At 35.8% G+C, this 267,842-nt stretch overlaps 2 protein-coding genes, 48 non-coding genes and 2 pseudogenes across 57 annotated transcripts; all 52 read left to right on the top strand.

Annotated features, from left to right (window-relative positions):
• The first annotated feature begins 68,189 nt into the window (after positions 1-68,189).
• LOC145680442 (protein-lysine N-methyltransferase EEF2KMT-like) lies at positions 68,190-134,795 on the top strand. Of its 4 annotated transcripts, none has more exons than XM_081750978.1 (6): positions 68,190-68,467; positions 81,692-81,838; positions 90,611-90,793; positions 102,271-102,652; positions 116,255-116,398; positions 131,685-131,896. In XM_081750978.1, exons 1-6 carry the CDS (start codon positions 68,387-68,389, stop codon positions 131,750-131,752), a joined length of 1,005 nt encoding a protein of 334 aa, XP_081607104.1. In that variant the 5' UTR covers positions 68,190-68,386; the 3' UTR covers positions 131,753-131,896. The 4 variants fall into 4 exon arrangements, with proteins under 4 accessions (XP_081607104.1, XP_081607105.1, XP_081607102.1 ...); XM_081750979.1 differs by lacking the exon at positions 131,685-131,896 and adding an exon at positions 134,446-134,795 and having other exon boundaries at positions 68,193-68,467; XM_081750976.1 differs by lacking the exon at positions 131,685-131,896 and adding an exon at positions 120,264-128,721 and having other exon boundaries at positions 68,199-68,467.
• Positions 129,934-130,054, top strand: LOC145682442 (U5 spliceosomal RNA). Its single transcript, XR_014130906.1, has one exon. It is a non-coding gene; the product is annotated as a U5 spliceosomal RNA (small nuclear RNA).
• Positions 131,078-131,188, top strand: LOC145682441 (U5 spliceosomal RNA; annotated as a pseudogene).
• A 3,273-nt stretch (positions 134,796-138,068) lies between the features above and the next one.
• Positions 138,069-138,182, top strand: LOC145682471 (U5 spliceosomal RNA). Its single transcript, XR_014130935.1, has one exon. It is a non-coding gene; the product is annotated as a U5 spliceosomal RNA (small nuclear RNA).
• A 1,014-nt stretch (positions 138,183-139,196) lies between these two features.
• Positions 139,197-139,310, top strand: LOC145682470 (U5 spliceosomal RNA). Its single transcript, XR_014130934.1, has one exon. It is a non-coding gene; the product is annotated as a U5 spliceosomal RNA (small nuclear RNA).
• A 1,245-nt stretch (positions 139,311-140,555) lies between these two features.
• Positions 140,556-140,669, top strand: LOC145682479 (U5 spliceosomal RNA). Its single transcript, XR_014130942.1, has one exon. It is a non-coding gene; the product is annotated as a U5 spliceosomal RNA (small nuclear RNA).
• Positions 140,670-141,683: 1,014 nt separating this feature from the next.
• Positions 141,684-141,797, top strand: LOC145682469 (U5 spliceosomal RNA). Its single transcript, XR_014130933.1, has one exon. It is a non-coding gene; the product is annotated as a U5 spliceosomal RNA (small nuclear RNA).
• Positions 141,798-143,042: 1,245 nt separating this feature from the next.
• Positions 143,043-143,156, top strand: LOC145682478 (U5 spliceosomal RNA). Its single transcript, XR_014130941.1, has one exon. It is a non-coding gene; the product is annotated as a U5 spliceosomal RNA (small nuclear RNA).
• A 1,013-nt stretch (positions 143,157-144,169) lies between these two features.
• Positions 144,170-144,283, top strand: LOC145682468 (U5 spliceosomal RNA). Its single transcript, XR_014130932.1, has one exon. It is a non-coding gene; the product is annotated as a U5 spliceosomal RNA (small nuclear RNA).
• Positions 144,284-145,525: 1,242 nt separating this feature from the next.
• Positions 145,526-145,639, top strand: LOC145682433 (U5 spliceosomal RNA). Its single transcript, XR_014130898.1, has one exon. It is a non-coding gene; the product is annotated as a U5 spliceosomal RNA (small nuclear RNA).
• A 1,014-nt stretch (positions 145,640-146,653) lies between these two features.
• Positions 146,654-146,767, top strand: LOC145682475 (U5 spliceosomal RNA). The gene has a single exon (XR_014130939.1). It is a non-coding gene; the product is annotated as a U5 spliceosomal RNA (small nuclear RNA).
• A 1,014-nt stretch (positions 146,768-147,781) lies between these two features.
• Positions 147,782-147,895, top strand: LOC145682467 (U5 spliceosomal RNA). Its single transcript, XR_014130931.1, has one exon. It is a non-coding gene; the product is annotated as a U5 spliceosomal RNA (small nuclear RNA).
• A 1,013-nt stretch (positions 147,896-148,908) lies between these two features.
• On the top strand, positions 148,909-149,022 carry LOC145682474 (U5 spliceosomal RNA). Its single transcript, XR_014130938.1, has one exon. It is a non-coding gene; the product is annotated as a U5 spliceosomal RNA (small nuclear RNA).
• A 1,014-nt stretch (positions 149,023-150,036) lies between these two features.
• Positions 150,037-150,150, top strand: LOC145682430 (U5 spliceosomal RNA). Its single transcript, XR_014130895.1, has one exon. It is a non-coding gene; the product is annotated as a U5 spliceosomal RNA (small nuclear RNA).
• A 1,014-nt stretch (positions 150,151-151,164) lies between these two features.
• Positions 151,165-151,278, top strand: LOC145682429 (U5 spliceosomal RNA). Its single transcript, XR_014130894.1, has one exon. It is a non-coding gene; the product is annotated as a U5 spliceosomal RNA (small nuclear RNA).
• Positions 151,279-152,292: 1,014 nt separating this feature from the next.
• On the top strand, positions 152,293-152,406 carry LOC145682466 (U5 spliceosomal RNA). The gene has a single exon (XR_014130930.1). It is a non-coding gene; the product is annotated as a U5 spliceosomal RNA (small nuclear RNA).
• A 1,013-nt stretch (positions 152,407-153,419) lies between these two features.
• On the top strand, positions 153,420-153,533 carry LOC145682473 (U5 spliceosomal RNA). The gene has a single exon (XR_014130937.1). It is a non-coding gene; the product is annotated as a U5 spliceosomal RNA (small nuclear RNA).
• Positions 153,534-154,547: 1,014 nt separating this feature from the next.
• Positions 154,548-154,661, top strand: LOC145682486 (U5 spliceosomal RNA). The gene has a single exon (XR_014130949.1). It is a non-coding gene; the product is annotated as a U5 spliceosomal RNA (small nuclear RNA).
• A 1,014-nt stretch (positions 154,662-155,675) lies between these two features.
• On the top strand, positions 155,676-155,789 carry LOC145682485 (U5 spliceosomal RNA). Its single transcript, XR_014130948.1, has one exon. It is a non-coding gene; the product is annotated as a U5 spliceosomal RNA (small nuclear RNA).
• Positions 155,790-156,802: 1,013 nt separating this feature from the next.
• LOC145682432 (U5 spliceosomal RNA) lies at positions 156,803-156,916 on the top strand. Its single transcript, XR_014130897.1, has one exon. It is a non-coding gene; the product is annotated as a U5 spliceosomal RNA (small nuclear RNA).
• A 1,011-nt stretch (positions 156,917-157,927) lies between these two features.
• LOC145682440 (U5 spliceosomal RNA) lies at positions 157,928-158,041 on the top strand. The gene has a single exon (XR_014130905.1). It is a non-coding gene; the product is annotated as a U5 spliceosomal RNA (small nuclear RNA).
• Positions 158,042-159,055: 1,014 nt separating this feature from the next.
• On the top strand, positions 159,056-159,169 carry LOC145682484 (U5 spliceosomal RNA). The gene has a single exon (XR_014130947.1). It is a non-coding gene; the product is annotated as a U5 spliceosomal RNA (small nuclear RNA).
• A 1,011-nt stretch (positions 159,170-160,180) lies between these two features.
• On the top strand, positions 160,181-160,294 carry LOC145682439 (U5 spliceosomal RNA). Its single transcript, XR_014130904.1, has one exon. It is a non-coding gene; the product is annotated as a U5 spliceosomal RNA (small nuclear RNA).
• Positions 160,295-161,308: 1,014 nt separating this feature from the next.
• Positions 161,309-161,422, top strand: LOC145682483 (U5 spliceosomal RNA). Its single transcript, XR_014130946.1, has one exon. It is a non-coding gene; the product is annotated as a U5 spliceosomal RNA (small nuclear RNA).
• Positions 161,423-162,436: 1,014 nt separating this feature from the next.
• On the top strand, positions 162,437-162,550 carry LOC145682482 (U5 spliceosomal RNA). Its single transcript, XR_014130945.1, has one exon. It is a non-coding gene; the product is annotated as a U5 spliceosomal RNA (small nuclear RNA).
• A 1,014-nt stretch (positions 162,551-163,564) lies between these two features.
• LOC145682481 (U5 spliceosomal RNA) lies at positions 163,565-163,678 on the top strand. Its single transcript, XR_014130944.1, has one exon. It is a non-coding gene; the product is annotated as a U5 spliceosomal RNA (small nuclear RNA).
• A 1,014-nt stretch (positions 163,679-164,692) lies between these two features.
• Positions 164,693-164,806, top strand: LOC145682465 (U5 spliceosomal RNA). Its single transcript, XR_014130929.1, has one exon. It is a non-coding gene; the product is annotated as a U5 spliceosomal RNA (small nuclear RNA).
• A 1,014-nt stretch (positions 164,807-165,820) lies between these two features.
• Positions 165,821-165,934, top strand: LOC145682480 (U5 spliceosomal RNA). The gene has a single exon (XR_014130943.1). It is a non-coding gene; the product is annotated as a U5 spliceosomal RNA (small nuclear RNA).
• A 1,014-nt stretch (positions 165,935-166,948) lies between these two features.
• Positions 166,949-167,062, top strand: LOC145682464 (U5 spliceosomal RNA). Its single transcript, XR_014130928.1, has one exon. It is a non-coding gene; the product is annotated as a U5 spliceosomal RNA (small nuclear RNA).
• A 1,013-nt stretch (positions 167,063-168,075) lies between these two features.
• On the top strand, positions 168,076-168,189 carry LOC145682463 (U5 spliceosomal RNA). The gene has a single exon (XR_014130927.1). It is a non-coding gene; the product is annotated as a U5 spliceosomal RNA (small nuclear RNA).
• Positions 168,190-169,203: 1,014 nt separating this feature from the next.
• On the top strand, positions 169,204-169,317 carry LOC145682438 (U5 spliceosomal RNA). Its single transcript, XR_014130903.1, has one exon. It is a non-coding gene; the product is annotated as a U5 spliceosomal RNA (small nuclear RNA).
• A 1,014-nt stretch (positions 169,318-170,331) lies between these two features.
• LOC145682462 (U5 spliceosomal RNA) lies at positions 170,332-170,445 on the top strand. The gene has a single exon (XR_014130926.1). It is a non-coding gene; the product is annotated as a U5 spliceosomal RNA (small nuclear RNA).
• A 1,014-nt stretch (positions 170,446-171,459) lies between these two features.
• LOC145682461 (U5 spliceosomal RNA) lies at positions 171,460-171,573 on the top strand. The gene has a single exon (XR_014130925.1). It is a non-coding gene; the product is annotated as a U5 spliceosomal RNA (small nuclear RNA).
• Positions 171,574-172,587: 1,014 nt separating this feature from the next.
• LOC145682437 (U5 spliceosomal RNA) lies at positions 172,588-172,701 on the top strand. The gene has a single exon (XR_014130902.1). It is a non-coding gene; the product is annotated as a U5 spliceosomal RNA (small nuclear RNA).
• A 1,014-nt stretch (positions 172,702-173,715) lies between these two features.
• LOC145682477 (U5 spliceosomal RNA) lies at positions 173,716-173,829 on the top strand. Its single transcript, XR_014130940.1, has one exon. It is a non-coding gene; the product is annotated as a U5 spliceosomal RNA (small nuclear RNA).
• Positions 173,830-174,843: 1,014 nt separating this feature from the next.
• LOC145682436 (U5 spliceosomal RNA) lies at positions 174,844-174,957 on the top strand. Its single transcript, XR_014130901.1, has one exon. It is a non-coding gene; the product is annotated as a U5 spliceosomal RNA (small nuclear RNA).
• A 1,014-nt stretch (positions 174,958-175,971) lies between these two features.
• Positions 175,972-176,085, top strand: LOC145682460 (U5 spliceosomal RNA). The gene has a single exon (XR_014130924.1). It is a non-coding gene; the product is annotated as a U5 spliceosomal RNA (small nuclear RNA).
• A 1,014-nt stretch (positions 176,086-177,099) lies between these two features.
• Positions 177,100-177,213, top strand: LOC145682459 (U5 spliceosomal RNA). The gene has a single exon (XR_014130923.1). It is a non-coding gene; the product is annotated as a U5 spliceosomal RNA (small nuclear RNA).
• Positions 177,214-178,227: 1,014 nt separating this feature from the next.
• Positions 178,228-178,341, top strand: LOC145682435 (U5 spliceosomal RNA). The gene has a single exon (XR_014130900.1). It is a non-coding gene; the product is annotated as a U5 spliceosomal RNA (small nuclear RNA).
• Positions 178,342-179,355: 1,014 nt separating this feature from the next.
• LOC145682458 (U5 spliceosomal RNA) lies at positions 179,356-179,469 on the top strand. The gene has a single exon (XR_014130922.1). It is a non-coding gene; the product is annotated as a U5 spliceosomal RNA (small nuclear RNA).
• Positions 179,470-180,483: 1,014 nt separating this feature from the next.
• Positions 180,484-180,597, top strand: LOC145682457 (U5 spliceosomal RNA). Its single transcript, XR_014130921.1, has one exon. It is a non-coding gene; the product is annotated as a U5 spliceosomal RNA (small nuclear RNA).
• A 1,014-nt stretch (positions 180,598-181,611) lies between these two features.
• Positions 181,612-181,725, top strand: LOC145682456 (U5 spliceosomal RNA). Its single transcript, XR_014130920.1, has one exon. It is a non-coding gene; the product is annotated as a U5 spliceosomal RNA (small nuclear RNA).
• A 1,014-nt stretch (positions 181,726-182,739) lies between these two features.
• LOC145682434 (U5 spliceosomal RNA) lies at positions 182,740-182,853 on the top strand. Its single transcript, XR_014130899.1, has one exon. It is a non-coding gene; the product is annotated as a U5 spliceosomal RNA (small nuclear RNA).
• A 6,025-nt stretch (positions 182,854-188,878) lies between these two features.
• On the top strand, positions 188,879-188,992 carry LOC145682455 (U5 spliceosomal RNA). Its single transcript, XR_014130919.1, has one exon. It is a non-coding gene; the product is annotated as a U5 spliceosomal RNA (small nuclear RNA).
• Positions 188,993-190,006: 1,014 nt separating this feature from the next.
• LOC145682476 (U5 spliceosomal RNA) lies at positions 190,007-190,119 on the top strand (annotated as a pseudogene).
• Positions 190,120-191,131: 1,012 nt separating this feature from the next.
• LOC145682454 (U5 spliceosomal RNA) lies at positions 191,132-191,245 on the top strand. The gene has a single exon (XR_014130918.1). It is a non-coding gene; the product is annotated as a U5 spliceosomal RNA (small nuclear RNA).
• Positions 191,246-197,304: 6,059 nt separating this feature from the next.
• LOC145682446 (U5 spliceosomal RNA) lies at positions 197,305-197,418 on the top strand. The gene has a single exon (XR_014130910.1). It is a non-coding gene; the product is annotated as a U5 spliceosomal RNA (small nuclear RNA).
• Positions 197,419-198,432: 1,014 nt separating this feature from the next.
• LOC145682453 (U5 spliceosomal RNA) lies at positions 198,433-198,546 on the top strand. Its single transcript, XR_014130917.1, has one exon. It is a non-coding gene; the product is annotated as a U5 spliceosomal RNA (small nuclear RNA).
• Positions 198,547-199,560: 1,014 nt separating this feature from the next.
• On the top strand, positions 199,561-199,674 carry LOC145682452 (U5 spliceosomal RNA). The gene has a single exon (XR_014130916.1). It is a non-coding gene; the product is annotated as a U5 spliceosomal RNA (small nuclear RNA).
• Positions 199,675-200,688: 1,014 nt separating this feature from the next.
• LOC145682451 (U5 spliceosomal RNA) lies at positions 200,689-200,802 on the top strand. Its single transcript, XR_014130915.1, has one exon. It is a non-coding gene; the product is annotated as a U5 spliceosomal RNA (small nuclear RNA).
• Positions 200,803-203,705: 2,903 nt separating this feature from the next.
• On the top strand, positions 203,706-203,819 carry LOC145682472 (U5 spliceosomal RNA). The gene has a single exon (XR_014130936.1). It is a non-coding gene; the product is annotated as a U5 spliceosomal RNA (small nuclear RNA).
• An 18,743-nt stretch (positions 203,820-222,562) lies between these two features.
• On the top strand, positions 222,563-243,234 carry LOC145680440 (uncharacterized). Of its 5 annotated transcripts, none has more exons than XM_081750975.1 (4): positions 222,563-222,984; positions 236,320-236,531; positions 240,075-240,234; positions 242,936-243,053. In XM_081750975.1, exons 2-4 carry the CDS (start codon positions 236,322-236,324, stop codon positions 242,956-242,958), a joined length of 393 nt encoding a protein of 130 aa, XP_081607101.1. In that variant the 5' UTR covers positions 222,563-222,984; positions 236,320-236,321; the 3' UTR covers positions 242,959-243,053. The 5 variants fall into 5 exon arrangements, with proteins under 5 accessions (XP_081607101.1, XP_081607097.1, XP_081607098.1 ...); XM_081750971.1 differs by having other exon boundaries at positions 222,568-222,984; positions 242,950-243,234; XM_081750972.1 differs by lacking the exon at positions 222,563-222,984 and adding an exon at positions 226,719-226,818 and having other exon boundaries at positions 242,950-243,234.
• Positions 243,235-267,842: the final 24,608 nt, after the last annotated feature.

The raw sequence follows: 267,842 nt of genomic DNA, 5'->3' as shown, positions 1-267,842 counted from the left end.
TAGTATTCACGGAGAAAATGCGGCAGCTTGCGTTTTTATCTCTTATCTAACGGACACACCAACCTTCTCTAATATTTTGGTTTTAACATCTTAGTCTTTGTCTGTTAATACCTTTTCGATTATATTTCCGATTTAGTCAAGGCGCCAGCCTTAAAAGAAATAACTATATTTGGTCAGCAGAACCGATGTGAAATTTTATTTCTTAGGAATAACGTTGGTGATTTAGCCCAAAACTGCATGAAGGTATTCTATTAGCAGACATGTCAGATTTAATTAATATCGGTTAGGTAATCCAGATGCATAACATTTGCAGTTTCAGTATTTGATAGAATTGTCGTATAGATGGGATTCCAGTTAAACTACTCTAGTTCGATCACAGCTCGCGCCAAGTAAACTTTGTGGTGGACTAACACCGTGTGCGTGGGCTTTCTTGGAGTTTTCCCATTTCCTCCCACTTTCTTCCACCATTTCATTCATTTGTCATCACCCTCTCCTTTAGCCTCACCGGCATAACTGTGGGACGTAAAACTTCAAGATTTCATTTTTTTCCAGTTAAACTAACACCTCAAATAATAATAATGTGGGAAACTGTTATAATTTTAGATTTTGTAGGTTTTATTTACTTATTTTTTTTTTAATTGGAACAGTTAAGTTTTCCACAATATATAAAATGTCCTGTCCATAGTCCCAATTAGTAGTCGTTAATCCGGTACTTTTACACTAATGACATCTTTGGAGTAACTATATAAATTTTTGAAGCCCGTACCTACTTGTTCAAATAGCCGTCGTTTATTTTGATTGTATATCACTTAAGTTAAAAAAATAATTAGGCATTTCCAGAGATTGGTTTAAACTATATTTCTCAAGATTGATACTACATACGTTAAACCAAAATTGACGAGTACAACCTGATGGTTTTGTTTAGATATTCTGATAAATGTGGTTGAGATCATTATATGCCGGAACCATTAGTTAGATTCATTCAATTACCAAATTTAAGATCTGTAAAGATTAACGCCCGAATTTTGTCATAGCCAAAGACCGAACTCAAGAATCGCTTAACCGATTTATTTCAAAATTAACATAATAATTGATGGACAACTTTTGTGGTCTTAAAATTTCGATCAGATTACCAGCTACCAGGATCATAAGGTAAAACTGACATGAAATTTTCTCAGGGTCAACACTACTGACTTAGATCAAAATTGGCGTGGATATTATTAAAGCTATACTTAGTTGGCTTGCTAGAACTTGAGATCAATGAACGCTTCCAAGGCAGAAATCTCAGCTTTGCTTTCGTGAACAGCTTCATCCTTTTGGAGCAAAGTTAGCATTAAGGTTATAGGTAGCATACATAACTGGTCTATCAAACTTGAGGTTAGTAAGAACAGTGACCAAAGTTTCCCAAGAACAAATATTTGAATTCTTAGAAACGGCTTCATCATTTTGACCAAATAAGCTTCCTAATTTGATTGAGGTCGGTCAAAACCACGTATGCATGTCTCAGGAATCGCTTCGCCAGTTTGGAACAAAGTGATCATTAAATTCGTCAATGATGTGCGTAGGTGGCTAATCAAATTTTGCTGGGTGATAGTCTGCAGCCAAATTTGGTCTAGGTCAAAATCCGAAATAGACTTGAAACATTTCCAGACATGACGTCACTAATTTAAAGCAAAATTAATTTAAGAGGCTACTTTAAAATTCAGGTAATATCAGTCGAATCCAAAGGAAACGGATCATAATCAAAGACAGAAAGAAACGTAAACCTGCTAGATTTCCCATCTAGATTTGAAGTAAAAATAGATTAGTGGGCAGACTGATCTTATTCGAAGGAATTTCAATCTTGCAACGACGATATCATTTCTCTCCATAGAAAACTTTCGTCCATCAGATATTTTCTTATGTCTGAAACCCAAAGCGCGGAGAATTTATATGGATAAATTGGAACCTATACAGAAAATTTTGCTTTTCAAAGTCGAAAATTTACCTTGGTTATAAAAGTGAAAAACAGTCCTGCGTACAGCCGTCCTTCTCAAAACCGTCAAGGTTTGTGAGCGAGCTCCTTTGTATTTTCTAGGGGGACAGAAACACTAGAGCACTGCTGGAGAATTTTTTCGCTTCATCACAGATTCAACCTCTGCTGTGAGGCTTTGACTCATTTGAAAGTCAAGTTTTTACCTCTGTTTCTGCGACGCGTACGCAAAAAATATTTTTCTACCTTGACTTCCGAGGTTTAATTTAGAAATTTTAACACTGTTTGTACTCTGCGTAGAGACACTTTTCAAATATAACTTCAAAAGAACACACGGACTGTATCTGCCAAGAAACCAAGCCAAAAATTTACGAATATCGTCTACTAAAGCAAAGAGCCTATATTCCTACATAGCTAGCTTCTTTCTTTCCGTATCAATTTTCATAATATACACCCGTCGCAAAAACTCTTCCGACCCCATACCAGAAACACAATAAATACATAAAATTCATGTGAAAAGCTATTATTAATGTATCACATACAACAGAAAATGCATACATTAGTACGGAGCATTTGAATATGCTTGGCATGGAATCAGTAAGAGTTCGGAAATAATTTAAGTCCATGTCAATACATCACATTTTCTTCAGTTCTGTTTTCAGGGTTTGTAGATTCTGAAGCTGCTTCTGTCCCAAGAATATCTTCATACGATGCCAATAATTTTCGATTGGAATTAGATCAAGGTTATTCCCAACCCATTCTAACATTTTGATATATTGCTCCTCTAGAAAATTCGCTATCTTTTTAGCCTTTGAAAAGGAGCATTATCATGCATGAAAAAAGAAAAAAAAGAAAAAGAAAACAGTCGTGAATATGGAGTATATCCACTAAATGATCCTGAAGAACATTGATATACCGATCTGCTTTCATCGTCATATTTTGTGCTAAGAAATACAAACCTCTTCAACCTTTTTCACCTGAAAAACCCTTTCAAAGCATTGCAGAGTGGGAGTCCCTAACGGTCGGAACCGTATACTTTTGGTCAGTGGTCGAAGTGAGACGGTATGTGGTGGTATGCCATTTTGTCTCAGGTGTTTTATTAATGAAGACATGCCATCTCTGGTTTTTCAGTGATCAAGACATACCGTCACTGGAATATGGATGGTAATATACGTTTAATAAATCCATTTTTATGATATTAATTGACGAATAGCTTCGCATGTAAAAATGTATTATTTCTTACGTAGAAATAATTTCTAAGATCTCAACACTGACATTTTTGTTATCTTTTTCCTACCTTTTGTTTTAAAAAGGAAGTGTCTACAAAGGAGTTCTCCTAGTTTATATTTTGTTGTGTCATATTCAATTGTTTCTTATGTACGTGTGTATCGGGAGTTCTGCGGGAAATTGTGTAGAAAATGTTAATATAAAAGCTCATTTTTTTAGCATTTTCGTGTATACCTAGGTAATTATCTATAATACAACATAAGGGAATATTTTAAATGTTTTTTCTCAGTTAGGGGTGGGGGCAAAACCTTTAGCTGCTCCCTATATAACTGTGGAAAAGCTCTCCCATAGTTTTAAGTCATGTACCAGGTAACCAAGAAAGTTCGTGCGATTTCAGTACAAAAAAGAAAAGTTTCAAAAAAAAAAAAAAAATGCGTTTACCTTATTTTTATTCCGAGAGAAGAAATCACCTACAGAGACATCTTTGCTGTATGAATTGTAGCGTTGTCTTGGTGGACAAGAACACCCTTTCTATTCACTAGTGCAGGTTGTTTTTCTGCAAGCTGTTCGGCTGCTCTTTGCAATTGTGCTGAGTACACCTCTTTGGTTATGGTTTTACCACTTTGCAAGAACTCATAATGCACAATCCCAGCAATACTTCACCATACACACAGCATCACCTTCCGCTGATGAAGAGCAGGTTTTGCACTTAAAGGCATGGAGTCATTTGACGATAGCCAATGGTACGAGCGTATTTTGTTATCGTACATTACCCACTTTTCATCACACATCAAAATGCGGTCCAAAATTGGACAGTTGTTGTTCCTGGTCAGCAAGGAAGAGCAAATGTTCATTCGTTGGAGACGGTTCGCAGCAGTCAGCACATGAGGAACCCACTTACTCAGTTTCCACGATTTTCCAAGCTCATGCAAGCACACGAATGGTTTCATCGCTCACCCCAAATCGTTGAGCGAGTTCTTGACACGTTTGACTTGAATCTTCTTCAATTGCTGCCTTGAGTTGGTCCAAATCGAGAGATTTTGGTCTGCCTGATCAAGGTTTGTCTTCAAGTGTCTCATCGCCGGTCGAAAAGGTCTGAAACCACTTTTGAGCTGTCCGTTCACTAATTGTACCTTCTCTAAACGCTGCACATATTTTTCTTGCTGATTCCGCACCTTTTGTGTCCTGCCCAACTTGAACAAGTAAACAAGCCCTGATTATTGCGTTCGACGCAGATATGGTTCACTGCGAATACATGATCTCGAACTGCGAATGCGACTTGTTATCTACGTTAGCCGACGTGCCAATGATTCAGTTTTCAGAAACTGTCACATACAGGTACCCCTGGCGTCAGAAATTATTACTACCCCACGAAAAATAGCGGCAGGTGTAAAAACCGCACGAATTTTCTTGGTTACCTGATAAATAGAAATGCAATATTTTAGGCAACATACCCTCACTGTATTTCAACATATAGATAGCCGGTATGTCGAGTCAAAATCGTAATAAAACATACCGTTTCTGCTTTTTCTCCACTTCGAACACTACTTTTGGTCATATCGACCTAAAGATGATGGACGTCGAACCTTAACAGCACCCATTCGGAACAGTTGGGATGTACTTTCGTCGGAAAACATGACCTTCCTCCACTGTGCTGGTGTCCAGTGTGCGTATTTCTTTGCGAAAGTAAAATGTTTCTTTATGCCCTTGGTGAGTAGAGGCTTCTTAATAGCAGTACGACACGGCAAATCCAGGTCTTTTTGCAAATAGTGCTGAATTGTACGAACGCTAACATTTTTTAACAGACTCGGGTGCATTTCTTTAAGTTCGGCCGCTGTCATTCGAGGGTTCTACTTTATTTCTCTCATGAGAAGAGTGTCTTCTTCCAACTACCGAATTTGTTCTTTAGAAGCACAGTCGGAGACAGCCCTTTGCGGCTGTAAGAACCTTCATTGTGGTTGATTTTGCACGACCTGTAAGTTTGCATATCGTCTTTATTGGGACGTTTTCACTTCGCCGTGCAATGATGCTGGCTTTCTCCGTATCTGGAACATGTGAAGATACGAGTGCCCCGTTATAGTTTTTTTTTTTTTAAAAAAAAAAGAAGAAATAGCCCATAAAGCTTCGTTCTGCACATGACAGCAAAGACGTTCAACTTTGGAGAATCTCTGACATGCACAATTATTCGCCGATGATGTTCTGAACCCCAGATTTGAACATTATGTCTGTTTATTTTGCCGTTGATGTGGAAGATCGCCTCATCACGAAATACTACCCTGTCTCTAAAATCATCATTTTTCTAGGAATCCCAACATGTCTATACTGAAAAGAGTGTGAAGTTTCTTGTCATCTTCAGTGAGTGCTGCACAAGTTGCAGTTTGAATTTCAAACGCTTACGAACATCCCAGATGCCTTCTGTTATGTGGGTGCTATCTTAAAATATATATATATATATATATATATATATATATATATATATATATATATATATATATATATATATATATATATATATATATATATATATATATATATGCGGTCTTCGGAATCGCGGGTATTTCAATCAAAACTTGGTATATCTAATAGCAATCGTTGTCACTGACACCTCTCTCCACACACATTGGCCACCTAGCAAGAAATAATGAAAAGGACACACTGTATATAGCTGTTCGTAGGATTAAAAGAATGTAATAATGGTTTATTCGTTGAGTTTATATATCTGGAAAACTATAGCTAACATGCATAGCTTCCAAGCACGTAGACCCCAGTTCGAATGTTGGTGGGCGCACATTTATAGTTTCTATTCAGCATTGTGAGACAGTTTGGAAAGCTACTTGAATTAAAAGGCTTTTAACTTGAGTATTAAAAGCAGATGTACAGAAGTATATTATTGATTAAAAGTATATATACACCTCAAACTCGAGAGAGTGGCAATTGCGGCCAAAAATGACGCCCCCTGGTATAATACTACTTTTAAAGATACGTAAGAAATTAACTATTTTTGTAATTCTAAAATATTATGAATATTAAATATTTGATTTAGCATTACTTTTCTCTTGGTTGATTGGAAGCCATGTTGGCATAGAAAAAAGAAACATTCTTCTGTTTTGCCGTTGCACGTAATGGTGTGGCGCTACCAGAAATTGAGCCACATATTTGTGTCCATACTGACGAAGATTGATTTATTGATCGATTGATTGAATTTTAATGCATACGTCAGCAACGAGGCTATTCATTCCGTCACAATCAACATGATTGCTCAAAAACACTGACAGTTGTAGATAAAATTTAGAAATGAATATATTGAAATATAAGAAAAAAAACTGCTGCAAAATAGATAAAACCCAAACAAAAGAGAAAATAATTAATATATGAGAATAACAAATATATATAACTTTTAACAATAAATAGTAATAATAGAGAAAATAATATAACAATAACAAGAAATAGTATTAATACTAGCATTAGTAAAAATATATAGCAATAAGAATAAATAGTAAACAGAATAAAAGATAAACATGTAGCAAGAATAAATAAGAAAACGACTAAAAACTCAAGGAACGTGAGCAATGTCACAAGCGTGTATAAAAGCAGGTACATGCTCAAGAATATCAATATCATTGTCCATGTCGAATACACATTCAAGTAGCAGTCCCTGACGCTCTGAGATCTCAGCATTCAGGACATTCGACAAGAATGTGCCGAATACTCAGTGGGACAATACATTCCTTACAATACGGACAATTCAAACGCAGCAAGTACCATGCGTCAGATTAGAGTGTTCGATACTTCATCTCGACGACGAGAGAGAGCTGATATGTGCCATTCTACAATGCTTTGCCTAACTGTGTGAAGTTTATTTCCATTTACTTGGTCCTAGTGTGTTTGCTAAGTAGAGCGCATCAAGTTAATGAAATAGCTATAGAGATCGGAGCGAGGAAGATTATGCTCCAATTCAACCCCGGCCAAGATGACATGCTCTGCGGTTGTGTCAGCACGTTTGTTTCCCCGCATGCCGACATAACCCAGTAGACAACGACACAATCCTGTTGCTGTGGTTGATGGCATCCCTTGGTGCCGATTTACTGTATGGATCCACATCTCTGTAAAATTTACAGGAAAATGTAACGATATGTTAATAGACCAGTGTGTAAATAATCAAAATATGTTCTTACTTGTGAGATGTGTACCTCGTAGAAATACATTGGATAGAACGTTAAGTATCTGAAGTCAGTGTGCTAACTTCATGACGCTAAACCATTGAATTGTCCAAGAGTTAAAGAATCGATATTTGGAAATCCACGTAAGTAATGTGTTAGGAACGCAAATGTGCAAGCTACGAAACCATATCGGCATACTGTATACATACTCGAACACACAGAATACATGTTTTTAAAGCATAAACAGTGTTTTGCACTATCTTCGTACTTACCGTTGCTGACGCGCCTGCTCCCTACCGAAACTCATCCTCGCAACCGCTCGGGTTCCCCTGTTGCGATCCTGCTCTGACTAATTTATATAGTACTCGTGGTTTTTAATAGCCACCTGTCAGAAATTGATTAATGTGTTTCGCACAATAGTTTTTACCGTGCCCTCCAAAAGTGAATCTGCATCGTTTTACTGAAGAAGAAGTACATATGCAATGTATTTATGTATAGAACCGTACAATACATCCGTACTAAATATTTTAAAGGATATTTTATTTTCAATCAAATCTAAATTTTAGTAAAAGGGAGAATGATCACGTACACGAAATGATTAAGATACAAATTTAAAAAAAAAAATCGTCGGAGCACTTTTCCGATGTTCAATTGGGGGCGTTTCGGATAGACCTGACGTAGGGGTTTGTTGGTTTGTCTCGAACTCTTGCTTTGTTCTATGTGATTGTCTATGCAAGTGCTGTTTTTGTGCTTCTTTCGATTAATTCCAGTTTTCTGGTGCATGGACATTCCCGGCGTCACTACTTTTCTACAATTATTTTATTTTATAACAATTTCGATTAACACAGATTTCGGATTTCCGACCAGCGCTATTTTGGTCATGCTATGTCACGACCACATTTTTACTTTAGTTCAAACCATTTCACGTTTAATACAATTATACACATCGTTTAACACGTTACTGAGCTTGGTCTCAGGTCGTCGGATATGCTATATATATATATATTGTGGATATTGTTGCTTTTGCATCGTTCTACAAGGATATAACAGTTTTACTTCACATATATATGTTTAATGTGCAATTGTTGAAAGGACGCCGAAGGGCGTCTGCAGCATATGTCATCAACTTTCGATCCCATGTGCTACGGACGCCGATAGCGTCCTTCATTATTTTCAATTTTATAACCTGAAAAGAAGTCTTATTTAGTCATGGTAATCACGATTGTTCGGGTGTGAAGTACAAGGTCTAGAAATATGTTCAGTTCTCAATTGTCAAATCTTTCCACCTTGTAATACAAGAATGTTCAATGTGGTTTCCAGCAAGAAAAGTGTGTGCGGCGTACACGTTAGTATAGTCTTACTATTTTCTGCAGGAAAGCATAGTCCAATAACAACTGTAAGTAATCATATGGTTCATTGTTAAATGGAACAGGCACAAGAAGCGTATTTATTTTGGTGAAAAGAAACTATTTCAGAAGCAAAGGATTATCTTGCCAAGTAGGCTGTGAAACATCATGTGTACCAGTTTCTGAACCGCCATCAGATTTTGATTCTTCAGCTGAGCTACGAAAAATAATTATATTTTGGGATACGGCTGTTTCGGTGTAGGACGTTTTGGTGCAGGGCGTTTCGGTGTAAGGTCTTTTAGGTGTGAGGCTGGTTCGGTGTAAAAGTTCCAATGTTTACACCGAAATGTCCACTCTTCAAAATGAAAATAATTCGTTAGGAAGAAATAAATTCATGAAGTAGAAAATAAAATAAAAAAAGTTAATAAATAAAATAAAAATTAAATGCTGCTGTAATTGGCAGGGGTTACTTATTTATAGTGAGTCACCTCGCTTCACTCTATGTCAGAACTTCTTATATTTTCAAATGTTATAATTATGAATTGATTGGGAAAACGTTTTACGGTAATGATATATAGTAAAAAAAGCGTGATGCATAAATATTGTGTACACCACACACACCTTATTACGGCAATAACTGTGCACAAATCGCAAAATGCTGCACAATCTTTGAAAGGAAATTTTCAAACACAGGTGATTTTTCTTCCAAATAACCGCTTTTACATGCATACCCAATAAGATTAGCAAATCTAGGAGAAGAAAACTGATTATGAATCAGTAATGGGATCTTAATTATATTATTACGGAGGTGTAAATTCGTTATAGTTGTAGAGAAGGACAGTGTCAGAAAAATGTCTCAAGAAATTTATTTAATGGCCTAAAGAACACAACAAGAGGCTGAATCTTACTAGTTGTTCCTGCAGAAATGGTTTCTATTATGAGTTACTCTTTTGTTCTTAAAATAGGTTTAAAGTTGATGAATTGTGACCACTCCACGAAACTAATAACAAAATGGACTTCGCATTAGACGCTTGAAGAAAATTCTCTTGGAACCATGATCTCACAAGACTTGATGTTAATTTTTTTCCGGATTTAACGCTTTCACAAGGATATTTTCAAATTTAAAGAGGTTATGTTGGACTTTAAGACCAAATGTTCCATTGTTTTCCTACAAAACAATTAACAGTGGTGATAACAAAACATTATTTGCAGAAATTAAAGGCTGTATGATCAGTGATGTAATGCTAATTTTTTAGGTGGGTATACGCTCCATCCCTTGTTCGACTGACTCAAGCATATTATATATATATATATATATATATATATATATATATATATATATATATATATATAATATAGGGTGTTTCATAACTCTTATTACAGCTATTGGGGGTTGAAAGTAGACACGAAAGCAGGCAAAAAAAAAAAAAGTTTATTACACCGAAGTCGGAAAAGCGTTCATTCCGAGTTACGAGAGCAAGAAAGTGCAGAAAATTCAACTTTGAGCATCAATTCTGCAAAGACTAATAGTGTAAGACAAAGCCGTATGGCGAATTTCAGAGGAAACCGTACTTGTATTTTCGAAAAATGCCACATTCAAGATGTTTGGGAAATTACGGAAGATTTTATTAAACCTTGCTCCATTCAATTCACAATTATCTATGAAATCTTTACTTAGTTTAGGAAATTCTGCATCTACCTTCCCCATACTCTTGAACTTGGTATTTCCTGACAACGCAGGTGTGGTTTAACTTTCTTGGTTTTTAATGTTGTCTTCACATTTTTTCTAATCCTATTATATTTATTCACCCTTTCCCTAATCGCAATATCCTCGAACTCTTTTTGCTCGAATCGTATATCAATTATCTTTGCTTCGTCGCCATTTGATGCAACTATATCTGGTTTAAAATTTTCATTGTCGCAAGAAATTACACAGAGAAAAAATTCGTATGTGGCGTACGTAAAAACATACGTTACAGGCATAAATCCTGTAGTTTTTGGACATAACGCACAGCAAACGTATAACTGAAAACGCATGTTTAATATTTTCCGTATAAGTAGAGCAACCTAGATTATGCTTTATTTTTTGTTTAATTATGCTTTATTTTTTCCAAATTATGCTTTATTGTTAATTTCAATCATTGTTTTACATTAATCGAGTATAACGTATAATATTTACTGTACATTAAATATTCTAAATATCTTATTCTATTTATTAATATTTTATGCAACTAGTTTCTTTCATATTTAATGAACTTTCTTCTTAATGCACTGTAAAGAGATGCTACTCGAGTCAGCTGTTTTTAATCATTTGTGTGCGCCTTAGAAGTGCATATATACAGAAAAAGGGAAAGTAAAAGATGCCACCAGAAAGTACAGAAAGTGTTCAAGACGTACACATAACAATATAGTGTGGAGTTCTTGTGTACTATTCATTGTTAGCGGAAATTTTTCTTCTTTTCCTTTTTTCTTTTCTTCACATCAAAGGATGACACCGAAAAGTTTACAGAAATTAAAATAAGCTTTTCATTGTTGCATTGTTATGTTCTCAATGGTTTTGCATTATAAATATTGGTTTTAATAATATGTTAAACAGAATTTTCCAAGAATTGTGCTGTATATTGCAGTTAAACAGAATTTTCCAACAATTATCTTATATATAAAAGAGAACGCACAAATCCTTTGTTACCTCATCACGCTAATACGGCTGAACCAATTTCTTTTATTTTTGGGGGGTTATTAGGATTTGGACCCTAGATGGTTTTTATCATATCACTTTAATTTTTAATTACCAGTGTCTTGAGATAATTGACCATTCAAGTGTCCATAACGTACAAATCCTTTGTTAGTTCATCATAGGTAAAAATAAACGTATTTATATGCAACCCGCATGACCGTGTCACTCGGCGGGTTAACATAAATGACAGGCGATATAATGTTAACATTTACTGCAATCTACTATGGTTTTTATCATATCACTTGAAAGCGAAAAAGTAAAAATTATCTAAGTAACAAAGTTTATTGCGTTCCGGGGTGACCGCAGCGAAGCGGGGCGGGTTAACATAAATGACAGGCGATATAATGTTAACATTTACTGCAATCTTCTATGGTTTTTATCATATCACTTGAAAGCGAAAAAGTAAAAATTATCTAAGTAACAAAGTTTATTGCGTTCCGGGGTGACCGCAGCGAAGCGGGGTGAACGCTGCTAGTCCTATATATTTTTAAATTATGCTTTATGCTTTATTTTCTAAAATTAGTTTCTTCTGGACCCTAACACAACCACGAGCATGTTCAAGGTACCAATCATGTATAGATATCTATTATGCTTTTTATGCTTTTGGGTTGCTCTACGTATGTGTTCCATCTATACATACTTTCCGTATGAAAAAATATAAGCGGTCAGGATCTCATACAAATGGACGTACTGTATATAACATATAGCTGACTAATGTAACCTATGTATATGTATATACAATATACGAAAGACTGTTAGATGTCAGACATGCTGCAACGGCATGTTGTAACATCTAAGTGCAATGCGTATGTAGCATATGGATAACGTATGTTCCGTACTGCATTCTGTAGTAAGAAGAGGATTCCGTATATGTGTATAATAGATATACCGCTGTCCAGAGAACGGATTTTTCTCAATGTAGAGGTTCAACACTAACTTTGTACCGATTTGATAATACTTCATTGTTAATAATCTCTAAAACACATTTTTCTGACCAGAACAAAATGAATTATTTAATAATTATACGATTTTTGTTACAGTTTCAAGGACCTAACGTCCTCTTCATCATTGAGAAAAGACAGATGACAGCAAATCTTATATCTTCCTCAGCCGTTAGTTAGCATTTTCATTTTCTGTCTTTTCTCTGTCTGATTTTCAATGTCTGATGAAGAGGACGTTAGGTCCTTGAAACTGTAACAAAAATCGTATAATTATTAAATAATTCATTTTGTTCTGGTCAGAAAAATGTGTTTTAAAAATGTTATTGTGATTATCCAGAACCATGGAGTATATTTATTATAATAATTTCTTCTATTTGATTATGATGATGAATAATTTTATGCTTATTGCCTATACACTCACGTAATACATAGGCAAGTGTCTCATCTTTAATATTGCAGCGACGGCACAACACATTTTCATTTGGTTTGACTTGAGCTATAGGAAAGTTTCTGCCAAATGTATTTGTCCTAATTTTAAGGAAATTGATGAATCTGGAGTCCGACATTAGCCTATTATCAAATAAGATCTCGTTAGAAATTTTCTCATCTCTAAATTGATCAATTCCCTGAGAATCTAGCTTTTTTTTCCAATCATGAAATTCCTTCTTATTCAATTCAACTTTCGTTTGATTTATTTTCTTTATGTTGGCTGGCCATTTACTTTTGAAAGCAGAGGCTCTCTAGAGTGAAATAAGGATTTAATAATAGGGCAGAATTATTCTGCTATCTTTGACCCAGTTTTAGCATTGCTAAAGATACAACTTTGGAGATTTTATGAAATCCTAGACCTCCATCCGTCTTCCTAGAATAGAGCATATCTTTGGTCACTGAATAGTGCAGATGTAATATTTTCTTATTCATGTTTCTCAGTACAGCATCAATATTTGGCAAATGGAAGTATTTTCCATAAAATGTCATGACCTAACTACAGCATTTTAAAATTAAAAGGCCAAAGACATTACTGGCATCATAAGTAATCCTTTCTAATGCAAACTAAAGTAGCATTACTTCACGTTAAGTAAAAATTATGTGAGAAGCAATTTGCAGAAGTACAGTAATGCATTCAATTGAGAAGTAATAATTACGTGGCCGACCTTACATATTTCTTACTTCGGGTTTGGCAAATATTTATAATGCGGGTAACACTTGGGTCATTATACTTCAGAAAATATTAAAATAAGGTTATGACGACTTTTGGAGAATAGTCTAGAAAACACTCCTCTCAAAATTGGCATCTTATTCAGCTGCTGTTTCCAGAAGAAAAATTTAGACAGAAAAATTACGCGATCTAGTCTTCACTCTCTATGGTTGCGTATGAAAGCAGGTGCTTTGTATCTTTAAGCATTCTTTTTACCATTTTAAATAAATTTTTCTTTTGTAGAAAGTAATTGGGAACACAGTTATAATTTATGCTTTATTTTGGAACATTATTCTTTATTATGCTCTTAAAAGTATCAAACTTGCATACACATAAATAACTGTCACAACCAGGGATAAGGTAACAAACATGACTGAAATATGCTTTTTAAGCTTTATGGTTGCCCTACTAATCAGTGTTTCTTCAATTAATACGAATGAAAAATCGGTCTTATAGTTATCAGATAGTTATATCTTCGGAAAGTTATGATATACCCTTGCTTATAGGCAACTTACAGACTGTGTGTATCTGTTGCATAACAAGCAGGATATGCATATGAAGCAACAAGAAAAATCTGGATGAGAGATACTTTTTAGAATATTTACCGAACTACTTAAAATATCAACCAGATTACCTACAGTATTATAGATTAGGTTAAGACCTTATTTAGCTGTCTGCGTTAAGCTGTAGAAGTGGTTATACCAATAATTCGAGGCCAAGTTATGGCTGAATTTAAGCAGTGGTGCCAGCGCAGATGTTACAGTTGCGTAGTATCGGCATACTTATTTACAACTTTGGTCCAATAATTTATTTCGATTCGAGGCTTAGGTTTCCCGTTAGGTGCGATTGAAAAAGAAAAATATTACAAACGACAATCTTACCGAGCGAAGTAGCTCAAATGGTATAGCGTTGGCTTCGCATTCAGGAGGTCGTGGGTTCGATTCCCTCCTGACCAGCCTGACAAGGGTTTTCCTAAATTCTACTAGGCACATGATGGGATGGTACCTACTAAACAGGCCGATACCTTCCCAAATCCTTTCCATTGTTATTGTTGTTAGATATAGGTCTACAGTGTAAAATGTCCTTTGAGTTGTATCTGGTATTGTTAATCCTTTTGTGATCCTGGCTTTTTGGGCTATTTTTTAGACTTTCAGTCAAGCAGCTACTGCATCGTCACTATTTATCCTAGGATCATGGTTCATACCTCATTCTTTTCAGAATAGAGCTGGCTTTCAAATGCTCATACCATATACCAGAAGCGGGAAAAAATGTCAAAGTAAAAATTTCGGAGGGAAAATTTTTTTCTCGAACTTTGGCCTCCCCTGGACCCCCCCCTGTGTGATCGTAGCCATCTAAAAAATCTGAGAAATAGTACTTGGTATGCTGAATGTGTGTGCCAAATTTCAAGTTTCTATCTTGAATAGTAAGGGCGGGAGAATTTTTATCAAAAATTCCCACAGTGCCCCAAAGTACCATAAAACACTATGATCTCAGGGAAAAAAATTCCTGAGACATCCCTAATTACCCTAGGACCATAATCCGCCAATCATTCTGTTCAGAATAGAACTGTCTTTCAGGCGGTACCATTCATATGTCTCCATCATGAATCTAAGGCGGGAAATTCCTGAAAAAGGGGATTTTTGGGACAAAATTTCCCTTTTTTCAACTTTTGCCCCTCTGGACTCCCCTGTTTTTACGCAGAAATCGGAAAAAAACTTCTGGTAAATACTACTCGGTGGACTGAATGTTTGTGCAAAATTTCAATCTTCTACGTGAAAAAATAGGCCCGCCAGAAAAAATTTCCCTACCATGCCCCACTTTTACCCTATACAGAAGTATATTTGGATAAAAATTCACTGAGACGGCCCTAATTACCCTAGAATAATAACTCGACCGTCGTTCTCTTCAGAATGGAACGGCCTTTCAGACGGTATGACTCACGTGGTCCTATCATGTATGTGAGGCGGGAAAATGACGAGAAACGGGATTTTAGGGGTAAAAAATCCCTATTTTTTACCCCTTTTCCCCTCTGGTTCCCTCCCTGTTTTAGCACTGACATCGGAACAAAAAAATCTGGTAAATACTACTCGGTGGACTGAATGTTTGTGCAAAATTTCAATCTTCTACGTAGAAAAATAAGCCCACCAAAAAATATTGAACATAGGCTTAGAAAATGAGAAAATAAATTTTTGACTTATGACGTCATCACCTCCCTTGTCTGGACGCAGGACGGTCTGAAACCATACGTAATGTCTTCTACAAGGCCTCTGGACTTGAAAAAAAAAACCGGACGAAAAAGCTCAAATAGAAGAGAAATAACGCAATGTACCATGAAAAGTGCATATGGTACAAATTGTACCATAGGATCCCCAGAGGGTTAAATAAATAAAATAAAATAAATGCACATCCTGGGAGAAAGAAAAAGTAGATGAAGAAAAAAAAACTTTCTCTTAAAAATCTTTCCTAAAAGAAACAAAAGTTGTAAACTAAAAAAATGGGAGCTTTTCCACTTTTTAAATTCAAATTTGAATTTTTAAGTTTTTTAATTTTTTTTTTATTATTAAAACCGAGCAAGTAATAAGAAAACCCGCAAGTCTAGTTCTTCTAGAAAGATAATTTTCATGATGAGACATTTTCTCAAATATTGAAAGGTGTTTCATCACTGCTTAATAAATTACAGGGAAGCCCGAAGAAAATTTTCTAAGGAGAATCTCCATGGTTGCTATATTACGTCTGGTATTTACTAAACGTAGTTTGCTATATTACGTATACATTTTCGTGAGCTAGGAGGCCCGGGTCCCACTCTGATCTCACCTTCGGGCGCCCATGTTAAATTATCAAACCTTGAGGACACTGGCAGATAAAAGGAATTGAAAAGGACGCTGCCCTGGACTTAGAAGTTGGTGTACTATTCCAGCATTCACTTAACCTGTCGAAAAAAGCTTGGAAACATCAGTGAGGATTGCTGGCTATCGATCTTGTATAATGACTGCTACAATCTAAAAGCCTAGTTCAAGGGAAGTTTTGATTTTTTCCAATACGTAACGACCACCTCCCTTGAACTCACTTCTTGATCCCTAACTCGAAGTCCTAGCAACCTCGAAAGGAATCGAGAAGGGAATCTATCGCGCAACGGAAAAAAAATAATAATAATAAACGAAAACGGAAACAAAAAGAATGAAGAACCAGAAACTTACCTCCGGTGGATGCAGATTAGAAGGGAGAGTAATAGCTCCACTCAACTCCCTTTAATAAAGCTCAGCTTAAACATATACGTATGTATGAATATTTTACCTTAGTTATATTAAGTACTTTGAAAAAGAAAAAAAAATCAGTTGAGATACTATTTATTAACAATGCTTCAACTCAGACTGGTGTGGTAGTTAACCACACTACTACAATTAACGTAAGGTGCCAGCATATTCATTATAATACCATAACATGGTGAGAAAAAAAAAACTTCAATAGAACATATTTAGAATTCTGTCTGTCAATCTCATATCCAATTTGTTTACAATATCAACCATTATCAGATTTTATTGTTAACTTCTTCTTTTTTCTTACCAGAGAACTGTCCATAGACCAATAGTCGAAGTAGATTGTATTGTAACTGTTAGAAACTATTACCTGACACTTCGTCACACCACTTAAGAGGAACAACCATATTGCAGTCGCAGACAACTAAATAAAGTTAAGAGTTTCACATCACTCGTCATAGGTACGACATAATAACAGAACAAAGTGATTCTTGCTTGAGCGAGCGTCAGCTGAAAGAAGTGTTACCGCTTCCGGTTCAGTTCAAGTGCTAAATACAATCAATAAAGGAACGGAGGTAATATTTACTGACATCCCCGTTCGGCAGCTCCAACCATGGGCGCATTCTACTATCGATTATAATGTAATGCAATTTATACGAAGTCAAATATAGTACACTTGACGTCTTAATCACCACTTCAGCATGATAGAATTTCCGTTCACACATTTCGCATAACTCAATATGCCGTAGCCACTCAAATAGTAATGTGTACAGCCGAACATCCACTGGGCAGACACAGCAACTAATGACTCGGACGTTTAGTAATAATAATATTCCCTTTCGGGCGGACAAGTTAGGTGGACAGTAATAATAGACAATACTAGACAATCTGGATTAGGTAGACAATTGACATGATAGTATATAATACACTTCATACAGGACAATTGGATGAGACTTTGTATATATATCTATTAACTAGACAACATTGGACGAATGGACGAGATATACATATATTTCTTTTTATAGACAGACAGTTACTGAACAAACAGCAATTTGACATAACGTAGTTAGAAACACCAGCAATCTAAGCAGAGGGACAACGTTCAACTTATTACTGTAACATATGATAACCGAAGGTGGACAAACTTTAGAGAACTATAGATGCTATTCAGACAGTCTTCGTAAAATGGCAACCTTACCCATGAAATCACTTGAACTGTAAACACATATAGCAAGAAGCACTGATAAATACTATCAATATATATATATTATTATACTCAAATTTACTCAAATTGGAGCTCTAATAGAAAATATTCCCATACATTTCTAATACGGTTAACTCAATACTTAATGAACTTCACAACAGAGAGAGAGAGAGAGAGAGAGAGAGAGAGAGAGATTTACGCTACGTACGACTTACATAATGAGAGGGCTGGCTAAGACTATTCGAGGCCGCGCACAGGCTGGGCCCCCATGGGAGAAGGTTTCCCCCATAGGAACTCTTTACTCGGACATTGTGCCGTGTATAAGATACACTCGTGAACTATACATTTTCGTACTCACAAATATTAATTTATACTTCTGAAGAACACCAGTGCTTTCGTTATCTTAACTCTAATAAACAACTGTAGATTTTATTCTAACTCTGATAAACCACTGTAGCTAATACGAAGAAAGAATAGTTTATTCAGTAGGTTCGTGTTCCAAAATAATTCAACTGAACTAAATATAGATATATCCGTTGACTTTTGGCAGTTCGAGTTTTACTACTGAAGTTTCCCAGAAAACAAGATTAAGTTCACTTTACTTCAAGGCTCACATGCAGAATAGTCATTGTAGATAGACTTAAAGTTAGTCACGTTACCTGAAGTGCTGCTACTAGAAGAAGTAATTAGTTTTTACGCCATTGTTCAGCTTACACAAAAATCACCATGTGCACGATCAACTTCCACCTCTATCTGTTAGAATTATCTCCCTTCCATCCAAAACCTTGGGAGAATATCGTTCTCACTATAATTTCACTCCTTGGAGATTATTATTATGCAGAGTAAAACGACGAACTCGCTCTAAGTCCATCACAAAATAAAATTTCTTCTAACAGAAGAAAGAAAATTACGACGCCACTCTTGTTCGGCTTTTGGTGAAGTACACAGAATATATAAAGACAGTCGTTTCACCGCTTCGCTTCTCTCTCATTCCCGCTGTTGGAAATTTTGGTGAAACTTTTATTACAGCTTTATTAAACAAAATAAAGATAATTCGCATAGAATATAGATATTCATGAACAAAATATATAGTAAGAAAGAATATTACAACCTTAATTTGAACTATAAAACAACGTTAAAGACTGGCCTCATTCCGTAATGCTCCTAGCCTGTATATTCTCCTACTATGGACGACTCAATAGAAGAAGAAGAAGAACATTGATAACAAACTCAAGAGCAGTTTACTAAGAGAACCAACGTCTAAACACAACAAAATCTGCATTTCAACGCAATGTTTGCGAAAGTATAATAAACATAAGGATACTTTAAATTGCCCTATTATAAAATTACGATAATAATATGAGTAATATAATTCAAAATTCACATTGAGCCTATTAACTTGTCTGTAACAAACAAGGTATGTTACAGTTCTCACCGAGCCTTGGAAAAGAAAAAAAACTTTTTTTCTTTTGAATTTATGACTCGATACTTAAGAAATGAAGACTATATAAATACAAACAATATTTGTTTAAACTAAATCTTGATTAGGATGTTTAGATAATAATTCCCTCCGCTTATCCGGAGAACAATCAAATATCTTTAAGTTTTGAAAATTTTGAGTACCTACTGACTCACCAGACAAGTTATGCAAAACTGCACAATTCTTTAAAAGTTTATGAACCAAAAAGGGTCCAATAAAACAATTAAGATACTTAGAAGTTTCTTTCTTAATAGCTGAAGAAAGTGTGTTTTAACCATCACTAAATCTCCTTCTTTTAATTTCACGTCTCTTCCAGTCCTCTTTATTTTCTGAGATTCTTTCTTAGGGTTACATATAGAAGTTACTATATGCTTCCGGGCTTCTGATTCCTCTTGTAGTTCAGGAGGCCACGGGAACGATCTTTTAAATGCTTCTGTAGCAGAATACGAGAGGAATAACTCCGCAGGAGTTTTACCAGTACTACTGCAAATGGAATGATTCAGAAGATCTTTAGCCATTTTGATGACCTTACTCCATTTGGTTTGTTGAGTATTACACTCCAACCGAAGAATTCGATTAATTTCCTTATGAGACCTTTCAGTTACTCCATTCGCATTTGGCGAATAGCTAGACGTTTGAAGATGCTTTATATTATGTTGATGACAAAACGAATTCCAGAGTCGTGAGGTAAATTGTGAACCTTTATCCAATATGATTACCCGAGGGTATGGAAAAGAATAGAAGTATTTTTGTTTGAGGACAGAAATAATTTCTTTAACATGTGCTGTGCGAAGAGGTAGGTAGACAACAAATCTAGAATAAATGTCAATAATCGACAAAAGATAGTAATATCCATTACTACAAGGTAGCTTTCCTACCAAATCTATTCCTAACTTATCATGAGGAGCTTGAGCTTCTATTTGACATGCTTCCTTAGCAATGATCCGATTAGCGAACTTAGTCTCAGCACAACGAGTGCAATCTTTCACATATTTCTTTATAGAATTTCGCTGGTTACGCCAATAGAAAAGTTTACGACATACTGACAAGCATTTGTACACTCCAAAATGGCCTCGCAGATGAACTGCCTCAACAATGTTATCAACCAGACATTGTGCCACAATGAGAACCCATTGATTTGTACGAACATTCTTACGATATAGAAGACCTTTATGTTCTATGAAGTCAGAGACTTCCGATGGATTAACGAGAGATTCCCGAACTTTCTGACAAAATGGATCGTCAGATTGACCTTGAAGGAATTCCTCACGATTAAGAAAGGAAAAGTCAAGATTAGACAACAAGTTAACCAAGAGATGGGTACTATCTCCAGGAAGTTCCGGAGGATATCTGCTAAGTATATCAGCAATGAAATTGTCTTCTGATGACACATATTGGAATTGTAGATCGTATCTTTGAAGTTTTAGAATAATACGAGTAGTCCTAGGATCTAAACTTTTCATGGTAAACGCATGCGTAGCTGCTGCGTTATCGCAATGTATACACGACTCCAAAAGTGCATTACCACCTGCAATTCTCGTTTTCCTGCAATAGCAGGCAACCCAAAAAGCTCAGCGGTTGGGTTGGTTGCAAATTCGAAAGGCGTTGGACCAAACCTCAATTTTGTCACAAATATATCAGTGTGCCAAACTGCAAATAAGAGAATAAAACAAATTATTAAGAATGACAATTTTATTATTGTGACGGAGTTGGATGACATCAAAAGTTACAAAATGACTTACTTAAGCAGTTCAAACAGGATGAATGGTAAGAAACAGATATAAGAAGAAAGCATTTCTCTCTTTCCCCCCACCCCACCCAAAAAAGAAACTCATAAAAAGAAAAGTTATATAATATAAAGGTTTCATATAAAAGCCTCACAGCACAAAAAGAAATAGCTAAACGAAAGGAAAAAGAGACAAACACAGAATAGAGGACACCAGTGGCGTAGCAGACTTGCGGCCCTCCCATGCAAGATAAACAGATGGGACCCTAGTTGTAAACCCCATTGTTATAATAATAATAATAATAATAATAATAATAATAATAATAATAATAATCATAATATTATTACTATTATTATTATTATCATTATTAAAAAGTCGATTCCTTTACAAAATCTTACTCTGCCTAAGAGCATGAATGCATATAGCGATCATGTGTGCACGTTTTGTCAATGACCGGTCCCAAAGCCCAAAAGGGGTGGAAATCTCCAAGAGAGAGAAATAAAAAACTTTCTTATGGTAAGTGCTTTTGCACGTGATTTTTTTGTGTCTTTTTTCAGGGAACAGAAAAGTTCTGGCGCCTAAGAAATTATACTATATAATATTGCAAATTTGCAAGTGGACATATATACATTGCAATTAATGGTAATAAAGATATTATGATTAGAAAACAATATTGTAAAAAGTAAGTTTAATTTCTTCATCCATCGCAAGTCTTAGAGGCCCCTTATACCTCGCCGCCTCCCGAATATCGATATCGAAAATTTACAATGATATATTCATGTCCATATATTTGCGATATCGAATGTTGATATATGATAATATAGATATCGACGATAGCGATATATCGACATATCACATGCCCAGGTCTGAGAAGTGATGCTTAAAATATACTGGAGTCAATAATCAAATTCTAAATAAGTTCTCCATTTCTGTATTCAATGTAGAGGGGGAAGGATGTGAACTCGAATAGAAACTTTAAGAAAAAAAGTTAAGATAAAAGTAGGTTTTCCGTTTCCCCTTGAATACAAAACTATTAACAGAAAACTATTACTGTAATTTACCTTTTACTTCTGTTTCTGATTTTATAACAAATCAGTACACATACTTTACATAGTATACCAATACACTATATAACTTTTCACAACCAAGCAAGCAGAAAGATGAATTCCTGTGATATTAAAGTGGAATGATCTACAAAATAGTCATAATTCATTGGCCACATTTCTATCAGTGCATTGGTACTGACCAAGAGCTACAAGACTAACAGAACTAGAAATTAGAGATTTCATTCCTTTTTTTCTCAGACTAAAAGACTTCTGCATTTTCCTGAGACTTTCATTGTCTTCATATAAGTCCCGTATCATGGGCTAATTCTGGCTACCGCGGTTTGGAGGTAATCGGTAAACGAAAGAGTAAAGTTTATCGACTCTAAACCCTCGACAGTTTGTGAAAAGATATTTCACCGCTATTAAAAGATGATCATCGGGCAGCGGTCTTTACCTTTGAAAGATACTGCTTATCAAAATGTTTCCTAGTAACTTCAAATTTTCTTGTTTTTGTTGTGGGGCGCGGTCACTTAATGGTAGAACGCTTCCTCTGGTGCGTGGGGTCCTTATTCTTTCGATCCACGGCAAAATGAGTTGTGTGGTGGACAAGATCTATCCGTGGGTTTTCTCAAGGTACTCCCGCTTCTTCCCCAGTTTTAATTCCACCAATTTCTCTATTATCATTGACTTGCTTTAATCATGGGGCACGGTGGCTCAGTAATAGAGCGCTTCCTCTGGTTCATGGGGTCCTTATTGTTTCGATTCCCGGCCAAGGAAGTTTGTGGTGGACAAAATCGTATCCGTGGGTTTTTTCGGGGTACTCCCACCTCTTCCCACTTTTCATTCCACCAATTCTTCTGTTATCATTGATTTGCTTTAATCATTGGGCACGGTGGCTCAGTGGTAGAGCGCTTCCTCTGATGCGTGGGGTTCTTATTGTTTCGATCCCCGGTCACGTAAGTTGTATTGTGGACAAGATCGCATCCGTGTGTTTTCTCATTGTACTCCCGCTTTTTTCCACGTTTAATTCCACCAATTCTTCTATTATCATTGACTTGCTCTAACCATTGGGCGCGGTAGCTCAGGGTTAGAGCGCTTCCTCTTCTGCGTGGGCCCTTATTGTTTCGATCCCCGGCCAAGTAAGTTGTGTGGTGGACAAGATCGTATCCGTGGGTTTTCCCAGAGTACTCCCGCTTTTTCCCACGTTTAATTCCACCAATTCTTCTATTATCATTGACTTGCTCTAATCATTGGGCGCGGTAGCTCAGGGTTAGAGTCATTCTTCTTGTGAGTGGGGCCCATATTGTTTCGATCCCCGGCCAAGTAAGTTGTGTGGTGGACAAGATCGTATCCAGAGGTTATCCCAGAGTATTCCCGCTCCTTCCCACTTTTTATTCTGCCAATTCTTCTATTATCATTGAATTGCCTTAAACATTGGGAGCGCTGGCTCAGTGGTAGAGCGCCTCCTCTGGTGCGTGGGGTCCTTATTGTTTCGATCCCCGGCCAAGTAAGTTGTGTGTTGGACAAGATCATACCCGTGGGTTTTCCCAGAGAACTCCCACTATTTCCCACGTTTAATTCCACCAATTCTTCTATTATCATTGACTTGCTCTAATCATTGGGCGCGGTAGCTCAGGGTTAGAGCGCTTCCTCTTCTGCGTGGGCCCTTATTGTTTCGATCCCCGGCCAAGTAAGTTGTGTGGTGGACAAGATCGTATCCGTGGGTTTTCCCAGAGTACTCCCGCTTTTTCCCACGTTTAATTCCACCAATTCTTCTATTATCATTGACTTGCTCTAATCATTGGGCGCGGTAGCTCAGGGTTAGAGTCATTCTTCTTGTGAGTGGGGCCCATATTGTTTCGATCCCCGGCCAAGTAAGTTGTGTGGTGGACAAGATCGTATCCGTGGGTTATCCCAGAGTATCCCCGCTTTTTCCCACGTTTAATTCCACCAATTCTTCTATTATCATTGACTTGCTCTAATCATTGGGCGCGGTAGCTCAGTGTTAGAGCGCTTCCTTTGGTGCGTGGTGCCCTTATTGTTTCGATCCCCGGCCAAGAAAGTTGCGTGGTGGACAAGATCGTATCCGTGGGTTTTCCCAGAGTACTTTCGTTTTTTCCCACGTTTAATTCCACCAATTCTTCTATTATCATTGACTTGCTCTAATCATTGGGCGCGATAGCCCAGTGTTAGAGCGCTTCCTCTTATGCGTGGGGCCCTTATTGTTTCGATCCCCGGCCAAGTAAGTTGCGTTGTGGACAAGATCGTATCCGTGGGTTTACCCAGAGTACTTTCGTTTTTTCCCACGTTTAATTCCACCAATTCTTCTATTATCATTGACTTGCTCTGATCATTGGGCGCGATAGCCCAGTGTTAGAGCGCTTCCTCTTATGCGTGGGGCCCTTATTGTTTCGATCCCCGGCCAAGTAAGTTTGTGGTGGACAAGATCGTGTCCGTGCGTTTTCCCAGAGTACTCCCGCTTTTTCCCACGTTTAATTCCACCAATTTTTCTATTATGATTGACTTGCTCTAATCATTGGGCGCGGTAGCTCAGTGGTAGAGCGCTTCCTCTGGTCCGTGGGGTCCTTATTGTTTCGATCCCCAGTCAAGTAAGTTTGTGGTGAAGAACATTGTATCCAGAGGTTATCCCAGAGTATTCCCGCTTCTTCCCACTTTTTATTTTGCCAATTCTTCTATTATCATTGAATTGCCTTAATCATTGGGAGCGCTGGCTCAGTGGTAGAGCGCCTCCTTTGGTGCGTGGGGTAATTATTGTTTAGATCCCCGGCCAAGTAAGTTGTGTGGTGGTCAAGATCATACCCGTGGGTTTTCCCAGAGAACTCCCACTATTTCCCACGTTTAATTCCACCAATTCTTCTATTATCATTGACTTGCTCTAATCATTGGGCGCGGTAGCTCAGTGTTAGAGCGCTTCCTCTTGTACGTGGTGCCCTTATTGTTTCGATCCCCGGCCAAGTAAGTTGTGTGGTGGACAAGATCGTATCCGTGGGTTATCCCAGAGTACTCTCGCTTTTTCCCACGTTTAATTTCACCAATTCTTCTATTATGATTGACTTGCTCTAATCACTGGGCGCGGTAGCTCAGTGGTAGAGCGCTTCCTCTGGTGCGTTGGCTCCTTATTGTTTCGATCCCCACTCAAGTAAGTTTGTGGTGAAGAACACTGTATCCAGAGGTTATCCCAGAGTATTCCCGCTTCTTCCCACTTTATATTTTGCCAATTCTTCTATTATCATTGAATTGCCTTAATCATTGGGAGCGCTGGCTCAGTGGTAGAGCGCCTCCTCTGGTGCGTGGGGTAATTATTGTTTAGATCCCCGGCCAAGTAAGTTGTGTGGTGGACAAGATCATACCCGTGGGTTTTCCCAGAGAACTCCCACTATTTCCCACGTTTAATTCCACCAATTCTTCTATTATCATTGACTTGCTCTAATCATTGGGCGCGGTAGCTCAGGGTGAGAGCGCTGCCTCTTCTGCGTGGGGCCCTTATTGTTTCGATCCCCGGCCAAGTAAGTTGTGTGGTGGACAAGATCGTATCCGTGGGTTATCCCAGAGTACTCCCGCTTTTTCCCACGTTTAATTTCACCAATTCTTCTATTATGATTAACTTGCTCTAATCACTGGGCGCGGTAGCTCAGTGGTAGAGCGCTTCCTCTGGTGCGTTGGGTCCTTATTGTTTCGATCCCCGGCCAAGTAAGTTGTGTGGTGGACAAGATCGTATCCGTGGGTTATCCCAGAGTACTCCCGCTTTTTCCCACGTTTAATTTCACTAATTCTTCTATTATGATTAACTTGCTCTAATCACTGGGCGCGGTAGCTCAGTGGTAGAGCGCTTCCTCTGGTGCGTTGGGTCCTTATTGTTTCGATCCCCGGCCAAGTAAGTTGTGTGGTGGACAAGATCGTATCCGTGGGTTTTCCCAGAGTACTCCCGCTTTTTTCCACTTTTAATTCCACCAATTCTTCTATTATGATTGACTTGCTCTAATCTTTGGTCGCGGTAGCTCAGGGTTAGAGCGCTTCCTCTTGTGCGTGGGCCCTTATTGATTCGATCCCCGGTCAAGTAAGTTGCGTGGTGGACAAGATCATATCCGTGGGTTTTTCCAGAATACTCCCGCTTTTTCCCACGTTTAATTCCACCAATTCTTCTCTTATCATTGACTTGCTCTAATCATTGGGCGCGGTAGCTCAGGGTTAGAGCGCTTCCTCTTGTGCGTGGGGCCCTTATTGTTTCGATCCCCGGCCAAGTAAGTTGTGTGTTGGACAAGATGATACCCGTGGGTTTTCCCAGAGTACTCCCAATTTTTCCCACGTTTAATTCCACCAATTCTTCTATTATCATTGAATTGCCTTAATCATTGGGAGCGCTGGCTCAGTGGTAGAGCGCTTCCTGAGATGCGTGTGGTCCTTATTGTTTCCATCCCCAGCCAAGTAAGTTTGTGCTGGACAAGATCGTATCCGTGGGCTTTCTCAGAGTACTCCCGCCTCTTCCTAGTTTTCATTCCATTAATTCTTCTATTAACATTGACTTGCTTTAATCATTGGGATCGTTGCTTCAGTGGTAGGGTGCTTCTTCTGGTGCATGGGGTCCTTATTGTTTCAATCCCCGGCAAATTAGTTGTGTGGTGGACTCGATCGTATCCGTGGATTATCTCAGGGTACTCCCGCTTCTTCCCGTTTTCATTCCACTAATACCTCTATTATCGTTGACTTGCTTTAATCACGGGGCGCGGTGGCTCTGTTGTAGAGCGCTTCCTTTGGTGCGTGGGGCCCTTATTGTTTCGATCCTCGGCCAAGTAAGTTGTGTGGTGGACAAGATCGTATCCGTGGGTTTTCCCAGAGTACTCCCGCTTTTTCCCACGTTTAATTCCACCAATTGTTCTTTTATCATTGACTTGCTCTAATCATTGGGCGCGATAGCCCAGTGTTAGAGTGCTTCCTCTTATGCGTGGGGCCCTTATTGTTTTGATCCCCGGCCAAGTAAGTTGTGTTGTGGACAAGATCGTATCCGTGGGTTTACCCAGAGTACTTTCGTTTTTTCCCACGTTTAATTCCACCAATTCTTCTATTATCATTGACTTGCTCTAATCATTGGGCGCGGTAGCTCAGGGTGAGAGCGCTTTTTCTTGTGCGTGGGGCCCTTATTGTTTCGATCTCCGGCCAAGTAAGTTTGTGGTGGACAAGATCGTATCCGTGGGTTTTCCCAGAGTACTCTGGCTTTTTCCCACTTTTCATTTCACGAGTTCTTGTATTATCATTGATGTGCTTTAATCATTCGGAGTGCTGGTTCAGTGTTACGGCGCTTCCTCTTGTGCGCGGGGCCCTTACTGTTTCGATCGACAGCCAAGTAAGTTTGTGGTAGACAAGATCGTATCCGTGGGTTTTCCCAGAGTACTCTGGCTTTTTCCCACTTTTCATTTCACGAGTTCTTGTATTATCATTGATGTGCTTTAATCATTCGGAGTGCTGGTTCAGTGTTACGGCGCTTCCTCTTGTGCGTGGGGCCCTTATTGTTTCGATCGACAGCCAAGTAAGTTTGTGGTAGACAAGATCGTATCCGTGGGTTTTCCCAGAGTACTCCCGCCTCTTCCCACTTTTTATTCCACCAATTCTTCTATTATCATTGACTTGCTTTAATCATTGGGCGCGGTAGCTCAGTGGTAGAGCCCTTCCTCTGGTGCATGGGGTCCTTACTGTTTCGTCCCCCGTCGTATTAAGTTTGTGGTGGACAAGATCGTATCCGTGGGTTTTCTCAGGGTACTCCCGCTTCCTCCCACATTTTTCACCAATTCTTCTATTATTATCATTGACTTGCTTTAATCATTGGAGAGGTCTTGGTTCCTTAAGCATTGCGGTGATGTCAGAAATCAGATCCGGGTCCCAAATATTTGGGTTGTGATGTAAACTGACGTAAACCTCAGTTTTTGGTTACGCGAGATAAAACCATTAATACAGCTATAAATATTGTTCTATCTTGCGCAACCAGGTATTGAGATTGAGCCAATTCGGGACCTCATTTCTGGAGCTTTGATTCCAGGAACCGATTTCGGACGTTACCCTGTGCTCAAACGACTAGGACCTTTCTAATGTTACCATCCGCGTCCAACAACCCCATGTTTAAAAGAGGAATAGGAAGGACTCGCGTCTAAAACTTCGGGACCCCGTTTCTTGGGGTTCAATGCTAGGGATCGACTTCTGACATCACAATTGTGCTCAACGGATCAAAACCTTTCAAATGCCACCAACTCCGTCCAACAACTTCATGTTTAATAGGTGAATAGAAGGGACCCTAGCACATAACGTCAGGACCCTATTTCTTGACCTTCGTGGCCTGAGCCTGATTTCTGACATTACTACTGCACTCAGGGGACGCGGACCTTTCCAACGCTACCACTCGCGTCCACCAACTCCATGTGTAACATGGCCCCCCTGACGTAGGAGAATCGACTGCATGCTTTTCTCATAATTATTCTCCAAATGGATTTGTATACAAAGTAGTTTTGTCAATTTTAACAGCATGTCTAAAATAAGCCTCTTGAGAGCGGCTCTTATTTATTAAAGAATACATAACGATCGCTTTTGGTTGTTGTAATGGTCTGTCCAAGTAGCTTGGTAAAAAAAAAAAATCAGCGTAGCATAACAACAAAGAGATGTTTCTCTTATATGTTAAAAGCACGAAAAGGAAAACTCAAAGCTTCGTAAGGTGAGTGTCGGGGGAGGCCGAATTCTACTTCGCCCCGGGCAACAAAATTTCTAGCTATGGCTCTGAGCTCCAACACTTATCGGTCTTTCAGAGTCTCATCCCTTACCTACAACAACGTAGTTTGATTAACCTGTTATACCAAAACGTTTGGAAAGAACCTGTGAGTGTGACTTATTGATAGCTATGCAATATATTGACAGAATGCCAATCTTCAGTTTAGCAACGAAGCTCCCTTAGGCGAAATATCACGTGGCTCTCTACTTTTGTCTGTGCCTTGTAAATCGTAACATTGTGTTTAAAGGCAAACAGAAACAAGGTCAGTTGTTTAGTAGCACAACTGATAAGACGTTTGTTTCTTTTACACAAATAATTTTTAAGATTGCTGTTTGAAGCCTTTTTGCATTATACAGTAGAAAACAACATATCCAGATTCAGAGAAGCACACATAAATTTTAAAGGGTGAAAAAATATCTTCATTATTCAGATGCTTTTATTATTATTATTATTATTATTATTATTATTATTATTATTATTATTATTATTATTATTATTATTATTATTATTATTATTATTATTATTATTATTATTATTTACCAGAGTTAGTAGAACAGCTTCTCTTTGTTGATAAAAATCGTAATTTGGCATTTATTAAAAGTAATATGACTGGGTCTAGAGACAGAAGAGATGGGATCTTATTGCCAGATATAAAGATGAGAACTTTGTTCAACAATGACTACGTATTAAATAAACAAATGTATTGATTGCACCTTTTTAAAAGAAAAATTAATATAATTACAAAAAAAATGCATTTATTGAAAAACTCTGGGGTAGTAAATGCATACTCTTAAATCGGCTTGAGAGCGTTTGGGTCCAAATTCAAGTAAAGCTAAGGTGTGGGAGAGCCGAGTTCGATTCCCAGTGGGACGTCATGTGATTCGGATCCCACGTTAATCTGTAGGTCCACGTCTCATATAGCCTCGCTGCTAAAAGGGACGTTAAACTCAAAATCAACTCAAGTAAAGTTAAAAGAATGATAAAGTTTTCAACTGTTTGCCGTATGAAATTCTACGTTAAATGAAACTACATATCTGATAATGAAAGCATCGTCAGAAATACAGTATCCAATAGAGCAAACATTTCGTGGAGGATTTCTCTCATGATAAATAAACCTATTGCAAGTTGTTGAAAAAGGTGCGTAATGCAGAAATGCTATTTTATCGCGTGTGAACTTGAGGCTTCTGGAAGCGCAAGTTTTGAGCACACATATTCGCATCCTTGATTATCATAAAATAAAATACCAATTCATATTTCATAACATTCACAGACGGCACGATCAAGCACTGAATCTATTGAAAACTTACTACGTAATAATTAATGAGTGATTACACTTTTTCTTTTAAAGCTCATGGTATAGGGTATCATAATATAAATTGTTACCCATGTAGTGTGTACTAATGTTTAGAAAGATTGATTTCTTTAAAAAGAAAAAGATTGAAAGGATTACGGTGGTCTCGAACTGCCGCGTAGAAGACATGTAATTTATTAACCCGTCTCGCAATTCACTTTTTTTCTAAAGTTAACTGTTGCACCGAACGTGCCTCATTAACTTGCTTATCTACTTATTAGTACGTTTCTAATTACTTTTATTCGCTTTTTACTTATTTAACTTGATTTTCCAGTAACCTAGAACGACTGGGACACGCACACAAAACATCGAGGACAGTTAAATTTCGAAAGCTCTCCCACACGGAATCGAACCCGGGACCCCGTTTACCAAAGGCTCACGTGCTAACCACTAGACCAGTGGGGAGGACACCCACTCGGCCACATAGTTAGAGTATGCTCTTTACACTTTTTCATCCTATCTAAAGTATACGCTAATCTTCAATTTACATTGCCGATTTGGGTTTTTACGAGAATTGTTATATTGCAACTTAATTTGGATGTAGAGGGCCGCGGTAGCTCAGTGGTAGAGCGTTGACCTCTGGTTCGATCCCAACTTGCGCCAAGTAAACTTTGTGGTGGATAAACACCGTGTGCGTGGGTTTTCTCGGGGATACTACCGTTTCCTCCACATTCTTCATTCCACCATTTTCTTCATTTCTCATCATCACTGTCTCCTTTAGCCTAGCCGGCATAAACGTGAGACGTAAAACTTAAAGATTTCATTTCATTTAATTTGGATGTAAAATCCTGAGTTAATTAGCATATAAGGACTTTGCACTACTATGTTGGTAGGGGATGAAAGTTGTTATTGATTTCTATTTTTCGCTTATTTAATCTTCATTTCCCATTTCTTTTGCATAAAATTTTAAAGAAATATTAGATACTAACTTCTTTCTCCCAAGAACACTCAAAGAAAAAATTATACGTAACGAAACAAAGTTATTGGGGAAAAATATGTTACAGTATAAGAGCAATTTTTCTTTTTAACACAGTTGTACCTGGAAGATCTAAAATAGTCCCCATCAGCATCGACGATATTCTGCCAACGTTCTGGAGGGCCATGGATTCCTTCGCGTTAGAACTTGTTGGGCCGTGAAGCAAAGAATGTATCAAGTGCATTTTGCACCTGTATTAAAGATTTGAGCTGGCTTCCTCTAGGGTGATTGTCAAAGGAACAGTCCTACTAGGTTAATTATAATGTATTTCGGATGAGTACGTTTAATGAACACTACCGAATTTGCAACCGAACCATAGGGAAAGAAAGGGTGTGTATTAAACTTTTGGCATGATCCTAGATGTGTCTCGGAACTCTACAGTGTCACTGGAAATTATTTAATTTGACCACCAAGTTTACTATTCATTTTCAAAGTGACTTAATGAATCTTTCAAGCATTCTCTATATATTCCAATATTTCTGAAAACATATTAAAAAAAAGAAACGCTATTTTCATATTACTGATGGACTTCTGGAAAGGGAACTTTATAATGCTAAGTTCTTTTACTACGTCGAATATTTTTATCTGTGATCCCTTTTCTTTCTCTTCTTCTGTCTCTTTTTCTCTCTGTCTCACTTCTGTACCTCTAACAGATATCTATTCGTTTCAATTTTTTATTGAGAAGTGTTTAAGTTTCTCCCTACATTAATTATGAATCTCGTTTCGTCTCATTTTTATTCTTTCACTTTATTGATACTAATACATGTATATTTTGAAATTAGCATTGTGCTCATGTTGTTGTTGATTTTAATACGGGAGAAAGGAAACGAGAAGAGAGAGGAGTGGTCTTTTTACCAGACACGATTATGGGATAAGAAGGGGTATATTGGATGGTCTAGCTGCACGGTGTTAGCTGTCACACTATTTTTTTTTTCATGTGTATAAGTTCAATAATTCATCATGAATAGAATCAAACCATGAGTGTTTTTGTAATGAACAAAAAACAACATGAAATGTGAAATCTATTTTAACAAACTGTTGAGATTTCAGAGTCGCCAAACTTTACACTTTTGGGTACCGATTACCTTGAATCACTCAGTAGCCACAATTATTCCGAGATAGGGAGCGTATATTTAAAAGAATGACATTCTCAGCAAAATGCAGAAGTCTTTTAGTCTGAGAGAAAAGAAGGAATGAAATCTTTCATTTCTAGTTCTATTAGTCTTGTAGCTCTGAGCCTGTGGCAAAAGTACTGATAGAAATAAGGACAATGAATTATGAATATTTTGTAGAACATTCCACTCTAATATCACAGGAGTTTCATCTTCCGGTTTGCTTAGTTCTGAAAAAAATATAGAGTATATTGCTGTACTATGTAAACAGGCACGTAGCCAGGATTTCGTAATAGGGGGGGGGTCCGTGACAAAATACTGTGGTTAGCAGACCACGGGCTCGATCATACTAAACTATTTTACTGGCAACATATGTTGGTCCGTTTAGTCTGTATTTGGTAATAGGGGCGGCGTGACATGAAGTACTGTGGTTACACACCAGGGGCACAATCCATCTAAACTATTTTACTGGCAACATACCCATATTGGTTTGTTAGGACACTAAAATGAGGATATGTCGGTAAGTATTTTAATAACAAACTATAAAGAAATCTCAAGTAAAAAAATATGTAAAACGTTTTGTAAAAGATATCATCTTCCGAGGTCATTCGAACTCAGTTCTTGTCTTCTTTCTTTTTCTTTTCCTCATCTTCATTTAATGTCGTCAAGGATGACAATGAAATCTCTTTCGACAGTAAACACATCCTATAAAATGGATTAGTGTTGCCGAGAAACTGAAAATTTCTTTAACAAGTGTAACTGGAATCTATGTTGCCATGCTCATATTATTGGCGATTGGGAGCATTTTTTAAGTTCTACCTGAGAGTGTCTGTTCGAACCAGTTTATCGATCGTCATTTGTAGTCCATAGGATTAGCGTGGAACTAGATGGAATTCGAAATGCTCCATTACAATAATATACATTTTTAACTTGAATCCCCCCGTTTCCTCCACACATAGCTCCTCATAAGAAAGAGTAGCCAAACGCTTGCTGTGGCTTTTTATTTTAAATGCTGGTTCTTCTTTTTCTTTTTGTTTCATCCTTCCTTAATATTTTTTCGTTTCTGGTCTGAAGAAGGGGGGGGTCCGGACCCACCCCTTGGCTACGTGCCTGATGTAAAGTACCTGTACTGTGACTGTTTGTGATGACAATCAGAAACAGAAGTAAAAGGTAAATTACAGTAATGGTTTTCTATTAATAGCTTTCTATTAAGGGGGAAGTATAACTAGTTTTATTTTAACCAATTTTTTGCCTTAAAATGCTTGTCCAAGTTCATCCTCTTCCACTTCCACCTTGAGTACGGAAATGGAAGAACATAATTAATTTTGATTGTTGATTCTAGTACATATCAAGCATAATTTATCGGATCTCGGCCTGTATGATATGTCGATATAATCGATATCGTCGATATCGATATTAACACATATCAACGTTCGATATCGTAAATATATCGACATCAGTATATCATAATCCTAAATTCTCGATATCGATCATCGGAGAGGCGAGGTAGAAGGAGCCCATAAGACTTGCGATGGATGAAGAAATAAAACTTATTTTTTACGACAATGTCTTCTAATGACAATTGAAGATTTTGGTGCAAAAAACCGCCAAGTCTAAAAATTGAAAGTGTAAAGGAAATATCTTAACAAAGGGTTCTCTTCTCTTTTTATTTCTTTCAAATTTGGCACACATATACTAGACCGAAAATAAATCGACAAATATTTTTTGTTTCTTTCGGAAAATAGGTTAAGGGGGCAAAGGGTCCCTTTTCAAAACGAGATCCCCTTGATTAAAAGGATCACATTAAAGAAACGAAACTCTGCTGATGCACAGATGACTTCAAAGTAGAAAATATGGGTTTTGTCGTTTGCGAAAAAAGGGTTGCAGAGTCAATGCCCCTTCGAAACGCCAAAGACCCCGCACAATCCAGACGAAAATTGGATTTCGGTGGAACTCCTTGAAACCGTGGTATGTTGTAGATATGGTGTTCCTGAGAAGAAGTCTCAATGGGCACAACCACAAATCACTGACCGTTTGGCAACTACAGGGTCACATTTTTGCAAACAGCAGAAGGTAACGTTATTTTGGATTTCGATGGAATTGCTTGAAACATGATATGTTGTAGATATTGTGATCGTGAGAGAGAGACTCAATTTGCGCAACCTTTAATCATTGACCGTTTTGCCACTACAGGATCACTTTTTAAAAAGAGCTGAAGGTAAAGGTATTCTGGATTTCAGTGCAATTGCTTGAAACTGTGATATGTTGTAGATATTGTGATCCTGAGAAAAACTCTCAATGGATACAACCACCAATCATTCGGTACCTACGGGCCCACATTTTTTTAAAACAGCAGAAGGTAAGGATACTCTGTAATTTTGGTAGAATTGTATGAAACCCTGAAAAGTAGTATCCCACAACCCGGAAAAGAGATTTGGAGAGTAGCGACCAACATCATTTAAGAATAGACAATATTCAGATATTTATCCTGCGGGACAAAGGAAAACCCTGGAAAGCTCTAGACAATTTTTCTCAGGACAAAGACATCTACAACATATCACAGTTTCATTCATTTATACCGAAATCAAAATATCGTTATGCCAAGGTGTTTTTTTTTTTTTAAAAAAAAACTGTATCTGTAGTGACCAAACGCTCATAATTCGATGATTGTGTCCATTAAGATTTTCCTCATGATGAAATCAACACATCTTAGTTTTACTCAACCTTACCGAAATTCAAAAATCGTTATACTCTGCTGTTTTCAGGAAAGTCGCCCTGTAGTGACCAAACGATTAATGATTTGTGGATGTGTCCATTGATGCTTATTCTCAGGATGACAATATCTACAACACATCACGGTTTGTCACTTTGACCGAAACTAGAATATCGCTATCTTCGACTCGGCTGCTTTCAAAAAAGATGTTTCGTACTGACCAAATGGTCAGTGAGTAGTGGATGTGCCCATTAAGAGCTTTTCTCAGAATCACCATATCGACAACATATCACAATTTCAGTCATTTTTACCGAAATCCAGAACATCACCTATTTCGGTTACATTCAAAAAAGTGGCCTCGTAGTGGCCAAACGGTCAATGATTAGTGGTTATGCCCATTAAGACCTTTTCTCAGAATCACAATATCTACAACATGTCACAGTTTCAGTCATTTTTACCGAAATCCAGGCCATCATAATTTTTGGTTACTTTCAAAAACTGGCCGCGTAGTGGACAAACGGTCAGTGATAATTGGTTGTACCCATTAAGACCCTTTCTCAGAATCACAATATCTACAACATGTCACAGTTTCAGTCATTTTTACCGAAATCCAGGCCATCATAATTTTTGGTTACTTTCAAAAACTGGCCGCGTAGTGGCCAAATGGTCAGTGATTAGTGGTTATGCCCATTAAGACATTTTCTCAGAATCATTATATCTACATCATATCACAGTTTCAGTCATTTTTACCTAAATCCAGAACATTAACATTTTCGATTACTTTCGAAAAAGTAGCCTCGTAGTGGCCAAACGGTCAGTGATTAGTGATTGAGCCCATAAATACCTTTTCTCGGGATCACAAGATCTACAACATATCACCCCTTCAATCACTTTTTTCCGAAATCCAGAACATTACCATTTTCGGTTAATTTCAGAAATGTGGCCTCGTAGTGGCCAAACTGTCAGTGATTATTGGTTGTGCCAATTAACACCTTTTCTTAGAATCACAATGTCTACAACATATCACAGTTTCAGTTATTTTTATTGAAATCCACATTACCATTTTCGAATACTTTCAAGGAAGATGGCCTCGTTGTGGCCAAACGGTCAGTGATTAGGGGTTGTGCCTATAAAAACCTTTCCTCAGAATCCCAATATCTACAACATATCATAGTTTCAGTTATTCTTACCGAAATCCAGAACATCTCCATTTTCGCTTGCTTTCAAAATGTGACCTCGTAGTGTCCAAACAACCAGTGATTATTGGCTGTGCCCACTAAGACCTTTTCTCAGAACCACAATATCTATAACATATCACGGTTTCAGTCGTTTTTACAGAAATCCAGAACCACAATTTTCCGTTACTTTGAAAAAGGTGGCCCTGCAGTAGTCAAACGGTCAGTAATTATTGGTTGTGACCATTAGGACATTTTCTCAGAATCACAATATCTACAACATATCACAGTTTCAGTAATTTTTACCTAAATCCAGAACATCACCATTTTCGGTTACTTTCAAAAAGTGGCCTCGGTCAGTGATTAGTGGCTATGCCCATTAAGAACTTTTCTCAGAATCATTATGTTTACAACGTATGACAGTTTCAGTCATTTTTACCGAAATCCCGGCCATCTACATTTCCGGTTACTTTCAAGCAAGTGGCCAGGTAGTGGCCATACGGTCAGTGATTATTTGTTGTGCCGATTAAAACCTTTTCTCAGAATCACAATATCAACAACATATCACAGTTTTAGTCATTTTTACCTATATCCAGAACACCAACATTTTCGATTACTTTCCAAAAAGTAGCCTCGCAGTGTCCAAACCGCCAATGATTATTGATTGTGCCCATTAAGACATTTTCTCAGAATCACCATGTCTACAACATATCACATTTCAGTCATTTTTACCGAAATCCAGGCCATCAACCTTTTCGGTTACTTTCAAGCAAGTGGCCTGGTAGTGGCCAAATGGTCAGTGATTAGTGGCTGTGCCCCTCAAGATCTTTTCTCAGAATCACAAGATCTACAACATATCACAGTTTCAGTCATTTTTACCGAAATCCAGAACATCACCATCTTCAGTTACTTTCAAGAAAGTGGCCTCGTTGTGGCAAAACTTTCAGTGATTACTGGTTGGGCCTATTAAGACCTTTTCTCAGCATCACAATATCTACAACATATCACAGTTTCAGTCATTTTTACCGAATCCAGAATATCACCATCCTTGGTTAATTTCAAAACAGTGGCCTCGTAGTGGCCAAACGGTCAGTGATTAGTGGTTGTGCCCATTAAGACCTTATTTCAGAATCATTATAGCTACAACACATCACGGTTTCATGCAATTCCAATGAAATCCAAAATAACGTTAAGTTCTGTTGTTTGAAAAAATGTGGCTCTGTAGTTACCAAACGGCCAGTGGTTGGTGGTTGTGCTTATTGAGAGTTTCTCAGGATCATTACATCTACAACATATCACAATTTCAGTCATTTTTATTGGAATTCAGGATATCACTATACTTGGCTGTTTTCAAAAAAGTGGCCCTGTAGTGGCCAAAAAATCAGTGGTTGGCGATTATGCCCATTAAGACTTTTTCTTGGAATCACAATATCTACAACATCACGATTTTTGTCATTTTGTCCAAAATCTCGAATGTAGTTTTCTTCGGCTTTCTTTTAAAAAGTGGTCTTTTGGTGGCCAAACGGCTAATGATTTGTAGTTGAGCCCATTGAGACTTTTTCTCAGGAACATCATATCTACAGCATAACACGGTTTTAAGCAATTCCACCGAAATCCAATTCCCGTAAAGATTGTGTGGGGTCCTTTGTCATTTCGAAGGAGCATTGCCTCTGCAAAACTTCTCTCTCAAAAACGACAAAACCAGTATTTTGTACTTTGAAGTCATCTTTGCATCGGCAGAGATTCGTTTCTTTAATGTGGACCTTTTAAATCAAGTGGACCTTCTTTTTGAAAAGGGACCCTTTGCGCCCTCAACCTGTTCTCTGAAAGAAACAAAAAACACGTGTTCATTTGTTTTCGGTCTAGTATATGTGTGCTAAGTTTGAAGAAAATCGGATGAAGAGAAACCCTTGTGAAGCTATCTCCTTTATAGTTTTACTTTTTGGACTTGACAGGTTGTTTGCCCCAAAGTCTTCAGTTTCTTTATGACTTCAAATTGTATTGTAAATAAATGCACTTGCAAATTTGCAATATTATATACTGTAATTTCTTAGCCGATAAAATTTTCTGTCCCCGAAAAACAAGAAAGCACCTGTCAAAAGCAATTCTTCGAACTTTCTCGTAGAATTTATCATATAATAAGTTTTTTTTTATTCCTCTCTCTCAGAGATTTGCATCCCTTTTGGCCTTTAGGGCCACTCACTGACAAAAGGTGCACACATGACCGCTATATGCAGACATGCTCTTAGGTAGGATCAGAGATTTGGAAAGTAAACGATGTTATAATAATATTAATAATAATAATAATAATAATTGTTATTATTATTAATAATAATAATATTCTTATAACAATTAGGTTTACAACTAGAGTCCCATCTCTTTATCTTGCATGAGAGGCCCGCTAGTTAGCTAAGCCACTGGCGTTCCTTATTCTGTGTTTGTCTTTCTTTCCGTATCGTGTGGATGTTTGTTTTTGGGCTGTTAGGCTTGTTGGCTGTTAGGCTGAGATGATATGAGTTGGTCGCGGCAGTAATGTTATTTTGTATAAAAGTAATAGTTACTCCCGTGACCAAGTTGTGTCACCCCGTTATCTTATCTGATATTTAGTAATCAGAGAGATATCAGGAGTTTATGGAACTGGTCTATAAAGACTCCATTCAGTGAGTTCAGTCACTGAATACCAAATTTTATCGCAGATTTATATTTGTTCTTCGTCAAAATATGCTTAACCATTTCCGAGAAAATTACATTGTAGGAATTATGCAGAACAGGAAATCAGTGGTGACGTGAATTTTGAACAGGATATAAGCCTACTAGTTAATGCTGTGCCTTCATATCCAATTTCAAAACTAACAATATTAATTTAGCATCGACTACAGGATAGTAGCGTTAAGTTACTTCAACTACATTTGAATTTATTTTAAGGCTTTGAAACACCCGAGGCTCAGAGAATATAAATGAGGGAAATGAGTCAATTGGGCCATAAACATTTCGCTAGTGAACTAAGGAAGAGTCTTGGTAAACTCCTAAGTTGAAATATTTGCCCACTAGGGATCGATCACATCATCTTCCTAATCTGAAGTAATTGTAATACCGCTAAGCTCAAATGCACATGGTTGATCATACTTTTGTTTTTGTATTTACAAGCAGTTTTATTAACTACCTAAGTAAACTACATACTTTTTTGTAATGTAAACTGTTACAAACAGTGGCGTGCGGTGACTTTTCTCACAGGGGACTAGGTTCGAAGAGAATGTGTGCTGTGCAGTGGAGGTCCTGACTAGTATTGTTGACACCAAACAACATAATTTATATGTTTCTGTAAACGCTTCTTCTACCAAGCCTCTTTCTTTCAAGAAATGGATAATTTCAATTACAGTTTTATTTAAAAAAATCTAAGAATCTGTAAACATATATTAATTCACTCCGCAAATTGTTAAAAAAAAAAAACTCCTGTAACTTGATTTAAGGGTCAAAAACAAACAATAAGGAAATCAAGATTTAAAGCACTGAAAATTCTTTAAATCTAACAGCTCAAGAAATTGTAACTAAATGAGATCTTGAAATCTCACCTCCATTTGTTCAATCACAGTATCAATAATGTCATTGAAGAGACGCACATATATTTAATTTTTGGGTCTGTTGAGTCTTCTACTTTAGTCTACGTCTTTTATTAAAAGGTTCCCGTTGTCATCTAATTCTACTTTTCTATAAGTCTTTTCAAAATCGTTTCTTGCATTTCTAAGTTGAGATACCATCTTTTGTACTTTTTGAATGCAATATTTCACATCCAAGGTTTTACTTTAAAGAACGGTGAATAGTGTATTCGTGCGCGAAAGAAAAAATGACTGAAAACTTTCAGTAGAAATGCAAAATCGAAATCCTACAATGGTAACTCACTTTTTTTTTTTTTTTTTTTTTTTTGTAGTCATGAAAGCTTCGGTGTTGCAATTATCTGAATCCTCTACAATGTTCTCAGAACACCGTAAGAGTTGTATTTGATTTTCATTTACTGCATGCACAATTCTGGAATTGTAATTCCATCTTATATTGGCAACTGTTGGAAATCGCTTAGTTACTTCTGATTCAGCAAGCGCGTTACAGCGTTTCGATGAATATGAAAAGAAATTTGGAATGCCACTTATTCTATATATATATATATATTTTACATTCCTTGATGTGATTAACAGACTGTGGATCAACGACATTGAGTCTGTGAGCATAGCAGTGTATGGTGAGTGCACTTAAACACCTTTTCACAAAAGATTGTAAACCGTTCAAATGTCCAGAAAATGTGGCAGCTCCATCCATAGCCTAGTGCTACAAGCTTTTGCTTACAATTAAAGTGAGAGAGGACTTGGGAAGCATGCTCACTTAGACAGGGGCAGATCCAGGACCGATTTCTGGGAGGGGGGCGATTGGTTGTTATACTACTACTTTTAAGAGCTCCAAACTTTGGGATGGGTTATATATATATAAAATAAGAAAGTTTCCTCTTCTGCGGGGGGCAATCGCCCTGCTCGCCCCGCCTGGATTCACCCCTGCACTTAGAGCAGTCGCAGTGCAATCACTAGTAACATCCGCAAAACAAATAAATCTTTCATGAATATTGCAGTCTTTCACGTACCGATTGAATGTTGAGAGATCTTTGCAATGTCCGTAGTTTTGTCCAACACTATTGCTGTAAAAAGTGTATTGTTTATTTCTGACTTAATATTATCCAGAATTACGTCACCAACACATTTAATAATATAATTCTGAATCATGTTTGATGTTCCTTTAAACACTCCTGTGCTGTGAAGATGACAAGTCAACATGGACCTTCCTCTGGCTCACGAAAATGTATACGTAATATAGCAAACCACGTATATTAAATACCAGAAATACCAGACGCAACATAGCATCCATGGAGATGGGGCCCTCCCTAGAACATTTTCTTCGGGCGCTCCTGCAAGTCCATTTAGTATCTTACTTAAAAAGTAACTGAATTATTTCAATATAGTTTCCCTAATTGACAGAATCTTCCTGTTCGTTATGACCTCTAAATGATAGCTCTTGTTTAGCCATAAAACAAGAGGCATAAATCAATCGGTTCGTTAGTTCTCGGTTTGAATCAACTTCTGCATTGCTCGCTCAATTGAAAATCAATTCTGGTTTCCCGAAAGTTTTCAATTTAGTTATTGTGGACAGGTGTGAATAACAGTTTTCGTGGCGCAACTTGGGTTTATGAAAATTGTTCATGTCACAAAAGCCATCATTATTCCACACGTCCTTTTTCTATGTGGAACAGAATACAAGGCCAGCAATACAGTTTGTTTCTTGTTTTACATGCAGTTAATTATTTTGAAGAAGCAAAATAATCCGTTTTGATATTATGTATATAATCTTTTAGTTTTGTCTGAATGGAAATGCTTAAAGTTGTTCTACCACTGGTTATTATTTGTTGCTTTTCTTGAAAATTAAGGAATCCAAATGATACCATGAATAATTGGTCCAGAATACAACACTGAAACGGCCGATCTTCACCCCTACTGTCTCCTGTATCAATTGAAGTAATATCACTGCTTGCGCCATCGCTTTGCTGCAAGGGACTCGGTTTCTCAAACGAGTCCCCTTCCATACTTTATTCTTTGAGTCATTTTCAAAATATATTGATAATCTAAAAAGTTCACATTTCACTAGATCTCTTAAAGTGTCAAGATTAATACTGTAAGTTTAATTGCGTTAAAACTATTAACTGTGAAAAGCAAACGAGCATTAAATTCGCTTACGACAGAACGCCCGTGCTTAGAGCTTACACAACATAATATGGGGACTAGCTGGCTGGACCCTGTTCCCTTCCCCGAGAAAAGCCGATTAAAACCCGAGCGTTTCCGATCTGCACCTTGCTGTCGCGTCCAGCACACGGGCGCTGACTAAAGTTGTCAGAACAATTGAACTAGTGTTATTTTACGAAAATAGAGAAATACAAACAATGTTTTCGTTTTCTTTGATATATATTTATCACAATATGCTTTAATTAAAATGCCAGGGGACTAGCCTAGTCCCCTAGTCCCCTTGACGGCACGCCGCTGGTTACAAACTGGTATTGAATAATGCTTCTGTGTGTTACAGCTGCCAAGCACACAAGTGAAATTAGCTATTTTAACAAGATAATATAAACGAAGCGCTGTTTTTGAAATTTATAATCTTCCACCTTTTCTGAAATAATACTGTCCGTTCTACCGTTTAACACAACATAAAATAATTTGCCTTGTCACGTAATAATACTTGTTTATTAAAAGATTTAGAAAGGTAACGAAAGTGTATAGTATATACAAGTGTTTGAAGTGTTATATTTAATGTATTCCTTTGTTGTGAGAGTGAGGAAAATCATTACAATAAATAGAATAAGTTCAGTTTACTTTTAATGGAGTTTCCACTAGTCTGTTTGTGAAAACCTAATATAGCAGTATGCATATCACCTTGATTCGAAAGTAGAGCTAAAGTTCTGGTAGCTCTGGCTTCGTATATAACAAGCAAATTTCTAAAATAACTAGCACCATGATATAAGTGCAAATTTCAACAAGGCACTTTGTCCCTGTTGATTTTCAGTATGTGTGTGTATATATTTATCTGCTTCTACGTTCCACCTAAATCAATCAGCCACACATATTTTAAACGCCGTGATTAAGTAACTACTTATATTAGAAAGGAAATCAATTCTATAAATGTGCCCTAGTTGTTTGAGGTAGTAAATTCTTATATTTTCGCTGTTTTGAAAATAGTAAAATCATGAACAAAAAAGACAGAAATATTCATCTTGAACACACACACACACACACACACACACACACACATATATATATATATATATATATATATATATATATATATATATATATATATATATATATATATATATATATATATATATATATATATATATATATATATATATATATATATATAATTTATGTGAATAAAGTTTTTCATTCATTGGAGATGGCTCCCTCAAAATTTTCTTTGGCCCTTCGTTGGCGCCCCCTGAGAAATATTCTAGCTACGCTACTGATCCCCGGTGGGGATACTTCAGTTGATATCTTTGGGGGGGACAAAATGTGACTGAAGGGGAAAATTCCCCTCATCCCCCCCGGTAATTCGCACCCTGAAAACTAGGGTACCGTAATTAACTATATACAGTAAGGGGTTAATATAAATAAACTGTGTTCCGATGAGCAGGCCTACTGTACTACTAGAAAATAGTTTGTTGATGGTATGTAATATTGGAGTTCTTTCAGATCAGTTTGCGTATCCTACGCTTCTCTATATTTTGTATTTTTAATTTTAGATAAGAACATTGTTATTATTATATAATTAGTTTAGGAGAATAATAATAAGCAGCCATTTTTTTCTGCCTTGGGATGGGCACGAGTCGAGCTAAAACTCGACTCGAATTCAAGTCGAGTTTCGAGTCGAATCAAAAGTAATTTTCTCGAATCGAGTTCCGAGCCGAATCATTGTTTTTGACGTCGAGTTTCGAGTCGAGCCATTTATCAAACGGCTCTCTCGTTCCGCTCGTTTTAGAAAGACTTCCAGCATTTATGCACAGCATAGGTTGGAAGGTCATTTCTATATCAACTTCATGAATTAAAGGGAACTCGTATGCCTCGAAAGGCATTTGTTTTGTCCTTCAAGGTCAATAGAAGAATGAAAAAGCTGATACTAGGAGTATTTTAACACGCGACTCACTACAACGATATAACAGAATGTTGCCTCCGGCTGTTAATAAAAGGCTTAACTAGCTGGAACTCGCTAGTATAGTAGCAACGTTCTATGCTGTGTAAGAAATGCTAGGGGTTGTTCTGTCCATGCGCGCCGACTACGTGGGTGCTCTCTGGTTCCAACACTTACACAAATAATCTTGTCAGGGCGCTGCAGGCAAGATTTTTAGGTTCATAGAAACATAACAAAATAAATATTTCTCACTTGCCACTATCAAAAAATAAACAATTAAAACATAGAGATTGAAGTTAAAATTTCTAACCTCGAAAGCATAATTATTTCTTTCAAGTTTGTTTGTGCAAAGGCAACAAAGGAACACACTAAGCTAGTCACTTTATACTTTATGTCCACAACAAAATCCTTGCAAGTTCTTTCTGCTTTAAAATTATTTTCTTTTATAATGATTTTTTCATTTTAATTTGTATGAATGTAGTATTTTCTTTTAGTAACGTGTTGATAATATCACTGCCTCTTGCACTCATTGTGCATCATGTAAGTTGTTGAACATATACACTAAATATCACGATTATATATGTTGGGAATATGCATTACAGTAATTAAAGTTGAACCCGGGGGATTAAACCTGTTTCTTTACGTTTAAGTCAGCCGTGTTACCGACTGAGCTAGGACAGCTCCAACTTATCCTTATATCACCGGTATATTTTACTTTATCACAGCACATCCCTTGATGACAGTGTTCATAAAAGATTTTAACTGAAAAGAAATCAACCAAAAAAATCGAGACTCCCCTGGAAACATAATACGCCCCGCCATTGATATGCACCCACATACATTTTGGAAAGTCGGCGCCGTTGGTTCTATCTGTTGTGTTTGAAACCAGTGTTTCTTTCAGAAACTATGTTCCGGGGGGGGGGGAACATTTCGTATTCCGGGGGGCATTGTTGATATTATTCTGTTTATTATTATATTTAAAGAGACGTATTGTTTTTGTCTCTTCCGGCGGACACTCTCAGAGCTCCGGGCGGGCAGTGCCCCCTGAAAACACTTCTGGAAGAAACACTGTTTGAAATACACCTAATGTAATATAAATAAAATAAAAGGTTTGTTTCTGTGTCTGTCTGTCTGTATGTATGTATCTGTGTGCTGCCTGGAGACCAGACGAGAGGCCCGAGAGTTACCAAATTTTGATCTCGGGTACCTTGGTCCAGGTCCCAGATCAAGATGAAGCGTTTTTTTTTTAATCGAACCAGGGGGTCTCAAAAGACGTTTACAGGGACATGTGAAAGTAGCAGAAAATGACCGATATTAGTGTCGAATTCATAGTTTTTGCGGCTCAGACATCAATGGTGAAACTTCGACTGCATTAACTTCCAAATTCACCCCATTTGGTTGCGGGTCGTGGTACCGTAGAGGATATCCTGACATGTAAATATAATCCAAAATACCTATATTAATGTCAAATCCATAGTTTTCGCACTCGTTGAAATCAACGGTGATACTACTACAGGCGTTGACTTCCAAATACAACCACCATGCGAATAATGGGTTTTTCAGATAGTTATTAATAAATGCAAGAAATAAATTATTAATAATAAATTGGAATAGATAGGAATACATTTTGAAATAAAGAAACGAAAGTGTAAACATACATAACCATATCTGACTTTGCATAATCTATCCTAAATCACTAATCACTGCACGATCACTAATCTAACAAGAAGAAAGTAGACTTTGGTAAATTAACTTCGGGGTCATTTTTTGCGAGGTAGTGTTGCGCATTTAAAATACGAATATTTAGGGATGCTCACGAGTCGAGATGTGTCTCGAATCTCGACTGGAATTCGAGCCAAGACACACTTTGTAAAATTCGAGACGTGTCGAGACAAACGTATTTCTCGACTCTAATTTTCGAGTCGAGACACGGGTCGAGTCGGGACTGTTCGTAAAACTTTCGACTCGACTCGAATGTCTCGAAAATCTTTCTATAATTTTTAAAATTATTTTGAAGAAAGTATTTACTCAGAAACAGCCTTGAAACCAATTCCAGCATTTATTACTTTAGAAAGGTACAGAACGGATAAACTTAATAGTTTATCTTTCGAAATCAAGATTTTATTTTCAGCTCAATTCAGTTATTTAAAACTAACAATTAATGTCGTGATATTTGATTTTACTTCAAATATAATAATAATAATAATAATAATAATAATAATAATAATAATAATAATAATAATAATAATAATAATAATCATAATCATAATGCTCTGGGGAACATCCACGTGACCATCCATGTGTCTGGTGGAGCTCGAGCAAGGCACAATGATGGCCGAGGCGTATCGCATACTGCTTGCAGACTACGTATACCCCTTCATGACGACCATGTTTCCCAACGGTAGTGGCATTTTTCGACAAGATAATGCACCATGTCACAAGGCCAGGAGTGTGATGAAGTGGTTCAGGATATGTTCAACAATGTTCTATATCTGTTGACGGTGTGCGAATTACAAGGGGGATGAGGGAAATCCCCATTGGTAATACTGGATGTTGCTATAACCAAAGGAGATTTCTCTCTATGTCAAAGAACTATGTGCTGTGTAATTAAAATGCTATGAGTAGTTTTATCTGTAGTGTGTATAAAATAAATTATTAAGAAATGCAACCTATGTGACTTTATGGTTCCAAAAATGGCTTTGGTTCGAATAACATCATAAAACAATAAAAAGAAACTAAATTTCATTGTCAAACCAGCATCCTTTGAAACTCAAACAGAAAAAGGCTGACACGTTTGTGTCTTTGTTCGGAACGAGAAAACTCATGGAACAATGATTAGTCACTGATGAAACTGGCATTAAGAGAATTTGTATTTGTATAAAGGATTTTTATACATACATATAAGCACCAACCCTCGGAATGAAATCTTCTGAAACACTGATCTCGATGCATGGTTTAACATTTTATTTGAATCTGGAACACTATCACAAAATATTTAAACTTGAATCGATTGGAAAATGGAAATAAAAGCTGTTTGTAAGAATCATTTAAAAAAATAACTTTAGGTATTCCTTGTTCTTTAAGGATAGTCCTCATTTGAAATAATAAACATTGGTATACTTTCGAAGGCAATAATTTATTCCGAGTTAATACATTTTTAAATAATTTCAAAAACTGTGTTTGCATTTTTGAGACATTAGAAGAGACGAGGCATTTCAAGAGACGTCTCGTCTCGTCTCTGAAACGAGACGGGACAAGTAGTCTATCTCGTCTCGTGTCTCGTATTAAAGGGTTCTGTCTCGTCTCGTGGCAACACTAGTTGAAAGAAAGAAACAAATATGTAAAGATACATATATGACTACACACACGGATAAAGTAGTCATACATGTATTTTAACCTTCTGACTACTTAACCCCCACTAATTTAAGATAATCTACAAAAAATGCAAGAAAGTAATTATTAAGAAGAAATATAAACATATAGAAATGTATTTTGAAAGGGAAAAAAGCAAACCGTACCAGCCGTAATATGAAACTGGGTTGCTCACTAAACAAGCAGACACCTTACCGAATTATCTGCGGGAGAACTTGCAATTTGTGGTTTCGAAGCTTTATTTATACTGTGTGTGTTACGTAACGACGCTACGGGATGTCATTACTAGTGCGACCACCTCATTCAAGACCCGTTTTGTAGATTGATTGAGAAAAAAAGAGTGATTTCGTAAATCTACAAAACGGATCTTGTATATACAGAGTGTAACAAAAAGGTACGGCAAAACTTCATGGGTGGATTCCTTATGGGTAGGCAAGCAAAAAAGTTCAGATGACCATATGTCGGAAAATGCATCGTTCCAGAGTTATGGCCCTTGAGCCGCCTAATGGTGTGAAATAGTCACATTCTGATCACTCCTTAATGTGTCTCAATTTAAACCTCAATATCTCAAACTCTAATTAAGATTGTACGCGACAAAACATAACCAATTTTTCCATCGAAGGTCACGATCTAAGGGTTTACTTGTCCCTACCATAAATCCTTCATTGTAACTAGATTTCGGCGTTGCCGCTCCAACTCAGGTAGAACTGTATAAAGCTCTCATTATGGCTAACCCCATTACGGTTATCATAGTAGCATCGTACAGCGTTTGTCCCGTTTGGCATCTAGCTTTTAAAGCGTGATTGAACAACGTATATTTCGGTAGCTAGGCTTTGCAATCAGCCCACGTCATGTGACAATATATTATCTCAATGGAATGACAATATATTATGCCTTTTGGGCATCAAATTTCAAAATTTTGGGTGTGGGCTTTTGCATCCTAAAGCCGTTTTTCCGCAGAATAAAAAACCGTATTCTTTTATTTTTTGCGTATTGTCCCTACACAATGTGTCGTTTCAATTCATGTCCTTCAAGCACTTCTGACATACTGTTATAAGCACTTTTGATGTTTCACGATCAAAGTTTTGGAGGGGTCTGTGTCCCACCTAAACGTTTTTCTTTTTTTTTCAGGAAAATACTTTGAAGCCTACGACTTGGTCTTAAACACCATGATCAGAAGATTTGAGGACTATATTTTCTTTCTGCTGTAGGATATTTAACAGTTGCTGATTAATAATACTAATGTAAAATCTGTTCACATATCTCCAATTTAATCTAAATGTATTCAAAGGACATACATTTTGATATTTTAAAAGCACAGTTAAAAATACTTTCCTTGCTTCACCGAAGCAAAAATGATTCTTTAAACGTATGTTCTTTCTAGAACAGCTTCTCTTTATTGATAAAAATCGTAATTTCGCAGTTATTAAAAGCAATATTTCTGAGTCTAGACGTAGAAGAGAGGGGACCATGAGCATTAAAATGATGACAGAAATATAGTGAAATCTCAGTTTCAAATTTCATGTCTACCTTATCAAATACCTGTGCCGTCATTTCCTTCAATGTTGAAAGGGGCCGAAATTTGCAATTGATCTACATTTTTCGCTTATATAATCGTTAATTCCCACTATTTGTTCATAAAATTTTAAAGAAAAAATGAAATGAAATCTTTAAGTGTTACGTCTCACGTTTATGCCGGTCAGGCTAAAGGAGACGGTGAGGATGAGAAATGAGTGAAATGGTGGAATGAAGAATGTGGGAGGAAACTGGAGAACCCCGAGAAAACACACGAGCACGGTGTTTCTCTATCACAAAGTCCACACGGCGCTAGCTGGCATCGAACACGGGGCCCCAACCACCGAAGATGAACGCTCTACCACTGAGCCACTGCGCCCCCAAAATTTTAAAGAAATATTAGTTACTAACAAGTAAAACTTCCGATGTGTAACACTTCGAATTTGATAAAGTTTGGCAGGGAGGTATTACACATGAAATAAACGAATACGTGTTTCCTATTTTCTGCGGAAAATCAGTTTTAGGGGGCAAAGCCCCCACGCAAAATTTTGAAAGTTGACGCCCGAAAGGCAAAGAAAGTGAACAGAAGTAAACGAAATTTTACACACATATTGCAGACAAAATTAAGGAATAAGTGCTTCGTATTTTCCTAAAAAATACGGAGAGGTGGGGCACGGACCCCTCCAAAACTTTCATCACGAAATATTGAAAGTGTTAGTAACAGTATGTCAGATATGTGTCAAGGACATGAAAAATTGCAACGAAACTTCGTGTAAGAACAATGCGCAAAAAATTAAGGAATACGGTTTTTTTTGCGGAAAACCGGTATTAGGGGCAAAAATCCCCACCCACATTTTTTTTTTAAATTGAGGCCCGAAAGGCCAGAGGAAGTCAACCGGAGTCAATGAAATTGTGCACAGATATTGTAGACATAAAATGAGGGAAAACGGGTTTCTTATTTTCTTGAAAAAATGAAAACCGTTTAGGTGGGACACAGACCCCTTTTAACTTTGATCGTGAAATATTAAAAGTGCTAATAACAGTATGTCAGAAGTGCTTGAAGGACATGAAAAATTGGAACATATTGTGTAGGGACAGTATGAAAAAAATAAACGAATACGGGTTTTCTATTTTCTGCGGAAAAAGGTTTTAGAGGCAAAAGCCACCATCGAAAATTTTGAAAATTGAGGCCGAAAGGCCAGAGGAAGTGAATTGAAGTGAATGAAATTGTGCATAGATACTGTAGACATAAAATTAGGGAATACAGGTTTCTTATTGTCCTGAAAAAAAAAGACACCAGTTTAGGTGATACACAGACCCCTCCAAAAATGTGATCGTAAAATGTCAAAAGTGCTCATAACAGTATGTCACAAGTGCTTGAAGGACATGAAGAATTGGAACCACACATTGTTTAGGGACAATACGCAAAAAAAATAAACGAATACGGTTTCTTATTCTGTGGTAAAACGGTTTTAGGGTGACAAAAGCCCCACCCAAAATTTTGAAATTTGAGGCCCAAAACGCAAGAAGAACTGCACCGAATTGAATTACATTGTACAGAGATATTGTAGACGCAAAATGAGATAATTGGGTTTCGTATTATCCTGGAAAAAGCGGTTGAGTGAGGCACGGACATTCTAAACCGTTGATTACTAAATATCAAAATTGCAAACAAGTATACGTCAGACGTTCCTAAAGAATATTTAGAATTGCAACGAAACTTCGTATAAGGACAATTTCCAAAACAATAAATGAAACGTGTTTCACCTTTTGTGGAAAACACTGTTGGGGCCTAGGCCACATCAGAAAAAAAAGAAAATATTTTCGTAATAGCACAGGAAGGAGTGGACCGAAGCAAATGAAATTGTGTGTAGATATTATATACACCCTATGTAAAATAAACACTTTCGTATTTCTCAAGTGTCCCTATCCATTTTGCTTCAAATTTGGGAGATCAAGAGCAAACTGGAAATACATCGACACGTGTTTTTGTTTATGCTCAAAAACATTGTAAGGGTTAAAAGTGCCTCCTGAAATACTATTTTAAAAAACGCTATACTGTTTGTGCTTGTAGTTGATCTGAAAAATTTAAAGAAATCGGATGGAGAAACGACACATGTGAAACACGAAAGGCCATAGTTCATACACCCAATATCTACATACAATTTCATTCGCTTTCGTCCACCCCTCTCGCCACTCAAAGCCTCAAAGCTATCTTACCTCTACTTGTGCACATTTCATTCATTTCGGTCCACTTCTTCTTGCCTTTCTTGGTCAACTTTCAAATTTTTGAGTGGGAGCTTTTGCCCTCTAAACCCATTTATCCACAGAAAATAAAAAACGCTTATTCGTTTATTTTTTGCGTATTGTTCATACAAAAAGTTACGTTCAAATTCTTCATGTCCTTCACACACACCTGATATACTGTTATTAGTACTTTTGATATTTCTTGATCAAAGGTTTGAAGGGGCCCGTGCCCCACATAACCGTTTCTTACAGGAAGATACGAAACCCGTATTCCCTCAGTTTATATCTGCAATATCTGTGCAAAATTTCATTCACTTTGCTTCAGTTCTTCTTACCTTTCGGGAGTCAACTTTCAAAATTTTGGGGTGGGTTCTTTTGCCCCCTAAAACCGTTTTTCCGCAGAAAAAAAAAACAAGAGTATTCGTTTATTTTTGGCATATTGTCCATACACAAAGTTATGTTGCAATTCTTCATGTCCTTTACACACATCTGACATACTGTTACTAGCACTTTCGATATTTCGTGATCAAAGGTTTGGAGGGGTCGGTGCCCCAAACAACCCTTTTTTCCAGGAATATACTTAACCCGTATTCCCTCATTTTATGTCTACAATATCTGTGCACAACTTCATTCACTTTGGTTCACACCTTTTTGCCTTTCGGGCGTCAACTTTCAAAATTTTTGGTGGGGGATTTTGCCCCCTAAAACCGATTTTGCGCAGAAAATATAAAACAGTATATGTTTACGTTTTGCATATTGTTCATACACAAAGTTATGTTGCAATTCTTCATGTCCTTAACACACATCTGACATACTTTACTAGCACTTTTGATTTTACGTGATCATAGGTTTGGTGGGTTCGGTGCCCCACCCAACCGTTTTCTGAAGGATAATATGAACAACCGTATCCTCAGTTTACGTATGCAATATCTGTGCACAATTTCATTCAGTTCGGTTCACTTCTTCCTGCTTTCGGGCGTCAACATTCAAAATTTTAGGTAGGGATTTTGCCCCCTAAGACCGTTTTTTTTTCTTTCAGAAAATCAAAATCCAACATTTATTTACTTTCTTGCGTATTGTCCATACAGAAAGTTATGTTGCAATTCTTCATGTCCTTACACACATCGGACATACTGTTACTAGCACTTTTGATATTTCGTCATCAAATAATTGGAGTGACTCGTGCCCCACCTAACCGTTTTTTTAGGAAAATACGAAAACCGTATAATCATTTCACCTATACAATGTCTGTGCAAAATTACGTTCACTTTAGTTCACTTCCTCTTAGCATTCAGCATCAACTTTCAAAATTTTTTTTTTTTTTTTTTTGCAACCTAAAAACCGTTTTTCTCAGAAAATAAAAAACAAACTTTATTCGTTTGTATTTGGTGTATTGTCCATACACAAAGTATGTTGCAATTTTTCATGTCCTTTACATACATCTGACATACTGTTACTAACACTTTCGATATTTCGTGATCAAATGTTTGGAGGGGTCGGTGCCCCAAACAACCCTTTTTTCAGGAATATACTAAACCCGTATTCCCTCATTTCATGTCTTTAATATCTGTGCAGAACTTCATTCACTTTGGTTCACTTCTTCCTGCCTTTCGGGCGTCAACATTCAAAATTTTGGTTAGAGTTTTGTCTCCTAAAACATTTTTTTTAGAAAATAAAAACCAGTATATATTTAATTTTTGCGTATTGTCCATACACAAAGATTCGTTGCAATTCTTCATGTCCTTTACACATATCTGACATACTGTTAGTAGCAGTTTTTATGTTTCGTGATCAAGGATTTGGAGTGGTCGGTGCCCCACCCAACCGTTTTCTCCCGAAAAATTCGAAAAACCGTATCCTCATTTTCCGTGTGCTATATCTGTTCAAAATTTCATTCACTTTTGTTCACTTCTTCCTGCCTTTGGGGCCTCAATTTTCAAAATTTTTGGTGGAGGATTTAGACCCTAAAAATATTTTACCTCAAAACATAAAAAACCCGTATTCGTTTATTTTTCCGTATTGTCCATACACAAAGTTACGTTGCAATTATTCATATCCTTTACACACATCTGTCATACTGCTTTTAGCACTTTTGATATTTCGTCATCAAATGTTTGGAGGGACCGTGCCCGACCTAACCATCTTTTTTAGGAAAATACGAGACAGTATTCCTTCATTCTATGTCTACAAAATCTGTGCAAGACTTCATTCACTGCGGTTCACATTTTCTTGCCCTTCGGGCTTCAACTACCAAAATTTTGGGCTGGGTTCTTTTGAACCTAAAACCATTTTTCCGCAGAAAATAAAAAAACAGTATTCCTTTATTGTTTGCGTATTGTAAATACAAAAAGTTTCGTTGCAATTCTTCATGTCCTTTACACACATCTGACATATTGATACGAGCACTTTTGATATTACGTGATCAAATTTTTGGAGGGGTTCGTGGCCCACACAACCGTTTCCCCCAGGAAAATACGAAACCCGTATCTTCATTTACGTATGAAACATCTGTGCACAATTTCATTTACTTCGGTTTACCTCTTCTCGCCTTCCGGGCGTCAACTCTCAAATTTTTGTATGGGGCTTTTTAAGCCTAAAATCTTTTCTCCGGAGAACATAGAAACATATTCATTTTTGTTTTTGTGTATTGTCCATACACGAAGTTATGTTGCAATTTTTCATGTCCTTTACACACATCTGAAATACTGTTACTTTTGATTATTCGTGATCAAATGTTTGGAGGGATCTGTGCCCCACCCAACCCTTTTCTCCAGGAAAATTCGAAACCCGTGTAATCATTACACGAGTTCAATATCTGTGCATAATTTCATTCACTTCGGTTCACTTCTTCTTGCCTTTCGGAAGTCAACTTTCAAAATTTTGGGTTTGGGCTCTTTCCTCCAAAAACCATTTTTCCGCAGAACATAAAAAACTCGTATTCGTTTATTTTTGGCGTATTGTTCATACACAAAGTTTCGTTGCAATTCTTCACGTCCTTTATACACATCTGACATACTGTTACTAGCACTTTCGATATTTCGTGATCAAAGGTTTGGAGGGGTCTGGGACCCACCAAACACTCTTTTCCAGGAGTATACGAAAGCCGTATTCCCTTTATGTCTACAATATCTGCGCACAATTTCATTCACTTTGGTTCAATTCCTTTTGCCTTTCGGGTATCAACTTTCAAAATTTTGGTTGGGGGATTTTGCCCCCTAAAAGCGTTTTTCCGTAGGGAAAAACAGTATTTGTTTATTTTTTGAGTATTGTCCAAACAGAAAGTTATGTTGCAATTCTTCATGTCCTTAACACACATCTGACAGTGTTACTAGCACTTTTGATTTTTCGTGATCAAAGGTTAGAAGGATTCGGTGCCCCACCCAACCGTTTTCTGAAGGGAAATACGAAAACCCGCATCCTCAGTTTACGTCTGCAATGTCTGTACACAATTTCATTCACTCCGGTTCACTTCTTCTTGCCTTTAGGACGTCAACTTTCAAAATTTTAGTTGGGGTCTTTTTCCACCTAAAACTGTTTTTACGCAGAACATAAATCCGTATTTGTTTATTCTTGGCGTATTATTCATACACAAAGTTATGTTGCAATTCTTCATGTGCTTTACACACATCTGACATACTGTTACTTCACTTTTGATATTTCGTGATCAAAGATTTGGAGGGTTCTTTGCTCCACCCAACCCCTTTTTGCAGGAGTATACGAAACCCGTTTTTTTTTTTGTTGTCATTTTACGTCTACAATATCTATGCACAATTTTATTCACTTTGGTTCACTTGCTTTTGCCTTTCTGGTGTCAACTTTCAAAATTTTGGTTGGGGGATTTTGCCCCTAAAATGTTTTTTCCTCAGAACATAAAAAACCCGTGTTCGTTTATTTTTGCGTATTGTCCATACATAAAATTATGTTGCAATTCTCTTTGTCCTTTACAAACATCTGACATAGTGTTACTAGCACTTTTGATATTTTGTAATAGAAGTTTGGGGGCTTCGTGTCCCACCCAACCGTTTTTTCCAGGAAAATACGAAACCCATTTTTTGTCATTTTACGTCTACAATATCGCACAATATCGTTTACTTCGGTTCACTTCTTTTTGCCTTTCGGGTGTCAACTTTTAAAATTTTGATCGGGGCTTTTATATTAAAATTTTGCATTATATAACTCTTTTTCTTTTTTATGAGATTCTTTTTTGGGGGTGAAGGAGAGAAATGGTTTCCTCTGATATTTGTTTCTTGCCATTCATCTTGTTTGAACTGCTTAAGTAAGATCATTTTGTAACTTTTGATGTGATCCAAATCTGTTACGATAATAAAATTGTCATTCTTAATAATTTGTTTTATTCTCTTATTTGCAGTTTGCCACACTGATATATTTGTTACAAAATTGAGGTTTGGTCCAACGCCTTTGGAATTCGCAACCAACCAAAGCGCCGAGCTTTTTGGGTTGCCTGCTATTGCAGGAAAAGGAGAATTGCAAGTGGTAATGCACTTTTGGAGTCGTGTATACAACCGTCGGACGACCTAGAATATATTGCGAGAAATGGTCGCAAAGAAAGAGAATAGCTAATACTTCTAGTTGGAAAATGGACAAGGACAGCTCATGTGGCTTTACCCTTCTACTAGCATAAGCAATAATGACTGGGGACGATTCACCTTCAAGATATTGCGCAAGAAATCCTCCTAAATTTTCTCCACTGGCATCTGAGAAAATATGGAATGGAAGTGAAAAGTCAGGCTGGCTAAGAGCCGGTGGTTGACTTACCAGTTCTCTTAGTTTGTGAAATAACTCTAATAAATCAGGAGTGAACACAAACTTCCTATCCTTTTTCAACAAATCATATAGAGGAGATGTTAAAGCAGAGAAATTAGCTATGAATTTTCTTCTCCAATTTACTAAACCCAAAAATGCTCTTAATTGCCGTTTGGTTTTCGGAATTGGGAAACAACGAATGGGCTCATTATGTCGAGGATCAACCTTGATATTGTTTCCACTGATAATGTGTCCTAGAAAATGTATTTCGGGTTGGATGAACTGACACTTTCGAAAATTTAATGAGAAATTGGCACGAGCAAAAATTTCAAAGGCCTTTTCTAAATGTTCGAAGTGGTCTTCGAGGGAAAAACTAGAAATTAAAATGTCGTCTAGGTAGACCGTGGCAAAAGATTTAGTAGTCTGATCAAAGAAAGAGTACATGATATTCTGGAAAATTGAAGGTGCACTCTTAATACCCATCGGTAATACACACATTACATATTGATGACCTGCGTATACAAAACTAGTACATGGATATGATGTGGGATCTAACCCAATTCCATAGTATCCAGAAGAACAGTCGAAAGAACTAAAATATTTCGCCTTGGTTACACGGTTCAAAATTTCGCCTATAGGTTCCACCTGAATTTTCGGCGCCAAAACCTTCTGATTTAGAGCTCGGAGGTCTAAAACTGGACGTACTCCTCCTGACGCTTTGCGTACGCAGTGTATCGGATTACGATACGGAGAAGGTTGTTCCCTAGCTAACCCAAGCTTGATCCAGGTTTGAAGTTCTTTCTCAAAAGCAGGTTGAAGTGCTTGGGGAACAGGATAGTACGGTCCTACTATCGGTTTTTCATCTATTAATTGAATTTTATAGAGTGGTGCACGCACCCGTCTAGGATACTCCGAAAATAAATATCGGTACTTCAAAAGAATACTGGCTAAATGTTGTTTCGAATTTTCATCTAAGTCGATTCTCGACTTAATGTAATCCTGAATTTCAACCTCAGAAACATTAGGCTCTGGATCCTCTGATGAATAATGTTCAACAGGATTCATCGGAAATTTCGTAGGCTGCTTCACTGACTGTTGAGGTTCCTCAATGGTTGAAGTCACTAAAGAAGTGTTCTTGTCCGTCCGTTCAATAGCTCGAACTGGCCATGTGGGTGAAGAAACTTCCACACGATTCGACGAAATTCCAACAAATAATACTTCAGGCCTTATAGTCTGTAAAGAAATCTGAGTCCCAGACGAAGTTTGGAGTCTAACTTCATTTTTACCTCGATCAATGATACCATTGAATTTATCCAGGAAGGGACATCCTAAGATGATATCAGTTCGTAAGTATTTCATTACAAATATAGGAGTTTCAAAAAGGTGACCTTGAAAATTTAAATTAAAAGTTTGTAATCCCTGTACTTGGAATTTTTCTTTTCCCGCAAAGGCTCCTAGAGTGAGTCTAGTATACGGATGTAGCTTGGCCGCTGGGAAAGTTAATTTTAAACGTTTCCATACTTCCCAATCCATTAAATTCAGCTCAGCGCCGCTATCCACCGTACACCGCAGATCTATGCCCGCAATGTTCCCTTTTATCATGGGTGAAGGGGAAAAATAGTAATCAGACGAGGAACAGACATAATCGTCTTCGACTACAAAATTAACATGAAATTCTAAAAACGGATTTGTAGAATCAGAAGAGTTTGACGAGGTCACTGTGCAAATACTTCGAAAGGGGTCTTGTCCTTCGCAGCTTGCCTGCCCCTTTCTCATTGGCAGCTGCGAGTCATGTTTTCCGAACTGGTTACCTGTTCTCTCGAATTCGGAGACCCTTCACTGTTACTGTTAGACATCTGTCTAGATCCATCATTTTCTTCTACTCGATCGTTATTATAACTATTATTGTTATTGTAGTATCGATTTCCATTATTTCGATACCGATTTCCTCTTCCTCTAAATCGTCGATTGCGATTATTACCTCGAAACGAGTTCTGATGGTAATTATTATTATTATAATTATTAAAGTTCTGAGAATACTCCGGGTTCCTCTTTTCAGTTTGACAACTGCTATCAACCGTTTTATTCTGATTAAAGTTTTGGTTAGTTTTGATAACCTTCGCCTGTTTAATAAATGATCTCTTCCTAGAAGGAGGTTCAAACTCGGTACGCGGACCTGTAATCGAAGACAAATTCCCAATCTGAATCATCAGATCGACTAAGTTCTGACTTGGATTAACAGATAATAATCTTACATCATCGTAAGGTAAGCTTCCCAAAATTAATCCTGAAAGTTCCTGAAAGTTAGGATTTTCAGTAATGTTATAGTACATTTCAACCAAGAACCAAGAAAATTCTAGCAACGAGGAATATTTATTTTTGTCATACTTTAAAGATTGGAGATACCTTTTCTGCATCAGCTCGGTCTTCTCATTACAATATTGACTTTTGAATAGCCGGATACAATCATCAAATGAACGGATTTCATATAGGACAGACTGAATCCAAACTTCAGCTCCATCTCTCAAGCAACTTTGAAAAGCTCTAATCTTTTCAAAATCCGAAACGGAATATCGATCTATACAACGTTTGAAATTTCTGAGGAAAGCTCTAGATGCACCCGGACGAATTTCTCCACCAAAAGTAGGAAAATAAGTAAGATCCTTTAGTGAGATCTGTTTAGATTCATAATTATATTGCTGACCAGGAATCCTAGACCATATAGGACCATTGTCAAAAGGACTTAAGTTAGACACATTATAGAAAGGTGTAGAACACTGACTTAAAGGGTTGATTGGATTACTAATGGAACTACCCCAACTGGGTTGATTGAATGAGGAGTATTTCGGAGTCGAGTGACTCGAATTCCAATTAGACATAGTATAGACCGGAGAACTACTATTGCCAAAGATAGGCACGGTATTTCTACCAGTACTTGCAAAAGTATCTAAATTAAACGGGGCCTTCATCGTCGGAACACTAGGGATAGGTTTAGAAAACCAGGAAGTATTAGTTACTGTAGTAGTACCATTAAATAACATTCCATCCGAATGTGGAATCGGCTGATCACTATAATCAAACCTACTCTTTTCAGCAGACGTCCTATCCTTTCTGACATCTGTGAAACAAACTCTTTTAGGAGCAACACTATCGTCTCCCCCTTCAGTCTCACTATTTATTTCTTTCGAAACCGAAAACTTCGCTCTAACTTCCTTAATTTCCTTCTGAAGCTGCTCATAACGAAGCTCAAGTTTTTGTTGCAAAACAGAGACTCTTTTGGTTAAGCTTCTCTGTTCATCACAAACCGATTCGAGAATAGTGGCAGTAGTTTCATATCCTTCTTTAATCGAAGTTATCTCCTTGCTATTAGTATCAACTAATTCAGGCAAATTTCGCAATTCACCTTGCAATTCTTCCGCTTTTTGATTTACTTTCAAGAGGTCACTCTCGACAATTTGCAGTCGAGCCTCTTGTTCTAACTGGGATCCAGTTATCACATTTATTTGTTCACGCAGTTTATTCGATTCCTCAACTATTTCTTTGTGTGCTTCTAATTTGACGTCGTTAATTTTCTCAGCTAAGATCAAAATTTCATCATGCTGCCTATCAAACTTTTCATTAAGCTTTTCGTTTTGTCTGTCCAGTTTCTCGTTCTGCTTTTGTAACTCTTCGCGTTGTTCACCGAAGTTTTCTTGTAAGAACGCAAATAAACGCATTTCCATTGAACTCTCTGACCCACCAATAGGGGACGAAGTAACTACAGAAAATTTTAGAACATCTTGTTCTTCATTTTGGTTGGACTTAACCAAGCCACCATTTTCAAAAGATTTTTCGATTTTCCCATTTCCATTTGAGGGTTGGCAACCCTGACAAATCCATTGGTACGAATCCCGACTTATTAATTCAAACATACTATCGGATTCTTTTATCCCGACACAACGGAAGTGATACCATCGGGTACACTTTTCACACATGACTGAATCTTCCCGTTCAGCAGTTTCTGATATTACAGACTTAAAACTTTGATTACAGCACGCGTATTCTCTATCAGAATCGGAGCTAGCAACACTGCCCCCAACTGAAATTCGCTCAGACGTTGACATATTAACAAGTACACAACAACACTATCACAAAATATATCACACAATATATAATATATCAATACAATAGAATACTTCCCTTGGGAGAAACCAACACCAGTAACCCCACCAGTGCACGTCACTGAACAGTCTGCCTCACTCTCATTTTCTTTCTCCTCTCTCTCTGTTTTTTTTTTACTCTCCTTCCATCCACAATCCTACCGTCAGAAAAATCCTTGGCTGGTTCGCCAAAAATTGTATAATGACTGCTACAATCTAAAAGCCTAGTTCAAGGGAAGTTTTGATTTTTTCCAATACGTAACGACCACCTCCCTTGAACTCACTTCTTGATCCCTAACTCGAAGTCCTAGCAACCTCGAAAGGAATCGAGAAGGGAATCTATCGCGCAACGGAAAAAAATAATAATAATAAACGAAAACGGAAACAAAAAGAATGAAGAACCAGAAACTTACCTCCGGTGGATGCAGATTAGAAGGGAGAGTAATAGCTCCACTCAACTCCCTTTAATAAAGCTCAGCTTAAACATATACGTATGTATGAATATTTTACCTTAGTTATATTAAGTACTTTGAAAAAGAAAAAAAAATCAGTTGAGATACTATTTATTAACAATGCTTCAACTCAGACTGGTGTGGTAGTTAACCACACTACTACAATTAACGTAAGGTGCCAGCATATTCATTATAGTACCATAACATGGTGAGAAAAAAAAACTTCAATAGAACATATTTAGAATTCTGTCTGTCAATCTCATATCCAATTTGTTTACAATATCAACCATTATCAGATTTTATTGTTAACTTCTTCTTTTTTCTTACCAGAGAACTGTCCATAGACCAATAGTCGAAGTAGATTGTATTGTAACTGTTAGAAACTATTACCTGACACTTCGTCACACCACTTAAGAGGAACAACCATATTGCAGTCGCAGACAACTAAATAAAGTTAAGAGTTTCACATCACTCGTCATAGGTACGACATAATAACAGAACAAAGTGATTCTCGCTTGAGCGAGCGTCAGCTGAAAGAAGTGTTACCGCTTCCGGTTCAGTTCAAGTGCTAAATACAATCAATAAAGGAACGGAGGTAATATTTACTGACATCCCCGTTCGGCAGCTCCAACCATGGGCGCATTCTACTATCGATTATAATGTAATGCAATTTATACGAAGTCAAATATAGTACACTTGACGTCTTAATCACTACTTCAGCATGATAGAATTTCCGTTCACACATTTCGCATAACTCAATATGCCGTAGCCACTCAAATAGTAATGTGTACAGCCGAACATCCACTGGGCAGACACAGCAACTAATGACTCGGACGTTTAGTAATAATAATATTCCCTTTCGGGCGGACAAGTTAGGTGGACAGTAATAATAGACAATACTAGACAATCTGGATTAGGTAGACAATTGACATGATAGTATATAATACACTTCATACAGGACAATTGGATGAGACTTTGTATATATATCTATTAACTAGACAACATTGGACGAATGGACGAGATATACATATATTTCTTTTTATAGACAGACAGTTACTGAACAAACAGCAATTTGACATAACGTAGTTAGAAACACCAGCAATCTAAGCAGAGGGACAACGTTCAACTTATTACTGTAACATATGATAACCGAAGGTGGACAAACTTTAGAGAACTATAGATGCTATTCAGACAGTCTTCGTAAAATGGCAACCTTACCCATGAAATCACTTGAACTGTAAACACATATAGCAAGAAGCACTGATAAATACTATCAATATATATATATTATTATACTCAAATTTACTCAAATTGGAGCTCTAATAGAAAATATTCCCATACATTTCTAATACGGTTAACTCAATACTTAATGAACTTCACAACAGAGAGAGAGAGAGAGAGAGAGAGAGAGAGAGAGAGAGAGATTTACGCTACGTACGACTTACATAATGAGAGGGCTGGCTAAGACTATTCGAGGCCGCGCACAGGCTGGGCCCCCATGGGAGAAGGTTTCCCCCATAGGAACTCTTTACTCGGACATTGTGCCGTGTATAAGATACACTCGTGAACTATACATTTTCGTACTCACAAATATTAATTTATACTTCTGAAGAACACCAGTGCTTTCGTTATCTTAACTCTAATAAACAACTGTAGATTTTATTCTAACTCTGATAAACCACTGTAGCTAATACGAAGAAAGAATAGTTTATTCAGTAGGTTCGTGTTCCAAAATAATTCAACTGAACTAAATATAGATATATCCGTTGACTTTTGGCAGTTCGAGTTTTACTACTGAAGTTTCCCAGAAAACAAGATTAAGTTCACTTTACGGTACTTCAAGGCTCACATGCAGAATAGTCATTGTAGATAGACTTAAAGTTAGTCACATTACCTGAAGTGCTGCTACTAGAAGAAGTAATTAGTTTTTACGCCATTGTTCAGCTTACACAAAAATCACCATGTGCACGATCAACTTCCACCTCTATCTGTTAGAATTATCTCCCTTCCATCCAAAACCTTGGGAGAATATCGTTCTCACTATAATTTCACTCCTTGGAGATTATTATTATGCAGAGTAAAACGACGAACTCGCTCTAAGTCCATCACAAAATAAAATTTCTTCTAACAGAAGAAAGAAAATTACGACGCCACTCTTGTTCGGCTTTTGGTGAAGTACACAGAATATATAAAGACAGTCGTTTCACCGCTTCGCTTCTCTCTCATTCCCGCTGTTGGAAATTTTGGTGAAACTTTTATTACAGCTTTATTAAACAAAATAAAGATAATTCGCATAGAATATAGATATTCATGAACAAAATATATAGTAAGAAAGAATACTACAACCTTAATTTGAACTATAAAACAACGTTAAAGACTGGCCTCATTCCGTAATGCTCCTAGCCTGTATATTCTCCTACTATGGACGACTCAATAGAAGAAGAAGAAGAACATTGATAACAAACTCAAGAGCAGTTTACTAAGAGAACCAACGTCTAAACACAACAAAATCTGCATTTCAACGCAATGTTTGCGAAAGTATAATAAACATAAGGATACTTTAAATTACCCTATTATAAAATTACGATAATAATATGAGTAATATAATTCAAAATTCACATTGAGCCTATTAACTTGTCTGTAACAAACAAGGTATGTTACAATCTTTTAAAAACAGAATTACACGAAAAGCTGTTTTCAGAGAAATTTAGTTTGGGCCGTTCAGACAGATGTAATTTCCTTTAAATAATAATAATAATAATAATAATAATAATAATAATAATAATAATAATAATAATAATAATAATAATAATAATAATAATAATAATAATAATAATAATAATAATAATAATAATAAAAATCGGTCAAAAAGATGTGAAAAAGCCTTTATAGATCAACTATTTTAAGAGGGGTTTTTCTTCATTCGCACCATCCAAATTTCGAAATGGTACCTTAACTTATAGTCCCCAACGAAGGACGTTATCCCTCTGACATCATCATCAAGCTGGAGATGCCATAACAACCTTTATAACGTGAAATAAATAAATATACTTAAGTCTTTCTCTGTAGTAGTAGCTGGCAAATTAACATGTTCTTTGGATTTTTCTTCGCTATTTATCGATGTCTGTTTTTATATTTTTGTCAACGAAATTTACACAGCTGTTGTCTCTTTTCCTTTTTAACCAATTTTCTAACACCTTCTTGGACATCTTACAAACTGCGAAGCAACTCTTAATTCGTCAACCCACAAAGAAGGTTTAAACATTACTATATCAATATTTTCGAAGTGACGGCTGCACTGATATGATCAAAGATTGCTGTGACATCCTCATACGCTACAAGTCTTTCCTGACTTTTATTTTCTACTGCCTCCTGTTAACAAATTTTCTTCAAATACCTTTTATCTGAACGAAAACAAAACAACAAAGAAAAATGTTCATTTTTACCCTCTCCCTTTTTTTTGCCAAGTAGGTTGCGGAAAAACTACTACTAAAGTTCATTCAACGAACCTTCTGATCCTGATGTAAACATTGCAGAATTGTATTACTCCGCCAGTCATCGGATGATTGGCTATCGGTCAGCGCTTCTTTCGAGAAGCACGTGCTTGTATCCTGTCGATGTTTTACTTATTCCCCGCATGTGACCATATTGTTAACTGTGATTCGCGCTAAAGTTGGGTCAAAACCACTTTTAATGCATGTGTATTCTCTTTTATTGCATTAATTCAATTTAGTTCTTAGACAAAGTGTTGTTTCTGTTGTCTAATTCTAAGGAATTATGGTAATGAGCCTTATAAGCAAGGACTATTTTCTTCTGCCGCATGGGTGTTCTAAGGCTCTCTAACCAATAAAATCAAACAATCACCACGTGTATTTGTTTACATGAGGTACTGAACGTTCCTTGAATAAACTTTAGTAGCTGTTTAATTACTTATCGAATTCAATCGTCGCTTTCTTTAGTGTCAATTGCGCCTACAAATGAGCAGTACTAATCCTAGGTTCGCTCTTGTAGAAGATGGTATTGGTAACGATGGTGTATGCTTGAAAGCAGACCAATGATAGGTCACATGTTTTGTTACTTTTGTGGAGATCAGCGATTTCTTGGCTCATATACTGTATATGAATTTAAAATCTTCTTAAGCCTTGAACTAAAGTAAAGACCACATTTTTTCCGGAACTACCTTCCGCGGTTAGAAAGGAACTGTTTATATCCCGTATTGCCTCGCTCAAATTGTATCCAATCGATAGACTTCGAATTTCTATCAAAGAGGCCGTGAAAATTGTGGTCATTGCTATGTTAAAACAGAACAGCTTCAATGCTAGTATATGAATATAGGCAGTATTCCTCACCCTCCTCACCATTCCAAGAAAAACATTTGGAAACATCTTGCCTTTATGTTATTATAATACCATAGGTCAGCTTTCATAAGGTACGGACAGAGCGTGTGACATCTTGGGGGAAAAAACACTACAGGTTCAGAGTGCTCTTCTCCATTATAGAACGGATTGACGGAAAACTCGATTCTCACAACCCGAGAACGAAAACGTTTTAAAAGAATTTAGACATATTCGCGACAACAGCCTGACGACCAGCTGTTTATTCAGATGTTTCTGTTTTGAAATGCAGTAAACCAAAAACAGTTGTTTGTCCCAATGAAGTGTGTATACTATGAATCGAATGTAGCGTATACCCGCGTATTTTCTAAATTTTAGGTGGCTATACGATAGTTTTCAAAAATTAGAGATGGGTATACGCCGTATATCCGCGTATACCCTTCATTACATCCCTGTGTATGATGTAGCTACGGGTCATAGAATTTACTGACTGTGCCACACTTTCTACTGTTTGTATCCCTGTAAACACTAGAGTACGTACCGTCTGCATTTCCAAATTAAACCGTATTGATCAGAGTTATAAATATTTTCTTTTCCAATAACATGTGTTGCTTCACATTCGCGACAAATGCATTGGCAGTGGCTTCAAATCAGTCTGCACCTTATCCCAGTAGCCCCTGCCAATTATAATTCTTCTTGGCTAACTGCAGAACATTTCAAACCAGAAAACTATCTGTAACTGGATGGCCTCAGGGTAAAAGGTAACAAGTCATTTTTATTCATTTTTCAGGAGAGTCATCTTATTCCCTTTTACCCAGTGTGGATTCCATTGTAGCTTAATTATTCCGTTTTGCACGTCCCTTGTACTTGTTTTTGGTCACGTTTTTTTTTCATAGGGCTTTTCATACAAAAAAAGCGCCATTTAAATACTACAACTCTGTGTTAAAAACCGAAAATTGAAAAAAAAGTGACTTGTTACCTTTTACCCTGAGTCCGTCCAATTGTAATCATCATATTGGATACGCCAATTTGAATTTTATAATTTTAACATCAGGTTCTGAATCACCTGTCCTAAAATCCACTTGGCAGTAAGCTGTCCGTATCATTTAATCTTCTATTTTAATGATTATTTTCTATTTATGCTTGGAGGCCACCTCCAATGTTCAAAGGGTGGTTTCTACCCTCAAACCCGCACCATTGCCAAAATAATAAAAAAAATACGTGACGATTATTTTTTGATATTCTACAAGTATGCAAAGTTTAATTCAAATCAGTAAATTACACTTCCGTAAGTCTCTTTGTTAGTGCTGTTCAAAAGGAACAAATAAGTTAATTGGCGGACATGAAGTCAGAACAAAGAAAAATACGCCAATGTTACGAAGAGAATGAGCAACGTTTGTGAAAATTACAAATCTGATGATGTATACAGTCTTAAAAGGAATTGAGTACAATTTTAGATTCTGAGTTGAGTGATTCTATGTAATTTTAATTTTTCAACAAAATTCCTTTGAGGTATTATTCAGTTTGTATATATTATTACTGTCTCAGGAACTTTCTGATATATATTTATTTCTATTTAGAAATGATGCTGAATATTTTGCAGTAAATTTGATTTTTGAATTAGATTTGATTATTATTCTATAAAACTCGCCTATGGACACCTCTGAATCGAAATTATTGTTACGAATGGATTGGTGTTGTATTATCATTCTGTCTCAATAACAATGAGACTCAATAACAATGTTAATCAGCTTACACTATTGCAGAATGGCTACACTATGACTCTTCATGACTGTTCATTACAAGCATATGATTAATGCAATCAAATATTAGGCTATACACCGAAACGCCCTTTACAGCAAAGCGTAATTACACCGTAAGGCTAGTTTTAGACGGAATCATTTCTCGTAGCAGATGTGCTGCCAAAAATTTCATATAATATTCTATGGCATCAAAAGTATATGGTGCTTTTAAACGGTAGCATTTTGATAAGCACCTGTCGTGACGTAGCAAACAAATCACTGGAGAAGAGCGCAATTATGGCTCCGAAATTAAGCGTGAGGTAGCTAAAGCTATAGTAATTGTAACAACAGTTCTCGCCGGTCATATGAAAAACGAAAGTCAGAAAGAAGTATGGACAAAGAGCAGTCCTACTCCAACTCATTTTTCTTTACTACAATCCTATTTCCCACACAAAACAAAAAAGCATGGATATTTGGCACAAAATTTCTCGCTTCTTTTTAACACACCACTGCGCTGCAATCGGACCAGAAATGCTGGGGAAAATGCTACGAAATAGAGCAGGTTCTATCGACAAGAAATGCCATAGGATATGCCATGGCATGGAAAATGCTATATTATTTGCTACTTTACACGGTAGGATATTGATGATACGATTTTTGCTACGAGAAATGCTACGATAAATGCTTCCGTCTAAAACTAGCCTAACGTCCGTACACCGAAACATCCTAGACCCCTATATTTTCGTTTTCAGAGAGTTCACTTTCATCACTTAAATTTGGACTGCAAGATATCTTATGGGGCGTTTACACTTAGTCGATTTGCGTTCGATTCAGTTGAATTGACGTCACTTTCAACTTAATCGACCGTGTAAACAGGACTTCAACTCAATCGCTTGTTGATCGAAAGCGACTAATCGACTAGCAACTGAATTGAAAGGCGTTCTATTTTCTGTGATCGATTCTATTTTCTTCTGCTAAAACACCGCAAATTGTACCAATTACTCTTTGCTTGGACATCTTTAAAATTGCCAGTCGATTTCGAATCGACCAGAGGAGAGCGAGTCGACAAGCAGGAATCAATTTCGATTGAAACAATTGAACATATCCATCGATCTGATTCGGCCTAGTTGCTTCGATTTAGTCACAAATGCAGCGAGTCGATTTAGCCGTGCGACTAAATCGACCAAGTGTAAACGCCCCATTATCTAACTCATTCACTGTCAATGTAACATTGTTAATATACTGTGGATTTGGCTTTCTGTTGGATGGCCCACTCATGACTTAGGCGCAAAGAAGGAAATAGTGAATAAAAAGTCAGTACAATATATATTTTACAGACACAAACACAAAAACCAACATTAAAAAGTTCAAGAATAGATATTATTTTGTTCAACAATGCCTATATAAACACGCGCTGTAGACTGAAACGAAGCATACTGCAAGGTGCCTTCAAACTTGATGATCACTGTACAAGATGTAAGTGCACTAGTGTGTACATGCAGGTATTGGCGGGAAAGTGAATCAGCTGCAGTGACAAGCGCCACGGCGTCCGACTCATATGCCAACTTTAGTACTGGACGCCGATTGGCGTTCTCAGCAGAGAACGGGTTAACAATTTATCAGTGTATAGAGGACATGACTACCATGGTTGTCTCGCGTGCTATTTAAACCATTTACTGGTTTCTAATTCTGTTCAATTGTTTACATTGCAATGGAAGAAGAATTAGGCGCATTGTTTGATATCCACAAAAAATTTCTCCATGCAGTACCTTTGCAAAGGCTTTTGGAACACGTAAGATAGTATCTGAGGATGTAGTATTAATTCAGCAGTATTGTTACTATACAGAGAAAAATGTACATCGTATTTAATCAATGGTTCAGTACAAGGCGACACGCAGGTCAAACGCCTTGTACTGATTTAGGAGTATGTTTAGTACAAGGGGTCCAGGAGCACGTAAAAAACACAAAATTTACAGGAGAAATGAGTGATGCAAGTACTTAGACTTAACGTGGCAAATCTTTAGTTTAGGCAAGGCAGTGACAGGAACTGATTGCATTAAGGGATATAGTATACGAGAGTGCCTCATCATTTAGCGAGGACTCACGAAGTGCAGTCTTTTAAGGATTATTCATTGAGGATATAGGAACTTGAAAATGAGGTAAAAATGCGACTTTCATTTAATTACTGAGTAATATAAAATAAAATGTACGTCGGTTTGCGTTGCGTTTCGTTGTGTTTTATGGTATGCGAAGAATAATAATGTGCCCTTGTACGTAGTGTATGAGTATATGTGGGGGATTTGAAACACATATCGCATGTCACGTGCACGTGGATACTTCTAAATGTAATAAAATCATTTTTATACGTAGTGCAACAGTAGGAAGTATCCACGCGCACAGATCATGAGGCACTGTTGTATACTATTACCGCATTAAGTACAAGGGCAATATTGTAGTAAATTAAAGTCCCCTTATTACTGCCTTTTTAAGGTCGTACATAGTCTATGAATAATCCCTAGCACCAGAAAGGAACCAATGACACCTGTGAATAATACTAACAGTGACGGGATATCACTGCCTTGCCCAAAGTAAAGAGTTACCCTTAAGGCAACCAAATCTAACCTAAGCTAACCTGAACTAACCTAAACTAACGTAATATTAGTAGAAATAAGCGAAATTCTATCATTTTTTGGAAAATTATGCGGGACTCCTGCACTAATATAACATAAACTCAACTAACCTAACGTAACCTAAACTATCCTAACCTAACTTAACCAACCCTACCCTAAACTAACAGACTGTGAACAAATAATGGCAAATTTTTACTTTGACTCCAACTGTGACTTCAACCGATTCATGTGATCCGGTTCCCGGAGCAGTTTAGGAATCATTCCTAAACTGCTCCCGGAACCAGATCACATGAATCGATTACAATTACTAACACAGTGAAAGTAATGTACGATGTTAAGAATTATACTATAAGTACAAGGGCCACAATGTCACTATACGATGTTAAGAATTATACTATAAGTACAAGGGCCACAATGTTACTATACGAAGTTAAGAATTATACTATAAGTACAAGGGCCACAATGTTACTAAACATCAATTCAGGTGAAGCGGTGACTATGAATTTTGAGATCTAAATGGGGGGCTACCGCCCCCAACCCCCCCGCTCAAGTACCATAAAAACATCCAAAATAATAATAAATAATCACACCACTACTATAAAGCTATGATAAGAAGGGAAAAATTAAAAAAAAAAAAAAAACACTCGTCTCTAATCATAAATCAGTGCATGACAAAGAAAAAAAAACTTACATCTCAACAAGACAATAGGACAAGCAGCAGCAAACCAAATACTTTGCCTAATACTCAAATGCAAAACAAATCAAGAATAAAAATAATATGAATTAAAAAAAGAAAACACTCACCATTTCGCCATAGGAGAAATCTCATGAATAATGAACTCGTAACTGCTGATTCCACACACGAAAAAATAAGATACCAAGAACACATGCACAATACTCAACATTACTGAAAAATGTTCCTTTCCGCACACACGTCGTTTTATTAAACCGAGCACACTTGCTATTATTAAAAACAAGAAACCAATAAACGTCCACTTTTAGAATACGTCGAAAATATCTTCAGTTTAGACCACAACTATGATAGGTTTTCTCTAACTCAATTCAACCAATTCAATTACGCGCTAACCCAATTACGCATCCCACAAACAGCAGCACACACATAGGCCTACATGCACACAGAAAATGTGACTACTAACCAACTACCATATGACTACACAGACACCTAGTGGGAAAAATATGAACTAAGACGTCACACCAAAGGCACGAACAGTTCTAACAAGTGACTCACGCACAAACAGTTCCAGGAAGTAACTGAACCTATAAGAACCGATTAAAGTCACAGTTGGAGTCAAAGTAAAGACTTACCCAAATAATTACCAAAATTGTAACATTTTTTAGAGAAAAGTGCTGGACCCCTTCTGCTAAACATAGGCCCTGATTAATATATACAAGATTTACATATCGAAGTTGGGTACAGATGCACTTTAGGCCGTAATAAATTTGGAAAAAGTTTGTACGTGGAGTTTATGAGATGTCAAGTGAAAAAGCAGTATGTTTAAATGACTGGGGTCAGCAGTAGTTAAAAGATATAAAAAGTAATGAGTTGATCTAAAGGAAACGGAATTGATTTGTGTCTCATTGAAAAATGGAATGGAAGTACTGTTCTAGAAATGATAAATGTGAATTGCTGTAGAGACTGCATGTACTTACCGGAAGCGTACATAGGAAAATATGAGTACAATGATGCAAGTTGTTACCTTAATCTAATATTAAAATAAATGAACGAAATTGCATTTTTTTTTCGAAAACAAGGCTGGCCCTGTTCATCTAAACGTAGGCCGAAAATAAAGTACTTCGGATATATTCCGCAGATGTGAACCAGTGTTTTTAGGTTAGCTTAGGATAAGGTAATTATAACCATTGCCACCCGCGTTGAAGGCGGTGCGAAGAGTGTTCAGTTCTTGGAAATGCATTTCAAAACATACTAATTTGCTCTTATATCATAGCAAATATATTTATGTTAAATATGGTTTTCTGTAGTAAATAATTGTTTTATATAATGTGCGTGTGTGTGTCCATCTTTTTTATTCCACCTCTTTGTTAAAAACCAGGTGGCACCCCTGGTTCTGTTTCACATCTGTGGAACAAAACCTAAATACTTTACATAACTTTTCTTGGTTTAAGTGAAATTTGAATGCATTTCCATAATGTTACAAGCCTGATTAAAAGTATGGGTGCAGATTGACAATAGGGATTCATACATAAAGTCATCGCATATTATTGTACTTCATTTTCACTAGATCAACTGTTTATACTACCTGAGACTGTTTATGCTGTTTTGATATATAGACTTTCATTCCTCAGTGCAGATTCACTTGAGAGTTGTTAAGTATTATGAGTAAAAATACAGTGTATCTAGGTATGCTAGAAGGGACCCGGCGCGTCAGTGAAGGTGGGTATACATATAAACGATGATACCGCGTTGGATTATGTGTTTGTACTACATTGTAATGGGCGTTAGAGGTATGATCCCGGTATGTTTTCATTGCTTAGACATTGGTGTTCTCAAATGACATAAGACATTACTTACATAAGCTTAAAAAAAACATACCTATGCTGATCAAGTAACTCTGAGACACGTCTATGGTTGCACATTATGAGTTACTATTATGCTTCAAATCCTGTACTTCACCTCACTTCATATTGTATACTGTACTTAATGGCTATCTATTGAAGGTATCCGTGCTTAACAATTCAGACTTCCATCAATACAAAAAATATTACTGCAATACAGGTGAAGTCACAACATGTATCGACTATTTACACATTGGTTTATTAAAATAATATGACAAATTTCATCTGTAAATTGTACAAATATGTGTATTTCTATTTTAAATACGCACTGAAGTGTGTGTGTCAACGTTAGAACATACACAATAATAGGTATAATTTCCTTCAACAGAATAAAATCTCAAATAACTACTGGTAACGAACGACCTAGATTTTAGCGCCATAAAAATTAGTTTTGCTCGATTTTTTCCGAAACTATCAATAAGTATGTATGCTCGAACATGTAATTTTGTTCAATTTGATATGGTCTATCCACTGATGCCTCAACTTTTAGAGCATTATACGTACACAAAAACTAAAGATTTAAAGTGAATCATAATTTTAGGTTGTATCTCATTAACCATAATTTGTGCTACCATCTTCCTAGTATCATATTAAATATCTTGAAAGTTTACCCTATGACCAGTTTGGTTTGAATGAATTCTCGTAGAGTAATGGTTTTTAAGTTTATAAATTAATTTATTTTTTCCCCTCCATTTTCTCGGAAACAACACATAAACTTTTATACCCATGCATATCAATTTATTCAGGCTAGTAAAATCTATCGATTGGTATATACTTATGTCTCGTCATTGGACAGTTTTTTCTAGTTAAACTCTGATAATATTGTAGAATTATTAAGGCGCATGCGCAAATACCTGCATACAGATTGATAATATTTGTGTAAATGAATCTGTCCTAAAAGCTATAAACTCCTTTATTTCCCTTAGGATACACCCTTTAATCAAAGCATAATGAAAATGTTGGTCGAGGTAGGTACTATGTTCTAAAATTCATTTCAAATGTTCAACAATTTCCCCGTGGAGAAAGAAGTTTTCCTTCCCCCTTAAAACGGAAATTTTCAAAAACTCGTAAGATACATGTTTCTTTTTTCTTTCTTTCTTTCTTTCTTTTTTTTTTTTGTTTGTTGTTGTTGTTGTTGTTGCGGTGAGGAGTTTATATACTGAGTTTCCTGGTGAGAACACAGTAGAAAAGGTGTAAAAGCTTTTTCAGGTTAGCCATCCTGAGTGCGCTTTTCCTGGGTTTTCCTCATTTACATCAGTTAAATGCCGGGATGGTACCTTACCTAATGGTCGCAGGCTGCTTCCTTCTTTCCTTATTACTGTCTTCCTCCCCAATATCCTGGGCAGTGTGATCACCGAGGGACATCACTAATGGGCTTACACCCATAGATGCCGCAGCCCAGAAATACGAGGCGTGTCCGGGAAGTAAGTACCGTTTTGTAAACAAGAAAGGTATTAAAACAGGTTTGTTCCAGCACATGAAAGAGCACACCTTAAACCATTTTTCGACATAGTTTAATTTTGCGCTTTTTCATGTAAAAATAAATTTGGCCGAACGGACCAGAGGGACACCAATCCAATTGTCAACCTTGGCACTTGTTGTTAGTTGATGGTTGGTGCCGACAATCTCCTGTTGTTCTTGTTTGTACCACTTCAATAATAAAGATTTTTGAAAACTATCTTCTTGGGATCCGATTTCCGTTAAATATTGAATTTCCTGATTGAGATCTCCAGGAAGATCTGAAAGTAAAAAAGCTTTCATAAAGAAGTTTTTCCAGACATTCATTTTCTGAAGCCATGAATGTGATGATTTAAAATTAATATACTTTGTACTAGCAGAAGGTTTGTGATATACTGAACTAACAGATTTATTGTCTTGTCTTTTGATAGTAATGTCAAGGAAGTTAAGAGCTCCATTTTCTAGTTCTATTGTAAATTTAATTCTAGGGTGTATCCGATTAAACACGTCAAATACTTCCTTTAAGTCATGGAATTCCTTGTACAGAATCACAGTATCATCGGCATACCGAAAATATCTGATACGAGGAAATTTCTGGCAATGGATATATAATCCGGCTTTTTTTTTTCTGGATATATTATAGTTCTGTATATCGATTCACATGTAGAAATTTTCGTATTATAATCATGAATAAATGGTATATGCAATTTTAAGTGTACTGTTATTGTTGTCATTGCTATTTCAGCATCCCATTCCTTGTTCACATTAAATTTCTCTGGGTTTATTCTCGAATTTTTTGTCATAATGTACAATGCTGTAAACACACTTTTATAAGCGACAGAGATTGATGCAGAACCATATCTTAGGTGTTGTCTTTCGAATTGTACAGGCGTTTAGAAAGACCAGACACCGCGACATTATCTTCGTTACTATCTCCGATATGTTCGTTGATCTTGTACGTATGTTTCTCTTTGTCATATTAATATAAGAATCTTCACTTTTGTAATGGGTTATAGCAGCGTTTCCCAACCGGTGTGCCGCGGCACACTGGTGTGCCGCGAATGGAGCGTTGGTGTGCCGCGAGGAAATTGGAACAAAATTATTAATTCTATAGCAGCCAAATTGCAAGACATAGGGAAAAAATGTATATTTTTGTATTTCACATTACTATGAATTTCTACCATGGAAAAAATTACTGTAATTGCAATATACTATTCTACATCTATTACTATGTAGCAGACAGTATTTCGGCTCGTACACATTTCCATGGTTACCTGCTATGTTACGCTTCAATTGAGAGTCATACTAACACCGAGAAATGAAGCACTTGTACGGTACGCGTCAAGTGAACGTTCATAGAACACTCATTCGCACCTGAGTTTTGACTTCGACGCATCGCAAGCTGTGTGATAGCAATAATATGCACCGGGTTTGGTTAAAACAGCAAAGTTAAAAGTACAAGACATTTGTTTGTTCGTTCGTTATTTAGTGATCTTGGTTCTTAGTGAAAGGTGGATACAGTTTTCGAAAAAGAAAGCGCATTTTTAAAAATCTGAGTTCTATATTTCATTGCAATTGTTTTCCATTTTAAAATTAGAATAAAAAATAAGCGTAATAAATTAGCAAAGGGGAAAACCAGTGATCGAGCTTGCATCTCTGTGAGAAGGAGATCAATAATCACAGAAAGAAATTACCATGGTATTTTATATTTGCAAATAATAATAATAATAATAATAATAATAATAATATCTATGAGTGTGCCGCGAGAACTCAAGTTACACCCGTAGTGTGCCGCAAGTTCAAAAAGGTTGGGAAACGCTGGGTTATAGGGATGTACCGATGTATCGGTATCGGTGATATCGGCCACTTTTGGGAGTATCGGTATCAGCAAATGAACACCGATACTTACCGATACGTTTTCCGAACTACTTTCAGTTTGTTTAATATTAACAGTGTCACTTATATTTCATCGGTCGATTTCTTTATGTATGTGTACGCCTTTAATTTGCACTACTCGTACTTAACTAATATTTTTAGTCCCTCGATGCCAAAATTGTGGTGAAGAAAAACCAAAGGTCCTCAGTCAGGATCATGGGCGCCCAAAGAAAATTTTCCAGGAGGGGCCCATTCCATGGTTGCTATATTACGTCTAGTATTTAATATACGCGGTTTGCTATATTACGTATATATTTTCCGGAGCCTCCCCCTTCGGACGCCCATGGTCAAGATAGAAGACGCGTAATTTGAATCCCAAACGAGACAGAGGTTTCGATTCAGAAGAAAATGCTATGGAAGAAACGTACAAGACACTCACTTTGAAATTATTTTCTCCTACATGCTGGTTAAAAACAATTAGTTCTAAAGTTAACAAATTGTTTTATCGTTTTTTATTTCCCTTAAATAACATTATTATTATTATTATTATTATTATTATTATTATTATTATTATATATGGTATTCACAGCAACACCTAGTTCAGCACGCATAATTGTGTAAACAATAAAAATTTGTAATATCCGTTTGAATTATATGTATGTAATAGAGACTAATAAATACAATTTAACTATCAAAGTACATTATCACTCTAAATATCAATCACTGGCTCTTAGAATTAAGTTTACACTATATAAGTATTTGCTGCTTTTTAGGTCATTTTATGTGAGCTGGATCACATTTAGAGGAAATATATTTTTTGTATAAAACCTAATATGAAATTCTGCTTTTTGTTTTTGTATGTCATATTTTGGCCTTATATCATAGTATACCCTATTACAATGTTGGTCATATCATTATTCTGAAAATTCTTGCAAATATATAAGAAGTGTGTCCAAAAGTATCGGTAGTATCGGCCTCTAATATCGGTATCGGGTATCAGTGAAAAAGTGATATTGGTACATCCCTAGGGTTATCGACCCGATGGCAGAACTTTATGAGATGAGCTTTTGTAAGTCAAAACTTTTCTGCAGGAATTCCAAAATAAACAATCAAGAAGATACTATCAGGTTTTCACTACAGCGTTACATGAAGCATGGTAAACAGTTTTCAGCGGTATCCGTAGTTCGAGTTACACCTATGAAGTCACATTTTTTGAAAGAGTTCTGCTAAAAGAAGTATATTTAAAATATTTGTGATCGGTACACCGTATTTTGTAATGAGAGCAGCTGTAAGGAATTTTCTTTCTTTTTTTTTTATCATGATCTGATGGGGGGTCCATTTAGGATAATGTATGTAAGCTGGTCTGTTGTTCCAATATCATCACTAAGTTCATCCTTTCCTGCTGGCCTTTTCTCCATCATATTAGTAACCACTGAACCTCAGCTTTCACATATGACCTCAGACAATGGTATACTCAAACAAAACATCATTAACTTTACTGCAACGGAGTACTTGTCTCGGAAATCTACTACTGCAACTTTAAGAAAGCTTGTATTCAAAAAATAATGTATCCTGATCTATATCTATCAAAAACTGAAATGGGAATATACTCACAAACTCATAGAAGTTTCAAGAAGACGTGCAGTCCTTCTCTGCTTGCTCAACAGAAACACTACTTCTTGGAAAAGTTAAAATATCCGAATTAAACAAGAAATTCTGACCTAAATACTATCTGTTTCAAAAAGCTTGCGTCAGCATCAGACTCATGTGTATAAACTCCAAATTATACCAGAAAAGAATTTAAACAATTTGGGTATTCTTCGAAAACGTGTGTTATTAAAGCAGTATCAGCCTCCTCTTCCTCTGGTTTGCTTTTTTTAAATAAATAAATAAATAAATAAATAAATAAATATATATATATATATATATATATATATATATATATATATATATATATATATATATATATATATATATATATAACCAGATCTCAGAATTTTTGAACTGATGGGTTGGTGTATTAGTGAAAGTCTATTAGTTAACTTTTCTGTTGGGTATTTTTTTTTCCTCTGGCAATTTTTCTGCGCAGGTGGGGCAAATTTTCTGCGATCACATCGCAGATCGCGGCATGTTCGAAGTTTATACAATCGGTTGTCGAAGTTTATACAATAAAACAAAACAAACGAAAAGAGATCGAGAACTTGAAAAGAAAAAAGTTCTTAGAGAAGTTAACACCTATCATGAGCAAAACGTTAACACCTATTGGGATGGGATGAAGTGTTGTCAGGGTAGAACTGATTTCACAACTGCATTCGTATTTTATAATTTTCCTTTTATTAATGACTTGTAGACATTGGCATTGTTCAAAGTGTAGGTAAATTCTAGGAAATTGTTCGACAAACTACATACCCTATTAAACTTTCTCAATGTACAGTATTTCATATCACATCCCCTTTCCAGCGTCCCCCATAACCAATTTCCATTTTGTAATAATCTTTTTTATTATTGTTAGTCATCGCTTATACTTGCATGTATGTGTACCTTTCATTTGAATTATATTTTTATGCGCACTATTTCATACATTTGTAATTTTCTTGTCATTCAGTATACATTTTCTCACCAGTTTCATTCACTTTTTTTTTTTTTTTTTTTTTTTATGACTCTTATATTTTAAAATTTCGTTTAATGTTCTGTATTTGACAGTAATTATAGACATGGAAATACGTCTCCGAAAATAAGAAATTCAAAATAGTTCTTAAACCCTTTTTTCCCGCTAATAGTTCCTAATTATATTTACCTTTTTACACCTATCTTCGCGAACCTCCAGATTGATAAACTGCTCTACAGTATTGCATCTTCTCGAGGCTACGCAGTGTCAAGGATCGAACGCATAGAGCGAAGAGGCCCAGTATTCCCGTGTTGCATTAGCACACAACATGATTTTTTTTTTCCTTTTTACACGTTAAATGCGTTTTGTTTCTCAGTCTTGTCTCCACTTTTTTCAAAATATCGCAGAAAACAGAGTGTCTTAATTTACGTAATTTTGTTTAAAAAAAAAAGCTTGCCATTGTTTTTGAGATGCTCTTCGTTCTTGTCTAGTTCGTCGTCTAAGGCATATATTGGTTCGAAGACGTATTGTTTGATAGTTGGAACGTATCAGTATTATTACATTAAGTACCACCTAATTAAGCAAAGAAAATATAATATAATTAGAATACGCATGAAGGAACTTATGTGTCACCGTTAGAAAGAGACGAGCCACAATCTTCTAGTTAACAGTGTACTTTGCTACATATAACAGTACATAAACAAGTAACAGTTTATTCCAGCAAAATAAAAATTCTCGATTATTATAGACAACGAATGACATTTGGTTTAGCATATCGAAAGTTCATTTTCTCGTAAACTACGCATGCGAATTTATCAACAGGTATATTATTTTGTTCAGCCCGATGTGATCTATCGACTGATGTATGCACACATCAAAGTAAAGAGGAAGAGTACTCTTATTTCAACAAAGTCTTCGATGATTTGCTAAAAGACGGGTAAAGCCAACCTGATAAACAACATATTTATTCACTAGTTTATATTGGCCAAAAAGTATGCTTTTTGCCATATTTATAAAAGATAGCAATTATACATAAAATACTTCGATAACTGTTTTCGTCGTTTGGTGAAATACTGGAATTCATTGACTTATGCATTGGTTATTGCTACTGAAGTGCTAGACCCGAAAATACGAATAATCGAACCAGGGGCGTCATTTAGGGAAGGGGGGGCAGGAGGGGGCAATTGCCCCCCCCTCCCAGGAGTTTGAGGAATACATATACTTTAATAGATTGTCTACTAATATTCTAGTACAAAACGTGAAAGTCTTATATCGGTGGTGGCCTTGCCCCCCCCCCCCCCAAGCGAAGTCTGAAATGACGCCCCTGAACCGAACATCTTCCAATTTAGCTTAGAAAACATCCTGATGAAGGTCATTCGTGTATTATGCCGGAAATACTGATGAACATGTAAGAGAAAGTTCAATAATCACTACAAGAGCACGTAAAAAAAATATAAAATAAAATAAATCTTTGAGTTTTACGACTCATGATTATGCTTTTTAGGCTAAAGGAGACGTTGATTAAAGCAACTGAATAAAGATTGAAGAATTGGTGGAATGAGAAAGTGGGAGGAAACAAAAATACCCCAAGAAAATCTACGAGCAGGATGTTGTGCACCACAAACTTACTTGGCCAAGGATCTAACGTGAGACCTCACGCACTAGAGGGAAGTGCTCTGTCACTGATCCACCGTGTCCCTTAAGAATACATAAAGGTAATCCAATAACTAGGGACGTGAAGTTTTTGTTTTATTTTATCCCTGAAATCTGTGTTATTTTTTGCCCAAAATCGGTGTTATTTTTCGCGATTTAATACAGCCAAATAGAGGTTATTTTCTTTATTCTGTAATGGTTTTGAAAAGAAAGAATATTGTAAACATAGAGAAAGTAATCTGTGAAAGCTAATTAAAATAAAATATAATTTTAAAATTAAATGAATAGTTTTAAATTTTGACATCTTAATTTTAAAAGAATAAATTATATTTTTGTACTTACCATCTGAGAAAAAATGTCACGATATCCCTCCTAAACTTGGATTTATTTAATGTATGATTTGAATACATTTATCGGCTAAAAGTGTTTCTTCCCATCAAAAGGAAAAAATCACAATATATTTATTTAAAACGCAATTCATATCATTATCAACACACATTTTCACTTAGACCTAATGGCGAATTTATAGTTTCTTCAATGTTCTTATTTTTCAAAGTACAGAATTGTCAATATTTCCACATTTTCTTCTTTAAGATTTTGCCTCCTTATCGTAACTACTTAGTTGTATTCTGAAAAATATCTTTCAGAATCAACGTTGGAAGCTGGCAAAGATATTGCTTCAAGAGCACAGGCAGCAAAATCTCAGTTGCAAATTTTCACTAACCAACCGGTCTAAAAATAACAAGATTGATGATCTTCTGTGAATCACATTTTGTTGCAAAGGAAACTAGTGCTATTTTATTATTATTACCGGCCAACATGGCGATTTCGCGAATATATCGCTTTATGTAGTGCATTTCAGTGTTATTTTGAAAAAAAAATTACCAAATTCGCGTTATTTCGCGATTTAAAAACACCCGAAACGGCCTTGTATCATATATTTAGGTATATCTATATACTTTACTTTGCCTTTTTCAAGTTTTCGATGTTATCGTTAAAACGAAAACTTCACGTTCCTACCAATAACTAATAATTAGATATGTATTAATTTGTATTTTATATATAGTAAACATTATTTCTGCAATATTAAAGCATTGCATGTAATAAATATTTATCTTAACATTGGCGTACTATGATACTATGATGTATTGCTAATTTTAAGATAGTCATTATATACAGGAACCAACATCAATTTTTCCCGTGCTTACGACGATAAATACAGATAAAATAATTGAAATACGCATGCTGTCTCACTCTTCTAAAGTAGCGAACCACCAGAAACACTTCTTGGTTCCAAATTTTCAAACAGTTACATTCTCTCTGCTAATGACTGTTGACTAGCAACTTCGACGCGAAATTTAACTTGTGCTAGTATCTTTCTTTCTTTCCTTTCTATACTTTATGGTTGTTATTCTTTCTTTTTTCTTTTTAATATAAACATTCTACAAGTTCTTCAGATGGAATAAAATGGAACAAGACTGATTAATACAAAAGTCATCTATAGCTCAATAGATCCATCTGGACTGGACCACCAAATGGAGAAACTGAATGAAAATAAACTGGAAGACTTATTGGTTAAGATGTGCTCATTCACTCACATACACTCGCCGATCGTAGACATGAACAGCACCATCTTACTGTTTTTTTTTTTTTTTTTTTTTTTTTTTTTTTTTTTTTTGACACATTTATGTCAATAGATAAGTTTTCCCTCTTTTCTCCGAAACATGATCCTTTTTATAAAAGTTTCTGAAACGTTTTCTAAGAAATGAAGATAACCGCTTATTGTAGAACGTTCAATTAGTTTCCCACTATGCAGAGGTAAATCTAGTAGCTATTCTTGAGGATTTAAAATTTTACCGTTATAAACTAATTTACCTAATATATTAATTCTCGTATACGTTAGGTAAATGTTTTTCTCTTAGTTTGTAGTGGTAGATTTTGTACCGATGTGACTTCCTTCTAGAGCCACCATTAGGTAAACATAATATTAAGAGCACAGGGATAATGTAGCTTACAACATAAGAAACTTAAGAACAATAAGTAATACATGTCTCTTGGGAAAACCCAGCCTCATCAAAAATGAGGGCATGTTAGACTGATGGCCAACTTGAAAAGGATGACGAAGTTAACAGGTTTCATTGTACTTTTAATGTTCGAAATAAACCTAAAATAATTTGCAATTTTTCATATTTTGCAGGAAGCATTTGACAAACTACTCCAGAGCGAAAATTCTGCTGAGTATCAGAGAGCATTGTTAGATCATACTGTAAATCATCCAATTGTTAAAAAGTATCCAATAAAATACACATACCAACAGGCATTTCTGAAATTTGTAATAAATAAGGTAAATTATATTCTAATTGAATCTATCAAATGCGAAATTCGCTTTGTCCACATTGAGACTTTTCAGAAAGGGAAATACTCACTTGAAATACAAACAGTGTATTTGCGTTATTGCGTTTCTTTGTCATCTTTCTTTTTTTAAGCTGTTTGGGAATATGATTATCAGGGTTGGCAAAAACCATGTTTTTTATTGGAAAAAAATAGTTTTTTTTTGGTTTAAACCCGGTTGTTTTGGTTTAAACCATGTTTTTTTTGTTTTTGTTTAAATAATTTTCTCGATGTATTTATATCACATATGGAAAGAAATAAGTTTGTTTTGCTTTGGTGTTGTTATACAACAACCAGGTTTATGCTGGAAGGGGTCACATAAGCTTAAAGCGGAACCCAAACCGCTTCTCGACTTACATCCGAGAGAAATTGTCCTTTATTTGAACTTGAAACCGGGACTGATTGGCCACAAATGCGATACGTCTGCCGACTCACTCACGAAGGATTCCTGATAAAAAATAATACGTTGTACTGATCTTTACATACTTGTTAATATAATTGTCAAGAGTCATTTCAGAAGGACAAAAAGATAAACAGTTGCACAAATGAAATCATTATACAGAATTACATATGGACAATTTTAAAATACTGCAGAGTACAGAAGAACAAATTTAGTCCAAGTTAGTTCACTACGACTTTTATTAGTCCAAGTTAAACAAATACGACGACTTAATTTGTATATCAATAAGAAAAGTGAATAAAGATACGAATTATTTGAATCCACTGGCCTATTTATACATAGATACCAAAGATACTTCTGATTTCAATAAATGCCTCTCGTGGGGTTTTATGAACCCCCCCCCCAAGAAAAAAACGTACGGCATTTCCATGTATTTTGTCAACAGTAAACATTATTAAAACGAAACAATATTTAGAATTTTTCTTTGATTGCAATTGCATAATAATAATATCAAACTATAAAAAAAATCACAAACGAAACATTCATAATCTTATAAGAAAAAAGTTGCTTTTGTAGTATAATCTCTGAGTTACGAATGGGGAATTTAGGTCTGAATACAATACTAATAATATACGGGAGTGAAACGTGATAACCCACAAATGTGTTTTTATCAAAATTTTACGAACGTTTACACTTTTACGAACATCTTTCGTTTTTTGGTTTAAACCTGTTGGTTTTCTTGAAAAAACCAGCTGGTTTAAACCAGCCAATCCTGATGATTATAGAAGTATTTACCACCTTAATAAATTCAGCACTGAAACTCATTGTAGTATTTTCCATTGTGCAAGCTTTGCTTTTAACAGACTTAAATCTGATTTAAACTACTCACTGAGCAAAACAATACGTTTAATGTAAAAGACATTAACGTGTAACAGTTTCGCCAACTGTCAACTTTAGCTTCATCAGAAACTCATTAAATCTAATCAAGGAGACCCTATTGAGTCTAATGCATTCTCATGTTTCAACTTTGGATAAGGCGAGTTTTGAATTCAATGGATCTGGTTGTTTACTTCTAGAACAAATTAGAGAAACCTAGATTAAAGACTTTCCCTTCTGAATTCGATTCGAGTGTACCATTGTTGCTGGCAGAAATCTGTATAAAATTCAACAGTCGCAAAAATAAAGCCATGGAAACAGGTGTTTCTATGTAAGTGGAAAATCGTCAACTTTCAAGAGTTCTGATACGATTCAAAGTATGGAGATAACAAGGATATTACATTAAACGGAGAATTCAGGTTGATTATTTTTGTGTGTGGATGAGGTCCTCGAGAAAGGAGAACAACAAAACAGAACGATCCTTAAAAGTAAGTTGGTTTTTTCACTAGCAAATTTGACATTTCAGTAGTTTTGGTTTAGATCTTTGAGTACGTTTCCCAAACACAACTCATCCGTTTTGTCTCTCATATGAACCGGTTAGTACTGATTAGTGACTTCACGCGACTGTATGCTTTTTGAGTTTTTTTTTTTTTTTTTTTTTTAAATCTTTATTATGTATAGCTTTCTGCGTTGCAAATATCAGGTAGTCTAAAAGATATTGAGACTTTTGTGCAGAAAATGGCGTTAATGTCCCAAGGGTATGTAAATCTCAGCAAGTCAGGCTTAACGTCATTTGATAATTGACAGTTGAAGCTAGTAGATATGCCAAAAGTAATGAAATTCTTATATTTAATAATTAGACGTAAGGTACTGTTCCCTGAATGTTAGTGAAATTTCTGCAAAACTACGCTATATTTTACAATGTTATATCGATAAAGGTGCAAATTCTGCGCAACCCATGAAGGAATTTGTGCTGTTTATAGCCAAGATACAGGGCCGGCGAGAGGGGAGGGCAGGAGGGGCCAGAGCCCTGGGGCCCAGGGCTCCAAAGGGGCCCGGCGGCCGAGGATAAAGAATTACTAAATGTTGTATATTTTTACTCAGTTCGCTTCCAATCAGTGCGCTCTTTGTGTAACAATTTTTGTGTACTGTGGTCTTGCAAAGAAATGACAGGTGACCAGATCCAAGAACAAGCAGCTGCACTAGTCCAGCGATACCCAAAAAGATTTAGGAGGTGATTTTTCTGATGAACTGCATAGCCTGAAATTGATATATTCGGCCAATTTTGGTGACAAAACGCTTTCACCATGGGATCTCCTAAATAACATCAAAATTTTGAATCTAGAAACTTTATTTCCAAATCTAACAGTGGCCCTTGGTATATTCGCCACAATTCCTGCTACCATTGCTAGTGCAGAGCGCTCTTTCTCTCTGTTAAATAGAGTAAAAAATGTTTTACACTCTACAATGTGTCAAGACATTTTATCAAGCTTAGGCTTGTTGGCAGTGGAGACAAAACTTATCAAGTGTACCAAACTGGATGCTATCATTGATGAATTCGCCCCGAAAAAAAAAGCCAGAAAGGGAATTTTATTGTAACTATACGTAGAAAAGGATACATTGTAACTGTAACAATTGTCTAGTAGTAATACATATAATAAATTTCTCCTACAGACAATTACTATTAATATCACATTATTAATCACACTATAGTTAATTTGAACAATATATCATTGAATTAACTAAATTAGGCCTAATGCCTCATGTCTCTAGTTAAGGAAGACTAACTGCATAGCTTACTTCTATATAATTATTTATAGCAACAATTTGTGCAAAGATATGCATAGTACAGGGTAGGTTGGATGGTTGAAAACATTTACTTTCTCAACTTTTATTAACTATTTAATACTTTCTTTTTGTATTTCCTTCACAAATTAGTTTGTTTCGAGCATTTGATTGAGTATTAGGGGAGAACTTTTGCTATTACAAATAGATAAGTTGTTTTTTTTTCTATATTTTGATACCATTGTATTTAAATATATATATATTTTTATTCATTTTAGTTTTGAAGCCTTCAAAAATCTCAGAACCTACAAGTATAGGGTCTAAACAAAATCATAAATAGTGAATTAATGAAGTTTTTTTTTTCAGCGAACAGTGAACATAGGTTAGGTTCAGAGTTCTTATTATTCACTTATTTGGAGATATAGCAATACCGTTTAACATGTAAATTGAACGCATTAATGGTCTAATAAAGAGTTCAAAATAAGTCTTAATATTCATTTGTTTATTCCCGTCCAAAGTGGTAAGTACGTAAAAAGTAATAAGGAAACATGTAAGGGGCCCGGGATTGTTCAGCCCCGGGGCCCGTGACCGCTCTCGCCGGCCCTGCCAAGATACGTTATCAAAAGCAACGTCTCAAAGATGATTCAGTCATTTTCGGTTTGGAAATTTCAATGTTCGAGATACTCTTCGAAATGGGCTACAGAAAAAGGCGGATGATATTCTGGCAAAAGTCAAGCAAGACCAACATGTAAGTAATTATGACATCTCTAATGACGTAAAAATTTATTACCAACGTGTTAAGCCATTTAGAGAAAGCAGGCTACAAAAAGAAGCTCGAAGATTTGGTGCCTCAGGATCTGACTCAAAAACATTTACTCGATCGAGTTTCTGTCTGTGAATCTCTACTAAAACGCGACGAACTCGAGCCATTTATGAAGCTGCTACTAATGAGTGAGGAAAAGTGGATAACCTAAAACAACAATATGAGAAAAAGATCATAATCGAAATTAGAAGAAGCTCCATAACCTGTGGCAAAAAGCCAAGACTGACGACCAGGAAAGTTATGTTGTGCGTTTGATGGAATTGGAAGGGCATCGTTCATCACGAGCTGATGCCGCAGAGCGGAACGATAGACTTGGATCTGTATTGTCAACAATTGGCGCGAGTGCATTTTGCATTAAAAAGAAATGGCTGGCACGGGTCATGCTGACATCGTATCGTCAGATTGCATACATCTTTAACGACCTGTCAGAAATTGAAAGAAATTGCTGGGAGGTTTTGATGTATCCACTGTGTATCCCGGACTTGACACTATCAGATTATCATTTCTTCAGTCTCTGCCGTACTTCCTGAATGCTGTTTATTTTAAAAAGAAGGCCTGTGGAAACCACGTGTCACATTTCTTTTTTCACCAAATACCACAGAAATTATATAGCTACGGGATTATGGCTTTGGCATATAAATGGCAAAAGGTCTTTGAATAAAATGACTCATTTATGATTTCATAACGTTATTTTCAAATCACAATAAATGTATTCTCAATCTTGACCTCCAAAGGCTTAATACTTTTTAGACAACCTGATATCTGTATAGTTTTGCTACCGAAACCGGTTTTCATTAAATGAAATTCTATTTAATGCATTTAAGTATTAATTAAATAATTTTTATTAATATTTAGATGCATATATTGATGGTAATAACTCGGTGCACTGAATCTTGTAATAGCTGCTATTTATACAGATTTCTGTAATTTTTCAAATTGCATAACTAGGTAAACCATGTAAAAATGCTGTGAATAAATAAAATGTAGATTAACGTCTTCAAGAGCCGTTTACTTATCATTTGTTATATCGGAAACCCTTCATTGTGAATGTTGTAATATTGTTCAGTTCGTATGTTCGCTCTTGTAATAAATACCTTAATGTAATATTTCATCAAAATCTTTGTAGTTTTCTGAAATCTTATTAGTGATTTCGTGGGGGCGCGGTGGCTCAGTGGTAGAGTGTTCACCTCCGGTGCTTAGGGTCCCTGGTTCGATCCCAGCTCGCGCCGTGTCGACTTTGTGGTGGACAAACACCGTGCTCGTGGGTTTTCTCGGGGTTTTCCCGTTTCCTCCCACTTTCTTCATTCCACCATTTCACTCATTTCTCATTATCACCGTCTCCTTTAGCCTAACAGGCATAACCGTGGGACGTAAAACTTAAAGATTTCATTTCATTTTCTTATTAGTGATTTAGTCATTAGTCTAAAGCGTGAGATATATTCTTCTTCTTCTTCTTCTTCTTCTTCTTCTTCTTATTATTATTATTATTATTATTATTATTATTATTATTATTATTATTATTATTATTATTATTATTATTATTATTTTAAGTTATATTAGGAGAGATTAGAAGTGAAAAATATATTTGTTTGTAGGGGAGAGGGTTTAAAACTATACATGGATCTTACTCTAGGATTATAATATCATCCGAGCGCGTATAATGTTCTCAAATGGAGAAATAACACTTTTCGTATATATTTTTGTACGAATTACGAGTTTTGAGATAGTACCACTATCTGCGGGGACATTGCACTCCTTTGAGCAGGATAAAGGGAGTATTAAGTTAACGTGACTGTCAATTTATTACTGCCCAATGTTCTGTATTTATAGCAAAGATAAATAAGATAAGTCACCCTTCGAAAAATGTATCATTAGAGTTTAGTAACTAGTAGACGTGCTATGATTTTTGTAGAAGATTCAGAAATTAGTAAGAAGTTAGGCAAGCCATTAGCCCAATGATTGTCAAAGCTGACAGTTGTATGCAGATGAAGGTGTGTTATTGTTTTGAAAATAAAATAGTTAATTTTTTTGTCGGATCAGAGGGTTAGATTGGAGGTACAAATCCATTTTTTTTTTAAAATTTCCACTAATTCTCGAATTTTCGCAATGGTTGCGACAGGTTTACTTTGTTGTATACTAAAAGAAGGTATTTGTATACTAATTAAAATACATTTCTTTACTTTATGTAAGATGTCATTTATTACGTTTTGGTAACCGATATGCATGTTGTGTGCATAATATTTTGCATTTAAAAATAAAGAAAAAATATCTCAGTTATCGAATGGTGAATAGAGGTGTAAGCATCGATTCTACTCGGTGAGGCCAAGAGATAGAATTTTATACTACTGGATTAAAAATGTATGTACAGTAGGAAGTCGAAAATCCTAACTAATTGGGACCACAGGTAGTTCGGATTTTCGAAAATGACCAAGAAAATGTCATTTAGGCTTAAATATACTGTACAGTATGCTCTTTCACCGATACAGTGGTTATACAGGACATACAGTAATTACAATACCGTACGTAACGCTACCTACATTTTATGTTTCTGAAGAACCTCCTTGCACACTAACTTAGACTGTGCTTGTAACTCACACTTAAAACTTAACTTGTATAAGCCTAAGGGAAAATAAAAATATGTATGACAAACAGTTACATATGAATAAGCTTTTGTAAAAACACTGACTTCACACAACGCCGACGGACAACCCTATTGTTTGTTTATCGCTAGCGCTAACACAAAATGTAAAAAGTTTTTAGGGACCGAGTTCGGATTTTTGACGTTCGGATTATCAACGTTCTGCTGTATTTTCAACTACAGTAACATAAAATTGGATTCAAAATTGTGTTATTGCTATTATTTCAGCTTCTTTCTTTTGCTCAAATACTTCAGCATATTGTGAAATATTGAGAAACTTTCTTCTTTCCTCATAAGTCTGGAGCGTTATCATTTATCTAGACATTTATTATTATTGATATCACTTTGTCTTTATATGAGAATTTTTTTAGAAGAAAATATAAGTGTTAACAGATCCTTTTTGTATGAGTCTTCTTCTTCTTCATCTTAGGTCAGCAATCTCTCGATTGGTATGATGCAGCTTTCCAGTACTGTGAAGCAGACTTTTAATTTCTTTGTAGATTTTCTTCCTTACATCTTGTATTATTTGGTCCATATATTTAATCTCCTCTGAGCATTTTCCCTTCTGCCGTTTCATTCACAGCACCATGTCTTATAATGTATCCAATTATTCTATTTCTTTTTCGCAACATAAAATAAAAGCTCAGTGGTAGAGCGCTTACGTATGGTGCGTGGGGTCCCTGGTTCGATCTTCAGCGAAGTAAGTTTGTGGTGGAAAACATCGTGCCTGTGGGTTTTCTTGTAGTATTCCCATTTGTTCCCACTTTCTCATTCCACCATTTCTTCCATCACCATTCACTTGCTTTAATCATTGTCTCCCTTAGCTTAAAGAGCACAAACGTTAAACTCATAGATTTCATTTCTTTTTCGACAGTCTTTAGTATGCACTTTTTTTTTCTTTCTTTCTTCACCACTTCCAACAGTCATTTATAATTTATCTACCGATCTGATTTTCAACATTCTTTAGCAACACAATTCGAAAGTCTCCATTCCGAGTGTTTCTTCTTCCAGAGCGCATGCCTTACATTCATATAACACCATCAATACTAATTAATACTATTTAAATTAGTAATTTACTTGAAATAGAAAATTTTTAAATACTATCCCTTACTAGAAAGTCATACTGTAGAAACTCATTAAAGCGATACACTGTATATTTGTATTGAAGATTGTTGAGTACCAAGTAAACCCATAAAGAAAGATTAAAACTGTATTTAAGTTATGCAAATTTTATGTTAGACTCGAATTAGTTTGGTTCTAATCATTAATAGGAATGATACTGATCTTGAAAGTCAGGGAAATGGTTCAAAATATGGTAAAAGTCATGAGAATCTACTGTATTTTACAGAAGAATCAGGGATTTCTTTTAGCTACCCACATAATATATGAAGAACAGCTCAAAGAATTAAGAGAGATTCAAAAAGAAGATAAGAAAAGGGCTGAATAAAGAAAATTGTCTTAAGAAATGAAGAAGCTTGAAGAACGTCAAAAGGTGTTAAAACCTAAAGCTTTGAAAGATCAAATTAAATAAAATATTAAAATGACACACAAGGAGAAAAAGAAGTTAGGCTTGTTGCTGGTGAATAATCAGATAGACCAAATTATAATATAGTTTATGTTTTTGAATCTATTCAGAATGTCGAGATAATGAAGATGTCATAGTGTATAATTATTGTTTGGCACTATTGTTTTATTGTATTCCGAATATAAGAAGTTTGATCCATAATAAGTATATGCAGAAAGAAAGCAAACTTATATTGTATCTCAAAAATAAAAAGGAGAGCATCAGGTGCCTACAGTGATAATGTAGACCAATTAAGAAAATTAATTTTTCTTCTAAATCTGACAAACAGTAGCATTCGCTATGTCCTGGGTCAGGAAGAAAATTACTTAGTCCTGGAAATTCAGGAAAATCAATGTCAGAATTTCAGTTTGAACCCTGAATAATAATAGTTTTCGGCATGTTAAGAAAACATATATTATTTCGCAATATTTCCATAAACATGTGATTTACAGTTTTAGTTATATATGTATATAAACATAAGCGCGTAGTTATATTTTTATCTTTAGTAGTATTAGTTATATTTTTATCTTTGCATAAAAGTAGCATTAAGTCTTTTAATACTTAACAATTGTAGAATTATACTGTTTTAGTAATAAGGAATTCTAAGTAATATTTTTTTTCTTATTAATTCAATTATAGCTTGAAACCAATAATGTGGAAGTCTTGGATGAATTATATACCACTTACTGCAAATTGCTTAGTGAAAAGGATATACATCAACATTCCTACAGACACTATATCCTTAATTCTTCATTGTGTTTAAGTTTAAAAGAAAGTTCGAACTTCATTTCGGAAGGAACTACTGGCCTGATTAGTTGGCAGGTTAGTTGTGTTATATAAATATTTGTGAAGCACAGAAGTTGTGGTAAGTCTTATTCAAATAACACTCATATGATATTTCTGTAGAATAACATTATTATTATTATTATTATTATTATTATTATTATTATTATTATTATTATTATTATTATTATTATTATTATTATTATTATTATTATTATTATTATTATTATTATTATTATTATTATTATTATTATTAACCTGCTCATTCTAATAAATAAGAAGTTTTCTATATTGTTCTACTACGGCTGGACCTAGTACCGTACAAGCGTTAATTTCTCGTGCATGCTATACCATATAATGCCTGACAAATTTCCTTCTTTCCTCAAAACCATCTCCTGTCAAGTGCTATCGCTTACATAGACTTTATTACTTATTTGTCTCCGTATGAAATGGAGATATGGTAACAGAGCCTTTTTGCATCAGTACTTAATGTTGTTTAAATATTAGTAATTTTACTATTTGCAAATATTTTAAATTTCTGTCTTGTTGTATTAACTCATGTAAAATAAGTTGCGACACTTTATGTATTGATATTGACTGTGTTTAAGTTGTAATTTTTATGTTACAGTTGAATTGATTTGTTTCTGAACCAATATTAAGATGTTGGTGTGTAAAAGCATTGACTATTGCAATATGGTTCCAAACTGAAGCATCTCAGCTATTTTCTTGACTTAATTCCCCCCCCCCCCCTTCTTCCTGCCAACTTCGTTTGGTGAAGATTTAGTGAAAGACCTTAACAGTTTACCTTCTTTAGTGTTACGTAACGATATTTTCACTATTTTATGATACGTGTAACATACCTCTTTTGTTTACGTCTTCTACATATGGTTCTGTGAAGTAGGCAACGTAATAGCCCCATTAATGGAAGAAGGTCGTATTTTAAAATATCATACAGTTTTTTGTACGAGAATGATTATGTATATCAAGAGAGAAAATGTGAGTGTCTATTGCAAGCCCTGAGTTGCGATTGACGAAACTAAGCCCGATGTTGGCCGAGCTGTTTCGAATCACTTCGAAATTGTACAGGTAAAGTGGAAGTTAAGAGATAAAACTTACACTATTGAGCATTGGAAAATATTCATATACGAGTATTAACAGAATGCATTAATATTTTGTAATTTTGCAAAAGTTATATGGTGCTATCAGAGCATAGAAAGAGTCATTTATTCTATTATTAGTGTTATTTATGTGAAATTTGTAACATTAAAATTGTCATTAACATGAAGCCCACTCGTTTGAAAATAAGAGTGCTCAGTTATATATATACTGTATATGTTGAGAAATGCTTCATTATGTGGTATATGCAGAACGAAGGAAACAGAAGTTTTTAACATTTAAATTTGTGACGTACTAAAGAAATTTGTAAAATATTTCATGTTTACAGATTTTATAGTTGAAAGGGACGGTACTCAAACATTAAAAGGTCTAAATTTGATGCACAATATTACAAGTTTAAACTTGTGTTTTCTGAAGGTATATTCGTTAATAAATATTTCAGTTGCATATTTTTCCTTTTCTATCACGATGTACACTATTTCAAACTGTGTTGGCCTCAGCTTATTGTTGAAATATTATTGAGATGTAAACATGTTACAGTAGAATACTTTTCGAATTCTCTTTGGAAAAGAAAAACAGAAGAATCTTACTGACAGTATTACCTTCATCTCTTTGTCCGCTTCACTGACAGCCCCAACCTCCTAGTCGACCACTTTATCTCATCGATCTTTCTGTTCTTTGTCTTGTTTGCGAACAAGGTTTCAGTTTCTTCATTTCTTGAAAGCACAAAATTCTATTGCTGTGCTACTGTGCTTGAAAACCTTGAGGCCTCTATATCAAAATACATGAAATCTCACTTTACTTTCACCTTTCCACAAAATTATGAAATAACAATAAGTGTACACTCAACCAGTTAATCTTCACAATATCATTGTTACCTCAAAGTAACAATAAGCTTTTCTAAATCTTCGTTCCAAAACTATCTTATCTGACATCAGTTTTCAGTTTCTGAACAGGTAAATTTACAGTTCTTGTACATAATGTTATCATATTATTGTATTGGCATTAATCAAATTCTTACATGACTTTGCGTCTCTTCTAACACATACAAACTACAATAAAGTGACAGAAAATATGTTAAATTAAAGAGAACAAAATATTGCTTATTGTTCTACACCATGTATTTCTTTGAAAAAGTATGTGAAGATGCAAAGTGGTATGTTGGTACAACATAATGTTAGAAAAAAAGATGACCTCACAACAGAAGATAACTTACTGAAATTGAACATCTTTTTTCAGCATCGAGGCTATATAAGAAGAGACCAACTGCTTAAGATAGTATACTAACCACTACTCCCATTTTAATCTTAGGTTCAATACTTCTCGCCGTGTAGGTGAATTTCCGTTCTGTTACATAATATTATTTATGGAACAGAATGGTAAGTTATTCCTTAGTAGCTACACTCATAATTATAGTTATTTTAAAACATTATGATTACAAGAATCTTACTTCTTCGTTAAAAAATCTTCTTTGTTATTATTTTACAAAATAGTTTCGTAGTTTTTTAAATAGCTTTTATTTTTTATGTTTAAATAAATGACTGGTGCCCAAGTATGGTCCAAGGGTAGTAATGTAGATAAAGAAAATACATTTTCTGCAGACAAACACCGTGTGCGTGGGTTTTCTCGGGGTTCTCCCGTTTCCTCGCACTTTCTTCATCCCACCATTTCATTCATTTCTCATCATCACCGTTTCCTTTAGTCTAGCCGGCATAACCGTGGGACGTAAAACTCAAAGATTTCATTTCATTTACATTTTCTGTAGAGAAATATTTACTCGCTGTTTTAGTAATGTAGCGTTTTAATATCCAGCTATATATTTTTGTTGTTTCCCAAGCTCCGTTGTATACATTCGTTATTTCACATTCCGTATGCTTCTGTATAAGTAAGAAGATATTAAAAATTCGTATTTATTTATTTATTTATTTATTTATTTATTTATTTATTTATTTATTTATTTATTTATTTTGACTTATTTTACATGTCGAGGTTAAGGCTATATGTAGCCTTATCTACCACCTAAACATGACACGAAATTGAAAAATCAAAGGATATAGCTAACAATAGCAAAAGAAAAAAAAATTAGAAAATAAAAAAAAACACAAGAAACAGACTGTCACTTGAACACACACACACACACACACACACACACAAATATAATATAGTGCAACACGAAAGTATATACATGTTATAATATATAATAAGTGTTGAGTTTCATATCTGTATGACAAGCTTCTCTATTGGCTCTTCTGTCTCTGTGTCCATTCAACCCTGCTTCGATAAGAATAAATTATAAACTGCTTTTTTAAAAGATGCTAAAGATTTTGACTCACGTACCGAGGTTGGCAAAGTATTTCAATCACGACACGTTGAAATTATATATGATTTGGAAGAATAAGTTGATCTATGAATAGGAATTGCAAGCTGGCTATTAAAACGTGATCTTGTGTCCCTCTCATAGAAATCGCTTAAAAAATTAAGATGTTTTAGAAGATAGGAAGGTTCTGTAAAAGTAAGTGTTTTATACAGCAGTACCAACGAGTGCAATTTTCGCCGTTGCTGCATCTTCAGCCATTGCAGCTTCTCAAAGAATGGCGTAACATGATTTGAGAATTTTAAGTTAAAAATAAAACGTATACAAGCATTTTGTACTCGCTGCAAACGCTTTTGTAAATGTATATCAGCGTCAGTTAAGGCGTTGTCACAGTACTCCAAATGTGGTACCACTAGGGTTCGAACAAGAGTTTTTTTTCAACTGTGTTGGTAAAAAGTTTTTTAATTTGCTGAGAGAATGAAGAATTCCAAAAGCCTTCTTGCATGATGCGTTAATTTGATCGGACCAAGTTAAATATTTGTTAAGTATGACGCCAAGATTTTTCACAGAGGAACAGAAGGGAATATTTACGCCTTCTAAAGTTATATTGGGAACAAGTGAAGCATCTATTAACGTCGTTGCACGTTTGGAAGTAATTAAAATTGACTTTGATTTGACTGGATTTATAATCAAACAATTATTTGCTGACCATTTAGCCAAATTACTCAAGTCTTCGTTCATCTTTGTTATACAAGTATCTATTTGCTTTGGTGAAGAAGATAGATACAATTGAACATCGTCCGCATACATGTGATACTTACAGTGTTTTAGAGATTGTGCTAAGTGGCACAAAAGAAAAGAAGAGGCCCTAAAACACTACCTTGAGGAACCCCACAAGGAAGGTTACGCTGACCAGAAACTAAGTTGACAACCACCACATACTGTTTTCGGTCGCATAAATAATTTTGGACCCACTTAGCAGCTGAAGTAGAGAAACTAAATTTTTGTACAAGTTTCTGTAGCAAAATGTCATGGTTTACTGACTGGAATGCTTTGCTATAATCCAGTAAGGTAAGTATGGTTATCTCTCTCTTGTCCAAAGCAGAACGTATATCATCAGTAATACTGGTAAGGGCTGTAGAAGTGCTGCAATGTTTACGAAACCCGGATTGAAAAGTGTCTAAAAGGTTATAAGTTCGAAGGTGCTCACATATTTGATCACTTACAATATATTCAAGAGCTTTAGATAGGGCAGGTAATATTGAAATAGGCCTTAGGTCTTCTGCAGATCGGACATCCTTAGTCTTAGGGAGAGGCAGGACTCGTACTGTCTTCCACAAGACTGGGAATGTTCCGGTAGTAAGGGAAAGATTAAATAAATTGGTAATTGGGGAGAGGACGAAGGGTAATATTTTCTTGATCAATGTTATGCTTATTTCATCAGCACCTATAGCAGTGGATTTTATCCTCTTAATCGCTTTCATTACATCATGTGGGGTAACACAAGTGAAAGAGAAAACATTTTCTTCAAAATTAGGGATTTGTCCTGTATTATCAGATTTTGCATTTATCTGTGAGCTAGAACTATCAATTCTACAGAAATAATTGTTAAGACAATCGGCAGAGAAAGGAGCAGCTACATCCGGCTGGACTCTTTTGCTGCTACGAATGCCAAGTAGCTTCAAATTTATCCAAAGATGGGAGGGATTCTTGTTCTCAAACAGGGTGTAGGAAAATTTTAATTTCGCATTACGCACGGCTTGATTACATCTATTTCTAAGGATCCTATATTCCTCAAATTTGTCATTTAAGTTGGGTAGATTCAATTTACGTGCTTTCTTAAATTTACTATACGCTCTGTCGCGACACGCCATTAAACTTCGAATTTCATCTGTAATCCAGGACGAAGGAGAACGAGAAACACGTTTTTCTCTCAAGGGGGCATGAATGTTCAGAAGATAAAATATTAGCTCATTGAAATAAGATAGTTGGTCATCCACAGAAGGAAAAGAACTTATTAGATGCCAAGACAATAACGCAGCATCACGCAAGAGTGCTTCATTGTTAATGTTGGCTAAATCTCTGTATAAAACAACTTTAGGCTTGAATTTGGGAGTCTTAATAGAATAGCAAACAAGATAAGATCATGACGCGAAATGCCAGGTACTGAAAATTGACCGAAATTAAGAACTCTATCAATGTCGGAAGTTAAGATTAAGTCAAGAAGTGAATCTGAGGTGGTAGTATGAAACGTAGCTTCGAGCGGACAGATGGAAAAATTTAAGGATGTAGTAATCTCGCGGAATGTTTCTACTTCACGTTTAGTGGACAATAAATCAAAGTTCATGTCCCCAAGTATGAGACTATGCATATAAAGTGGTGAAATACGAGAAATATCTTCTTCGAAATTCTTAAATGATGCCCCTGGTGGGCGGTACACACAAGCCAAAAGTAATTTTTGGTTCTCAATACATATCTCAACTATGATGTACTCAGATTCGAAGCTATAATGACCACCTGATTGACAAAGAATTTTTGCGTCAATGTTATTTCGCAGAAAGATTGCAACCCCACCACCACCTTTGTTAATGCGATCGTTTCGGATAATTTTGAAGTTATTTAACAATACCAGATCATTAGAAAGAGTTGGCTTTAACCAAGTCTTGGAAACTAATATTGCATGCAAGTTCTCAACGGAATGAAAAATAACTTCGAACTCAGTATAATGTCTGACAAGGCTCTGCGCATTAATGTGCACAGCATTGAACGTTGGTCGCTTCGGTTTATTAAGTTCTGTTTGCAATAAATACTGAGGGCCTTCATAAGACACTTGGAGATCGGGTAGCTGTAAAGGTTCATTGTCTTCGAAAACAGAGGGACATATTTTATTTAGTTTGGTTAAAACGAATGAAGAGGGGCTATGTTTGTTGCTTATATTGTCAGTCATTGCACTCATGTAATATTGAAAATTTCAATGGCAGGTATTGCGAAAAAACAGAAAGACTAGAGAAAACAGAAAGACTATGTTATATGTGTAAGGATATTGTCTTAGTCTAAAGGACATGGAACTTCATTGCACAGCTGGTTGCCTTCACTAAGTTGTGTATAGGTCGCAAAATTAAGACAAGTACACTAGGTGAATAGTTTTTATGAATTTAATTATTGAAATCGGCACCTGAAATCAGTTTTTAAAGGACGGATAATAATAATAACAATACTACTACTACTACTACTACTACTAATAATAATAATAATAATAAGAAGAAGAAGAAGAGAAGAAGAAGAAGAAGAAGAAGAAGAAGAGAAGAAGAAGAAGCAGGCTAGCCTTCAAGAAAAGTAAATGGGATAAAATTAGAATTATACTAAAATTTTTACCTCTGTCGTTCTGCTTATTTGTGTATCTGATCATTAGAGGAACCCAAAAGTACAAAAAGCATAACACTTTAGACATACGATTATGTGATGGTCCAGATAAAATTAATTTTTAAAAAAGTACAATTTTAAATTGCACCCTTGCTACAAAAGTGCCACAACTCAAAAAAAGTTAGTTTTGAGTAAATCGCATTTGAAAGTGTTGGTAATAATGTTATTCACTTTAATGTTATTCACTAGCGAAATCAGCGTTTTCTCAGCTTCTAGTGAAGCTAGAGCCATGATTCTTATATTGCTGGATAGAGAGGAGGCTTAGAAATTCGAATATATACATAACGTAAAATTGACGATTTTTGAGTTGGGGCATTGTTGTAGCAAAATTGTAAAATAAAGCATAGGTTTTGGAAAATTAACAGTCTTCTTCTTCTTCTTCTTCACTCTTAAAAGTGTTTGAAAAAAGGGCACCAGGAAATAACCAGTTTGTGCCATAAATGCTATAAAGAATATAGTTGTGAGTTGAAAAATTTCTTCAGTAAGAACTGTAAAGATCGATAATAGTTGGTATTTTTTTTAATTGTAATTCCGTTTTTTTTTATTTTTTTTTCAGGAATTGTATTAATGCTTTGATTGGCATTTGTTGATTTATTGCTAAAATGTATTTATATGAGAAAGATGCACTTCCTAAATGAATATAAAGTTAATTTAGAAATAGAGATCTAAATGATTCAAAAAGTTCACATTCAAAGATAATATGCTTCATAAGCACACTCAAGTAGTCTATACATATCACAGATTTTTTTGATTTCATTTTTTTTTTTTTTTTTTTTTTAAATTTATATTAACGCTTGTTTAATGGCAAATGCTTCACCTTCGAAAATAAAGATTTGTTTAGGTAATTTATATTGCAGGGTATTTATATTGCTGTAATAAAGAACATAGGTTGTTGAAGATAATATCAGATGTACTTCACAGATTTGTGTACTAACTCCCTCGATTGATATCATTGCTGATTTAATTATCTTTCTAATTCCTTCTTTTAACTTTTGTTGAGGTTGTGGAGTAATTATTGATGTTGTCATAGATTCTTTATCCTTTCCGGAGAATTGTATTAGAGTTGTTTCCGGATGCTCTAATTAACAGTCTATTTGATCGTTAATCTAATCACTGTAACCAAGAATTAATCTTATTAATTTTAAGATTTATTTCCAGCAACAATGAAAGGCTAGGAATTTTAACAATAGATATGTTAAAGAGAAGAAAAAGGTTTTGTTACCCATACGTTAACATAGTAATGTAAAGATATTTTAGAAATTTAAAAATTTAACTGCAGTCATCATTTTTGGCCTGGCCAAAACAGATTTTAAAATTTTCAACATTGTTCCCGTAAAGTGCTATGGTTACATAAAATACTCTGGAATGTATAATGGTCATTCAGTGAAAGTTGGTGGAAACCAGTAAAAAAAAAGAAGTGTACTCCATGTCAATACTTTCTACCACTGATACCACACTTTTCCTACTGGAATAATAGGTGGCCTGTGCATCTATTGTGGAATTCTTGTGGTTGTAAGTGAACCTAATGGTGTGTATTCGTGCCTGTATTTATTGCTCCAACCTGGTATTTAGATCTTTATCTTACTCTCCAAATATTCTGTACATGAAACTATGTGGTCCTGAATCTCCTAGCTGTGTTGTTGGCTGTGTGGGAGCTAACAGTAACGTGAAAGAGGATAACGATCCTTGTCATGATATGATCTATACCATGATGTGGCCTCTTGATCATCATATGATCCACTGCCATAATGATACGATTGTTGATGTATTGATTGATATTGATGGTTGCACTTCACTTCGACAATTGTGTAAATTTGATTCAATTTTTGGTCGAAGAATAGTTGCATTTTGCCCGTTTCGCCATGCTTTCTTCGTCTTTCCATATAAGATTTTTCTTACATTCCAATTGATTTCAAACCAGATTTTTGTTTAGTGAAATCTTTTAAATTTTTTCATTTATTGAAAACACTGAAAGGACCCTAAATTACATTGCTTTTCAAAATCTTCGTAGGTATTTTCATTCAAGAGGTCAATTTAACATACCAAGCATCTTCATATTCTCTAAAAATATAGCTCCATTTCCACATATGTGACAGCCTGCGTGCTAGAATAATTTTGAAATTTGTACCCCCAGGAATTTGCTTAATGACTAAAGCTAAGTGTAACGTATTTTTGCTTTGACACAAGCTCCAATTGTCGCAATTGTAACACGGACTGTCCGTTTAAACGATTTAAACGTAGAATATTTATTGGTATAATGAAATTTTTATGTGTTTGAAAATAATATGGTTATTCATTAGATTACTTGTTCATTTGCATCTAGCGTTAGCATTATTTGCTTTCTGTGAACAGTAAGATTCTTTAGCTTAAAATTATATCTAATTATTTATTCTATAATGTTACATTAAAAATAATAATAGCTAGCATGTCTGAGAAGTTTATCAAAGGTTTGTTACACACCATTGATCTTTGTCTGGAACTTAAGGCTTACCCCGAAAACCAAACCTGGGACCTATTGACGATTATGTTAGAGCTAAGTGTAGTACAGTCGCAGTACGTGTTCCTTTATTAATCGAAGAAATGGGCTATTGAGAGTATAATTTTCAGTGGGTTAGTTTTCTGTACACTCATTGTATTGTAATGTAAAAACTAAAGGAAACTGTATTATAATTGATCCACTTTTTCTTACGTCATTGGTAGCAACAAGAAAAGCGAATAAAAACAAGGTAATATATAACTAGGGAGACTTTTGTACAATATTTTCTCGTGCGCTCTCACTGGCAAACGGATTCGAACAGGTCAACTTATATAGGCTCCACTCATTAAAACCTATTTTGGGCAATTGGCAAATGTCGTCGGGATGAAGTGATTCTGACTCGTATATTCATCGGACGCATTCATATCACACATTTCTATTTAGTGAGTGACGCTAACCGTTCATATTGTGAAGACTGTATCATTGTACTGAGTATTCGGTATAGTTTTGCAGAATGTTCAGAATACCCAAACCTCAGAGAGCGTTTGAGACAGCCTAAAATCTTAATCAGGTATTCGGGGATAATCTGGTCTTCAGTGCCCATATTCTTCCCTTTACTCGTAAAATTGTAGTAGTAACGTGCTTTGATGTTTCTCATCTTACGTGTTTCCTGCCATTTCCTGGTGGTGGTATTATTTTTCTAGTTATTTTGTTTTTATATATTTTTCATTTGGTTATTTATTCTTTAGTCTCTTCACGATGTGTTTGAGTTTTACTTCTTGTGTTATTTTAATGTCTTCATTTTTGACGCATTTATTCTTGAACTTCACGTCTTAATTTGGAATTTTTAATGCACAGAGTGTATCGGCCATTGACCTTGTCGTGACTGGGTTAAATATCATCGATGTTGACGTATCGATTCAAATATAATCGACCAGTGTACAATATTTATTTGATGTGCTTACATTTTCACATGATGTAATCATCGAAAAAATCTTTGAGTTTTACGTCCCACGGTTATGCCGGTTAGGCTAAAAGAGACGGTGGAGATGAGAAATGAATGAAATGGTGGAATGAAGAAAATAGTAGGAAACGGAAGAACCCCGAGAAAACCCACGCACACGGTGTTTGTCCACCTCAGAGTTCACTTGGCGGGGGCTGGAATCGAATCCGAGACCCCAAGCACCAGAGGTGAACGCTCTACCACTGAGCCACCGCGGCCCCAATGTAATCATCGAGAAAATGCTCTTATTTACACAGGGTGTTACTAAAATTTGTCACAATATTTTGGGAATAGATTCCTTACATGAAATTAAGGAAAAAGTTAATATGAACCTGTTGTCGGAAGTGTATAGTTTCGTAGTTATAGCGTGCCGAGAATGTGAGAAAATGAACTTTAAAGGTCCATAGTTCCACTACGCGTATTATAGGACCGATCGTAGTCGGCTCAAGACATCAATGAGGAAATACTACGTGAACTATCCAAATATTCGTCTTTCAGAACGTCCGGTACTTGCACAATCATTTTTAGAGGCTGTTTGGGAGTACTTGATCACTCTCCACCTACTTCTCTGAGAATTGGTGTACAAGAACTGGAGCATTCTTAAACATGGCTATTTGGATAATTAACATACCAGTTCCTCAGTGATGTCTTGACCCGACTACGATAGGTCCCATAGTAGCCCTAATGGAGCTATGAACTTTTAAAGTTCACTTATTTCACGTTTTCAGCACCCTATAATTCCGAAACTCCACTTTTGAGCACAGGTGCTTATGAATTTTTTTTCTTATTTTCATGTGAGGAATTTGTTTCCAAAAAATTGTGAAACATTTTTGTAACACCCTGTATACTAGAACCAAAGAATGAATCAGGTTAAATTAAAACGGTTACAGTAAGTTCAGTATAATACATAATAAATTGTTTTATATTCTGTGTAAAAATGTTCTGAAGGGAAAGTAAATGTAGAAATATAATAACTTTCACTTATTTTAAATCCACCGGACTGTCTAAGGGTATATAGGGAGGATAGGCACTTTTTAAATGTTAAATTTGTTCCATAAGTTACAAATTGAGTAATGAAACAATGAGTTTCACAAGTTTTTGATATTAAAGTACTGGTGTTTTCTTTTTCTTTCTTTATATCTTTCTTTATTTTATTTATTTATTTACTTATTTTATTTTTCTAGGCTGCACAAGCGACTGTAGAATGGTGTGTAGCGCACAAAGAACTTTTACAAGGAAAATCAGTTATTGAGCTTGGTTCAGGCACAGGATTAACAGGATTAGCCGTGATAAAATTGTGCAATGTATCAAAATACATCTTTTCGGATTGTCATCCGTCTGTGTTACAATTACTCCAGTATAATACAGAACTAAACTTACAGCATGAAGTGAATAATTTTCACACGGAGGAAATGAATACAGTTACACAAGAAGGTTCTGTGTGTGAAAATTTGTTAACTCTGAATTCCAGTGGAACTGAAGTATATGTATTACGTCTTCCTTGGGAATCAGTCTCTGAGGGTGTTGTTTCGAAGTTCGCACCTATAGACATGCTCTTAGCAGCAGGTATGTGTACATTTGTTGGATAATGAAATTATTATTTACGTGTAATATGTTCTTGATCTATAAAGGTAACCAAGAAAGTTCTGTCGGTTTTTCACATACTACCTTCGAACATCGATATGTCACCTAAGACGTACCTGGAAGATCAAATATAGTCCCCATCAGCATTGACGACTTTCTCCCAAGGAAGGTCATGGATTTCATCGCGGTAGAACTTGGTGGGCCGTGAAGCGAAGAAGGTATCAAGTTCATTTGACACCTCTACTAGGGATTTGAACTGGCGTCCTCTAAGGTGATTGTCTAAGGAATGGAACAGGTGATAATCGGACGGTGCAATGTCCGGGAAATATGGCGTATGCAATAATGTTCCCCATCCAAGGCGTAGAATGGTGTCCCGGGTCATCCTAGCTACGTGGGGCTTAGTGTTGTCCTGTAACAGGAGGACTCCTTTGCGATTCAGAAGTTCTGGATCCAGAGTTTTGAGTTTTTCTTAAACACGGCTCAACTGCTGACAGTACACAGTTGCATTGATGCTCTGACCAGCTGATAGCAGTTCCCGATGCACGATGCCGCGAGCAGTCTAGCAAACACACATCAGAACCTTCTTCTGGAGCAGTGCAGGTTTCGGCTGTTTTGGAACCGGTTCATGGGGTGCTAACCAATGATGTCGGCCACGTGGAGCTTCGTACAGGATCCACTTCTCATCACATGTCAACACCCTGTCCAGAAATATCTCCTTCCTCAGACGAGACAGCAAAGAAACACAAGTGTCTGCTCGCGTTGCCTTCTGGCCCGGAGTCAAATCATGTGGGACCCATCAACCCAACTTGTAGTGCTTCCCAAGTTGATGGAGGTGCTGCCGAATGGTTTTTCCACTCACACTGAATCGTAGTCCCAGTTCCTCACATGTCTGGCCACTGTTCGTCTCAATTGCTGCTGAGGATCTTCATTTTGTACATGTGTTGGTCGTCCGGCACGTGGTACGTCTTCGAGTGTTCCGTCACCGTCCTTAAACTTGTTAAACCACCACCGCTGCACTTTACGCGTAGTCACGACTCCTTCACCAAAGGCCTGGCATATCTTCCGTCCCGCTGCGGCGACATTTGACCCAAGTTTGAACTCGTACAGCATATACATCCTTATGACGTTCTGTATAGGTCCCATGTTCACTCTGTCCTTACGCAACTTCACTGTGTAACTGAACTGCCACAACCAAGTAGTATGTTAAATGTACCCACACCAAAATTATTTATTGAAATTTGGCGTACTTTTTCAATACGGAGACTATGTGAAACGTAGATTTAGAATTTAATATTAAGTCCGAATAGATACGTACGCATGAATTTGTTTCGGGAGGTGTCCAAAGCTTTTGGGGAGGGTCCAAATTCAAGACTAAATGTACAGAAAAGTCAGGATCTTGGAGGGGAGAGGTCTAGATACCGAGGACCCATCTTCTGCGTACGTCCTTAAATCCAAACCATCGTAATGCGTTCAATGCTTTCCCACCGATTATAATGAGCCCGGATCCCCGGGCACCAAAACTTCGCCACTAGACCAGTGGGGAGGGCAACACATTACAGGTAATATTGAAACCTTAACGCATGCCCATTTATATTTATTACCATATTTCTTTTTCCTGTAATTCAGCAGAATCCCATAATAGCCTCACTTATCTATATTATAAAAGAGAACGTACAAATCCTTTGTTCCCTCATCACGCTAATACGGCTGAACCAATTTCTTTTATTTTTGGGGGGTTATTAGGATTTGGACCCTAGATGGTTTTTATCATATCACTTTAATTTTTAATTACCAGTGTCTTGAGATAATTGACCATTCAAGTGTTCATAACGTACAAATCCTTTGTTAGTTCATCATAGGTATAAAAATAAACGTATTTATATGCAACCCGCATGACCGTGTCACTCGGCGGGTTAACATAAATGACAGGCGCTATAATGTTAACATTTACTGCAATTTGAAAGCGAAAAAGTAAAAATTATCTAAGTAACAAAGTTTATTGCGTTCCGGGGTGACCGCAGCGAAGCGGGGTGAACGCTGCTAGTTTCCATTAAGAACAGATTTGCGTTCAATACCCGTTAACATTAATGCAGAGCACAGTAACACAGGCTACACTAGCACTATTCACTAAATAGAGAGATTTTTGTAGACATAATGAATAAACAAAATAATTAAACATGTAGAATTCCCGAAACTTGAGAAATAAGTAACGGGAAAATTGGAGGAACTGGCATCTTTCTTCAAATTTATATTTATAAAGGCAAAGTCAGACTTAAAATCTGTCTGAATACCACTCATTCTAGCTTTGGAACTTCTTGTATACAATAAAGACAAATTCTGACCAAAGCATACATATATACTTTAACAAATAATATATACTTTGGTCAGAATTTGTCTTTTATTGTATTAAAGTCTGTGTATTACACAGATGCTGACATAACAGGAGTGTACCCATCAAGTTTTTCCTGGGCTGACCCTTGACTTTTTCTGCGGGGCCGATGTGAAAGCATTAATAACTCGGTATACACCGACTGCATATATTATTATTATTATTATTATTATTATTATTATTATTATTATTATTATTATTATTATTATTATTATTACTCACGTAGTTGTGAGAATGGGGATTTAAGATTTAGATTTCTGGGCTTTTGGCATCTATGGTCATGTTAGCCCGTTACGTATGAGGGATAACGTCCCTCGGCGAGCACACTATCCGGGAAAGGGAAGGAATGAAGCGGTAAAGGATAACTAAAAAAGTGCTTTCTTTCTTAACTATCTCTGCTGCAATTCGCCTCACCTCTGTGTACTGAAAGAAAATACTAAACTTCGTGTCGCAAGAGCCCATGAAGTCTCTTGACCGACCATATGGTCCACATTTCAGCCGGTGACGCCACATAATATTTGGTATATATATATATATATATATATATATATATATATATATGTGTGTGTGTGTGTGTGTGTGCAAGTGGTTTTCTTCTTAATGCCTTTTATTAGCGCTCTTCATGATGTGTTTCTGGCTATTTCACTGATCAGTATTGCGCTAATTATTTCATTTGGATGTGTTTCTGCCTATGCCACTGGGCAGTATTGCACTAACTATTCCATTTGAGAAGTTCGTAATTATTATAATGTGTTAACATTGTTTAATTTCTTTCTTTCATACCTACATTATTACATAAAAGAGTTAAAGTGACTTACTTATCAATATCAAAGCCATACTTATCAATATCAAAGCCATAATATTATAGTTAGAAACATGAAATTAGGATAGGGAACTTCTATTGACATGAAACAAGGGATAAGCAAGGATTTTGTGAACGTCGTCTAAAGTTAGAGTGTATTCAAATCCCTTTTTCTAAAAAGAAAATATCTCACGTTAGGAAGATAGAACTGGGAATATGAGTTTTCGGTTAAAAATAACTGAACACGTGTTTAAGCATTTTCTTTTTTCAAAAATTCCACTCTCAAATAAGGAAAGGGGGATAATTTTTATATTACAAATTTCGACTCTTTATTGTGAAATTGCTAAATGTGATGATACACTCAGGTTAGATGTGTGAAATTCGGGGCTTAAACTCAATTTAAAATAAGATAATACATGTTTCGACGTTTTCGATCATTCCGCTTCTAATAGAGGAAAGGAGTGTTTTTAATATCTACATTTCCGATTCTTTATACAGAAAAACTCAATGTGAATTCCGGTTTATAAACTCCTAATTGAAATAATTCGAAAACGTGTTTCAGCCTTTCCAAAAATTCAGCTCCTGAAGGGGACAGTTTCTAGTACTAAAACTTTTGTATCTTTATTAAGAAAATATCTAATGAGAGAATTTGCTTGGGCTGGAAATATGAAATTCAATATAAAAATTCATAAGTAAAAATAAGTGAACGCGTGTTGCAGAGTTTTCGAAAATTCCGCTTTTAAAGGGGGAAAGAGGAGCATTTTTTCAATATCCCAATTTCCAGTTTTATATTTATTAAACCCTTTTCTTCCTGTGCGAAGAACGAGCACTTCACCTTCTTCTTTTATGAACGTTCTTCATTTGTTGTTAGCGAGGTTGACAGAGTTCTGTTTTTGGAGGAGCCATATTTACAAATGGAATAACCCATATTATATAGTGTACTCACGATAATACGCGGAATCGGGTGGCGCGGCAACCGCGGATAATCAACACGAAAATATTGTTTGAAGAACTCACCAATAAATTGTTCTAAACTTAAGTACTCTTTCAGAGGTTAGAAGAGTAAAGTGTACGAAGTGTGATAACGAAACAATAGTTAAAAATTATGTATTAATAGTGTCTACTTATGCAAGGACATCCAACTAGAACATTATAAAACTCAATACTTCATACAAACACTTTTTGGTACCTTTATACATACCTTTTTACCTTGTACCTCTATATACTTCAAGCTTGAGAAAATAGTTACAAATAATATTTTTGATTTCAGTTGATTTTAACGTTCCTCTCAACAGCGAGGATATAAGAGACGAGACCTACTGATTAACGTGGAATTTAAACCACATGAGCCCCTTCCGGAAATCGAAGCCGGGTCTCCCATGTCAAAGGCGCGTACGCTAACTGCTTAGCCACGAAGGGACTCTACAAATAATATAGTAACAGACGTCCACTACCCTAAGAAAGTGACATAACTTCTAAGAGACTACCTAAACTGAATACAGGCTATCCAGACATATATTTTTGTGTTAAAATGTAATATTCTGCATAGTTGAAGTAACATTATGTACGAGACTAATAAACTTCAATGTAATTTCAACTGGCTATCGTGTAAATTTAGTAACCATTAACAAACTTTAGCATTTTTTCCGAAAACCTGACTTCCTTTATATATTAGTACATTTTATTGTTCACAAAATCGTTAACGTCTTCCGTGCGTCTCAAACATACATCGAAATCAAAGAGGCCTACAATAACTTGAACTTTCGTAAGACAATTATTAAATACAATAAAATAGTAACCGGTAAAATATTGACCTAATATTACAACACTATTTTTTATGCTGTTCTTGCATAATCTGACAACGTTCTGCCACACTGCACTTAAAAAAAATACTTGCTGAACACAAACGGTGAAGCCAATGCGACGACTTTCCGAATAGTCAATAATTTTATCTGCTTCAAGCTTAGAGGCTATCTTTTGTTCTATTTCAAGTGCAGCTAATGCTGATGTTCTGTCCTGACCAGACTTACGACGAAGATATGCTTTGAGCCTCTTGTGCACGTTGAAAGAACACCCACAAGAAGCTAATGACGCAGGTAGCGTCAGGGCTATTTCTACCAAATTCGTAGTTTGGAAGAAAATTGTCCTGGGCAGAGTAGCATTCAGGTCCAAGATACTTGTAATTTCCTTTTCATTCATAAGAGATTTTATGTAAATTTTTACAACAACGAATTCATGTTCAGGAAAATCTATTTCAAATTGCGTAGCAGACTCTTCCGTTGTCTCCTTCATCAAGAACAGTTTTGATTTAGAATGACTTGCTTGAATGCCACGAATTACAGATATATTTTTCTTGCAGAGTCATCTGTCAAACTCGTTCACAATATTGTCAACTACTGAGTATAGGAGTTCTGTACGAAAACTTGCTTCAGTTTAACTTTGTGTTCTTTTTCCTTCGGAATACCACCGAAACCAGAACATCTTCCATACTAGGGGAAGGGAGGGTAAGTTGACGATAGTAAGCTTCTATGCATGTTTTGTCAGCCTTGTGTTGATGAAATGTTTCGATTTTATGTTCACGGCAATTATTAGACTTTCGTTTTACTCTGTTAATTGTTTGATGGTTTTAAATTCAAAAGCTACGATGATATTTCACTTTTATTGACCCCATATCATTTTCGTCATCTTACCCTCCTATGCGGGTAAGATGACTTCCATAGGTGGGTAAGATGACGAGACAAAAAGCGAGAACAGAACTGGACTAATTATTGTATTTCAAACGCAGTATTTTGCAGAATACACAAATAATAACATGAATAGAAGAATATGAACACAAGCGCAATGTGATTTCAAGCACAAATATGACAGATGTATGCTTTGAATTTTGTTTCTGTTACAGACAATTCAGTACAAGCAACATGGGCCCAATTCTGACACACATTACAAGCGAACCACGTTTCCCTTTTAGCATATTCATTACATACTACACACACTCCTTCCCCCAAAACATCGGAATCGTCGTCTTCGTCCATGTAAGTCACTGATATAGAAGAGTCAGAGGAGTCGACTGAATACATGTCTTCTTTGTATACTACGGAGATTTGTCTTTTCGTTTCCGTGTTCCTTTTTTCTGGGTACGCATATCTTCTTTTGTCTTCTTTTTGGCTTATTTCCCGGCTTTCCTTTCTTTCAGAGTTCTTTTGACAGGACTGCTGGTGATAAGCAACAAAGGCAGCTTCTTTCGCTGTTTCCTTCCTTCGTTAACTGCTTTAGGAAGAAGGGATAGACCATTGTATGATTTCGCATTTGAGGGTCCAGGGTCTGCATGAGATGGTCCGGGTTCAAAAATGGAAGAATCGGGTTCTGCAAGTTTTGATGCAGGTTCAGAGTGTATTTGGTTAAATTGCGCAAAGGAAGCAGACAATTTTGGAATAGAAGTTTTAGGTACTGATACAGATGATGCAGATGCTGAGTTAGACATTGTAGTTGTTGAATGTTCCGTGGCATTTATTTCAGTTGCTGTGGTCGCTGTAACTTCAGGAACATATTGGTTTTCGGTTGTCAATGATGGCTCGAAATCAGAATCACTGAAAATCTGAAAATTTAATGGCACTAACCCTGTAGCACGGAAACCCTTTACTGCGTGACTGATCGTGGCCACCCTACTATATGCCACATTGAATGGCAGCAACATTCTTTATGATGATTCTCTCACCTGGAGGAGCCATCAAGTAGTCATCACAAGCACGGCTATATGCAGTTTTCAATGGACCATACAGAGCAACATCCAAAGGCTAAATCCGGTGGCTTGTGTGCGGAAGAAATCCTAAGAGGCTAATATGATTTTCTCTGCACACGTTAACTGCCTGTAAGGTAATATGGGATGGGACTCATTCAAGATACCAGCAGAGCCAGGAGGAGCATTGTTCAAAAAGTGTTCCTGCATACGCACCTTGGGGAAAATAAAGAATGGTGAGACGTAGTTGCCAACAGCACTAAAACGACAACCCACACTTACATTCACACCTCTTTCAGCAGAAGAAACTTTAATTACTCTTCGATTTCCTTTTGAACTTAATACGTTTGGAGTTTTCGTGGGTACAGTTGAACAGTCCGCTTTATCCATGTTAAAAAATCTGATGAGATTCAAAGTGTTTCTTATTTAAAACATCTTTATAGACATTAAAGAATGATTCAACATTTGTTTTGTTGAAAGCAGCTAGCCTCCCTGCAGATGTAGTTCCGCTTTTCGCAGAGAGTAATGAAATTTATTCATAAAGGTCTTGATGAAGTCCTTGCTGGCCTTCTTCTTTTCTTGGTTGAATCGGTGAGGAATCTTCATAGTCTCAACATAGTCATAAACCATTCTTCCAAATTGCTCCCTTGTTAGGCTCACGCAGCTCGGGCAAGATGACGAATTCGCCATCTTGTCCGCCTATTTGATTCGTCATCTTACGCGAAACAGCCATTTTTTATTGCAAAAGAGTCAAATCTGTCATCAAGTTATTTCTGAGTTACATTGAGCTATTGATGTAATTAATATACTACACTGTTTCGAAAAAACAGAAATCATGTCCTGGGGACTTACCACAATAGCTTCAGACGTTATTTTCTGACACCGGAATTTTACAACGAACCGACGTGCAAACAGTCAAACCACTCCTGGTCAACTGGAACACGGCCGATTGGAATAGTTTCTATCTCCCAACACGTGTGGCACTAGTGCCTTCTGAACCGCATGAAGGCTGTGTTGCCATATCACTTCAGGATTCTGAAATTGACAATTCGTCATCTTAAACACCTCGTCAACTTACCCTCCTTTCCCCTACTATTATCTCGCTTTTCTCTGCTCTTTGGTTCATTAAAACATTCTACACTATTTTGTTTGGCAAACTCCAGTGCTTCAGTGTAGATACGCAATAAATTTTCCTCTGTTCTAAGGTCTTTTATGGTTTCAACAACCGAACAAATAAGTAGCTAGGCGTCTGCTAGGGTAATTTCTTCTTGTAGAAAATTATTCAAGTCACTAGTAATTCCCAAAATCTTGCTAAAAACAATCAAGCATTAAACAGTTGCGAATGATTTCAGTTTGTTCACAATAGCCTCAGCTTCAGTAGTCTTCTTAGCTAATACAGAGATTATAGCTTCATAGTTCTTGTTCACAGCATTCAATGAACGAATATGTGAAGTCCAACGAATGTCTGAAAGGCCAGGTATACTGGGCTGCTCCAAACCTAACGCTGTCTAAACTTGCTACAATCGTTCATGAGCTTTTACGACTTAGAAATAATTATGCAAAGTGTGCAATAAATCAAAAAAGGTGTTTGCTTGTTCGAACGAACACTTCTAGAATTATTATTAAATTTAACTGGTGCGCATAGCAATGAATATACAGTAAGAGGGGATGACACTTCCGAAATAACTTTTCACACCACCTACGTGACCTCTCATAACGCTCGTTCCATGGTAAGCTTGTCCAATGCATTTTGACTCCTTATTAACACCTACAGAAACCAAAGTTTCGATAATTGTTTTCAATATGTATTCAGCATTTACCTCAGGAAGTTTAACAAATTTCCAAAAGTGTTCTGCCGGTTTAGATTTTTTCTCATATCTCACGCAAACACTAAGTTGTTCAGAAACATTAACATCTCGCGTCTCATCAATCATAACGCTGAATTTTCCAGCGGCATTCAGTTCACTTACAATGACATTGATGATTTCCTCACCGCAGCACAAGATAACTTCATTTTGAATTTCTGGGGACAAATAAGTGGTATTTCCTGGCGCTGTTTAATTCTTTAAAAAAGGGTCAAAACTTCGTAATAACTCGAATGTTTGCAAGAAATTCCCTTTATTTAAACTGCTATCAATTTCATCGTTGCCTTGGAAAGCCAATCCCTGTCGACTCAAATGGATCGCAGTCGCCACTATACGTTTTAAACACTCGCGACGGGCAGTTATTTCTTCTCTAGATGCGTGATTTTGCAGATCCAGAACATCTCCAGTTTCTTTGTCCCTCTGAAACAGTCATTCACATGAATGTTTTGCTCTGAGGTGCTAGCAATTTCCTTATCAGCAGTGTCTGATGAATATTTTCCTCAGCAACAACATGCACCTATTGAATTTCTTTGCAGGTACTCACCAATTGCTTATCACTTTTTCTATGAGAAATAAAATATCCAAATTTTATAAATCTCTCCATATTTAACTTAATTTCAAGAACACATACATAAACTTAATACTGCGGACTCCACGTTCAGGAAGAAAATACTCTTTCCCACTTAGCCGCAGCCAGCGCCAGCACAGATAAGGGTCTAAATACTTTACATATTCTATCCTCCTTTGTTTTGCCAGAAGCATTGTTAAATAAGAAAATAAATCTACACTCAATACCTTTTAGAAAAACAAAATATAAGATACTATGTTGCAAAACCCAACAATGGAAGAGAAGGATCCTCCTAGCCTTTCAGTCGAATCGACCTTTCAGTTTTGTCTTAGTCGGTTATAAAAAGTGCATCCGCATAGATTTTTAGCCCTTAGTACCTCAAGGCGACTATAAGGCTGGAATCACTCTAGGGGTAGGAAGAAACTCGCAATGTTAATGAAGATGACGCGCGGCCCCAAAGTTACTGATCTTATACTCTTGTTACCGTTCACTTAACGTTTAAGAGATAGCCTATAAATATATTTAAAAAATAACCTTTTTCTTAGAAGTATGAATAATTTCAATTTACTGTGGATATTTTTTTCATTTATTGTCGGATAAAAACAATTTGCAACATATAAAATGAAATAAATGTTTGGGGGCCACGCCAAGATTTGGGGGAGGCCGGTGCCCCCCTGTGCCCCCCTTAGCTACGTCCCTGTTTGTTGTATTAAACATGTTTCAATAAACGCTTAACAGAAGAAATCCATTTAGGAATCCAGGAAATCTTTTTTTTTTGGGGGGGGGGGCGGGTCCCCATATGTCTCCTCGTGGTTACACTCCTCCTAACATAGTATGATATGAAGTATTCATACATATGGTATCATTTTCACTGTATATCTATATCTATTCTGTATTGGAGGCTATTTCCATTACAAGTGCTTCAAACACGTAAAATAATAATATGGAAAAATTTTAAAAGATACTTACACTTTAGTTTTTGAACACACTTAAAATTTGTTGTTTAGACTCGAAAAATCACTGTCGTTCCGCGTTGTACAGATTCTATATAGTACAGGTTTTGTTATATGGAATTATACACAAAAATTACACTAGTCTTTATTATTATTTTTATTATTATTTATCATAGGTTTTCACTAAGAAAAGATTTCGTTACGTACAAATTTTACTGTATATTGAACAAGTGCGAAATAATTTTAGTGTTCTAAGTAACTAGCCTCAAATCTTGAAGTCCTAAAAATTTGATAGAGCATTGGTGTCAAATAACTTGGTTTTCAGATTAATTTCCATCTGATATCGTAAAAAGATTGAACTACGGTACTAAATAGCTCTAATATTACAAGGATTAGTCATAAATCTTGTAATATTACTACAACCCAAACAGCAGGCACATGTATACGCCGTGATAGACCGTAAGTACAAGGTCAAACTGGCGGAACTGGTAGTGTGGCAAAAAAACTGTAACAACGAGGCCGCTACTTCGTCAGTATCTTCAGTCAGTATTTAGTGGCAGTGACCATGAATGCTCAATAACTTCTGATAAATGAACTGTTACTGTATCAGTTTGAACTCAGGCAGCAACCCAAAACAAGAAGACGATGCAATGAACCACAGCACAGCAACTAGTTGATTCCAGAAATTCCGTGCAGGTTGTAAAAATGTCGAAGATCAGCCAAGGTCTGGCCGCCCCAGGGTAAGAGATTCTGAGCTTATACGACATACCATTGAGGAAAATTCATCCATTGACATACGACGAATGTCAAACCATCTAGGCATGTCTCAGTCCACTGCAGTGTGTCACCTTCATGAACTTGGGAAAACCATAAGCAGGTGCCATATGAGTTGATCCCAGCTCAAGCCCAGAGGAGAGTGAATGTGTGCCGACAACTGCTGCAAAATCCACGTATTGTGTATTACCTGAAACGTATTACTACATGAAATGATAAGTGTGTGGTTTTTAGAAGTCCGGATTTGCAAGAACACTGGTTAAGCAAGAGCCAACTTTTAAAACTGGTTGTCAAACAGAGTCGTTTCGAGAATAAAGTCGTGTTTTGTGTGTGGTATAACTACGTATGAGTGGGTAATTCACTTTGAATTCGTTTCCAATGACCGTATCATCAATACTGACCTTTATTCCAAACAGTTAAACAGTTGGAACGAATGTATGCTGCGCTGTACCAAAAATCTTCTTTGCCTCTATGGTAGAGACATGAAATCGAGAAACTAGCAGGAAGATGGTTGCAGACAGTCTAACTGTACTTTGAATGTTATCCTGCTTTCATAAATATAAATATGTTGTGTGTCAGAATATTGCAAGACTTACGAGCCAATCTTATGTTAAGTTACACTTAGAGAAAGCCATTCTTTTTACTCAAAGCTATTCCTACCGTCACATTTCGTCTTAAAGATCATCACAAATTTCCCCGATCCTTATGAATTTGGGAATCGACTCGGCATTGAAAGTACAGACAAGGACTGTAAGAATCATACAACGCATCAGTGATAAAACATTATTAATTATTTTTCATTTATAAAATACTTGTTTCTATTTGACTGTCGTACTGGTGATTACGAAGAATATTAATTTTCTTCAGGCTTTTCGTAAATATGTTTCCAATCCAAATTTTTCACATATGTATGATATACTTTCTTGTTTAATTCCATTCAATTGTTGGTAATGTTAACTTGCAATTCGACTACTTAACATACAACTTAGCGGTCGTTGCAAAGCAGACATAGGTGGTTACCATTCTCGCTTCGTAAGCGAGAAATCCAGTGACCGACCTATCGTGAATGGGGTCTTTCTTCAGTCTTACAATCCAAATGTTGGATATGTACTTAAACATAGGAATCTGGACTACGTCTTTGTCATATTCCTTTGTTGACGTTTCCAGTGTCAAGTGTCTCTAATATTAGCTGTGTTTGAAAATAACGAAAAATCAGTATTTTTAAGGATTTAGAATAATCAACGAGTTCAAATATTAAAAATACTACACTAACTTTAAAAATTTACCAACAAAACTTCATTATGAGGTTCGGTTTCCTCAAATTAACAGTAACATTGTGCTACAGTAAAGCTACTTCTTTAACAGAGCCTCTTTGCTTATTGGAAAAATGAAATCTTTAAATTTTACGTCCCATGGTTATGCGGCTAGGCTAAAGAATACAGTGAGGATGAGAAATGAAGGAAATAGTGGAATGAAGAAAGTGGGAGGAAATGAGAGAACCCCGAGAAAATCCACATATACTGTGTTTGTTCACCACAAAGTTCACTTGGCGCGAACTGGGCTCAAACCAAAGACCTTATCCACCAGAGGTGACCGATCTACCACTGAGCCACCGCAGCCCTCTATAATATATTGAGACATGTGCAAAAATACCTTTTATTTGCAGAAACAGTTGTGCCCAAACGTTATTTTTGTAGTCTTAATCTTTTGGCTTCAATCCTGATGGTATACTAAGGGTATAAAATGAATAATTTAGGAAAAAAAATTGATACTATCTCCTCTAATCTTCTGAGAACATTTTGACATCCACAGGCTAATTGGAACGCTCTAAGTCTAATAATCTCAGAATAATACAATACAATTAATTAACATTTAAACATACCGTATACAAAGTTCAAACAACTATGATACTTACAAATCTTAGGAAATAATTATGTTATCACTGTATATAGGTGTCGTGTATTGAAATATCTTCTATTATATCTCTCTCCTTTAAATTTCTGTTAAGTTGCAGATATATTTCTCAATAAGTAATTTCACTTGTTAAGAAAGCTTCGAAATGTTCGAAATATATTTACAAGATGATGCAGCTACATACAAATTTGATTGATTTTCAGATTTCCTGTACAATTTAGTAAAATATATCTTCAGATCTTAGTAAGGATTAAGGTGTCCACAATGATGTCTCAAATTGTTTCCCTTAATTGATGATTAAGTACAGGTATAAACGTATTTTAAGAATTCAATGCATATGATTTTTCTTCATTAGGCATAGATTAATTGCAGTTTTATATTATTTGAAGTTTCAGTCATTATGCAGAATAAAACTTCAAGTATTAGGAGTAATTAAAAATATTTGTATAAGTGTGTAAAGTACAATGAGCAAGAACATTATATAATACATACATATATATATATATATATATATATATATATATATATATATGTATGTATGTATGTATGTATGTATGTATTAATTTTATTTCTTATTACCTAGATGTTGTGTACGATCCCGAGTTATTTCCTTCTCTTTGCAACGCACTGCACTGTTTCCTAAAATTTGGGGCAAAGCCTTGTATAGCTGTACTAGTATGTGCTGTTCGAAACCAAGACACAATAAGTGAATTTTTAAAGACTTTAGGTAAGTTAAATATTCTTCTTCTCCTTTTTTTGTGTGAATCTTCGTTGTCAAGGTTGTTTTCCTTTGAGGTATAAAAATGAGATGATTCTTCATTTTTGATAAGCTAATACAACATCAATGTTAGTAATAACAATAATTATCACCACTATGATTGTTATTATTGCTCATAGTAGTTCGGTGGAGGACAATTTATAGAATTGTTCGTCACATATAGACAGAAAGTTTAAACTTGGAAAATAATGCGTCATGCAATGTATTGTGAACTTTTACTTGGTTATGTAAAATGAACTAAAATCTTTCAGTCTTACATCCCACAGTTATGCCGTGTAGGCGAAAGGAGATGATGAGAATGAATGAAATAATGGAATGAAGAAAGTAGAAGAAAACGGGATAATTCTGAGAAATCCCACGACACTTTCGCATACTTGACACGAGCTGTAGTCATACCAGAGACTTTACACAGGCCCACTCATTGGATATAAGTGCACTATAATTAGAAAAAAATATATATGTATGGGTTTAATCGTAACTTTTATGGTGCAGGGGTAAAAAAAATGTGTTAGGAACTAACTACACGTTACTTGGCGTATTTTCTCACGGAAAAAAATAGAATTAGATGTGTGTGACCACGATACTGTTTATATAACTTCACGTTCTTATTAAACACAAATTTTATGTAAAAAGTAGTAATAATAAAGAATGTTTTGTGCCAAGTTTGCTAGTTTTTCAGTTATATTTTCTTATTTTGGTGGTTCTAGTGCATCAAAGGTTTTACTGTGTAATTCTGAGATTTGTCAACCTTGCTAGGCGCATATCCCACTTCTTTACTACTACTTAAGATTTGCTGTTTTAACCTATATATAAACTAAATTAGTAATTTACTTAAAACATCGAGAAAAAATAGAAACAATTTTATATTTATGAAATACACACAGCAGACCTAGTCTCATTCTGAAAGCTTCTTTAGAGAATCAGTTAATCGTGTTCACGAGGTTTGCTTAAAGATTGCCTTACTAACACAGAGGAAGCATGTGCATCTTTGTCCTTACACATGACTTACGCCAAGTTACGTGATGAACACTTGTGTTATTTACAATTTTATAGTTTTCACGTACTGACAACTAAATTGTGGAAAAATTGCCGTCCTTCTATGCATTGTTGTCTTTTATCTTTCTAAAGATCTATTTCTACTTCTACTGCTGTTTTACTTTAACATTTCCGCTATAATCTCACTTTCTGAATGAAGATAATGCAACTTTCAAAATATTTTTAAAGATATCTTAGATTCACAAGTATTGTAGGAACCACGATATGTAGCAAGTAATTCAGTATAAATACTTGCTAGTGTCTGTATATTGATATAGTAATAGTTTTGTCGCATGTATAATATACATATTTGTTCGAAACGAGGAAGGTTATTTGGATGAAGTGGTGTAGCTTGTAGATTGCAATCCCTAAGTATGTGGTTATCGAAAATTCAAATTTCGTAAAAGACAAAAGAAAAAAAAAACTTATATTTTTAGGCTAATAATTTGAACTCAACACTCATCCAGTGTAACGCATCGAGCAAGGAAGCTGTCTACACAGCTTGAATCAGTTTCAAATTCTTCAGTGAGAAAATGTCCTGAATACTTTTCTGTCTAAGAGTCTGGAAAGGTAGGACCCATCGAGCAGATACTTTTGAGAACTCAAGCTCCTTCATGATAGTTCTAGTCACTCGTGTGAAATGCCTAATCTATCTGCCACTTGAGGTATTGACACGTTCGTGACCTCGGCGCTTTTAAAACACACTTCCTGCAACACTTCAATTTTTGTACTTCCCTTTTCACTGTTTCATATGAAGCATATTGTAAAGTATTAAGCATATCTTGGTGAGTTAAGGCAGTAACGTTATTTTCAGATGAATATATTCGATTACACCCCAATATTGGTATTCCTCCATTTTCTATGTTTCACTGTCTTTCAGGATCTGTCAAAATAAGATGAAATATTTAGAAACATGAACATGGTTAATGATAATGATTTAAAACGATAAATTATAAAATATCTGTGCTTTTTGGGTTATATTCAAAACTTTGTTGTTATCTCTCATATCCATATTTTAATCGAAAAAACACTGACCATATCGCCAAGGACTCAGCGTGGAATTATGTTGTTTTTGTCTTACCGCTATGGCGCCACAAGTAGCACATTTTCGTCATTTACTCATTTATATACTAAATTCTTACGGAAAAGCAGGAAAATCGTAATTAAATATTCGTTTTATTCCAACATACGACCACAGTTGAGGCGACCACAGTTGAGGCTTATTTCTTATTCTTTATCGCGACAATGGATAATTACTTTTAACTTCGCATTTGTTGAGGGGTTAGTCGGTAGTTAGTGGTACTAACCCATGTTTGTACATAGTTGGTGATGCGAGTCGCTCGGAAGATGACTAATTCATAGGCACCGAAACCTGAGAGCTCAGACTCTTTCAACCCCCGAATATTTTCGTTGACGGAGCTGAGCCCTCCAATTTTTCGGTATCGTTTTCGTGTCAATTTCTACAAAACAATGTTTCAGACTTTAATACTGTTTAAATACTGCTCCCAACTTCAATTATTTGGTGACTCTTAAACATTGTTATTGATGTATTAATATCTAAGTTGCTACTGCCAATGTCGACACCAGAGGGAAGCAGGGGAATGAATACTCTCTGTGCCTATGGATGACCCCAGATATATATTGATACACAGTGTCAAATTACACAATGTCTGCCCGGGGGCGCGGTGGCTCAGTGGTAGAGCATTCACCTCCGGTGCTTGGGTCCCTGATTCGATCCCAACTCGACCGTGTGGACTTTGTGGTGGACAAACACCGTGCTCGTGGGTTTTCTCTAGTTCTCCCGTTTCCTCCCACTTTCTTCATTCCACCATTTCATTCATCTCTCATCATCACCGTCTCCTTTAGCCTAACCGGCATAATCGTGGGACGTAAAACTTAAAGATTTCATTTCATTTCACAATGGCTTCCCTCGAAACATTTCTCTGTTCTTCCTCTTCTTTCCCCGTCCCCAAGAACTTGAAGTTGGCGTCGTCACTGATAACTTCAGGGGGTAGCTCGGGTGAAAATTCTCCCAAAGTATCGGGAATGCTCAATTCACCGTTTGTAGTCAACGTGGGTTACCAGTATTTTACCAGAGGTTACCAGTTACCCCTATGTGTTGAAACTTTCTCCCGAGGGAAAACTTCCGAAATCATTAATTCCCACCAACCTCTAAGGTTACCTACGGGACAAGAGGTGGAACTGTCTGCATTGTAAGAGCTCTGTCGTATCTCATGTATTGTCACGAAGATACTGTTGTCTCGTATCGTGAGAAACCCTAGGGCACCCCGAATGTTTTCTTCACATCTGCGTATATGGACTAATGCCATTGCTAATCCGAGCCAACAAAGGCTATGTCATGTCTGAGGAGTGAGTGGGAGAGTGGTACCAGAGTCCTGTCCATAATTATTGATGCAAACCGCCGAATTGGGGGTCGTCAGGCTCAGGGGCTTTCCCCTAGTGTTCTACTAAAATCGTGTTTATCTCAGAAGAATAGTGTAAAATATTGGTGAATTCTTAAAATTTGAGCTGGATTTATTACTTCCGAAAGCAAAAAGATACGCTTTTACTTTAAAGGGTTATGGTTTGTTTTGTTTAAAACATAATTTAAGGGGGAATGTAATTCAAAACAAGTAAGTAGAGCGCTCATTTCTGATGTGAGGGTTCACTTGTATTTCCTTTAGTCTAAAGGGTGTAATTGTGGAATATGAAACTTTAATTTCATTTTCATTTTTAGCATGAATTTAATAGATAATATTTGTAATTTTCTCATCTACAGGTCAATTTAAACTAAAATATACAGAAGATAACAGTCCAAATGAAAAAATATTCTGCTATGATACTGATGTCACAACTAAAATCTTTAAAGTGGAATGGATTGAACATTGATTCATACCGTATATCATAATCTAAGTATAATTTAGATACATACAGTAAAAAAATATCGTAAGTTTAAAACTTATAACTAACGTTTGAGCTATATACTACAAAAACATTAACTGCAGATGATGAAATGCGAAAGGGCACCCAAAAATACCGGAATTGACAACACTGTATGCGTGTTTTGTATTTATGAATCGTGCCGCTTGTTCTTGCGCATCGATGTGTGTGGATTGGTTTTTGTTTAGTGTTGATTTGACTGTGACTCGCAGGGTCCTGCAGTGCTTGACCACAAAGAACAAAATATGTGCGAAGTTTCGTTTTTGTTGAGGAAGATTGCAGCTAAGAATATCGATATACGTTAGAAAATTTGTAAAGATGACACTTTGGTTAAATCACAAGTGTACGAGTGGTTTTACCGATGTAAAAATATGATTATATGTTAACTATAAAAATTGTCATGACTTGACCACCTCGACTGAAAAAAATCAGAAAAATATTTAAAAAAGTGCGATAGGCTATTTATGGAGATAATCGGAAAACAATCGAATTGTTTCTGAAGGGGAGGAAAGGCGGGGTGATGTGGAGTACCTGGCAGATTTTTTTTTTTTTTTTTTAGAAAGTTTAGTTTATGAAATTCGTATATATATTAATCGATCACCATCAAAGTTGGTCAGAATATAGAGGATCAAAAGTTAGGAATCGAGTTCGTTTTTTTAGCCGAAATTCAAATCACAGGTGATAGAAATCACTCATTTCCGATTTTAACATTGATCACTGGGAGCACGGGGTGATGTGGAGTACCTGGCAGTTTTTTTTTCTTTTTTAGAAAGTTTAGTTTATGAAATTAGTATATATATTAATCGATCACCATCAAAGTTGGTCAAAATGTAGAAGATCAAAAGTTAGGAATCGAGTTCGTTTTTGTAGCCGAAATTCAAATCACAAGTGATAGAAATCACTCATTTCCGATTTTAACATTGATCACTGGGATCACGGGGTGATGTGGAGTACCTGGCAGATTTTTTTTTTTTATTTTAGAAAGTTTAGTTTATGAAATTAGTATATATATTAATCAATCACCATCAAAGTTGGTCAGAATATAGAGGATCAAAAGTTAGGAATCGAGTTCGTTTTTGTAGCCGAAATTCAAATCACAAGTGATAGAAATCACTCATTTCCGATTTTAACATTGATCACTGGGAGCACGGGGTGATGTGGAGTACCTGGCAGATTTTTTTTTTTAGAAAGTTTAGTTTATGAAATTAGTATATATATTAATCGATCACCATCAAAGTTGGTCAGAATATAGAGGATCAAAAGTTAGGAATCGAGTTCGTTTTTTTAGCCGAAATTCAAATCACAGGTGATAGAAATCACTCATTTCCGATTTTAACATTGATCACTGGGAGCACGGGGTGATGTGGAGTACCTGGCAGTTTTTTTTTCTTTTTTAGAAAGTTTAGTTTATGAAATTAGTATATATATTAATCGATCACCATCAAAGTTGGTCAGAATATAGAGGATCAAAAGTTAGGAATCGTGTTCGTTTTTTTAGCCGAAATTCAAATCACAAGTGATAGAAATCACTCATTTCCGATTTTAACATTGATCACTGGGAGCACGGGGTGATGTGGAGTACCTGGCAGATTTTTTTTTTTTTTTTTTTTAGAAAGTTTAGTTTATGAAATTAGTATATATATTAATCGATCATCATTAAAGTTGGTCAGAATATAGAGGATCAAAAGTTAGGAATCGTGTTCGTTTTTTTAGCCGAAATTCAAATCACAAGTGATAGAAATCACTCATTTCCGATTTTAACATTGATCACTGGGAGCACGGGGTGATGTGGAGTACCTGGCAGATTTTTTTTTTTTTTTTTTTTTTTAGAAAGTTTAGTTTATGAAATTAGTATATATATTAATCGATCATCATTAAAGTTGGTCAGAATGTAGAAGATCAAAAGTTAGGAATCGAGTTCGTTTTTGTAGCCGAAATTCAAATCACAAGTGATAGAAATCACTCATTTCCGATTTTAACATTGATCACTGTGGAGCAAAAATTGTAATAGATAAAGAGAAGCGGTTTTCTGCAATCGATTAAGAGTCCTAAAAGTACATTTCATATATCCTTAATTCTCGACTAAAACCAAAAATGGTAGCAACTCACTAGAACAAAAACTTTAAGAGATAACAAGAAACGGTTTTATGGAATCGATTTAGCGTTCTAACAATAGGTACTATATTCTCTCGTAACCCTTTATTCAAACGGCAAGTGGCAGAAATCAATCACTTCCAGTTTTGACGCTGATCGTTGTAGATTAAAACTGATAACATAGTGAGAAGCAGTTTTTTGCGATCAATTAATCGTCTCAGGAGAATATTCCTTCTCCACTCTAATATCTCTGTACTAATACCGGAAGTGATATAAATCTACTACAACTTTCGGTTTCAATATTAATTAAGAAAGTATCACGGCGTACAAACCAAACTTCTTCACGTAGTGTACACGTGACACTGCTGCTAATTTATTTTTCGGAAGATTTGAGAATGAAACGGTTATCTGCCAAATTTGCACTTCACATCCAAGAAAAGAAAGACGGAACACGTGAGTGTTTGTCTTGACGAAGGAAAAACTGTGTTGTGACCGGAAATTCCTTACAAAAAGCATGACTGTGGTTATATCAGTACGATCTAGAAACAAAACAAGCATCAAGCTAATGAAATCATTCAAATTCATCAAGATCCAAGAAAATGTGCCGAAATCAGTCAAAAAATATTAGTATGGATAAACCGGTATTTTTCGTCGTGATATTTCGTAAGGACTGCTGGAGAATATGGAACGGGAACGGCTGTGCAGTATTCCTAGCTTATCGCCTTGGCCGTCGCTAACTGTGGATTCTGATTACGTGACGATTTCTATTGGTTCTTGGAGATCACGCGATTTTAGAACACTTTTCCTCCCTCTTGGCGGGAAATTCAAAATTAGCCCCGCCCTTATCATGTAGCATGACGCCATAGAAGATCTTTGAGTTCTGACCAGAGTTACAGTTCCTTTGAACTTGTACCCTTTCGTAGATATAAAATTGCCAATAAATAAATAAAATAAAATAAAATTTCGGAAATTGTTGCCCTAATTTACCTTCTGTAAGTAGGTTTTATTACAACATATGGTTTTATAGATAAGTATGTAATTCCATTCTTTTTCATAGGACAAATATCCCCTGAAATTTTATAACCCTGAGTCTTGACCCGTCTCACTTTCCTTGGCTCCTTTGTGGATTCTGATAATGCTATCCTAGTTTAAGAAATATTCTCAGTGAGTACACAGTATCAAAGTATGTTAATTTCTTTTTCTAATGTCCTGTGAAAGACATACAGAATGTATGAATTTGTTATTTTTGGTGTCAAAGGTCAGGTTATACAAGGATAAGTCGTAAGTCTTACAATATTTCTACAAACCTAAGTAACAGGCCTGTGTATACGCCGTAATCGACTGTAAGTACAAGGTCAAACTGACACAAGAAGTAGTGTAGCAAACGGACTATTTAACACAGAGGCTACCACTCTGTCAGTATCGTCAGTGAGTTTTTAGTGGCACAGGCGATGAGTGCTCAACAACAATAAGATACGTGAAGTGTTACTTTCTGAATTCGAACTGGGGCATAACGCCCTGACAATAACCCAAAACACTTGTCATGCGAAAGGAGAAGCCGCAGTGAACCACGGCACGGCAACTGGATTCCAAAAATTTTGTGGAGGTTGTAAGAATGTCGAAGATAAGCCAACATCCTGCTGCCTCAGGATAAAAGATTATGAGGTTATACGACACACCATTGACGAAAATCCACCCATTAGCATACGACAATTGTCAAACCATTTAGGCATATCTAATCCACTGTATGTGCCACTTCACGAACTTGGGAAAAGCATGAGGAGGTATCGTGTAATGAGTTGACTCCAGCTTAGACCCGAGGAGAATGTATCTGTGGCGACAACTGCTGCGAAAACCACGTATTTGCGTTTCCTGAGACATGTTGTTACATGAAATGGCAAACAGGTGGATTTCGTAAGTCCGGATATACAAGAACAATGGTTGAGCACCAGCCAACTTCCAGAACGGTCGTCAAACACTGCCGTTTCGAGCAAAAAGTCTCGTCTATTTCCGTTTGTGATGGAAGTACGAATGGGAAATTCACTTTGAGATCGTTCCTAACGGCCGTACCATCAATGCTGATTCTTATCCCAATCAGTTGGAGTAGATGTATGGTGTACTACGCCTAAAAATACCTTGCATTTGTAAACCGAAAGCGCTCTGTGCAGGAACGAAAAAAAAGCAACCAAAATTTCTGAAACTTGATGCCATCGAACTGATGCTACACCCGGCATGGAAGTCCTGTCTTTGCCCCATCGAAATATTATCTCTCCACAGACAGTATTCACTGACATTTTTGCCCCTTGCGGCAAGGCGTGATATCCACGGGAATCGAGAAACTGCAGATATTCCAACACGAGAGAGTATACTTTGAATGTTAATCCGCTTTTATTGTACGGTAATAAAAATTCAAGTATATTATGTGCCAGAATATTTGCAAGACTTATGACTCACCCTTCTATATTTGATTATAATTAGCGTACGAAAGTACTCGGTTGGATTCTTGGTGGGATCTTTTATCGTTTGGATAGTAAGTTTATTTATTTAGTAGTTTTAGGTGGTTCGAGCTAATTAGTATGAAAAGTAGTTGAATAAATAGCCAGTAATTGGAGTCACGGTACTAATGAAAGAATTTTAAATCTGTAAAGATACTTATGTAGTGGTCCAGCTTAAAAAGTCTACATTCGATCCTTTTCGCAACATAAACTGTTATTAGAAGCGTTGTTATTGGAGGAACATATCAATGCCTTTGTACTTAACGAAATCGCTTTACAACCGAGCATGTTAGCCCGCATTCCTGGCTATCAATCACAACGTCATAACTATCATGATCACCTGACTCGTACGCAAGGCGGAGTTGCAATAGGCTTTTCTCCAAAGTATCCAGTTTGATCGTACAACCCACAAGCTTTCAGCACTTTGCCGGAATACCTCCTTTGCTCCATATATTTTCCATAATCATCAATTTTAATACGATCTATATTCGACCACGAAAACCCATCCTGCTACACTATTTCGAATATATTGCTAATAATTATCGAAATATTATTATCATGGCGGACATTAATATACCTAGTCGAAGTGATCGTGAAAAAGCAGATTTTTAATAGTATTTAACTGACAATCTCCAACTCCATCTTCATGTTCTTCCTTCGCACTTCAAACTACACCTGATGTTGTCATTACATCTCTAAATCTTCTTACTGACTGCCAGCTTGAAGTTCTAGACTCAATTGGGAGCGATCACCATCCAGTGAAACTAACACTAATTCGAGGATAACCGGCTCCTCTTATGGGTCGCAATCAGCCACTGGTCCTCCAGGTTGGGGGTTGGGTTGGGCCGATCACCCAATCTGTAAAAATACTGATCGCAGCAGCAATCAGAATGCCTCGGATGAAGCCCGACGGATTTTCTGAATTGACCCCTGCGCGGATATGGACATGAGCTTTGGTCCCGCTATTTGGACGACGCCTGAACCCGAGATCGTGGGATCGAGGAGAGAAGCGTGTTTGCACCCAGCCGGACCGGACGGAGTGATGCCCGAAAAGGGAAAACTGGGAGTTTGCAACGCAGGGATCTCCGGAGAATCATCTATCTCTTCCCCAGACACGGTGGGACGTGGGTCTTCTCCTAAGTACCCATCAGTCGGTGTTTCAAATGGCAATGCATCCTTGTCAATTTGACTCGGGAGTCACAGCTCAGCTTGTTGACAAGGGTGGAGCAGGAAGGACCTGCCCACTTCGTTGGACGCCTAGAACGATGACGGGGAAGCTGAGAAGACTTTGGGTTTCATTTCTCCATGGATCTGCATCACTCACCTTCACCAGCACTTATTGAGCGAAGCAAAGTTAACACAATGCCGAGATATCTCGTAATTCAAGATAAGTCAGAAGCGACAGATGGTTCTTTGACTAAGTTATCGCCGTTTGTTATTTTAAAACAGATTTGCCATATTGCAACGGGCACTTTCCCGGATGGTCACATAAAGAAACTACGAAATGGTTCGTTATTAGTGCAAACCATTACCGATAAGCAGTCCACTCTTCTTTTGAAGTATCAGCAACTTGGATCAGTGCCTGTTGTTGTTCAACCACACCGCCAGTTGAATATCAGTAAGGGTGTGATTACTTGCAGAGACTTGCACGATGTCCCGGTGGAGGACATCCTTGAAGAGCTACGCGACTCCAACGTTACTGCTGTGCATCGTATCTCTGAAGCGGGATGGGCAACTGGTAGCCACCCATTCCTACATTCTGACCTTTGATCTGCCTACATTGCCGCCCACTTTGCGTGTCGGCTATCTACAATTGAAGATTCGACCATATATATCATTGCCGTTGTGATGTTTCAAGTATCAACGCTTTGGACATTCCGCTCCCACTTGTAACGGCGCAGTCACTTGTGGTAACTGTGGCGGTTCTTCACATGAATCTGAGACGTGCAATGCATCCTCTAAATGCGTTAATTGTACTGGCCTCCGTCCTGCCTGGTCACGGGACTGCCCTAAGTTTACAGAGGAGAAGGCGATCAAGGAGCTTATAGTCACTGAGATCTCTGCTGCTGAGGCTCGACGTCGCGTGATGCTCAAGACGCCTGCTGGTAGCAGTTATGCTTCCAGAGGGACTTTGACCACGATTGGCACCCAAACATGTCATGTAAGTACCCAGATTACCTTTGCTGCTGCTTCTGCTGATGGCTTATACTTGTGGAGCGTCTAAACCATTTTCTCGTGTTACCAAGTCTACAGGTACCATGCCTCGTCCGCAGACTTCTCCATCGCCATCCTCTTCTGCAGTATCTACACCACTTCGCTCTCGACGCGAGAAATTTCTGAAACCTACGCTAACTGATACTTCTATAGAGCAAGAAGACCACAGACCACGTAGAATCTGGTGCGTGGTCTATAGAGCAAGAAGAAAAAAGGCTCTCAGTCATCGTCTATTTCCACAGGCTCTTTGAAGACATTTCGTCAGCCTTCTGTCAGTTCTCCTAGCTCGAAGAAGCCTAAACCATCTTGCAGTCCCTCTGCTGATGATGCCTCTTCTATGGATGGTATGCAGGAAGACGCCTGTGAAGTTTTTCACGATGTGACTCCGCGACGCCGTAAGAAGGGTAGTGGCAAGTTTTTTGTTGTCGATTCTGTTTAAACCATGGCCCTGCTTCGATAGAACCTCAATGGCTATTCCACTCACTACGAGGAATTTCGACAGCTTCTCTCGCTTTTGGATCCGGTTATCTTATGTTTACAAGAAATTCATTTCATCCCCATCACCAATTGTCTTCTTCGCGGATATACTGTCTATCGTCAGGATAAGATGACTGATGGTTATGCTGCTGGCGATATTGCCATTGGTGTCTCTGCGCTATATCATTCTACACTGCTCCATCTGACTACGACCCTTCAGACGGTTGCAGCACGAGTGTTTCTCCCGCAGCCTGTTACCATCTGCTGCGTCTATCTCCCTCGTTCCGAGGCCTTCACTGCAGCTGATCTGGACAATCTGTAGCCAGCTTCCAGCGCCTGTCATTCTGGTTGGTGATTTCAACGCCTACCATGTCTTGTGGGGATCTAACCGGACTGAACCTCGTGGTCGAGCCCTTGCCACTTTCGTGGCGCACCAGCACTTGATTCTTTTGAATGATGGCAGTCCAACACTCTTTGCCACTGCCACGGGACCTTTTCACACATTGATCTGTCTTCGTGTAGTCCATCCTTAGGAGCTCAACTGGTGTGGCGAGTACATCCGGATCTTTGTAGCAGCGACCACTTTCCCATTGTACTCACTGGACTTCAGATCCCTTTACCGGGACCGTCATCTAGCTACAACCTGCGTCAGGCTGACTGGACACTTTTCTGCCAGATTTGCTTTCGCACCAGATTCTACGTGGTCTGTGGATACATACTGTGCGACTCTTAAATGCAGCATCCAGACGGCAGCCGATGCGGCTATTCGTGTCCATCATGGTATTCCTCGTCGCCGTGTTGTTCCTTGGTGGTCAGCAGAAATTAGCCAGGCTATTCGTGCCCGCCGCCGAGCCTTGCGTGCCTTTCGACCTGCCCCTAGTGATGTCAAATTAGCTGAGTTTCGCCACCTTCGTACTCGAGCACGCTATTTGATCAAGCAGGCTAAACGACGCAGCTGGCGTGTGTATGTCTCGTCGCTTTCTGTCCAGAGCCCCTTCTCCGAAGTGTGGTCTAAGGTTCGCCGTCTCCAAGGGCATCCCTCATCTACTGGTGTTCCGGCCTTGTGATCTGCTCTGATTCCAGCAGCACCTTACATAGCCTCGCCGATGTCACATCTACGCATCCGCTAGTCCAGCACGTCCTTCTTACTTGTCATGCACTACTTGCTGAGGGCTATGATGTCACATTCTGTTGGGTGCCTGACCATGTTGGAATCCCTGGCAATGAGTTTGTTGCTGCTGCTGCAAAGGAGGCTGCTGTTGCTGGTCGACGCTGTCTCCTTCCTGTTCCTAGCTCTGATGTCTGCTCTGCGTTCGCTCACGCTGTCCGTCAGCGCTGGCAGTCCTCCTGGGATGAGCAAATTCGCAATAAGCTGCATGCAGTGAAGCCCCGCCGTGGAGTCTGGTCAACGAGCTCACGATCATCCCGCCTGGAAGAACGGACTAAGGCCCGCCATCGGATTGGACATAGTCCTCTCACTCATGAACATCTACTGCGACGTACGCCTCCGCCTGTGTGTTGTCATTGTGGTCAGCCCCTGAGTATTCGTCACCTATTAGTGGAATGTGTGCCTCTTGCTGCTGCCAGAAATTTGTTTGGGCTGCCGGCTGCCCTCGCTACTGTTCTCGGCGATGATGAAGCCATTGAGTTGAAGATATTCCAGTTTCTGCGGCATTTGCATGTTTTGACGGCTCTTTGACTTTCTTCTGCATTCCAGTGCTTGTGAACTGTGATCTGTGTGCACCATCTTAACTCTTGCCAATTATTTGTTCGTTTTATTCATTGTATTGTGTTTTTTCTGTTCTCCTTTTGGTGCTAGCGAGTGACAGTTTTAATGTGTGACCTTCACGCACATTCAGTGACTAGTCTGTTTTGTCGTTCGTGTGACCTTGTTTCTTACACGACCAGTGATGGGTGCAAAAGACCTTTGTCGTCGAGGCACCCTCCCCAACCATTTTTCCAGTCCATTCGAGGAAAACGACCACGCCAAGAAATCACACTTCGCTGTTCCGAGGTACGATAAGGCAAATTGGCCTCTTTCCGGCAAGACTTTGAGCACACGAACCATCTTGTTGCATATAAACGTCGAAATAGGATAATCACTTGTTATTTGATAAAGTAAAGAGGATACTTAAAAGAAACTATTCTATATTGGTGAGAAGGTGTAAGTCGAAACACTCGCAGTGTAGACATGTTTCTTTTATACATAAGGCTGTGTATATCGTTGATTCACTCTTCTTTGCCTTCAATTCGCATAAATCTTTCGCCTTTTTCTAAATATTTCCGTGGAGGAGGACAATCAAGAGATACTATTTTAATTTACGTATTTTCCGAGCTTGTTTTACGGGCCTAAGAGTGGAGTCTAAAATTAATAACAGTGTAAGATTATAGAAACTGAATTCCCAGACGAAATATTTCCCAATTATAAAATCTGGTCATTATATTAATGTAAATAGGTAATGCTGCCAAAACACAATGAATTGCATATGAAACTGTTGTGCTGGAAAATGTTTTTGTAGAGTGAGGACCGTGCTTGTATACCTCAAACAATTCCCAGAAAAAGATACTGAAACTGCAGTTCAGTGCGGAAGGATTTTTTCTTCAGTTTAAAGTGCCAATTCTTTGTCTACGGGATTGTTTCTTGTTATATAGTGGTCAGTCTCAAGAGGTCTGTACAAATTTCTTAAAAAACCGTTTGTTCTATGCTAATAAATCTGTGCGATATATTAGCTTCAAGTTGCCACTTGAAGCATAATATTTTATTGTGTAGAATTTTTACGAGAAATACATATGCTTACTTTGTTCTCTGTTAAAGAGAAAATTGTGTGAACTCTGAAGTAAAAAAATGTTTTATTCTTGTGTTCTAATATATTTTTACCTTATAATGTATACTGTCATCATAAACCTTGAGTTGTACTATTTCAATGTTCAAGGAACCCCCTTTTATAGAGACACAATCGGAGTCAGCTCTGTGTGTTCATGATAAAATAGGCGATGATAATTCATTGTTTTGAATTCAATAATAAATTGATTTGATGATGTAGTGGTAAACATGCACATTGTATTCGATTGGGAAGTACTATAAAGTTAGCAAAGATGTCATGTGTATTGTTCAAGTAAAACAGTTGAATTGGTAGCCAGTACATCGAGTGATGCTTCTAATGTAGGAAGTTTAGATGTGATTGTTATTTTATGTACGAGTCGAGTTTGATAACTTTAAACATAATCAATTGTATTCTACCTTGTCATTTGATAAAGTAAAGAGGATGCTTAAAAGAACCTATTCTATATTGGTGAGAAGGTGTAAGTGGAAACACTCACACTGTAGACCTGTTTCTTTGATAGTTAAGGCTGTGTATACTATTATGGCTTTTTACTCTTGTTTCGCTTCAATTCGCATAAATTTTTGCCTTTTACTAAAAATTTTCGTCGGGGGGAACAATGAAGAGATTAAAATGAATTTTTCTTTAATACGGGCCTAATAGTGAAATCTAAAGTTAGTAGAGGAAAGTGGCCAAAGTCGGACCCCCTGTTATTTCCGTTCGTAAATGCTGATGCGTACCGTCATAAAGTGCAATTTGGAGAAAACATAACAAAGATTGTGTAGTGTAACTGGCAACACTGAGTTACCACGTGCAGCGGCATAGTGTCGCCATTATCGTTAAACCTGTGATTGCAAGTTTTTGTAGCGGAGCATAGAATTTGGAATTTTTTTTAGTTAGTCTAAGGTAAGTCACAATATTTTGTATAGCTTCTTGTTCTTTAAGTGCTGCAGTTCAAAACTATTATAGTGGGTTGTTTGCTTGTTTATTTAATTTTAAGTTTATAGGCTAGAAAATATAATGAGGAAGGTGCCCTTAGTCGGACCCCCATGAGTGGCCAAACTCGGACCCCCTAAAACTAAGAAGTTTTATGTTTGTAAGTGGTGTCATAAAAAGGAATCCCGTTTGTGAAGAAATTCTTCATATATATCGTTTCAGATGTCCCAGAGACAGACCAGTGCCCGTCGAAGAGGATGTTATCCCGAACAGATGGAAAATGCAATTGAATCAATTAGAAAGAAAAAATGGGTTGGAAAAAATAATCTAAAACATTCAATGTACCCAAAACAACATTGCTGAGACTTGCCCAAGAAAGGTATGGAAGTCCAAAAGCGGCAGCACGAACAAAAATGGGAAGGCCTACAATACTTGGTGACCAACTTGAACAAAAGTTAGTAGAGTATTGCCTTGTAATGGAGAAAGTTTTTTTTTTATTATTATTAACAAGGGCGGACTTGCGACGGATGGCCGTGAATTTAGCTATTCGAAACAACTTGAAGCATCCCTTTAACAATGATGGTGCAGGTGCGAAATGGCTGAAACTTTTCCTTAAACGACATAAGGCACAGTTGGCTGTGTGCAAACCGACTGGAACATCATATGCTAGGGCCGTAGGATTTACAGAAGAGAATGTTGGCAAGTTTTTTGACAACTATACACAAGAACTTGAGAACAAACACTACGCAGCTGAAAGAATTTGGAACGTTGACGAGACCGGTTTGTCAATTGTGCAAAGTAAAGTTCCTTGCGTTATTGGACTAAAGGGGAAACGGCAGATAGGAGCCATCACCTCAGCTGAAAGAGGTTCCTTGATAACTGTGATAGTGGCAATGAGTGCAGCTGGCAGTTTTGTTCATCCATTGGTGATTTTTCCACACACCAATATGAATTCAGTTCTAGAAAGAGGAAAACCTCCTGAAACTATTGTGACCGTTCATCCATCAGATTGGGTGCAATCGAATATATTAATCGAATGGTTCAAGCACTTTATTCAACGAACGAAACCGTCTGAAGAGGAACCTGTGATGCTCATACTAGATGGGCATTCAAGCCATACTCGCAACGTCGACGTCATCGATCTCGCTAGGGCTAACCACGTCACAATCATTTCGCTACCACCTCATTCAACACACAAAATGCAACCCCTAGACCGCACCTTCATGGCTCCACTCAAAATTCACTATAGCGAAGAAGTGCGTATTTGGTTTAGGGAAAACCAGAGACCTCTTACTGCATTCGATGTCATGGAGCTGTTCGGTAAAGCATACGTTAAATGCCAAACTGCAGAGATCGCAATGAACGGGTTTCGCTGCACAGGCTTGTATCCCTTTAACAGGAACATTTATCAAGCCTCAGAATTTATCAGTGCGTCACAAGCGGCTCAGTGTAGGGAGGGCTCAAACATGATACCTACCGTGTCTGTTGCGGAAGTAGTTTCTCCTCCAGAAAACACCAATCCTCGTCAGAACATAGTTTGCTGTTCTCCATCGCCATCCATGCTCGATCAGCCTGGTCCTTCGACTGCCTCTGTGCGTTTTGAAGTGGGTACAATGGACTCTTCACCAGAAAACACCAATCCTCGCCACAACGTAGTTTGCTGTTCTCCATCGCCATCCATGCTCGATCAGCCTGGTCCTTCGACTGCCTCTGTGTGTTCTGCAGTGGGTCCAATGGACATCAGCCCAGTTCCCATCATGAAGAAGAAGACTTCAACACGAGGTAGAAAGGCAACTTCATCCAATGTAATAACTTCTTCACCATACAAAAATGACTTAATGCAGTCTGTGCGGAAGTCAAAGGAGAAAAAACGTAAAGAAGATAAAGGAAAAGGGATTAAAAACAAATGAGATGGAATCTCTGGAGTACGAAAAGGACAAAGAAAGAGACAAAGGAATGGAAAGAAGATTGACAAGGATGAGCAAGAATATGCAAGTTCAGAAAGCGAAGACATTGTATTATTTGATACTGGAGATTCCGATATCGTCATGCCGCACGGAGGTAACCCAACTAACGACGATGCTGAGTGCTTGTTCTGTGGTGACAAATTTTCCATGGACTGTAGAGAGGAATTATGGATATAGTGTGCAACGTGTGGTTTGTGGGCACATGCAGAGTGTACAGACAATGAGCGAGAGATCTATATTTGTGATTTCTGTCGTTAAGAAACAAAAAAGAGTTGGACTATTTTCATACCATCTATGTATTTTTCAGTTTACACTATATTTTGCATATTAACTATTGAACATTTAATTAATGTGTTTCAATACATTACTATTCTATTCTTCTATATTGTATTAAACTTTAACTTTATTTTGTACTTTATTATGCTTAAGTTTCATATTTCTATCTTGTTAAGCTGAATCAGAAGAATGGGTCCGAATTTGGCAACATTTCCTCCACACTGCATTTTCGTCATATTTTACGAAAAGCTTTATTAATAAAATTTGATTAGCTGAAACTTACATTCGAACACACACACGTTTAGGAAACATATCAAAGAACGCGTGTAAAAAAATAACTACAAATAATAAACAATAATAATTTTAGATGCAAAAAACAAAATGGGGGGCCGGCTTTGGCCACTTTCCTATAACAGTGTAACATTGTAGAAGCTGAATTGACAGATGAAATATTTCTCAATTCTAAAAGCTGTTAATTATATTCGTGTTAAATAAGTAATGCTGCTAGAACTTCATGAATTCCAAACAATGAAACTAATGTTCTCAAAAATGATTTGTAGAGATAGAATCATCTTTCTATACCACTAACCCTTCGAAGATGAATATTTTCCAATTCTTTAATATAGTCCTTACATTTGTGTTAAGTAAGATTTGTCGCTAATACGTCATGAACTGCAAACTGTGAAACTAATGTTGAGAAATGTTTTCGTAGAATGAGGGTCATGCTTGTATACTTCTAGCGCTTCCGAGAAAAGAATATTGAAACCTCAGTTGAGTGCGGAAAGGATCTGTTCTTCAGTTTGAAGTACCAAGTTTGTCTACAGGATTGTTTCTTCTTATGTAGTGGTCAATCTTAAAAGGTCTGTAGAAATTTCCTAAAAACCCATTTGTTTTATGCTAATAGATCTGTGAGATGTATTTGTTTTAAGTTTCCACTTTAGCATATTTCTTCATTGTGTACAATTTCTACGTGGAATATATTAGCTCACTTTGTTCTCTCTCAAAGATGAAAATGTGGGAACTCTGAAATAACGAAATGATTTTTTGCTCTTCTATATATGTATTTTACATTAAAATGTATACCGACATCATAAACCAGGACATATTATTCACTATTCAAGAAAATAGATGTGCTGCCTTCCTCAGACATAATCGGAGACAACTCTGTGTATTCACGATAAAATAGTCGATGACAATTCAATGTTTAGAATTGAATTTGATGATGTAGTGAAAAACATGTAGATTGTATTCGATTGGGAAGTATTATAAAGTTACCAAAGATGTCATTGTGTATTTGTTCAAGTAAAGTAGTTGAATTGGTAGCCAGTAGATGGAGCGATGGTGCTAGTGTAGGAAGTTCAGATGTGATTGTTATTTTATGTATGTGTCGAGGTTGATACCTTTAAACATAACCAATTGTATAACCTTTTGATGTTTGATAAAGTAAAGAGGATGCTTAAAAGAAACTATTCTATATCGGTGGGAAAGTATAAATTGAAATACTCGCAGTGTAGAAGTGTTCCTTTGGTAGATAAGGCTGTATATACCGTTTGGTGTTTCACTAAACGGTGTAGAAGTGTTCCTTTGGTAGATAAGGCTGTATATACCGTTTGGTGTATCACTGATTATTTGGCGAGATCTAGGTCTGGCAGAGAGGAGTGATAGTGTTTCTCCGGCAGAGAAGTTCTCAGCGGCAGAAAAGATTTCAGCGGCAGTGAAAATCGTATCGGCTGATGAAGCATCAAATGAAGAATGAAGACAGAGTGACACGCCAGTAAACCTTGCGGTGTTAACTGAGGTGCCGTCACAATCATAAAAGAGCTTGCAACCAGTCTTTTGAGATAGGTTTGCATCAATAGAGAGAAATAAAAATTAAAAACGTCACGCTACACACACGAGCATAACCGGGAGAAATAGTATTGCATTACGTCGGTCTGTCCCCCTATTGTGGACCAAGATTCGCACTGGCCATATAGGTTGAACAGGCTTTGCCGACAGTCGACAGACGTTGATTCAATACATTTCTCTTGGAGTGCTATAGAGACATAAAAACACTCAAAATTAGAGTTACGGTCCTTTTTAGGCCCACAACCCTGTTCCTGCAATTCGGCCCTTTTTAGAGCCCACAAACAAAGACTCGCTGCAAAATGCCAAGACAGAAGAGATTAGCCAAGAAGAAGGAAGACCACGTCGAAGAGATGAACCCCAGTAGGAAAGAACGGCCACAGATAGAACAACGCTCACCAGAACCCACAGATGCACCAGAAGCCGAGCTACCCCAGCTGCTGCCTGTCGTGCTACACACAGTGAACTACAAATTGGCGACTACGGAAGACGTCAGGCGACGAATAGAGACGAAGATGGATGCCTCAGCATTGGAGGTGACCCAGCTCAAAAAGAGAAATTTTAGCATTAATTTCCCGTCTGAAGTAGTCCGAGAGTTGTTCCTGCGTATCTTTGACGATCAAGACTTCGGCCACCACTGCTGGATCGACAACATGGAGGAGCTGAGCACCGAAGAAGAAGAACAAACTGGCCCTGTCAAGAGCCACCAGACCGCACTCGCACAGAAGGAAACCAATCTGGTGGGAACCCAAGAACACACACAGAAAAACCAACCACAGGTGAAAGACCAAGAAGAGAACAGCCAGAAGGAAGTACCCCGTGAAAGTCAGGCTTTCAATGAGGATTTTCCTCCATTAACACCCAGAGAAGAAAATCATGAAAATATAATCGCCACAACTAGAGGAAATAACCCCATGCAGACCCAAGATGTTGAAGATGAAGAGAATGGAGGCTTTACAGAAGTAAAGTCCAGGAACACTAGAAAGAGAGAGCAACAGAAAGAGAAGAACACAGTACCAGAGGAAGTGAAGACACAGAAGAACCGGCCCTTATCAGGCCCCGTCCAAATAGAGAAAAGAAGAGCTGACACAGATGGCAGAGAGAAGAAGGCGTCCCCAATATTCACATGTGTAATAAAAGGGATACCAGTTGATGAACAGATAGATGATGTAAAAAACGACCTACGTAACCAGAACATAGTATTCTCCAACATAATAAGAATACAAGAAGAGAAAGGACCACTCCCACTGTTACGGATGTTCACCACAAAACCTGAACAGGCTCATTTTCTCATTACGCATGGAGTGCATATCAAAGGTGTTCATCATAGAGTTGAAGCATCAAGAGTGCAGGCCAGACCAGAACCATGCTGGAACTGCTACCAATATGGACATCGGCGCCAGCAATGCAACACACCAAGAGTCTGTTTCCGATGTGCAAAAGCACACAACCATCCATGCAGCACACCTATCAACAAGAACTTCTGTGCGACGTGTGCCACTGAGGGGCATAGAACCGGAAGTGGTAACTGCCCAAAGCGACCCCGTCAGGCAGAAGTACACCCACCTACAAGAATACTTTATCAACGGACTCAAACAAAAAACAGCAGCGACCGGAAACAACCGCAGAAGATACTACCTCAAACTAACCAGAACACAGCAATAGAACCTGAACAGAAGACAACAGATGAAGTACCAGAACATATCAAACTTTACGTTAATGAAGCCATCAAGACAGCAACAGACAAGATAATCGTGTGGGTAACCAGCATACTCACTAACACCATCAACCATGATCACATGAACAGAGCAACAAGAGCAATAACGGAAGCCACGAAGAAAGTAATGAACGCACACCTGCAGCCCATCTCAAGCTCAAATGGACTTACATACATTCCGGACCCACAGTACATTGTACCAAAGCCAAGGAGGGAGAGGAAGAAGACAGCTGAGGGCATCAAAAACCAGACGGCATCCGGGTGAAGGAGAAGAAGAAGATGCCATACACTGCATGCCAAAAAATAACAATTGTCCCACTAACCAAACTTACCCTCCACACTACAGACAACTAACAATTAAATTAATCTCACACCTAGCTTTATAAAAAGCTAATACAGACAGTAAATTATGCTTTTACATGGGTTTTTCCACCCCTTCTTAGTGTGGTTTACCATGTAAATAACTTGAGCATGTGCATGACCGATAAAGGGGGTTTCCCTGGACTCCATGTGTTTCCGGGGTTTTTCCTCCTACTACCCAAGCCAATGGTGAGGTGAAAAATTCTTCACGCGCTTTCCTATCTTCTATTTTACCCTTCTTTCTTTCTCTAATACACACTGTCCGGTAAATGTCTTAGGATAAAAACCGCGGCGCGACACCACAGACGACATGCTGCTTTAGATCTCTAACTGCATGTAATAGGTGCACGTAGATATAGGTTGGTGCATCACTCAAGGGGGCGAGCTTTCTTGCTAAGGGGCCCTCTTTATTCTCTAATTTATTTCCGTATTTCCGGTGTTTCACTCTAGTTTCCCTTCAGTTCGTATAAATCTTTCGCCTTTTACTAAAGATTTCCGTGGAGGGGAACAATAAAGAGATATTAATGTATTTTTCGAGCCTGTTAACTACGGGCCTAATAGTGAAATCCAAAATTATTAAAAGTGTAAGATTTTAGAAACAATTCGAAGATGAATATTTTCGAATTCTTTAATATAGTTCTTATATTTGTGTTAAGTAAGATTTGTCGCTAATACGTCATGAACTGCAAACTGTGAAACTAATGTTGAGAAATGTTTTTGTAGAGTGAGGGTCATGCTTGTATACTTCTAACGGTTCCCAGACAAGAATACTGAAACTTCAGTTGAATGCGGAAAGGATCTGTTCTTCAGTTTGAAGTACCAAGTTTGTCTACAGGATTGTTTCTTTTTATGTAGTGGTCAATCTTAAAAGGTCTGTTGAAATGTCCTAAAAACCCATTTGTTTTATGCTAATAGATCTGTGGGATGTATTTGTTTTAAGTTTCCTCTTTAGCATATTTCTTCATTGTGTACAATTTCTACGAGGAATATATTAGCTCACTTTGTTCTCTCTCAAAGATGACAATGTGGGAACTCTGAAATAACGAAATGATTTTTTGGTCTTCTTTATATGTATTTTACTTTAAAACTTATACCGACATCATAAACCAGGACATATTATTCACTATTCAAGAAAATAGATGTGCTGCCTTCCTCAGACATAATCGGAGACAACTCTGTGTATTCACGATAAAATAGTCGATGACAATTCAATGTTTAGAATTGAATTTGATGATGTAGTGAAAAACATGTAGATTGTATTCGATTGGGAAGTATTATAAAGTTATCAAAGATGTCATTGTGTATTTGTTCAAGTAAAGTAGTTGAATTGGTAGCCAGTAGATGGAGCGATGGTGCTAGTGTAGGAAGTTCAGATGTGATTGTTATTTTATGTATGTGTCGAGGTTGATACCTTTAAACATAACCAATTGTATAACCTTTTGATGTTTGATAAAGTAAAGAGGATGCTTAAAAGAAACTATTCTATATCGGTGAGAAAGTATAAATTGAAATACTCGCAGTGTAGAGGTGTTCCTTTGGTAGATAAGGCTGTATGTACCGTTTGGTGTTTCACTCTAGTTTCCCTTCAGTTCGTATAAATCTTTCGCCTTTTACTAAAGATTTCCGTGGAGGGGAACAATAAAGAGATATTAATGTATTTTTCGAGCCTGTTAACTACGGGCCTAATAGTGAAATCCAAAATTATTAAAAGTGTAAGATTTTAGAAACAATTCGAAGATGAATATTTTCGAATTCTTTAATATAGATCTTATATTTGTGTTAAGTAAGATTTCTCGCTAATACGTCATGAACTGCAAACTGTGAAACTAATGTTGAGAAATGTTTTTGTATAGTTAGGGTCATGCTTGTATACTTCTAGCGCTTCCGAGACAAGAATATTGAGACTTCAGTTGAGTGCGGAAAGGATCTGTTCTTCAGTTTGAAGTACCAAGTTTGTCTACAGGATTGTTTCTTCTTATGTAGTGGTCAATCTTAAAATGTCTGTTGAAATGTCCTAAAAACCCATTATTTTTATGCTAATAGATCTGTGGGATGTATTTGTTTTAAGTTTCCACTTTAGCATATTTCTTCATTGTGTACAATTTCTACGAGGAATATATTAGCTCACTTTGTTCTCTCTCATGGATGAAAATGTGGGAGCTCTGAAATAACGAAATGATTTTTTGGTCTTCTATATGTGTATTTTACATTAAAATGTATACCGACATCATAAACCAGGACATATTATTCACTATTCAAGAAAATAGATGTGCCGCCTTCCCCAGAGGCATGATCGGAAACAACTCTGTGTATTCACGATAAAATAGTCGATGACAATTCAATGTTTAGAATTGAATAAGGAATTGAATTTGATGATGTAGTGATAAACATGTAGATTGTATTCGATTGGGAAGTATTATAAAGTTATCAAAGATGTCATTGTGTATTTGTTCAAGTAAAGTAGTTGAATTGGTAGCAAGTAGATGGAGAGATGGTGCTATAGCACGGCCAACAAGAGATGGTCTCTGACGTTTCTTACCACATGCGGTGGGACATTGCAGCCCCTACTTTGATACCAGTGTTACCAACCACGAACACTCTCTCTTATACCATTAATTAAATTGCCACTACAGTTGCACCGAAAAAAAACTTGACACGCGAGTAGTGGCAATGTCACTGCGAGCTGTCAGAGACGTTCTCTTACTGGACGCACTATAGTGTAGGAAGTTCAGATGTGATTGTTATTTTATGTATGTGGCGAGGTTGATACCTTTAAACATAACCAATTGTATAACCTTTTGATGTTTGATAAAGTAAAGAGGATGCTTAAAAGAAACTATTCTATATCGGTGGGAAAGTATAAATTGAAATACTCGCAGTGTAAAGGTGTTCCTTTGGTAGATAAGGCTGTATATACCGTTTGGTGTTTCACACTAGTTTCCCTTCAGTTCGTATAAATCTTTCGCCTTTTACTAAAGATTTCCGTGGAGGGGAACAATAAAGAGATATTAATGTATTTTTCGAGCCTGTTAACTACGGGCCTAATAGTGAAATCCAAAATTATTAAAAGAGTAAGATTTTAGAAACAATTCGAAGATGAATATTTTCGAATTCTTTAATATAGTTCTTATATTTTTGTTAAGTAAGATTTGTCGCTAATACGTCATGAACTGCAAACTGTGAAACTAATGTTGAAAAATGTTTTTGTAGAGTGAGGGTCATGCTTGTATACTTCTAACGGTTCCCAGACAAGAATACTGAAACTTCAGTTGAATGCGGAAAGGATCTGTTCTTCAGTTTGAAGTACCAAGTTTGTCTACAGGATTGTTTCTTCTTATGTAGTGGTCAATCTTAAAAGGTCTGTTGAAATGTCCTAAAAACCCATTTGTTTTATGCTAATAGATCTGTGGGATGTATTTGTTTTAAGTTTCCTCTTTAGCATATTTCTTCATTGTGTACAATTTCTACGAGGAATATATTAGCTCACTTTGTTCTCTCTCAAAGATGACAATGTGGGAACTCTGAAATAACGAAATGATTTTTTGGTCTTCTTTATATGTATTTTACTTTAAAACTTATACCGACATCATAAACCAGGACATATTATTCACTATTCAAGAAAATAGATGTGCTGCCTTCCTCAGACATAATCGGAGACAACTCTGTGTATTCACGATAAAATAGTCGATGACAATTCAATGTTTAGAATTGAATTTGATGATGTAGTGAAAAACATGTAGATTGTATTCGATTGGGAAGTATTATAAAGTTATCAAAGATGTCATTGTGTATTTGTTCAAGTAAAGTAGTTGAATTGGTAGCCAGTAGATGGAGCGATGGTGCTAGTGTAGGAAGTTCAGATGTGATTGTTATTTTATGTATGTGTCGAGGTTGATACCTTTAAACATAACCAATTGTATAACCTTTTGATGTTTGATAAAGTAAAGAGGATGCTTAAAAGAAACTATTCTATATCGGTGAGAAAGTATAAATTGAAATACTCGCAGTGTAGAGGTGTTCCTTTGGTAGATAAGGCTGTATGTACCGTTTGGTGTTTCACTCTAGTTTCCCTTCAGTTCGTATAAATCTTTCGCCTTTTACTAAAGATTTCCGTGGAGGGGAACAATAAAGAGATATTAATGTATTTTTCGAGCCTGTTAACTACGGGCCTAATAGTGAAATCCAAAATTATTAAAAGTGTAAGATTTTAGAAACAATTCGAAGATGAATATTTTCGAATTCTTTAATATAGATCTTATATTTGTGTTAAGTAAGATTTCTCGCTAATAAGTCATGAGCTGCAAACTGTGAAACTAATGTTGAGAAATGTTTTTGTATAGTTAGGGTCATGCTTGTATACTTCTAGCGCTTCCGAGACAAGAATATTGAGACTTCAGTTGAGTGCGGAAAGGATCTGTTCTTCAGTTTGAAGTACCAAGTTTGTCTACAGGATTGTTTCTTCTTATGTAGTGGTCAATCTTAAAATGTCTGTTGAAATGTCCTAAAAACCCATTATTTTTATGCTAATAGATCTGTGGGATGTATTTGTTTTAAGTTTCCACTTTAGCATATTTCTTCATTGTGTACAATTTCTACGAGGAATATATTAGCTCACTTTGTTCTCTCTCATGGATGAAAATGTGGGAGCTCTGAAATAACGAAATGATTTTTTGGTCTTCTATATGTGTATTTTACATTAAAATGTATACCGACATCATAAACCAGGACATATTATTCACTATTCAAGAAAATAGATGTGCCGCCTTCCCCAGAGGCATGATCGGAAACAACTCTGTGTATTCACGATAAAATAGTCGATGACAATTGAATGTTTAGAATTTAATAAGGAATTGAATTTGATGATGTAGTGATAAACATGTAGATTGTATTCGATTGGGAAGTATTATAAAGTTATCAAAGATGTCATTGTGTATTTGTTCAAGTAAAGTAGTTGAATTGGTAGCCAGTAGATGGAGAGATGGTGCTATAGCACGGCCAACAAGAGATGGTCTCTGACGTTTCTTACCACATGCGGTGGGACATTGCAGCCCCTACTTTGATACCAGTGTTACCAACCACGATCACTCTCTCTTATACCATTAATTAAATTGCCACTACAGTTGCACCGAAAAAAAACTTGACACGCGAGTAGTGGCAATGTCACTGCGAGCTGTCAGAGACGTTCTCTTACTGGACGCACTATAGTGTAGGAAGTTCAGATGTGATTGTTATTTTATGTATGTGGCGAGGTTGATACCTTTAAACATAACCAATTGTATAACCTTTTGATGTTTGATAAAGTAAAGAGGATGCTTAAAAGAAACTATTCTATATCGGTGGGAAAGTATAAATTGAAATACTCGCAGTGTAAAGGTGTTCCTTTGGTAGATAAGGCTGTATATACCGTTTGGTGTTTCACACTAGTTTCCCTTCAGTTCGTATAAATCTTTCGCCTTTTACTAAAGATTTCCGTGGAGGGGAACAATAAAGAGATATTAATGTATTTTTCGAGCCTGTTAACTACGGGCCTAATAGTGAAATCCAAAATTATTAAAAGTGTAAGATTTTAGAAACAATTCGAAGATGATTATTTTCGAATTCTTTAATATAGTTCTTATATTTGTGTTAAGTAAGATTTGTCGCTAATACGTCATGAACTGCAAACTGTGAAACTAATGTTGAGAAATGTTTTTGTAGAGTGAGGGTCATGCTTGTATACTTCTAACGGTTCCCAGACAAGAATACTGAAACTTCAGTTGAATGCGGAAAGGATCTGTTCTTCAGTTTGAAGTACCAAGTTTGTCTACAGGATTGTTTCTTCTTATGTAGTGGTCAATCTTAAAAGGTCTGTTGAAATGTCCTAAAAACCCATTTGTTTTATGCTAATAGATCTATGGGATGTATTTGTTTTAAGTTTCCTCTTTAGCATATTTCTTCATTGTGTACAATTTCTACGAGGAATATATTAGCTCACTTTGTTCTCTCTCAAAGATGACAATGTAGGAACTCTGAAATAATAAATGATTTTTTGGTCTTCTTTATATGTATTTTACTTTAAAACTTATACCGACATCATAAACCAGGACATATTATTCACTATTCAAGAAAATAGATGTGCTGCCTTCCTCAGACATAATCGGAGACAACTCTGTGTATTCACGATAAAATAGTCGATGACAATTCAATGTTTAGAATTGAATTTGATGATGTAGTGAAAAACATGTAGATTGTATTCGATTGGGAAGTATTATAAAGTTATCAAAGATGTCATTGTGTATTTGTTCAAGTAAAGTAGTTGAATTGGTAGCCAGTAGATGGAGCGATGGTGCTAGTGTAGGAAGTTCAGATGTGATTGTTATTTTATGTATGTGTCGAGGTTGATACCTTTAAACATAACCAATTGTATAACCTTTTGATGTTTGATAAAGTAAAGAGGATGCTTAAAAGAAACTATTCTATATCGGTGGGAAAGTATAAATTGAAATACTCGCAGTGTAGAGGTGTTCCTTTGGTAGATAAGGCTGTATATACCGTTTGGTGTTTCACTCTAGTTTCCCTTCAGTTCGTATAAATCTTTCGCCTTTTACTAAAGATTTCCGTGGAGGGGAACAATAAAGAGATATTAATGTATTTTTCGAGCCTGTTAACTACGGGCCTAATAGTGAAATCCAAAATTATTAAAAGAGTAAGATTTTAGAAACAATTCGAAGATGAATATTTTCGAATTCTTTAATATAGTTCTTATATTTGTGTTAAGTAAGATTTGTCGCTAATACGTCATGAACTGCAAACTGTGAAACTAATGTTGAGAAATGTTTTTGTAGAGTGAGGGTCATGCATGTATACTTCTAACGGTTCCCAGACAAGAATACTGAAACTTCAGTTGAATGCGGAAAGGATCTGTTCTTCAGTTTGAAGTACCAAGTTTGTCTACAGGATTGTTTCTTCTTATGTAGTGGTAATCTTAAAAGGTCTGTTGAAATGTCCTAAAAACCCATTTGTTTTATGCTAATAGATCTGTGGGATGTATTTGTTTTAAGTTTCCTCTTTAGCATATTTCTTCATTGTGTACAATTTCTACGAGGAATATATTAGCTCACTTTGTTCTCTCTCATGGATGAAAATGTGGGAGCTCTGAAATAACGAAATGATTTTTTGGTCTTCTATATGTGTATTTTACATTAAAATGTATACCGACATCATAAACCAGGACATATTATTCACTATTCAAGAAAATAGATGTGCCGCCTTCCCCAGAGGCATGATCGGAAACAACTCTGTGTATTCACGATAAAATAGTCGATGACAATTCAATGTTTAGAATTGAATAAGGAATTGAATTTGATGATGTAGTGATAAACATGTAGATTGTATTCGATTGGGAAGTATTATAAAGTTATCAAAGATGTCATTGTGTATTTGTTCAAGTAAAGTAGTTGAATTGGTAGCCAGTAGATGGAGAGATGGTGCTATAGCACGGCCAACAAGAGATGGTCTCTGACGTTTCTTACCACATGCAGTGGGACATTGGAGCCCCTACTTTGATACCAGTGTTACCAACCACGATCACTCTCTCTTATACCATTAATTAAATTGCCACTACAGTTGCACCGAAAAAAACTTGACACGCGAGTAGTGGCAATGTCACTGCGAGCTGTCAGAGACGTTCTCTTACTGGACGCACTATAGTGTAGGAAGTTCAGATGTGATTGTTATTTTATGTATGTGGCGAGTTGATACCTTTAAACATAACCAATTGTATAACCTTTTGATGTTTGATAAAGTAAAGAGGATGCTTAAAAGAAACTATTCTATATCGGTGGGAAAGTATAAATTGAAATACTCGCAGTGTAAAGGTGTTCCTTTGGTAGATAAGGCTGTATATACCGTTTGGTGTTTCACTCTAGTTTCCCTTCAGTTCGTATAAATCTTTCGCCTTTTACTAAAGATTTCCGTGGAGGAGAACAATAAAGAGAGATTAATGTATTTTTCGAGCCTGTTAACTACGGGCCTAATAGTGAAATCCAAAATTATTAAAAGTGTAAGATTTTAGAAACAATTCGAAGATGAATATTTTCGAATTCTTTAATATAGTTCTTATATTTGTGTTAAGTAAGATTTGTCGCTAATACGTCATGAACTGCAAACTGTGAAACTAATGTTGAGAAATGTTTTTGTAGAGTGAGGGTCATGCTTGTATACTTCTAACGGTTCCCAGACAAGAATACTGAAACTTCAGTTGAATGCGAAAAGGATCTGTTCTTCAGTTTGAAGTACCAAGGTTGTCTACAGGATTGTTTCTTCTTATGTAGTGGTCAATCTTAAAAGGTCTGTTGAAATGTCCTAAAAACCCATTTGTTTTATGCTAATAGATCTGTGGGATGTATTTGTTTTAAGTTTCCTCTTTAGCATATTTCTTCATTGTGTACAATTTCTACGAGGAATATATTAGCTCACTTTGTTCTCTCTCAAAGATGACAATGTGGGAACTCTGAAATAACGAAATGATTTTTTGGTCTTCTTTATATGTATTTTACTTTAAAACTTATACCGACATCATAAACCAGGACATATTATTCACTATTCAAGAAAATAGATGTGCTGCCTTCCTCAGACATAATCGGAGACAACTCTGTGTATTCACGATAAAATAGTCGATGACAATTCAATGTTTAGAATTGAATTTGATGATGTAGTGAAAAACATGTAGATTGTATTCGATTGGGAAGTATTATAAAGTTATCAAAGATGTCATTGTGTATTTGTTCAAGTAAAGTAGTTGAATTGGTAGCCAGTAGATGGAGCGATGGTGCTAGTGTAGGAAGTTCAGATGTGATTGTTATTTTATGTATGTGTCGAGGTTGATACCTTTAAACATAACCAATTGTATAACCTTTTGATGTTTGATAAAGTAAAGAGGATGCTTAAAAGAAACTATTCTATATCGGTGGGAAAGTATAAATTGAAATACTCGCAGTGTAGAGGTGTTCCTTTGGTAGATAAGGCTGTATATACCGTTTGGTGTTTCACTCTAGTTTCCCTTCAGTTCGTATAAATCTTTCGCCTTTTACTAAAGATTTCCGTGGAGGGGAACAATAAAGGGATATTAATGTATTTTTCGAGCCTGTTAACTACGGGCCTAATAGTGAAATCCAAAATTATTAAAAGTGTAAGATTTTAAATACAATTCGAAGATGAATATTTTCGAATTCTTTAATATAGTTCTTATATTTGTGTTAAGTAAGATTTGTCGCTAATACGTCATGAACTGCAAACTGTGAAACTAATGTTGAGAAATGTTTTTGTAGAGTGAGGGTCATGCTTGTATACTTCTAACGGTTCCCAGACAAGAATACTGAAACTTCAGTTGAATGCGAAAAGGATCTGTTCTTCAGTTTGAAGTACCAAGTTTGTCTACAGGATTGTTTCTTCTTATGTAGTGGTCAATCTTAAAAGGTCTGTTGAAATGTCCTAAAAACCCATTTGTTTTATGCTAATAGATCTGTGGGATGTATTTGTTTTAAGTTTCCTCTTTAGCATATTTCTTCATTGTGTACAATTTCTACGAGGAATATATTAGCTCACTTTGTTCTCTCTCAAAGATGACAATGTGGGAACTCTGAAATAACGAAATGATTTTTTGGTCTTCTTTATATGTATTTTACTTTAAAACTTATACCGACATCATAAACCAGGACATATTATTCACTATTCAAGAAAATAGATGTGCTGCCTTCCTCAGACATAATCGGAGACAACTCTGTGTATTCACAATAAAATAGTCGATGACAATTCAATGTTTAGAATTGAATTTGACGATGTAGTGAAAAACATGTAGATTGTATTCGATTGGGAAGTATTATAAAGTTATCAAAGATGTCATTGTGTATTTGTTCAAGTAAAGTAGTTGAATTGGTAGCCAGTAGATGGAGCGATGGTGCTAGTGTAGGAAGTTCAGATGTGATTGTTATTTTATGTATGTGTCGAGGTTGATACCTTTAAACATAACCAATTGTATAACCTTTTGATGTTTGATAAAGTAAAGAGGATGCTTAAAAGAAACTATTCTATATCGGTGGGAAAGTATAAATTGAAATACTCGCAGTGTAGAGGTGTTCCTTTGGTAGATAAGGCTGTATATACCGTTTGGTGTTTCACTCTAGTTTCCCTTCAGTTCGTATAAATCTTTCGCCTTTTACTAAAGATTTCCGTGGAGGGGAACAATAAAGAGATATTAATGTATTTTTCGAGCCTGTTAACTACGGGCCTAATAGTGAAATCCAAAATTATTAAAAGTGTAAGATTTTAGAAACAATTCGAAGATGAATATTTTCGAATTCTTTAAATAGTTCTTATATTTGTGTTAAGTAAGATTTGTCGCTAATACGTCATGAACTGCAAACTGTGAAACTAATGTTGAGAAATGTTTTTGTAGAGTGAGGGTCATGCTTGTATACTTCTAACGGTTCCCAGACAAGAATACTGAAACTTCAGTTGAATGCGAAAAGGATCTGTTCTTCAGTTTGAAGTACCAAGTTTGTCTACAGGATTGTTTCTTCTTATGTAGTGGTCAATCTTAAAAGGTCTGTTGAAATGTCCTAAAAACCCATTTGTTTTATACTAATAGATCTGTGGGATGTATTTGTTTTAAGTTTCCTCTTTAGCATATTTCTTCATTGTGTACAATTTCTACGATGAATATATTAGCTCACTTTGTTCTCTCTCAAAGATGACAATGTGGGAACTCTGAAATAACGAAATGATTTTTTGGTCTTCTTTATATGTATTTTACTTTAAAACTTATACCGACATCATAAACCAGGACATATTATTCACTATTCAAGAAAATAGATGTGCTGCCTTCCTCAGACATAATCGGAGACAACTCTGTGTATTCACGATAAAATAGTCGATGACAATTCAATGTTTAGAATTGAATTTGATGATGTAGTGAAAAACATGTAGATTGTATTCGATTGGGAAGTATTATAAAGTTATCAAAGATGTCATTGTGTATTTGTTCAAGTAAAGTAGTTGAATTGGTAGCCAGTAGATGGAGCGATGGTGCTAGTGTAGGAAGTTCAGATGTGATTGTTATTTTATGTATGTGTCGAGGTTGATACCTTTAAACATAACCAATTGTATAACCTTTTGATGTTTGATAAAGTAAAGAGGATGCTTAAAAGAAACTATTCTATATCGGTGGGAAAGTATAAATTGAAATACTCGCAGTGTAGAGGTGTTCCTTTGGTAGATAAGGCTGTATATACCGTTTGGTGTTTCACTCTAGTTTCCCTTCAGTTCGTATAAATCTTTCGCCTTTTACTAAAGATTTCCGTGGAGGGGAACAATAAGGAGATATTAATGTATTTTTCGAGCCTGTTAACTACGGGCCTAATAGTGAAATCCAAAATTATTAAAAGTGTAAGATTTTAGAAACAATTCGAAGATGAATATTTTCGAATTCTTTAATATAGTTCTTATATTTGTGTTAAGTAAGATTTGTCGCTAATACGTCATGAACTGCAAACTGTGAAACTAATGTTGAGAAATGTTTTTGTAGAGTGAGGGTCATGCTTGTATACTTCTAACGGTTCCCAGACAAGAATACTGAAACTTCAGTTGAATGCGAAAAGGATCTGTTCTTCAGTTTGAAGTACCAAGTTTGTCTACAGGATTGTTTCTTCTTATGTAGTGGTCAATCTTAAAAGGTCTGTTGAAATGTCCTAAAAACCCATTTGTTTTATGCTAATAGATCTGTGGGATGTATTTGTTTTAAGTTTCCTCTTTAGCATATTTCTTCATTGTGTACAATTTCTACGAGGAATATATTAGCTCACTTTGTTCTCTCTGAAAGATGACAATGTGGGAACTCTGAAATAACGAAATGATTTTTTGGTCTTCTTTATATGTATTTTACTTTAAAACTTATACCGACATCATAAACCAGGACATATTATTCACTATTCAAGAAAATAGATGTGCTGCCTTCCTCAGACATAATCGGAGACAACTCTGTGTATTCACGATAAAATAGTCGATGACAATTCAATGTTTAGAATTGAATTTGATGATGTAGTGAAAAACATGTAGATTGTATTCGATTGGGAAGTATTATAAAGTTATCAAAGATGTCATTGTGTATTTGTTCAAGTAAAGTAGTTGAATTAGTAGCCAGTAGATGGAGCGATGGTGCTAGTGTAGGAAGTTCAGATGTGATTGTTATTTTATGTATGTGTCGAGGTTGATACCTTTAAACATAACCAATTGTATAACCTTTTGATGTTTGATAAAGTAAAGAGGATGCTTAAAAGAAACTATTCTATATCGGTGGGAAAGTATAAATTGAAATACTCGCAGTGTAGAGGTGTTCCTTTGGTAGATAAGGCTGTATATACCGTTTGGTGTTTCACTCTAGTTTCCCTTGAGTTCGTATAAATCTTTCGCCTTTTACTAAAGATTTCCGTGGAGGGGAACAATAAAGAGATATTAATGTATTTTTCGAGCCTGTTAACTACGGGCCTAATAGTGAAATCCAAAATTATTAAAAGTGTAAGATTTTAGAAACAATTCGAAGATGAATATTTTCGAATTCTTTAATATAGTTCTTATATTTGTGTTAAGTAAGATTTGTCGCTAATACGTCATGAACTGCAAACTGTGAAACTAATGTTGAGAAATGTTTTTGTAGAGTGAGGGTCATGCTTGTATACTTCTAACGGTTCCCAGACAAGAATACTGAAACTTCAGTTGAATGCGAAAAGGATCTGTTCTTCAGTTTGAAGTACCAAGTTTGTCTACAGGATTGTTTCTTCTTATGTAGTGGTCAATCTTAAAAGGTCTGTTGAAATGTCCTAAAAACCCATTTGTTTTATGCTAATAGATCTGTGGGATGTATTTGTTTTAAGTTTCCTCTTTAGCATATTTCTTCATTGTGTACAATTTCTACGAGGAATATATTAGCTCACTTTGTTCTCTCTCAAAGATGACAATGTGAGAACTCTGAAATAACGAAATGATTTTTTGGTCTTCTTTATATGTATTTTACTTTAAAACTTATACCGACATCATAAACCAGGACATATTATTCACTATTCAAGAAAATAGATGTGCTGCCTTCCTCAGACATAATCGGAGACAACTCTGTGTATTCACGATAAAATAGTCGATGACAATTCAATGTATAGAATTGAATTTGATGATGTAGTGAAAAACATGTAGATTGTATTCGATTGGGAAGTATTATAAAGTTATCAAAGATGTCATTGTGTATTTGTTCAAGTAAAGTAGTTGAATTGGTAGCCAGTAGATGGAGCGATGGTGCTAGTGTAGGAAGTTCAGATGTGATTGTTATTTTATGTATGTGTCGAGGTTGATACCTTTAAACATAACCAATTGTATAACCTTTTGATGTTTGATAAAGTAAAGAGGATGCTTAAAAGAAACTATTCTATATCGGTGGGAAAGTATAAATTGAAATACTCGCAGTGTAGAGGTGTTCCTTTGGTAGATAAGGCTGTATATACCGTTTGGTGTTTCACTCTAGTTTCCCTTGAGTTCGTATAAATCTTTCGCCTTTTACTAAAGATTTCCGTGGAGGGGAACAATAAAGAGATATTAATGTATTTTTCGAGCCTGTTAACTACGGGCCTAATAGTGAAATCCAAAATTATTAAAAGTGTAAGATTTTAGAAACAATTCGAAGATGAATATTTTCGAATTCTTTAATATAGTTCTTATATTTGTGTTAAGTAAGATTTGTCGCTAATACGTCATGAACTGCAAACTGTGAAACTAATGTTGAGAAATGTTTTTGTAGAGTGAGGGTCATGCTTGTATACTTCTAACGGTTCCCAGACAAGAATACTGAAACTTCAGTTGAATGCGAAAAGGATCTGTTCTTCAGTTTGAAGTACCAAGTTTGTCTACAGGATTGTTTCTTCTTATGTAGTGGTCAATCTTAAAAGGTCTGTTGAAATGTCCTAAAAACCCATTTGTTTTATGCTAATAGATCTGTGGGATGTATTTGTTTTAAGTTTCCTCTTTAGCATATTTCTTCATTGTGTACAATTTCTACGAGGAATATATTAGCTCACTTTGTTCTCTCTCAAAGATGACAATGTGGGAACTCTGAAATAACGAAATGATTTTTTGGTCTTCTTTATATGTATTTTACTTTAAAACTTATACCGACATCATAAACCAGGACATATTATTCACTATTCAAGAAAATAGATGTGCTGCCTTCCTCAGACATAATCGGAGACAACTCTGTGTATTCACAATAAAATAGTCGATGACAATTCAATGTTTAGAATTGAATTTGACGATGTAGTGAAAAACATGTAGATTGTATTCGATTGGGAAGTATTATAAAGTTATCAAAGATGTCATTGTGTATTTGTTCAAGTAAAGTAGTTGAATTGGTAGCCAGTAGATGGAGCGATGGTGCTAGTGTAGGAAGTTCAGATGTGATTGTTCTTTTATGCATGTGTCGAGGTTGATACCTTTAAACATAACCAATTGTATAACCTTTTGATGTTTGATAAAGTAAAGAGGATGCTTAAAAGAAACTATTCTATATCGGTGGGAAAGTATAAATTGAAATACTCGCAGTGTAGAGGTGTTCCTTTGGTAGATAAGGCTGTATATACCGTTTGGTGTTTCACTCTAGTTTCCCTTCAGTTCGTATAAATCTTTCGCCTTTTACTAAAGATTTCCGTGGAGGGGAACAATAAAGAGATATTAATGTATTTTTCGAGCCTGTTAACTACGGGCCTAATAGTGAAATCCAAAATTATTAAAAGTGTAAGATTTTAGAAACAATTCGAAGATGAATATTTTCGAATTCTTTAAATAGTTCTTATATTTGTGTTAAGTAAGATTTGTCGCTAATACGTCATGAACTGCAAACTGTGAAACTAATGTTGAGAAATGTTTTTGTAGAGTGAGGGTCATGCTTGTATACTTCTAACGGTTCCCAGACAAGAATACTGAAACTTCAGTTGAATGCGAAAAGGATCTGTTCTTCAGTTTGAAGTACCAAGTTTGTCTACAGGATTGTTTCTTCTTATGTAGTGGTCAATCTTAAAAGGTCTGTTGAAATTTCCTAAAAACCCATTTGTTTTATACTAATAGATCTGTGGGATGTATTTGTTTTAAGTTTCCTCTTTAGCATATTTCTTCATTGTGTACAATTTCTACGATGAATATATTAGCTCACTTTGTTCTCTCTCAAAGATGACAATGTGGGAACTCTGAAATAACGAAATGATTTTTTGGTCTTCTTTATATGTATTTTACTTTAAAACTTATACCGACATCATAAACCAGGACATATTATTCACTATTCAAGAAAATAGATGTGCTGCCTTCCTCAGACATAATCGGAGACAACTCTGTGTATTCACGATAAAATAGTCGATGACAATTCAATGTTTAGAATTGAATTTGATGATGTAGTGAAAAACATGTAGATTGTATTCGATTGGGAAGTATTATAAAGTTATCAAAGATGTCATTGTGTATTTGTTCAAGTAAAGTAGTTGAATTGGTAGCCAGTAGATGGAGCGATGGTGCTAGTGTAGGAAGTTCAGATGTGATTGTTATTTTATGTATGTGTCGAGGTTGATACCTTTAAACATAACCAATTGTATAACCTTTTGATGTTTGATAAAGTAAAGAGGATGCTTAAAAGAAACTATTCTATATCGGTGGGAAAGTATAAATTGAAATACTCGCAGTGTAGAGGTGTTCCTTTGGTAGATAAGGCTGTATATACCGTTTGGTGTTTCACTCTAGTTTCCCTTCAGTTCGTATAAATCTTTCGCCTTTTACTAAAGATTTCCGTGGAGGGGAACAATAAGGAGATATTAATGTATTTTTCGAGCCTGTTAACTACGGGCCTAATAGTGAAATCCAAAATTATTAAAAGTGTAAGATTTTAGAAACAATTCGAAGATGAATATTTTCGAATTCTTTAATATAGTTCTTATATTTGTGTTAAGTAAGATTTGTCGCTAATACGTCATGAACTGCAAACTGTGAAACTAATGTTGAGAAATGTTTTTGTAGAGTGAGGGTCATGCTTGTATACTTCTAACGGTTCCCAGACAAGAATACTGAAACTTCAGTTGAATGCGAAAAGGATCTGTTCTTCAGTTTGAAGTACCAAGTTTGTCTACAGGATTGTTTCTTCTTATGTAGTGGTCAATCTTAAAAGGTCTGTTGAAATGTCCTAAAAACCCATTTGTTTTATGCTAATAGATCTGTGGGATGTATTTGTTTTAAGTTTCCTCTTTAGCATATTTCTTCATTGTGTACAATTTCTACGAGGAATATATTAGCTCACTTTGTTCTCTCTGAAAGATGACAATGTGGGAACTCTGAAATAACGAAATGATTTTTTGGTCTTCTTTATATGTATTTTACTTTAAAACTTATACCGACATCATAAACCAGGACATATTATTCACTATTCAAGAAAATAGATGTGCTGCCTTCCTCAGACATAATCGGAGACAACTCTGTGTATTCACGATAAAATAGTCGATGACAATTCAATGTTTAGAATTGAATTTGATGATGTAGTGAAAAACATGTAGATTGTATTCGATTGGGAAGTATTATAAAGTTATCAAAGATGTCATTGTGTATTTGTTCAAGTAAAGTAGTTGAATTGGTAGCCAGTAGATGGAGCGATGGTGCTAGTGTAGGAAGTTCAGATGTGATTGTTATTTTATGTATGTGTCGAGGTTGATACCTTTAAACATAACCAATTGTATAACCTTTTGATGTTTGATAAAGTAAAGAGGATGCTTAAAAGAAACTATTCTATATCGGTGGGAAAGTATAAATTGAAATACTCGCAGTGTAGAGGTGTTCCTTTGGTAGATAAGGCTGTATATACCGTTTGGTGTTTCACTCTAGTTTCCCTTGAGTTCGTATAAATCTTTCGCCTTTTACTAAAGATTTCCGTGGAGGGGAACAATAAAGAGATATTAATGTATTTTTCGAGCCTGTTAACTACGGGCCTAATAGTGAAATCCAAAATTATTAAAAGTGTAAGATTTTAGAAACAATTCGAAGATGAATATTTTCGAATTCTTTAATATAGTTCTTATATTTGTGTTAAGTAAGATTTGTCGCTAATACGTCATGAACTGCAAACTGTGAAACTAATGTTGAGAAATGTTTTTGTAGAGTGAGGGTCATGCTTGTATACTTCTAACGGTTCCCAGACAAGAATACTGAAACTTCAGTTGAATGCGAAAAGGATCTGTTCTTCAGTTTGAAGTACCAAGTTTGTCTACAGGATTGTTTCTTCTTATGTAGTGGTCAATCTTAAAAGGTCTGTTGAAATGTCCTAAAAACCCATTTGTTTTATGCTAATAGATCTGTGGGATGTATTTGTTTTAAGTTTCCTCTTTAGCATATTTCTTCATTGTGTACAATTTCTACGAGGAATATATTAGCTCACTTTGTTCTCTCTCAAAGATGACAATGTGAGAACTCTGAAATAACGAAATGATTTTTTGGTCTTCTTTATATGTATTTTACTTTAAAACTTATACCGACATCATAAACCAGGACATATTATTCACTATTCAAGAAAATAGATGTGCTGCCTTCCTCAGACATAATCGGAGACAACTCTGTGTATTCACGATAAAATAGTCGATGACAATTCAATGTTTAGAATTGAATTTGATGATGTAGTGAAAAACATGTAGATTGTATTCGATTGGGAAGTATTATAAAGTTATCAAAGATGTCATTGTGTATTTGTTCAAGTAAAGTAGTTGAATTGGTAGCCAGTAGATGGAGCGATGGTGCTAGTGTAGGAAGTTCAGATGTGATTGTTATTTTATGTATGTGTCGAGGTTGATACCTTTAAACATAACCAATTGTATAACCTTTTGATGTTTGATAAAGTAAAGAGGATGCTTAAAAGAAACTATTCTATATCGGTGGGAAAGTATAAATTGAAATACTCGCAGTGTAGAGGTGTTCCTTTGGTAGATAAGGCTGTATATACCGTTTGGTGTTTCACTCTAGTTTCCCTTGAGTTCGTATAAATCTTTCGCCTTTTACTAAAGATTTCCGTGGAGGGGAACAATAAAGAGATATTAATGTATTTTTCGAGCCTGTTAACTACGGGCCTAATAGTGAAATCCAAAATTATTAAAAGTGTAAGATTTTAGAAACAATTCGAAGATGAATATTTTCGAATTCTTTAATATAGTTCTTATATTTGTGTTAAGTAAGATTTGTCGCTAATACGTCATGAACTGCAAACTGTGAAACTAATGTTGAGAAATGTTTTTGTAGAGTGAGGGTCATGCTTGTATACTTCTAACGGTTCCCAGACAAGAATACTGAAACTTCAGTTGAATGCGAAAAGGATCTGTTCTTCAGTTTGAAGTACCAAGTTTGTCTACAGGATTGTTTCTTCTTATGTAGTGGTCAATCTTAAAAGGTCTGTTGAAATGTCCTAAAAACCCATTTGTTTTATGCTAATAGATCTGTGGGATGTATTTGTTTTAAGTTTCCTCTTTAGCATATTTCTTCATTGTGTACAATTTCTACGAGGAATATATTAGCTCACTTTGTTCTCTCTCAAAGATGACAATGTGGGAACTCTGAAATAACGAAATGATTTTTTGGTCTTCTTTATATGTATTTTACTTTAAAACTTATACCGACATCATAAACCAGGACATATTATTCACTATTCAAGAAAATAGATGTGCTGCCTTCCTCAGACATAATCGGAGACAACTCTGTGTATTCACGATAAAATAGTCGATGACAATTCAATGTTTAGAATTGAATTTGATGATGTAGTGAAAAACATGTAGATTGTATTCGATTGGGAAGTATTATAAAGTTATCAAAGATGTCATTGTGTATTTGTTCAAGTAAAGTAGTTGAATTGGTAGCCAGTAGATGGAGCGATGGTGCTAGTGTAGGAAGTTCAGATGTGATTGTTATTTTATGTATGTGGCGAGTTGATACCTTTAAACATAACCAATTGTATAACCTTTTGATGTTTGATAAAGTAAAGAGGATGCTTAAAAGAAACTATTCTATATCGGTGGGAAAGTATAAATTGAAATACTCGCAGTGTAAAGGTGTTCCTTTGGTAGATAAGGCTGTATATACCGTTTGGTGTTTCACTCTAGTTTCCCTTCAGTTCGTATAAATCTTTCGCCTTTTACTAAAGATTTCCGTGGAGGAGAACAATAAAGAGAGATTAATGTATTTTTCGAGCCTGTTAACTACGGGCCTAATAGTGAAATCCAAAATTATTAAAAGTGTAAGATTTTAGAAACAATTCGAAGATGAATATTTTCGAATTCTTTAATATAGTTCTTATATTTGTGTTAAGTAAGATTTGTCGCTAATACGTCATGAACTGCAAACTGTGAAACTAATGTTGAGAAATGTTTTTGTAGAGTGAGGGTCATGCTTGTATACTTCTAACGGTTCCCAGACAAGAATACTGAAACTTCAGTTGAATGCGAAAAGGATCTGTTCTTCAGTTTGAAGTACCAAGGTTGTCTACAGGATTGTTTCTTCTTATGTAGTGGTCAATCTTAAAAGGTCTGTTGAAATGTCCTAAAAACCCATTTGTTTTATGCTAATAGATCTGTGGGATGTATTTGTTTTAAGTTTCCTCTTTAGCATATTTCTTCATTGTGTACAATTTCTACGAGGAATATATTAGCTCACTTTGTTCTCTCTGAAAGATGACAATGTGGGAACTCTGAAATAACGAAATGATTTTTTGGTCTTCTTTATATGTATTTTACTTTAAAACTTATACCGACATCATAAACCAGGACATATTATTCACTATTCAAGAAAATAGATGTGCTGCCTTCCTCAGACATAATCGGAGACAACTCTGTGTATTCACGATAAAATAGTCGATGACAATTCAATGTTTAGAATTGAATTTGACGATGTAGTGAAAAACATGTAGATTGTATTCGATTGGGAAGTATTATAAAGTTATCAAAGATATTGTGTATTTGTTCAAGTAAAGTAGTTGAATTGGTAGCCAGTAGATGGAGCGATGGTGCTAGTGTAGGAAGTTCAGATGTGATTGTTATTTTATGTATGTGTCGAGGTTGATACCTTTAAACATAACCAATTGTATAACCTTTTGATGTTTGATAAAGTAAAGAGGATGCTTAAAAGAAACTATTCTATATCGGTGGGAAAGTATAAATTGAAATACTCGCAGTGTAGAGGTGTTCCTTTGGTAGATAAGGCTGTATATACCGTTTGGTGTTTCACTCTAGTTTCCCTTGAGTTCGTATAAATCTTTCGCCTTTTACTAAAGATTTCCGTGGAGGGGAACAATAAGGAGATATTAATGTATTTTTCGAGCCTGTTAACTACGGGCCTAATAGTGAAATCCAAAATTATTAAAAGTGTAAGATTTTAGATACAATTCGAAGATGAATATTTTCGAATTCTTTAATATAGTTCTTATATTTGTGTTAAGTAAGATTTGTCGCTAATACGTCATGAACTGCAAACTGTGAAACTAATGTTGAGAAATGTTTTTGTAGAGTGAGGGTCATGCTTGTATACTTCTAACGGTTCCCAGACAAGAATACTGAAACTTCAGTTGAATGCGAAAAGGATCTGTTCTTCAGTTTGAAGTACCAAGTTTGTCTACAGGATTGTTTCTTCTTATGTAGTGGTCAATCTTAAAAGGTCTGTTGAAATGTCCTAAAAACCCATTTGTTTTATGCTAATAGATCTGTGGGATGTATTTGTTTTAAGTTTCCTCTTTAGCATATTTCTTCATTGTGTACAATTTCTACGAGGAATATATTAGCTCATTTTGTTCTCTCTCAAAGATGACAATGTGGGAACTCTGAAATAACGAAATGATTTTTTGGTCTTCTTTATATGTATTTTACTTTAAAACTTATACCGACATCATAAACCAGGACATATTATTCACTATTCAAGAAAATAGATGTGCTGCCTTCCTCAGACATAATCGGAGACAACTCTGTGTATTCACGATAAAATAGTCGATGACAATTCAATGTTTAGAATTGAATTTGATGATGTAGTGAAAAACATGTAGATTGTATTCGATTGGGAAGTATTATAAAGTTATGAAAGATGTCATTGTGTATTTGTTCAAGTAAAGTAGTTGAATTGGTAGCCAGTAGATGGAGCGATGGTGCTAGTGTAGGAAGTTCAGATGTGATTGTTATTTTATGTATGTGTCGAGGTTGATACCTTTAAACATAACCAATTGTATAACCTTTTGATGTTTGATAAAGTAAAGAGGATGCTTAAAAGAAACTATTCTATATCGGTGGGAAAGTATAAATTGAAATACTCGCAGTGTAGAGGTGTTCCTTTGGTAGATAAGGCTGTATATACCGTTTGGTGTTTCACTCTAGTTTCCCTTGAGTTCGTATAAATCTTTCGCCTTTTACTAAAGATTTCCGTGGAGGGGAACAATAAAGAGATATTAATGTATTTTTCGAGCCTGTTAACTACGGGCCTAATAGTGAAATCCAAAATTATTAAAAGTGTAAGATTTTAGAAACAATTCGAAGATGAATATTTTCGAATTCTTTAATATAGTTCTTATATTTGTGTTAAGTAAGATTTGTCGCTAATACGTCATGAACTGCAAACTGTGAAACTAATGTTGAGAAATGTTTTTGTAGAGTGAGGGTCATGCTTGTATACTTCTAACGGTTCCCAGACAAGAATACTGAAATTTCAGTTGAATGCGAAAAGGATCTGTTCTTCAGTTTGAAGTACCAAGTTTGTCTACAGGATTGTTTCTTCTTATGTAGTGGTCAATCTTAAAAGGTCTGTTGAAATGTCCTAAAAACCCATTTGTTTTATGCTAATAGATCTGTGGGATGTATTTGTTTTAAGTTTCCTCTTTAGCATATTTCTTCATTGTGTACAATTTCTACGAGGAATATATTAGCTCACTTTGTTCTCTCTCAAAGATGACAATGTGGGAACTCTGAAATAACGAAATGATTTTTTGGTCTTCTTTATATGTATTTTACTTTAAAACTTATACCGACATCATAAACCAGGACATATTATTCACTATTCAAAAAAATAGATGTGCTGCCTTCCTCAGACATAATCGGAGACAACTCTGTGTATTCACGATAAAATAGTCGATGACAATTCAATGTTTAGAATTGAATTTGACGATGTAGTGAAAAACATGTAGATTGTATTCGATTGGGAAGTATTATAAAGTTATCAAAGATATTGTGTATTTGTTCAAGTAAAGTAGTTGAATTGGTAGCCAGTAGATGGAGCGATGGTGCTAGTGTAGGAAGTTCAGATGTGATTGTTATTTTATGTATGTGTCGAGGTTGATACCTTTAAACATAACCAATTGTATAACCTTTTGATGTTTGATAAAGTAAAGAGGATGCTTAAAAGAAACTATTCTATATCGGTGGGAAAGTATAAATTGAAATACTCGCAGTGTAGAGGTGTTCCTTTGGTAGATAAGGCTGTATATACCGTTTGGTGTTTCACTCTAGTTTCCCTTGAGTTCGTATAAATCTTTCGCCTTTTACTAAAGATTTCCGTGGAGGGGAACAATAAGGAGATATTAATGTATTTTTCGAGCCTGTTAACTACGGGCCTAATAGTGAAATCCAAAATTATTAAAAGTGTAAGATTTTAGATACAATTCGAAGATGAATATTTTCGAATTCTTTAATATAGTTCTTATATTTGTGTTAAGTAAGATTTGTCGCTAATACGTCATGAACTGCAAACTGTGAAACTAATGTTGAGAAATGTTTTTGTAGAGTGAGGGTCATGCTTGTATACTTCTAACGGTTCCCAGACAAGAATACTGAAACTTCAGTTGAATGCGAAAAGGATCTGTTCTTCAGTTTGAAGTACCAAGTTTGTCTACAGGATTGTTTCTTCTTATGTAGTGGTCAATCTTAAAAGGTCTGTTGAAATGTCCTAAAAACCCATTTGTTTTATGCTAATAGATCTGTGGGATGTATTTGTTTTAAGTTTCCTCTTTAGCATATTTCTTCATTGTGTACAATTTCTACGAGGAATATATTAGCTCATTTTGTTCTCTCTCAAAGATGACAATGTGGGAACTCTGAAATAACGAAATGATTTTTTGGTCTTCTTTATATGTATTTTACTTTAAAACTTATACCGACATCATAAACCAGGACATATTATTCACTATTCAAGAAAATAGATGTGCTGCCTTCCTCAGACATAATCGGAGACAACTCTGTGTATTCACGATAAAATAGTCGATGACAATTCAATGTTTAGAATTGAATTTGATGATGTAGTGAAAAACATGTAGATTGTATTCGATTGGGAAGTATTATAAAGTTATCAAAGATGTCATTGTGTATTTGTTCAAGTAAAGTAGTTGAATTGGTAGCCAGTAGATGGAGCGATGGTGCTAGTGTAGGAAGTTCAGATGTGATTGTTATTTTATGTATGTGTCGAGGTTGATACCTTTAAACATAACCAATTGTATAACCTTTTGATGTTTGATAAAGTAAAGAGGATGCTTAAAAGAAACTATTCTATATCGGTGGGAAAGTATAAATTGAAATACTCGCAGTGTAGAGGTGTTCCTTTGGTAGATAAGGCTGTATATACCGTTTGGTGTTTCACTCTAGTTTCCCTTGAGTTCGTATAAATCTTTCGCCTTTTACTAAAGATTTCCGTGGAGGGGAACAATAAAGAGATATTAATGTATTTTTCGAGCCTGTTAACTACGGGCCTAATAGTGAAATCCAAAATTATTAAAAGTGTAAGATTTTAGAAACAATTCGAAGATGAATATTTTCGAATTCTTTAATATAGTTCTTATATTTGTGTTAAGTAAGATTTGTCGCTAATACGTCATGAACTGCAAACTGTGAAACTAATGTTGAGAAATGTTTTTGTAGAGTGAGGGTCATGCTTGTATACTTCTAACGGTTCCCAGACAAGAATACTGAAACTTCAGTTGAATGCGAAAAGGATCTGTTCTTCAGTTTGAAGTACCAAGTTTGTCTACAGGATTGTTTCTTCTTATGTAGTGGTCAATCTTAAAAGGTCTGTTGAAATGTCCTAAAAACCCATTTGTTTTATGCTAATAGATCTGTGGGATGTATTTGTTTTAAGTTTCCTCTTTAGCATATTTCTTCATTGTGTACAATTTCTACGAGGAATATATTAGCTCACTTTGTTCTCTCTCAAAGATGACAATGTGGGAACTCTGAAATAACGAAATGATTTTTTGGTCTTCTTTATATGTATTTTACTTTAAAACTTATACCGACATCATAAACCAGGACATATTATTCACTATTCAAGAAAATAGATGTGCTGCCTTCCTCAGACATAATCGGAGACAACTCTGTGTATTCACGATAAAATAGTCGATGACAATTCAATGTTTAGAATTGAATTTGACGATGTAGTGAAAAACATGTAGATTGTATTCGATTGGGAAGTATTATAAAGTTATCAAAGATGTCATTGTGTATTTGTTCAAGTAAAGTAGTTGAATTGGTAGCCAGTAGATGGAGCGATGGTGCTAGTGTAGGAAGTTCAGATGTGATTGTTATTTTATGTATGTGTCGAGGTTGATACCTTTAAACATAACCAATTGTATAACCTTTTGATGTTTGATAAAGTAAAGAGGATGCTTAAAAGAAACTATTCTATATCGGTGGGAAAGTATAAATTGAAATACTCGCAGTGTAGAGGTGTTCCTTTGGTAGATAAGGCTGTATATACCGTTTGGTGTTTCACTCTAGTTTCCCTTGAGTTCGTATAAATCTTTCGCCTTTTACTAAAGATTTCCGTGGAGGGGAACAATAAAGAGATATTAATGTATTTTTCGAGCCTGTTAACTACGGGCCTAATAGTGAAATCCAAAATTATTAAAAGTGTAAGATTTTAGATACAATTCGAAGATGAATATTTTCGAATTCTTTAATATAGTTCTTATATTTGTGTTAAGTAAGATTTGTCGCTAATACGTCATGAACTGCAAACTGTGAAACTAATGTTGAGAAATGTTTTTGTAGAGTGAGGGTCATGCTTGTATACTTCTAACGGTTCCCAGACAAGAATACTGAAACTTCAGTTGAATGCGAAAAGGATCTGTTCTTCAGTTTGAAGTACCAAGTTTGTCTACAGGATTGTTTCTTCTTATGTAGTGGTCAATCTTAAAAGGTCTGTTGAAATGTCCTAAAAACCCATTTGTTTTATGCTAATAGATCTGTGGGATGTATTTGTTTTAAGTTTCCTCTTTAGCATATTTCTTCATTGTGTACAATTTCTACGAGGAATATATTAGCTCACTTTGTTCTCTCTCAAAGATGACAATGTGGGAACTCTGAAATAACGAAATGATTTTTTGGTCTTCTTTATATGTATTTTACTTTAAAACTTATACCGACATCATAAACCAGGACATATTATTCACTATTCAAAAAAATAGATGTGCTGCCTTCCTCAGACATAATCGGAGACAACTCTGTGTATTCACGATAAAATAGTCGATGACAATTCAATGTTTAGAATTGAATTTGACGATGTAGTGAAAAACATGTAGATTGTATTCGATTGGGAAGTATTATAAAGTTATCAAAGATGTCATTGTGTATTTGTTCAAGTAAAGTAGTTGAATTGGTAGCCAGTAGATGGAGCGATGGTGCTAGTGTAGGAAGTTCAGATGTGATTGTTATTTTATGTATGTGTCGAGGTTGATACCTTTAAACATAACCAATTGTATAACCTTTTGATGTTTGATAAAGTAAAGAGGATGCTTAAAAGAAACTATTCTATATCGGTGGGAAAGTATAAATTGAAATACTCGCAGTGTAGAGGTGTTCCTTTGGTAGATAAGGCTGTATATACCGTTTGGTGTTTCACTCTAGTTTCCCTTGAGTTCGTATAAATCTTTCGCCTTTTACTAAAGATTTCCGTGGAGGGGAACAATAAAGAGATATTAATGTATTTTTCGAGCCTGTTAACTACGGGCCTAATAGTGAAATCCAAAATTATTAAAAGTGTAAGATTTTAGATACAATTCGAAGATGAATATTTTCGAATTCTTTAATATAGTTCTTATATTTGTGTTAAGTAAGATTTGTCGCTAATACGTCATGAACTGCAAACTGTGAAACTAATGTTGAGAAATGTTTTTGTAGAGTGAGGGTCATGCTTGTATACTTCTAACGGTTCCCAGACAAGAATACTGAAACTTCAGTTGAATGCGAAAAGGATCTGTTCTTCAGTTTGAAGTACCAAGTTTGTCTACAGGATTGTTTCTTCTTATGTAGTGGTCAATCTTAAAAGGTCTGTTGAAATGTCCTAAAAACCCATTTGTTTTATGCTAATAGATCTGTGGGATGTATTTGTTTTAAGTTTCCTCTTTAGCATATTTCTTCATTGTGTACAATTTCTACGAGGAATATATTAGCTCACTTTGTTCTCTCTCAAAGATGACAATGTGGGAACTCTGAAATAACGAAATGATTTTTTGGTCTTCTTTATATGTATTTTACTTTAAAACTTATACCGACATCATAAACCAGGACATATTATTCACTATTCAAAAAAATAGATGTGCTGCCTTCCTCAGACATAATCGGAGACAACTCTGTGTATTCACGATAAAATAGTCGATGACAATTCAATGTTTAGAATTGAATTTGACGATGTAGTGAAAAACATGTAGATTGTATTCGATTGGGAAGTATTATAAAGTTATCAAAGATGTCATTGTGTATTTGTTCAAGTAAAGTAGTTGAATTGGTAGCCAGTAGATGGAGCGATGGTGCTAGTGTAGGAAGTTCAGATGTGATTGTTATTTTATGTATGTGTCGAGGTTGATACCTTTAAACATAACCAATTGTATAACCTTTTGATGTTTGATAAAGTAAAGAGGATGCTTAAAAGAAACTATTCTATATCGGTGGGAAAGTATAAATTGAAATACTCGCAGTGTAGAGGTGTTCCTTTGGTAGATAAGGCTGTATATACCGTTTGGTGTTTCACTCTAGTTTCCCTTCAGTTCGTATAAATCTTTCGCCTTTTACTAAAGATTTCCGTGGAGGGGAACAATAAAGAGATATTAATGTATTTTTCGAGCCTGTTAACTACGGGCCTAATAGTGAAATCCAAAATTATTAAAAGTGTAAGATTTTAGAAACAATTCGAAGATGAATATTTTCGAATTCTTTAATATAGTTCTTATATTTGTGTTAAGTAAGATTTGTCGCTAATACGTCATGAACTGCAAACTGTGAAACTAATGTTGAGAAATGTTTTTGTAGAGTGAGGGTCATGCTTGTATACTTCTAACGGTTCCCAGACAAGAATACTGAAACTTCAGTTGAATGCGAAAAGGATCTGTTCTTCAGTTTGAAGTACCAAGTTTGTCTACAGGATTGTTTCTTCTTATGTAGTGGTCAATCTTAAAAGGTCTGTTGAAATGTCCTAAAAACCCATTTGTTTTATGCTAATAGATCTGTGGGATGTATTTGTTTTAAGTTTCCTCTTTAGCATATTTCTTCATTGTGTACAATTTCTACGAGGAATATATTAGCTCACTTTGTTCTCTCTGAAAGATGACAATGTGGGAACTCTGAAATAACGAAATGATTTTTTGGTCTTCTTTATATGTATTTTACTTTAAAACTTATACCGACATCATAAACCAGGACATATTATTCACTATTCAAGAAAATAGATGTGCTGCCTTCCTCAGACATAATCGGAGACAACTCTGTGTATTCACGATAAAATAGTCGATGACAATTCAATGTTTAGAATTGAATTTGACGATGTAGTGAAAAACATGTAGATTGTATTCGATTGGGAAGTATTATAAAGTTATCAAAGATGTCATTGTGTATTTGTTCAAGTAAAGTAGTTGAATTGGTAGCCAGTAGATGGAGCGATGGTGCTAGTGTAGGAAGTTCAGATGTGATTGTTATTTTATGTATGTGTCGAGGTTGATACCTTTAAACATAACCAATTGTATAACCTTTTGATGTTTGATAAAGTAAAGAGGATGCTTAAAAGAAACTATTCTATATCGGTGGGAAAGTATAAATTGAAATACTCGCAGTGTAGAGGTGTTCCTTTGGTAGATAAGGCTGTATATACCGTTTGGTGTTTCACTCTAGTTTCCCTTGAGTTCGTATAAATCTTTCGCCTTTTACTAAAGATTTCCGTGGAGGGGAACAATAAAGAGATATTAATGTATTTTTCGAGCCTGTTAACTACGGGCCTAATAGTGAAATCCAAAATTATTAAAAGTGTAAGATTTTAGATACAATTCGAAGATGAATATTTTCGAATTCTTTAATATAGTTCTTATATTTGTGTTAAGTAAGATTTGTCGCTAATACGTCATGAACTGCAAACTGTGAAACTAATGTTGAGAAATGTTTTTGTAGAGTGAGGGTCATGCTTGTATACTTCTAACGGTTCCCAGACAAGAATACTGAAACTTCAGTTGAATGCGAAAAGGATCTGTTCTTCAGTTTGAAGTACCAAGTTTGTCTACAGGATTGTTTCTTCTTATGTAGTGGTCAATCTTAAAAGGTCTGTTGAAATGTCCTAAAAACCCATTTGTTTTATGCTAATAGATCTGTGGGATGTATTTGTTTTAAGTTTCCTCTTTAGCATATTTCTTCATTGTGTACAATTTCTACGAGGAATATATTAGCTCACTTTGTTCTCTCTGAAAGATGACAATGTGGGAACTCTGAAATAACGAAATGATTTTTTGGTCTTCTTTATATGTATTTTACTTTAAAACTTATACCGACATCATAAACCAGGACATATTATTCACTATTCAAGAAAATAGATGTGCTGCCTTCCTCAGACATAATCGGAGACAACTCTGTGTATTCACGATAAAATAGTCGATGACAATTCAATGTTTAGAATTGAATTTGACGATGTAGTGAAAAACATGTAGATTGTATTCGATTGGGAAGTATTATAAAGTTATCAAAGATGTCATTGTGTATTTGTTCAAGTAAAGTAGTTGAATTGGTAGCCAGTAGATGGAGCGATGGTGCTAGTGTAGGAAGTTCAGATGTGATTGTTATTTTATGTATGTGTCGAGGTTGATACCTTTAAACATAACCAATTGTATAACCTTTTGATGTTTGATAAAGTAAAGAGGATGCTTAAAAGAAACTATTCTATATCGGTGGGAAAGTATAAATTGAAATACTCGCAGTGTAGAGGTGTTCCTTTGGTAGATAAGGCTGTATATACCGTTTGGTGTTTCACTCTAGTTTCCCTTCAGTTCGTATAAATCTTTCGCCTTTTACTAAAGATTTCCGTGGAGGGGAACAATAAAGAGATATTAATGTATTTTTCGAGCCTGTTAACTACGGGCCTAATAGTGAAATCCAAAATTATTAAAAGTGTAAGATTTTAGAAACAATTCGAAGATGAATATTTTCGAATTCTTTAATATAGTTCTTATATTTGTGTTAAGTAAGATTTGTCGCTAATACGTCATGAACTGCAAACTGTGAAACTAATGTTGAGAAATGTTTTTGTAGAGTGAGGGTCATGCTTGTATACTTCTAACGGTTCCCAGACAAGAATACTGAAACTTCAGTTGAATGCGAAAAGGATCTGTTCTTCAGTTTGAAGTACCAAGTTTGTCTACAGGATTGTTTCTTCTTATGTAGTGGTCAATCTTAAAAGGTCTGTTGAAATGTCCTAAAAACCCATTTGTTTTATGCTAATAGATCTGTGGGATGTATTTGTTTTAAGTTTCCTCTTTAGCATATTTCTTCATTGTGTACAATTTCTACGAGGAATATATTAGCTCACTTTGTTCTCTCTGAAAGATGACAATGTGGGAACTCTGAAATAACGAAATGATTTTTTGGTCTTCTTTATATGTATTTTACTTTAAAACTTATACCGACATCATAAACCAGGACATATTATTCACTATTCAAGAAAATAGATGTGCTGCCTTCCTCAGACATAATCGGAGACAACTCTGTGTATTCACGATAAAATAGTCGATGACAATTCAATGTTTAGAATTGAATTTGACGATGTAGTGAAAAACATGTAGATTGTATTGATTGGGAAGTATTATAAAGTTATCAAAGATGTCATTGTGTATTTGTTCAAGTAAAGTAGTTGAATTGGTAGCCAGTAGATGGAGCGATGGTGCTAGTGTAGGAAGTTCAGATGTGATTGTTATTTTATGTATGTGTCGAGGTTGATACCTTTAAACATAACCAATTGTATAACCTTTTGATGTTTGATAAAGTAAAGAGGATGCTTAAAAGAAACTATTCTATATCGGTGGGAAAGTATAAATTGAAATACTCGCAGTGTAGAGGTGTTCCTTTGGTAGATAAGGCTGTATATACCGTTTGGTGTTTCACTCTAGTTTCCCTTCAGTTCGTATAAATCTTTCGCCTTTTACTAAAGATTTCCGTGGAGGGGAACAATAAAGAGATATTAATGTATTTTTCGAGCCTGTTAACTACGGGCCTAATAGTGAAATCCAAAATTATTAAAAATGTAAGATTTTAGAAACAATTCGAAGATGAATATTTTCGAATTCTTTAATATAGTTCTTATATTTGTGTTAAGTAAGATTTGTCGCTAATACGTCATGAACTGCAAACTGTGAAACTAATGTTGAGAAATGTTTTTGTAGAGTGAGGGTCATGCTTGTATACTTCTAACGGTTCCCAGACAAGAATACTGAAACTTCAGTTGAATGCGAAAAGGATCTGTTCTTCAGTTTGAAGTACCAAGTTTGTCTACAGGATTGTTTCTTCTTATGTAGTGGTCAATCTTAAAAGGTCTGTTGAAATGTCCTAAAAACCCATTTGTTTTATGCTAATAGATCTGTGGGATGTATTTGTTTTAAGTTTCCTCTTTAGCATATTTCTTCATTGTGTACAATTTCTACGAGGAATATATTAGCTCACTTTGTTCTCTCTCAAAGATGACAATGTGGGAACTCTGAAATAACGAAATGATTTTTTGGTCTTCTTTATATGTATTTTACTTTAAAACTTATACCGACATCATAAACCAGGACATATTATTCACTATTCAAGAAAATAGATGTGCTGCCTTCCTCAGACATAATCGGAGACAACTCTGTGTATTCACGATAAAATAGTCGATGACAATTCAATGTTTAGAATTGAATTTGACGATGTAGTGAAAAACATGTAGATTGTATTCGATTGGGAAGTATTATAAAGTTATCAAAGATGTCATTGTGTATTTGTTCAAGTAAAGTAGTTGAATTGGTAGCCAGTAGATGGAGCGATGGTGCTAGTGTAGGAAGTTCAGATGTGATTGTTATTTTATGTATGTGTCGAGGTTGATACCTTTAAACATAACCAATTGTATAACCTTTTGATGTTTGATAAAGTAAAGAGGATGCTTAAAAGAAACTATTCTATATCGGTGGGAAAGTATAAATTGAAATACTCGCAGTGTAGAGGTGTTCCTTTGGTAGATAAGGCTGTATATACCGTTTGGTGTTTCACTCTAGTTTCCCTTGAGTTCGTATAAATCTTTCGCCTTTTACTAAAGATTTCCGTGGAGGGGAACAATAAGGAGATATTAATGTATTTTTCGAGCCTGTTAACTACGGGCCTAATAGTGAAATCCAAAATTATTAAAAGTGTAAGATTTTAGATACAATTCGAAGATGAATATTTTCGAATTCTTTAATATAGTTCTTATATTTGTGTTAAGTAAGATTTGTCGCTAATACGTCATGAACTGCAAACTGTGAAACTAATGTTGAGAAATGTTTTTGTAGAGTGAGGGTCATGCTTGTATACTTCTAACGGTTCCCAGACAAGAATACTGAAACTTCAGTTGAATGCGAAAAGGATCTGTTCTTCAGTTTGAAGTACCAAGTTTGTCTACAGGATTGTTTCTTCTTATGTAGTGGTCAATCTTAAAAGGTCTGTTGAAATGTCCTAAAAACCCATTTGTTTTATGCTAATAGATCTGTGGGATGTATTTGTTTTAAGTTTCCTCTTTAGCATATTTCTTCATTGTGTACAATTTCTACGAGGAATATATTAGCTCACTTTGTTCTCTCTGAAAGATGACAATGTGGGAACTCTGAAATAACGAAATGATTTTTTGGTCTTCTTTATATGTATTTTACTTTAAAACTTATACCGACATCATAAACCAGGACATATTATTCACTATTCAAGAAAATAGATGTGCTGCCTTCCTCAGACATAATCGGAGACAACTCTGTGTATTCACGATAAAATAGTCGATGACAATTCAATGTTTAGAATTGAATTTGACGATGTAGTGAAAAACATGTAGATTGTATTCGATTGGGAAGTATTATAAAGTTATCAAAGATGTCATTGTGTATTTGTTCAAGTAAAGTAGTTGAATTGGTAGCCAGTAGATGGAGCGATGGTGCTAGTGTAGGAAGTTCAGATGTGATTGTTATTTTATGTATGTGTCGAGGTTGATACCTTTAAACATAACCAATTGTATAACCTTTTGATGTTTGATAAAGTAAAGAGGATGCTTAAAAGAAACTATTCTATATCGGTGGGAAAGTATAAATTGAAATACTCGCAGTGTAGAGGTGTTCCTTTGGTAGATAAGGCTGTATATACCGTTTGGTGTTTCACTCTAGTTTCCCTTCAGTTCGTATAAATCTTTCGCCTTTTACTAAAGATTTCCGTGGAGGGGAACAATAAAGAGATATTAATGTATTTTTCGAGCCTGTTAACTACGGGCCTAATAGTGAAATCCAAAATTATTAAAAGTGTAAGATTTTAGAAACAATTCGAAGATGAATATTTTCGAATTCTTTAATATAGTTCTTATATTTGTGTTAAGTAAGATTTGTCGCTAATACGTCATGAACTGCAAACTGTGAAACTAATGTTGAGAAATGTTTTTGTAGAGTGAGGGTCATGCTTGTATACTTCTAACGGTTCCCAGACAAGAATACTGAAACTTCAGTTGAATGCGAAAAGGATCTGTTCTTCAGTTTGAAGTACCAAGTTTGTCTACAGGATTGTTTCTTCTTATGTAGTGGTCAATCTTAAAAGGTCTGTTGAAATGTCCTAAAAACCCATTTGTTTTATGCTAATAGATCTGTGGGATGTATTTGTTTTAAGTTTCCTCTTTAGCATATTTCTTCATTGTGTACAATTTCTACGAGGAATATATTAGCTCACTTTGTTCTCTCTGAAAGATGACAATGTGGGAACTCTGAAATAACGAAATGATTTTTTGGTCTTCTTTATATGTATTTTACTTTAAAACTTATACCGACATCATAAACCAGGACATATTATTCACTATTCAAGAAAATAGATGTGCTGCCTTCCTCAGACATAATCGGAGACAACTCTGTGTATTCACGATAAAATAGTCGATGACAATTCAATGTTTAGAATTGAATTTGACGATGTAGTGAAAAACATGTAGATTGTATTCGATTGGGAAGTATTATAAAGTTATCAAAGATGTCATTGTGTATTTGTTCAAGTAAAGTAGTTGAATTGGTAGCCAGTAGATGGAGCGATGGTGCTAGTGTAGGAAGTTCAGATGTGATTGTTATTTTATGTATGTGTCGAGGTTGATACCTTTAAACATAACCAATTGTATAACCTTTTGATGTTTGATAAAGTAAAGAGGATGCTTAAAAGAAACTATTCTATATCGGTGGGAAAGTATAAATTGAAATACTCGCAGTGTAGAGGTGTTCCTTTGGTAGATAAGGCTGTATATACCGTTTGGTGTTTCACTCTAGTTTCCCTTCAGTTCGTATAAATCTTTCGCCTTTTACTAAAGATTTCCGTGGAGGGGAACAATAAAGAGATATTAATGTATTTTTCGAGCCTGTTAACTACGGGCCTAATAGTGAAATCCAAAATTATTAAAAATGTAAGATTTTAGAAACAATTCGAAGATGAATATTTTCGAATTCTTTAATATAGTTCTTATATTTGTGTTAAGTAAGATTTGTCGCTAATACGTCATGAACTGCAAACTGTGAAACTAATGTTGAGAAATGTTTTTGTAGAGTGAGGGTCATGCTTGTATACTTCTAACGGTTCCCAGACAAGAATACTGAAACTTCAGTTGAATGCGAAAAGGATCTGTTCTTCAGTTTGAAGTACCAAGTTTGTCTACAGGATTGTTTCTTCTTATGTAGTGGTCAATCTTAAAAGGTCTGTTGAAATGTCCTAAAAACCCATTTGTTTTATGCTAATAGATCTGTGGGATGTATTTGTTTTAAGTTTCCTCTTTAGCATATTTCTTCATTGTGTACAATTTCTACGAGGAATATATTAGCTCACTTTGTTCTCTCTCAAAGATGACAATGTGGGAACTCTGAAATAACGAAATGATTTTTTGGTCTTCTTTATATGTATTTTACTTTAAAACTTATACCGACATCATAAACCAGGACATATTATTCACTATTCAAGAAAATAGATGTGCTGCCTTCCTCAGACATAATCGGAGACAACTCTGTGTATTCACGATAAAATAGTCGATGACAATTCAATGTTTAGAATTGAATTTGACGATGTAGTGAAAAACATGTAGATTGTATTCGATTGGGAAGTATTATAAAGTTATCAAAGATGTCATTGTGTATTTGTTCAAGTAAAGTAGTTGAATTGGTAGCCAGTAGATGGAGCGATGGTGCTAGTGTAGGAAGTTCAGATGTGATTGTTATTTTATGTATGTGTCGAGGTTGATACCTTTAAACATAACCAATTGTATAACCTTTTGATGTTTGATAAAGTAAAGAGGATGCTTAAAAGAAACTATTCTATATCGGTGGGAAAGTATAAATTGAAATACTCGCAGTGTAGAGGTGTTCCTTTGGTAGATAAGGCTGTATATACCGTTTGGTGTTTCACTCTAGTTTCCCTTGAGTTCGTATAAATCTTTCGCCTTTTACTAAAGATTTCCGTGGAGGGGAACAATAAGGAGATATTAATGTATTTTTCGAGCCTGTTAACTACGGGCCTAATAGTGAAATCCAAAATTATTAAAAGTGTAAGATTTTAGATACAATTCGAAGATGAATATTTTCGAATTCTTTAATATAGTTCTTATATTTGTGTTAAGTAAGATTTGTCGCTAATACGTCATGAACTGCAAACTGTGAAACTAATGTTGAGAAATGTTTTTGTAGAGTGAGGGTCATGCTTGTATACTTCTAACGGTTCCCAGACAAGAATACTGAAACTTCAGTTGAATGCGAAAAGGATCTGTTCTTCAGTTTGAAGTACCAAGTTTGTCTACAGGATTGTTTCTTCTTATGTAGTGGTCAATCTTAAAAGGTCTGTTGAAATGTCCTAAAAACCCATTTGTTTTATGCTAATAGATCTGTGGGATGTATTTGTTTTAAGTTTCCTCTTTAGCATATTTCTTCATTGTGTACAATTTCTACGAGGAATATATTAGCTCACTTTGTTCTCTCTGAAAGATGACAATGTGGGAACTCTGAAATAACGAAATGATTTTTTGGTCTTCTTTATATGTATTTTACTTTAAAACTTATACCGACATCATAAACCAGGACATATTATTCACTATTCAAGAAAATAGATGTGCTGCCTTCCTCAGACATAATCGGAGACAACTCTGTGTATTCACGATAAAATAGTCGATGACAATTCAATGTTTAGAATTGAATTTGACGATGTAGTGAAAAACATGTAGATTGTATTCGATTGGGAAGTATTATAAAGTTATCAAAGATGTCATTGTGTATTTGTTCAAGTAAAGTAGTTGAATTGGTAGCCAGTAGATGGAGCGATGGTGCTAGTGTAGGAAGTTCAGATGTGATTGTTATTTTATGTATGTGTCGAGGTTGATACCTTTAAACATAACCAATTGTATAACCTTTTGATGTTTGATAAAGTAAAGAGGATGCTTAAAAGAAACTATTCTATATCGGTGGGAAAGTATAAATTGAAATACTCGCAGTGTAGAGGTGTTCCTTTGGTAGATAAGGCTGTATATACCGTTTGGTGTTTCACTCTAGTTTCCCTTCAGTTCTTATAAATCTTTCGCCTTTTACTAAAGATTTCCGTGGAGGGGAACAATAAAGAGATATTAATGTATTTTTCGAGCCTGTTAACTACGGGCCTAATAGTGAAATCCAAAATTATTAAAAATGTAAGATTTTAGAAACAATTCGAAGATGAATATTTTCGAATTCTTTAATATAGTTCTTATATTTGTGTTAAGTAAGATTTGTCGCTAATACGTCATGAACTGCAAACTGTGAAACTAATGTTGAGAAATGTTTTTGTAGAGTGAGGGTCATGCTTGTATACTTCTAACGGTTCCCAGACAAGAATACTGAAACTTCAGTTGAATGCGAAAAGGATCTGTTCTTCAGTTTGAAGTACCAAGTTTGTCTACAGGATTGTTTCTTCTTATGTAGTGGTCAATCTTAAAAGGTCTGTTGAAATGTCCTAAAAACCCATTTGTTTTATGCTAATAGATCTGTGGGATGTATTTGTTTTAAGTTTCCTCTTTAGCATATTTCTTCATTGTGTACAATTTCTACGAGGAATATATTAGCTCACTTTGTTCTCTCTCAAAGATGACAATGTGGGAACTCTGAAATAACGAAATGATTTTTTGGTCTTCTTTATATGTATTTTACTTTAAAACTTATACCGACATCATAAACCAGGACATATTATTCACTATTCAAGAAAATAGATGTGCTGCCTTCCTCAGACATAATCGGAGACAACTCTGTGTATTCACGATAAAATAGTCGATGACAATTCAATGTTTAGAATTGAATTTGACGATGTAGTGAAAAACATGTAGATTGTATTCGATTGGGAAGTATTATAAAGTTATCAAAGATGTCATTGTGTATTTGTTCAAGTAAAGTAGTTGAATTGGTAGCCAGTAGATGGAGCGATGGTGCTAGTGTAGGAAGTTCAGATGTGATTGTTATTTTATGTATGTGTCGAGGTTGATACCTTTAAACATAACCAATTGTATAACCTTTTGATGTTTGATAAAGTAAAGAGGATGCTTAAAAGAAACTATTCTATATCGGTGGGAAAGTATAAATTGAAATACTCGCAGTGTAGAGGTGTTCCTTTGGTAGATAAGGCTGTATATACCGTTTGGTGTTTCACTCTAGTTTCCCTTGAGTTCGTATAAATCTTTCGCCTTTTACTAAAGATTTCCGTGGAGGGGAACAATAAGGAGATATTAATGTATTTTTCGAGCCTGTTAACTACGGGCCTAATAGTGAAATCCAAAATTATTAAAAGTGTAAGATTTTAGATACAATTCGAAGATGAATATTTTCGAATTCTTTAATATAGTTCTTATATTTGTGTTAAGTAAGATTTGTCGCTAATACGTCATGAACTGCAAACTGTGAAACTAATGTTGAGAAATGTTTTTGTAGAGTGAGGGTCATGCTTGTATACTTCTAACGGTTCCCAGACAAGAATACTGAAACTTCAGTTGAATGCGAAAAGGATCTGTTCTTCAGTTTGAAGTACCAAGTTTGTCTACAGGATTGTTTCTTCTTATGTAGTGGTCAATCTTAAAAGGTCTGTTGAAATGTCCTAAAAACCCATTTGTTTTATGCTAATAGATCTGTGGGATGTATTTGTTTTAAGTTTCCTCTTTAGCATATTTCTTCATTGTGTACAATTTCTACGAGGAATATATTAGCTCACTTTGTTCTCTCTCAAAGATGACAATGTGGGAACTCTGAAATAACGAAATGATTTTTTGGTCTTCTTTATATGTATTTTACTTTAAAACTTATACCGACATCATAAACCAGGACATATTATTCACTATTCAAGAAAATAGATGTGCTGCCTTCCTCAGACATAATCGGAGACAACTCTGTGTATTCACGATAAAATAGTCGATGACAATTCAATGTTTAGAATTGAATTTGACGATGTAGTGAAAAACATGTAGATTGTATTCGATTGGGAAGTATTATAAAGTTATCAAAGATGTCATTGTGTATTTGTTCAAGTAAAGTAGTTGAATTGGTAGCCAGTAGATGGAGCGATGGTGCTAGTGTAGGAAGTTCAGATGTGATTGTTATTTTATGTATGTGTCGAGGTTGATACCTTTAAACATAACCAATTGTATAACCTTTTGATGTTTGATAAAGTAAAGAGGATGCTTAAAAGAAACTATTCTATATCGGTGGGAAAGTATAAATTGAAATACTCGCAGTGTAGAGGTGTTCCTTTGGTAGATAAGGCTGTATATACCGTTTGGTGTTTCACTCTAGTTTCCCTTCAGTTCGTATAAATCTTTCGCCTTTTACTAAAGATTTCCGTGGAGGGGAACAATAAAGAGATATTAATGTATTTTTCGAGCCTGTTAACTACGGGCCTAATAGTGAAATCCAAAATTATTAAAAGTGTAAGATTTTAGAAACAATTCGAAGATGAATATTTTCGAATTCTTTAATATAGTTCTTATATTTGTGTTAAGTAAGATTTGTCGCTAATACGTCATGAACTGCAAACTGTGAAACTAATGTTGAGAAATGTTTTTGTAGAGTGAGGGTCATGCTTGTATACTTCTAACGGTTCCCAGACAAGAATACTGAAACTTCAGTTGAATGCGAAAAGGATCTGTTCTTCAGTTTGAAGTACCAAGTTTGTCTACAGGATTGTTTCTTCTTATGTAGTGGTCAATCTTAAAAGGTCTGTTGAAATGTCCTAAAAACCCATTTGTTTTATGCTAATAGATCTGTGGGATGTATTTGTTTTAAGTTTCCTCTTTAGCATATTTCTTCATTGTGTACAATTTCTACGAGGAATATATTAGCTCACTTTGTTCTCTCTGAAAGATGACAATGTGGGAACTCTGAAATAACGAAATGATTTTTTGGTCTTCTTTATATGTATTTTACTTTAAAACTTATACCGACATCATAAACCAGGACATATTATTCACTATTCAAGAAAATAGATGTGCTGCCTTCCTCAGACATAATCGGAGACAACTCTGTGTATTCACGATAAAATAGTCGATGACAATTCAATGTTTAGAATTGAATTTGACGATGTAGTGAAAAACATGTAGATTGTATTCGATTGGGAAGTATTATAAAGTTATCAAAGATGTCATTGTGTATTTGTTCAAGTAAAGTAGTTGAATTGGTAGCCAGTAGATGGAGAGATGGTGCTAGTGTAGGAAGTTCAGATGTGATTGTTATTTTATGTATGTGTCGAGGTTGATACCTTTAAACATAACCAATTGTATAACCTTTTGATGTTTGATAAAGTAAAGAGGATGCTTAAAAGAAACTATTCTATATCGGTGGGAAAGTATAAATTGAAATACTCGCAGTGTAGAGGTGTTCCTTTGGTAGATAAGGCTGTATATACCGTTTGGTGTTTCACTCTAGTTTCCCTTCAGTTCGTATAAATCTTTCGCCTTTTACTAAAGATTTCCGTGGAGGGGAACAATAAAGAGATATTAATGTATTTTTCGAGCCTGTTAACTACGGGCCTAATAGTGAAATCCAAAATTATTAAAAATGTAAGATTTTAGAAACAATTCGAAGATGAATATTTTCGAATTCTTTAATATAGTTCTTATATTTGTGTTAAGTAAGATTTGTCGCTAATACGTCATGAACTGCAAACTGTGAAACTAATGTTGAGAAATGTTTTTGTAGAGTGAGGGTCATGCTTGTATACTTCTAACGGTTCCCAGACAAGAATACTGAAACTTCAGTTGAATGCGAAAAGGATCTGTTCTTCAGTTTGAAGTACCAAGTTTGTCTACAGGATTGTTTCTTCTTATGTAGTGGTCAATCTTAAAAGGTCTGTTGAAATGTCCTAAAAACCCATTTGTTTTATGCTAATAGATCTGTGGGATGTATTTGTTTTAAGTTTCCTCTTTAGCATATTTCTTCATTGTGTACAATTTCTACGAGGAATATATTAGCTCACTTTGTTCTCTCTCAAAGATGACAATGTGGGAACTCTGAAATAACGAAATGATTTTTTGGTCTTCTTTATATGTATTTTACTTTAAAACTTATACCGACATCATAAACCAGGACATATTATTCACTATTCAAGAAAATAGATGTGCTGCCTTCCTCAGACATAATCGGAGACAACTCTGTGTATTCACGATAAAATAGTCGATGACAATTCAATGTTTAGAATTGAATTTGACGATGTAGTGAAAAACATGTAGATTGTATTCGATTGGGAAGTATTATAAAGTTATCAAAGATGTCATTGTGTATTTGTTCAAGTAAAGTAGTTGAATTGGTAGCCAGTAGATGGAGCGATGGTGCTAGTGTAGGAAGTTCAGATGTGATTGTTATTTTATGTATGTGTCGAGGTTGATACCTTTAAACATAACCAATTGTATAACCTTTTGATGTTTGATAAAGTAAAGAGGATGCTTAAAAGAAACTATTCTATATCGGTGGGAAAGTATAAATTGAAATACTCGCAGTGTAGAGGTGTTCCTTTGGTAGATAAGGCTGTATATACCGTTTGGTGTTTCACTCTAGTTTCCCTTGAGTTCGTATAAATCTTTCGCCTTTTACTAAAGATTTCCGTGGAGGGGAACAATAAGGAGATATTAATGTATTTTTCGAGCCTGTTAACTACGGGCCTAATAGTGAAATCCAAAATTATTAAAAGTGTAAGATTTTAGATACAATTCGAAGATGAATATTTTCGAATTCTTTAATATAGTTCTTATATTTGTGTTAAGTAAGATTTGTCGCTAATACGTCATGAACTGCAAACTGTGAAACTAATGTTGAGAAATGTTTTTGTAGAGTGAGGGTCATGCTTGTATACTTCTAACGGTTCCCAGACAAGAATACTGAAACTTCAGTTGAATGCGAAAAGGATCTGTTCTTCAGTTTGAAGTACCAAGTTTGTCTACAGGATTGTTTCTTCTTATGTAGTGGTCAATCTTAAAAGGTCTGTTGAAATGTCCTAAAAACCCATTTGTTTTATGCTAATAGATCTGTGGGATGTATTTGTTTTAAGTTTCCTCTTTAGCATATTTCTTCATTGTGTACAATTTCTACGAGGAATATATTAGCTCACTTTGTTCTCTCTGAAAGATGACAATGTGGGAACTCTGAAATAACGAAATGATTTTTTGGTCTTCTTTATATGTATTTTACTTTAAAACTTATACCGACATCATAAACCAGGACATATTATTCACTATTCAAGAAAATAGATGTGCTGCCTTCCTCAGACATAATCGGAGACAACTCTGTGTATTCACGATAAAATAGTCGATGACAATTCAATGTTTAGAATTGAATTTGACGATGTAGTGAAAAACATGTAGATTGTATTCGATTGGGAAGTATTATAAAGTTATCAAAGATGTCATTGTGTATTTGTTCAAGTAAAGTAGTTGAATTGGTAGCCAGTAGATGGAGCGATGGTGCTAGTGTAGGAAGTTCAGATGTGATTGTTATTTTATGTATGTGTCGAGGTTGATACCTTTAAACATAACCAATTGTATAACCTTTTGATGTTTGATAAAGTAAAGAGGATGCTTAAAAGAAACTATTCTATATCGGTGGGAAAGTATAAATTGAAATACTCGCAGTGTAGAGGTGTTCCTTTGGTAGATAAGGCTGTATATACCGTTTGGTGTTTCACTCTAGTTTCCCTTCAGTTCGTATAAATCTTTCGCCTTTTACTAAAGATTTCCGTGGAGGGGAACAATAAAGAGATATTAATGTATTTTTCGAGCCTGTTAACTACGGGCCTAATAGTGAAATCCAAAATTATTAAAAGTGTAAGATTTTAGATACAATTCGAAGATGAATATTTTCGAATTCTTTAATATAGTTCTTATATTTGTGTTAAGTAAGATTTGTCGCTAATACGTCATGAACTGCAAACTGTGAAACTAATGTTGAGAAATGTTTTTGTAGAGTGAGGGTCATGCTTGTATACTTCTAACGGTTCCCAGACAAGAATACTGAAACTTCAGTTGAATGCGAAAAGGATCTGTTCTTCAGTTTGAAGTACCAAGTTTGTCTACAGGATTGTTTCTTCTTATGTAGTGGTCAATCTTAAAAGGTCTGTTGAAATGTCCTAAAAACCCATTTGTTTTATGCTAATAGATCTGTGGGATGTATTTGTTTTAAGTTTCCTCTTTAGCATATTTCTTCATTGTGTACAATTTCTACGAGGAATATATTAGCTCACTTTGTTCTCTCTGAAAGATGACAATGTGGGAACTCTGAAATAACGAAATGATTTTTTGGTCTTCTTTATATGTATTTTACTTTAAAACTTATACCGACATCATAAACCAGGACATATTATTCACTATTCAAGAAAATAGATGTGCTGCCTTCCTCAGACATAATCGGAGACAACTCTGTGTATTCACGATAAAATAGTCGATGACAATTCAATGTTTAGAATTGAATTTGACGATGTAGTGAAAAACATGTAGATTGTATTCGATTGGGAAGTATTATAAAGTTATCAAAGATGTCATTGTGTATTTGTTCAAGTAAAGTAGTTGAATTGGTAGCCAGTAGATGGAGCGATGGTGCTAGTGTAGGAAGTTCAGATGTGATTGTTATTTTATGTATGTGTCGAGGTTGATACCTTTAAACATAACCAATTGTATAACCTTTTGATGTTTGATAAAGTAAAGAGGATGCTTAAAAGAAACTATTCTATATCGGTGGGAAAGTATAAATTGAAATACTCGCAGTGTAGAGGTGTTCCTTTGGTAGATAAGGCTGTATATACCGTTTGGTGTTTCACTCTAGTTTCCCTTCAGTTCGTATAAATCTTTCGCCTTTTACTAAAGATTTCCGTGGAGGGGAACAATAAAGAGATATTAATGTATTTTTCGAGCCTGTTAACTACGGGCCTAATAGTGAAATCCAAAATTATTAAAAGTGTAAGATTTTAGAAACAATTCGAAGATGAATATTTTCGAATTCTTTAATATAGTTCTTATATTTGTGTTAAGTAAGATTTGTCGCTAATACGTCATGAACTGCAAACTGTGAAACTAATGTTGAGAAATGTTTTTGTAGAGTGAGGGTCATGCTTGTATACTTCTAACGGTTCCCAGACAAGAATACTGAAACTTCAGTTGAATGCGAAAAGGATCTGTTCTTCAGTTTGAAGTACCAAGTTTGTCTACAGGATTGTTTCTTCTTATGTAGTGGTCAATCTTAAAAGGTCTGTTGAAATGTCCTAAAAACCCATTTGTTTTATGCTAATAGATCTGTGGGATGTATTTGTTTTAAGTTTCCTCTTTAGCATATTTCTTCATTGTGTACAATTTCTACGAGGAATATATTAGCTCACTTTGTTCTCTCTGAAAGATGACAATGTGGGAACTCTGAAATAACGAAATGATTTTTTGGTCTTCTTTATATGTATTTTACTTTAAAACTTATACCGACATCATAAACCAGGACATATTATTCACTATTCAAGAAAATAGATGTGCTGCCTTCCTCAGACATAATCGGAGACAACTCTGTGTATTCACGATAAAATAGTCGATGACAATTCAATGTTTAGAATTGAATTTGACGATGTAGTGAAAAACATGTAGATTGTATTCGATTGGGAAGTATTATAAAGTTATCAAAGATGTCATTGTGTATTTGTTCAAGTAAAGTAGTTGAATTGGTAGCCAGTAGATGGAGCGATGGTGCTAGTGTAGGAAGTTCAGATGTGATTGTTATTTTATGTATGTGTCGAGGTTGATACCTTTAAACATAACCAATTGTATAACCTTTTGATGTTTGATAAAGTAAAGAGGATGCTTAAAAGAAACTATTCTATATCGGTGGGAAAGTATAAATTGAAATACTCGCAGTGTAGAGGTGTTCCTTTGGTAGATAAGGCTGTATATACCGTTTGGTGTTTCACTCTAGTTTCCCTTCAGTTCGTATAAATCTTTCGCCTTTTACTAAAGATTTCCGTGGAGGGGAACAATAAAGAGATATTAATGTATTTTTCGAGCCTGTTAACTACGGGCCTAATAGTGAAATCCAAAATTATTAAAAGTGTAAGATTTTAGAAACAATTCGAAGATGAATATTTTCGAATTCTTTAATATAGTTCTTATATTTGTGTTAAGTAAGATTTGTCGCTAATACGTCATGAACTGCAAACTGTGAAACTAATGTTGAGAAATGTTTTTGTAGAGTGAGGGTCATGCTTGTATACTTCTAACGGTTCCCAGACAAGAATACTGAAACTTCAGTTGAATGCGAAAAGGATCTGTTCTTCAGTTTGAAGTACCAAGTTTGTCTACAGGATTGTTTCTTCTTATGTAGTGGTCAATCTTAAAAGGTCTGTTGAAATGTCCTAAAAACCCATTTGTTTTATGCTAATAGATCTGTGGGATGTATTTGTTTTAAGTTTCCTCTTTAGCATATTTCTTCATTGTGTACAATTTCTACGAGGAATATATTAGCTCACTTTGTTCTCTCTCAAAGATGACAATGTGGGAACTCTGAAATAACGAAATGATTTTTTGGTCTTCTTTATATGTATTTTACTTTAAAACTTATACCGACATCATAAACCAGGACATATTATTCACTATTCAAGAAAATAGATGTGCTGCCTTCCTCAGACATAATCGGAGACAACTCTGTGTATTCACGATAAAATAGTCGATGACAATTCAATGTTTAGAATTGAATTTGACGATGTAGTGAAAAACATGTAGATTGTATTCGATTGGGAAGTATTATAAAGTTATCAAAGATGTCATTGTGTATTTGTTCAAGTAAAGTAGTTGAATTGGTAGCCAGTAGATGGAGCGATGGTGCTAGTGTAGGAAGTTCAGATGTGATTGTTATTTTATGTATGTGTCGAGGTTGATACCTTTAAACATAACCAATTGTATAACCTTTTGATGTTTGATAAAGTAAAGAGGATGCTTAAAAGAAACTATTCTATATCGGTGGGAAAGTATAAATTGAAATACTCGCAGTGTAGAGGTGTTCCTTTGGTAGATAAGGCTGTATATACCGTTTGGTGTTTCACTCTAGTTTCCCTTGAGTTCGTATAAATCTTTCGCCTTTTACTAAAGATTTCCGTGGAGGGGAACAATAAGGAGATATTAATGTATTTTTCGAGCCTGTTAACTACGGGCCTAATAGTGAAATCCAAAATTATTAAAAGTGTAAGATTTTAGATACAATTCGAAGATGAATATTTTCGAATTCTTTAATATAGTTCTTATATTTGTGTTAAGTAAGATTTGTCGCTAATACGTCATGAACTGCAAACTGTGAAACTAATGTTGAGAAATGTTTTTGTAGAGTGAGGGTCATGCTTGTATACTTCTAACGGTTCCCAGACAAGAATACTGAAACTTCAGTTGAATGCGAAAAGGATCTGTTCTTCAGTTTGAAGTACCAAGTTTGTCTACAGGATTGTTTCTTCTTATGTAGTGGTCAATCTTAAAAGGTCTGTTGAAATGTCCTAAAAACCCATTTGTTTTATGCTAATAGATCTGTGGGATGTATTTGTTTTAAGTTTCCTCTTTAGCATATTTCTTCATTGTGTACAATTTCTACGAGGAATATATTAGCTCACTTCGTTCTCTCTGAAAGATGACAATGTGGGAACTCTGAAATAACGAAATGATTTTTTGGTCTTCTTTATATGTATTTTACTTTAAAACTTATACCGACATCATAAACCAGGACATATTATTCACTATTCAAGAAAATAGATGTGCTGCCTTCCTCAGACATAATCGGAGACAACTCTGTGTATTCACGATAAAATAGTCGCTGACAATTCAATGTTTAGAATTGAATTTGATGATGTAGTGAAAAACATGTAGATTGTATTCGATTGGGAAGTATTATAAAGTTATCAAAGATGTCATTGTGTATTTGTTCAAGTAAAGTAGTTGAATTGGTAGCCAGTAGATGGAGCGATGGTGCTAGTGTAGGAAGTTCAGATGTGATTGTTATTTTATGTATGTGTCGAGGTTGATACCTTTAAACATAACCAATTGTATAATCTTTTGATGTTTGATAAAGTAAAGAGGATGCTTAAAAGAAACTATTCTATATCGGTGGGAAAGTATAAATTGAAATACTCGCAGTGTAGAGGTGTTCCTTTGGTAGATAAGGCTGTATATACCGTTTGGTGTTTCACCATCATCATCATCGATTGTTCAACCAATCGATTATCGGCTGTGACGTACCAGACGTCAGAACAGCTGTTTTTTGACTTCCTTCCTGTTCCTTATCCTGGGCTTTTTTCTGCGTCATTCCTTTGAGCACTACTCTCCAGACTTATCAAGCCAAGGGTGTGTAGTGCTACAGGTTTGTCCAGAGAACTGTTCAACCTTGGTGACTATCCGAACGGGTCACCTCACCTGCATTACATCTCATCTCATTACGTCACATCTCATTGGTTTGGGCTTCGGCCCACCATCTACACTCCATGGCGGATCCTGCTTCAGGCGTAGGCTCTCAGATAGATGGTCATCATGGAGGATTACCACCAGTCTTTCTTGTCCCTCCCGTTTCTTCCACGAAGGTGGAAAAGCGGAAGGATGGTCATAGGCACCGCCGAGCTTCGGAGCGCTCCACAGCCTCCACTATCTCTAATGCCTCCAGCAGATCTAGATCACCACACCATCCAGAAAGCTATGCTGAGCGAGTCATGAACTCACCGCCAGCAAAGAAACAACATTTGAGCCAAACCGATACTTCTCATCCATCATCGTCGCATCAATCCCATCCGCAATCAGGCATTTCATCCACTTCAGCTCCACAAATTCATTCATTTCTGCTCCAAAACTTCGATCCTAAGTACGATAACATTAAGTACGTGGTTCTTCAACTGCGCAAGTACTTACCGAGCATCGCTCTTTCTCAAGTAGTGAAGTCCCGTAATGGAATAATCTTGAAATCTCCGGATCCCAACTTTGCTATCACCATCCGGAACAAAGCTTCCTTTGAAATCTTTGGGAAAACTGCGAAAATCGAAACACTCAGTTCATCGAGACGTAAGCAACCACCACCTCCTAGGAAACCTCCTCTTCTTTCTGTTGTTATTAGGGGAGTCGACCCCTCATACACAGATGAGGAAGTTCACGAAGAATTGCAGCTAGAAGGTTACAACATAACAAAAGTTCTTCGTATTCGCAACGATCAGGGGCCCACATACATGATGCGAATCTTAACCCCATCACAGGAGACGATTGATTCATTGCTTACTCATGGCGCACTGATCTATAAAAAGAGGCACCGTGTAGAACCATCTCGCTCATCACCACCACTTCCTCTACGTTGCGAAAAGTGCCAAGCTTACAATCAGCATACCACTGCTAATTGTCGCAACACAGTTGTTTGTGGTTACTGCACTGGTAGTCACTCAACCCGCACATGTACCAATTTACAACTTCCACCTCGCTGTGCTACTTGCAATGAACAGCATCCAACTTATAGCTACAAGTGCAAAGGAAAGCCTCAACCGGTAACCTCTCGTCCTGAGCTAGTAGCTCCACTCCGGACTCATGACTCCTCCACAAATACTGACTTTTCCGTCGACTCCACTCCTGTCACCATCGATAAACTTCTTGCTTTCACTACATTAGCATTACAAAATATCCACCCCTTCATTCGTCCTCATATCCTCCAGCAAATCGTTCACGCTGCTCGCATTATCTTTCATGTTTCATTCAACGCAACTTACTCTAATACAGATGCTCATTTTCACACAACAAATCTCCCACCCACTTCTTAACTGCCATCACCTATTGTACTTCATTATGGCTCTTGTTGTCTTATTCCTCAATATTCGATCTTTTTCTAAAAACAAATTACTCTTCGAAACTCTACTGCTCGAAGAAAAAGCAAACGCATTTCTCCTAAACGAAACCTTCCTTAAAAGATCTGACGTTATCCACCTCGCTCGTTATAACATCCATCGCCACGACAACCTTCTTCCCACTCAGAGAGCCAATGGTGGGGCAGTCATAGGGTTTTACCATACCCTTCCCTCTCGGCGCCATACTTGTCCATTACCAAATCTTCCCGAGCATGTTATCACGACTCTCTATTTCCCTCAAATTGCCATCACTCTCGTCACCATTTATATCAGACCAGGACATCCGATACCTCTTACTTTCTTCCAACATATTTCCAACACATACAAGCACTATATTATCATGGCAGATATCAATCTCCATAGCCGTACCGATAATGAACTCACCACCTTTACTCAATTTGTTACTTCCAATACCACAGGCATTCTTCATGATCTACCGGCACCATCTCGTCCTGTCTCTCAGACGTCACCCGACATAGTTATCACTTCTAGTACTCTTGCCTCCTCCTGTACCGTTGATGTGCTTCCACTTCTTGGCAGCGACCACGCACCTATTCGGCTGACGTACCGCCGTTCTCAGGCCTCTCACTCTACCAATCCGCCACATCTTCGGCCAACTCTTCGCTACGACAAAGCCAATTGGGACAAGTACCGTGATCATATCTCTGAGTCATTACATCATCTGCAACCTCCAGCGACAGAAGACCAGCTATATGACAGTATTAATACCATTAACTCAACTATCACTCACGCATCAGAACTTTACATTCCAACCACTTTCTCCACACCGTATAAACCTCGTCTTCCCCCACAATACTTACCTATGATTCGCCGTTCCCGTCAATTGTACCGAGAATACCTCCGCACTAGAAATCCTGACACTCTTCATCATCATACCCAACTACAGCGTACCGTTCGAAACTATATCAAGGCTTATAAACTGAGACAATGGGTCAGAACGTGTAATACTCTTAATGACACCAGCCATCCAACGAAATTCTGGAAAAGGTTTAATGCCCTGTGTGGCAAATATACCAAGCCGCATTACCCACTTCTTCACAATAACGCTCCGCTCCAAACTGACAAAGAGAAAGCAAACGCTTTTGCTGATTACCTACAGGACATCTTTACACCTGCACCATCTACCAATCTCATCAATGCACACCCTGTTAACCGCATCAATCTGGCATCTCCTGACTTACAGCCTAACGTCTCTCATACGTTACCAAATCATCCACTCACAGCATCCATCACTACAGATGAAATCATTACTGTTGTTAACCGTAAGCGAAATTCAGCCCCTGGCTTTGACAACATTACATATAGACATATCAAAGAAGGTCCTCCATTATTATTGAATCTGCTTGCCATCATCTACACATTCATTCTTCGTACAGGCTTCTTTCCGACAGACTGGAAAACTTCAAAAACTCTGATGTTTCTAAAGCCCAATAAGCCTCCAACCGACACATCCTCTTACCGTCCGATCCAGTTAACATCTACTTTCAGTAAAATTCTAGAACGTATCATTGTTAAGCGGCTCCATCCGTATCTCGAAACTAAAAGTATACTCCCTACTCACCAAGCAGGCTTCCGACCTTCCTATTCTATCAACGATCAACTCCTTCGCCTCACCAGCCTAATCACAACACACTACAACTCTGTTAAACCCTCTTGCCTTCTACTATTTGACTTGGAGAAAGCCTTTGACAAGGTATGGCACCTTGCACTTCTTTACAAGCTTATTCACCTTAAATTTCCCATTGCTTACGTTCGCTTTATTTATCACTTCCTGGTCTGTCGCCTTTCATACGTATCCATCAACAATCAGCTCTCTCATCCTATATTTCTTCTGTCTGGAGTACCACAAGGTTCTGCCCTATCACCTCTGTTGTACATCATTTTTGTGGCCGATTTTCCTTCGCTTCCTCCTGACATTTATTTATTTCAATATGCGGACGATACTGCCTTTTTAGCTTTGGGTAACACTATTCAGCAAATTAATCAGCATCTGCAAGAGGCCATTAATCGCTTCACTCGTTGGTGCACCAAGTGGAACCTCTCTATTAATGCAGCGAAAACCCAAGCTATCACTTTCATTCCCCCCCGCAAACGTTCTAAGGTCCATAGAAACCCGTCGTTGCTCTCCCTTCAGGTTCACGATACTCCCATCATTCCAACCAGAACTGTCACCTACCTAGGCATCATTTATGATACTCACCTAACCTGGAAAGCTCACCTACAACATATCGCCGCCAAAGCCTACAAACGCTTAAATCTCCTGAAGCGCCTCACTGGTACGACCTGGGGACTCCAACCGACCGTAGTCCTTAATACATACAAAGCATTCATGCGTCCAGTTCTCACCTACGGCTTCCCCGCCTGGATTTCTGCATCCGCTTCCTTTTATGAAAAGCTGCGAATTCTAGAACGACATGCGTTCCGCATAGCCCACCGTATTCAGCTACCCAGCCCTACCAGAGAACTTTATAAACTCATCAAATTTCCCAGCATCACATATCATCTTGAGTCTCTCCGACAGAACTTCATCTCAGCTCGTTACAGCTCTCAGCATCCATTACTCATGGCAAGTATGCATTTTCATGAACTTCATCCTGTCCGTCCTCGGTACGTTTACTCTCCGCTTTGTCTCCTTTTCACACTTTACTGCTACACTCTGCCTCCCGATCATCCAGACCGAGTCCTGTTACAAGAGTATCAACTTCATGCCCATCTACCTCACATTTTCCCTTCATTTACTGCACAGTAATACCTCTTGTGACTAACAGGGCTCCCATCGTCCTCATCAGCCTAGAGATGCCCCTAGGCAGAAGATAACACTCATTCGTCTTCCTAACAAAACCCTGTGTTGTGCCGTGTATCGCACTTCATCTCATTCTTCGCCCTCATTATTTTCTGCTTAATATTTTACATATTACTTATTTTGTTTGTGTTCATATCAAATAATCATTTACTGTAACATTATATTTTGCGATTACCTTAATAGTTATTGATATTGTATGTATTTTGTGATAGTCGTTGTTATTATATATTTCTATATGTGACATCAATTAATCTACATTGCAAGTTCTGGCTAATAAACGTAGAATACCTTTCCCACAGTTATGATTATGGTCGCAAAGATCATAATATCCTGGTTTCAGATAAATAAGAATAATAAAGGTTCCATACAAAATATCACTTAGCCCAACCAGTGTTCCCATGAACCAAAACTATCCTATCCCATCCCATACCTAAAAGAGGGTGTAGCCCTCTAAAAGGATGCTAGCCTCAGGCTAGCCTAAAAAAAAAAAAATTGGTGTTTCACTCTAGTTTCCCTTCAGTTCGTATAAATCTTTCGCCTTTTACTAAAGATTTCCGTGGAGGGGAACAATAAAGAGATATTAATGTATTTTTCGAGCCTGTTAACTACGGGCCTAATAGTGAAATCCAAAATTATTAAAAGTGTAAGATTTTAGAAACAATTCGAAGATGAATATTTTCGAATTCTTTAATATAGTTCTTATATTTGTGTTAAGTAAGATTTGTCGCTAATACGTCATGAACTGCAAACTGTGAAACTAATGTTGAGAAATGTTTTTGTAGAGTGAGGGTCATGCTTGTATACTTCTAACGGTTCCCAGACAAGAATACTGAAACTTCAGTTGAATGCGAAAAGGATCTGTTCTTCAGTTTGAAGTACCAAGTTTGTCTACAGGATTGTTTCTTCTTATGTAGTGGTCAATCTTAAAAGGTCTGTTGAAATGTCCTAAAAACCCATTTGTTTTATGCTAATAGATCTGTGGGATGTATTTGTTTTAAGTTTCCTCTTTAGCATATTTCTTCATTGTGTACAATTTCTACGATGAATATATTAGCTCACTTTGTTCTCTCTCAAAGATGACAATGTGGGAACTCTGAAATAACGAAATGATTTTTTGGTCTTCTTTATATGTATTTTACTTTAAAACTTATACCGACATCATAAACCAGGACATATTATTCACTATTCAAGAAAATAGATGTGCTGCCTTCCTCAGACATAATCGGAGACAACTCTGTGTATTCACGATAAAATAGTCGATGACAATTCAATGTTTAGAATTGAATTTGATGATGTAGTGAAAAACATGTAGATTGTATTCGATTGGGAAGTATTATAAAGTTATCAAAGATGTCATTGTGTATTTGTTCAAGTAAAGTAGTTGAATTGGTAGCCAGTAGATGGAGCGATGGTGCTAGTGTAGGAAGTTCAGATGTGATTGTTATTTTATGTATGTGTCGAGGTTGATACCTTTAAACATAACCAATTGTATAACCTTTTGATGTTTGATAAAGTAAAGAGGATGCTTAAAAGAAACTATTCTATATCGGTGGGAAAGTATAAATTGAAATACTCGCAGTGTAGAGGTGTTCCTTTGGTAGATAAGGCTGTATATACCGTTTGGTGTTTCACTCTAGTTTCCCTTCAGTTCGTATAAATCTTTCGCCTTTTACTAAAGATTTCCGTGGAGGGGAACAATAAGGAGATATTAATGTATTTTTCGAACCTGTTAACTACGGGCCTAATAGTGAAATCCAAAATTATTAAGAGTGTAAGATTTTAGAAACAATTCGAAGATGAATATTTTCGAATTCTTTAATATAGTTCTTATATTTGTGTTAAGTAAGATTTGTCGCTAATACGTCATGAACTGCAAACTGTGAAACTAATGTTGAGAAATGTTTTTGTAGAGTGAGGGTCATGCTTGTATACTTCTAACGGTTCCCAGACAAGAATACTGAAACTTCAGTTGAATGCGAAAAGGATCTGTTCTTCAGTTTGAAGTACCAAGTTTGTCTACAGGATTGTTTCTTCTTATGTAGTGGTCAATCTTAAAAGGTCTGTTGAAATGTCCTAAAAACCCATTTGTTTTATGCTAATAGATCTGTGGGATGTATTTGTTTTAAGTTTCCTCTTTAGCATATTTCTTCATTGTGTACAATTTCTACGTGGAATATATTAGCTCACTTTGTTCTCTCTGAAAGATGACAATGTGGGAACTCTGAAATAACGAAATGATTTTTTGGTCTTCTTTATATGTATTTTACTTTAAAACTTATACCGACATCATAAACCAGGACATATTCACTATTCAAGAAAATAGATGTGCTGCCTTCCTCAGACATAATCGGAGACAACTCTGTGTATTCACGATAAAATAGTCGCTGACAATTCAATGTTTAGAATTGAATTTGATGATGTAGTGAAAAACATGTAGATTGTATTCGATTGGGAAGTATTATAAAGTTATCAAAGATGTCATTGTGTATTTGTTCAAGTAAAGTAGTTGAATTGGTAGCCAGTAGATGGAGCGATGGTGCTAGTGTAGGAAGTTCAGATGTGATTGTTATTTTATGTATGTGTCGAGGTTGATACCTTTAAACATAACCAATTGTATAATCTTTTGATGTTTGATAAAGTAAAGAGGATGCTTAAAAGAAACTATTCTATATCGGTGGGAAAGTATAAGTTGAAATACTCGCAGTGTAGAGGTGTTCCTTTGGTAGATAAAGCTGTATATACCGTTTGGTGTTTCACTCTAGTTTCCCTTCAGTTCGTATAAATCTTTCGCCTTTTACTAAAGATTTCCGTGGAGGGGAACAATAAAGAGATATTAATGTATTTTTCGAGCCTGTTAACTACGGGCCTAATAGTGAAATCCAAAATTATTAAAAGAGTAAGATTTTAGAAACAATTCGAAGATGAATATTTTCGAATTCTTTAATATAGTTCTTATATTTGTGTTAAGTAAGATTTGTCACTAATACGTCATGAACTGCAAACTGTGAAACTAATGTTGAGAAATGTTTTTGTAGAGTGAGGGTCATGCTTGTATACTTCTAATGGTTCCCAGACAAGAATACTGAAACTTCAGTTGAATGCGAAAAGGATCTGTTCTTCAGTTTGAAGTACCAAGTTTGTCTACAGGATTGTTTCTTCTTATGTACTGGTCAATCTTAAAAGGTCTGTTGAAATGTCCTAAAAACCCATTTGTTTTATGCTAATAGATCTGTGGGATGTATTTGTTTTAAGTTTCCTCTTTAGCATATTTCTTCATTGTGTACAATTTCTACGAGGAATATATTAGCTCACTTTGTTCTCTCTCAAAGATGACAATGTGGGAACTCTGAAATAACGAAATGATTTTTTGGTCTTCTTTATATGTATTTTACTTTAAAACTTATACCGACATCATAAACCAGGACATATTATTCACTATTCAAGAAAATAGATGTGCTGCCTTCCTCAGACATAATCGGAGACAACTCTGTGTATTCACGATAAAATAGTCGATGACAATTCAATGTTTAGAATTGAATTTGATGATGTAGTGAAAAACATGTAGATTGTATTCGATTGGGAAATATTATAAAGTTATCAAAGATGTCATTGTGTATTTGTTCAAGTAAAGTAGTTGAATTGGTAGCCAGTAGATGGAGCGATGTGCTAGTGTAGGAAGTTCAGATGTGATTGTTATTTTATGTATGTGTCGAGGTTGATACCTTTAAACATAACCAATTGTATAATCTTTTGATGTTTGATAAAGTAAAGAGGATGCTTAAAAGAAACTATTCTATATCGGTGGGAAAGTATAAATTGAAATACTCGCAGTGTAGAGGTGTTCCTTTGGTAGATAAGGCTGTATATACCGTTTGGTGTTTTTTTTTTACATACTTTCCCAGAGTTCTGCTCTGAAGCGCCACCACTTGCATGGTGACGAGTTTTGCTATAACCTTCCTTTTCCACATCCTGGGCTTCTCTCACTGCCTCTTTCTCGAAAACCGTCTGTCAGACTCATCAAGCCAAGGGCAGCTGGTTTTACAGATCGAGTCAGGGGACCTGTCCCCCCCTGGACAACTATCCAAACGGGTTGTCCCACCTTCATTATCTTCATCAGCTCCACTTCATCTCTCATATATTCATTGTACTGCGTTACGACATTCCAGCACACACCGGTTTCTTGCGATGGGAGATTCAGATGCTCCTCCTGGATCCTTAGGGGAAGGACGCCATTCTGGCTTACCCCCTGTTTTCGTCACTCCGTCTGCTTCGACCACGAAGGTGGTCAAAAGAAAGGAAAAGGGCACTAGACAACGATCGCAGTCGGGCAGTTCAACTGCATCCACTGCTTCAAATGTGTCTACTCGATCCAGGTCTCCAAGGCAGCAGCAACTCTACTCTGAAACTATCAAACAACCTCACCATCAGGCCAAGAAACCGCACAGAGACAATACTTCAGAACCTTCAGACATGGAAACCGGAAACATGAGTACTCCTATTATTCCTCAATTTCAACAATCAAACATAAACCAACCTCCTAAACCTATACTTCACTCCTTCCTTCTCCAGCATTTCGACACTAAATACAGTAACGAAAAGTTCATTACCCTACAACTTCGGAAATATCTTCCAAGTATACCACTCACAGAAGTAATCAAAACTAGAAATGGTTGTATCCTAAAATCCACAGATCCACAGTTTGCCATCACTGTTAGGAATAAGGCTTCTTTCGAAATCTTTGGAAAGAATGCTACCATTACCACTCTTTCTGCTGCACGTCAGAAGCAGCCACCACCACCTAGACGTCCACCTTTCCTGTCTGTCGTCATCCGAGGGGTCGACCCTTCCTATTCTGACAATGAGATACAAGAAGAACTCCAACTCGCAGGTCACACCATCCATAAAGTCATGCGTATACGTAACAATGCTGGGCCGACATATATGGTACGTGTACTCACTGCCTCACAAAATACCATAGATTCATTGCTCACTACTGGCGCTTACATCTATTATCGTCGGCACAGGGTCGAACCCTCACGCTCGCCTGCTGCTCTTCCTGTGCGTTGCGAAAATTGTCAAACTTACAGTGATCATAGCACAGATAGTTGCAAGAATCCACCAGTCTGTGGTTATTGTGCAGGCCCTCATCAAACACGCACTTGTCGGAATCTCGAACGGCCACCCGAATGTCCAACCTGCCACGACCAACATCCGGCCTACAGCTATAAGTGCAAGAATAAACCACAACCTGACCAACAACACCCACATTTAGTAGTTCCACTCCGTATCCCAGACTCTTCACCTCCTCCCAGCCAACAAACTACCGATCCAGTTACCATTCAACAACTACTTCAATTTCTAACTCTCGCTTTACAGAACATCCATCCCTTTCAGCGCAATCACATTCTTCAGCAACTCACTAAGGCCGCTAAATCTGTTTTCAACGTTAACTTCTACGCCACTTATACGAACAACTACGTCCATTTCCATACATCTCCACAAGAAACTGCTGTTTAACTCTGTACATCATGGATTTAGTCTTTCTCTTCCTAAATATCCGCTCTCTACCCAAGAATAAAACTTTATTTGAAGCACTTTTACTTGAAGAACAAGTCTCAGCCTTCTTGCTGAACGAGACATTTCTTACGAAAACCACCTCCTGTAACATTCCTCGTTATACGCTTGTACGTCACGACAACACAGCACCAGCATTACGGGCAAATGGAGGCGTAGCAATCGGATTTCGAAATCACATACCTCATCGCAATCACATTTGTTCCATTCCTCACCTCCCAGAGCATATAATCACTACCTTATATTTCAAGTCTATCATGATCACCTTCGCTACTATTTACGTTCGCCCAGGTCATCCTATTCCACTCTCATTTTTTAGTCACATCTCTCACACCTATAAACATTATATCATCCTCGCTGACATCAACTATCATAGTCGCACTCCTGTTGAACGCACACAATTCTCAGATCATATAACCACGCACACCACTGGCATTCTACACATCCCTCCGACTCCTACTCGACCTGTATCAAATTCCACCCCTGACATTGCTATCACTTCAAATACACTTGCTGCTAAGATCACCCTTACAGTCCTGGACCTACTCGGTAGTGATCATGCCCCGATCAAGCTCTCATATCATATGGGCAATGCTCGACCTCACGATGCACCTCCGCCAATTCGAACTCCACGTTTCGACAAAGCTGATTGGGATCATTACCGCGACTATCTTACCACTGCCGTAGCTCATTTGCACCCTCCCACTACATCAGATGAGCTTTACACACATATTGAAACGATCACCTCAGAAATCACCCATGCATCAGAACTGTATATTCCTACCACCAGTTCCACCCCTTATCAGCCTAAATTACCTCCGCATTACCTCACTCACATCAAACGTTCCCGGCAAGCTTATCGAGAATACATAAGAACACAAAACCCCGAGGCTCTTCAACTTCACCATCAACTGCAACGTTCAGTCAAAAACTACATTCAAGCATACAAACGCCGCCAATGGATCAAAGCCTGTAATAACCTTACTGACCATGCACACCCTTCACGTTATTGGAAACGTCTCAACGCACTCTGTGGCAAGTACAGCAAAACCCCATATCCTCTCATCATCGACAACAGTCACGCACCATCTGACCAAGCTAAAGCCAATGCCTTTGCTGACTATCTACAAGACATCTTCACACCATCCCGTCATGACCACATTTTTGCTCATCCAGTCGATCATGTCAACACTGCACATCCTATCCTTCAACCAAATCACAATCATATTTTGCCGCAGCATGAACTCACAGCTCCAATCACTGTTACAGACATCACAACAGTCGTGCAGCATAAACGAAACTCTGCTCCTGGTTTTGATTCCATCACATATCGTCATATCAAAGAAAGTCCTATTTCTCTACTTCTTCTTCTAGCCTCTATTTACACTTTTATTCTCAGAACTGGCTTTTTCCCCGCTGAATGGAAGATGTCCAAAACCCTCATGTTTCCGAAACCAAACAAACCTCCTAGCGCAGTCTCTTCCTACCGACCTATACAACTTACTTCCACTTTCAGCAAAATTCTTGAGCGCATCCTTGTCAACAGACTTCATCCATACCTCCACGCACGTAATCTCATTCCTTCTTTTCAAGCCGGATTCCGCCCATCTTATTCCATTAACGATCAGCTTCAACGTCTAACCACTCTCATTACAAATCACTATAATTCCGTTCGTCCATCCTGCCTTGTTCTGTTCGACCTAGAAAAAGCATTCGATAAAGTCTGGCACCTTGCACTTATTTTCAAACTCATCAAGCTTAAATTGCCCATGTCTTACATTCGCTTCATTTTTCACTTCTTGGCATGCCGTATCACATATGTTAATATCAACAACCATCTATCACATCCTATCTTCCTAAATTCTGGTGTCCCACAAGGCTCAGCTCTGTCCCCTTTGCTGTATTTACTATTTGTTTCCGATTTTCCTTCTCTTCCAGACGACGTGTATACTTTCCAGTATGCAGATGATACAGCCTTCCTTGCACTTGGTCGCACCATCAACCATATCAACCTCATCTTACAAGAATCTATTAATCGTTTTTCACACTGGTGTCATAAATGGCACCTTACCATAAATGCTTCGAAAACACAGGCCATAGTATTTTTGCCGCCACGCAAAAGCTCCAAGACCCACAGAAACCCATCACTTCTTTCTCTAAAAATTCAAGATACAGCGATCCGTCCATCAAAAACTGTTACTTACCTTGGTATTGTTTTTGACCACCATCTCACCTGGCTTCCTCATCTTAATTACATCAAAACCAAAGTATATAATCGTCTAAATCTCCTTAAACGTCTCACTGGCACTACCTGGGGCCCCACCTCAACCATGGTTCTCAACACATATAAAGCATTTCTCCGCCCTGTCCTTACATACGGTTTCACCGCTTGGCTCTCAGCTCCTACCTCGTACTACTACAAACTTGCAACATTTGAACGTCATGCCTTCCGCATTGCCTACCGCATTTCTCTTCCCAGTCCGACTAGATACCTATGTTTTTGTAGAGTGAGGGTCATGCTTGTATACTTCTAACGGTTCCCAGACAAGAATACTGAAACTTCAGTTGAATGCGGAAAGGATCTGTTCTTCAGTTTGAAGTACCAAGTTTGTCTACAGGATTGTTTCTTCTTATGTAGTGGTCAATCTTAAAAGGTCTGTTGAAATGTCCTAAAAACCCATTTGTTTTATGCTAATAGATCTGTGGGATGTATTTGTTTTAAGTTTCCTCTTTAGCATATTTCTTCATTGTGTACAATTTCTACGAGGAATATATTAGCTCACTTTGTTCTCTCTCAAAGATGACAATGTGGGAACTCTGAAATAACGAAATGATTTTTTGGTCTTCTTTATATGTATTTTACTTTAAAACTTATACCGACATCATAAACCAGGACATATTATTCACTATTCAAGAAAATAGATGTGCTGCCTTCCTCAGACATAATCGGAGACAACTCTGTGTATTCACGATAAAATAGTCGCTGACAATTCAATGTTTAGAATTGAATTTGATGATGTAGTGAAAAACATGTAGATTGTATTCGATTGGGAAGTATTATAAAGTTATCAAAGATGTCATTGTGTATTTGTTCAAGTAAAGTAGTTGAATTGGTAGCCAGTAGATGGAGCGATGGTGCTAGTGTAGGAAGTTCAGATGTGATTGTTATTTTATGTATGTGTCGAGGTTGATACCTTTAAACATAACCAATTGTATAACCTTTTGATGTTTGATAAAGTAAAGAGGATGCTTAAAAGAAACTATTCTATATCGGTGGGAAAGTATAAATTGAAATACTCGCAGTGTAGAGGTGTTCCTTTGGTAGATAAGGCTGTATATACCGTTTGGTGTTTCACTCTAGTTTCCCTTCAGTTCGTATAAATCTTTCGCCTTTTACTAAAGATTTCCGTGAAGGGGAACAATAAAGAGATATTAATGTATTTTTCGAGCCTGTTAACTACGGGCCTAATAGTGAAATCCAAAATTATTAAAAGAGTAAGATTTTAGAAACAATTCGAAGATGAATATTTTCGAATTCTTTAATATAGTTCTTATATTTGTGTTAAGTAAGATTTGTCGCTAATACGTCATGAACTGCAAACTGTGAAACTAATGTTGAGAAATGTTTTTGTAGAGTGAGGGTCATGCTTGTATACTTCTAACGGTTCCCAGACGAGAATACTGAAACTTCAGTTGAATGCGGAAAGGATCTGTTCTTCAGTTTGAAGTACCAAGTTTGTCTACAGGATTGTGTCTTCTTATGTAGTGGTCAATCTTAAAAGGTCTGTTGAAATGTCCTAAAAACCCATTTGTTTTATGCTAATAGATCTGTGGGATGTATTTGTTTTAAGTTTCCTCTTTAGCATATTTCTTCATTGTGTACAATTTCTACGAGGAATATATTAGCTCACTTTGTTCTCTCTCAAAGATGACAATGTGGGAACTCTGAAATAACGAAATGATTTTTTGGTCTTCTTTATATGTATTTTACTTTAAAACTTATATCGACATCATAAACCAGGACATATTATTCACTATTCAAGAAAATAGATGTGCTGCCTTCCTCAGACATAATCGGAGACAACTCTGTGTATTCACGATAAAATAGTCGATGACAATTCAATGTTTAAAATTGAATTTGATGATGTAGTGAAAAACATGTAGATTGTATTCGATTGGGAAGTATTATAAAGTTATCAAAGATGTCATTGTGTATTTGTTCAAGTAAAGTAGTTGAATTGGTAGCCAGTAGATGGAGCGATGGTGCTAGTGTAGGAAGTTCAGATGTGATTGTTATTTTATGTATGTGTCGAGGTTGATACCTTTAAACATAACCAATTGTATAACCTTTTGATGTTTGATAAAGTAAAGAGGATGCTTAAAAGAAACTATTCTATATCGGTGGGAAAGTATAAATTGAAATACTCGCAATGTAGAGGTGTTCCTTTGGTAGATAAGGCTGTATATACCGTTTGGTGTTTCACTCTAGTTTCCCTTCAGTTCGTATAAATCTTTCGCCTTTTACTAAAGATTTCCGTGGAGGGGAACAATAAAGAGATATTAATGTATTTTTCGAGCCTGTTAACTACGGGCCTAATAGTGAAATCCAAAATTATTAAGAGCGTAAGATTTTAGAAACAATTCGAAGATGAATATTTTCGAATTCTTTAATATAGTTCTTATATTTGTGTTAAGTAAGATTTGTCGCTAATACGTCATGAACTGCAAACTGTGAAACTAATGTTGAGAAATGTTTTTGTAGAGTGAGGGTCATGCTTGTATACTTCTAACGGTTCCCAGACAAGAATACTGAAACTTCAGTTGAATGCGAAAAGGATCTGTTCTTCAGTTTGAAGTACCAAGTTTGTCTACAGGATTGTTTCTTCTTATGTAGTGGTCAATCTTAAAAGGTCTGTTGAAATGTCCTAAAAACCCATTTGTTTTATGCTAATAGATCTGTGGGATGTATTTGTTTTAAGTTTCCTCTTTAGCATATTTCTTCATTGTGTACAATTTCTACGAGGAATATATTAGCTCACTTTGTTCTCTCTCAAAGATGACAATGTGGGAACTCTGAAATAACGAAATGATTTTTTGGTCTTCTTTATATGTATTTTACTTTAAAACTTATATCGACATCATAAACCAGGACATATTATTCACTATTCAAGAAAATAGATGTGCTGCCTTCCTCAGACATAATCGGAGACAACTCTGTGTATTCACGATAAAATAGTCGATGACAATTCAATGTTTAAAATTGAATTTGATGATGTAGTGAAAAACATGTAGATTGTATTCGATTGGGAAGTATTATAAAGTTATCAAAGATGTCATTGTGTATTTGTTCAAGTAAAGTAGTTGAATTGGTAGCCAGTAGATGGAGCGATGGTGCTAGTGTAGGAAGTTCAGATGTGATTGTTATTTTATGTATGTGTCGAGGTTGATACCTTTAAACATAACCAATTGTATAACCTTTTGATGTTTGATAAAGTAAAGAGGATGCTTAAAAGAAACTATTCTATATCGGTGGGAAAGTATAAATTGAAATACTCGCAATGTAGAGGTGTTCCTTTGGTAGATAAGGCTGTATATACCGTTTGGTGTTTCACTCTAGTTTCCCTTCAGTTCGTATAAATCTTTCGCCTTTTACTAAAGATTTCCGTGGAGGGGAACAATAAAGAGATATTAATGTATTTTTCGAGCCTGTTAACTACGGGCCTAATAGTGAAATCCAAAATTATTAAAAGTGTAAGATTTTAGATACAATTCGAAGATGAATATTTTCGAATTCTTTAATATAGTTCTTATATTTGTGTTAAGTAAGATTTGTCGCTAATACGTCATGAACTGCAAACTGTGAAACTAATGTTGAGAAATGTTTTTGTAGAGTGAGGGTCATGCTTGTATACTTCTAACGGTTCCCAGACAAGAATACTGAAACTTCAGTTGAATGCGGAAAGGATCTGTTCTTCAGTTTGAAGTACCAAGTTTGTCTACAGGATTGTTTCTTGTTATGTAGTGGTCAATCTTAAAAGGTCTGTTGAAATGTCCTAAAAACCCATTTGTTTTATGCTAATAGATCTGTGGGATGTATTTGTTTTAAGTTTCCTCTTTAGCATATTTCTTCATTGTGTACAATTTCTACGAGGAATATATTAGCTCACTTTGTTCTCTCTCAAAGATGACAATGTGGGAACTCTGAAATAACGAAATGATTTTTTGGTCTTCTTTATATGTATTTTACTTTAAAACTTATACCGACATCATAAACCAGGACATATTATTCACTATTCAAGAAAATAGATGTGCTGCCTTCCTCAGACATAATCGGAGACAACTCTGTGTATTCACGATAAAATAGTCGATGACAATTCAATGTTTAGAATTGAATTTGACGATGTAGTGAAAAACATGTAGATTGTATTCGATTGGGAAGTATTATAAAGTTATCAAAGATGTCATTGTGTATTTGTTCAAGTAAAGTAGTTGAATTGGTAGCCAGTAGATGGAGCGATGGTGCTAGTGTAGGAAGTTCAGATGTGATTGTTATTTTATGTATGTGTCGAGGTTGATACCTTTAAACATAACCAATTGTATAATCTTTTGATGTTTGATAAAGTAAAGAGGATGCTTAAAAGAAACTATTCTATATCGGTGGGAAAGGATAAGTTGAAATACTCGCAGTGTAGAGGTGTTCCTTTGGTAGATAAGGCTGTATATACCGTTTGGTGTTTCACTCTAGTTTCCCTTCAGTTCGTATAAATCTTTCGCCTTTTACTAAAGATTTCCGTGGAGGGGAACAATAAAGAGATATTAATGTATTTTTCGAGCCTGTTAACTACGGGCCTAATAGTGAAATCGAAAATTATTAAAAGAGTAAGATTTTAGAAACAATTCGAAGATGAATATTCTCGAATTCTTTAATATAGTTCTTATATTTGTGTTAAGTAAGATTTGTCGCTAATACGTCATGAACTGCAAACTGTGAAACTAATGTTGAGAAATGTTTTTGTAGAGTGAGGGTCATGCTTGTATACTTCTAACGGTTCCCAGACAAGAATACTGAAACTTCAGTTGAATGCGAAAAGGATCTGTTCTTCAGTTTGAAGTACCAAGTTTGTCTACAGGATTGTTTCTTCTTATGTAGTGGTCAATCTTAAAAGGTCTGTTGAAATGTCCTAAAAACCCATTTGTTTTATGCTAATAGATCTGTGGGATGTATTTGTTTTAAGTTTCCTCTTTAGCATATTTCTTCATTGTGTACAATTTCTACGAGGAATATATTAGCTCACTTTGTTCTCTCTCAAAGATGACAATGTGGGAACTCTGAAATAACGAAATGATTTTTTGGTCTTCTTTATATGTATTTTACTTTAAAACTTATACCGACATCATAAACCAGGACATATTATTCACTATTCAAGAAAATAGATGTGCTGCCTTCCTCAGACATAATCGGAGACAACTCTGTGTATTCACGATAAAATAGTCGATGACAATTCAATGTTTAGAATTGAATTTGATGATGTAGTGAAAAACATGTAGATTGTATTCGATTGGGAAGTATTATAAAGTTATCAAAGATGTCATTGTGTATTTGTTCAAGTAAAGTAGTTGAATTGGTAGCCAGTAGATGGAGCGATGGTGCTAGTGTAGGAAGTTCAGATGTGATTGTTATTTTATGTATGTGTCGAGGTTGATACCTTTAAACATAACCAATTGTATAACCTTTTGATGTTTGATAAAGTAAAGAGGATGCTTAAGATAAACTATTCTATATCGGTGGGAAAGTATAAATTGAAATACTCGCAGTGTAGAGGTGTTCCTTTGGTAGATAAGGCTGTATATACCGTTTGGTGTTTCACCCTTATATCATTGAGCATCAACTTTTACCACTTCATCAGGCTGGATTTAGACCCTATTACAGTATAAATGATCAGTTACTTCGCCTAACTACCATCATAACCAACCATTACAATAAATCTCTTCCGTCTTGTCTCATACTGATGGACCTTGAAAAGGCATTCGATCGGATTTGGCACTACGGATTATTTTATAAACTGCTTAAATTGAGTCTTCCTCTCTCATACCTCAGAGTTATTTATTCGTTCATACTTAACCGTATTGCCTATGTCAGCGTCAATAATTCTTTATCCCATCCAGTATTTCCACACACAGGGGTACCGCAAGGTTCTAGCTTATCGCCTCTTTTGTACATTTTGTATGCTTCAGATTTGCCATCTCCAGCGCCTAATACTTACCTGTTCCAATATGCTGACGATACAGCCTTTCTAACACTAGGCAAAACAATACAACATATTAACATACATTTGCAGAGTACGATTACAGCTTTTCTGGAATGGTGTCGTAAATGGCGACTATCAGTAAACGAAGACAAAACTCAGACACTAGTTATTCTACCAACAAAGTGTCGTAGTAAAGTTAGGCGTAATCCTAATTTGTTACAGATACGAGTAGGCGATCACCTTCTTCCCCCGTCTAAATCTGTTACATACTTAGGTATCATCTTTGATGATAAGTTGCGATGGACACCTCAGTTACAAAAAATTGTTACGAAGGCTAAAAACAGATTACAACTTCTTCGTCGCCTTGTTGGTCAGAACTGGGGACTGAACTCTAAATTATTACTTAACACTTACAAAGCATTCATGAGGAGTGTCCTTACTTTTGGTCACGTAGCTTGGTGTTCAGCCCCACAAAAATTCTACAACAGACTAGAGATTCTAGAGCGACACGCCATTCGTCTAGCATATCGGATCAAACTTCCTTATCACAATACTGACCTATATGATAAAATTGACTTTCCTCCGCTCGTTCACCACATTGCCAACCTGCGTGAGAAATTTATAGCCAAGAATCTCCAGAATCGTAAGGATATATTTCTTGATACAATATTTACAGACTTACAGCAAGAATCCGCATATAAATATTGTTATACACCACTCAGCGTCCTGGTTACAATATATCTCCGCAATATTCCAGCAGATCATCATCACACAGCATTCTTTCGTCACCAACTTATCCAGCAGCACATTCCTCATCTTTTCCCATCATAGCACTGTTTCTCCACACCACTAATAAGGGCTATCCATATGTCTTTCATCAGTCCTGAGCCGCCCCAGGACAGAAGATTAATATGCATTTGTCTGTTCTAACATCCATCTACTGTGTTGTGACGTCCAGAGCACCTCACTCATCAACATTCATTTGTCATAAATTTGTACTATAATCTCTTTCAACAGTACCTTCTATACATTTCACAAAATTTTATTCTGCTTTACTTCTATTATCACTTTTTTTGCACTTATGTTATTTTTCTGCACTCGCACCTTTGTTTGCTAGTTTCATGCTTTGTTTAATATTGTTTTGTTTAATAACATTTTGTTTCATATTTCGTTTTCTTTATGATATTGATATATAAAATTAATCTTTTTTGATATAATCTTTGTATTTTGTTTTTGTTAATAAATAAAATATATATTTGTTTTACAGCTCCTTGGCCGACCATAATATGAATAAAGAATAATTGATGATCTCAAACCCCAGGCCAAGAGAGAGGGCGAAACCCTCTAGTGGCAGATTATATACAACTAATGTTTATTCAAATTTCTCAAAAATAAAGTTTGTTCCACCCATAATAAGATGCCCTCATAATTCCGTATATAGAAATAAAGTGTTAGCTCCAACCACTACCCTCAAAAAAAAAAAAAAAAAAAAAAAATTGGTGTTTCACTCTAGTTTCCCTTCAGTTCGTATAAATCTTTCGCCTTTTACTAAAGATTTCCGTGGAGGGGAACGATAAAGAGATATTAATGTATTTTTCGAGCCTGTTAACTACGGGCCTAATAGTGAAATCCAAAATTATTAAAAGAGTAAGATTTTAGAAACAATTCGAAGATGAATATTTTCGAATTCTTTAATATAGTTCTTATATTTGTGTTAAGTAAGATTTGTCACTAATACGTCATGAACTGCAAACTGTGAAACTAATGTTGAGAAATGTTTTTGTAGAGTGAGGGTCATGCTTGTATACTTCTAACGGTTCCCAGACAAGAATACTGAAACTTCAGTTGAATGCGAAAAGGATCTGTTCTTCAGTTTGAAGTACCAAGTTTGTCTACAGGATTGTTTCTTCTTATGTAGTGGTCAATCTTAAAAGGTCTGTTGAAATGTCCTAAAAACCCATTTGTTTTATGCTAATAGATCTGTGGGATGTATTTGTTTTAAGTTTCCTCTTTAGCATATTTCTTCATTGTGTACAATTTCTACGAGGAATATATTAGCTCACTTTGTTCTCTCTCAAAGATGACAATGTGGGAACTCTGAAATAACGAAATGATTTTTTGGTCTTCTTTATATGTATTTTACTTTAAAACTTATAAGAGATATTAAGAGTAGTTATTGCATTCTGTCCAAGTTCGCTATTGCCATTTTAATCCATGGTAATCTATTTTCGCTCTAATTCTCTTATCATGTGAGATATCGTTGTGCTCTTTTTTTTTTTTTTTTTTTGTTAGATAGATTAAATTGTATGTAACAGTTGTCTGTAGTTCTTTCCTCCAATAAGCATGGTAAAATAACTTTAATTAATAAAAGTATTAATAAAATATCGAATTGACAGCTTGTCTATCAATTACTCTTCAACAGAGAAACAAATTGTTGCGTAAAAGAAGAAGTAAAAACAGGGATTTGTAGATTGTACCTTTTGCTACACGTTCCTGAAATCAAAATCTATTTTGAATGCATATTAGTTAAACTATTACGTAAAAAAGAAAATGGTACGTTAAAAAAAATCTAGCCAGCTTAGGCGGCGTTTGCTGCAAGCATAGACCCACCCACTTTCTGACGTCAGCGCGGAGTGATACTATTCCTTGCAGTCTGCCTCACTCAACTTCTTGGAGGCGCGAAATACGAGTTCAGTTCGTTCGAAATCGGCTGCTTATGTCACGTTCGGGAATCCTTTCCTCTGTTGGTAGGTTTGTAATCTCCGAATTCCAGGGCGAACGCATAGTGTGTTTTTGTTTTGCTTCCGCACTGTGTTTGTGCAGCTTTGAAGAAAGTAATCGTTAGGAAGATGCCATTTCAGAAAAGGAAGAAGAGCGGCCTTCATCTTTCTGCAAGAAGGAAGAAAAATCGAGGCGAAAATTTAGCTGCCTGGTGGGAACGGACAAAGTTAAATGTCATTTGTAAATTTTGAAACTATTGACAAAATTTTCTTCTTAATTTTTCATTCATTACTTGGGTAGATTTTTAATTAAATTTTTGGATAAGTTGTTAGTTTAAGATTTTGATTTGTAATTTAGTGCACCGAATACCCTAAATGTTGATGGCTTTTCTATCAACTGGACGTCTTCAGCATAAAAATTCTGTCTTTCTTTTGTAAAGTATATAACTGTTATGTTTATCACTCATCAGTAAAGACTATAAGTATTTTGATACTTTGCCTATGCGAAAGAAGAAGTAAAGAGCTTGAAAGCAATGTAAAGTAGGCGGGGGTGGTCGCATAATTCACAATCAGTAGCGTACCGAACGTAGGAATTTATTTCGGGAGGGGTCCAAACTCAAAATGAGGGTATTTTATATCAAAATTCCTAAAATTGCCCCTAAACTTAGGCTAAATTTATACAAAAGTCGAAATTTCGGGGGGATCCGGACCCCCAGGACCCACCCCTGCGAACGTCCCTGTTCACAATCCTTATCAGAAGGGCATTCTTGTTTTATAAATATTCTCGGTTCTGTGGTAAAGTAGCGACCGAAATCACTGAGGGAAAATCAAAGGAAAAACACTTTACTGATTAGAAAATCAGGTGGTCTAAAGAAGGTTACGAGAAATTCAGAAAGTTGGAGTCATTATCCTTTCTAGGACCTCACAAATAGGCTATAATTTTGAGTACATTTTGTTGGTGTGCTGCAGATACATTCTTGGTATTGTCTCACCTATTACTGCTATTTGACTTCGGTTTCTCTTCCCGAACATCATTTCACAAACCGGGCTAGTATTTAGTCAACGGACATTGCTAATATTAAATGATAAGTTACAGTAGCATGCCAGTGATAATAGAGTTACCCTGGCAACAAATACTAAAAACTTTTTTTTTTGCGAATGCCACGCATCTAACATTACACGTGCCTGCAGCTATTTATTTCTTTTCTTTTTTTTTTTTTGTTTGTTTGTTTTTGGTGAATGTCTCACTTTACTTGTACGTATTGTAAGGTGAGGTTACTAGCGCAAAAAAAAAAAAAAAAAGTTGCACTTGAAGTGATGTAGAAAGAAAACGGAACTTAAAAAATGAAGACAACTAACGATGTACACTCATGTCCAAAATTATTGTCGCATGTCTATAACTGTCTTCTTGTAAGAATATAATTTGATAATGATTTTGCGAGGTACTTTTAATACTGATACTATGTGTATAATCGGGAAATGTATATTTGTGGTAAATTTCATAGGAAAAGAATTATAAATACGAAAATTAGAGTGAGTAAAACAAAATGTTGCTAAATGGACAAGAAAGTTTTATTTTCGTTTTATTGTTCTTATTTACAGCTCTTTTGACATGAAATTTACCACATACATGTCTTTGCTGATTATACACGTACTAACATTATAAGAAATACCAGGAGAATTCGTTAACAAATTATATTCCTACAACAACATATTTATAGACATGCGACAATAATTTTGGACATGAGTGTACATTATATGATGATGAGTGTTCTGCCCGAAAGTAGGTCTTTAACCCGAATATCTCTTGGCAAGATAAGCCCATGGTGGTTTGCCATTATCTTCTATGGGATTATGATGACGTCCAAAGGACGGGATCTATAGTTTAACGTGAGACACGAGCCACTTGTGTCCCACAGGGAATTGAACTCAAGCACTGATTAGAATGCGACGAGCGTAACCACTCATTCCACCAGGGTCACTGTATAGTATGTAATTGACTTGAATTTTGCATATTTTTAGTGTTATATATTTTACTATGAAACATGCTAATATAAGGCAGAGGTAATATTATCAATGATTATAATTCTGCTAGAGTAAAGCAGAAATATTAGGGCAGCAATAGTCCCTATTGGCGAAACTTTCCATTTCTCTCTGAAAAACCATATTTGCCCATCTCCTGTTAATGATGATAAGTAATCATATTCCATATAATACAATTTTCACAAATGAGAATGAAAGTTCAATTAGCTTCAAATCATAATAGGCCAAAATTGTAATAATGGGTATGATAAAAAATAACAACGTATGGAGTTTGCCCCAGAAACTCCCTGATTTGACATCCGTTTCACCGTTCCAGGTTTCTAGGGGTGGCCACTGATTTATCAATGAAGACTGTAATACTTAGGGATGGGCACGAGCGAGTTTTCTTTGAAACTCGACTCGACTTGAAACAGATATCTTTGAGCTCGACTCGAAAACTCGGCTCGAAATATTTCTTCCAACTCGACTCGAATTTGGGTCAAGTTTCGAGAGGTGTTCGATAAGGCTGAGGACCTATCGAACTTCGAGAGTGAAAATTTATCGAGTTGTCATCGGTTACTCGAAACCGTTCGAGTATTTGAAATTATCGAAATTTCGAGTATTATCGAAGTTTCGGGTATTATCAACATTTCGAGTATTATCGACATTTCGAGTATTATCGAAGTTTCGGGTATTATCGAAGTTTCGGGTATTATCAAAAGTAGTGATAAACAGTTCGGTTCCTTCACCTCTCCAATGATTTCTTCTTGCAGCAAAACTAGTCAAACAACTTTTTTCCATCTGACAAGTTATTGCAAAATAGTATTTGTCGAAATCATATGTAAAATTATTTTTCTGCCTGCCCCGTTATTGGCGCAATCGGCAAAGTGACTATTAGTAGACTAATGTTGTCTTGGATTCCAATTGCATTCGGGAGATGCATGCTTTCTCTTCCTCTTTCTCTCTTCTGACAGACTGCTTAAATCTTGTACAGATCTATGAGGAAAAAACTTTTCCTTCGCTACATTGCTAAGGAGAGAAGTTTTAAAATGAACACTCTACATATATGTAATACATATTATATACAACTATGATAATCTCGAATACACCGTTTCTTTCGAACACTCCGATAATCCCGAACTTTTCTAAATATTCAAGCGACTAGACAAATGCGATCATATTGATATATTTCTGTATTTGCTGCTTTCAAACAATTCGAGATTCTCGAACAGTTCGAGTTTCTCGAAGTTGTCTAATGTTTCTTACATTTCGAGTGCCTCGAACATTTCGAGAGTCCAGAACATTTCGGGAGTCTCGATCATTTCGAGAGTCTCGAACATTTCGGGAGTCTCGATCATTTCGAGAGTCTCGAACATTTCGAGAGTCTCAAATATTTCGGGAGTCTCGAAAGTTCGATAATTCGATAACATTAAAATTCTTTATCGATGAAACGGTTTTGAAATTTTATCGAATTGTTATCGATTACTCGATTATCGGAACAGCCCTAGTTTCGAGTCGAGTCGAGCCAAAACGAGCCAATTTTAGCTAAACCCTGTGTAGTTCCAAGTACTCTCTTCAAATATCCTACATAGACAGTATAATTATCAATGATGATGATGATGATTATACTACTACTACTACTACTACTTATTATTATTATTATTATTAATATTATTATTATTAATATTATTATTATTAATATTATTATTATTATTATTATTATTATTATTATTATTATTAACACTGTGTATAACCATGAAAGGTCGGCGGTTTGGATTGAAATACTTAAAACTAGTTGACTGTCGATCTCGGTCTTCGAGGAGTCTTCAGGAGGGAAGGACATCGGTCACGAGGTTCTGGGTTTGAGTTCCGGAGGAACAAGTTATCGGGCTTGAGCCAAAAATTGTTAAAACTCATAGAGCGTCGGCCAAACATGTTCATAGCTGCTCGGCCCGAGTTTAGGGTTGTCAACGGCTCGATGATTAGCATTAGATTTTTTGAAAAAGAAATCGTGCAATTTGGGTGGACTTCAGCCTGAAAGTCTCAAACTACGTAAATCTTCCACTAATTACGGTTGGGATGATATTCTTGGGTATAAGGAATAACCCACGCAAATCAGTTCACGTGGATTTTTTTCTGTTCCTGAGTTGGCATTTATGTGGGACATATGCTGAACTATTAGAATGTAGTCCCTGTGCCGGTACCAGAAAATACATAATTTTCTTCACAAATATTGGTAATTCATACTTAGTATCGATACCAGTACCCTCGTTCTCATATCAATATTTGTAAACTGTATGCACTTTTATGTAGAAAGTAAAATGTCTAAATTCTGAAGGGAAAACATTGCACAGAAACGTTATATTCGTATGTTAACATACTTTTTTGTATGTTGTGTAAAGTGACCCCAACTATGGGGTTACTTTTCACCAAAGTTTATATTTCAGTAACTATGGTCATACCTAATGTTTACTAATGAACTTATACGAATGTTTTCCACACATATCTAGCTATAATATGTTTAAAATACAGTGTTCTAAATCATTACGTTTCTAAGTTACATGCGATTTTCTTTAAAATTCCTTAAATCGTGTGCAAAGTAACCGTGTCTTACGGTACCTTCAAAAGAGAGAGGGGATGGGAAAATAAACAGAATCAAAACGTAAGTTATTCAGTGTATGGTTAATATGTAAATATAACCAATTTGAGCATGTGTCTTATTTTTTTCATCTTGTTGTTTACTATGTAGTCATTTAAGGGAAATAGTGGACCCAATACAAAGTGTCTGTTTCTGTGATATGAGACTTTTTATTGTATGCAAGTTCAGTATATAAGCACTTTATTCAAAAATATACAAATTTTCTTACCTAATTTCGTTTTGATTTTTAGAAGACGACTATATGTACAGTGGCGTCACTGGGCCTTATTTGGGGGGTTAAAGCCCGGAAATTTCTTCCAAGCTCCCCTCCCAAATCTCACACTGAAAGTACGTTATATACTGAGAAATTTATTTCAAAAGTAAGATTCTAACACGCCATCAGTAGACTCATGATATATTGGGTTGTCTTCTTTTTGCTTCAACAAACAGCGACGCGTTCTGTATAGAGTTCTCAATGTGAAGTTCAGTCTTCGGCGAGCGACTACAGATACTTGTTGATGTGTTAGATTTAGCTGAGAAAAGCGATAGCTATTATGATTATGACGTAATCAGTGGCGTATTTAGGGGGACTTCCGGGCTTAACCTCCGCCCCGAAATCTTACTATAATAAATTAACTGAAATATCTTGCAGAATTTTCACATTTCCAGGCAAAGCTACCCCACCCGAAAGTTAGGAAAGCCCCTTCCGAAACAAAATCGTAAATACGCCACTGGACGTAATTTGCTTTTCTATCGTATTTCTCACTTGGAAATACTATGTGAACTGAACTTCTCATTCCTTTACTTCTTAGTTTCCGCAAGGTGAGGTCTCAACTATAAACTATCTCATGCGGCAAATTTTAGATGGATAACTTTTAAGAAATTTTATGCTATTTATTATTGCCTATTTTTATCTTATTGTATTACTATTTCAGGCAGGTCAGAAGTGAATATAAATATAAGATTGCTGAGAAAGAAGTTTTTCATGAAGTATTTTTAAGAAAAATAACTATCAAGGAAAGAAAGGAATAAAAAAAGAAAAAATTGCGTGATTGTAATCGATGAAGTACAAGAATGTGCATTTCCGCAACGATAAAAGTGAAAAAAATAAACATGACTATGATAACAAAAATATGAAAGCGTAGAGCAGCAACAATATTCTCTCCCCCCTTCCCTCGCCCAAAAGCGAATTTCATTGTGTCCTTGATTGAAGATGATTCTAAAATACTAAACGGAGTTTTTGGGTTGTTGGGGAGTATGCCCCCCAAAAGATTTTCAGCCCCCAAACAAAATATTTTAGTGACGCCACTGTATTAGCATTTTTTGCGTGTGAAGTATTGTGATGTACGTTTCTGAAATTACATAGGACATATGCTTTCTTACAATGGGTGACTAAAAAACAAATCTTCAGGGAACGCAACACAGCAGTTCTCATTACGAAGTCCCTTCATCTTTTTGACAAACTGAAAGGTCTCCTCCACAGCTGGAAACCGTGTCAATGGACAGTGGAGTGCGGGAATAATTTTACTATCTGTCCGGCAGGTATCAAAAGTCTGCGCGCGCGTTTCTAAGAACCTGTGTTTACACGTTGTGAGTGTGTGCGTGTATTTGTGTGTGTGTGGTATGTCGCTTATTCATATCTCTAGCGCTGTTGCAGAGCACAGGGCAGTTTCGAAGTCGACTACAATGCAACTTCATTGCCATTCAAGCATCGCGGAAGTATTGCAGTAAACTGTCCCAGAAGTATAGGATTCATCGTTTATGCTGAGATTAGTGACTGTAGGAATGTCAGGAAGGTTCACTATGATGTTTTCAAGTAGTGAAAAGTTTTAAAGAAAACTTATAACCGAAATTTACACGTTTTATTGATGAGAACTATTTTGGGCGGAATTTCAAGGTTACCATATCTGATATGAAAGAATTGTCTAAAGGAAAAAAAATAATTCGACAAGAATGTTAACGTTCTGTACGAAATCTGCAAGAAGAACAGTAAGAAATTTGTAGTATCTTTTGTGTGAATACGTCACCTATGAGAATGTGGTAGAACTTTCCTAACAAATGACAAAACAAGAGGAAAATGTGTAAGTACCGATAACGATATTTAATGCAAAGTGGAAACACTACAGGACGAGTTCGACTGACAGACGAATGGCCACACCTACACTACCCTTCTCCCCGCTCCCAGAACACTGAAATCTGACATGCTCGAGAAGTAGTGAGGGCTGTATTTTTCGAGCCTGTTAACTACGGGCCTAATAGTGAAATCCAAAATTATTAAAAGTGTAAGATTTTAGAAAAAAATTCGAAGATGAATATTTTCGAATTCTTTAATATAGTTCTTATATTTGTGTTAAGTAAGATTTGTCGCTAATACGTCATGAACTGCAAACTGTGAAACTAATGTTAAGAAATGTTTTTGTAGAGTGAGGGTCATGCTTGTATACTTCTAACGGTTCCCAGACAAGAATACTGAAACTTCAGTTGAATGCGGAAAGGATCTGTTCTTCAGTTTGAATTACCAAGTTTGTCTACAGGATTGTTTCTTCTTATGTAGTGGTCAATCTTAAAAGGTCTGTTGAAATGTCCTAAAAACCCATTTGTTTTATGCTAATAGATCTGTGGGATGTATTTGTTTTAAGTTTCCACTTTAGCATATTTCTTCATTGTGTACAATTTCTACGAGGAATATATTAGCTCACTTTGTTCTCTCTCAAAGATGAAAGCTAAAATAAGACTAGCTTATCTTAGCTTATCTTTCTACACTTTAGTGTATGATGCACGTTGATTTTTGATATCAAAGGTGAAAGTTTAATTCTTTTGGGTGTAATAAGAGTATATTGAAATACTTGATTTATCCTATCACGATAATCCTTTAATCAGGCATCTTATTTAATAATTATTTATAGAGGTATATTGGAATTCAAATAGATCAATATCGTATTATATTAATTAAATTTAGGAATATTATATATTAATAATAATTAAGACTTGAAAATCTATTAAATCCTCTTAATTAACCTGAGATACCGGCTAAAGGTATATTAATAAGCTTAACGTATCCAGTATATGCTAGTTTTTACAGCATATGTGTAAGGAGAAAATAAATATACTTGTATAGGATACAATTTTGTTTGGAGGGAAAAAAAACAAAATTGTATCCTAGACAAGGGGGAAATAGGGTTTATTTAATACTAATTTTTATTAGTTAGGTTAAATGTATAATTAATAATTATTCATTTTATTATTATAAGTTAATAATAAAGTATTATCCTGGCTTTTCTTCTCTTATTTATCTAGTTGTACATGTAACCTTTTGGATAAGTAAATATTATTGATCTTGAAGGTAAATAAAGAGATATTAATTGGTCGCAGTACTTGTTTTTGTTTATTAATTAGTGTTTGAAGCAGTTAAGGTTAAAGAGGTCCGGCGAAATTCGTGCCAGCTGCCGCGGTGAGACGGGGGGATTAAAGGGAAGACGGTGACGGTTAAGTTGTAGTTATAAGTTTAAGTTAGAGGGCTTTATTTGTTTATTTTTAGGTGAAATTATTATTTGAAATAATGAGTTCTATATTTGAGGCTATGAAATTATTTGTTGAACTAGGATTAGATACCCTATTATTTTTAATATAAAGTGTAATACCTGGATAATAGTAGTTATGTTCTTGAAACTCAAATTATTTGACGGTATTTTAGGCTGTTCAGAGGAATCTGTCCCGTAATCGACAATCCACGATATATTTTACTTACCGTTGTTTGACAGTTTGTATACCGCCGTAGTTGAAGGTATTGGGGAGAGGTTAGAGACCTTCATTATCTTTATTGAGGAGGACTTCAAGTCAAGGTGCAGCTTATCGGTAAGAGGAGATGGATTACAATAGAATGTTTATACGGATTTTATTATGAAATTATTTAAATGAAGGTGGATTTGAATGTAATGTTAGTTATGTTGCTATTATGAGTAGGGCTCTAAGATATGTACACATCGCCCGTCGCTCTCATATGTTTAGGTGAGATAAGTCGTAACATAGTGGGCGTACCGGAAGGTGTGCCTAGATTGAATTAATAACAAAATAGAGCTTGTTAGTTGAGCTATTCGTTTACATCGAGGAGGTTTCTGTGCGATTCAGATTATTTTGATTAAAAGATTACTTATATGTGTAATATTTTTGTATTGGAACTAAGTGAATCAACTTTAATTAATGTTATTGTATAGGGTATAGAATTAATTTGTTGATATTATAGTTAATTAGTACCGTAAGGGAATGTTTACATAAGTGAAATTTTTTTTGGGGGAAGAAAACATGAATTGTTGTACCTTTTGTATCAGGGGACACTAAATAATATAATTATATAATTATTTCCCGAAATGAAAAGAGCTAAAATATTATTATATTATGGGTGGCATACTATTTATAAATTTTATTTTAGTGGTGAAATGCCTTTCGGTTTTCATAATATCTGGTTGTACAGGAATTGAATTTAATTCAGCTGCGGTTAGGCTTGATATAAGTTTGGTTATTATAGCTTTGCTGTGAGTAATAGTAAGGGGGACTTGCTCTTTACTTTTATTATTTATAATGTAGTCTTATATTGAATGAAAGATGTGGGCTTAGAAGTAGCTATCATTTGTAATTTTGTTATAACTTATTTGAGTTAATATTATATTTTATTACATTTAATTTGTTACTGTACTTTTGTTTTAAATTAGTTAAGACAATTTATAATGGTGTTATTAGTATATTGGAGAGGATGACTAGAGGAATTCGGCAAAGATTTCCTCCGCCTGTTTATCAAAAACATGTCCTTTTGTTAAAATGGAAGGTCTGACCTGCCCGGTGAAATTTTAAACGGCCGCGGTATCTTGACCGTGCGAAGGTAGCATAATCATTAGTCCTTTAATTGTGGGCTTGTATGAAAGATTGGACGAGTGGAAAACTGTCTTTATTTGTAACGTTGAATTTTACTTTTGAGTGAAAAGGCTTAAATGATTTAAAAGGACGATAAGACCCTGTAGATCTTTATATTTAAGTAGTAATTTTTGTGGTTGGCGATGAGTAAATTTACTATTTAATTATTACGTTGGGGCGACGAGGAGATAAAATAAACTCTTCTTAGGAAAATTACTTTAAGTATTTTTATGATCCTTTATTAATGATTAATAGACTAAGTTACCTCAGGGATAACAACGTAATTCTTTTTGAGAGTTCATATCGACAAGAGAGATCCCACACAGCAAGGAATATTTTCTCAACCAAAAGAAAATATTTTCCTTGGTTTCCAAAAGGTTTTCCTTCTCTGGAGATTTCCATGCTGGTTTCCTTAATGTATTCCGAATATTTCCGGAAAATATTTTCCCAAAAATGTTTAGAAAACATTTTAGAAATTACCGAAAGTACATTTTGAGAATGTTAGCCGGAAAGTATATCCAAGAAAATATTCACAAAATGTATTAGAAATATTTTATTGGATATAATCTAATATGTTTTCACTGTTGAGAAGGAAAATATTTTCGAAATGATAATAAAAATGTTTTCAATATATAATATGGGAAACAATGAAAGGAAATATATTCCATATATTTGAAAAATGTTTTCTAATAGGTTATTTGAAATATTTTCTATTTTTACAAGAAAACATATTGAACATATATTTTTAAAACGTTTAGAATGTTTTAAAAATAAATTCTTTCGTAATATAAGAAATATTTTTCAGAAATGTTTTAAAAAGGTTTACTTAATTTTAACAAAAGTATTTTGGTAACGTTCTGTTATAACTTAAACGGAATATTTTCGTACAATATTTTAGTCTTATTTCCAGAATATTTTATCGAATTTTGAATATAAAACTTTAAAACAGGGAAAAGAAAACATATTAAAAATGAATAGAAAATGTTTTCCGTTATGTTTTAGAAAATATTTTGTGTTTTTAGTGAACAACATTTTCTGATATATTATAGAAATATTTTTACATTGTTTTCAGAATATACTCTTCCGTTACTGGAGAAAATATATTCCTTGTTATATCTGAGAAATATCCCGAATATTTACCGGAAATATTTTTCTAAAAATGTTTGTAAAACATTTTAGAAATTATCGAGAGTACATTTTGAGAATAATTGCCAGAAAGTTATTCCAGGAAAATATTCACAAAATATATTAGAAATATTGTTTTGGATGTATTGTAATATGTTTTCACTGTTGAGAGGGGAAATATTTTCGAAATGATACTAAAAATGTTTTCCATATATGATACGGAAAAAAATGAAATGAAATATCTTCCATATATTTAAAAAATATTTTCTAATACGTTATTAGCAATATTTTCTATTTTTACGAGAAAACATATTGAATATATATTTTTAGAAACGTTTAGAATATTTTAAAAATAAATTGTTTCGTAATATAAGAAATATTTTTCGGAAATGTTTTAAAAAGGTTTACTTAATTTTTTACAAAAGTATTTTGGTAATCTTCTCATATAACTTAAATGAAGCATTTCCGACCAATGTTTTAGTATTATTTCCAGAATATTTTATCGAATTTTGAATATAAAACTTTAAAACAGGGAAAGGAAAACATATTAAAAATGAATATAAAATGTTTTCCGTTATGTTTTGGAAAATATATTGTTTTTTTGTGACCACATTTTCTGATATATTATAGAAACATTTTTACATTGTTTTGAGAATATACTCTTTCGTTACTGGAGAAAATATATTCCTTGTTATATCTGAGAAGTATCCCAAATATTTACCGGAAATATTTTTTTAAAAAAATGTTTGGAAAACATTTTATGAAGTACAGAAAGTATATTTTTAGAACATTAGCAGGAAAATAATGTAAGAAAAATTTTCACAAATTGTACTAGAAATATTGTGTTGTATGTAATGTGCTTTTAATGTTGAGAGAGAAAATATTTTGGAAGTAATACTAAAAATGTTTTACATATATGATATAGAAAACAAAATAGGAAATGTATTCCATATATTTCACAAATGTGTTCCAGCATGTTATTTGCAATCTTTTCTATTGTTACGAAAAAACATATGGAATATATTTTTTAAAATATTTTGAATATTTACAAAATAAATTCGTTTGTAATGTATAAAAATATTTTCCAGAAATATTTTTAAAACATATTAATTTTCTATGGAAATGTTTTCGTTACCTTCTATTGTAACTAAAATAAAATACTTTCATACAATATTTTAGGAATATTTCCAGAATATTTTATCGAATGTTGAATACAAAATTTTAAAACAGATATTAAAAATGAATAGAAGCTGTTTACCATCCTGTATATGAAATATAGTTTGTGCTTTTAGTTAATAATTTTCTGATACACTACAGAAATATTTTCCCACATAGGAAGGAATATTTACTCAACCAAAAGAAAATATTTTCCTTGGATTCCAAAAGTTTTTTCTTCTCTGAAGATTTCCATGCTGGTTCTCCCAACGTGTTCCGAATATTTCCCAAAAATGTTTGGAAAACATTTTAGTCAAAACAGGGAAAAGAAACATTAGAAATGAATAGAAAATGTTTTCCGTCGTGTTCTGGAAAGTAGTTGTGTTTAGTGGACAACATTTTCTGATATATTAAAGAAACATTTTTACATTGTTTTCAGAACATATTCTGTTGCTACTGCAGAAAACATATTTAAGAAGTATCCTAAATATTTACCAGAAATATTTTTTAAAAATGTTTGGAAAACTTTTTATGAAGTACAGGAAATACATTTTAGAACGTTAGCAGGAAAATAATGTAAGGAAAATTTTCACAAATTGTACTAGAAACATTGTGTTGAATGTTGAGAGGGAAAACATTTTCGAAGTAATACTAAAAATGTTTTACATACATGATATAGGAAACACAATACGAAAAAGTATTCCATATATATTATAAATGTATTCCAAGAATTATAAATACGAAAATTAGAATGAGTAAAACAAAATGTTGCTAAATGGACAAGACAGTTTTATTTTCGTTTTATTGTTCTTATTTACTGCTCTTTTGACATAAAATTTGCCACATACATGTCTTTGCCGATTATACACATACTAACATTATAAGAAATACCGGGCAAATTTGTTATCAAATTATATTCCTACAACAACATATCTATAGACATGGGAATATTTTGGACATGAGTGTTCATGTAACCAGAATTCAGATATGTGTATAACTTTGGGAGGATCGTTCTCAGACAACCAAGTAAAGATCCGAGAAAAGGTAATAGATCATAGCGGGTTCCATGCAAACTTTTCGGAGGACCAGGCCCCCTTCCTTGGCTATGGACATCTTTGACATTTTATTTTAGCTCCTTCTTGCCTCATACTAATAGGGCTGAATTTAAACGTTTCAAACCGTTTATTTCAGCGACTCCGAAAACCATGGATTTGACACAAATTTCAGTATTTTTGATTCTATATATGTCCCTGTGCCACCCAAAGAGTGATTCTGGGTTCGATGCACAGTTGAACTCGTGTGGTTCGGACTCCATAAGTTGTAGATCCACGTCTCATAGAGTTTGGCTGCTGAAACGGACGCTAACTCTACCAGTAGCAAACACAAGGATTTTTGTTTGGGGGCTGAAGACCTTTTTTGGGGGTTCAGATTCAGAGACGTTACTAGGGAGTGCATGGGGGAGCACGCCCCCAAAACTTCGCTTCGCCCACCAAATATTTAAAATCACACACACACATCTATCTATCTATCTATCTAACTATCTATATGTATATATATATATACATATACATATAGATAGTTAAATATACTGTATATATATATATAATGAAGGGCATTTGCAAATGTGCCTCCCAGAAATCAAAGCTCTGGGTGCGTCCCTTTGCAGATTACCCAATAACTACAAAATTCCATTTTTTGTTCACTCAAGAACACAGTAAAATTTGCCTGCTGTTGGGCAAAAGAATATGGTTAGTTTTACTCGGGTACATTTTTGGCATCATAGTCAAGTTTATTTTATTTTTATTGTTACGGAAATGTATATCCTGACGCCATTTTGCTTTTTTTAAGAGAATCTACTTCTTTTTCATTTTTTTTTCTATTTTCTACTTCTGGCCTTCTGCCGGAATGACAATAGAATACGATAAGAAAAAGAATTATTAAATAGCATATAAAGTTATTCAAGGCTTAATAGTCATTTATCTAAAATTTTCCTTGAGAGCTACTTAATAATTCTTTTACATTTTAAAGAAGATATTTATACTGTATAGTAACAGAAGAATAATCAAAGATGAATCACTCAGGAAATATACTAAATTTTAAGGTTTGTGAGTCACTCTTCAGTTGCATTTGGATATGTATTCTTCAACAATGTAATCTCGGTACTCTTTCTTACTATCTTTTTATTATTATCGGTGTGAAATTTACGGGGGCTTGAACCCTCCTAAATAAGACCTATTGACGCCAGTGAACTCTACATCACCTCACCTCATGAGATATTCTATTTTTGTATAATTTTTAAACCTCTTTTCTCTCTTTGAATCCCTTCCTCCTCCATTAGAACATGCACCATAAAATTCTAATGAACCTACGGTCTTGTCTAGACTATAGTCTCTTTGGTAAAGGGTAACATTCTTTTAATGTTATGGTGATATTCTTGTATAGACTAGGATTCAATCCTACGGAATCCAACCACCTAAGGGCAGGTGGATTTAAATTATAACCCAGATAGCACAGAAAAATTTTTAAAAATGTTTAAAAATTTGCAAAGGCAAACTAAAAAGTTTGCAAAAAATACTTGCCTTTTCAAATGAGAAAATTTGCCGAAAGTTCAATGCAAATAACGAAGTTGACGCTGGCTGAGTTTGCAGCAAAGTTGCCTCAGAAAATGAAAACATCTGCCAATACAAACGAAATGTTTGCGACTGCACAGCAAGAAAGTTTTCCAGGACTTTGCTGCAAATATTTTGTGCAAATTTTCTTTGACAAAATTTCCGAAAATGAGCTGATAAATTTGGTGAAAATATTAAAAGGTTTGCATCAACATTGCAGAAAGTGTTTTCACGATCGCAAGATCATGTTTGCTGTAAATGTATCAGGTAATGTTTGCTGCAAAATTATAAAGTGAAACCTAACTTTATGAAACATCAAAATTTTTATAATGTGGATCCGTCTTTTCTTAGTGGCAAGCATTAAACATCTTTAGCTACTTGCCAAATATAATAAACTTACGAACGATAAACGCACAGACAAAGGATATCGCAATTTATCTACTTACTCAACGATCATATCCCTGTACTTACTCTCACACACATTCACAAAATAACGTCAGGCTGCCTGGGTCAATAAAACCATCTGATAAGAGACCAGTGAGTTTATTCTGGAGTCCTCTGGTGCATTGGTTTTTCTCGATTCTCACTTCCCGCTTGCTTTGTCACAGTTGATGTAGCGCAGTGAATTCTGGGTACGATTCGCGCGCACTCGGTAATATCATCACATATTTGCTTTCAGCAAGTTTTTCGAAACAAGTTTTTTTACAGAGTAGCAAACTGTTTGCGACGGCAAACTTTCAACGCTATATTTTCAAAAAAGATGCAAGTTAATTGCAGTGATGAATTTATTTTTACAAATCAGCGAAAATTTGCAGATCATATTGAAAGCTTTTAATAAATATTAAGAAATTTTGCCTTCGCAAACTTTCAGATTGTTTGCTCCACTAAACGAAGCAAAAATTTGCCGCAAGTATTCGTGCTATCTGGGAAGGAAGAGTCACTGAAATTATATAAATTAAGCTATATAAGCAGTGGCGGATCTAGAAGATAAAAACGGGGGGGGGGCAGTCAGTACCCAGACTATGATAGGCATATATAAACTTTCAAAAATATAATAAATAATAGCTTAAATTATTTTGTCACTGGAAAAACTGAGGGGCTTGGCCCCCGGCTATGGCCTAGATCCGCCACTGGATATAAGTTAAGTTAGAGTTAGCAGTTGCTAAAGATATACTTCAAATTACCTTATAACCACCAAGTGAGAAAGCAGAACTTAATCTAGTTTCGTAAACTGCACGTAAGAATTGCTCGTGTGCAGGAGAAAAGAACTCAACTTCGCAATCCTCCTGAATACACTCTTAATTTACAGGAAAGGTAGTAATAGTATAATTCTGAAATCATTGAAGAGGCGATTGAGTTTTGAATGATATATTTCCCAATTGGTGAAAGAATTAGTAAGTCTATCGCAAGGAGATCATAGTTCGTTAATAGAGGAGGAGGAGGATGGGAATCGAGCTAAAGCTACTAGAAAGTGCTACAATAAGGAGAAAGAGTGACATTAAGTTCCTAGTATGATATTAAGCTCCTCTCACACTTACTAGGTTATCACTGTTATATGCAAGAATACAGCGCTTAGAGTGGCAGTGTTCCTTTGCAGTGTGCAAGCAAGGTTCAATAAAATGAACAAATATTGACTGCCTACATTGAGAGTCCTCTTGTCTATACCCTTGTTGTTCAGACAGCGCCGTGGTTTCTTAACTAACGTACATCGCACTACGCTCACTTAAGTTTGGTATGGTGTAATTTAGTTTAACGTCCCACGTTAGGCCGGGTAGGCTAAAGGAGACGTGGACTTACTGATTATACTGGAATCCGAACCACTTTGGTAGTTGAAATGCTCTCCCACCGCGAATCGAACCCGGTCGGGACTCCATGTGCCAAAGGCTTGCATGCTAGCCACTAGACCAGCGGTTAGGGCTACGCACACTTAAACAATCGTACACAGGCTTTTGATGTTACGAATGATCTCAGTTCGTAGCTTGGCTATGTAGTGTCCATTGTTCTTCCCTTCTAAAAACCGGTGGATTTCTCCCTCGTGTGGCGAACTAGATATTCTAATTCGTCCAACATAAACGAATTCCCACATTCGGCACTTTCTTAATAAATAAAGAGAAACTTCAATATTAAAGAAATGTTTATCTTTTTCCTCTTGGGAGCGAAATATTCGGAAGCACTAAGACCCGATTTCCATTTATAATCAAAAGTCTACATAGCGAATTTCAGATTTCCAGCTTAAGCGAAAACTCACATTCACTAAATTCTAATGAAAATTTGTGAATTTTAACAATCAATGTTCTTTTACCCCTTAGAATCGGAATATTCTGAAATCCATAAAATAGTATTTCATTATTTTAAAGTGCAAGCGAATTTCATATCTCAAACTTAAGCGAACACTGATATTTGAAACATTCTGTTTAAGAAAAAGGGGCGAAAATTTAACATTGCGTTCACGCAAATAGACAGGGAATAAAGGACCAGCCGCTTTATTCACATCTTCTTCCATAACGGTTTGCATCGACGCACCGCACTATTTGTGTATTGGTTTGTGGTATTGGCCATAGCAATTATCATGGCTTTTCGATTTTTTTTCTCGCGTTGATTCGCTGTACGCAACTTTTGCGTTGAGACGACACAAACCACATGGAAATGTACCCCCAAGATCTCCAACTTAAGCAAATACAAATATTCGGCACTTTCTGATTAAACAAAGAGATATTGTGTATTAAGTTACACAATACATATTTGGGAACGAGCCAAACGTTAGTCACTGCTGAAGAGTGTAAAAGCGGAACGTTTATTGGAGCGGTGTCGCGAAAAGAAAATTTTAATTTCCTTTTTTAATACTTTTTTTCTTAATAGTGAGTCTTTTCTGTTCTCTGGTATCTCTGTTAGTCTTCCTCTCCAGCGAGGGTCACATGTGACATTTTCATTCGTTTATTGATTCGGGCACGTTAATTTTGATAAATAGAACTGTATTACGCTCTTTCAAGTCACGTTATTGGATCAAGTATGGAATCTCATTAGCCTAGCGGTGGACCAGGGCTGCTAATTACGGGGCAAAAGACACTAAATCTAATAGAGTAACCTCCCCCCCCCCGTTCAGCCCATCTGGTTTGTGTCAATGAAATGAAAATGTTTACGTTTGCGATAAACGGCATGGAAATTATATTTAAATTGGATTTTCCATTTCTTGAAATGCGTTGCAATCACAAAGTTGCCAGAATCGGGACCAGAATGAAAATTTACTTGCGTGATCGCAGCTCCTATTTGCGATAATCATCCACATACACGTCACCAAATTTGCTTTGTGTTGCGGCCGCAAAAATGAGAAAGACGATATTTAATACGGGTTTATTATCATTGTCTCAGGTTGAAGGCTTGATTTTTTTCTAGCCATTTCTGGATTTTTTAACTATTGGTTTTAGCCACTTTTCTTCGTTGAGTGTTGGCAATACTAATTGCGACGTTCATTTGTTTTTAGCCGCGCAAATACTCAGCACAGCACAGACAAAGGATCGGTTGTTTTGCTTAACCGAAGTCTAAGCTGGAAGTCGCTTACCTGATAGAGAAGTTTATTTTAATATATAAATATTTTTTTTCTTCAACGTAAGTTATATATACGTTAAAACTTTGGCATATTACTTGTTTGCTAAAAAAAAGTATTAAATTATATATAATTCATATGAATTATAACATAATTGAAGCGCTTAGATGATAAACGTGTTCTGTTACATTTTTTGAAACGTTGCATTCTCGCGATTGATGCGTAATACATTATTTAGTGAATCCTAGTCTGAATGGAGATATTTGGAAATGATGGTGCTATGTTAACGGACAAAGTTGTGAAAGTCTATTTTTCCGTGATATTCAGTTTGTTACGTAACACCTTTATTCTCTAAGCTCTTCAATTAGCGTGTAGCTAATATCAAATTTCAACCTGTCTGTGTGCCAGTCGCCTTTTGAACCATATAGTGTAATTTTAAAAGTTTGGGTATAACTGACGAAGCGTCATACCAACTTTTTTAATTTACCGGAAAAATTAGTTGCGTTTGAATGGTAAGAAAAGTTCTAACCTACGTGCAGATTAATTATACGGTTTTATACAGAAATGCATGTGGATGGTCATATGCCAGAGCAGTCTATCTACCTTTTTCAACAATTTTGAGTTAACGAATGCTTGTTAGATAAAAAAAAAAAAAAAAAAAATACGCTTTTTCTTATGCCAGAATGAGCTAGGCAATATCAGCATTAATTTCAAAAGAAAAGGGCCACTGGCTCATTCTGGCATAAGAAAAAGAGCATTTTTTTTTTATGTAACAAGCATTCATGAACTCAAAATTGGTGAAAACAGTAGATAGACTACTTTGGCATATGACCATCCATATAGCCTACTTCTTTCTGCATTCACTTTCTGTACCTTCAGTAATCATTGAGGTGTCCACTTGCATTCCCGTTGCAGATTCACTTTAAGAGGTCTTGCACAAAATTACCAACCAACCTCTGCTTGGAAGCTACTGGAAAGAACGAATGCTAAGTCAGGGCAGGAAGGTAGTACGTAGAGAGCACATGCGTCAACGATGGTGGGTCGCGTAAGCGAGGATTGTCGAGAACCTGCTTTCACAATATAAAGACATCTTTTTGTTAGTCATTTGCTCGTTATATTTGTCGCACATAGGATTGTCCTTTATTAATCTACCACTACTTACCTTATGGGCGAATACGTGCATATCAGGTTCGACTTTCCTTAACAAGTTGACTGCCCTTATTACATGGTGAGTTTCAGTGGAAACCATATTTGTGTTTTCGAAACATACCGCATTCAAGATGTTCGGGAAATTACGCAAGATTTGATTAAACCTTGACCCATTTAATCCACAATTATCTGAGACCTTGACTTAATTTGTGAAATTTTGTATTTACTTTACCCAAACCCTAGAACTTGGTATTTTCTAACAACACAAGTGTTGTACCTACTAAACAGGCCCCCGCCGATACCTTCTCAAATCCTTTACATTGTTATTGTTGTAAAAAATATCAAGTATAAAATGTTTTCTGAGCTGTATCTGGCGTGATTGCTAAATGAACAAAGTAAAATACACTAAATAAAATACAACAAACACATCATGGAAAAAAGGAAAATTAGATAAAAGATTCTTTTCTTAAAAGAAATAAAGTTGTAAACTAAAAAATGGGAGCTTCCTACTTTTGAAATTCAAATGTAATTTTTATTTATTTTTTTTTAATTTAAACGCGAGGAGGCAAGTAAGAAAACCTGCGAGTCTAGCTCTTCTACAGTAGTTAGATTACAATTACCGTGATCAGCTATTTTCTCAGATATTGAAAGGTGTTTCCATCACTACTTATTAACAGGGTTGGCTGGTTTAAACCAGCTGGTTTTTTCAAAAAAACCAACTGGTTTAAACCAAAAAACGAAAATGTTCGTAAAAGTGTGTTTGTAAAATCTTGATGAACACACATTTGTGGGTTATCACGTTTCACTCCCGTATATTATTCGTATTATATTCAGACCTAAATTCCCCATTCATTACTCAAAAAGATTATACTACAAAAGCAACTTTTTTTTATGTAAGTTTATAAATGTTTGTTTTGTGATTTTTTTTTTTTTTGTAGTTATTATTGTTATGTAATTGCAATCAAAGAAACATTCTAAATATTGTTTTGTTTCAATGTTTACTATTGATAAAATACATCGAAATGCCGTACTTTTGTGTGTGTGGGTGGGTGGGGGAGGGTCATACAGACCCCACGAGAGGCATTTAGTGAAATGAGAAGTATCTTTGATATCTATTTATGTATAAATGAGTCTGAGCCAAAGTGGACTCAAATAATTCGTATCTTTGTGATATGCAAATTAAGTCGTTGTATTTCTTGTAATTTGGACCGATAAAAGTCGTTGTTAACTAACTTGAATTAAATTAGTTCTTCTGTACTCCGTAGTACTTTGAAATTGTCCATATGTAATTCAGTATAATGGTTTCACTTGTGCAACTGTTTATCTTTTTGTCCTTCTGAAATGACTCTTGAGAGCTATATTAAGAAGCATGTAAAGAGCAGTACAACGTATTTTTATCAGGATTCCTTCGTGAGTGAGTCGGCAGACGTATCGCATTTGTGGCCAGTTAGTCCTGGTTCCGAGTTCAAATGGAGGACAATTTCTCTCGGATGTAACTCGAGAAGCAGTTTTTATTCCGCTTTAAGCTTATGTGACCCCTTCCAGCATAACCCGGCTGCTGCATAATAACATCAAGGCGAAACAAACTTATTTCTGTCCATATATGATATGAATATATAGAGCAAATTATTTAAACCAAATAAACCTGGTTTAAACCAAAAAACCTGGTTTAAACCAAAAAAACCTGGTTTAAACAAAAAACGGTTTTTTTTGTTTTTTTAATAAAAACGATGGTTTTTGCCAACCCTGCTTATTAAATTATTAAGCCTTGAGCACACTGTCAGAAAAAAAGGATTTGAAAAGGTCCTTGCCTGAATTTATTGCTGATACTATTCCAGCATTCACTTAATCTGTAAAAGAAAAGCTTGGGGAGACTAGTGAGGATGGCTGGCTATCGAATTTTTAAAAATAGAATTACTTCAATAGTTGTTTCCAGCAAAATTTGAACCTAGGGTCGTACATATAGATGTAAATTCCAGTATTAATAAAAACTCGGTCAAGATATTGTGAAAAAACCTTGCAGATCAGCTACCATAAGAAAGGCTTTTCTCCCCTCGCACCAGGCAAATGTCAGACTGGAATTTATAGCCCACAAGTTGTCTCCTTTCCAATGCCTTGAACGAAGAACGTTATCCCTCTGACGTCATCAAGCCGCAGATGCCATAACAAACTATCATGATGGGAAATAAATACGCTTACGTCTTTCTCTGAAGTAATACTGGCAATTTACCATGTTCTTTGGAATTTCTTCGCTATTTCTCGATATCTTTGCTTTTACATTTTCATCAACGGAATTTACATAGCTATTGTTTCTTTTCCTTTAACCAATTCTGACAATTTCTTGGACATCGGGGAAATTGGAGAGCGACTCTTAGTTCGTCAATCAAATATTTTCGGAGAGACGCACTGAAATGATCAAAGATTGCTGTGACGCGCTCATGCGCTGCAAGACGCGCTCCTCACTTTCTTTTACTACCCCTCTAGTTAACAAATTTCCTTCAAATATTTCTTTTTATCTCAACGAAAACGAAACAACAAAGAAAAATATTTATTTATACACTTTTTTTTTTTTTTGGCCAGTACGTTGCAGAAAAACTACTACTAGTACTAGCTGCTGAATATTTATCGAAATCAATCGCAGCTTTCTTTGATGTCAATTGCGGCTACAAATGAACACTATTAATCTGAGGTTTTCTGTTAGCAGATGATATTCGGAACGATGGTGAATGCTTTAAAGTAGACCAATGGTAGGTCACGTGTTTTATTTTTATGGAAGTTAACGATTCCTTGACGCAAATATATTATTTTAATTTCCTCTTAACCAGAGTTTGAAAAAAAACCGTTTTTAAAAAAAGCCCAACCCACCAGGGCCGATATGGGTTTTTTCGTTTTTTTTTTTTTTTTTTTTTTGCGTGACATTCAATGCCTTTTGGGGTAAGAGTGTTGAAATGTGATTTATATTTCAAGATTGCCATTGTTACAAATTCCAACAATATTCTAATCACTACTGTTTTGAAAAAATGGCCGCAGTTTTGAAACTTGACGTTCGATTGCCGCCAAAATATATACAGCTAATTTAGTGTGTTTCGTGCTTCTACTCTGAAAATTTCAATTTAAAAGTCCTAAAATTGCTTTTTGTAACGTGCAGGGTTGGCTGGTTTAAACCAAAAAACGAAAAATGTTCGTTAAAGTATTAATGTTCGTAAAATTTTGATAAACACACATTTGTGGGTTATCACGTTCCACTCCCGTATATTTAGTATTATATTCAGACCTAATTTACCCATTCGTAACTCGGAGATTATACTACAAAAGCAACTTTTTTATATATATATAAGTTTATGAATGTTTCGTTTGTAATTTTTTATTATATAGTTTATGCAATTGCAATCAAAGATAAATTCTAAATAATGTTTACTATTGACAAAATACATCGAAATGCCTTATTTGGGCTGGTCATAAAACCCCACGAGAGGCATTTATTGAAATCAGAAGTATCTATGTCAAATAGGTCAGAGCCAAAGTGGACTCAAATAATTCGTATTTTTATTCACTTTTCTTATTGATATGCAAATTAAGTCGTTGTATTTGTTTAACTTGGACTAATAAGTCGTAGTGAACTAACTTGGACTAAATTAGTTCTTCTGTACTCTGCAATATTTCAAAATTGTCCATATGTAATTTTGTATAATGGTTTCACTTGTGCAACTGTTTATCTTTTTGTCCTTCTGAAATGACTCTTGGCAATTATATTAACAAGTATGTAAAGATCAGTACAACGTATTTTTTATCAGGAGTCCTTTGTGAGTCGGCAGGCGTATCGCATTTGTGGCCAATCAGTCCCGGTTTCGAGTTAAAATCTAGGACAATCCCTCTCGAATGTAAGCAGAGAAGCGGTTTGGGTTCCGCTTTAAGCTCATATGTCCCCTTCCCTCATAACCTGGTTATTGTATAATAACATCAGGGCAAAACAAACTTATTTCTGTGCATATGTGATATAAATACATAGAGCATATTATTTAAACCAAAGAAACCTGGTTTAAAAAAAATTTAAACCAAAAAAACTGTTTTTTGGTTTTTTCAATAAAAACCATGGTTTTTGCCAACCCTCGTAATGTGGATACCCGCTATTTTGAAAAAAAAAAAAGTCGCTATTTTGAAATTTTACGTTGGTATGCCGCCCAAAATACGTACAGAAAATTGTGTGTTTCGTGCTTGTACCCTCAAAATTTAAGCTTAAATTTAAAAGACTGAAAGTGGTACCCTGTAGTACAGACGAACGAACAAATGCAGATCGAATAATCCCAAGAAACTCTGACATTTGCCAAATATGAACACAAAATATATTAATTTAAAACAAATATATTAATCATGTTTCATAAAATAAATGTTTCAAATGTCTTAAATGAAATTAAATATTTTCCAGTGTAAAATAAATAGTTTTATTGTTGAAGTTCACTTCCGATACTTTGTGCATTCAATTACGGGAATTTCCCTAGCACTTGTTGCAAGACGGTTCTTTCCAGAAAATTAATTTAAAACAATTAACAAATACATACTATAATTCATATTTTATAAAGTAAATGTTTCAAAATGTCTTATATGAAATTAAATATTTTCCAGCGTAAAATAAATAGTTTTACTGTTGAAGTATTCAGTTCTGATGCTTTGTGTCTTAAAATGTGGCAGGGTGCCCGAAAAAACCCGTCAATTTTTTCGCATTGGATCCACCTGAGAAAACCCATTTTAAAACCCTTCCCGGGTTTTTGAGCTTTTTGTTAGTACTTTATTGGTGCACTTTTAAGGTGATCACATTGAAAGCGATTATCAGGTTTTGCGCTTTCCTTCGCCGAATTAGATGCTTTCACGTTAAGGTATACAACAGATTCAACATAAGACCTTCATAAAGTTCTGAATACATTGAATGGATAAAGAAAATCCTTACCTTAGCTTGAGATAGAACAAAGTAATGTATGAATTATGCTTGTAACCTATTTAAAATAAAATTTGCAATTTTATATTTTAGAAAATACTTTCCGTGAATAGTGTGCTCGGCGACGCTAAGGGACGTTATCCCTCATACATTTGATGGCTTTAAGACCATGGGTGCCAGTACTACCAGTAAATATCTAGTGTATTAGTAAAACTACTAGTATTTTTTATTACCTTTGATGCTAACACAAGTATTCTTCTGTAAAATTTTGTTTTCCAACAACAACAGTTTATTCCTGTTTAACAGCAGCAACAGCGTAACAATTCTTGTCAAATTTAAGAAGCTTAATGTTCAGAGTTCCGAAAACCAAGTTACGCTTATTATTTCAAGTGCTGAATTCAAACTTAAGTACTAGTGGAAGTTTCGGTGTACAGTGAAGAAAGCTTGTATTTTCGAAGGAAAAAATAAAAACTATACTTTCAATGTGATCACCTTAATTGCACCAATAAAATACTAAGAGAAAGCTCAAAAACCCAGGTGTTTTTTTCAGGTGGTTCCAATCCAAAAAAAAAAAAAAAACCTGCTCTTAACCCTTGAACTAAAGTAAAGACCCTATTTTTTTTCTGAACCTTCTTCCAAAATTAGAATGGAACTGGTTCCGCGACGGTAGGTTCCGAATTGCTTCGCCAATCAGTAGTTTAAATTTTTATCAAAGGACGTGAAAACTGGTCATTGGTATGTAAAAACAGAACAACTTCAATGCCACCACATGGATATAGGCCCTACACCTCACCCTCCTCCCTTGCCACCTATGGACTGAAGTCTATCTTCTTTCTTTAGAAACAAAAGGAGCTTCTAAGAGCTAAAAAAAACCTTGGCTTTATTTTAATACCGCGGTCAGCTTTCAGAAGGTAGGGACAGTGCATTTGACGTCTTGAGGAAAAGTCATTGCAGGTTCAGAGTGTTTTCAATTATAGGAAAATGCAAACATTTTAAAAGAATATCATTCGCGGCAATAGCCTGACGACCAGCGTTGAATGAGATTTTGTTTTTAAATACAGTACATAAGAAAAGCAGTTGCTGTTTGTTCCAATGAAGTGGGTATACTATGGATCGAATGCAACGTATACTTACGTACTTCCTAAATTTTAGGTGGCTATACGATAATTTCCAAAAATTAGAGGTGGATATACGCCGTATACCCTCCATTACATCCCTGCTTACACACTGAACTATCAAAATATTGTATTAAGTTCCAAAGATAGTCTATTTCTAAATTTTGAAAATTTACAGGGATGAAATGAATAATTTTCTTGTTTTTGTGCTTGATAATATATAAGGAGAGCAAAAGTTTTTATTTTTTTTTTATATACGCGGTTCTCAACATGGAACTATTTGGCAAGCAGAGCGAGGGAACTACTTGGCGCAAGGTTTACCTCATGATAGGATTGTGTGAATATAATGAGCATTTGTATTGTAAACATGGTTGCAGGTATACAAACACGCAGCCGTGGATGTGAAGTAACACTATTTCAGCTTGTGAAACAATAAGGTAATAATCAGTCTTAATAAATATAAAAATAAATTGCAGAAATGTAAGTAAATAATGACAAAGAAAGGTGCTTGTGTATGCTTACCAACCTATGATTCGAAATATTCAACATAGTGGGCAGCATTGTATGTTAGGCGGGCGCTGTAAGATAGATTCTAGATAAGGAATAATGACCCTTGTATCCCACAACGTGTAGATTTATTTAGATACATTCGACTCTATCTCTGGTCATCGTTGGAAACTTCTTCCCGCTGCTTCAAATTAATTACCGTTGATTTTGAGTTGAAAAAACTTAATACTATAACCTTGCACATTGAATACCATGAATAATTATCATGTAGAATCTGTTGACAGGAGTAGTATGCATTAACGAAGGTAAAAGCTGGTTACATATGGTGAAAAGTGTGTTCTTTATTTTCCCTCTTTCGTTTTGAATTACTACCCAGAAATATTCTGTTTTTGGGTTAGGTTCCTTTTTAGTTCCGATACTTACTAGTTAACCCTATGCAGTCTACATAGCACATTATTTTTTCATGTCAAGGTTGCGAACTCCTCGGACAATGTAATTTTTTTTTTTTTTTTTTTTCATTTCACTTAATTTTTGCATACAGTCCTTGGAACGGCCTTCGGCCATTAAGGCAGTACTAACTTTTTTCTTATAAGGTGTTTTTACTTTCTGTCAGAAAAGCTTCGTTCATTTGTTTGTTTAATATATAGTTGTACACGAGGGTTAACAATGGAAAATTGAGTCAACGAAAATTAGTTTATACAGAGAAATAACAATGGTTACTATGCAATGCAAAGAAAATTAACCCATTGTCGTTAAATTTTAATCCATTGAACATTGTGAAGTTGTTGCTAGGCGCATATCTCGGAAACGGGAGCACATGGAAAATAAAACTTCGTTTCTGCAAGTCTATATAAAATTTGCAATCAACCAGTGAATTCGGCACTTCTTTAGAGCTTGTGGTTTCCGAAATCCTACTGTTGAAATGAACTGGCTACCAACATACACCCATTGTTGGTGACATATATAAATCTAGTATTCTAATATATAGATTGTATTTTTAAAATCTACTTTCAATTTGTTGCTAGCGAAGCACATGCCAAAATTCAGCGTCCCAAGAAAAGGCTACCACTGAGCAGAGGTGCAATAAATAGTGGTACAGAAACTGCGATACCTGAAAATGTCGAAAGATCGTGAACAAATTCCGCTGGATGAAAGATTAAGCGCTCTGTGGCTTATTATAAGCTTCATAATTACATTAATTTGCTCACCCGTGGTTCAGTGGTGAACATATGGGCCTTCGTTGTGTGAAACCTCCGGTCCGATCCTATGAAAAGCTCACATCTTCAGTGTTGACTCACCATCATGCAGCAGTTGCAGTTCAGGAAGTTACTTGAACTAAGAAATAGCAAGCTCGAGTCTAGGAAACCAGCAATGTGCTGACCACACACACATTCACACATGCAGTGAAAAATCAGGTTGGTCAGTTAAAGTCTTTAGATTTTATTCTATTGCTATTATTTATATTATTATTATTATTATTATTACTACTACTACGAGAACAGTAGCTACCGTCACATACATTAGTGAAGTTGGGAGCTAAAACTAGACTTGTTTCTATTAAGTTTTCCAATAAAGTACTGAGCTCCCTCATTGCTATGTGGGTAGCGTGTGCGCCTTTTGCGCGGGGGACCCTGGTTAATTTCCGGTGGTAGATCATGTGGTTTGGACCCAAGTCATGCCGTATGCCCAAGTTTCATGTAGCCTCGCTATTGAAATGGACTTAAATCATAGCTGCTGCTGCTTAGTGAACTTTCGCCTATTATATTCTTGAAAAAAACATTAAAATTAAATCGAACGAAATCTTTTACTTTTAGTCTCACGGTTATGCCTGCTATGTTCAAGGTGACGGTGATGATGAGAAATGAATGAAATGACGGAATGAAGAAAGTGGGAGGAAACGTGAGCATCCCGAGAAAACCCACACACAAGGTGTTTGTCCACCACAAAGCTCACTTGGCGCGAGCTGGGATCGAACTAGGGACCCCATGCACCAGAGGTGAACGCTCTACCACTGAGCCACCGCGGCCTATTATACTTTTGTTCATAACCAGACTATAGTTCAATTCATTGTGTTGGAAAGGAGGGGGGGTGATCTGATGTGTCCCGTATTCTCATGAAGAAAATATGGCAGGTTTACTTATGCTGGAAGATGTTAATTTCATATAAGACATTTTGAAACATTTATTTCATACAACATGAATTGTATCTTTGTTTTAAATTAATAGACCCCTTTTGGTATTCATATTTGGCGAATGTCAGTCAGGCTTCTGGATGACTTGATCTACATTTGTTCGTTTGTCTGCCGAGCTCCTTCATGGCTAAGCGGTTAGTGTACTCGTCTTCGGCGTGGGTGACCCGGGTTTGCTTCTGGGGGGAGCTCATGTGGTTCGGATTTCACTTTAATCAGTAGGTCCCATCTCATAGCCTCGCTGCTGAAAGGGACGTTAAACACAAAATCAACTCGTTTGTCTGCCTCTACCACACACACTACAGAGTACAACTTTCGGCCTTCTAAGTTAAATTTTTCAGAGTACAAGCACGTGACACTCTAAATTTCCTGTATAGATTTTGGCGGCATACCAACTTAAAATATCAAAATGGCGGCCATTGTTTCAAAACAGCGAATATCTATCTACGCTACGAAGCGCAATGTTCAGTCTTTTAAATTGAAATTTTGACGGTGGAAGCACAAGATATGCTAAATTTGCTGTATAGATTTTCTTGGCGATTGAATGTAAAATTTCAAAATGGCGGCCATTTTTTCAAAACGGCAGTGAGTAGAAAATTGTTGCAAGTTGTGACAATGACAATCTTGAAATATAAATCACATTTTAACACTTTTACCCCCAGAGACGTTGAAATATTTCGAAAAAAAAACTATTAAACCCGAAAAAACCCATATGGGCTCAGGTGGGTTGGGCTTTTTCAAAAAAGCCCAGGTTTTTTCAAACCCTTGCTGTGGTGAGTGTCTTTAAGTGGCAAACCAAGGTGAAACGACGTCTAAACGTTGAGGGGTTGCCCTCCCCCTCATTACAGATGTTTGACTTCGTAGCTAGGGCAGACTGGTAAATCAGGACAGGCGGCGAACTGTGGCGGAAGTCACATCAGACTTTGATGCTGGTCAGAGTACAAATGTGTCTGAACACTTCTAACGATGGGTCTCCGCAGCCGACGCTGTGTGCCAGTGTTAACACCACGACATCTGTAACTACGATTGCAATGGGCACACGATCATCGCCATGGACCTTAGTGCAGTGGCTGACGTCAGAGCGCGTCGCCCCCTTCCCCGGAATTAGGTGACCTGTGTGCGCGGTTGTAGTGCCAACTCCCTCCAGCGACCTACCAAGGCCTCATTGCTTCCATGCCAAAACGCACCGCCGCTGTTTTCCGTGGCAAAGGTGGATATACCGACTATTAAGTAGGTGGTCATAATGTTCTGGGTGATGAGTATATATAGTATTTCTTTAATTGTTTAAAGACGCGAAGAAAGGAAGGAAGCAAGCAAGGCAGAACATTTCGCAGTTTGTATTTGGAGTTATTTCACCTTGGAGGGTCTTCTTAATTTGATTTTGTATATACGTAATAGTTGAGCTGGAGGTCTACAATTTACGATGATTAACATTCATTAGAATTCGAACCTATGGGTTCGTTCTTTCGTCTTGTAACATCGCATTGTTCTGTATTGGAACTCGATCCAAGAACCTACACCAGATATGTGGGCGGTAACCACTGGACCACTTATGTAATGTGTGTAGGTGAATCAGGTAGTTCACTTTATTTCGTGGAAAAAGTAAATGGTTAAAGAAATTAGGTGGACTAACAAATTCCATGATACTGTTCTGTAAAACTTTTTCGTAGAATTGGTATTGTAAGCTCTCGAGTTTCAGAAGCGTCGTTTTTTTTTAAGATTTGAAAGTCTTTTGATAATAAAAAAAATTAAAGCTGATCATACAGAAAAAAATCAGTTCTAGAATTTTAGTGGAATGTAACTACGCTGTTACTTTTAGTCTAATTTAGAGTGAAATGTTCATTTAAATTTGTTTAAATTCATGAAATGTTCATTTAAACCGAAACAAGTGGAAATTTTGTATATGATGTTGCTGTTGACAAGTTGCAAAAATTCGAGATTAGATGACAGTAAATATAACATTCATAAGTGTTGTTCTTGCTTCCATTACTTTATATGATAATGCAGCGAAAAAATCTTTCACGGTATTCATATATGTTAGCCTAATATTCCTTATACATGACTAATATCAGATATTTACACCAGTGCTAGCCAACTGCTAAACTGGCGTGTCTATGCTTCCCGGAGGCTTTTTTGTAACCTGCATTTTGTTTCGTCAATAATTTTGAAAGAATTTAATTTTCACTCTGTTTTACTCATTATATAGTGTTCCGATTTAGTTCCTGCGGAGAAAGTGCTTCGTAATTCTTGCGATGCAACTATAGTCCTTAGAAGTTGGTCATCACCGATTTACACTAATGAGAAGGATTCCTTTAAAAAATAAATGTACCCGGTTTAATGTTTTCAGTTAATTATTATTGCTATTCACATTTTGAATACGGCTAGATTTTGCTGTGGCTTTCCTCAGAATACGGCGTGTTTTTAAAGTTTTTCATCAATTCTTAAAAGAATATGTAACGATAATATTAGATGTAGTGAATTTATTATAGACTAATATGTAGTGTGAACTACAACCTAAAAGACTTTCCATATTCAAATCGTAATGTTTTAATTGTGTGAAAAGGTTTTCACTACTTCCATTCTTAGAAAAGAAAAAGTCCGTTCCAGTCATCAAAATCAGTTTCAGAACCAGGGCTGGAATCTTGATGGAAGTAATTTCTAGTTTCATCCTCGTTAAACACAACGATCATTTTATTGTCAAATTGTTTGACTCAAAACTTTTGTACAATCTTAAAGGCATCATAAAGCAAAACAGTATAAGTGTATGTGGTTGGTGTCCTACAGATCCCTAGGTGGGCTTGGGCATTTACAACGGTCCGGGTTTCGATCCTTTATCTTTTGGTCGTCTCGTTTAGACTTTAACAACAGTTTGGATCGTTCACCAAAGCCGACCATATAGCCACTGGACAACACGGTTCAGAGTTCGGATCAGAACGTTCTGGGAAATCGACACAAAAGCTGATTCTAATTGTATTCTCAATGCCGATGCAATTTAATAATGTGAAAATTATTACGTTGCATAGGCATTAGTTGTTTATGCTGAAAGAAAAGTATATTAGGTTATTTCTTACAACTAGCAAATGTAAATTTATACCCTGACAATTATTTTGGTAAAGGATGCGCAAGATTTCCGTCGCAGACGCGACGCACACACATATATGCATACTCGTCTGTTTGCTGAAAGAAAAACTCTTACGAGTGCTTTTATACGAGGTTCATTTAAAAATTAAAATTTTCTTCATTAATATTCGATGAGCTGGACCATATGGTTACAACAGGGCCACAGTCACCTATAACTGTTTCATACATAGAGGTGTTGTAGTCGAACTACGACTTTTAACCCCATCTCAATCTTTTCTTTGTATTTAAAAAGCTAAATTTTCAAAGATACCAGCACGACTGGCCGCAGTGACTCATTACAAATTTGCAAACGAATCATATGTTGCCGTCCGCAACGTGCAGACATCCGTAGTCGGTATTAATTGTGTAATTATTTCACTTACAGATATGAGACAGTCGATGTCTAAGATGATAAGTTACCAGCGATATCTTAAAACCCAAGTCGAGGCTATTTCCGAAGTCATGAATTTACAGGTGACGTCTAAGATGGATGATAAAGGAAACGATATATTGTGTTCTTTAAGCCTACCAGCTCAAAATGAACAATTGCAGAAGCTAGAGGAGAGTTTATCTGACGAAGAAGTGAAGAAGCAGCTGGTAAGTTTCTCTTCGGCTTTTTATGTTGTGTGTGTTTCGAGTACAGCTTACGTGCAGTCGAGAATCACACACTTGTATTTGCAAGATTTCAACAGCACTGAAAAGTCGGGTAAAATGAAATTGATCGGAAAGAATTAAAGAAGCTTTCGTTTCTTTACTAGATAAAGTCGAGGAATTTTGGGGAATGTCTGTTCAAAGTTTAGTTAGTGAAAACTGCGTACATGACTTTTATTTCCCCTCCACAGTCTATCTATTCCTTGCTGTATGAACTTTTCTTTGAAGTTAGTTTATTATTTCTTTTCATGTACTTATTTCATCTCTCATATTTTCGTCTATTAAGATTAGTTTATTGTTTTTCAAGAATTAAGACATTCTCCTTCAGTGTGCAATATAATAGAGATTTCATAGTGTATTATTTTTTCTTTCAGCTGGTCCACCTGACGGTTCTATCGATTAGTTCTAAGTTTCAGATGTTATTTATTTCTAGTTTTGCATTGAGAATTTATCACGTATGAAATGCATATAACGTGCTGTTGTCACTGGCGAACGCATGAAGGTGCTGCACAATCTGCGGCACGTCTCCTCCCTCACCTCCTCTCGAAAGTTTTACCCCCTCTCAAAAATGTTTTTAAAAAGTCGGACTTAGTAACTCGATATATACTCATAGAATTTCTGAATGTTGTCCAGAACCTTCGGGTCTGTTGTTGCATAATTTCTTCCGTATATAGTAAGTTGAGAACTTCATGATTTTAGGTTGTCGGCCTGTCTCTAGAATGGCATTACTTTCTTTTTGTGTATGTTTTATTATTAAACCTACTTTTCATATTTCTTATGAAATAGTATAAGGTATTATTTGAATGAAATAAAAACAGATTGGCAGCTATGTAAATGTTCGAGATTGGGCGAAAAATTTTGGTACTACGCAATCTAATTGGTACAAAAATTTCCACGATAGACAGTGACATTTAAGAAACTGTTCAGCAAAAATCATGAAAAGTCAGGATATTTTAAGATATTGGTGTCCTTAATTTAATACCAATGTTGGTTGGTTTAAATCAAGGTGGTTTAAACCGGTGTTTAAAAATCAATTGGCTGCGTTAATTGTAATCTAGGGTCCAGGGCTTGATTGTGGGGGTTGCAACATTTCTCCTGTGTGTGTAAACCGAATTGCGCCTCGGATGTCACTCTAAGCAGTAAGACCTGTCCTGTTCTGTCACAGAGAAGCTAGTTTGCTTTTAAATGTATTGATAAAAGTTCGGAAAAATTTGTATCTTAATCTGTAGCTTAACTAGAATCTTTAAGTTTTCTTGAACAGCATTAACATACTATTTTTTCTATTTTAAAATTCCAAAATAAATTATTTGTATGAATGTCTTATTTAGTGCACTGGTTATAATACTGTGAATTAGAAATGCAAAAAGCAGTCTTTTTTGGGATTGTTTTTTCATATATATATATAAAGCTTTTCTTAATTTTTAGATGGAAATCTTTTTGACTTTTATGTTTTCCTACTTATGTACCCCCTTTTGTACTGAATTCTACAATGAAAGAAGTGTCCTTACAACAGTTATTACTGTTGTAAGTTACGTTCAGTGTGTGGCTGTCTGTCTTTATTGGTTATTGTACTGATTTCACTGCTAAGCTGCAAGTGTAAGTTACGCAACCCAACATCTTACTAGGGACAAGTTGGTTACGTAATAACAATATCATGTTTCTGAAAGTTACACATCTTGACGTGTGTTGTGCAGGTTGCCTAAATTTACACCGACAGACAAGAAAAAATCATCATCTTAGTTCCAGAAACCCTTTATTGTGAGCTTCAGATACTTTATTAGAACGCAATATAAGTTCAATTGAGAAAATTAGTCATGAACAATCATGCTGTTTGATGTTAGTTTAATACTAGTAACAGGTCATCATTTAAAGAATTTATTCCGTCTTTCTCTATATCGTGTATTAGCGTTTTAAACCTTCCGCTGGAATTGTAACGACCTCAATAAATAATATGTATTTACACACAAGTATTCCGCATGACTTCCTACGTAAAATGTTTACAAAAAAAAGAAAAAAGAAAAAAAAACCACTAAATGTAGTTTCAGTTTATGCATAAATAATAAATAAGTTTGTTCCACTAAGTGTAACTACTATTTTCAGAACAATTATTGCTAATATTAATTTTTTTACTAATACATGACGGTCGTTAAATATTATTCTAATAGCTTTACAAACATTTCGTTCGAACTAGGAAACTTACTGCGTCTACTAATTTGCCCTTTTTCTTTTCTATCCATTGACCGGTTATCTTTGATTATTGAACATATAACAGTCTTCAGAATGCAGTTTTTTTTTCTTTCTTTATGATAGGAAACAAAAGGTGGGGCACACTGTTATTTCTTCGTAAAAGTTGAAATATTCATAAAAGCCCTAAATTTCCCAAGCCGTGCAATTTCTTTTCATTAAAAAAAAAGCCGTTCTTTTCGAGTCCTTGCATCTCTGGTGATAATCAAATTACTTTCTTGTAAAGCATTTGCTGATAAATAATCACACTAAGGCAGGAGTTTCTCGATACAAAAATTATATACCATCCAACTTTATACTTATCCTGATTCTTGAATATACTATCCGTATTGGGGTAGCGAGTAATGTGGGTGAAGCTTACATTCTGGTACTTCGCGGTAGGAAATCGGATTGTGATTAATGAACACACAATCTAGTGTAATGAACACACTAAACTGAACTAAGGACTGTTCACAAAAAGTTGTTTTTCAAGTGCATTACTTATTCCTATGCATCAGTTGAACATTTTCCGTTTAATCTTGTCTAATCCCGGAACAAGGCATACTTTCATAGCCCCAGTGTTGCATATGGACGTTAGGGCCAAACAAACTCATTTCTTCTAACCATATGTAATCTGAATAAATAAAGAATTTATTTAAACCAAAACGAATTTTAAAAAGGTGTAGCTTTTGCCAATCGTGTTTAGTACGCATATAGTTCCCTGTTCTTCCATTTTAGATATGTACATTTAGAAGTATAAATTCGTAGTTAGGATCCGAAAAGTAAATGACCTAAAAGTGGAAAGAGCTCTTAAGAAAACGTTAAAATAAAAAGAGATGTCCGAAAAATTGAGGAGGGCCTATAAAATATTCATTTACAATATGCCACCTAGTAACTGTTGCATGCAATAAATAAATAAAATGTTGTGATTCATTATAAACCTGTCTGTTCAGCGCCTAGCATTATCAATAAGTTGTGGTTAATTGTTGTCACATAAAGACGTTTGCGTCCTACGTGTTTTTGGTGGCAGTTAAGCAATTGTTAATTTATATGAAAATATTAGAAAAAGTGAACCTAAGAATGAAAGGGGGGGGGAGACAGAGTGACGGGTTCTGACTCTCCTGCATGTGATTTGCATATATGCCTTCTTAAGATATGTAAAGGAAAGATGACGTGTCCGCTGCTTTAGGGCCTTACTGATAATTTCTAGATTATTACTTAAACTAAACTTCGTTAATGTATACATGTTTGTTTTTATTTTTTCAGATGGCTTACCTTGCTTTAGCAAAAGGAGGAACTTCTTCCAGAACTGCCTGCAACATGATGTCAAAGATTATCTGTGATGAGGTTGCTGCCTACTATAGTTACAAAGGTCAAAAAGGAAAGAGGGTGTTTCGAGAGTTACTAACGTGCAAAACTGTTATAGGTAAATACTGCACTATAGCCAAACTTCGTACTGTAGATTATGTCAATTTACTACTGTGCTTTAGTTGAATGTCATATATGTTTGACCGGAGACTTTTTACTACATTTCCCCTTATCAGTTTCTTTATATAGGATGTAGCAATATAAATTCTGGATTATTAAAGCAAAATTTAGCATCACTTTATTGGATAAATGACTGAAGAATGCAGATTTTGATTAACGTAGCAGTTCTTTGAGTTGGGTTCAGTTGAAGATAAGAGTCCTGTCGTAATGTAGTTGCCTCATGTGGAGATTAGGTAGGCCTCGTGTGGAGATTAGGCAGGTGGCACCTTGTTGAAACTATGCGTTCATTTTCGACAAGTTCCATTGGAAGGACGAATAACTTGTAGCCATATTCCTGTTCAGCGTCTTCTATCAGCTTTTCCTGAAGCAATCATTCCTTCTGGGAATCTATCCTAGAGAGGCTGAACTTCTGTGCGAAACAGTAGTCTGATAATAGGCTGAATTGATTTTCGCATTTTTATGTACGCGGCGGAGGGTTATCACTAGGAATACCGAGGGAGATTCTCGAATACACAAGGAGCTCCCTCGTAGATATGTAGATAACATACACGCCTTTCGCGCTGGAGCCCCGGGTTCAATTCCCGACTGTAGGTTCGCGTCTCATGGCCTCGATGCTGAACGAGACGACAAACTAAAATCAAAAGTAAATCGAACCCTCGGCGTAACTTTTGTTAAAAATTCTAACAAAATATTATCAGTCAGTTGTTGTACATTTTGAGTTATTTGTTATGGTTATCCAGACAGTTTACTACAGTAGTGTGAAAAATTACTTCATAAATAGCTTAGATGATCATTTTTGAGATCAGTTGGATCTGGCAACTTAGGATATATTTTATACAAAATGCGTCAGTTATGTGTATTGTTACACTCGTTCATATCATGGTACCGTAGTTAACAAAATACACCACCTTCCTCTAAAGCAATTGAAATAAATCTTACATATTTTATGTCCGAAAGAACATACAAGCTAATGGGTTAAGAACATTAAAATAACTCCTTTACTTTTGTATAAAGATGCTAGCTGAAGTGCCTGGCATTGCAGAGGAGGAATAAGTTTATAGAAAATTGTTCGCCCTACGGCCTCGCAGCTCAAAAACACGCGAGTAAACCGAATTTCGGTTCAAATTCCTTGGAACTTCACCTCTAGTCTCCCTCGTTTGCTCAGCGTAAGTTTTTGCACTTCATAACCCTGCAATCATGCCAAATTTTAACTGTCTTCAATTTCTGAAAAACAAACCGGTAAAATTCGGAAGAGAAAAGCACGCGAAAGCCGTAACAATAACATTTGTCCCATCGTTTGGAGGTTTACCTAATCATCCATACTTTTTTTGGCAATATGATCTCGTATTTCATAGCTCTAATAATACTGGGTTTCAACTATATTTTCCAATTTCAAGACAATAACCACTTCAGAAACCTCATACCAAATTTCAATTCCTAATCCCCTAGACTCACATGTTTGTTCGGCCTGCGGCCTCGCATCTCGTAAACCTGGATTCATGCCTAATTTCAATTCCAGAAGAGAAAAGCATGCGATAGCCGTAACAACATTTTCCCATTTTTCCCCTCACCGTTTTTTTTTTTTTTTCCTCCTACGTTTGGATAAGCCTGCAATCATACTGAACTTGATTTATTCAAATTTTAAGACAGTAGGCACTTAAGATTTATTAATAAATGTTACGGGATTCAATTCCCAGTGCGACTCGTATGGCTTGGATTCCACGTTAAGTTGTAAATCCACGTCTTACATAGGTTCGCTGCTGAAATAGACGCTAAACTCTATTATTATTATTATTATTATTATTATTATTATTATTATTACTCTGTAAAATTCAGAGTTAGCTGATTACGGGAAACTTTTATTTAATCCATATTGTTCATGATTTTGCATTAGAATTACACTTTTTCGTACATGACATCTGTTAATTGTATTTAGTGTGATAATACGATTTTATGTTTTAACCTCACCCATTCCCAGTTGTAAAAATATAAGTGAGTCACTGAACCGTTGAAATGAACCGATTCATTTTAGTGAGCGAACTACTGAGCGACGAATCTGAGAGGTGAATGGTTTTGCCCATCACTAATATGACATAGTACGTAAGATAACTTGGTATTCCTAGGGTTGACTTACCCTTCTAGTTGAATCTTGGAATAACTCTAAAACGAGTGGGGGGAAACTTTTGTGTCTACTTCTTTTTCCCGGACTGGTGTGCATTCATGCAGATAAGGTTAGGTCTAATCTATAGAGCCTTCAAAATTATCTTACTGGCAGCATTTATATAGCTTGCCACTGTTGGTAATATGTTGAGCTGTGAGAACAACCTTACTTCTACGCCAATTTCTTTATGTTCAGTTATCTTTTATAATGGTGTTGACCCGCTCACTAAAATTACCAAATTGAACAACATTGGTTTTCTGTACTGCTGGGTTCGGACCAGTGGCAAAGATCTTAACTCTGAATCATGTTCCAGGTACGGCTTAGAACGGGCCATTGACTTATCTTCGTTCGAATTTTTTGAATCGCTGTTTACGGCAGTGAATGAATCTTAATTTTTGTCTGGAAACATTATAACTGTACTAGTAAGTTAAACGTAATTTGTACGTAATGCTTAAGTCATTCCTATAAACGAACTTAGTCTCTGTATTTCAGATACTATGAGACGCGTTCATAACCAGGAAGATCTAACGGATAATAAAATTGCAGAGATGATCGGGCATTGGTTAGCCAGAGCAAAATTTAGGATAGAGAAAAGGTAAATACAGAAATTTTCAGAAGTAACTGAGAAACACTTATTGTACAGTTAAGTTTTTGAAGGAACATTGTTATTCATATTAGTTTTTCTTATTTAAAAACGTAGCTAAACATACATTTTAGTTCAATGTTGAAATTGAGCAACTTCCGATTGTCTGTACACTGATGTGGAATTTTCATTCTAAAAAAATATATGTATAAGTTTTGTTTATGGAAAAATCAGTTATCTCAATTTAGACATTGAACCATTTCTTTAGTAGTGAGCTGTTCATTATCGGATACGTAGGTAGTCTACTCTCCATTTCAGCGTTATAGACCCCTGGGTTCAAACAACTATATCTTCGAGCCCAGTTAAAGTAGAGACATGAAATATGCACCATTTTACTCACTGAAGTGTTTACTTTAACAGGTTATTTGCTTGCAATTCTCTGCTTAATACTTTAGGTTATAAAATAAAAAATGTATTTAAAAACGTAATTTTTTTTTGCAATAAATTGGTTTCCTTGAAGTTTAAAGAAAAATATCTCAGTTATTTTTTGCAATACAGGAATGAAATTTTTACTGAATATGAACGAAAGTATACTAAACAAAAGTGCAGTAGTATTTTTAAAATTAATTTTATAGTTAATGTACAATAAGTTATTTTGTTACATGTACCGATCTCTGCCCGTAACTCGTATTAGTGAAGAACGGAAAGCACTGAAGTACGCTCCATTGAATGGCAATATTAACAACGTATACAGTTTTAGTTCAGATACAGACAAAAGGTCCGAAATTACAATATGACAATAGTCATATTTTTTACGATCAGTTACCACTCAGCTGTTGCGACGTTGCCGCATGGAACTTCATGAGTCAGCGTTGCGCGAAGCGCGGGAAGCAGAAATTGTGGCTGTGTTTGTTCTCGTGTGGTTTCTTTTTTATCTTTGTGTGTTTTTTGGTTAGGTTGTAATATAAACAATGAAAAAGCATCATTTTCGAAGTTTCGAGAAACAGTTTATAATAAATGCAAGATCATTTTTTGATTTGGAGAAACAAAACAATGCTCCACAATTTTCGTTCTCCCAATCCGTCAAAAGAACTGCCGAATGCTTAAAGGTGTCTGAAAAAACTGTGAAGCGTGTTTCAAGTGAGTTTCGCAATAATAGTGTCCTAGAATCTCGGGGAAAAAAACAGGTTCCCCGTCAAACAAGTTGGTTATAAATGAATTCCTTCAAGGGTGTATTCGCCGGAAGCTCCACGAATTTTATGTGCGAAAAGAGTATCCAACGGTAAAAAAAACTCTTGGAACAGATAACAGGACTTTACTGATGCTCCAGAAATGAGTGAAACTTCGTTATGGCGTGTGTTGCGAAAACTGGGATTTCGGTATAAAAAGTTTAACAAGAAACCAGTTCTAATGGAAAGTGATAAGATTGCTGGGCAAAGGCATCAGTTTCTACGGCTGTTGAAATTTTACAGACGTAATAATTTTAGTCTTTTACACCGATGAGCCTTGGTGCGGTGCGAACCATTCTGACAAGTTTGGATGGCAAGAGCAAATTCTGCCAGAAGAAGACACACCAGTGTATGACTACTACCGGAGTGCTGTTCAACAGGTTTCGAGTTGGAGAGGGGCATTCGTACTCCTTCCGGTGCTGGGAAGAGAAAAATTATGCTGCATATTGGCAACGAGGAGGGATTTCTTGATGGAGCCGAAGTGTGTTTTGTTGGAAAAAAGAGAACTCAGGATTACCATTCCGAGATGAACGCCAAGCACTATACGCTGGTGAAGTAAACGTAATTTCCGCTTCCTGTTCAGCTAGCTGGTTACAAACAAACCAGCTTTAAGCGGGTTATATGAAGAAGCTTACACGGTACTCGCCTATGAAAATGATTTGTTTCGTTTTCGGGTATAACCATAACAGTTTAAGAGGTGCATTCATTTTTTTGTTTTTGTTTGTTTGTTTTCCCAAGAATGAAATTAGAAATATTGTACTATATAACATATTAAAGAGAAACAAAAACAAAGCCATATTGTATACACGACTCCAAAAGTGCATTACCACTTGCAATTCTCCTTTTCCTGCAATAGCAGGCAACCCAAAAAGCTCGGCGCTTTGGTTGGTTGCGAATTCGAAAGGCGTTGGACCAAACCTCAATTTTGTAACAAATATATCAGTGTGGCAAACTGCAAATAAGAGAATAAAACAAATTATTAAGAATGACAATTTTATTATCGCAACAGATTTGGATCACATCAAAAGTTACAAAATGATCTTACTTAAGCAGTTCAAACAAGATGAATGGCAAGAAACAAATATCAGAGGAAACCATTTCTCTCCTTCACCCCCAAAAAAGAATCTCATAAAAAAGAAAAAGAGTTATATAATGCAAAATTTTAATATAAAAGCCCCGATCAAAATTTTAAAAGTTGACACCCGAAAGGCAAAAAGAAGTGAACCGAAGTAAACGATATTGTGCGATATTGTAGACGTAAAATGACAAAAAATGGGTTTCGTATTTTCCTGGAAAAAACGGTTGGGTGGGACACGAAGCCCCCAAACTTCTATTACAAAATATCAAAAGTGCTAGTAACACTATGTCAGATGTTTGTAAAGGACAAAGAGAATTGCAACATAATTTTATGTATGGACAATACGCAAAAATAAACGAACACGGGTTTTTTATGTTCTGAGGAAAAAACATTTTAGGGGCAAAATCCCCCAACCAAAATTTTGAAAGTTGACACCAGAAAGGCAAAAGCAAGTGAACCAAAGTGAATAAAATTGTGCATAGATATTGTAGACGTATAATGACAACAACAACAACAAAAAAAAAAAACGGGTTTCGTATATTCCTGCAAAAAGGGGTTGGGTGGAGCAAAGAACCCTCCAAATCTTTGATCACGAAATATCAAAAGTGCTAGTAACAGTATGTCAGATGTGTGTAAAGCACATGAAGAATTGCAACATAACTTTGTGTATGAATAATACGCCAAGAATAAACAAATACGGATTTATGTTCTGCGTAAAAACAGTTTTAGGTGGAAAAAGACCCCAACTAAAATTTTGAAAGTTGACGTCCTAAAGGCAAGAAGAAGTGAACCGGAGTGAATGAAATTGTGTACAGACATTACAGACGTAAACTGAGGATGCGGGTTTTCGTATTTCCCTTCAGAAAACGGTTGGGTGGGGCACCGAATCCTTCTAACCTTTGATCACGAAAAATCAAAAGTGCTAGTAACACTGTCAGATGTGTGTTAAGGACATGAATTGCAACATAACTTTCTGTTTGGACAATACTCAAAAAATAAACAAATACTGTTTTTCCCTACGGAAAAACGCTTTTAGGGGGCAAAATCCCCCAACCAAAATTTTGAAAGTTGACACCCGAAAGGCAAAAGGAATTGAACCAAAGTGAATGAAATTGTGCGCAGATATTGTAGACATAAAGGGAATACGGCTTTCGTATACTCCTGGAAAAGAGTGTTGGGTGGGTCCCAGACCCCTCCAAACCTTTGATCACGAAATATCGAAAGTGCTAGTAACAGTATGTCAGATGTGTATAAAGGACGTGAAGAATTGCAACGAAACTTTGTGTATGAACAATACGCCAAAAATAAACGAATACGAGTTTTTTATGTTCTGCGGAAAAATGGTTTTTGGAGGAAAGAGCAAAAACCCAAAATTTTGAAAGTTGACTTCCGAAAGGCAAGAAGAAGTGAACCGAAGTGAATGAAATTATGCACAGATATTGAACTCGTGTAATGATTACACGGGTTTCGAATTTTCCTGGAGAAAAGGGTTGGGTGGGGCACAGATCCCTCCAAACATTTGATCACGAATAATCAAAAGTAACAGTATTTCAGATGTGTGTAAAGGACATGAAAAATTGCAACATAACTTCGTGTATGGACAATACACAAAAATAAAAATGAATATGTTTCTATGTTCTCCGGAGAAAAGATTTTAGGCTTAAAAAGCCCCATACAAAAATTTGAGAGTTGACGCCCGGAAGGCAAGAAGAGGTAAACCGAAGTAAATGAAATTGTGCACAGATGTTTCATACGTAAATGAAGATACGGGTTTCGTATTTTCCTGGGGGAAACGGTTGTGTGGGCCACGAACCCCTCCAAAAATTTGATCACGAAATATCAAAAGTGCTCGTATCAATATGTCAGATGTGTGTAAAGGACATGAAGAATTGCAACGAAACTTTTTGTATTTACAATACGCAAACAATAAAGGAATACTGTTTTCTTATTTTCTGCGGAAAAATGGTTTTAGGTTCAAAAGAACCCAGCCCAAAATTTTGGTAGTTGACGCCCGAAGGGCAAGAAAAAGTGAACCGCAGTGAATGAAGTTTTGCACAGATTTTGTAGACATAGAATGAAGGAATACTGTCTTGTATTTTCCTAAAAAAAAGATGGTGAGGTCGGGCACGGTCCCTCCAAACATTTGATGACGAAATATCAAAAGTGCTAAAAGCAGTATGACAGATGTGTGTAAAGGATATGAATAATTGCAACGTAACTTTGTGTATGGACAATACGGAAAAATAAACGAATACGGGTTTTTTATGTTTTGAGGTAAAATATTTTTAGGGTCTAAATCCTCTACCAAAAATTTTGAAAATTGAGGCCCCAAAGGCAGGAAGAAGTGAACAAAAGTGAATGAAATTTTGAACAGATATAGCACACGGAAAATGAGGATACGGTTTTTCGAATTTTTCGGGAGAAAACGGTTGGGTGGGGCACCGACCACTCCAAACCCTTGATCACGAAACATAGAAACTGCTACTAACAGTATGTCAGATGTGTGTAAAGGACATGAAGAATTGCAACGAATCTTTGTGTATGGACAATATGCAAAAATTAAATATATACTGGTTTTTATTTTCTAAAAAAACTGTTTTAGGAGACAAAACTCTAACCAAAATTTTGAATGTTGACGCCCGAAAGGCAGGAAGAAGTGAACCAAAGTGAATGAAGTTCTGCACAGATATTAAAGACATGAAATGAGGGAATACGGGTTTAGTATATTCCTGAAAAAAGGGTTGTTTGGGGCACCGACCCCTCCAAACATTTGATCACGAAATATCGAAAGTGTTAGTAACAGTATGTCAGATGTGTGTAAAGGACATGAAGAATTGCAACATACTTTGTGTATGGACAATACACCAAATACAAACGAACAAAGTTTGTTTTTTATTTTCTGAGAAAAACGGTTTTTAGGTTGGAAAAAAAAAAGAAATTTTGAAAGTTGATGCTGAATGCTAAGAGGAAGTGAACTAAAGTGAACGTAATTTTGCACAGACATTGTATAGGTGAAATGATTATACGGTTTTCGTATTTTCCTAAAAAACGGTTAGGTGGGGCACGGGTCACTCCAATTATTTGATGACGAAATATCAAAAGTGCTAGTAACAGTATGTCCGATGTGTGTAAGGACATGAAGAATTGCAACATAACTTTCTGTATGGACAATACGCAAGAAAGTAAATAAATGTTGGATTTTGATTTTCTGAAAAAAAAACGGTCTTAGGGGGCAAAATCCCTACCTAAAATTTTGAATGTTGACGCCCGAAAGCAAGAAGAAGTGAACCGAACTGAATGAAATTGTGCACAGATATTGCATACGTAAACTGAGGATACGGTTGTTCATATTATCCTTCAGAAAACGGTTGGGTGGGGCACCGAACCCACCAAACCTATGATCACGTAAAATCAAAAGTGCTAGTAACAGTATGTCAGATGTGTGTTAAGGACATGAAGAATTGCAACATAACTTTGTGTATGAACAATACGCAAAACGTAAACATATACTGTTTTATATTTTCTGCGCAAAATCGGTTTTAGGGGGCAAAATCCCCCACCAAAAATTTTGAAAGTTGTCGCCCGAAAGGCAAAAAGATGTGAACCAAAGTGAATGAAGTTGTGCACAGATATTGTAGACATAAAATGAGGGAATACGGGTTAAGTATATTCCTGGAAAAAAGGGTTGTTTGGGGCACCGACCCCTCCAAACCTTTGATCACGAAATATCGAAAGTGCTAGTAACAGTATGTCAGATGTGTGTAAAGGACATGAAGAATTGCAACATAACTTTGTGTATGGACAATATGCCAAAAATAAACGAATACTCTTGTTTTTTATTTTCTGCGGAAAAACGGTTTTAGGGGGCAAAAGAACCCACCCCAAAATTTTGAAAGTTGACTCCCGAAAGGTAAGAAGAACTGAAGCAAAGTGAATGAAATTTTGCACAGATATTGCAGATATAAACTGAGGGAATACGGGTTTCGTATCTTCCTGTAAGAAACGGTTATGTGGGGCACGGGCCCCTTCAAACCTTTGATCAAGAAATATCAAAAGTACTAATAACAGTATATCAGGTGTGTGTGAAGGACATGAAGAATTTGAACGTAACTTTTTGTATGAACAATACGCAAAAAATAAACGAATAAGCGTTTTTTATTTTCTGTGGATAAATGGTTTTAGAGGGCAAAAGCTCCCACTCAAAAATTTGAAAGTTGACCAAGAAAGGCAAGAAGAAGTGGACCGAAATGAATGAAATGTGCACAAGTAGAGGTAAGATGGCTTTGAGGCTTTGAGTGGCGAGAGGGGTGGACGAAAGCGAATGAAATTGTATGTAGATATTGGGTGTATGAACTATGGCCTTTCGTGTTTCACATGTGTCGTTTCTCCATCCGATTTCTTTAAATTTTTCAGATCAACTACAAGCACAAACAGTATAGCGTTTTTTAAAATAGTATTTCAGGAGGCACTTTTAACCCTTACAATGTTTTTGAGCATAAACAAAAACACGTGTCGATGTATTTCCAGTTTGCTCTTGATCTCCCAAATTTGAAGCAAAATGGATAGGGACACTTGAGAAATACGAAAGTGTTTATTTTACATAGGGTGTATATAATATCTACACACAATTTCATTTGCTTCGGTCCACTCCTTCCTGTGCTATTACGAAAATATTTCCTTTTTTTTCTGATGTGGCCTAGGCCCCAACAGTGTTTTCCACAAAAGGTGAAACACGTTTCATTTATTGTTTTGGAAATTGTCCTTATACGAAGTTTCGTTGCAATTCTAAATATTCTTTAGGAACGTCTGACGTATACTTGTTTGCAATTTTGATATTTAGTAATCAACGGTTTAGAATGTCCGTGCCTCACTCAACCGCTTTTTCCAGGATAATACGAAACCCAATTATCTCATTTTGCGTCTACAATATCTCTGTACAATGTAATTCAATTCGGTGCAGTTCTTCTTGCGTTTTGGGCCTCAAATTTCAAAATTTTGGGTGGGGCTTTTGTCACCCTAAAACCGTTTTACCACAGAATAAGAAACCGTATTCGTTTATTTTTTTTTTTGCGTATTGTCCCTAAACAATGTGTGGTTCCAATTCTCCATGTCCTTCAAGCCCTTGTGACATACTGTTATGAGCACTTTTGACATTTTACGATCACATTTTTGGAGGGGTCTGTGTATCACCTAAACTGGTGTCTTTTTTTTTCAGGACAATAAGAAACCTGTATTCCCTAATTTTATGTCTATAGTATCTATGCACAATTTCATTCACTTCAATTCACTTCCTCTGGCCTTTCGGCCTCAATTTTCAAAATTTTCGATGGTGGCTTTTGCCTCTAAAACCTTTTTCCGCAGAAAATAGAAAACCCGTATTCGTTTATTTTTTCCATACTGTCCCTACACAATATGTTCCAATTTTTCATGTCCTTCAAGCACTTCTGACATACTGTTATTAGCACTTTTAATATTTCACGATCAAAGTTAAAAGGGGTCTGTGTCCCACCTAAACGGTTTTCATTTTTTCAAGAAAATAAGAAACCCGTTTTCCCTCATTTTATGTCTACAATATCTGTGCACAATTTCATTGACTCCGGTTGACTTCCTCTGGCCTTTCGGGCCTCAATTTTTTAAAAAAATGTGGGTGGGGATTTTTGCCCCTAATACCGGTTTTCCGCAAAAAAAAACCCGTATTCCTTAATTTTTTGCGCATTGTTCTTACACGAAGTTTCGTTGCAATTTTTCATGTCCTTTACACATATCTGACATACTGTTACTAACACTTTCAATATTTCGTGATGAAAGTTTTGGAGGGGTCCGTGCCCCACCTCTCCGTATTTTTTAGGAAAATACGAAGCACTTATTCCTTAATTTTGTCTGCAATATGTGTGTAAAATTTCGTTTACTTCTGTTCACTTTCTTTGCCTTTCGGGCGTCAACTTTCAAAATTTTGCGTGGGGGCTTTGCCCCCTAAAACTGATTTTCCGCAGAAAATAGGAAACACGTATTCGTTTATTTCATGTGTAATATCTCCCTGCCAAACTTTATCAAATTCGAAGTGTTACACATCGGAAGTTTTACTTGTTAGTAACTAATATTTCTTTAAAATTTTGGGGGCGCAGTGGCTCAGTGGTAGAGCGTTCATCTTCGGTGGTTGGGGCCCCATGTTCGATGCCAGTTAGCGCCGTGTGGACTTTGTGATAGAGAAACACCGTGCTCGTGTGTTTTCTCGGGGTTCTCCCGTTTCCTCCCACATTCTTCATTCCACCATTTCACTCATTTCTCATCCTCACCGTCTCCTTTAGCCTGACCGGCATAAACGTGGGACGTAACACTTAAAGATTTCATTTCATTTTTTTCTTTAAAATTTCATGAACAAATAGTGGGAATTAACGATTATATAAGCGAAAAATTTAGATCAATTGCAAATTTTGGCCCCTTTCAACATTGAAGGAAATGACGGCACAGGTATTTGGATTCAAGGTAGACATGAAATTTGAAACTGAGATTTCACTATATTTCTGTCATCATTTTAATGCTCATGGTCCCCTCTCTTCTACGTCTAGACTCAGAAATATTGCTTTTAATAACTGCGAAATTACGATTTTTATCAACAAAGAGAAGCTGTTCTAGAAAGAACATACGTTTAAAGAATCATTTTTGCTTCGGTGAAGCAAGGAAAGTATTTTTAACTGTGCTTTTAAAATATCAAAATGTATGTCCTTTGAATACATTTAGATTAAATTGGAGATATGTGAACAGATTTTACATTAGTATTATTAATCAGCAACTGTTAAATATCCTACAGCAGAAAGAAAATATAGTCCTCAAATCTTCTGATCATGGTGTTTAAGACCAAGTCGTAGGCTTCAAAGTATTTTCCTGAAAAAAAAAGAAAAACGTTTAGGTGGGACACAGACCCCTCCAAAACTTTAATCGTGAAACATCAAAAGTGCTTATAACAGTATGTCAGAAGTGCTTGAAGGACATGAATTGAAACGACACATTGTGTAGGGACAATACGCAAAAAATAAAAGAATACGGTTTTTTATTCTGCGGAAAAACGGCTTTAGGATGCAAAAGCCCACACCCAAAATTTTGAAATTTGATGCCCAAAAGGCATAATATATTGTCATTCCATTGAGATAATATATTGTCACATGACGTGGGCTGATTGCAAAGCCTAGCTACCGAAATATACGTTGTTCAATCACGCTTTAAAAGCTAGATGCCAAACGGGACAAACGCTGTACGATGCTACTATGATAACCGTAATGGGGTTAGCCATAATGAGAGCTTTATACAGTTCTACCTGAGTTGCAGCGGCAACGCCGAAATCTAGTTACAATGAAGGATTTATGGTAGGGACAAGTAAACCCTTAGATCTTGACCTTCGATGGAAAAATTGGTTATGTTTTGTCGCGTACAATCTTAATTGGAGTTTGAGATATTGAGGTTTAAATTGAGACACATTAAGGAGTGATCAGAATGTGACTATTTCACACCATTAGGCGGCTCAAGGGCCATAACTCTGGAACGATGCATTTTCCGACATATGGTCATCTGAACTTTTTTGCTTGCCTACCCATAAAGGCCAACATACACTAGCGTATTTTCAGCGCGCATTTTCGGTCCGTAAAATGATGTCGTAAATTTCGGCCCGTAAGTTGGCCCATACACCTAGCGTAAAAATAGGCGCGTAAAAGAAGGAAAAGAAGCGGTCATTTTTCGCTCTTCCTCTTGCCTGTTGCTTGAGCACATGGTCGTTTTCCAGTTTACTCAAGTTGCTTGAACAAGATGGATCTATCTGAGGCCATGGTTTTAAGTGCAGGTGCTATAAACATTATGTTGTTAAGTAAAAGAATAAAAAGAAAGCATAGAAGAAACAGACTGGGAGCCACGCCGAACAGGATTAAAAATTCACATTTATCTATATTACGTCCAAGCAGCTCAATCCATTTGGCCTATTTTTGGTACAATCTTAGATCATTGTACTTAGTGATCTGAGATCACTAAATATTTATATAAATCGTACTTCGAAGGAGGAGGACACAGGACAGGGAAAAAGTTATATTCATTTTTTTACGATGTAGATTGCAAACATTTAAATTTCTAAACAGACACAATGATGATTTAATACAATCTGAACGAGCTTGATGTGTGGTTTCCTCTTACCTTCCGAAATAAGCCTATTGTTTGGAACTGCAGTTTACAAAGAATAAGAGAGTAAACGAGTGTTCCGATAGTTGAATAATTGATTTTTTTTTTTGTTATACAATGTTTTAGACTGTTGACTTTGGTCGTTAAAAAGTGGGCTACTGAATGATAAATTCAATTTAAAGAAAATATGATTTATTAATGGTTGCAGCTTTCGTTTTTTTTTCTTACAAAATTAACGAAGAATATAGTAGTAACAAATAGAATAAATTATCCACTCACGGGATACCAATTTTTACTACCTTATCCACAGCTCAAAAATAGGCCGGAAAGAAGAAACAAGACTTATACAACTACCTCTAGCCCCATTCTTTAGAAATAGTTTGATCCCTGTTACCAAAGCTTTTGTAAGTTGAAGGGATCCTCCCCGCTGCTTCCACCTACATTTTTTATTTCAAAGTTTATCTTGCCATTTAGTTTTTATCTAGTTGTTAAAAATCATTTAAATATTTATTTATTGAAAGGTTGGGTGTTAGCGTACTTAGGTAATTTCATCACCGGAATTTTCGTCACCGGTAATTTTGTCACCAAAATATTAGCATGTAGGTTATTTCGTCACCGGAAATTTCGACATAGTAATTTCATCACTTGTAATTTTGTCACCAAAATATTAGCATGCAGGAAATTTTGTCATGGTAATTTTTTCACCTTTGTTGAACTAAGTAGAGACAAAGTAAACGACCGAAACAGCTGACCTTATATTAATCAAAGTTGGAAAACAATTCAGTTGGTGTTCGACTCTGGAAAATCAAAGTTTTGGATACTCGAAGCAAGAACAAACAGCAGTAAAATAACATAATGTCAGTTTCAGCAAATGTTAAAAGGACAGGCAAAATGGGCCAGTAATGGATTTATATATCACTATTTACAAATATTGAGTTTCGGCAATATTAAAATTTCAGAACAGAAAATTAGCAAACAAAATATAACTTGTATTAATGCAATAAATGATTTACATGTTCATTTTCTACTATTCATAAAATTATAGGAAACAACAAGCAAAAATTTTTTTCAAACATTTAGTTCCAGTGTTATATGTTAAGCACAAAGACTAGAGCCGTTTCTGAAAAATCTGAAACACTCTTCTAGTTTGCTGTTTGGATGGTTGCCCCACAGCATCTTGATAAAGCGCAGCTGAAACCGTTGCTTCAACTTGTTGAATTTCATGAATAAGTTTCCAAATAGTTGCGTGGGACATTCCTACTAGGTGATGAAACTTATAGTTCCACAATTCACAAATATTATTTATCCTAGAATTGCTGTTAAAGGTAGCTTGGTGAACATTCCAATTGTCTGGGGGATATAGGCGGGGCACATTACGCAAACAAACATTCCCAGACCGAGCTTTAACACGGCGATACGTGTTTGACAGGTAAGTGCTATCAAAATAGCCCAGAAGTTCCAGCTCTTCCTCCGAAGTCACTTGTATTAATCGATTCACATCTGCTATTGGAAGAAATGCAAATCTGTTTATTTTCTCGCAAAATAGACGAAAATTTTCATTGCTCTTGTACCGTTCTAAGAGTCCAAGCTCTTGGACCTTCCTCCATGTTGACTGAGTGAGGTGAAAAAAGTAACGCTATAAACGAGTTGAATCTCCAAAAGTTGCATCTACAGCCAGCATTTACGCTATATCAAAATCCATTACCATAGTTAGAGGTCCGGATATTCACTAAATTCACTGCACTGATACACCACCGCACGAAACAGTTCTTCATATGAATTTCGTGTCTTGGTCTACAGCTCAAATAACATACACTTTTTTTTTGAGCCATTGAAAATTTGGCGTTCACCATCCATGTTTCACTTTTTAATAGCTTCACAAGGCTATATTTAAAGGAAACATCCAGAAATATTTATACGTCTCTTCCTTTATAGAAATTTGTTCTCTTCAGATATATCCAATAACAATTTGCCAATGTTTACTCAGAGTTGAAATGTAATATAATTCTTTTAATAGCTCCTTAAAAAAAGGCCACTCTTTTCAAATGACTCTGTTAACTTGGAAGGTCCAAGAGTTTGGGCTCAGAGAACGGTACTAGAGCGTTGAAAATTTTGGTCTATTCTGCGGGAAAATTAACAGATTGGCGTATCTTCTCATATTTGTTTGCTATTTTCTGTTCTGAAATTTTGATATTCGCGAAATTTAATATTTGTAAATAGTGAATAATGAATCCATTAGTGCCCCATGTTGCCTGTGCTTTTAACATTTGCTCAAGCAGACATTATTTTCTTCTACTGGTGCTTGTTCTTGCGTCGAGTACCAGAAACTTCAATTTTGCAGAGTTCAACACCAACTGAATTGTTTTCTAAGTTTTATTAAAATAATGTAAGCTGTTTGATCGTTTGATTTGTCTATTTAATTCAACAAAGGTGAAGAAATAACCGTGACAAAATTTCCTATATGACAATATTTCTGTGATAGAATTACTGGAAACTTTTATCTCTTGTCTCAAATACGATATCTGAAATATGTAACTCTTTATTTAATAATAATAATCTATTCTGATTATGCTGCATAGTTTTGCTTCAGCTGAAGATTAAGGAAAACAATTTCAAAAACTTCGAGTTCATTCATTGTACTTGTATTGTCCTAAAAGACACTGGTGATGAAATTATCGTGACATTATTTTCGGTTACGAAATTACCTATATGGTAATATTTTGGTGACAAAATTACCGGTGACGAAATTACCGTGACAAATTTTCTGGTGACAAAATTACCGCCGCCCGGTGTTAGCATGTGGGGTCAAGTTAAATTCAGTTCTACTCTGGTTTTCGTTTATTGCCACTTTATCACTGTTTATTTTCATGTTTTCTTTAAATGTAGTCTTTAGCAATTTACTGTATTAAAAAATGTTTTAAACACTTAATGACTTTTTTCTTCGTTCTTGCTGTCGGACATGTGACATGAGGGTAAAATCCGCCCAAACTTGAGGGTTTCCACATATACATACAAATCAATTGAGTAGTAGTAAGGGCGAACTCAACATCGGATAAATTTCTTTAAATTCGAGTGATAAGTTTATAAACTTAATACTTTTATCAGATTTCCAAGGGAAGATTTTCGAATTTTCTTCCTATCCCCAAAAATAAAGGAAGTTCACTGATAGATGAAAATAAAAAGACAAACGCGATTTTATCGAAAATGACTAACGATTCTGCTCGTACATCGCTATTTCATTACCACTTTTATTATCTGGCATAAGTTATTTCTGTGGTAAAAATACAAAAAGGTTAGTTTACTCTTGCCCGTGAGTTTTTTCGAGATATTTTCTCAAACACGAGTCAGTTAATTTTGTTCGTAATTGATAAATAAATTGTTTATTAATAACCGGACAATATGACATACAGTAACTAATTTTTCTTGAAAAGATCCGCAACGGGTAGTTTACTCTTGAGGGAGAATTTTTTTTCGAATTTCTGAAAAACGCCTTAGGTTATGGTTCATATTTCATAAATACATGTTTAATTAATAGCCTCCAATATGGAAACATCCACACGAAGCAGTCTTGAAGATGAGTTTCTACTATGTTCAATATGTAACGTCTATGAAAAATATACACTATTAAGTAGCAGATTGCGTCAATTATGTCAATTCTCCTAATAATGATGCATATACTACCTACAAACATAGTAAAACGATTGAGTTGTTCGTGAAATAAATTATTTAAATGACAAGTATTGAGTGTTACATAATATTTTATGGCAATATACCTTAAGTTGACATTTATCTAGGAAGGTTTGATAGTACTTCCAACACTGAGATTGAGAAATGCTTTAATAAGTTAATATAAATTTGAGTGTATTTCCTGTACATGGGTGTAATTTTCAATTCTGGTATTAGTTATGATCTCTTTTGGGCTTACATTTTTTGTACTTTCCAGATAAGTGTTCGTAAACATATCCCCATCATGATGAGATATAATACAATGTTGAAAAATATTCAACATGGCCGGTACCTCGAATTGAACCAGAACTTTTACGGCTGGGAAGCAACCATACATAAAAAAAAAACTGTATAACGATTTACTATTTGACTTAGTTTATAAGCATTAATGATGAAATAGGATTATTATTAGATTTAAATATTTGCACAAACTGAGGTTGGAAATAATATACGAAGAAAGAAACATTATATCTCGTGGTTTATTAATTCTTTTTTTACGAGTAATGTTAAGATTGCGTGAAAAAATAGTTACTTTCTGAACCTGTTTCGCTATAAATTCTTGTAAAGTTGAGAAAGTACTTAAAATAACGAGCAGCACATTGTCAAAATGGCAAGAATTGTAATCGAATTTCGATATTCAAACTCAATTATTTACTCCGTGTTATCAGGGAAATATCGGATAGTACCTTGTTCAAGGTCAGGATTACTACTATTTAAACTTACTTCGTAGGTAGTTATAGCTTTAATGCTGGTGATGCTTTCAGGGAAGCGTCGGGTAATATATATATATATATATATATATATATATATATATATATATATATATATATATATATATATATATATATATATATATATATATATATATGTGTGTGTGTGTGTGTGTGTGTGTGTGTGTGTTCGGCCAGAGGCAACCATGTTCCTGCAAGTATGCCTGGAAGAAACATTGCTGCTGGATGCGCTAACCTTATCTTTCACTTTTCTTTTCTTTTCTTTCTTTCTTTTTCTTTTTTCGTTTTTGTAAATAGCGTGGCATCATTTATTTATTTATTTATTTATTTATTTATTTATTTATTTATTTATTTATTTATTTATTTATTTATAGGTTTCAGATACAGCACTAAGCCATTTTGCTCTGAAACATTTTAACAATTTGATAACAATTTAATAACAATTTGAGGTCAAGATGGTACAAGACAACAGCGACATTACAAAAATAGCTTATTTATAGATGATCTGAAAGTATACTCACTTTAAAAAACGTCTACAGTTTCTGGTAACTGATTATAGGTACTGATAATTTTGTTTAGAAGGGACCTTTGAACAATATTAACTCTCACCGCTCGAGTGTAAAAGAGATCACTAGACCGTGTTGTTCAAGCGGGTACGCGAAAATTGATCTGACTTAACAACTCTTCATATGATATGTGGCCATTTACAATTTTTTGCAAAAATATTAGGTCAGAAATTTTGTTTCTCACTAGGGGAAGTTTGATATTGAGGGATTTTCAAAACGTTATTTTTTGGAAGTGTTCGGAGGTGAGGTACTCGGTAGGATACAATGGCTAAAAAGAAATTAATTACGGAATTTAAGTTTTTAAATGAGTAGGGCAGGCCATAGACCAGATAGGAGAACAATACTCAATAGTGGGAGCAACATATGATTTATAGATAATTTTCAATTCGGCAAGAATTGGTCAAATGCTATTGACAGTCATACTTCTTTTAAAATATCACAACAGAGGGCCACAGCGGCTCAGTGCTAAAGCACTTGTCTCTGGTGCGTGGGATCCCTCGTTCAATCCCCGTGCAAATAAGTTTGTGTGGGCAACATCATGACCATGGGCTTTCTCAGGGTACTCTCGTTCCCTCCCACATTTCATTCCACCAATTCTCTCATCATCATTCACTTGCCTTAATTATTGTATCCTTTAGTCTAAAGGGCATAATCGTGGGAAGTTAACTCAAAGATTTCATTTCAGTATCACAACATGAGTAACTCTGAAGGTGTGACTTCACCTTTATATGCGCCTTTGCCTGTGTGAAAAAAAAAAAAAAAAAAACTAATGTCCAAATATTAAATTAAATCTTAAATTCCTAGTCGAAAGGCATCAGGTTCGACAAGTTTAGCGAGCCTATATGAGAAGTAGAACCCGAACCCCATGAGCTCCCGCCTAGAATCGAACAAGGCGCCCTGCACCGAGGACGCGTACGCTGACTATATAGCCACGGAGGAGCTTTCATAATTTGCGAATTCAGATTAGGAAGTATTGGATTTAAATAGCTTTTTCTCTGTGCACTCAAAATTAATTATGAATTTTAATTAGGAAATAATGTCTCATTTTGTGCAGAAGGAAATATTAATTTAGCCGAAATCGTATCTTGTATGGAAAGACTGAAACTAGATTGGAATGATGATTTCTGGTGAGTCTACCAGCAAACCTCAGCAACGATTCGCGAGGACAACACAAGAACAGGTTTTCTCTTGTGAAAACAATAAGACCAGACCAGGGAGAAGGCCGTGGAAAGGGCAAGAGACCACCTGCTGCTCGAAAAACCTTTCATCTGAGCCGTTTTTACGCGCCGTATTTACGCTCGAAGTTAAAAGCTGCCAGACTTTTCCAGCGTATAAAAATTCGGTACGCAAACGTACGCCAGGTCCCATACACTAACGTATTGACAGGTGCTAACAAGACTAGCGCATGAAATTTTATGGCTACGACTGAAAAATACGTCAATGTATGGCCGGTGTAAGGAATCCACCCATGAAGTTTTGCCGTACCTTTTTGTTACACTCTGTATATACAAGATCCGTTTTGTAGATTTACGAAATCACTCTTTTTTTCTCAATCAATCTACAAAACGGGTCTTGAATGAGGTGGCCGCACTAGTAATGACATCCCGTAGCGTCGTTACGTAACACACACAGTATAAATAAAGCTTCGAAACCACAAATTGCAAGTTCTCCCGCAGATAATTCGGTAAGGTGTCTGCTTGTTTAGTGAGCAACCGAGTTTCATATTACGGCTGGTACGGTTTGCTTTTTTCCCTTTCAAAATACATTTCTATATGTTTATATTTCTTCTTAATAATTACTTTCTTGCATTTTTTGTAGATTATCTTAAATTAGTGGGGGTTAAGTAGTCAGAAGGTTAAAATACATGTATGACTACTTTATCCGTGTGTGTAGTCATATATGTATCTTTACATATTTGTTTCTTTCTTTCAACTAGTGTTGCCACGAGACGAGACAGAACCCTTTAATACGAGACACGAGACGAGATAGACTACTTGTCCCGTCTCGTTTCAGAGACGAGACGAGACGTCTCTTGAAATGCCTCGTCTCTTCTAATGTCTCAAAAATGCAAACACAGTTTTTGAAATTATTTAAAAATGTATTAACTCGGAATAAATTATTGCCTTCGAAAGTATACCAGTGTTTATTATTTCAAATGAGGACTATCCTTAAAGAACAAGGAATACCTAAAGTTATTTTTTTAAATGATTCTTACAAACAGCTTTTATTTCCATTTTCCAATCGATTCAAGTTTAAATATTTTGTGATAGTGTTCCAGATTCAAATAAAATGTTAAACCATGCATCGAGATCAGTGTTTCAGAAGATTTCATTCCGAGGGTTGGTGCTTATATGTATGTATAAAAATCCTTTATACAAATACAAATTCTCTTAATGCCAGTTTCATCAGTGACTAATCATTGTTCCATGAGTTTTCTCGTTCCGAACAAAGACACAAACGTGTCAGCCTTTTTCTGTTTGAGTTTCAAAGGATGCTGGTTTGACAATGAAATTTAGTTTCTTTTTATTGTTTTATGATGTTATTCGAACCAAAGCCATTTTTGGAATCATAAAGTCACATAGGTTGCATTTCTTAATCATTTATTTTATACACACTACAGATAAAACTACTCATAGCATTTTAATTACACAGCACATAGTTCTTTGACATAGAGAGAAATCTCCTTTGGTTATAGCAACATCCAGTATTACCAATGGGGATTTCTCTCATCCCCCTTGTAATTCGCACACTGTCAACAGATATAGAACATTGTTGAACATATCCTGAACCACTTCATCACACTCCTGGCCTTGTGACATGGTGCATTATCTTGTCGAAAAATGCCACTACCGTTGGGAAACATGGTCGTCATGAAGGGGTATACGTAGTCTGCAAGCAGTGTGCGATACGCCTCGGCCATCATTGTGCCTTGCTCGAGCTCCACCAGACACATGGATGGTCACGTGGATGTTCCCCAGAGCATTATTATTATTATTATTATTATTATTATTATTATTATTATTATTATTATTATTATTATTATTATTATTATTATTATTATATTTGAAGTAAAATCAAATATCACGACATTAATTGTTAGTTTTAAATAACTGAATTGAGCTGAAAATAAAATCTTGATTTCGAAAGATTAACTATTAAGTTTATCCGTTCTGTACCTTTCTAAAGTAATAAATGCTGGAATTGGTTTCAAGGCTGTTTCTGAGTAAATACTTTCTTCAAAATAATTTTAAAAATTATAGAAAGATTTTCGAGACATTCGAGTCGAGTCGAAAGTTTTACGAACAGTCCCGACTCGACCCGTGTCTCGACTCGAAAATTAGAGTCGAGAAATACGTTTGTCTCGACACGTCTCGAATTTTACAAAGTGTGTCTTGGTTCGAATTCCAGTCGAGATTCGAGACACGTCTCGACTCGTGAGCATCCCTAAATATTCGTATTTTAAATGCGCAACACTACCTCGCAAAAAATGACCCCGAAGTTAATTTACCAAAGTCTACTTTCTTCTTGTTAGATTAGTGATCGTGCAGTGAGTAGTGATTTAGGATAGATTATGCAAAGTCAGATATGGTTATGTATGTTTACACTTTCGTTTCTTTATTTCAAAATGTATTCCTATCTATTCCAATTTATTATTAATAATTTATTTCTTGCATTTATTAATAACTATCTGAAAAACCCATTATTCGCATGGTGGTTGTATTTGGAAGTCAACGCTTGTAGTAGTATCACCGTTGATTTCAGCGAGTGCGAAAACTATGGATTTGACATTAATATAGGTATTTTGGATTATATTTACATGTCAGGATATCCTCTACGGTACCACGACCCGCAACCAAATGGGGTGAATTTGGAAGTTAATGCAGTCGAAGTTTCACCATTGATGTCTGAGCCGCAAAAACTATGAATTCGACACTAATATCGGTCATTTTCTGCTACTTTCACATGTCCCTGTAAACGTCTTTTGAGACCCCCTGGTTCGATTAAAAAAAAAAAACGCTTCATCTTGATCTGGGACCTGGACCAAGGTACCCGAGATCAAAATTTGGTAACTCTCGGGCCTCTCGTCTGGTCTCCAGGCAGCACACAGATACATACATACAGACAGACAGACACAGAAACAAACTTTTTATTTTATTTATATTACATTAGGTGTATTTCAAACAGTGTTTCTTCCAGAAGTGTTTTCAGGGGGCACTCCCCGCCCGGAGCTCTGAGAGTGTCCGCCGGAAGAGACCAAAACAATACGTCTATAATATAATAATAAACAGAATAATATCAACAATGCCCCCCGGAATACGAAATGTCCCCCCCCCCCGGAACATAGTTTCTGAAAGAAACACTGGTTTCAAACACAACAGATAGAACCAACGGCGCCGACTTTCCAAAATGTATGTGGGTGCATATCAATGGCGGGGCGTATTATATGTTTCCAGGGGAGTCTCGATTTTTTTGTTTGATTTCTTTTCAGTTAAAATCTTTTATGAACACTGTCATCAAGGGATGTGCTGTGATAAAGTAAAATATACCGGTAATATAAGGATAAGTTGGAGCTGTCCTAGCTCAGTCGGTAACACGGCTGACTTAAACGTAAAGAAACAGGTTTAATCCCCCGGGTTCAAGTTTAATTACTGTAATGCATATTCCCAACATATATAATCGTGATATTTAGTGTATATGTTCAACAACTTACATGATGCACAATGAGTGCAAGAGGCAGTGATATTATCAACACGTTACTAAAAGAAAATACTACATTCATACAAATTAAAATGAAAAAATCATTATAAAAGAAAATAATTTTAAAGCAGAAAGAACTTGCAAGGATTTTGTTGTGGACATAAAGTATAAAGTGACTAGCTTAGTGTGTTCCTTTGTTGCCTTTGCACAAACAAACTTGAAAGAAATAATTATGCTTTCGAGGTTAGAAATTTTAACTTCAATCTCTATGTTTTAATTGTTTATTTTTTGATAGTGGCAAGTGAGAAATATTTATTTTGTTATGTTTCTATGAACCTAAAAATCTTGCCTGCAGCGCCCTGACAAGATTATTTGTGTAAGTGTTGGAACCAGAGAGCACCCACGTAGTCGGCGCGCATGGACAGAACAACCCCTAGCATTTCTTACACAGCATAGAACGTTGCTACTATACTAGCGAGTTCCAGCTAGTTAAGCCTTTTATTAACAGCCGGAGGCAACATTCTGTTATATCGTTGTAGTGAGTCGTGTGTTAAAATACTCCTAGTATCAGCTTTTTCATTCTTCTATTGACCTTGAAGGACAAAACAAATGCCTTTCGAGGCATACGAGTTCCCTTTAATTCATGAAGTTGATATAGAAATGACCTTCCAACCTATGCTGTGCATAAATGCTGGAAGTCTTTCTAAAACGAGCGGAACGAGAGAGCCGTTTGATAAATGGCTCGACTCGAAACTCGACGTCAAAAACAATGATTCGGCTCGGAACTCGATTCGAGAAAATTACTTTTGATTCGACTCGAAACTCGACTTGAATTCGAGTCGAGTTTTAGCTCGACTCGTGCCCATCCCAAGGCAGAAAAAAATAGCTGCTTATTATTATTCTCCTAAACTAATTATATAATAATAACAATGTTCTTATCTAAAATTAAAAATACAGAATATAGAGAAGCGTAGGATACGCAAACTGATCTGAAAGAACTCCAATATTACATACCATCAACAAACTATTTTCTAGTAGTACAGTAGGCCTGCTCATCAGAACACAGTTTATTTATATTAACCCCTTACTGTATATAGTTAATTATGGTACCCTAGTTTTCAGGGTGCGAATTACCGGGGGGGATGAGGGGAATTTTCCCCTTCAGTCACATTTTGTCCCCCCCCAAAGATATCAACTGAAGTATCCCCACCGGGGATCAGTAGCGTAGCTAGAATATTTCTCAGGGGGCGCGAACGAAGGGCCAAAGAAAATTTTGAGGGAGCCATCTCCAATGAATGAAAAACTTTATTCACATAAATTATATATATATATATATATATATATATATATATATATATATATATATATATATATATATATATATATATATATATATATATATATATATATATATATGTGTGTGTGTGTGTGTGTGTGTGTGTGTGTGTGTGTGTTCAAGATGAATATTTCTGTCTTTGTTGTTCATGATTTTACTATTTTCAAAACAGCGAAAATATAAGAATTTACTACCTCAAACAACTAGGGCACATTTATAGAATTGATTTCCTTTCTAATATAAGTAGTTACTTAATCACGGCGTTTAAAATATGTGTGGCTGATTGATTTAGGTGGAACGTAGAAGCAGATAAATATATACACACACATACTGAAAATCAACAGGGACAAAGTGCCTTGTTGAAATTTGCACTTATATCATGGTGCTAGTTATTTTAGAAATTTGCTTGTTATATACGAAGCCAGAGCTACCAGAACTTTAGCTCTACTTTCGAATCAAGGTGATATGCATACTGCTATATTAGGTTTTCACAAACAGACTAGTGGAAACTCCATTAAAAGTAAACTGAACTTATTCTATTTATTGTAATGATTTTCCTCACTCTCACAACAAAAGAATACATTAAATATAACACTTCAAACACTTGTATATACTATACACTTTCGTTACCTTTCTAAATCTTTTAATAAACAAGTATTATTACGTGACAAGGCAAATTAAGTTTATGTTGTGTTAAACGGTAGAACGGACAGTATTATTTCAGAAAAGGTGGAAGATTATAAATTTCAAAAACAGCGCTTCGTTTATATTATCTTGTTAAAATAACTAATTTCACTTGTGTGCTTGGCAGCTGTAACACACAGAAGCATTATTCAATACCAGTTTGTAACAGTTTACATTACAAAAAAGTATGTAGTTTACTTAGGTAGTTAATAAAACTGCTTGTAAATACAAAAACAAAAGTATGATCAACCATGTGCATTTGAGCTTAGCGGTATTACAATTACTTCAGATTAGGAAGATGATGTGATCGATCCCTAGTGGGCAAATATTTCAACTTAGGAGTTTACCAAGACTCTTCCTTAGTTCACTAGCGAAATGTTTATGGCCCAATTGACTCATTTCCCTCATTTATATTCTCTGAGCCTCGGGTGTTTCAAAGCCTTAAAATAAATTCAAATGTAGTTGAAGTAACTTAACGCTACTATCCTGTAGTCGATGCTAAATTAATATTGTTAGTTTTGAAATTGGATATGAAGGCACAGCATTAACTAGTAGGCTTATATCCTGTTCAAAATTCACGTCACCACTGATTTACTGTTCTGCATAATTCCTACAATGTAATTTTCTCGGAAATGGTTAAGCATATTTTGACGAAGAACAAATATAAATCTGCGATAAAATTTGGTATTCAGTGACTGAACTCACTGAATGGAGTCTTTATAGACCAGTTCCATAAACTCCTGATATCTCTCTGATTACTAAATATCAGATAAGATAACGGGGTGACACAACTTGGTCACGGGAGTAACTATTACTTTTATACAAAATAACATTACTGCCGCGACCAACTCATATCATCTCAGCCTAACAGCCAACAAGCCTAACAGCCCAAAAACAAACATCCACACGATACGGAAAGAAAGACAAACATAGAATAAGGAACACCAGTGGCTTAGCTAACTAGCGGGCCTCTCATGCAAGATAAAGAGATGGGACTCTAGTTGTAAACCTAATTGTTATAAGAATATTATTATTATTATTATTATTAATAATAATTATTATTATTATTATTAATATTATTATAACATCGTTTACTTTCCAAATCTCTGATCCTATCTAAGAGCATGTCTGCATATAGCGGTCATGTGTGCACCTTTTGTCAGTGAGTGGCCCTAAAGGCCAAAAGGGATGCAAATCTCTGAGAGAGAGGAATAAAAAAAAACTTATTATATGATAAATTCTACGAGAAAGTTCGAAGAATTGCTTTTGACAGGTGCTTTCTTGTTTTTCGGGGACAGAAAATTTTATCGGCTAAGAAATTACAGTATATAATATTGCAAATTTGCAAGTGCATTTATTTACAATACAATTTGAAGTCATAAAGAAACTGAAGACTTTGGGGCAAACAACCTGTCAAGTCCAAAAAGTAAAACTATAAAGGAGATAGCTTCACAAGGGTTTCTCTTCATCCGATTTGATTCAAACTTAGCACACATATACTAGACCGAAAACAAATGAACACGTGTTTTTTGTTTCTTTCAGAGAACAGGTTGAGGGCGCAAAGGGTCCCTTTTCAAAAAAAAGGTCCACTTGATTTAAAAGGTCCACATTAAAGAAACGAAACTCTGCCGATGCAAAGATGACTTCAAAGTACAAAATACTGGTTTTGTCGTTTTTGAGAGAGAAGTTTTGCAGAGGCAATGCTCCTTCGAAATGACAAAGGACCCCACACAATCTTTACGGGAATTGGATTTCGGTGGAATTGCTTAAAACCGTGTTATGCTGTAGATATGATGTTCCTGAGAAAAAGTCTCAATGGGCTCAACTACAAATCATTAGCCGTTTGGCCACCAAAAGACCACTTTTTAAAAGAAAGCCGAAGAAAACTACATTCGAGATTTTGGACAAAATGACAAAAATCGTGATGTTGTAGATATTGTGATTCCAAGAAAAAGTCTTAATGGGCATAATCGCCAAACACTGATTTTTTGGCCATTACAGGGCCACTTTTTTTGAAAACAGCCAAGTATAGTGATATCCTGAATTCCAATAAAAATGACTGAAATTGTGATATGTTGTAGATGTAGTGATCCTGAGAAACTCTCAATAAGCACAACCACCAACCACTGGACGTTTGGTAACTACAGAGCCACATTTTTTCAAACAACAGAACTTAACGTTATTTTGGATTTCATTGGAATTGCATGAAACCGTGATGTGTTGTAGCTATAATGATTCTGAAATAAGGTCTTAATGGGCACAACCACTAATCACTGACCGTTTGGCCACTACGAGGCCACTGTTTTGAAATTAACCAAGGATGGTGATATTCTGGATTCGGTAAAAATGACTGAAACTGTGATATGTTGTAGATATTGTGATGCTGAGAAAAGGTCTTAATAGGCCCAACCAGTAATCACTGAAAGTTTTTCCACAACGAGGCCACTTTCTTGAAAGTAACTGAAGATGGTGATGTTCTGGATTTCGGTAAAAATGACTGAAACTGTGATATGTTGTAGATCTTGTGATTCTGAGAAAAGATCTTGAGGGGCACAGCCACTAATCACTGACCATTTGGCCACTACCAGGCC

This window comes from Thermobia domestica, chromosome 3 (assembly GCF_964235325.1).
Source record: "Thermobia domestica chromosome 3, izTheDome1.hap1.1, whole genome shotgun sequence".
NCBI lineage: Eukaryota > Metazoa > Arthropoda > Insecta > Zygentoma > Lepismatidae > Thermobia > Thermobia domestica.
This window is presented reverse-complemented; position numbering and strand designations above follow the sequence as displayed.

Excerpts from the sequence above, each read along its gene's own strand:
- LOC145680442 (XM_081750976.1), top strand. The coding sequence starts at position 68,387 with ATGGAAGAAGAATTAGGCGCATTGTTTGATATCCACAAAAAATTTCTC. Across the intron at positions 68,468-81,691 it reads TGCAAAGGCTTTTGGAACAC|GAAGCATTTGACAAACTACT; the intron begins GTAAGATAGTAT and ends CATATTTTGCAG. Across the intron at positions 102,653-116,254 it reads AGACATGCTCTTAGCAGCAG|ATGTTGTGTACGATCCCGAG; the intron begins GTATGTGTACAT and ends CTTATTACCTAG.
- LOC145680440 (XM_081750971.1), top strand. The coding sequence starts at position 236,322 with ATGAGACAGTCGATGTCTAAGATGATAAGTTACCAGCGATATCTTAAA. Across the intron at positions 236,532-240,074 it reads AAGAAGTGAAGAAGCAGCTG|ATGGCTTACCTTGCTTTAGC; the intron begins GTAAGTTTCTCT and ends TTATTTTTTCAG. Across the intron at positions 240,235-242,949 it reads AACGTGCAAAACTGTTATAG|ATACTATGAGACGCGTTCAT; the intron begins GTAAATACTGCA and ends TCTGTATTTCAG.